We start from the raw sequence: 283,473 nt of genomic DNA on the forward strand, positions 1-283,473 counted from the left end.
CCTCCACTCCTGGACACGCACCCTCGGAGCCCCGGCTGGCGAGACCCCAAATCACAACAGGCAGCCTTCAGCAGCAGCAGCCACCATCTTCAGGATTTGGTCGATTAACCCACATGGAGCAACTTCTAAGGCGGGTGGTGGACGGTGCAGCACCCCAGCTTCCTGGGAGTCCAGATTCAATCATGAACTCTTCAGGTCCCTGAACACACCTCAAACACCACTGCAACAGAGCCTGATCCCACTGAAACCTAGCAAAATATAAATGTGTGTCGTAACAGTATGTGACGATACAGCCCAGAGCTCATTAGGTCTTTCAGATCTTTTGTGGGAGAAGTGATTTGGTAACTTTATAAGACAGATGTTACTGGAAAAACTTGGCCGTTAAGTGAAGATAGCCCCACAAAAATCACATGGCAGCACCCCTGGGTGCAGCACGAATGCCCAGGTAGGGACAGTGCAGCTCCATCCCCAGCTCTCACCAGCGCTGGGTCTGCATCCCTACGTAACAGCCAGCCTTACCCAACACATTCGAAAGAGTCAAGACTGCTGTCTCCTCCTCAATCATTTGTAATTCCTCCGAAGTCACACCACTTCCACACAAACACGAGGACTAGCCCCACCTCCAGCACAGCTGTGACCACAGCACTTTCTGCACACACCAGCTTACGTTGACTCTGGCCATGTGTAACATGCTGTGTAATTTACACCATGTTTCACAGTTTCCCTTTTCCAAGTATACAGCAAAAAAAAAAGTCAGGTCTGTTAGCAAGTAGGAAAAAGTACTAGTTGGGAGGCAGACTGCATTAAAACATACTGTGTCTCTTACAGATAGGCTTTAGGTAGGGAGGCAAAACACTGGCTTTAGACCTCCTTGCTACAAGCTCAGCAACCCCCTCTACAACAAATTGTTTTCTGAGCAGTAGAACTGTAAACAAAGTCCTGATTCCTGTCATTTTTTTATCCCATGCTTTAATTATCCTCTCCCTTACAAGGCATCAGCTCTAACAGTCATTTATGGCATCTTGGTGGATTCTTGGAAATGGACTAACACTGTTAGCTCACTCAGGTACCACTCACAAAGTAGAGTTAGTAATTAATTTCTTGGGTCTACCCAGCTGACTATTTTCACTGTTTGTGCCCATATTTTTGAGATCATCAGACCAAAGTTGAGGATTTGAGCAGACCATGTATGCAGATAGCCTTGTTTTCTCAGACAACCAGGCTTATGAGGAAACCATTGCAACTACAATCAAGGTGGAAATACATGGCCAGCAGGAGCCTCAAGCAATCATCCAGTCTATCATCCCTTTCTGAGCTGGAATAAAAATCCAAACCACCCCACTGACTGTCTCTGCTCAAGTGAGCATTTTCACAACTTTCATACTTGCCTGATTCGATGTTGCACAAAATTTTGCCCAATAACTAAACTACGTATCCCTACTCGTGCAGGCTTAGCTGGAAATAAAAAAGTTCCCTGCCCTCCAATATTCAACAGAAAAGTCCTGCCGTAAAGGATTTGTATCCTAAACAGACAAGTGAACTGGGCATCCCAGGATCTTCTCTCCCGAGTACTGCACTCAAAGATGCCTAACAGCTCTGAGTCCCTAAAGTCCCAGGACAGGCAAAGCAGAGGCTTCAGCAGTGTAGTCACAGTGCATTTCATGCCTTCCTCTAACGGTTTGACCTCAAATGCCAAGGGGAAAAAAAAGAAGTTGCCTGATGAGGTGCTTGCTATTTAGTAAGCCATAAAGGATTAACAATAGAAGTCTGCCCTTCAGTTTAAATCCTCACAGCTGAATGGGAAAGAACTGTTTCAGTAACACAAAGATCATTGATTATCATTTGCCAGATTAAACAATTTAGGAGCCTTTTAAAAACAAATGAGTTATGAGTGAAATACATTAGCTTTTAAGTAACCCAAAGGCAAAATACAGGACAACATCCACTACACTGATGGCTTGTACATCTAAGATCTTTGGAAAAGTATTTTCATGTTATTAGTGTAGTGATCATGCATTCAAAACTAAAAACACATCAACATAAACCAGAAGTATTAACTTTGTCCTTCTGCTGGACAGTTCTGCATTGTTTGCTCTATTTCTATTAAGCATGCAATTTGTTATTTATACTTTAAAATACATAGGATGTGCAACAAATCCAAGTTAATGTTTTTGCCTAGTCTAGAAAACCATGGCAACAAACACTGAAAGATTATTTGCCTTTTGTAACTGTGCAGGTCTGACAAAGCATGATCATGGATCCTCCCTACTATTAAAAAAGAACGAATGCAAGTTCAAGTATCTTTTGACATCTCATCCTACCCTCTCTCAGCTCTTGTCCAACTCCTCTTTATTCAGTCTTTCTTTCACAAACATTTACACACATGAGCAATTTCACACCTTAACAGTCTACTTCAGGCAATGTGGCTATTCAAGCTTATAAAGTTATTTCTATACAGAGAGAATAGAAACCTTCAACTTCGAGCTCCTTGGGGCACTGAACATACCTTCGCGTCTCTGCAAAGCACCATGGAAATATATGGCACTGTAGATGCACAATGCATCATTTCCTGTCAGTATTGTTAAATTTGGTTGTGGTCAAACCAAATGGCAAAAACATGCCATATGATCTTGTGCTGCATTGGAACAAAACTGCAAAATACTGTCTCTACAAAAAAACTAATTAAGATGTAAATTTAAATGCAAAGCTCTACAGTAGAGACAATACCATTAAGCAATTTGGTTCTTTTTAGTTTACAAATCGCATTTATAGCATTACACTTGGTTACTCACAGCTGTTTTACAGCATATTTATAGGAGACAATGCAGAGCCACAGGCATGTTCAAGTTCAGTTCACCATCATATGATAATTACTTGCAACATGGTAGCCCAATCTTCCAGAATTTAGATGCTATCATAAAGTTTAAATTGTCAAGACATGGATTTCTAAGCTAGTTTATAAAGATTTTCCTCAGAAGATGACTAAGGCATCCTTTCCTGCTACGACAGTCACAAAGTTTCAAAACAAGGATGATCTAATGTTCTCTCCACAAAGAATCTATGAAGGAAAAAACCTCACACCATACCAGCTGTAAGTTTTTTGGAAATCATTCTTCCTAGAAGTTAACATGAAGTCACCATAGAACTACCAGAGAGCAGGCACTAGAAAACAGGCCAAAGCATCAGGTTAGCAAGTGAAATTCAACACACTTTAATTCAGTAGATCACCAGATAAGCTTCTTAATCCTGGAGACAGTTTATAAAAAAAAAAAAATCCCACAAAAGGGTACCTACACAGGAGCAAACCCTTCAAGAAGACTGGAAGTTGTGAAGACACTAGGCCTTTCCAGTAACTTTCACGTTTATAATGACACATATGTTACTTTTAACCTTTATGAACAATAATGAATTTGTTGAAATCCTTAATTAGTAAGAAATACGTTGTCAAGCCAGCCGACAAGCAGCAGCAAGGCTCCAGGCCCAAGGACCCCGCTCAGCTCGGAGCCTCTCAGGGGCACGGCCACCACGTCAGACCTCCCCCAGCTGCGGCAAGCAGCTCCCCGGCGCTCAGCCACGCTCCCCGCCATTGGCTTTCTCCTCAAGAGCTGCTCGTACCAGTACAGAATTAACAAGAGGCGACGGGTTCTTCCGCCGACCCCACGGAGCCACCGAGCCCGCGCTGCGCAGCGGAGCTCAGTCCCGAACCCGAAGCACACCGAAGTGCCTGCCCGCTGGGCGCCCCAGGGCACCGCCCGGTGCTCCCCCTCACGCCCCGCGGGGAGCGGGGTATTGCCCCAGCGACGCGGCTTCGCCGGACAGCGAGCGCCCGCACCGCGAGCCACAGCCCGCCTGTGTCAGGGGACCCCTCCGGGGGGGGGGGGTTACGGCCATGGGGGACCGCACTGCTTTCACCGGCACCCGAGCGGGACTCCGGCGGAGCAGCGAGGGAAGGCAACAACCCCGCCGCCAAGCCACAAGCCCATATAGTGACAACAAACTGTCCCGGCAGGCCATAAATACAGCACCGCATGCAAATCACCTTCGTTCTGACCAATGGAATCCTGGATCACGTCCTGGGGCCCCGGCTATAGAGCTCTCAATTGGTCTTTCTTTTAGCCAATCAGCAGCCAGCTCTCGGGATTCGTCTCGCCCTCTGACTGACACCGGCAGCCGCCTCTTCCTCTGCACTAAGCTTTCGTCACCCGCCCCGCGCCGCATTGTTTGGCTTGCATTGGGGCCACGGCCCCGCCTTCCGCCTCGCTCCCGCTTGCCGCCAGCCAATGGAACGCCTTGTTTGGGGTCCCGGGGAGGGGCGTGCCGGCGCGCACAGCTGGGCCCGCGCGCCGCGTATTGCCCCGCCCCTCGGCCCGGCGCAGGGTGACGAGGAAGCGGAACCGCCGCGGCCGGGAGCCCATCGCGGCCCGCCCTGCGGCCGAGCGCGGGGCCGCGGCGACGGCGGAGCGCGGCCGAGCCCAGGGCGCCAGGGAGCCGCGGCTCCGCCCGGGGGGCGTCGAGGCCCAGCGGGGAGCCGGCGGTGCCGGGACCGCGGCCGCCGATTCGGAGTAGCCTGGCGGAGAGAGATCGCCTGCCCAGCCGGGAGCGGGGCTGCCGCCGCCAGCAAAGCTGGGAGGGCCGCTGGGCTCCGCGGCGGTCGTAGGGCGCGCCGGCCCCCTCCCGAGCTGGCGGGTCTGGGGCGCAGCCTGGGGGTGCCTGGGGCTGCGGGTGCCGGGAGACCCGAAGCGGCCGCCGGCGGGAGAGCGCGGAGGCTGCGCGGCGGCGTTGATGCGGCAGGTGAGGCGCGGGGCAGGGGGGGGGGGGGGGGAAGCCTTCAGGGGAGGGGGCCACTTGGGCCCCCGCGGGGTCTGCGGGAACCTGGGGGCCCGGCCCGGCTCGCCTGTCCCGTCGATGGACGGGGAGCGGAAAGCATCTCGTCCGAGGGGAGCTGGGCTTCTGAAGGAGGCAGAGCGGAGGGACGGCGACGGAGAGTGAGGGTCTGGAAGACCAGGGTAGCGAGGTCGAGAAGATTTTTGGCTATGGAAGAAAAAGGAAAAGCAGGGGCGACGGGAAGCCGAAAGGAGAAAGCGGCGGCGATGCGTGAAGCGGGTGCAGGACGCTGCCGGAGGGTTTGGGCAGGGCGCTAGAAGCCGGCTGCTGGGAAGGGGGAAGACGCGGGGATTTGCCACCCCGGGCTTGTCCCTGAGGCGTGTTTCGGTGGTATCCCCTGCTAATGGTTGGGGGATGCCAGTGCTTGCATCATTTAATTTACGGCAGTAAAGCTAAACTTGAAATGAAGGAGACTTAAGCCTTGCTTACATGAGGTTTCAGAGCACGGACTGTCAGCATTGGAAGATTCCTGTCCTTAAAATAATTGAAAACACTGCGGTTTTTGTCCTGTGGAGAACAAGTTTGTCTTTGCAATTGGGGACCTGTCAGGTGAATAGTTAACCAGGTTTTAATATGAGCTTAGATCCACAGCTCAAATCAGTTTATTGAGCGTTTGTGAACGTTCAGCATGATTCTGAATTGGTATATTTGGTGGTTTTGCTGAAAATCGTTAGAGAGATAAGTATCATTTCAATAGTAGGAATACAATCCATGAACTGTAATTACACAAATTTGTACCCCATGTAATGATGATGAGTCTTGTTTATTTTAAAACACATTATTCTGGTGTCCGCCTAATCCACAGCAATTCCATTCTCTGTGACATTCCGAATTTCCTTCTCTTGTTGGTTTTTTATCTTTTCCCTTAATGAAAGCTAGACTGTGGCTCCTGCTCTGGTGATAAGGCAGCTGCGTTGCAACTGCTACTTCTTTCTGTTTTGCTGAAAGAGGTTTCTTTCCTGGAAGTTGACTTCTTTTAGATATGGTGTCAGTAATTTTTTTATCCTCTTTAAGAAGAAAAAACCCCGTTGTTGGGTTTTAGCAGATAATATGATTTAATGCTTGAAGCTTTTGTGTGTGTATCTGGCGGTTTGTTCCAAGTATTAAAAAAACCTTTAGAATTGCGAGGATTTGCGAAGTTGGGCACACAGTGAGCGGTCGTCCCAGTGGCCAGTCTGAAGGTCAGGTTCGGAATTGAAGTTGTATAGCCGTGCCCCTCGGAAAGCCCAGGAGTGGTCCTCCAGCAGATGATGTTTAAAAACTTTTGGCTTGGCCGAGAGGTCGCAGCATTGCCGTGAGTCGCATGGGCCCCGTCAGAGTGAGGGGGGAAGAGCCGCTGCAGACGCCTGCTGAGCCTGTTGCCCTTCGGATTAAAAATAATAATAATAAAAGCGGGGGTCATGCTAGCTGACACCCCCGCCCCCCGCTGGAAGGTGCTGCCCGGGCCGGCCCGCAGCTGCGGGCGCGGGGAGCGGGGCCGGCCCCGGGCGCGGGTCGGGGCGCGGGGCCCGACGGTGAACAGGCGGCGGGGGAGGCGGCCGGGCCGGGGGCTGCCCCGCGGAGAGCGGCGCGGGGGTGGGGGCGGAGGGGGAGCTGGAAATCGCGGTAGCCCCGGCCAGTCCCAGCCCCAGAGACACGCACACACACGGAGGAGGAGAAGCCGCCGCCGCCGCATCCAGGAATATGAACCCCCCCCCCGCGGCAGGTCGGACCGCCTCGGCTCCATGGTGAGGAGAAAGAAGAGCTCGCCTGGGCCCGAGGAGCCGCGGAACGGGTAGGATGGGGGGCGAGCAGCCGGGCCGGCCCGGCCAGGCTGCCCCGCTCCGCTCCGCCGGGCTCGGCGGCTGCCTTTCCTCTCGGCGGCCGTCGAGCGCTTCCACACGCCCGAGTTTGGCCGGGCGATTTCTCCGGCAAAGGCGGCCCGAGCCGCTTCGGGAGGGTGCCGGAGGGCTGCCGGGGGAGCCCGGCTGCCTTTTGGGCCGGTTTGGGGGGGGTTGCGGCGGGGCTTTCCCCCTCCTGCCCTCGGCACAGGTTGTTGGGTCGGGACAGCAAACGAAAGGGGATTTAGTAACAAACAACGGCGGCCATGTTGAGAGGAATTTCTGCAGCTAAACTTCTCCCCTCTCAGCCCAGGGATTTCTCTCCCTCTCTGGGGGGCTCCCTGGCCTGACTTTGTGCCCCCCTCTTTTCTCTCTCTCCACCCCGACAGGATGACAGTGAAACTAGGAGAGAGCAGCGGGGAGGAAGGGGTGAAAAAGCTGGGCAAAAGAGCAGGAGGAGATGAGGAGTCCCTGGAAGAAGAAGGGGCAGGAGGAGGAGGAGAGGCAGCTCCAGGCAGCAGCAGCACAAAGAAAGAAGAGAAGATTATTAACAACAACACTAACAGCAGCCCCCCATCGAACCCCAGCTTATCGCAGGCCCCGGCCTCCCTCCAGCCCTCCCACAGCCAGGACCAGCATCATTTTCTCAGGTCCAGCGTCAGACCTCAGAGCAAGAGGCTGAAGAAGGATTCGCAGGCATCCTCTTCAGTTGGCAGCAGCACTGCTGCAAAAGGCAAAGGTACTGTATTTTGGCACCCTCAAAACACACGGGCAATGGGGGTGGCAGGGTCACCTGTGGGTTTGGGGGTTGTCATTCTTCTCCTGTAAATGCCATCTTTTGTTTGGGTTTGAGGAGGGTATTTTGGGGCTTGTTTCTCACAGTAGCTGAAATCTTCTTTGTGTCCCAAGGCTTCAGCTTCTCTGCTGCCCACTATCCTCTTTGCACTTACAGAAATGGGGGGTTTGGATGTGTATGTGGAGGAGCAAAAAATCTCCATTATTGATGCAAACCTTCAATTCCTGCTTTTTCTCTCTTGAGTTTTAGGAAATTCCTGTATTTTGGTCAGGAAATTAGACTCTAGCTGGCTGTGTAATCAGATGGCTGCACTCTGAATTCTTTTCTTGGATAATAACAAAATATTAACTGGGTGCTAGTTCAAAAAGGAGGAAGAAAACCCACAAGACATTGCTGGTTTCCCCTGATTATTTCTATAACCATTTTACCCAAATAACTATTTTGGAAACAGCTATTGACACATATTGACATATTTGTTTCTAAGGTTTTGTGAGTCCTGCATTACTGTTTCAGAGCAGTTTGGGGATTTCCATGTAATTTGAGTTTTTTGGTAAGATTGTTTTGTATGCATCTGAATGTCTGTATGTACGTACATACATACACCTGCTTTTTCACTTTAGTGTGGTAAATAAGAATTTGGGTTTTTTTGAAAGCTGTTTCTTACTTGAGTAGCTAGAAGACAGCAGCGATATTTGAATATCTTGGTGCTGTTGTGTGTGCTCAGCAGTTACTGGATGACACCTGGCGCTGTAGTTGAACTGTACTTGAGACTAATTTTGGATACCTTGTGCAAAAGTACTCGAGTGTTATTTTCTGTTAATTTTTGAGAAAAACAACTCTCAGAGATTTCTTCAACATTTGAAATAAAGTTTTCTCTTGTCTGCTGAAATGCAGTAAAACTCCGTGTAGCATAGACGTGTCTTGGAGATCACCTCACTCTTTGGTCCATGACAGTGGTATGCACACGCCAGGCATTAGGTAAACATTACGAATTATGATAGTTTTATGTTACAGTAATGAAGCAGTGCAAATTGTGATATTTTTCTTACTGCCGTATCACGAAAAAGTTCTTGAGCTCAGTTGCTTGACTGAAGCATTGACAGAAGTATTTTTTTATACCTTGGTATGTCCTCTTCAGTCTCTTAAACTCACTGTTTTAAGTGAAAAACTCCTCTATGTATGATGTTAGAGGATGGAACAGAAAGGCCTATGTAATTTTTCTCCCAGTTGGATTAAACCAAAGAAACAAACAGATGAAATACCCAGGAGTGTTCAGCTACAGATAATTACTTGAAGGGTTTTAAGTAGTAGTAAATGCGAGGTGTTTCTTTGGAATACGTGTTGCCCATGATTGACAAGTTGAATGTGTGCATTTGAAGTTATTCTGTTGCTTTGAAAGTGTATACACATGTGAACAAAATACACGTATCTTTGTGCGTGTGTATATTCCTGTTTGTATATTTGTACATAAACATTAATTTCCAATTTTAGAGCAGCAGCAGAATTTTTTACTAGATGTATCAACACAATTGAAAAGCAAACTTTGTTTATTTTTGCAATTCACATACCAAAATAATAAAATCATGTACAGAATGGGGAACATTCTTTCTGTAATTGGCCTTGGATACTGCTTGTAATCACTGTACCTGACTATGTTGTCAGGTTTGGGGAAGCTTCTTAAATCATTGTGAGTGACAGTTGGTGGAGAATTCTGGTTATGCTTTCACTTTTTGAGTTCTAAGACCAGCCACAGCTATGCCTGGCTAGTTTTGATGTGAATGCATTACAGCTGATTTCTTAGATACGGTTGAGATTATAACTGTCAGATCTTCGAGGACAGAGCCATGGAGTGGGATCCTTTCTAAACTGAGTTCTTTACATTCAGCGATGGATACTGAGAGGTTTTCCAGGCTCGTCTGAATTCTACCTAATGGAATGTCTTGTGATCAGAATTTATAGCGTTTTGTGTTCTGAGTGAAGTGTCTCACAGGGCTAGCTTCCAATAGGGAACTAATGGAAGGGTGAAGATTGGACTTACAACCTTCCGCTTGCTGTCCCACTAAATTTGTCCTCCCCCTGTAAGTATAAAAATGATAAAATGCTCGAATGCATGTGCTTTGGATCACCTCTGAAAACTGGAAGCTTTTCCATTTGGCATGTCACAGTGAAGGTGATAGCTGCAAAGGTAATTTTAACACTGGCCAGCAGGAGTGTCTAGACCACTACTTATACTTGGTCCAGTGAAACCAGAAACTTGTTTTTGTCATGGTATTTCAATAATGCTATGTAACCTTTCAGATTTTGTTAAAGTGGTCCTGCTTTTAGATTCTGTGTATTCTAAAGTGAAAACTCTTCCAAAGCCTATTGCTAAGGAATGTTATCAGTATATTACTTTCTATCAAACTGTAATTACTTAGCAGGCATTGGCTTGTGCTAATCATGTCTTTAAAAGAGCTTTGAAAATAGTGGGTTTTTTTTCTGTCTGTTGCAGGTCCCTTTTTACTTTTGGCATTTGTGCTTTCAAGGTGCTTCATTGTAGCAGACAAATTATTAATAAACTAAACTTGACTGTAAAGTGTAGGAAGAGTTTCCCCACTCAGCAGCTGCTAACTTTTCGACTTTACCGTACTGTGGTTCGGGGAAGATTGTTAATAATTCTGAAATCTGCCTAGTACAACGTATAAATATATTGGTAATTTTCAGGTTACCTGGATGTAATCTTTAATTGCATCACTGGATTCTGCCTCTTGGCTTTTGTGTACTGAGTTGCACTTTTGAGTTTAGGGCAAAAAAGATATAGAAAGTAGCATAGTAAAATGAAGTTTGAAAACAGTTTCACTTTAAAAAGCCAATCTGTTTGGAGTTGCTGAAAGGTTTATCAAATTTCCTACACAAATATCTAGATCTATGCGAATTTTTTTTAGAATTATTATTATCTTATTTTCAGATGTTGATCATCGTTTTATTGTATTGTCAAGTTTGTAGCCTACACCTCAAATAATGCTTGCCCTTTGAAATATGAATGCTTGGAACTAAGTCTTAAAGTAACTTGCATGAAATCAGAGGAGGATCTTGAAGGGAATAGTGGGGTTTGGGGGCAGTTTATTATGAGAGTTCAAAAGCGGGGAGGTTCGCTGAGGGGAAGGAAGCAGACCAATAGAAGTTTGCTGAAAGAGAGGGATTTCTGACAGTTTACTTCTCAAGGACAAGTACACCACATGGTTGCTGAGCACAGATTTTAAGGTGTGTTTTGGGGCTTTTTTCCATGAAGCGAGAGTGTTTAGAATATGCACGTGTGTGTTGTGACCACACTGGTAAAAACAGATGCGGACTACATTACCGTCATGTGCTGTAGATTTAGTCTGAACTAGAGTGTTCTGATTTCCATGTTTTTATCCATTTTCTGAATGCAGAATGAAGTCAGGAGGAAATAGTAATAAAGTCTAATGATGATGAGCTGAAGCTTCAAGATGTCTTTCATAATGTTGCTCTAGATTTATTCATAGGATGTGTAGAATGGCCCAAACAAGTATTTGGATTTGTTTTGCAGAAATCTTGAAAAAATAATTGTTCAGCTGAAAGCATTAATTGAATTAAAATGTCCTATCTGTTGACATCGTATAAAATTTGCTAGAGAGCAACCCAGCTTGTTTCAGCCCACAAAAGTTGCATGTTCCATAGCATGTGGATTAAATTAACTGCAATCTTCTCCTGTGGAGAGGATGTATATACCAAGATACCCGATGTAAGTACTTGCAATACAGTCTTATTTTATCTTCCCAAATGTGTATGCTGCAGAATTGTAACCTTCATTTGAAATGTCGTTTGTCCCACATTATTTTGCTAAGGCACAAAGGACTGTTTAAAAACTACTGGCACAGTCCCTTGTTCTAATACTCTCCTTAATTCTGTCCATCTCATTTACACTCGGTACTTCTCCTTCTGTCCTACCTTGACATACTTTCATTCATTCTTTGCCCTCCCATTTACCCCAGTTCTCCCTCCCTTCCGTTGAAAGTGTTTCAGGACCAGAACTCCACAGTATCTCATCCCACACCACAAGAGGCGGATTCTTTTTCATGTGCCCAGTGCAGTAGGTACTGAACTTTGAAAGGTGCCTGCCCGTGAGGCTGGGCAACCATGTGGTTTAGATGGAACTTCATACTCGGCTTTATGGGTGTTTTCTAATGGAAGAGCAAGAGAATAATGATTTACTGGAGATGGGGTAGTAACCAAATTTATAATAAACTGTGTTTGTTTTTTACAGCTATGCTTGGTTAGCTCTGATAGTGCTGCATTTGATATATTTTAAATATATTGTCCATAGGAAAACAAGCGTTCAGTATAGTTCTGTTTGTAGACTCCTGTTGGTAATTGACACTGTGTGTGTTTAAACACATGCAACTACATCTTGGTTGTGCAAACCTGCTAAATAATAGGAGGTAAAGGAGCTAGCCTAGTCTGTATCCTTGTAGGACAGTTACATGTTATGTTTGCATCTTTGTATGTTAATTCATAACAAGAATGCTGTATGGTATAACCACACAGTATGGCATAAGCTGTCCTAGACGTACCCTTCTTAGGAGTTCGTGCTGTTTACTCCAGAAGCATACAAGGTAGAAACCTGTTTTCCAGTTACAATGTTAGTACTCAAAATGAAGTGTTGACTTGCAGGGAATGTATCTGTCTGTCTCTCTCATCTGTATTCGCTTCTGAGCTACAGTTTTTGGAAGTGAAAGCAAATTTGATCCAGCCTGCAGCTTTTTTTGGTTGTCCTTCCATAGAGCAAGTGGCTTCTCTTAAATTCCTAAAGCACACACTTTCTATGGAATCACCTGATTCATTTCTTCACTGAAGTATATGACGTAGTGTCTGCCATTAGAAAGATATGTGGATAGAAATGGGGCTCATTTACCAAGTGATCAGAAGCAAAGTTTGGACGTTTGCGTTTTCATTAAAATCGAGGAGTAAGTGCTCATTGAGGAATGCTCTGCCGTGAGAACAGCAGAATGCATTTGAAGCTTTCTGGAAAGTGTAGATCATAGCACCTTACGCAGCTCTGTTGGCAGCAGATGTTTTGGTGTACATTTCCTAAGACTGCTGAGCACTAATTCTCAGCATTGTGAGAATAAAATAGTCACTCAAAGGTGTTTTCTGGTATGGCCTCCTTAACGGCGGGCTTTACTGAAATCACTTTTGAAGGTGATCTTGTGTAGTTTAGCCTTGATATTGGCTCCTGTAGAATCCAAAAGACAAGAAAGAGTGTTCTGAAGGAAACTTTCTGGCATGTTACAAGTTGGCATTTGCATCCTGCAATTTAGGGAGCAAGTTTAGCATCCTAAGAACTCTGCACGTGGCCTGTGGCATGCAAGAGTCTGTGAAAGTACCATCTCGTTTATGAATGTGTTCCCTGGTAGATGTTCCACCTACAGTTGACTGGTGTCTCCTGAAGTTGGGATTTTGCAAGCAAAGCCTGTAAAACACCAGTAAGAGAACCAGCTTGTGTGTTGAGATACATGGGTGTAGTGGGGTTTAACTGTGTAAATTCCAGCTTCTGTGGTTGTGGAATCTGTCACAGAAGATATGAATCAGCTGGCATGTAAGAGCTGCCAGTGAAAAACTGAAAAGCAAACAGTAAGATGCTACGTAGAGCCTGGAAGGAAGAACTTCTTGTGGCTGTAGCCATGACAAGACATTGGTACTATCAGTGACTCAATTATTTGATACATGCAGTGTTCCATTGTTTGTCATTTTCATACCAGATTTTTAAATTGTAGTCTTTAAATATCTTTATATAAATTTTTGCAAGTATTTGTGTTTTGCTTAGAACTACAAAGACAACAGCTTTTTGTACAGAAAATGTGGTTTCAGATAACGTTATGCCATTCACATATAAATGAAATTCTAATAATGGGGTATATAGATGGGTAGAGAACACTGGATAAAAGGAAAGAGTGAGTTTCTCTGAAAGATTGGTGTTCTGATCTGTGATTTTGTTGGGGTTATAGTTCAGATACCAAGTACAGAAACCTGATGTCTTTGCAAACTGTGGGTTGAAAGCTGAGTGAAAATGCTGAGAACTTACGCATCCAGACTTGCTGCTTTGTACCTCATATGCAGGTGCTGGTGCTCCGCTGCATCCTGGAGTGAAGAGAGGGAATTGTAGCTGTAATTGTGTGGATATCCAGTCCAGTGGTTGGGTGATGCAGGATAAGTAGACAAGAGTCAGAATGACCATATTGTCTTTGTCTCGTCTGCAGTGATCTGCTTTTATAAATGATTTTACTTAAAACAAGCACCTAAGCAGATTGTTAGAGTAAACCCCCTTCCGCTCTCCAGCGGTGCTGCAGCAGCAGTGGCATGGCTAGCCTCAGTGGACCTTTTTGTTTTAATGCATTGCTGAAGTTCTGAAGAATCTGTTGTTGGGAATTAATGATCAGGATCATCTACCATTAGTGAGGGGGTGAAAACTCGTTAGCCGTTTTGTGTGTTACAAGAATCTCATACAGTAAGATTGAAAGATTGAGTTTATGGAGTGTAATTTAATGATGTATGACTATTTTTACTTCTGCCTTTTATCCTGAATCAGTTTATGATACCATCTTTTGGAATATACTGCAGTCCACTGCCTCACCGAGATCTGGTAATCTCTGGGGTGGGTTGTGGTAACCCAGTGATAAATACCACCATGCACAGTAGTAAGAAACGTTATGCAAAGGGATGATATGGCAAACTCCTTCACTCCTGGAAGAATTAAGTGGTGTAGAAGATCTCTGCAGAGGTGACAGGATATTAGAATTTTTAGATCTTCATTAAGTGATTGTGTGGATAGTGATTTAATCGTGTTTAAAACAAGAAAGACTCTGATAAACTTCCCAGGATTACAGTTTGTCTTGTAGAATAGGAAGTGTATGTAAAGGAACGAAAGAGCAATTATGAGCTACATATCTTTTGTAGAAGTTGAATCAGTGGAGCATGTCCTTTATGGAACTGTTCTTTCATTTACTCTTTTACATACAACTAAGAGGAAATCTACTTAACTTTATAGTCTTACTAGAATTTAAAGTCCTCACTGATATTTTTGCTTTTTACGCTTTTTAATAATGAAAAATTCATAGAAACATAGCATGCTTTCAGTTGCAAGGGACTTTAGAAGTCATCTAGCCCAGCCTCCCTGCAGTGAGCAGGGATATTTTCAACTAGACCAGGTTGCTCAGAGCGCTGTCCAGCCTGGCCTTGAACGTTTCCAGGGATGGGGCCTCCACTACCTCTCTGGGCAACCTGTGCCAGTGTTTCAGCACCCTTGTGGTAAAAAATTTCTTCCTTGTATCTAGTCTAAATTTACCCTCCCTCAGTTTAAAGCCATTGCTCCTTGTCCTATCGCAACAAGCCCTGCTGAAAATATTTTCCCCATCTTTCCTGTAGGGTCCCTTCAGGTACTGAAAGGCTGCAGTAAGGTCTTCCTGCAGCCTTCTCTTCTCCAGGCTGAACAGCCCCAACTCTCTCAGCCTTTCCTCACAGGAGAGGTGCTCCAGCCCTCGGATCATCTTTGTGGTCTCCCGTGGCCTCGCTCCAACAGCTCCATGTCCTTCTTGTGCTGGGGGCTCCAGAGCTGGACACAGTACTCGTGGTGGGGTCTCATCGGAGCAGAGCAGAGGGGCAGAGTTACTTCCCTCACCCTGCTGGCCATGCTGCTGGAGATGCAGCCCAGGGTACGGTTGGCCTTCTGGGCTGCGAGCACACATTGGTGGTTCCTGTCAAGCATTTCATCCCCCAGTACTCCCAGGTCCTTCTTGGCAGGGCTGCTCTCCATCCCTTCATCCCCCAGCCTGTATTGATAGTGGGGTTTGCCCCAACCCAGCTGCAGGACCTTTCACTTCACCTTGTTGAACCTCATGAGGTTTACACAGGCCCGCTTCTCAAGCTCGTCCAGGTCTCTCTGGATGGCATCCCATCTTTCTGATGTGTCAGCTGCACCACTGTTTGGTGTCATCTGCAAACTTGCTGAGGGTACATTCATGTGTACCAAGTGTACTGTACAATCTTTAGAAAATCCTTCATAAGATCTGAACTTTAGGCAGCTGAGTTTAGGTTTTTATTTATTTGAGTATCTGTACAGAATGATGTAAAAATATCCCAACCCCCTCAAAAACCACCAACAAAAAACAACCATGCAAACAAAACTGCAAAAACTCACATTCATGGTTCTTCTAAATGATTTCTCAGAAAGTTAGAGGTCTGTGATCAGAATACTAACTCCAGAAAAGAATCCTGTAGATGTCTTGTGGTAAAGGGTGTCTTTTGCATTGGGAGCTAATAGCAAGCGGAGATTGTAGATTGAAATTGATGACTGATGTGTTTGAATTCCCCCTTCTTGACTAAAGATTTGAAATACTAATATATGTGTTTATTTACCATGAAAATTGTGATATTCCAGTCTCACATTTGCAAAATAAAGAAGCAATGCTGTGTCTTAAAATTGTTGGTTTTCTTCTCAGTCATCTGTTAAAGTGCTTGGGTTTTTGTTATGGTTTCTTTTTTTTTAAAGGCTTTGCCTTCACAGTACCAGAATTAAATTGCTTAACTTTCAATCATTTTATCAGTGACTGATGAAGGCTTTAGGAAATAGAGAAACTGTTTACTTGAAAAGTTGCATTTTCTTCTATTCATGTTTTGCCTTACATGCTTCCTTGTGGTGACATTAATTTTCTTTGAAAGGATCAAATAGTCATTCCTAGAAAAACAATGAAACATTAGCCTTAAAATAGGCACCGACAGCTTTTTTTAGGATTTGGAGAAATAAGCTTTTGTCATCCAAAGAAATTACTTTCAAATTGCAACTGAATAGGTACAGTTAAGATTTACATATGTCTTTCAAATCTCTAAAGCATAGTAAGCCTATAACAGTTGATTCCTCTGATATTCTTCTTGTGATAATCCTAGGATTATCAAACTGGGATATCCTGGTATGTTTAATATTAAAATGCTTCTGGTTTATGAAGTACACACCTGCATTTGTAACGGCGGTCAAATTTTAAATAACGCTTCCCAGCAAAAGTGAAGGGAATATATTTTGGACATGTAAGTTACTGAGAATGGTTAAATTTTTATGGTAAAAAATGAGTGCATTTTTTGGGATGTCTCCGTGGTTGCTGGATTAATATTCTGATGATCTGTTACAAGTGTCAAACCAAGCTTGATGTTTGGCTTGATTTCTGTTGTGAATAAATCACAGGTTTAAGGTTAGATGATAATGTTTTTGTTGATCAAAATGTCTTTGAAAGACTAATAGTTTCAGAGGTGATTAAGGAAAAAGGAGGCTTTTTCTTGTGAATCAAGGTGAGGGAATGGAATCCTACTGCGTTATATGTAGCTCTTGCCTTTCTGTGTCACATTTTCTTATCTGTCCACTACTTCCATAAACAGCACATTCTCTTGGTTCCATTCTCCTTATAGTATTTCCAACCTTTGGTGGGTTTTGTGGTTTTTTTGTAATCTATGTTCTTTGTGTGTTGATAACTGACAAAGTTACAATCAAGATTACACTTTTGTGCCTTTTTCCGAAAGCGACTTCAGGGTTGAATTATCCTGTATGGGCTAAGTGTCAGAGATGGTGCCCTTCATACTGAGCATCAAATTCTTGAGTGCTGATCCATTGGCATGTGATGAACTATAGTAGACTTTTTTCAGTCCTCTCGTTACCACAGTTGTTTCGAAGGCAGTAGGATCAAGACCAAAGGTGAGGATATGAAATTACATGTATTTTCTCACGGTCATTCGTTTGCTTTATTGGTCACATCAGTGTTCAGCATTGCTCCTGAGTTCCTTTCAGCTTCAAAGGGGCAACTGCAGAGCACAGCAGTGTATAAGCATCAGAAAGCATGCTGTGTTTTAGAGTTTGCTTTGGTATATTCTTGCTTATCTGTCTTATCTCTGGAAATAGAAGATTAAGCCACTGAAACCTTCCACTTGTTTTTCACTCTTTGAGATTTTACTTCTTTAAAAAAACCCCTTGTTATTTGCCTATTGTATTTCAGGTGAAGTATCTTGGAAAAGAGCTGATACAGATGGAAGTGGTGAAGGAGTAAATTCTGAGTTCCTCACTTATCTCTTATCAATGGATTGACCTGTTCATTCAGTATTCACTCTGGGCATCTGTTTTTTTGCAGCAGCAGATAACGGAGGGGCTGCATCTGGTGGCACATCAGGAATTACTCCCAGCAATCCTGCTGGGAATTCCAAGGCAGCAGGAAGGAACCTGGGCTCCTCAGCTGGAGAGAAGGAGGAAGGAAAGAAGGTCAGACGGCAGTGGGAATCTTGGAGCACAGAGGACAAAAATACTTTCTTCGAGGGACTGTATGAGGTACATGTAGAGGAAAATAACAAGTTTAGATGGCTTTGTTTAGTATCTGGATATTCCTAAATAAGGTTGATTGAGTTGAGATTTGCAGGAGCAAAATGCATATGTGCACATATGCATTGGTTTGTCTGTACATATGTGTCTATACAGTTGGCTATAAACCAGCTGTCAATCAAAGCCACAGTTCAAAAATGTCAAGCTTTTTTGTTGTTTTGAAAAACACAGGGAATATTTGTGAGTTTTATTCAAGAATGCTTATAATAATTTAAATTATTTTTCAATTATTTTTATGTTTAAATTGAGAAATAAATAATATCCCCATCTCAACTTTCAAAAGCAACACTCTTGTACTGTAAGACTAGCAAACAAGAAGATATATTTTATTCTAATAAAAATTATAGGGTCTGTGTTTAGTCTTTGACCATGAACAGGTTTGTGCTAGGGCTGAGAGACAAAGAGAAGTTAGATCATTTATCTTTTATGTTGTATGATGTATGCGATGTATTCCTGGTTGTCCTGTTCTTATGATTATTTTAAGAGGACTTCTGTTATGAAAATACATAGTAAAGGTGGAAACAAAGGAAATAATGGTCAAGTTTCTTTGCATGTGTGCATCTTTTAAAAAATTTTGTTTTTTAGTGGTAGCCATGATTTACTTGTATGTATTTTGTGGACAAAATGAGCACTTAAACACTGTTTTCTTTTTTTAGTTCCTCTGACTTGCAGTAGTATTCCTGAGAATTGTGTAATTTTTATGTCCCTTTATCACTCAGAGAAAACTTTTTTTATTGCTGAGGAAAAAGTTCAAAAAATTGCTCCAAAATCTGTGACTCTGTTTGTTTGGTCCCCCATTTTCATTTGTTTTGTGTCGCTACATTTCAAAAGATATTTTCACATTTCATATTTAAATCAGTTCCAGCCTTTTTTGAATACTAAGAAATATTGTGATAGAAGGAGTCAGGTGTGTATAAAATTAAATTTTCTTCATTTCAGCTCCAAGAATTTTGTAAGAACTGGCTAGTTTTAAAGGGTCTCATTTTTATTTTTACGCCAAGAATAAACTTCTGAATGACCTACAGTGTAAAAATGTGTTTTCTAGAAGAAGTTCTTTGTTGTTTTTTTTTTAAATACAGTCTTTTGCTTCATTATTTGAAACTCAAATTCTGTACTCCTAATAACAGGAACATAACATTTACTCCAAATAAAAGTGAAGCTGTTAAATATAATAGGCTTTTTATTCACCTTAGTCAGAAATGGAGGTAGGAGGGAGAGGGGGGGGGAAATGCAGAGGAAAAGTAAAGAAAGCTAAGTGAGAAAGTTGGTATTTTCAGTTCTGCCACTTAGCACATTTGTGAGTAAAATGTTTTTTTAAAAGCTTGCTAGCAACTTACAGTTTTTATTTTGAAACCGTTGAAGAAATTGGAAAGTAATTTATTTGGCATCTGTAGTGCATTTTGTATGGAATTAAGGAAACCAGTGTCATTCTTGTGCTGTTGAGTTCTGATACCCAAGAATGTTAGGACCATTGAAATCTAATTCACCACAAAGAAGTCCAAAGTCCCTCATGTTGTTTGAGTTGTCTTATGATGAGATATAAGTTTCGTTTTGAGTGTTTGTATTTGTTTTATTTATTCTTCAGCATGGGAAGGACTTTGAAGCTATCCAGAACAACATTGCCCTGAAATACAAGAAGAAAGGCAAACCAGCAAGCATGGTGAAGAATAAGGAACAAGTCCGCCATTTTTACTACCGCACCTGGCACAAGATCTCAAAATACATTGACTTTGATAACGGTTAGTATGCAATGAAATGGGCTTAGTGCAGAGCTCAGTCTCATGAGGATTGGAGTTCTGCCTTTTGGTGCCATCATGGAGGGTAGCAGTGGTGGTGAAAACATACTGAATAGGATGTCTGTGAACATGTCTTATTTTTATTAGCATGGCATACTGAGGTTCATGTTTTTTGAAAAATACTTCTCACTAACTGGTATTTGCTTTTAGATCAATTCACCACACCATAATAAATGCTAATCCTACCATTAACACTGCAGAAAAGCCAGGTTCAAGGAAATGTTTTTCTGCTCTCAGGAACACACTGTTGAGGACAGCTACCTAAATGTTAGTCAGGCATGACTTCGTTGAGCAAATTGATGCCAGCACTACCTTGCACTTCTTAGGGGAAGGTAGAAATAAGTAAAATAGTCCAATACAAGTGTATATGGTTATATATCTGCTCATGCTTTAAATAAACCTGAAATGGTATCACTGGTTTGGTAGTTTAGGATTCCCAGTGCCATGTTCTTCTCTTCTCATTCTTTTCCCTACTTCCCCAGCTTGTTGAACAAAAATGAAACCGGGAAGTCATATGAACTGCTAGTGGTGTTTTGTAACAATAGTAGTAATGAGCATTGATAATTGGCCTTTATCAAAGGCATACTATTCAGTAATGAGCAGTGTGAATTCAGGTCAATTTGCAGGTAGCCTAATCTGAATAACAGGTTAAAGAAATCTGCTGCAGAATGAATAGATTTTACTAAGACCCAGTTCTTTTGACTTTTTTTAAGGTACGAAGAATGTTAGTTCTCATGTTAGCTTGTTGATCAAGTAAAGGTCTCTAGGGCTTTACTGTCCTTCTGATGCTATATTCTAAGTTGCATAAATCGTGGCAGAGCCACGGTAGTTGAGTTTCTTGGTCTTTAAACAACTCTCTAACATCAGCAAAAGTTTGTATAGTAAATTCATCTATATGATTTGTGGCCAGAGCCTCTCAAGTTAAAAATAACTCATTAAACTGGATATGACTAGAAAAAAGTTGAAGGAGTGCAAAGATATTGTACATATAGTCTCTTTATGAAATTGTTTTGTGTGTTCCTGAGATTAGGTTATCTACAGGAGGACTTACACGTCTAAAACACCTGTCATAAGGTGTACTTTTGAGTTCCTTTTCAAAACAAGACAGCATTTTAAGAGGAAACGAGCTATTAGTATTTTGTTTAAAAACAAATGTTACAGAAAACACAGCATGGAAGAACTTAAGAAAAAAAAGAAAGTGTCACGGAGGAACTTCATCTGTTTTCTGGATAACATACAGTTCTGTTAGCTATACCTGTAAGATCTGAAATATCATTGGCTGAAGGAGTTTAAGAATTAGTGCAGTAGTTTGATTGGCTTTAGTATTAGTAGAAATATGTGTGCCTGGTTTTTGAGATTAAGTGAGTCTGCAAGTCAAAGAGAACTGAATTCATAATGAGTAGACAAGAATAAATATTTTCATTTGATTCATAAACCACAAAGCTGTCTTTCCATGCTGTTGCAGATGTTTAGATCCGTTAGCAATAATAATGTCGACATCATGTGTGCTGATGAGAAAGGAGAAAAAAAACTTGTAAAGTTGAATAAAATGTGTGCAATTTTTCATACAAAAATTTAGAATCTAGGATTTGCATTAAATCTCTAATGTGCATTCATGTGCACAGAAGACATTCTGTGTCTTCTGGATAATTCAGACCTACTTCTAATTTTCTTGCAAGAATGAGTTCTGTATGCATTTTCTTGGGAGTGTCTGGACATTTCTAGAAATTGTAAACAGTTAAGTGATACTAGAAGTAGCTTTGTATGAGTTTGCTTTATTTTGCATATTGAACTGTTGTGTATTTGTTTAAATTCTGTGGAAGCTGCTTTGTTTTTTTCTGTAATGTAAAATATGTTGTATTTCCCAGATTTTTAAGTCACCAAAAGGAAACTGATGAACCCGTCTCACTGTAGTGTTTCGTGAAACAGAACGTAGTCTTGCATTTGAGGTGTTTGCCTCATCATTGAAAATACAAATTACGTCATTTTCAGTGTTAAAATGAGTATCAGCAATGTTGCTGTGCAGTAGTGTCTATAGTGTGCATCTCACTTCCATGTTTTCTACTTTTCAGTGTTTTCTCAAGGGCTGAAAAAATCCTCCCTGGAGCTTTATGGCTTAATCTGCTATGGGGAACTAAGGAAAAAGATTGGGGGATGTGAGTATGAATGACTTAAAATTGTTTATATATGGTAGAATCAGAAGTGTTTACCCTTGTAGTTGTCATTGTCTAGTACAGTTTCACTTCGGAGTTATTCAGAATTTGTGTTCATTGTATTCTATTGCAGTAAGATGTGGTATCGTTTTTTTCATTAAATGTATTTGTATTTTTAAAGACTACTTTAGTCTGTTGCATTAGTTCCCCTTTTTCTTTGACAGATTTCTTTAGCCTGTGCTATCTTGGAATGTAGTGCATTTAATACCCATAGATAACAGGTAAATGTATGCGTAGCTTAGATTATCTTGTCTGGTTTTTTTTTATTCTTGAAAACTAAGCGATTAAATGCGTAAATGATATCATTTGCACCCACAATTATTTCTGCATGTGCAATCAAAATCTGGGATGGTACCTTTCTCTAAGTCACTCTCTAAATCTTTACTTGTTGAACACTGACAATGAAAAAGCATTACAAGTCATAATCAGAAATAACAGCTTTACTGGCTGACCAAGATACGTTCTGACCTTGTCCATCACGAAAGCTGGTTTTGTCCGTAAGAATGAGTGTAGCTGGATGAGTATGTGCCATACCAATGCTCCTCTGTTTTCTGGAAGTGGATTAGTTGCATTAGCAAGGTATCTGAGCTTAGGCTTAGTGCCCCATTCATATAATCATGGAAGGTTTGGGGTGAAAGGGACCTTTAGATGTCATCTAGCCTAACCTCCCTGCAATGAGCAGGGACATCTGCCACTAGATCAGGTTGCTCAGAGCCCCGTCCAACCTGGCTGTGAGTGTTTCCAGGGATGGGGCATCTACCACCTCTCTGGGCAACCTGTGCTGATGTTTCACAGTAAAAAACTTCTTCCTTATATCTAGTTTGAATCTACCTCTTTTAGTTTAAAACCATCACCCCTTGTCCTATCACTACAGGCCCCGTTAAAAAGTCTGTCCTCATCTTTCTTACAAGCCCCCTTTTAAGTACTGGAAGGCTGCTGCAAGGTCTCCCCAGAGCATTCCCTTCTACAGGCTGAACAGCCCCAGCTCTCCCAGCCTTTCCTCACAGCGGAGGGGTTCCTGCCCTCTGATGATCTTTGTGGCCCGCCTCTGGCCGCACAAGTCCGGGTCTGTCCTGTGCTGAGGGCTCCAGAGCTGGACGCAGGACTCCTGGTGGGGTCTCAGCAGAGTGGAGCAGAGGGGCAGAGTTACCTCCCTCACCCTGCTGCCCACGCTGCTGGGGTTGCAGCCCAGGTTATGGTTTGCATGGTCTTTATGGCTTCCAGACTAGAGAGAACTTCAGTGTGGTTAGCTTGGAGAATGGATGGAGGAACATGCACTGTATGTGCTAGTCCACACACGTAGACCTACTTATCTCTGTATTTTTGTCATTTGTCCTCAAGCTTTCTGTAGAGGCAGTGTTATATCATAGCGCATATTCTACATGTGTTGCTTAATTTGTGAGACGTGGAGAATCATCGAAATGCTTTCACTTCTGTGTAAAGTTGTACTAGTTGCAGAGAAAGTCAAGAAAGCTTTAGTGAGTGGACATGTACAATTCCTTATAGAATTGTGGTATTTTGGCAGATATTATATTGTTTCCTCACCTGGCAATTTTATTGTAGCGCGTCATGAAGAAGACTGTTGTGAATGTTCATACTGACTTTATTCTGTTTGTTCAAAGATCTCCAGTGTGTTAATTCATCTTGGAGAAGCAATTTTGAACTGTTCCATGAAAAAGAAGTGGTAGAGGCAAGACAGATTACATTGTCAGTAGAAGTCAGTACTAGTGTTTTTTTCTATATCCACATCTTGCCTTAAAAGCATCAACAGACCCTACTTGCTAAGACTGGGAACAAGGTTTCACACAGTCACCATGGCGATGCATGCATACTCTGTGCTTCTGTCTTCTGATAACTTTGGTACTTGGTTGTGTATTGTACCGTCACTTGGAAAATTTTAGTCTCTAAGACCAAACGGGCTCAAGCCACAAGACTCTACACCCAGTTTATGAGAGGTCTGCTCTGCAGCTGGCGAAAGTAGTTTCTTTATCTTTTTTTTCTCTCTATTTTTTTTTTTCCTCTTGTGGTATTCACCCAGTCCTGTCTTCCCAGAAATTGAGATGACTTGTGTAGTGCTATTGAGACATGAAATCATGTCAGGAATACTTTCAGCATTGCTAGAGGGAGGTTAATTGTTCAGTAAATAGATCTGGGCCTAACTGTCATAGGGAATATAAATCAAATTACCATAATGTCCATTTAAAAATGTGCTGTATAATCCATAGAAGAAGAGTGTGGCTTACAAGTGCATTTTATTATTTTTATTTACATTTTTAATTTCATTCAGTGCTGTGAGGGCTTGATGCTCTTTCATTATGCTGTGCTGCCTTAGCAACAGACATTGAGCAGGAAGGTGAGGAAGCTTTTCATTTTAATACCATAGTGTCACATTAATGCCCAGCAACCCAAGATGTCTGTAGCACCGAAAGTAGGGTCATTTAATCCATGAGTAAAATGTATTTTTCATGTCAAGGATAGTGTAAAGCTTGCACATTATGAAAACAGAAACTTTTCAGAAAGGGTATGTTGTAGCACATTTATGCACGTTAATCCTATGTGAGAATAAAATGTAATAACTTTGAAAACCGATCAGGACATGAAAAAAGGTCATTACTGTGTCACTCTAAATCCTAATTCAGTGTGTTATCCCATTTCATGTAAAGGTATGGATGACAAGAATGCATCTAAACTCAATGAGCTCATTCAAGTCGGGTAAGTAAGAACTTATTCCTGAAACTCTTAAAACTGGGTTGTTCAGCAGCTTGATTGTTGCATTGGTCTTCCAGAGTCTAGGGGGCATTTTGTACTTTTTTTTTAGAGCTTCCATTTGACATTTTTCATTCTTAGTTTGTTCTATGTGGGTTTTCTTCTCCACTTTTTCCATGAAGCCATTAATTGTCATTAGTAAGCAACAATGGGTGAAGCTTAAGAATGTAACGAAAGGATAATTCTTTATAGAAGTTGCGTCATTCTAACTATTTTGATTCAGTGTAGGGAATATAGTTCATTTCCAAACAGTTCTCACGTGTCCTTCAGCAGAGCTCACAAGTCCTCACTTTAAGACCTGAAACAACACTTCCAGCAAACCGTGGGCCTCAGCCCGTCAGTTGCTTCTGTGTTTACTTGACTTTAAGAACGAATACTCTCTCTCACTTCAAGAAAGAATTCCGGGATTTGGGGGTTCAGTCCTGGAAATGTACTTTTAGAATACAGAAGGGGTTAGAAGTTGCTGTACTATTAGAAACGAGGGAATACCTTATATATTTGTACATAAAATTTTCTGAAGTAGTCCCCCTTTTAGAATTTGTATATTCTACAGTGAAATCTCTTTCAAAAGATATTATTTTAAGGAGTGTGATCATTAAGCTTTGTTTGAAATTGTAGTTACTCAACAGGCATTTGTTCACAAACCGAGTTTCCAAATGAATTCCTTACAGTTTATTAACCTTAATTTCCTGGGAGATGCCCTATGTACAGTGTGCTGTTGTGTTGCAGGTCTTGAATGTGATTATTTATGAAATCACTGTTTCATTCTTTTGTTAACTGCAATGTTTGAAATCAGAAGAGAAATTGCAGTTTGGTTTGGGTTTCGTACAATTAAGACAATTTTCGCAGTAAGTTTTTTCATATAACAAAAGGAGTCTTAAAGCAAATTACTTGTTTAAATTGGAGTTATCAATTAAAATGAGATGGGATGCGCCTTTTTGCCCTAGTGTCCTGAATATCTCTAGAGTTCAGGATATAGGCAGTCATTTTGGTCTCTCTGTGTTGTACTGGAGAGCCTTTCTAATACTGTGTCATCCAAATAGACTAAACCGTAATGAATGAGACTGATGACTTCTAGCAAGCAGTAGCATCAGTCTAGCACTTTGCATGATTAAGGCCTTAGTTATAACTAATTGTTAATGAGGGCTGATGATTTCTATGAAATCTAGGTGTTCATTGTGTAAAAGCCAGTCTTGTAACAAACCATTTTGAAAACAGGAGTCTTTGCATTTGAAAATATTAATGCTAATCTTCTAACCAAAAACTAGAGTGTACGTAATATTAACATTCTTAGGCAGTTCAGAAATAGTTGCTCTACCAGAGGCTTTTTGCCTCCCAGATGGAAGACGCATCTTTGTTTCCCTTTCTTTTCTGCATCTCTTAATCCATTTGGTGGGTAAACCTTATCAGTTGAAGAGGAGCAAACTGTACAGTGAAACGTGCTTTTGTCTTCATTACCACCTGGATGTCTACACCATCTGAATTCATCCCCTGCACGTGCAGGGCAGCTTCATATCTCACACAAACAAACACGTTGTATATATTTCATTAGATTAAACTTTCCATCTTGCTCAGTGATGTTACAATTCTGTGGTCCTCCTCTCTATTTGTAAGCAGTTTTTTTTTTTTTTTGGTTCCTAACATGTTTGTTTCGAGTGTTATACTCCTTCTTTTCCTCTGAGCGCAGTGGGCTTTGTAAGGCTTGTTGCTATGTTGAATATCTTGAGTGAAAGTGAATCCAAGTGATTAAAAAGGGCAGTGTGAACATGCATTATTCTGATTATCTTCTCCTGAAGTAGGTAAATATTAGCTTCATTTAATTGGTGAAAAAGGTCAAGAGAAGCTAAGATTGTGAGGGGCTAGCTGGCAGTTTATTTGCAGCGTGAGTCTAGACCGTGAAATTACACATTCTGATTCAGTGCTTATTTTTTTTATGTTACACATAATCTCTTGCTTTCTGTAATAGTTACATGGTGCGTGGAAAAACAAGTGAGCCTGTGAGGCGCTCAGAAGACAACCATATTTAAAATGCTCCTAACTGAGCAGGTCAGAGTTACCAAATAGTGCCTGAAAACTTAATCAACTGGCTGTTTCAAGTAATGGCAAAACCTTTGTGTGAAACGTCCCTGTTTGGTCATTGAAGTTAAGGCTATATGTCTCTGAACTTGTCTTCAAAATTTCAGTAAAATCAGGCTAGTCCACAACCTTTGTTACAGTTGTAGTTGATTGAATCGGGGATCTTTCAGAAAATAGATCAGAATTCAGGTATTTGTAAACGCAAGGGAGGATAAGAATTGTTCTGTCAGCTTTTGTAACTGATCTGAGTAGTTTAGCACAGAATCATAGAATCGTTTAGGTTGGAGGAGACCGTCTAGATCATTGAGTCCAACCATCAACCTAACACTGTCAATTTCACCACTAAACCATGTCCCTAAGCTCTGCATCGATATGTCTTTTAAATACCTCCAGGGATGGTGCCTCAAACACTTTCTTGGGCAGCCTGTTCAATACATGTGCTCTAGACCCTTCACCAGCCTATTGCCCTTCTCTGAAAGTGTTCCAGGAACTCCATGTTCTTCTTGTAGTGAGGGGTCCAAAACTGAACACAGTACTCGAGGTGCGGTCTCACCCATGCCAAGTACAGGGACACGATCTCCTCCCTACTCCTGCTGGCCACACTATTCCTGATGCAAGCCAGGTTGCCGCTGGCCTTCTTGGCCACCTGGGCACACTGCTGGCTCATGTTCAGCCGGCTGTCGACCAGCACCCCCAGGTCCTTTTCTGCCAGGTAGCTTTCCAGCCACTCTTCCCCAAACCTGTAGCATTGCATGGGGTTGTTGTGACCCAAGTGCAGGACCTGGGACTTGGCCTTGTTGAACCTCATACAGTTGACCTTGGTCCGTCGATCCAGCCTGTCCAGATCCCTCTGCAGAGCCTTCCTACCCTCAAGCAGATTGACACTCCCGCCCAGCTTGGTGTTATCTGCAGACTTGCTGAGAGAGCACTTGGCCCCTCATCCAGATCTTTGATACAGATACTAGACCAGACTGGCCCCAACACTGAGCCCTGGGGAACACCACTTGTGACTAGTCGCCAACTGGATTTAACTCCATTTACCAGCACTCTCTGGGCTCAGCCGTCCAGCCAGTTTTTTACCCAGTGAAGTTTGCGCCCATCCAAACCATGGGCAGCCAATTTCTCCAGGAGGATACTGTGGGAAACAGTGTCAAAGGCTTTGCTGAAGTCTAGGTAGACATCATCCACAGCCTTTCCCTCATCCACTAGGCGGGCCACTTGGTCATAGAAGGAGATCAGGTTCATCAAGCAGGACCCGCCTTTTGTAAACCCATGCTGAGTAGGCCTCATCAACTGGTTGTCCTGTGTGTGCCACATGATGGCACTCAAGATGATCTGCCCCATAACCTTCCCCGGCACTGAGGTCAGGCTGACAGGCCTGTAGCTCCTGGGATCCTCCTTCTGGCCCTTCTTGTAGATGGGCATCACATTAGCTGACTTCCAGTCAACTGGGACCTCCCTAGTTAGCCAGAACTGCTGGTAGATGATGGAAAGTGGCTTGGCAATCACATCTACCAGCTCTTTCAGCACCCTTGGGTGGATCCCATCTAGCCTCGTAGACTTGTCATACTCATGTCAGCACTGGCCCACACAAGCTGCTTAAAGAAGTTTTCAGAATCGCTAAGCCGGACAACTGAAACAAACCTCCCTTAGAAGTTCTAGGGAATCTGAATCACTTTCTGCCCAGTCCTTTGTTGTTAGTTTTTTATTACAGCAACGATATGTTGCTGGATTGTGTGATGAGGGTATATAACAAGAAACCCAGATTACAGCAGTATATCAGAACCGCTCAGAAACCCATTTAAGTAAAACTTTTGGTTTAATTTTTTGTTTAGTTTCACTTTTAGGCATGAAACATTTTTATTTAACTTACGTTTTGCAACAATCTTTAATAAAAAGCTACATTTGAAGAAGTATGATTATTTTCTAGATGTCTGTAAATCTGTAGGATTTGTGGACGAGTTCAAAAAGAACAAACCACAATAAACACATCATTTAAGACATTCTGTGAATAACGCAACTGTTAAAGCACAGTACCACTCAGTGTCTGTTAGCATATGTGGTTTTTCCCGTCACCCTGGAAGACTCTTGTAATCACAAGTAAGAGAGACCGTTAAAGACAGAAACTTTTAAGATACTGATTGATCTGTCTGGTTTCGTTCCTGGGTGTGCTTTGTGTGCAGTGGGAGTGATCCTTCATTGTTTTCCTCGTAAAAGCTGTTTGGCATGCTGAGGGGGAATTTGTAACTCCCTAAAAATCTTGATAATAAAATAGCAATTCATCCTGAAAAAATTTGTATACAAAACAGATCTTTTTTAAGTAGGTGGAATATGCTCTTGGTGTCAATTTATACGTATAGTTCTTAATGCATCTTCAGTAGAATAACTTCTACCGTTTTCTGCATTTGGAAGCATCCAGGATCTAGGTAAGAGAAGAGAAGAAAGTAAGTATTTTTAAGCTAAGAATAGTTCTGTTGCAGGCTGTCTCCTTTTTACTGTGCTTTTCTTTTAAATTAGTAGAACTATTCTTTTTCCAGCCTCCTAGCCATGGATTTCAGTTAGGAAACTGCAGTATCTGAATATATCTAATTTTATGTTATTGTAAAGAGTAACTTATTATTAGCCTCTCCCTAGATTGCTTGAAACCCATCATACTTTATGGAAAAGGGAATTAGGAGAATTATTCCTGACTCTCCAAGCAGAACATCTGAATCTAGAGAGCTGGGATGCTACTTCTAAAATGTATTTTAGGGAACAATGAAAATAAAAGTATTGACTGCTGTAGTTGTGGAAGAGTACTGTTGTACCAGGGTGAAAAATTCTACTTGATGTTTTTAACATTGTTTTGTGCAATTTTTATGCGCTGTTCGTTTACTGAACAGTGTACTTTGCTTGCTAACTTCTGAACTCTGCCGTTCTCGCTCTGTACTTGGGGAACAGAGTAGTTCCTGCTCCCCTTTCAGGGCTGCCTAGCAGTTTTGCATTTGTTTTCTTTCCTCCAACATGATTTTTATCCTAGATTTTTATATTTTTTTAAAAAATGTGTTCCGTAATATACTTTTGACAGTTATTTTCTGGCTTTTGTCCTAGGTTTTTGGTGGGTGTTTTTTTTTCTCCTCCTCTCTAGCTTTTAAGCACAGATACAAATGCAGCCAGGAGTTTCTGGTGCTGATCCATTGTTCATTTGTGAGCTGCTCTGTGGTGGTAACAGACAGTGAATATCTGGAACCCAAGGTGCAGCTGAGCAGATAGTTAGCAAATTGATCAGGAGCAACTTGCAGGAAGGCTGACTTAGTAACAAATGCTTTATGACCAACTAGTTAGCCTCTTTAAGATTGTCAAAAAAATATGGAAAATGAACAGCAGCGCTTTTCTTCCGTGTTTTTCTTGATCGAACTAGCTGTTCTAGGTGATCAAGTAGCCTTTTGAGCATTCAGACCCTGCTTTCAGGTACCTTGAAGTCATGTGGTGGAATGATTTCCATAGCGCTTGGAGATGTGGTCATATCAGTTAGTCTAAGAAGAAATAATGCTTCTCACCACAAGCCGCTTCTCACTTACACTCTTACACTGTCAAAGTTATAACAATAATGCTGTTTGTAACTCGTCACTTGCATGCAGCTGCTTCAAATGCACATTAGATAAAAAGGTGTTGCTTTAGCTAAGATCAAGATGGAGGAGAGTCTTGGCTCTCACAAGTAGTCAAAAAATTTTGCTGTCCTAAAGTAGTGTAAATTCGCAATTTAGCGATATGTTTCAAGATGCATTGAATTATGGGATTTATTTTCACTGACTTTCATGGGTTTTATATGAGGCTGTTATGAAGCTGTTTGCCGCTAGAACAGGAGGGAACATCTAGGCATGTCTTCACAAACAAGGAAATCATTATGGCAGTTCTGATTGCTGTAATGCTGTAATTAACTCCTTGCTAGAACAAGGAAGACAATAAATTTGGCATGTTCATGCAGCAGCATTGTTTTCCATTCTATCAGTGTTTTCCATTTTGTTAGTGTTCTATCACATCCCTAGATTTAGCGTTTTCTAGCGGTTGAGTGCATTCGTGCATCCTATCATCTCAATGTGAGCTTTGTAAAATTACTTACTGTGATGAACAGCATTACTGATAATAGAGTAAATGTAGCTTTGTTGAATTCCTGTAGCTTCAGGGAAAAGGTATTTGTTGTGAATCATGAGGCTGTGTTATTTTAGGGTAAAAATGTAACAGGAAGAGAGATTTCGAAGAGCTGTAGTAAAAGTTAGACTTTTAATCCTCAGCTGTTTTTTTGGTTACTGTTCTCTGAGGAAATAATAATAAGCAAAGGACAAAGAAATGTAATACGTATCTAGAGTTTTTATTTACTGTGAATTCTCTAGGTTCTGCCAAATCCTTCAGGTTTTGTACCAGGCACTTTTATACTAGGCTGCTGCTTCTGACTGCTGCCTGAGACCAAAGTTTGGGCTCATGAAGAAAAGTGGGAATTCTCCACCTAAAGATTCAGATCCAAGAGAGTTGTCCAAACATTGACCCACTGAATTTGAGAGCAGCAGGATTTGGAGTCAAGTTTCCTGTCTTTATACAATGCAGTCCCTGTTAACTTGACATAAGTGAGTTTGGGTTGAGTCCTGCTGATCTTGTGCTCCCTTGTGTTGAAACTTGGTTTGTTTAAACATTCAAAAAAAGAAAAAGAGAGGGTGCTAGCTGCATATCATTAAACTTATTTCAGGAGAGTTGTTTCCTAAAAAATGCTGATTTTTCTGATACAATCATATCTGCATTTGAGAAGAGGATTTTGAGCCTCATGCGTTAAGGCTAAGGAGTCCATTGCAATGACCAGGAGGAAGTTCTACCTTTCATTGTTGCCTTATGTTGTTGACTAGATATCCAGAAGTGTTACTGTGTCCTCCTCTAAGAGTCATTCTGGCACAGGTTGACTGTTTTACTTGGTGGGACCCACTATCTTCAAACAGTTCAAGTTTCCAACAATTCAAATTTAGGGTTAAGTTGAAGGAGGAACGGTAACAACAGTGCTTCTGTTGCAGCAGCTGTAGTGTTGTCTGCTGTTGCGGATGTGGAAATAGGAAGCACTGTTTACAATCAGGCAAATAACTCTTGGGTCTTTTATTTTCTAAATAGTACTATTGCTAGTTTTTCTACAGCACTTGAGAGCCTTCTCCTTTTTTCATTAGTTGAGCCATCACTACTTCTGTGTCGGAACTTGTTAAAAAGAGTGAGGGCTAATGTATTCACCCTAGCTTTTGGTAGCTCAGTACAGATTGAGGAAATCTGCCTTTCCAGCCCTGGGATATTCTGATTCTGGAGAAGTTCACAGCTTAGTAATTGAAACTTTTGAGCTGCTCGCATCATCAACTCCATCTTCTCAGGTCTGGCTTCACTTCTGCTGTCCTTCTGCAAATTTCCCTCTTAGCAGTGTAGACAAGGGCTTTTTCTGTCTGATGTTGCCTTCCTTACAGCATAGGGGGGGGGGGGGGGAAATCCTGCTGTAGGAATATTCTCCATAATTTCTTTCAGTTTACTTGCAAGGGCTTCTGTTCAATCCTGCTGCTTCTATTCTAGCTGATGCTTACTGCCTGAAGTACTTGGTAGTAAATACTGCCATCAGTAACTTTGTTGGTCTCAATGCCTGCCTTTTAAGTGTCAAAAAAGAAAACAGGGCTAAGTGAAGAAGTCAAATAGTTCCACTGTGTGAAACAGAAATGGCTTCTAGCTTTTAAGGATCTTTATGGCTGTTAATGGGGTATTGAAGCTAAAACCCGGTGAAATCATACTGTAAAAGTTACTTTTCTCAGATTCCTGCACAAGCTGTTAGACCTCATTTCTGCAACAGATGTGTGTTGATATTCTGGTATGGAAGACTCTTCAAAGACTTTAGACTTTTTCTTCCCATAGTTATAAGTTAAGAGTATAAAGAGAAGACTAAAGCAAAACCACCTGTCTTTTATGAAGAAGCTGTCTCTGAGGGTACTCTCCAACTGAAGTAACATAATTCTGGTCCGCTTTATCCAATAGCAGTCCCTCCCTCAGTGGACAGCCCAGTGTTTCATGAAAGTCTGGAAGAAGAGAGTCACAATAGTGGCATTTTGATAATGAAAAGTATGGTAATAGAAGAGATTGAATGCTCTTGTGAATCTGCGCGGCAAACCCGTATATTTCTTTGTTCATCCCTATAGCCATGACTGTATTTGACTCTATGTCCCTAACAGGTATGTATTCACAAACTTTTGTTAGTGGTGCCTGTAAATACTTCTCTTTAAATGTATTCAGGGCTACGACTGTTCGTTACAAAGGCAGAAACCTTCGTATCAAAGCTCCGATGTGCAGGGCTTTGAAGAAACTCTGTGATCCAGATGGTAAGTAAGAGGGGCTGGAATGTGAAAGGGTTTTGACAGATGTTCGGAAGAAAATGAAAGAGAAGGCCTGTTTTGATGTGTATATCACTGGCAGGGGAATTTGTGTTATTTCACATTTGTGTTGGGCACAGATATGTCTCCTATTGTCTTACTTACCCTGTTTGCTTGCATAATCCCAATAAATTTAGGACCCACCCAGCTCTAAGTCTTGAGTATGTCACCAGCTAAATTGAAAAGGAAATAGCTACACCAGAGAAGATCGCTACTGCTTTACCAGTTGTGCTTTCACTATATGCAAAGTTTAGTCCCTTGTGCCAGTGAATAAGCAGTAGTGTGTTTAGCATTGAGCATTTTAGACTTTTTTTCACCTTCTCCAGTTCAGCTATGTGTGGTCGGTTTTTTTCCTGTCCTTCCTCTTCCTTCCCCCTCAGTAAGTAGAATCAGTGCAGTTTAAAGGTATGAAATACTGTACTTGTTCGAAGTTTGTGGCCACCTGATTTTCACGCTGCTTGCTCAACTGTAAGCTCCAGTACCACTGCAGTGTCCAAGGAAAAAAATAGCTGTATTGGAACAGGAGGTAATCTAAGGAAGCAGCCTCTGCTGGTGAAGCTGAGCTGCCTAGCTTGTCTGTAGGTGATGCTGGTGTCTGTGAAGCTTTTTTTCCTGCAACAGCATATAGTGTTCTGACTGAGTTGTCCTTGCTTTGACCCGTGCCCTTTGTGCTTCATCTCCCTTCAGGCGTTAGTGATGAAGAGGACCAGAAGCCAGTACGTCTTCCTCTCAAGGTCCCTGTGGAGTTGCAGCCACGAAATAATCATGCATGGGCTCGAGTACAGAGGCTTGCCCAGAATCCACGGCTCAGGTAATGAACAACTGATTCTGGTGCTCAGAATAGAATAGGGAAATATATGAGCAACATTCTAGCATCTTCCTCTCTCTTCAGGGTTCTCATTGCCAGCTGGGCAGTTCATCTTTGATAATGCAGTTTGCCTAAAAGTACTCATTGTGAACGCTTTCTCCACACAGAGTACAGGATTATTGTACACATGAGATCAGACTTGAAAATTAGATTACTGTTCTTCTTTATACCTTTTAATGTAAGTAATGATAGGAGTTACTGGAGTTGGAAATGAATATATTTTGTGCCACTTACACCCAGTTGTCTGAGCAGAGTGGAGATACGCAGCACTAGTTCTACTAAAATTTGTATTGAGTGTACCATGAGACAGGCACAGGGGAGGGAAGTAAAACAGTGATCAGAGACACCTGCACCAAGACTCTGAACATGTCAACTGCAACATGGTGATACTAGCAGAAAGGAAGGCATTTGTAGCTTAACCTCCTCCCTGAAAAATGTCGTTGGTGCTGTGGTTTGTGTGAAAAACATGGTTGTTCATCCTAGTACGTGTATCTAGTCCAAAACCTGGGGCAGAAAACACGAGACCTCTGTGATGCTGATTGTTCTTTCAAATATAGTACTTTGGTATAATCACCAAAGATCATGCAGAGAGGAGAATGAAGATTTTTAGCATTCGGTTAATTTTATAAAATGCTTTGAGAGCGAGAATTAGATGTTAAGGGGGGATTTGGTGTCCCTTTTTCTCCTTCTTTCTGTACTTCATGTCGTAGCTTTGTGCCTTACCTGCACTTTTGTGGTTTAGCTAAATCCTGCCGTCTTTCCCTATCTTCTTCCATCTGGAGAAACTGGTATTGTGAATCATGGCAATCAGATTGATCTGATAGGCTTTCAGATCTTTCTCAATTGTGAGTTACCTAGATTTTAAAGTTGTGGGATAACATGTTTTTGTTGTGTTTTTTTTCTTGGAGCTTGGGAGTGGTAGCTGTGTTTTCTGTGCTTGTATCACAGAATGCCAGTTTCTGCCCTTAATTTGCATTCTTGGATTGAGGATGTGAACTTCCGCTGACATTTTTTCTTTGTTCCTTTGCTTTGTTTATCTTGCATACAGGATGATTGTGGAGTTACATCGGAAGGTCTCCAGCCTCATTGAGTTCCTGAAGCAGAAGTGGGCTCTCCATGAAGTGCGTATCGTATCCTTTTTCTGCTTAGACTGTTCTGTATGCGTTGTCCTGGGAGCAATTCCCTTCCTATTATAAGTTCATTTTTGCATTGGAAATGTGGTTCTGCCTCATAAATTTACCAGCCCATGCTTAGTAAAAGTGGAGGTCAGTATCTCAGCATCACTAATGGAGTCTTTCGTGGGAAATCCCATAATATTCCACTTTTGCCTCAAGTCTTCTCTACTATGATCCACTGAAAATCTAGTTAGTGATATATGAAGCTCACTGCCTTTAATTCATTTCCTTAAACAGTGAGCTTAGTCTGTTTCATTATAGGTGGGTGATCACCATAGAAGCCTGGATAATAACTGACGATTTTGCTTCCAGTTTCAACAAAGAGATTAAGGACAGATCTTCCCACTTGCTTTATGTGGTTTCACCAAATGAAGGCTTAGGCTACTTGTCTAAGTAGCTGCTGCTATCTGTTATGTATCTATACGCTGTCTGAGCCATACAACATCCCCACCTCTGAACTTTGATCCATAGAATCATAGAATGCTTTCAGTTGGAAGGGACCTTTAGAAGTCATCTAGTCCAACCTCCCTGCAATGGACAGGGTTATTTTCAACTAGACCAGGTTGCTCACAGCACCATCCAACCTGACCTTGAATGTTTCCAGGGATGGGGCCCCCACTGCCTCTCTGGGCAACCCGTTCCAGTGTTTCAGCACCCTTGTGGTAAAAAATACATTCCTTATATCTAGTCTAAATCTACCCTCAGTTTAAAGCCATTGCTCCTTGTCCTATCGCAACAAGCCCTGCTGAAAATATTTTCCCCATCTTTCCTGTAGGGTCCCTTCAGGTACTGAAAGGCTGCAGTAAGGTCTTCCTGCAGCCTTCTCTTCTCCAGGCTGAACAGCCCCAACTCTCTCAGCCTTTCCTCACAGGAGAGGTGCTCCAGCCCTCGGATCATCTTTGTGGTCTCCCGTGGCCTCGCTCCAACAGCTCCATGTCCTTCTTGTGCTGGGGGCTCCAGAGCTGGACACAGTACTCGTGGTGGGGTCTCATCGGAGCAGAGCAGAGGGGCAGAGTTACTTCCCTCACCCTGCTGGCCATGCTGCTGGAGATGCAGCCCAGGGTACGGTTGGCCTTCTGGGCTGCGAGCACACATTGGTGGTTCCTGTCAAGCATTTCATCCCCCAGTACTCCCAGGTCCTTCTTGGCAGGGCTGCTCTCCATCCCTTCATCCCCCAGCCTGTATTGATAGTGGGGTTTGCCCCAACCCAGCTGCAGGACCTTTCACTTCACCTTGTTGAACCTCATGAGGTTTACACAGGCCCGCTTCTCAGGCTCGTCCAGGTCTCTCTGGATGGCATCCCATCTTTCTGATGTGTCAGCTGCACCACTGCTTGATGTCATCTGCAAACTTGCTGAGGGTGCACTCGATCTTGCTAAGTCATTGATGAAAATGTTAAACAACACCGGTCCCAATATGGACTCCTGAGGGACACCACTTGTCACCAGCATCCATTTGGACATCGAGCCGTTAACTGCTACCCTCTGGCTGTGACCTTCCAATCAATTCCTTAGCCATCAAACAGTCCACCCATCAAATCCATATTTCTCCAATTTAGAGAAAAGGATGTCATGAGGGACTGTGTCGACAGCCTGACAGAAGTCCAGATAGATCACATCCGTAGCTCTGCCATTGTCCACTGATCTAGTCATGCCATCATAGAAAGCCACTAGGTTGGTCAGGCAGAAGGACTTGCCCTTGGTGAAGCCATGCTGGCTGTCTCAAATCACCTCGCTGTCCTCCATGTGCCTTAGCACAGCTTCCACGAGGACCTGTTCCGTGATCTTCCCAGGCACAGAAGGGAGGCTGAGAGGTCGATAGTTCCCAGGGTACTCCTTCCTACCGTTTTTAAAAATGGGCACAATGTTTCCCTTTCTCCCATCATCAGGAACTTTGCCTGACTGCCATGACCTTTCAAATATCATGGAGAGTGGCTTGGCAACTACACCAGCCAATTCCCTCAGGACTCTGGGATGCATCTTGTCAGGTCGCGTAGACTTATGTGTGTTCATGTTCCTCGAGTAGTCCTGAACCTGGACTTCCCTTACAGTGGGAGCGGCTTTGCCCCTCTGGTGCCCATCTTGCAACCCATCAGCTAGGGAGGGGCGAGGAGAGAGGTTGATAGTGAAGACTGAGGCAAAAAAGTTTTTGAGTACCTCAGCCTTCTCCTCATCTGTTGATATGAGATTGCTGTTCTTGCATGGAGTAGGATTTGTGAGTTGACAGCCATTCTGTTCTCCTGTTGACTGGTGTGCTGTATTCTGTTCTTAGTCCTTTAATTCAGGCTTTTGTTTTTAATCTGTGAATCTGGATAAAGTAGCAGCAGAGCGCTCAAAACTTAGGATTTCACAGGCATGTAAGATGGAGGTTACTGCACCGAAAGGGGAGTCTGTTTTGCTGTGCAATGGCACTGGGTTTTTTTGCTTGGTTTTGTTGGGGTTTGTTGGTTAGTTAGGTTTTTTTACAATTACAATGTTATGTAAAGCAGTGATAAGTAATTTTGTCTGGAACAGAGATTTAGTTTGTTCTTGTAACAGTTCTTCAGTGTAGTCCTTAACACCGCAAAAGGACTTAATTTCTGATCATAGAGTCTTCATATCTATGCTGAATAAGGAACATGTCCTTGATCAGCTACTTTTTTTTTCTAATTAAAAAAAAATTTGCAGAATAGGTGCTTGTTTGGGAGGGACGGATGATTGTTGTATTCTTTGACACATCATTTTTAGCGTAAAACACTAGAAGAACGGCAGCTTCAAGACTCCAGAGACTCGGAAACAAGAGGCAGCTTCTCGGAGGAGAAAGTGATGCTCCATCTCTTTCCAGGAGAGAACTGTACACTCACTCCGCTGCCTGGAGTAGCCAGAGTGGTCCACTCCAAGGCTTTCTGCACAGTGCATTGGCAGGAAACTGGCAAATGCAAACAGAGCACGAAAGACTCTCACTTACTACCCCCTGCACAAATCCTAGGCATACAGAGTGGTCAGGGGACAGCTAGGGGACAGCTAAAATATGCACGGGGAACAGAAGGTAAGGGTCTTGGAAGGGCAGAGAGCACTACAGAGTCAAGCAGAACCTCTCAGCCCATAGCTGAAGTTTCTGCAAGCACTGAAGATGGCGTCCCAGAGACTGGCCTGGTGGAAGGAACAGCCTCAAATGTTGGCATCACTAATTCTCTCCAAAAACCGCCTTCTGGACTTCAGGATCCAGGAGGGAACCATGAAAAACTGAGCTCAGTGGCCTGCTGTGCGGTGGGCAGAGAGGCCCTGGCTAGTGACCAAGCAACTGGGCTACCAACATGCAGCACAGCTTGTGCTTGCAGTAAGATCCCTGATGTGGAGGAACTCTCTCTGCTTGATCCATTCCCGCGGTACATGAAGTCCTGTCAGGACCTGATCGTCCCAGAGAAATGTTCTTGCACAGACAAACTGCATGGGAAAGACTTTACTCCAGCAACTGGTGATACTTCTCCCGTGGCTTTCCCAAGCGGGAGGAGCACAGAGACATCTGACTCCTATTCACAGCTGCCGAGAGGTGGTGTGGCTTCACCTGGTAGTGGCCCATGCAGATATGAAACTCAGGGCCAGCAGCTTGATGCTTGTTCCAAGGATATAACAGATGCAGTAATGGAGGATTCACAAGAGAAGCTGGGCTCCTCGTTTCCACCTCAGGGACAATCTAGTACAAAGTCTCTCAAGGATGATCCAAGTCGGCTTTCTCAACAGGTTAGAGAAGAAGGATGGAGTCTACGAACTTCTGAGAGCCTTACGCTGGCTGAAGTCTACCTCATGATGGGCAAACCGAACAAGTTGCAGCTGGAATATGACTGGTTGGCTGTCTTGGAGCCAGAAACCCAGGATGCTAGGGAGCAAACATCTGAGTCGAGTGCTGTTCCTGCATGTACCACCTTTCACAAGCAGAGACTCCTAAACTGCCTTTTAAAACTCATCTCTACTGAAGTCAATCCCAAACCAGTAAGTAGCTCTTGTTCATACTCCAGATGCTAAACTCTCATTTGATCTGGGGAATAATTACCCAGTCCTATTTTCATTGTAAATCAGTGACCAGCCTTGTCAAGAGCTTGGACATCCGTGTGTTTTAAGAAAACACCACCACAACCCGGCTTCCTACAGAGTGAACTTTTCCTCAAGGTGCTTCATTTGCTTTTTGCACTACCTTTTAGTTTCTGGTTTGCTTGTGAGTCTCAGTTGTATTACAGTGAACATTTAATGTGACCACTGGGAAGATCAGTCATGAGGTTAGGTAGGTTCTATTCTCTCAGGTTCATAGAACCAGAGAACAGCTAGGTTGGGTGATACCTTGGAAGATCAACTGGTCTAATCTTTTGTGGGAAATGGAGCCTAGATGACAAAGGGAGCCTAGGTGAGATTAATATTCCATGTGAAAACTGCAACCCTTAATTTCCAGTGTTACGTGGTTCAAGTTACACGAAGTCTAAGTGTGAAAAGAATTTACTTCTTCAGGATAGCATAGTCAATATAGCTATGCCTGCCACAGTGGTTTTTGTTGAAGTTCCTAGACTTGGGGATAGTTGTTTAACAGACCCAAAAAGATACCTTCTTCCGTAGGCAGACAGACAGCTGGGCAATGAACTTGCTTTCCTTCCTGTGTGTTGTAACCAGCGTTTAAGATCGGCCCCTGTGATACCTGGGCAGCCATTTCCACCTAGTACAACTAATTGAAACTTAGTAAAACATCCTTTTAAAGATCCAAAAGACACTGAATTCAACAGATCTGTCTTAATTCCTGTCATGGAGATAGGGTGAGCTAATAATACAATTTGCGTCACATTTCAGTGTAGGATGCAAATATATCACTGCTCCCAAACACACGTAGTTTTCTGATCTTTGTTGATGCAGACTTACAGGCCACCCCCCCCCAAGCTCCTTTTGATCCTGATTTTCTAGACATAGAATTTAGGATTTTATGAATTTAAAACCATTTTTGATCAGATACAGCTCCAGATACAGACTTTGTTTAAACTGTAAAGACTTTTGGTCTGACGTATCACAGATATGTAACAATGTCACCTCTTTTGGCATCTACTTCTGGTGACACATGTGACAGCCAGGGATGACATGATTAAACAATCACTAACTAGAAAGAAGGACATCTACTTAGACATGAGGGGAGAGGGATAGAGGGGGAGGGAAAAACCCAGCAGTTACTATTTGCACATTTTCCTGTCACTTTAGCACTCTTAGTGTCTGAATCAAAGTCATGCAGTGCTCCTGGAAAGTAATGGAGCTTTTTCAGATAGGTACCTTATCGTACATTCCAATAAAAAGTAACGCAACCTTTTATTTGTCAAATACCACTTTATACTTGCTGCGTTTCAGGAAAAGAGAATATTCTTCTTGCAGCAATGAATGTCGTGGGACTTACATATATTCAAGAGGCGAGGATGATATTTACTGCGTAACTGAAAGTACTGTAGACTTTTTGAAAGTTTTATCTCTTAAATCCTCTGCATGTCATCAAATAATGACAGGAACTATAATAATTTTGCCACAGGGCACTTCAACAGAAGAAAGGATTAATTGTCTAGATCCTTGCTACTTTCTCAAGATAATATGTAACAAAGCCAAAATGGCCAGCTGTGTTGTGGTTCATTCCTTTACATGAAGATTACCAGCATAAAATAAACTGTAGCAAATTGCATTGCAGTGAAGTGTGGGTGGTAATTTTACGCCTGTGGTTGCACACAGATTCCTTAAAAAGGGAGCATTTTCTAGAAGAGTGTTTAAACAACTTAATGAAATAACTGGATAGGCCTGGAGAATTAGTAAAGCACTTTGCCATGTGCCTCTTGCTATTGCTGTGTTACAGTACGAAATAGGAGAAGAGATGGGAAAAAATACAAAACTATTGGGTCTCTACTTGATTAGAATTAAGAGCAAAGTATTTTTGTCCAGGTATACTTCCAACCAGAGGAGCCTTCTGGATGGTTGGAGTTTATGAAAATCAGTTTTTCACTGAATTAAAAATAACACATTTTTTGTAACTAACAAATCTATGTTTAGGGTTTTTTTTCACTCTTTTTTTTACTCGCATCTCTCGTTTTATTCTGGGGTGGTCCAGCACACTGTGTGAAACTTGTTGAGTGTTCACCCGATTGTAACGGGAATTAATGATATTGAACCAATGACATTTAACACCGCTAAAGGCACAGGAAGGGAATTTCAGCTGCCCAGCACATAAACAAGAGGTGTTGGTTATAGTACTTCAAGATATTGTAGTATATAAAATTTTCTTTTTAAGCTTCCCAAGTAGAATGAGTTTAACAATATAGTTGTTGTAAACAATATAATTGTTGTATAACAATATAATATAAACAATATAATTGTTACAATGTGCGTGCATTTTTAGACGCCTGAGATGAACTCTGTTGCCACGTCACCTATAAAGCCTGCCCAAGAGGAGCAGTCACTGACTCCTCCAGGAAAGGTGATTGCCATCAGCACCAGGAGTCCAGGTTGTGCACGAAATCAATCTGCCCTTCGCAACAACAAGACTTTTTCTCCTGGTGCTGCTGCCAGCTCCTCAGGTGAGTATTAATAAAAATTCATTTCAAGAGATCAGACCATTAGTACCTCATACCATGATTATGAATTTGACAGTTTAAGAACACTGGTATGTTTTAGTTTGCTTTAGAGTTGTTCTAAATTCAGTACGTCTTTGAATCTTGAAAAACAGTGCATGTCAATAATACAGTCTACAATCCGGAAGAACTCTCACAAGTCACTCTTACAGAAGATGCTGGCATTTGTTAGGAGCTGATTGATGCAGGGTATGGGATCTCAAGAGAGTGAAGGCTGACAGAGCAGGAGAGTAAATATATGGTGTAAAGTTTGTTGATAATTACTGAAAATTTTCTGTGCCATTCTGCCATTGTAAAATACAGAATGATTATGAATTACCTTTTCTTTTAATAGAAGGTACAGCTGCTATAATTTGTAAGCCCTAGCCATGCAGACCAAGCATGACAGTTCGGTTCTTCGGTCCAGTTGCATTTACCAGCGAATGTTTTATGATTTTAGAAAAGTCTGTGAAGGTCTGAGGGTTACTGGGAACAACTGAGATTCTTATGCTGTGCTTTTCACGCCTGTGCTGTAAGAAGCAATGGACCATGAGCAATTTGACTGATGCTGTAAATCATACTTGGTGCTCTGTGTGTTTTTCATTTTAAAATGGCATTATAGCAATTTCATCTTTGTCTAAAGCTTCATTGTGCTTACTTGCAGACAAGGATGTACTTACTTAAACAGCTAGTAAAAAACCAATAATTTAGTAGAACAAACAGATAAATTGTTACATTTTGGTGAGAGGCTTGAAGGACGTATCTTTTTAAATCAGACTCGCAAGTAGAATCAAACTTCCTTAGTTTGTGACATTCATTTTTATGGTACTGTACTTTATGCTTTCCTAATGCCTTGGAAAGCATTTCTGCAGCACATTAAGTAAGAGTAAGGATCATGCACTGACGATACCAGACAGAAACAGCAAGAAGGTAACAATACTTATATCTGATCCCCTAGAAAGAGACACCTGTTCTCTTTGCTTAGAGCTTAGTTGATTCAAAAACAAATATAATTGGCCATGTTAGTTTTCGATTCATGTCAGTGAACTACAGGTAGGGTTGTGTAGCACTATGCTTCATTATAATCTGTTAAACTACGTAGTCTTTAATGTAAAGTCAGCAAGTGAAAAATACAGACTATGTCTTCCTTCCTGCTTTTGTACAGTACCAAAGATAGAATCATAGGTTGGAAAAGACCTCTAAGATCATCAAGTCCAACTGTCAACCCAGCACCACCATGCCTGCTAAACCATACCTGAAGTGCCACATCTACATGTTTTTTAAACACCTCCAGGGTGACTCCACCACCTCCCTGGGCAGCCTGTTCCAATGCCTGACCCCTCTTTCAGTAAAGAAATTTTTCCTTATGTCCAATCTGAACCTCCCCTGGCGCAGCTTGAGGCCATTGCCTCTCATCCTATTCGCTAGTTACTTGGGAGAAGAGACCAACACCTGCCTCGCTACTACTTCCTTTCAAGTAGTTGTAGAGAGTGGTAAGGTCTCCCCTCAGCCTCCTTTTCCCCAGACTAAACAGCCCCAGTTCCCTCAGTCGCTTCTCATAAGACTTGTACTCTGGACACTTCACCAGCCTCGTTGCCCTTCTCTGTACACACTTCAGCAATGCAATGTCCTTCTTGTAGTGAGGGTCCTAAAATTCAACACAGTACTCGAGGTGCGGCCCCACTAGTGCCGAGTACAGGGGCACGATCACCTCCCTACTCCTGCTGGCCACACTATTCCTGATACAAGCCAGGATACCATTGGCCTTCTTGGCCACCTGGGCACACCGCTGGCTCACGTTCAGCCGGCTGTCGACCAGCATCCCCAGGTCCTTTTCCACTGGGCAGCTTTCCAGCCACTCCTCCCCAAGTCTGCAGCATTGCATGGGGTTGTTGTGACCCAAGTGCAGGACCTAGTGCTTGGCCTTGTTCAGCCTCATACAGTTGACCTTCGTCTGTTGATCCAGTCTGTCCAGATCCCTCTGCAGAGCCTTCCTACTCTCAAGCAGATCAACACTCCCACCCAGCTTGGTGTTATCTACAGACGTACTGAGGGAGCACTCAATCCCCTCATCCAGATCATTGCTAAAGATGTTAAAAAGACCAGACCCAAAACTGAGCCCTGGGGAACACCACTTGTGGCTGGCCACCAACTGGATTTAACTCCATTCACCAGCACTCTCTGCACTTGGCCACTTAAGCAGTTCTTTATCCAGCGAAGTGTACACTCATCCAAACCATGGGCAGCCAATTTCTCCAGGAAGAATACTGTCGGGAACAGTGTCAAAGGCTTTACTAAAGTCCAGGTAGATGACATCCATAGCCTTTTCCTCATCCACTGGGGGGTCACCTTGTCATAGAAGGAGATCAGGTTGGTCAAACAAGACCTGCCTTTCATGAACCCATGCCAGCTGGGCCTGTTCCCCTGGTTGTCCTGCACATGCCCAGTGAGTGCACTCGAGATGAACCGCTCCATAATTTTGCCCAGCACTGAAGTCAGGCTGACAGGCCTCTAGTTCCCAGGATCCTCCTTCCGGCCCTTCTTGTAGATGGGTGTTACATCGCTGATCCTAGATAGCCAAGTTGGCTTCAGCTGAGCTGTTCGGCTTTGAACAGAGGAGCAGTATAAGTGTGTTCAGTACAACATTCTACCTAGTTAATTAGTTTAGCTTCTCAGCAGTTCTGCCTGCAGTAATGTACTCAGCTTAGGCCTCAGGTAACCGCATTCCAGCATGTCAAATGGATACCCACGCAAGTCTGATATCTTCACCGTAAGTTGTGTTGTTTTGGTAGGTAAACCAAAACCCTTTTATCAGCCCTGATACGGGTGTTCTTGATCTAAAGTAGGATTGTTTGTGGTCTGGATTGTAACCTTTAACGTACTATAGTTACCACGCTTCTTTGCATCCTCGCATACAGTACTATAAAATAACTGCAGTAATTTGCTTGTGAGAAAGCAAACTGCTAGGTTACTTTTGGTGATGAGCCTTCTAGGCATGTTCCCACATAGGCTTTTGTCCTGAGTCCATCTAGGTGCTAACTGTTTTTGTCTTTGGGTTTTTTTTTTATTTAAGCTAAATTGATTTGGTCTTCTCAGTAGAAAATAAAGATTAGAAAATAGCATGTGTCCACTCCAAAAGAACTGAAAGCGTTGGCAAACTGACAGCTCCACAAAAGCTACACAGCCAGCTGGAGAGAGAAAAAAGAGGATAAAAAGAATCGTGCAAAGAGATTTAGAAAACATGAAGCAACAGCTGTGATGTAACATCACCTGTAGTGCATAAAATATCATTACTTAATTATAGTTGCATCCCTTTATTGATTTGTAAGTGGAAGAAAAGAAGGTTATCAGAAAAGAAGGTTATCAGGAGTAGTCAGCATGGATTCACCAAGGGGAAATCATGCCTGACCAATCTGATAGCTTTCTACAATGACATGACTGGCTGGGTAGACGAAGGGAGAGCAGGTGATGTTGTCTACCTTGACTTCAGCAAGGTTTTCGACACAGTCTCCCATGATATCCTCCTAGGGAAGCTGAGGAAGTGTGGGCTGGATGAGTGGTCGGTGAAGTGGATAGAGAACTGGCTGAATGGCAGAACTCAGAGGGTTGTCATCAGCGGCGCTGAGTCTAGTTGGAGGCTGGTAACAAGTGGTGTCCCCCAGGGGTCAGTACTGGGCCCAGCCTTGTTCAACTTCTTCATCAATGACCTGGATGAAGAGTTAGAATGTACCCTCAGCAAGTTTGCTGATGACACCAAACTGGGAGGTGTGGTAGATACACCAGAAGGCTGTGCTGCCATTCAGCGTGACCTGGATAGGCTGGAAAGCTGGGCAGAGAGGAACCTGATGAGGTTCAACAAAGCCAAATGCAGGGTCTTGCACCTGGGGAGGAACAACCCCATGCATCAGTACAAGCTTGGGGTGGACCTGCTGGAGAGCAGCTCTGCGGAGGGGGACCTGGGCGTCCTGGTGGATGACAGGTTAACCATGAACCAGCAGTGTGCCCTGGCTGCCAAGAAAGCCAATGGGATCCTGGGGTGCATCAAGAAGAGTGTGGCCAGCAGGTCGAGGGAGGTTCTCCTTCCCCTCTACACTGCCCTGGTGAGGCCTCATCTAGAGTACTGTGTCCAGTTCTGGGCTCCCCAGTTCAAGAAAGATGAGGAGCTACTGGAGAGGGTCCAGCGGAGGGCTACGAGGATGATGAGGGGACTGGAACATCTCTCCTGTGAGGAGAGGTTGAGGGAACTGGGCTTGTTCAGCCTGAAGAAGAGAAGGCTGCAAGGGGACCTTACAAATGCTTACAAATATCTGAAGGGTGGGTGTCAGGAGGATGGGGCCAAGCTCTTTTCAGTGGTGCCCAGTGACAGGACAAGGGGCAATGGGCACAAACTGAGGCACAGGAAATTCCGTCTGAACATGAGGAAGAACTTCTTCCCTCTGAGGGTGACGGAGCACTGGCACAGGCTGCCCAGGGAGGTTGTGGAGTCTCCTTCTCTGGAGATATTCAAGACCCGCCTGGACAAGGTCCTGTGCAGCTTGCTGTAGGTCACCCTGCTTCGGCAGGAGGGTTGGACTAGATGACCCACAGAGGTCCCTTCCAACCCCTACTATTCTGTGATTCTGTGATTCTGTGATTTGTTTTAAAAGATAATAATCATGTGTATTATCTTTAACAATTCTGTATAACTCCTTGTCAGGCAGGAGGCACAAATGTATATGTTCTGCATTTAATTGATTTTTAGATACATTGGCACACTTTAATTCTAACTAACCTTTTGGAAGAACAGCAGAATCTGGAGCAGCAGGATGGAGGTGGCAATTTCATCTTTTTCTGCAGGTTTATTTGTTAGGTGTGTAGTTTGATGTTCTTCAAAACACTTCTTGAACACAGTTGGGTATACCCATCTCTGCATTAGGGTGGCCCAAGCTTGCGCTGTGCTGTCTTCCTGCCCAGGGAGGCAGCAGGCATGACAGGATCTTTGGTTCTTCCCCCTCTGGTGGAGTCAGGTGTCTGCTGCCTCCCGGCTGAGATCTCTAGCCCAGCAGTAGAGGCTGGAGTACCATGACAGGTATGGGTGCTGTATGCGTGTGAAAATAGCTGTTACTGTAAAGAAACCCGGTGTTACACGCGCAACAAGCACTTCTGTGGGAGAGAGGCAGGTGCACTTCTTGGTTATCTCAGAATGACATACTGACATTACTCATTTTCATCCTAGCTGGATGCCTGCAGAGTGGGCACAGCACTGTGAAATCCTATAATATATTTTGAAGTTAAATGTAAATGGAGAAGTTTCATTCAGACCAGATGCCATTATTTCAATGTGCCAAATATATTTTTAAGACAATCCATCTTTTGGAAGGTATTTTGGTAAATTGATCCCTGGTCTTTCATTTCTCTGTCACCAGAATCACTTTATTGGGGTTGCACTTTGAAATACCGGGGGCGGGGGGGGAGAGTGTAAATAAAACATAAACATTTGTAGAATGTGTCTGTGTTTGTATTATCTTCCCCTACAAAAGGAATGGTGGGTATATAGTTTGTTCAATGGGATGGGCCCTCAAGTATTTCTACAAGCTGAGTAAATAAACTGGTTGACACAGTCTGTGTGGGGCTTAAAACTGGGTGCTTAATTCTAGTTTCTTTAGTACTGTAAAATTGCATTTAACCCACTTCCTCCAAGGATTTCAAAGCAAGTGAATGTTTGCAGTGTCCTTGTGAAGCAGGTAAATGCTGTCAGTTTGCAGGTGGGAAAACTGAAGTATCAAGATTTTCACGATTCGAGGTCACAGATGGTGGCAGAGCGAGAATACAGAAGTCCCAGCTCTCTGTATACAGATTCTTCAACTACTATGTAGTTACTTCTGTTTTGTTTTCACTTCGTTTAAATTTCTGTTGAAATCATCTAGGTTTGAGAAACCTCCCTAGACCTCTCTTGGTGGCTGGTCCTTCAAGTTCTGGAAGCACTGATGCTGATGGTGGACTCTTTGCAGTTCCTACAACTCTACCACCCAACAGCCGCCATGGAAAACTGTTCTTGCCGAGCAAAGAAGCAGAACTGACCTTCCGGCAGCACCTAGACACAATCAGTGTAAGTGAGGTGACTGAATGAAAAAAGTAGCATATTGTGCCTGAGCCAGCTTCCGGTAGGTGTTTCAGAGGATTTTTTGTTCATCAGAGAGTATGGGCTTCCCTATGAAGCAGTGCTTCTAGTGATGCTCGAGAATAACTTTATATTACCTGAGATTAGTCAGATTTTGACTATGAAACTATGCTTTGAAGTAAGATCACCTCTTCAGACCCAAATGTGAATGCTGTCACACAGCTGGAGAAACTGGTTCACTCTCTAATTAAGTTGCCCCAGCAAATGTATTTGCCAGGTTTAGCAAAACTGATATCCTTGTTATTGTGCAGCTAGTTGTAATACAGACTCATTGCTGTATTTAATTCAAGTACTCATTTTATATATATAGTCTCAGTAACAACTTCATAGAAAACTGCAGTAATTAAGTAGTGAAATTGCTAGTTTGGGGAGAAAGCTTTATCTCTATAAAACGGGAAGGAAAAAAACACGTTACTGGTGGAAAATTTTCCTGCTCTAGCAGAAAGAAAATTCTACTGTCTGAAGCAAACACAGTATTTTAATAGTTACAACTTCATTGAAAAGTGGAGTTTGGGGGTATAATTTATATTGTGTTTGCATGCTTAAAATACTTTCTAATGCATTTACTCTTCTTGTCCAGATGCAGTCGGACTTCTTCTTGCCAAAGCCAAGGAAGTTACGGAACAGGCACTTGCGGAAGCCGTTAGTAGTACAGGTGAGAACAGTTGGCAAAGTGCGAAATGCCTGTTTTGCTTCCTTAATAGATATCAGCAAGGCTGTAATGATTTACACCTAACAAATAAAAACCTGAACTTCCCTCATACATCTGCTGGGAAAGTGAAGTTGAACATATGAAGGAACAAGCATTTTAGTCTATGATGTGTAACCAGCCATATTATATTCTCTGTATGAGGAGTGTCAACAGTAGTAGTAGTCCACTGCATGAGGTAGTTTGGAAAAAAATAAAAAAGTCCCTCATCTGAAAACAGGTTCTGCTGTTTTGACCTGCTGGTCCTGATGCACAAGCAGTGTGTTCATGTGGCATCATGATCTGTCATTGTTAGAGCTCTCAGTGCTATTGCAGCAAGATCTCCGTTAAGATATTTTTTCCTCCTTCCTACTTACTAATGGCTGTTAAACTGGGATGGGTATAAACTTCTGTAGTGAAATAAAACATAATACTATTTGAAAGAACAGTGATTTCTGGGGGAAAAAAAAAAAGGGACTTGCAAAGAGATGTATGAAAGAGGTAGCCTATTGTCATGGAACTTTGGTGGTAGGCAGACGTTAACCTCCCTTAGAGTACTCTGATAATCTAGCAAAAAGGCACATGCCACTGTGAAACATGCCACAGGCTTGTCCTAGGGACTTGTGGCAGGTGGAGAACATAGAAGAAATCTAAAACCAAAACGATGGAAACTTGTTTGTGAAAACAAAGTTACCAATTGTCAATATATCCTTTTGTCTCTTCTGCTCTGTACAGAATCACTGGATGGTTTGGGTTAGATATCGATTATCCAGTCCAACCCCCTGCAGTGGGCAGGACACCTTCCCCTACACCAGGTTGCTCAAAGCCCCATCCAACCTGGCCTTGAACACTGCCAGGGAGGGAGCATCCACAGCTTCTCTGGGCAACCTGTGCCAGTGCCTCACCACCCTCACAGTGAAGAATTTCTTCCTTATGTCTAATACAAATCAACCCTCTTTCATCTTGAAGCCATTACCCCTTGTCCTATCACTATATGCCCTTGTAAAAAGGCCCTCCCCATCCTTCCTGTTGGCCCCCTTCAGGTACTGAAAGTCTGCAATCAGGTCTCCCCAGAGCCTTCTCTTCTCCAGGCTGACCAGCCACAACTCTCTCAGCCTGTCTTCACAGGAGAAGTGCTCCATCTCTCTGATCATCTTTGTGGCCCTCCTCTGGACTTGCTCCAACAAGACTATGTCCTTCTTATGTTGGCACCCCAGAGCTGAAGGAATGTAAGAGTAGGAGACCAAGAAATTACATACGTACTATTTTTTGGTACTGAGGTTTTCTGGTCTATGCAATTACATTTGTTTGAAGAGCTCCCAAGTACATACAGCTGCCTCGTTAATTCACACTTGCTTCATTGTAATGGAAGACCAGTTTGCACACAGACTAGATCCCATCCTTAAGATCACTGCTGTAATCCTGTGGGAGATTGAAAATTACTACAGGAAGAATCAGAAAGGAATATAGTTCCAATTAGCATTTCTCGGGGAATTGTGGAAATTTTCTCTTACCGTAGTTTACAGAGAAAATGCATGATTCCTATCTGTAGCTTCTTTCTGAGTATTACACAGACCTTATTGCTGTACCTGTTGCATGATAGTCATGCTGTGTAAATACTCTGCTTGTTCTGGAAGGTGTCATAAACTTCTGTGCCTTAGAAGATGAGCTTTACCTTCTGTTCTGTGTTTAAATATGTTCTGGTTTATTGTTGTTTCTCTCACATAGAGAACACTGCTCCCCAGGCCATCTGGAAACACGTCCCAGCATGTCTGTTCCTTTTCTATCTTATCCAACTCATCCATTACAGGTGAGTCTGTGTATCTGCTATCACTTTTATGCTGCCTTGAGATAAACTGGAAAGTGTCCTTTAAAACTGCATAAAGCAATAATTTCTAAAAAGAGGGAAATATCCTTTCAAAACCAGAGTCATTTACCAGTTGCTTCAGTCACTTCCTACAGGATGATGGGATTGTTCTCCTGGATCATTGTTAAGCAAGTTATGATTATGATAGAAATTTTTCTTCTTCCATTTCCCAGTGTTGAAAGCAGGGAAAAGTAAGGAGTTCTCTACAAGGAGACAAAATTTCTTAGATAAGATTTTTTTTCTGTAGGGTATAATCACTTGTCTAGGTTTTGTAATGGACTTCCTAGTACCTGGGATACTGTTTAAATTTCATACAGTGTAATCAATATACTGCCCATTTGTCTTTTGCTGATACTCTCTTGAGTACAATGGTAGTACAGGTGACCCCCCATCTTGGCTTAATTCTCAAAATCAACAATGAGACCTTAAAGGTTATCTTCATTAAAAATAATGAGAGCAGCTTCAGTAACACTGCAACACTTGCTACTGCGTTTTTGTGATAAGGTGCTGGTTAGCTTGCATTAGTATTTCAAGTCTGTTTCATTGTCTCTGGTACTTGCATTCCTGGAATCCGCTACTGCTTGGAATTTGTTTGCTTCCATTGAACCGTGTTGTGCTTTGCTTTAAAGATGTTAGACTTCATTTGCTTGAGAGGTATTTAATCCTTCACCCTAGGGAGAGGTTCATTTCGGCCAATTCAGTCCTCACTGACTAAAGCTGCTGTTTCTCGTCCAATTGTGCCCAAAGTTCTTCCAACACAGGCTACCAACCATCTGTCTAGTAAGTAATTTCTTAAACAGAACAAGAGTCATGGTCTCTTGCGATCTGTGTGATGTTACGTTGTTGGTTTCTATTTCCTAGGTAAAATCATTAGTGCCTTTGGAAGTTAAAAAAAATAACTGTGTTAATGATATCTTACTTTCTTTGGCTTTGTGTGGCTGCAGAAAGGGAGCAATCATTGGTGGGATAGTCTGAGCTAGGTTCCTTTGCTGTGTCTGATGTGCAGGCAAAGCAAGGGGTTAGAATTTGTAACCAAAGTTGAGCACTGTTGTGGTGTTTCGTTGTAAGACCACTTCGAAAAGAGGTTGTGACATAGAGGTTGTGACACGTTTGAAAGAAACTTTATGAACAGTTTATATACTAATGTGGGTTTATGAATTCTACAAGAGAAAAACATGCTGGTGTACCCCAAGCAAATACTGTCTTGCAACAAAAGAATGGGTCCCATAATTAGAATGTTTCTCTAAACTGTTTTGATACACCTAATAACATGTTGGTACAGGGCAAAAAAATTAAACCTTTTAGGTGAAAGAAATGTTATACTTTGTGAAGAGGAACAACGGATATAGCTGATCAGATAATTACCATTTTCACTTTTTGCATGTGTTAAGTTTTGACTCTGGGCAATTTCTAAAAAATCATCGTTTAGATGAGTCACAACAAAGTAATTGCCTGAAGAAAAGGCTTGTAATGTGTTTTTTGCTTTTTTGTTTCACAAAAGGTGCTATCGACTTGGCAGCTAAAAGTGCTGGTATTATCCCTGGTAGCCCTGTGCCTGTCCTGGATGCAGATGGTTTGTCAGGTGTGTCTCCATTGTCACCAGATGGAATGACCACGGTGGTAACAGGGCAGGAGTCAACAGTAGCACATCAGAATGGAGGCTCCATCACCGCTGTAGAGGTCAGAGTTTCTTGAGTGTCTTGCTTTTGTGTTGTGTAAAAGAGCTCTACTAATAACAACTCTTCAGTGGGCTTTCTCCTGGAGCTTGCTGTTAGACACTTTTATCACAGCAAACCAAATCTATGTTGCATAGTGTGTATTTTGGGGTTGAGGGATCAAATCATCATCTCATCGAACACACTTCCATCCTATAGAGTAGCTTTCAGCTGTGAGACTGTTGAAGTTGCCCTCCAGAAATCTGGGCTTGAAAAGAAACAGTAGCATTTCAATTGACTAATTCAGGAAGGAATTCAGGGCAAAACATGGACTTTTATGGATGTATTTGGAATGGAAACTATGATTTCTCCTTACCGTTTCTTTCCTTGAGACCCAGATAACATGTTAGTCCATGTTGTTTTCTCAGGGAGTTGAAGGATGGTTTTGAAAGGCATGATGTATAAAAAGAGCATGCATAAATGGTGATAGCCAGTTGTCTCTTACCTCTCCGAGTACATTTGCAGTATCTTGTGTAAACATTCAACGCTCATATGATTTCTGTTGTGCTTCTAGGGCTCAGGCCCTGGGTGTCGGGTTCCGTTCCTCAGCCTACCAACACAGCATGAGCAAGAGGCAGTTCCTGATGGTTTCCAGGTAGAGTATGTGTTGAAAGAACAGCTGTATGAAATGAGTAATGTTCTGAAAACACCACTGGTATTACTAGTTAAAACCACTTGTTCCCAGATAATTGTACACCATTCGTACTGTTTTGTGGGAATTCAAATCTATAGCATCGGAAGAAATTTAAAGAAATTTAGGAAAACGGCTTCAATTTATGTGGGTGCTGTTCTCTGAAAGAGCAAAGCAAAGCTGTCTTGACCTCTGAAGGACAAACAGGTTTTACATATTTCTTTATACAGTGGAACAGTTAACAATTGCTCCGCTATATCGTACATGTGTATTTTAGACATCACAACAAAAGATTTTAGCAATTGGCAGTCCTGCTTGCTTGTATGTAGCTGAAGGAGGAATATTAAGACTAAAAGCATGATTGTAATGCCAGCATCCTCTTCTTCAAAGAATCACTTTTCTTTATGCTGGATCCAGTAAGATGTAGACACTTAAAAAGTAGCTGTGGCAGCACCCGAGTTGCAAGAGTGGTGTCATCCTATCCCCAGCTTCCTTCTTCAGTGAGATTCAGGACCTTGTGTTAGATACTTCAGCCTCAGAATACAGGCTTTTCTTTTTTCCATGGAAGCACTTTCCACCCTTCCTGTGACAGGTACATGCAAAAAAGGTCAGATTGATTTGATTGGAGAGTGTAAAGGAGATGAAGAGATTTTTTTGTAGCACAAATGTTGGGACATGAACCTACTAGACATTTATTTGTGGTATTGAGGTCTGAGCTTCTGGTTCTCAGGACAACTTCATATATACTACATCAGAAAAAAAGTCACGAACAGTTACATGATGAGGTACTACTAACAAGACTCCTTAAAAAAATAAATTGAGTTTTGGGAAGTCTGGCTGTAAAGAGGAGCAAGTTAGCAGTTTAAAATATTTATATACTCTTCAAGCAGTTACAGGTTTTTTTGCATATCCAAAGGCAAATTAATACTTGATTCATAAGAACTAGTTTGTAGGTTCATCAAAGTCATGTTGATTTTATTACTATGCTTGTTTGTGTTATGTAGGTTGTATTAAATATTATTTGGAATGTTACAGACCCATATTTTTTCAGATGATTTGGCAGAATATGGGCTGAAGCATATTTGTTTATGCTTACAGATATTTTTCATGAAAACAATACAAATTTATTATATAAATAATACCTTCCTAAAATTTTAGGAATATTATCTGCTGGATTATTAGTCCTCTTGGTTTTGGTGTTTTTTTTCCTTTTCCTCCCTTAAAGTCTGATTTTAATCTGATGCTTTAGGAGCTAAGCTGTTGCTTTTCAGACAGATTTCCAAGTCCTTGATAAACAATTAACTCTCTTGTAGCAGGGCACATCAGTCCTTTCGCTGTCAGAACTATCCAAGACTCCTGTCCAAAATGGTCTTTCCACCCCTCCACTTCCGTCATCAGAGACTTCCAGTACCCGGCTCTCTCCTCCCAATGTTTCTGCTCTCTTGGATATTTCTCTGCCTGGACCACCTGAAGATGTGCTTTCTCAAGGAGAACCTGCCACTCAAATCAGTGATTCTATCATTGAAATAGCTATCAGCTCTGGTCAATACAGTAAGTCTGATCTTAGCTAAAGTCTCCCTGTTAATGTAAAAAAAAAAAAAAAAAACCAAAAAAAACAAACACTGTCATCTTGCATGTCGGCAGAAACTTTTCCAGGAAGCAGTTCTTGGGTTGTTGGGGTTTTTTTAATATCTTTTGGAAATAAAATGATATGCCTACCCTTTAATTTCTATAGGTGCGTTTTTTTGTTGGGTATGTTGTTTTGTTTTCCCTTTCTAAATATGTATTGGTGGAGTGTTCTATAACTTTACTGCATTGACTGAATCAGTGATTCCTGACCTTGGCTTACAGGTGAAGGTGTTTCTCTTTCTCCTGCAAAGCTGAATGGCAGTGACAGCTCCAAAAGTCTTCCGTCCCCATCCAGTAGTCCTCAACAGAACTGGATTGCCTCTCCCAGTCATGATCCTCAGTGGTACCCCAATGACTCCACAGACTCGTCTCTCGGCAGCTTATTTTGTAAGTGTCAGTATGCAGAGAACTGCAACAAAAAAAGCTCTTTTTCTTACAAAAAAAAGGGGGGGTGTGCAAAAAGCACTGTTTATTAGAATTGAATCCTTTGGAAAATTGTAAACCCAGTAGGAAGTTTGTAGAGTTCTTCCCTTCTTGCTTTCATTTCAACAGCATTGCCTTGATTACGTTTTCTTTCTCTTTACAAGTCTGTTCCCGAAAAGATCCTGTTGCTAGATTGGGGCCCTTACGTTAGGACAAGTAATTCCTTGGCACTTCATTGTAGTCTGTGTGGAGCCTGACTCATCAGTTAGGTTGAGACCTTTTGGCTATTTTGCCAAAATGAGAAGATACCCTTGGCTTTGCTGTTAGAAAAACAGGCTTTGTTCTGTGCTTGGTGAGCATAATCTCAAAGACATGAGATCACTGGGTTTGTCTGGTGTTTGGTTGGTGGTTTTTTAAATTAATATTTAATGGGGCCAGTGCAACGAGTCTCTGTACTCTTCGCAGTGTGCTGGTGGTGTTCATGCTGGTAATGCGTAATTTTTAAGAGATAGAAGAAATAGATACCTGTCCTCCATTTTCTATTTCCTTGTGCTTCTCTCTGCCCTCCCAATTGCAAACATTCAGTGCAGAGACTTACTGATGATGTGCCTATTCTTTATAGCAAGTTTCATCTCCCCCGAGAAGGGACGAAAAATGTTGCCAACTCCTGTTGGGACTGCCAGTGGCACCTCCTTACTGGGACCCAGCCTTCTGGATGGAAACTCACGGGACTCTTTTGTGTCACGGTCTCTGGCAGATGTGGCAGAGGTATGTCATCAAATTACATTCCACTGTCTGCTTCCTGTTGTAGTGCAGTGTTACTATATATTGTCCATCATACCTTCCTGAGATACTTAGGCAAAGATGCTTTGTCATCTGCACTTTAGCTTAGTAAAACAGGGTTACAGTCTTAACGGAAAGGTGTGAAATGACTTGAGGGTATACTGCACCAGAGCTGGTGCAAGAAGCTGTTGTGAGCACCTTCGACCCAAGTTCTTTTTGCTGGGATGGTCATGTTCACCTTCTTGGACATACCTTTGTTTTGACAGAGAGAGTTGTAATCTTTCTGTTTTTTGTGTCCTGCTTTGTAAAGCAGGAACTGAAAATCCTAAAGATGAGAGAAAGATTAATACTGATGCAGATACAGTATAGTTGGAGGACTGATGGAAAAAATAAATAGGTCCAGAAGGAAGAAGCAGGAGATGGCTAACACTAAGTTACCTGAGGGAACGGCAGAAAGTCCTCCTGTGCTGCTGAGTTATTTTTTTCTGTTGGTAGAATTATCCTTCTGTTTTGAAATCTTTTGAGGGGGGAGAGTGAAGACCAGCAGTTATTAAGGCTTTGATACGCTTGAGGACAGACCTCCCTTTCAGAGGGACAGACTAGAGGAGTGAGCTGCAGGAACATTACGGAATTCAGCAAGGACAAATGTAGAGTCCTCCCCCTGGGAAGGAATAACCCCAACAGCAACATAGGCTGGAGACTGACTGTTTAGAAAACAGCTCTGCTGAGAAGTACCTGGGCATCTTGATAGACAGCAAGCTGAACGTGAGCCAGGATGTTCTGTGGCAGCTAAGACCAACAGTGTCGTGGGCTGTTTTAACAGGAGCATAGCTAGTAGATTGAACAAAGTGATGATTGTCCGACTCTACTCAACAGCTATGAGACCATGTCTAAAATATTGCGACCGGTTTTGAGCAACCAATACAGGAGAGACATAGATAAACTGGAGCAAGTTCAGCAGAGGGCCACCAAGATGATTAGAGGGCTGAAGCACCTGTCTGTGAGGAAAGACTGATGCTACTGGGCTTGCTCAACCTGGAGAAGGCTTTAGGGCAGGAGGGACCTAACTGCTTGCCAGTACTTCTGGGGAGGTCATCAAGAAGATGTAGCCAGACCCTTCACAGAGTGATAATGCATGGTGGGAGGAACAGGCAAAAGCTGAATTGAGAAAGGTTCTGACTACATACAAACAAAAACTTTTTCACCCTGAGGACAGTCAGGCAGGGGCAACAGGTTGCCCAGAGATGTTGTGCAGTGACTTATCTTCAAAGCTTTTTAAGACTGACATTGATAAAACCCCAAGTAAGCTGGTCTGTCCGCCTAGGGTGACCCTGCTTTCAGCAGGTTGAACTAGAGACCTCTTCAGGTCCCTTCCAGTCTTAATTATCTTACAGTTTACGATCATTGACTCACTGTAACATCGTGTACATTGTAAGTTTGTAGGGGCTTGCCCTGATGGAAGGAAAATATCATTCCTCCGTTGCCCTTTGGATTTGGATAAGGAGGTTTCTGTAAAGATCTTGTAAGCAGAAGCTGCAGTAAGCTCATGCTGTTTTACTGTGCCCTTGTCAGCTTCAGGCTCCACCTACAGCTCCACTTCCTAGCATAAATATGAAGATTCTGTTTCCTTCATGGTGAGAATCTGTCAAGGTGTGTGTTAATTAAAGGAATATATGATAATTTATTTGTGTGGATTTGAAGTGACATTGCAGCCTTTGATCTTACAAACTGGCTTCAGAAGAAAATGGGATAAGCCACCACTTTAGGCACACCAGAGCAGCTGTTGTGGCAGATATGGGTTTGCGTGGGCATCTTCAGAGGATGCAAGTATGATTTAAAAATGGCTTTAATGATGGGAGAATTTTGAAAGGCTGTTTATTAAGTGTCCTGCAGAATCAAGTTTTATTTGGAATTGCAGTTACTGTGTTAGAGGTAATATCTACAGAGTTTTTGTACAGTGCATCTACTGGTGCACGTTAATTCTGAATTAAGTATAGGCAGATAAGACCCATTGAGACTATAGGTGCGGTGGGTTTTTTTGGGTTTTTGTTTTTTTAGAGGCTTCCATTTAACCATGGATAAGAGCTATTCTCTAATGTGGATAAAATGAGGTTAAGTGTATCTTTCACGTGAGGAGAGGCTGGGAATGAAGATGAGGGAGCCAAAATCTTCTCAGGACATGAGGCAGCAGGCACAAATTGAAACACATGAAATTCCACCTGAACACAAGAAAACTTTCGTAATGTGAGGGTAGTCAAACACTGAAACAGGTTGCTTAGAAAGGTTGTAGAATCTCCACTCGTGGAGATAATTCAACGCCTGACTGGACAAGGTCTAGGACAACCTGTTCTAGATGACCCTACTTGAGCAGGATAGTTGGACAAAACGATCTCTAGATGTCCCTTCCAATCTAAACAATTATGTGATTCTGTGAAATTTCCACTGACGTGTAGCTCTTCTTTTCTCTTATGTCTCTTCTAGGTGGTGGATTCCCAGCTGGCTTGCATGATGAATGAGAACAGCATAGATTACATATCTCGTTTTAATGACCTTGCCCAGGAACTATCAATACCTGAGCCAACCCGCAGGGAAATTCTGTTTGATGGAGGAGGTGGTGGTCCCCAAATTGGGGATCTCTCACAGTGAGTGTATGAGACCAGCAGGCTGGTGTAGACTGTTCAGCTGAAGTTGGAGCTTGCAGTGCTGGATCATGGCAAGGGCAGGTTGTAGAGAAGCCACTGAGGCTCAGTTGTCCCTGTCTTGTGCACTTCTTCATGAAGAAGAAGCATTGTCTTCAAAGGTCTGAAGAAGTACTTGCAAGTCCTGGAATGTGCAATATACCGGGAACAACAAAACATGGAACAGTATTACAGGAAATGTTGTATCCCCTGCATCAGTGATGTAAGGTGGCAGGTTTATGGGACAGTCCCGGACTTGTGCTTTGGAATGACCTGAGCAAGAAGCTCAAGCAGGGAAGGGTATTGCCAGAAGCTCCTCTACAGGAATTATTTTTTTTCTGTAGTAATCAAAATGCCATGATTTGGGATTCACATTGAAGTTGTGGAGGAGGAAGGGTGGGGGTGGGTATGGGAACCATTTTGCATCTTGACATGTCCTAGATGGCACTCTTCTTATCAATCAGTAAAACTGAACTTTCTTGCACTCTCTTCAAAGGCTCTGCAACTCTACAATGCTTCCTTTTTATAGACCATTTCTGTTTCTTTGGCTTTGTTTTGTTGTTTGATCATTCCAGCAGGGGCATGTACCTGCTTTCTTGTTTTGTAGGGGAGCTCTAATTCACCCTACTCCCAGACTGCATGGATCCTTGGGGAGTTTCCTCTAATTTTAAACCCTATCACGTCACAATCATCATCATCCTGACTGCACTCACATTCTCCACCTTTCAGGTTCTTCATCACATTGCACAGCTCATCCCATGAGTGGGAGAGTGCTTTCTTGCTTTCCCTGAAGAATGGTTGGTTTTAAGTCAGGAAACACTGCAAAAGAGTCTACTAGAATCACTATGAAAGCTTTGTCGTAATTAGTCTTGGCTTTATTGGAAAGCTGTTTATATTGCCATCTTTCCTCACAAAAACTGAGGATTTACCTGGGAGAGGAAATAGGAAAAAATATTGTAATGTATAGAAACAAATAATATGTTAACGCTAAAGTTGTTGAGATCTGTTTTGAGTCATGAGGAGGAAAGATGTCAAGTCCTAACTTAATCCCTTAGTCCTTCCTTATTTCCTCCTTGTTCTGTGAATGCCAGGTGCTCTGTGGTACCCCAAGGCATCACTTTTCATTATAGTCGCTCCCAGGCAGTAGTGGATCTGGTACTCCCTCTACTAAATCCCTGTGCATTTAATGTTAGTGTTTTACTATTTGAAAGACCTAGATCCTGATTCAAGAAGGTTCAAAGGAATATAAAGTTACTTCCTCTAGAGCTGGTTGTCCGTTGATTCTACCTGTATAACTCAGGAGACTTTTCCTATTTCCTGTCCTACCAGTCATGAGAGAGAATACCATTATTTTGCCCCTTTTTTAAGCACTTGTCTGCTTCTCCGGAGGATGTCCCTTGGCTATTTGAAGTAGCTCTGAACTTATACAGATGGCTAGTCCTATATAAACCTCAACTTCATATTAATAATAAATAAACAAAACTTCTCCATCTCTTAGGCTATTATCAGGGGTTCATTTTCCCAACTTGCACTATACTTGGTGGATGTAGTTCTGCCTGCCTTTAGCTACTTTTACAAGGCATTTGACTGGGAGTTTCTTCTTGTAACCTTGCTCACAATGCACTGATTGGATTTGCTGTTTTCCTAGTCACTTTGCCCTGCTTTGTGTAGATTTTTTTTTAACTGCTATATAGTTTGCCGTATGCTTTCTATCACTAAGACAAAACGTAACAAGTTTTCTGATGCCCCTTTTTGTGTGGCCCAGAGCAACCTTCCTGATTTCACTCAAAAAGCTAAGATATTTGGATAACATTCTAAGACCCCATGTATTAGGTTGCTACATTCTCCTCTTTGACATAGGAACCATACAGATGTGTAAAACAGCATTAGTACAGTTGGATGTTCCCAGCAGGGAGGCAAACCTGTAGTACTAGCAAGAAAACAGTCGTGACTAGAAGCATGGAGAATTTCATACCGATGGGATAACTTCCTGTTCTGACTGCATATCATGTGGGCTGTTAAGTCCTTCTGTCATTATTTCTCATTCATTATTCTTACAAAACCTTGTTTGAGAATTCTGATGCAATTAACAGGAAATCATTTAAACCTAGAATATAAAAAGTTCAAGTCTGTCAGAAGAATGAATGCTGAGGACTGTATCGTTCTGAGCATTCACCCTTGGTATGTAGACTATACTCATTAGTCTCAAGAGTCACTCACTCTAAGACGTCTAAGTTTTACTTAAGAGTTGAGCTGTGTTGTCGTTTGTTCTTTCCCAGATTGTTTCCTCTTGGTTTTGGCTTCTTATATTAGTAATGATGATTATCCTATATGCTGTGCCTGCAAAACCCCTTCGGACGTGCACGACAAGAGTAGAGGGCTCCTAACTGTGGCTGTGGATTACAGGACATGCAGGAGATGTGATACATTCTAATCAAGTACTGTATAAAAAAAAAAAAATCTGAACTCTCATTCTTGAACTTCTGAATATTGAAAGACGAGCCTGATGGTCTGCCGTGTATTTAGGTAGCTTGACAAATATTTCGTCTTTACCCATGCACTGGTGATGGAGCAGATGTGACACTGGTTTTGACTCTTGGGTTGCCTAGAATAAGAGCCAGGGTTACTGCACCTGTATGGCAGAGCACTTCAAGATCTGTGAAGACTTTCTGCCATATGAAACAGGTAGCTGTCAAGCTGCCCTTTCTCAGCCCATTCAGCTGCCATAGGGGAGTAACAGAATTGCAGAATTAAATCAGCATAGTAGCTATTTTTAATGAAGCCATGAGATCAGAAAATGCTAATATCCTGAACCTTTGCAAGTAGACTTGGACCACCAAGTAATAACAAAGTGGAAATGACAGGTCAGTTCAGCATTCAGAATTTTGTGGCTAGAAATCTGTTTGGCATCAGCCTCTTAAAAGTTGTCATTATGAAAGAGAATTTGATTTCAGAAATGTAACACTTTGCAAACTGCAATGTAATAATAAAGCCGTTTCAGGAAAAGTAAGTCTTATCAGGGAAAAACTTCAAAATAACTTAGATCATTGTGGTAATTTTGAATTGATGCAGAATTTGTTAGAAAGGTCATTTAAACACACCTGTAATTCCACCAGTTGTAGACTTCAGGTGGATGTGCTTTACAATACTAATAATCATCAGTTTGTGCCTGAGACTGCTAAGTGAAAAACTGGGGGAGGAGGGTTGTGTATATACACACACACACATATATGTCTATGCTTATGTGTGTGTGTGTGTATATATATGTAAAACACAAAACCTGTTCAATTTTAATTATTTCAGCTTCCCCAACAGCAGTAACAAAATCCGTATGTGTAACAATGTCAGCCTATCCTAAGCAAACATTCAAGCAGGTTATACTGAAATGCACACAGGATTGTTTTTGAGGTAAACATGTCTTTTTTATCTTAATAGCTTCTCGGAGCACTGTAGGGTGGTTGGAGAGGATGAATGGACACTAACAACCTCCAGTTCTAGTATTAATTGCTCTAGGCTTTCCCTGTGTTGCTTTAGTGACTATATGTAATAAGGAAATTCAGAGTAGTTCAGCAGGGTGAACAGCACAAAATTCAGTATTTGTTGTCGTCATAGTCTGGGTAAAAAGCAGTACTACAATTAAGAACTAGATCTACCCGTGTGTGCATGTGTGCACTAACTGGGTTTTCTGCTGGGTGCTGCATCTTGCATCCTGATTACCTACACAATTCCTTTTATCCTTTATCACTAAATCTACTAAGCATAGGAATACTAATTATTTTTAATGTGGCATTGTTAAGCCTTTTCTTGACACCCCTCTTTATGTTTCTAAATTGAATTAAATGGCTTGGATCAAATCTAATCTATAAAGACATCTCATTTACTGACTGCAGATCCCAGAGTGAAAATTAAGTTGCATTTTGTTTTTTACACTCAGACTTCGGATGCATTTATAAGGAAAGTACTGCACTTTTTTTAACCTTTTCAAACCTTTGAATCTCTTAATTTCACAGCAATTTGTAAATGTTAACGAAGTGAAACCTTGGCAAGCACTACGGCAATAAGTTATCATTAATTATTGAAACATGATAACTGCTTTAGAGCTTATGGTTCTGGCAGCAAAATTTAATGCTGTTTCTTTTAATAATAGTTAAGCCATATCATCTAAGGTTTTTGGCTTGTTTGAGATGTGAATTTGTTTTATAGATTATAAATATGCCTATATAGTGTATGTATAAAGCAGAATGCCTGTCCTTACTGATTATTTTTTGTACCATATTGTAAATTATATTATTTATTCTTTACCAATTTTGGAAAAAGGTGTTTTGGTTATTTAATATAATATACAAAAGCTGTTAAACTTCCTCTGTTTAAATTTCCAATTCAACTTGTAAAGCTGTTTTTATTCTTGTGCATAAATACATACTAATACTTGGTCTAACTTATGTCCAGTGTGTTACTTGCCATTCATGCCTTGTCAGATTTTTCCATTTAACCTTTATTTACATAATAATGGCCCCTTGGGGGGGAGGGGGCTAAAAAGTTGTCAGTAAGGCCAAGTCTTCCAAGGTGAAATTCTGCTTTCAGTGAAATCAGTGGCATACCTTCCACTGGCATCTGTCATCCCAGAATTTTCATGATTTTCACCATGGTAAGAGTTTTTCGTTGGGGGTTGTTTTTTTTTTTTTGCTTTACAGCTTTCATTCTCAGTAGTGTCCACTAATTTTGAGTGTCAGAAATGGGTCAAACCAGAGGGCTGAACGTCCTGTCTTTGTCCATGGACACCAGTAACAAGGGGAAGAAATAAAAACAACCAGAACCAAGCACTAAGCAAAAGGGTGAAATGAAAAGGATATGTTTATCTCAGGGGTTTTTTTTTCCCCTATTTTTTTACCTTGACAGCTTCAGATAAGCAGAAACTTGGCGTGAATGCGACCTGTACATCCATCATGTTTTATATAGCCACTACCAGAAAAACAGGTTGCCCAGAGCAGTTGTGCAGTGCTTATCTTCAGAGCTTTCCAAGACAAAACTGAGTAAAGCCCAGAGGAAGCTGGCCTGATCTAGCTCACTCTGCTTTGAGCAGGAGGTTAGACTCTAGACCTGAGGTTCCTTTCAAGCTGAATTATCCTGTGATCTATGTCATTAACTTAACTAACTCCTTTTTGTACACATTTAAGATTTTGGTCTCAGCAATATACAGTGGCAGCTTTAGTTTAATTATGCAAGTGTGTTCTTAGATAGTAGGAAATGAAGAACACTTTTAAAAGCTCAACAGAAACCTTATTAGTAATACTCTTTGATGCTTCCTTTCCACCCAAAGAGTGAGGATTCATCTCGACCATTTTGTACTGAGGAAAATGCACTATATGACCAAATTAGAGCTCTTTCTTGTGCAGCTTCTCACTCCACCATGCTGTGACAGAGGCCCACAGCTAAGAGAGAACTTCAGTTCTTTTACTCCTTATGTCAAACTCGGTACTGAATCCTACCACTTTTCTCACAGATTATCTAGTTTTTCCCATAATGACCAAAACTAAACCATGTAAAACTAGAAAGAATGAGTCGGAAGTAAAGAATGATTAGCAAAGCAAGAAATGAAACAAAGCAAGATGTTGCAGTTAGAGTCCTTTTTTTGTGGTGTGGTTTTTTGTTTCATTGTTTTTTTAATCCTTCAAGACAAAAGCAGCAATATGGCTGCCTCTAAATTTACTTCTTGGCATATGGAAAGCCTTACAGCTATTAAATAAAATCTTCAGCTGAAAATGTTAACTTGTAATGTTACTGTTAATCAAAAGTTTAACCTGTTTGGTTAAAAAGGGCATGCAAGTGTTTGCTCCTTGAACGTAGCTGTACCAGCTCCTCCAACCTCAGAGTCTCCAGGAAAGCGATGGCTTTCACATGGCAGTTGCCCAACGCTGCTTCAGCGGGAGCCTGCAGAGCTGTGAGGAGTTTACAGACACCACTTCCCGAGAGAGGGGAAGCGGTGAGTTACAGCAGATGGATTGTTTATGGTCAGACTACGCGCTGGGGTCGGTAACCGTGTATGCCTGCTGCCTCCCCAGCTGCTGTGCAGCGTGAGACTGAGGTGCAGCCCTCTCCTCCCTGACCCCGCCGGGTGAAGCCTCAGAGGTTCCCAATGAAGGCGATGCTAAAGTCATCGGGTTACAAAGTCGTCTTTGAGGTTATTCCTTATGATGGGCTCCCTTCTGATTTTTGCTTCATATTGCCGTTTTTGGGTGAAATGCCCGCACAAGGCCCCCGGCTGCGCGGCTGACGCCGAGAGCGGAGTTGACCCCCTTCGGGGCTGCTGCAGCCGTTGGCCAGGCCCCACCTCTCGCTGGACAAAGCCCAGCCTTTTTCGCCCGAGAGGCAGGGCTGGCTGGGCTCGTCCGGGGGCAGGCACGCCACGCTCCGCAGCCCGCCCTCGGGGCTGTGGAGGGGCGGTGGCCGGGCCGCGCCCCCTCAGAGAGAAGCCGACCAAGCCCGCTGCGGCCGCTTCCCATCGGGCTGCTACTACCCTACCTGGCCCTTTAAATGCCCTCCCGCCGCTCCTCCTCTCAGCCAACGGCTCTGCCGTTCCCTCTAACGGACGCGCAGTCTTACCAATGGGAAGCGGCCAGGATGAATGACGACACGAACCCTTTTTAAGCTTCCCTCCCTCCACGAGGCTCACCGGACAGGCGGGATATCGATAGGGCGGGCTGCGTTCTATAGGCTGCTCGACGTGATAGGCAAGTGTATCAACCAACGCTAGAGCAGGGCGGGCCCGGCGGCGCTACCTGCGGTCCGAGCAGCCGGGGAGGGGCGCCGAACGTGGGGCTGTGCAGCCGAGACCGTTGTCCGTCACCATGTTCCAGGGCCCCGAGGCCGACTTGGCCAAGCCCAGCTCCAGGTAGCGCAGCGGGGGTGGATTGGCGGTGCGTGGGGTTAAGGGGGAAACGGGAAGATCCGTGCGGCGGCGGAGAGCCCGCTGCAGGGCTTTGTTCGGGGCTCGGGAGAGGTGTAGGCTCTGGCTGAGGCGCGGCGCTGAGGTGGAGGGAGGCGGGGAGAGCTCCGGCTTAGGCGCGGCGCTGAGGGGCGGGAAGCGGACGGGGGGCTCCGGCTGAGGGGCCTTTTCGGCCGCGGTGGGCGGGAGCGCCGCCGCCCACCCCTTCGGTAGCGGCGGGGGCAGGAGGGCAGCGCAGAGCGGTGGCGCGGTGGCCTGGCTGGGCCGCCGTTTACCTCTCCCATGCCCCGGGCGTTGGGCAGTGGCGCGGCGCCTCCCTCCCGGCGCTGCGTGCCCGTGGGCGTGGGGCGCGCGGGGAGAGAGCGAGCGGCGCCGCTCCCCGTGGGGCTGCAGCGCTGGGCCCCGGCCCGCCGGGAGGGCCTGAGCCCCTGCCGCGGCTTACCGAGGCGGAGGGGAGGTCTGGCCCTGAGGGGCTCCCCCGCGGGAAGAAAGGCCTGTCGCTGTGGAGGGCCTCCTTCCCCCGTGGGCGTACCTCCTCACGGAGGGAGGAGGATCTGGTTATGCTCCGAGGGGACCCAACACAAACGCCTGTATAAGCAGATGTTGGCTTTTTCGCCATGTGGAGTTGAAATATATTGTTGTACTTGGACTAGGGCGTATATCCTAGTAACTTGGAGCTGGAGTGATTAATCCCTCTGCGAGGTAATCACGTGCTCGAAGGGAAGGAAGTGTTTTGAAATTTTGTGAGTGTGCTTTAAGTTTGCCATTTACTCCAGTCACTCTAAGCTATGACCTGGTTTTAAAAAACTTCTGAGGATGCTCTGCGCTTAGTATAGTCTCTGAGAAGCTTCTGTTCTCATAGTAATTTTGAAACCATGTCTAACTCGGAAATTGGGTTTCTGAATATAGTCTGGAATGCAGACCATGGTAACTTTTCAGTTAACAGCAGGCAGAGGCGGTCTTGCTGCAGCTTCTTCCCTGGCTTTGTGGCAGAGTGTTTTCATCATGCCGGAGAACAAACGATAGCAGTACACGTAAACAGACCCGGCATAGGAAGCATGCATACTGCAGTGCGTTACATTACTGGATTTTATGGAGTGGTCTCTGAGATGGTGACTGTTGACATATGGCCTGTGTCATCAAAAGCAAGAAGTACTTGGTTTAAGGACACTTTTTTCAGAGCTTATTCTGTTCATTCCCTACATAAAACTTTAGTTGATGGTAATACAAATCCTTTTGCGGTTCTTGATATGTAGAAGTTTCTCTAATTAAAACTGAGCCTAATTCAAAATCCCTGCAGCGACCACCAACAGCTGTGGAAGTAGGAAAAAATAACTCTTTCTAATGTGAAAATCTTTGCAAGGTAATTATAAACAAATGCTTTGCATTTTGAGAGCTTCATAATATAGGAGTATTGCTGTTAGAAATAAATTGTGCTAGAAACATTTTAAATTAAAACTTCCACCTGGGCAATTGCCCAGTGAGATGTATCTCCGTGATTCAGTTAATCTGTACAGTGATATAGTGAACAACTCGTTTGCTGAATGAAATTAACTGACTAGTTTTCACAGAATCACAGAACGGTAGGGGCTGAAAGGGACCTCTGTGGGTCATCTAGTCCAACCCCCCTGCCGAAGCAGGGTCACCTACAGCAGGCTGTAGAGGACCTTGTCCAGGCAAGTCTTGAATATCTCCAGAGAAGGAGACTCCACAACCTCCCTGGGCAGCCTGTGCCAGTGCTCCGTCACCCTCAGAGGGAAGTTCTTGCTCATGTTCAGACAGAACTTCCTGTGCCTCAGTTTGTGCCCATTGCCCCTTGTCCTGTCGCTGGGCACCACTGAAAAGAGCTTGGCCCCATCCTCCTGACACCCACCCTTAAGGTATTTATAGGCATTTCTAAGGTCCCCTCGCAGCCTTCTCTTCTTCAGGCTCAACAAGCCCAGCTCCCTCAGCCTCTCCTCATAGGAGAGATGCTCCAGTCCCCTCACCATCCTTGTAGCCCTCCACTGGACTCTTGCCAGTAGCTCCTCATCTTTCTTGAACTGGGAAGCCCAGAACTGGACAGAGTACTCCAGATGAGGCCTCACCAGGGCAGTGTAGAGGGGAAGGAGAACTTCCCTTGACGTGCTGATCACACTCCTCTTAATGCATCCCAGGATCCCATTGGCCTTCTTGGCAGCCAGGGCACGCTGCTGGCTCATGGTTAACCTGTCGTCCATCAGGACACCCAGGTCCCTCTCTGCAGAGCTGCTCTCCAGCAGGTCCACCCCAAGCCTATACTGATGCATGGGGTTGTTCCTTCCCAGGTGCAGGACCCTGCACTTGCCCTTGTTGAACCTCATCAAGTTCCTCTGCGCACAACTCTCCAGCCTGTCCAGGTCTCACTGAATGGCAGCACAGCCTGCTAGTGTATCCACCACTCCTCCCAGTTTTGTGTCATCAGCAAACTCGCTGAGGGTACACTCTAACTCTTCATCCAGGTCGTTGATGAAGTTGAACAAGGCTGTGCCCAGTACTGACCCCTGGGGGACACCACTAGTTACAGGCCTCCAACTAGACTCAGCGCTGCTGATGACAACTCTCTGAGCTCTGCCATTCAGCCAGTTCTCAATCCACCTCAATTACCACTCATCCAGCCCGCTCTTCCTGGGCTTGTCTAGGAGGATGTTATGGAAAGCCTTGCTGAAGTTAAGGTAGCCAACACCCACTGCTCTCCCCTCATCTACCCAGCCAGTCACACCATCGTAGAAAGCTATCAGATTGGTCAAGCATGATTTCCCCTTGGTGAATCCATGCTGACTACTCCTGATAACCTTCTTTTCCTCCACTTGCTGGATGATGACCTGTAGAATGAGCTGCTCCATCACCTTTCCCGGGATGGAGGTGAGGCTGACCAACCTGTAGTTCCCTGGATCCTCCTTCTTGCCCTTTTTGAACATTGGAGTGACATTGGCTTTTCTCCAGTCCTCAGGCACCACTCCTGTCCTTCAGGACCTCTCAAAGATGATGGAGAGTGGCTCAGCAATGACATCCGCCAGCTCCCTCAGCACTCGTGGTTGCGTTCCATCGGGGCCCATGGATTTGTGGGTGTCCAGATTGCTTAAGCAATAGTTTTATTTTGTTAAACGTTAACGATGATGCTTTGTGTTTTTAAGGAAACTTTGCTTTTCCAAAATAAAACAAGGAATTGCATGCTCTGAAAGGAAAGCAGGACAGAATTGTATTGTTCTGCTGTTGGTGCACACTATAGGGGTACATTGCTTTATGTATCCGCAATCTATCTAGAATGTGAACAGTTTCGCAACTACTGTATAGAGCTGTAAATGTCAAATGTAGCCATCTTGGAAATGTGCCCCTCCTCCCCATCGGTGTTACTGCAGAATATTGCTGAGCTTTCAGGTCAAGAGCATAACTGACTTAATAAAGCTCGCTCTTTGATTATGAGTGAGCTATGTAATGAACCATGAATTTGTATGGATCCAAGAGCAGGAGAGCCCCCAGTAGCATTCTGGTCTTTGCTTTAGAGCCTGGTGTTCCAACTCTTAACACCTGCTTTCTGGATGGTTTTCTGCTAGTTGTATTAGTGATGATTTCTTATGTATACTGCAGTTCTCCTATTTTACGTGCTTTATTAGAATTGTCTGAAAACTGGCAGGACTTCAGTGTTTAATTTCAGGTAGAATTTAAAATAAAAACAAATATTTATATAGCCAGTGTCCTGAAGTAATGGATAGATCTTGGCACCCCTTCTCTAGGTCGGCTGAAAGGTCCAATGAGGAAAGGGCATTGAAATTCAAGTGTGTGAGAATGTAGAGGAAAAAAAGACCACAAGAGCTAATTAAAATTCTTTAAGGCTGCCAGAAGAGAACAAAGCAATTAATAGAGGCTTTTAAACTTGTAGGGTAGGGTTCTTAATTTAGCTGTTCTACTGACTAGAAGTCTGTCGATTCATTTAGAAGTCAGGAGGGGAGGGGGAGAAGAGACAGATTTAGATTGCATAGAAACTAAAGGGGTTTTTTTCATTACTGTTTAAAAGAATAAAACAATACTTACCTTTTCCCACCCTACCAAGAAAGAAAGAAGTTAGAACTTGCCTGGCTACAAGACACAAGAATATCTCTATGTAAACTGGCATAATACCAATATAAACTGAAATGACTGTAAAGTATAAACTAAAATTACTGTAAGGTGTATGTTGAATTTCCTTGTGCTCTTTTGAAGCAGCTCACACTGGCTTATCAAGTTCAGCATGCTGTTTTCCTTTGGTAGGATTCACAGGGTATTTGGTGTGGGAGACCTGCACATCTCACTCTGATCTAGAGCTGAGTGACACAGGAGTACAAGGAGGTCAGCAATGCTCTAGAGGCTACACAGCAAGAAAATAGCTTTGTATTCTCTGCAGTTTTTGGATGAAATGAAGGACTGCAAACCCCTGTCCTCTTTCTGTCATAAACTGGAAGACCTTGTTACTGTACTTCAATATTATTTTTGGTAATTCCTGTGAATGACTTAGTTATCTGACTTTGCATAAGTTAAGAGTTTTATGGACCTGGTGTCACAGTCACTTGAAAATTTATGGGTAATATTTGGAAGGTTCCTAGCAACTAGAAGTTTCTGAAATTGAGGAGGCACATCCACTGTGTGTATGTAGAGTCAAGATATTCTTTTGGGTGATGATGGCAGGAAAGGTCACCTATTCTGCTTTTTTCAAGTGTGTTAAGCACCTCAGGTGATGCCTCTGACTTGCTCATTGCAACAGTAGGGTTTTCTTAGTATGTATACTGAGTGGAAAATAGGAGGACAGTATAAAATTAATCAGTATTGAATTTCTTTTGATGCTTAATTAAGTTTAACTGAATAATCAAGATCTTTAATCTTAAAATGGGGTTTCTCTAGTTGTTTGTTTTTTGGTTTGTTTTTTTCTGCAATGGATCTTAAATCCCGTTGAAGGAATAAGAAGCAATGTGATTCTTACGACTGGTTGTTTTTCTTAAACCAAAAAAATCTGAATGTAGTTATTTTGTTATTCCCTCCTGTGCTTGTAGTCATGTGTTAAGAAAACAACATGGTAAGTAGAGGGAATCTGTACTCTAAGAAACTCTCTGTAAACTGTGTTTCTCTTACTTTCAATCTCCTTGATAGTGTACTTTGATTACTATACTTAAAACTCACTAAAGACTAGATGTGTTAAAAAAATAGCTAAAAAGAATGGGTAAAGTCAGAAGTCACTTAAATTATATGAGGGATACTAGCAGATATACTTTTTTAACAGGAGCCCCTTCCCAAGCTCTTCTAGGTTTTTTTTGTTTCATTGCTCCCTTTTCTCTTCCTTCCATCTCCCATGTTTAAATGCTTAAACTGCCTCGTGGTTTCTGGACCATGGTGAATGATCAAAATACATCATCTGCCTATACGATGCCTGTTTTAGTAGCTGCTTTTGATCTTCGAAGATGTGTGGAAAGGCTATAGAATAGTTGGATCTGTAGTCTGTTGGACACTAAATTGCGCGTAAACCTTCTGCTCAGATGTGATCTTGCCCGTGCAGTGGACAAGACAGTTGTCTGCTGAAATTCTAGTTAATCTCTCAAGCTAGAGGGGTTCATTACATCCACCGTTGTACTGAGGATTAAAATATTGCAATTGGCCGGTAAAGACAGTTTCTCTGAGGCTGGTTCTGACTATATAAACTACTCCCAGACTGAAAGAGGAACCCTTTTCTCCTTCTTCCCAAAGAGAACGGAACTGCTTTTCGCATCCTGAGATCTGAAATTTTGACAAAGCTCATTTTCTGACAGGGCAGCCAAATATCTCTGCTTTTGGGAAATAAAATCTTAGAGTTAAATTGGAGAAGGTCTTGGTTCTGAGAGGAACCTCTTTTTATATCTGGCAGATATCTAGCTTGAAACAGCTTGCTTCTGCCCCAGATCTATGGTGTGGATGTTTGAATTCTGTTCGGGTAGAGTGGGTTAAAGATCTTGCAATCTATAACTGTTCTCTTTGTATAATAGTAAAGGTTAATTTAGGTCCCGGATCAAGTGTTCAGCTCAGAAGAGGTATGATTCACCTGCTACTTTTGCTCAGCTGCCAAGATTGTGGGTAATTGGTCAAGTAGACATAACTGTAAAGATTATTTTTGATACCTAGGCATTCATTGCTTTCCCATATTTTTTTTCTCTTAATTTTCCAGTGAATTTCACTGATTCTACTCCCTGGTAGTGGTTCAGTTCCTTTTCAGGACAGGACCTAAAATCTGTTGAGCAAGGCATAGGTATTAACTATAGACTTATTACTCAAGGACAAGCATGACTTTTCATAAGTTTTCAAGAAGTCTGTCCATTTCTATTGTAGCCTCCAATTTTATGAGGATTTGTTTGATATACCTTTGGTACAGAGCTTTGGTTGTAATTGATTTGCATCTTGACCACTAAAAATTTTTGCTTCTTGGCATTCCACCTTTCCATTCTAAACTCTGCAGCAGCTAATATGATAACTGATGGTTGAAACTAGCAACTTTTTTAGTAGTTATGAAATGTTGGCTTTTATTTAAAAGTTGATGCGTTTCAGTGGTGTCACAGATGCGGAGTCGGTGTGTGCAGTTTAGCAGAAAGTCTGACTCTGGAACAGTTATTTTTAAAATACTAGCCAGAGTCATTTGTCTTCTCTTAATCTCCCGTTGCTTCTGGACCACCACAGACAGCATAGCCATTTGTTGTGATGGCACTATTATGACCATTCCAAATGATCATAGATAACATAATGATCAAGTTGACTGACTGGGAGCCTGAAAATGTTTGTGCTGAACTTGAGAATATTTTATTAGAACACCTCTTGAAAAGTAGATACTTCATGAACATAGCAGAATTACTTGAAGTAAGTTGAAATCAGAATAGTTATTCATAACATACAAGGGAGAATGGGGAGGGAATATCAAATATGTTGAATGCTGTAAATTTCAAACAAACTTCTGTCTCTTGCTTCTCTCATTCTGCAATGTAGGGTATTGAAGCCCCCGGGAGGAGGTTCTAGTGATCTCTTTGGGAGTGCAGAAGAAGTTTCTTCTTCAAGCAGGCCACACCGGATGGCATCCAATATCTTTGGAGCCTCAGAAGAACCTAAAAACATTCCAAAAAGAACAAACCCTCCAGGTAAGAGCAGCCACCTCCTTCAACACGTTTGGGCTTTGAATTGCAGCACAGAACTGCTTTTGTATTCCTAAAGTGGGTCACTGTGATATGTCTGTCTTCTTGTGTTGTATTTTTACAAATCGAATGGGCTTGAACAATAAATCTATTCAGATTTCTAAATATATAAATATTTCTGTGATCTACACGTTCACAGACCTTTAACACATCATCCAAGTCTAATTCTTTCTGAGTTGAGGTTTAGGACATAATGAAAGGAAACTGCTTCTATTCTAGAACTGTGTCATCAGTTAGCTGCTGAGTACAGCTGTCAATCTGAGATCCTCTAGTGAATTCTTTTAATAAAGGATTTCAACTGGTATCTTCAGGCAAGCAAAAATAAGTCTCTAGGCAGTAGGGTTCTAGAAGTCTTTTGAATTCTTGTATATTCTTGATTTTTTTTTTTTAATATGGTGTGGTAAAACCAAGTAATCTGGAAAAAAAAAATCTTAACAATTGCCTTGCAGGGGGAAAAGAAAGTGGTATTTTTGAGGATTCTAGTTCTACTCAGCCTCGTCCACGCATGAATCCACCTGGTGGGAAGACAAGTGATATCTTTGGGTCTCCTGTATCTACCAGTGTTGTGCGAGCACATCCGAACAAGCCTAAGGTATTTGTACTTCTTTCGCTGTTAAATCAAGAAGCTAGCAGCTCAGTGAGTCGTCTTAAAAGTCTTGTTGCAATGCGATGCCTGTATTCTTTTTAAGATGACGGACCTGAAAAAAGAGGACACATTGCCAATTACTTTATTTCTGTATTTAAATGCCCTATATTTGTATTTAGAACCTGTTTCCTTACTCTAAGTAGATCCTATGAAGTGAGTAGCTACTGTGTTGGCAATGGTTTTTAACATGTCTGATAGCACGGAAACTTAACATCCTGTGAAACACAGCTCCCTGTCTTTGTGCTGAAAAAGTAGTAGCAGTCTCATTTTTCCTGGAACATTGGGAAGAACAGATTAGTCCAATTTAACTTTTTTTTTCTTTCTTTTCTGCACTTAAAGTTGAAGGTGCTGGTAGTGTGCTTTTGCCTAACTTTTTATGCAAACTCTGCAGTGTATTTTGTGGGATTTGGGTCATAAGAAAGGAGGGGAGAAAAAAAGACTGGGAACTACCTTTTAGTCAGGAGTAGTGCTGTTGGTGTAGGAAAGGACTTTGTTTTGTTCCTCTGTCCCCCTTTATCGGGCTTGTCTCTGATTCTTTTTAGTTGCTTTTTAAAAAAATGTAACAGTTCTTGACTAAATGGAGTACAACACCAGCTTACTTTTTCCAACTTTGGAAATTCCTATGCCTTTAAGTAGAGCATTGGAGTTGTGGGAAATACTGGGATGGAAAGGAGATAATGTATTTTCAAAAATTATTCCAAGTTGAATTTAATGGGTAGGAAAACATGAAAGCTTTTCTGAAGTACTGCTATGTACTTCTGACAATGAATTGGGATTGTTGGGGAAATGGTGTTAAAAGGTTTTGTTAATTACCTGACTGTTTGGGTCACTATGGATGCTCACTGAGGACAGTAATTGCTGCATATAAATAGGGTGCTCAAGGGCTGCTTGTGTTCTGGTTTTGAATGCCAGCTTCTCCTGGGTGGTAGTGGGTGCTTCGCAAGAATGGCAATTCCAGAACTTTGGACTGAACTGTTTATCACAGAGAAAGTTTTAAGCCTCTAATGAACTAATGTAGCATCTTCATCTGTGTTTTGATGACCTGTCTGAGGTTTGCAACTTCACATAACTTAGGAGTTACCTTCTACCACTGCTTTTGGGATTATGTAGCGGTGGAGGGGATGCAGGGCGGCACACGGTGTCTGCAGCTGTTTGCTTTTACCATGACAAACTCAGATCAGAAAGACAGCAAAACTTTCTAAAGGATTTTGTGACAGTGTTACCGTTTGAGAACGGTGATATATTAAGATAGTTCTTTGTTTCTTTGCAGGATCACATGGTCTTGAAAGAAGATGAAACACCAAAGAAGCTAGAAGGTCAGCAAGAGAAATTCCTTTCTCTGTCCTCTTTGAGAAGATAAGCTCTGAGAAACAGTTTCTTATGCTTCCTCTTGAAAATATAAGACTAAGACTGGTGTTTAGGATAATATAACTGAGAAGTTTTCCTTCTGTTAGTCAGAAATTTAATCAACTGAATTCAGGGAAATGGTTCTCTTCCTCTTATTGAGGAGAATTCCACAGGCATAAGTCCTGATACTGTGTGTGTGTGTGTACACTTTGCTTGATATTTTGTGTATATAGATATATATGGAATGTGTATATATGGAAAAACATCATATTAGATTGCTTCTTCCTCCCTTGCTATGTACAATCAGGTATACAATGTTGGCCTTCTGTAGTTGTAAATAAATAGGTGACTGAGAAAATATGCTATTGCTCAGATAGTTATTGTTAAAGCATGATGTGAATGTTGCTTTCAAGTTCAGTATGAAAGGACTCATTGGTATGTTGCATCTCTTAATTGCCTGAAACTGTCAAAATAATTCTGAAGGTCTATTGTTTAGTTTACTTATCTTTGTTAGAAAGATTGCTGAGGGAAGACAGGAATTGTTGCAAAAAGTTAAATTCATCCTCAGCACCTGTTTCCTTCAGGAAAAATGAACAGATACAGAGAAACCTTAGTGTGCTATGGATGGGAGACCTGGGAAATAATGCAGTGTACAGAAGATGAGGCACTTTGTGCACTACAGAATACAAGTTGTTCTAATCCCTTTTCTTTTTGTTCAGCTACAGAAAATATCAAACCACAGCTGGAAGATGGAGGTGAGAAAAAAGATCTGGGCAAAGAGGAGCGATGCAAGGAGCCAGAACCCAAGATAGACAACCACGAGCCCCGGTTAGGGCCAAGGCCACGCTCACACAACAAAGTGCTCAATCCACCGGGGGGGAAATCCAGTATTGCGTTCTATTAGGGTCATCTGTTCACTTTCACTAACGGAGTCTGCACAGAAATTCTTGTCTGTGGTTGCGAGGTCAGTTTATAGACTATTGTTTGTGGATAGATTCTTAGGCAGATGTATGACGGTTATGCTAAAGTGTGAGGGAAAGATACTCTGATGATTTGGGGAGGGAGGGCTGGGGAGGGGGAAAGGGTGCCCTGTGGAAGATGTGAGCATTGGACTGCATGGGGGGGTGGCTGAGGGGAACATTAGTGTAACTGTGTGGAAGATCAGTACTGCTTTGTGGTGAGTTCATCAGACTGTTAGGTTCTTAGCTAGCTAGTGGCTCAGGACACTCTTGTGGGGTCAGGCTTATCCATACAGTCAACATGTAGAACATTGTGAATGGGTAGGGACCTGGAGGTCGCTTCTGAAAGATGCTGAAGCACAGCAGGTAGGCTCTGCTTTCCTCTAGGCAACAGGATGCAGCTTCACAGTGTGAGTTGACTTGCAGTCACTTTAATGTACATATGTTCCACTGGAACAAGTGGTGCTGCCGTGGTTTTGAGTGTCTTCAGTCTTTGGTTCTCTCTTTCTCCTTTCTTGCTTTGCAGCACACGGTTGCTGATACAAGGAAAAAACATGCTGAAAGTTTTTTACACTTATAAACCATCATGTGTTAATAAATATCGTGGTCTTCCCCTCCCCAGACTATTCAGGCCTTTCTGATGCCTTCAGTAATCTGCTGATTACTATGACTAGCTCTTGACAAGTGATAATATCAGTCCAACGTACTGTTTCATGTAGGTGCTTCTAGAAGACTTTTATTTAAAGTATCCTGGTTGAGTGCGTGCGCATTTTCTGGTAAAGATGTGGGTGAAAACAATAGCTTTATGGTACTCTTTGAGCAGAAGCAACTTAAAGTGTACAGATACTATGGAGAATATACAGAGGTGTCCAGCCAGCTAGCTTTGACCCAACCTGTATAGAAATGCTTTAGCTTCTGCAAAGGCTTCTACATTGTATGCTGTGGAAACCAGGACTGTATTACTGTCTTCACCACAGTGCATTATTTTGTTTGTTTGTCTGTGCTGACTCTGTTAGTGAATTCTCTTGTCTTTGGTCGGCCTTACGTTTGCCTTTGACTGCCTCAGATTTTTGTTGGTAAGGTTGGGAGAACTACATGGATTCTCCCCAAACCACAGCTGTAGTTGTTTTGAGACATGCTGTAGACTATCCGAGTTGAGAAACAAAGACTTTAGCAATACAAACCTTTTGGTTGTGCTGGCTATCTTAAATCATGTTTGGAAGATGTGCATGTTTTGCACAAATGCTTGTTGGGGAGGGTAGCTCCCAGCATTTGTTCTCTTAATGGACTTTCTGATCATATCCAGAGCTTTGATATATGAATGTTAACATTGGGTGCTTACTGTTCAATTTATTTAATGGTGACTTTTTAAATTTGACATATTGAAACAGGAGTTGTTCAGGTACACCAAAGAACAAGCGGCCTTATCTGCATATATCCACTGCTGTTCTAGCCCAGGTTCCCTGGGAACTGCTGCTGTTCAGAGGGGACTATCTCTGGGCGAGGTGCTAAAACACTCTGTGATTATAATGCTTATTAAATGGCTCAGTTCAGTTGATGTTGGGAGTGGTGGATGACTGCATGAAGACTTAGCTGCCTTTTCAGATAGTGAATGTGAAATATATGGGGCGGTCCTACAGGTAGAAATACCCATGAAATCCCTGAAAGCAGGGATTTCAATGCCTTTGTATGTTTTGGATAGATTTGGAGCTCCCTGTTATTTGGCCCGAAAACAAGACAGTGATTCTAACTGCAACCCTGTAATGGATTTATGTTACTTCCAAATATGTATTTCCTAGCAGCTATTCTTGAGTTTGTGCTGTCTAGCCTCTGGCTGAATCTCGGACACATCTATCTGTTCTAGTTCCTTGTTCCAGTACTTGACAGGGTTTTAAGAGGCTACCATGTGGAAAAGTCAACCAGAGGCTGCTTTCTGCATTGAAGGGTCTGGTGTAATTGACGCTGTCCGCAATACTGAGCTTAGATTTGGCATCTTTTCGTACCTGATGTGCATTGGCTACAGTGCCTGTCTTTTAAACAGCAACTTCTAACTAGGCCTTAAATTGGTTAAACTATGTTAATTTTCTTGCATTTCTTTCTTTGGAATCTAAACAATGTTCTCAACTCATCAAATAAGATTGATTCCTCCAGGATAGGAGGGGATTGGAAATTAAATGATGAATCATGCAATTGTCAATAAACCTCTGTATTTTGTTACTTCATTGTGTGCTGTAGATGTGTGCTTTTATAAATTAATTGGTAATCTAGTTCAATGTAGATATACTGGTGAATTTTTTTTATCTGAAATTGGAAAAATTGCACAAATCTTTTCAGGCCTTCTGTAGTGGGGAATATGTTTTGAAGATGTGACATTCTGCTCAAGGCTGCTCATAAGACAAGCACCTGTAATCCCTGGGGAGTGTGAAGTGATGGTAGCAAGGGTGGGCTGTTCAGTGCCTTCTTGTGGGCAGCATTCCATGGTGTTCTGTACAATGCAGGAATGCTGTTCTGTTCTTCAACAATATTGTAAAGAGACTTAAACATGCAAATATTTTAAATATTTAAGTATATTTGTAGAATAGTGTAATAATTCCCCTTGAGCAGGGGATGCTTTTTATGTGGAGAATTCATACCCACGCTTCTGCACTTCCAGTGAGCCCATAAAACTCTCCTCATATGGCAAACTGTCTTGGCTGACAGTGTGGAGGTAGCTACAGCTACAGAAATTCCAGTTCTGGGCGAGTTGGACATGGTAGCTTATCAGCCATGGTGTTATAAATCTGCTGCATTCATCCCTTAATTTACAGATTAATTTACAGATTTCTCAGCCCTACAGAGCCTCTCAGCCAGTACTTGTTTCTACAGTGACTTCTGTATTTTGCAGAATATATATAACATATATATAGTTTGCCATTTGTAGTTCGGAACTCTTTTCTCAAGCATGCACAGTGCTTTGGGTAGGATCTGCTTAGTGTGGGAACTTGTGAATATCCTTGACAGATAACACACTAGCAACAAAGGATTGTCCTTCCTTTGAACTCCTGCCAACTGCTAGACTACAACATAGTTTCACTTTGCAACTCTGTACGTTACCTCATTGCTTTACCCATAAATTGAAGGTTTGTAACTTAAATGCTTAGGATAGAATATTATCCAGGTTACTGTTTCAGTGTTGGAAGGAAAATGATGATATGTTATAATAAGTTTAGCTGGGAAAGTGGTTAAAGGATGACACGCATGCTGCATGTTGTGTACAATTCTAGGCATAGCTGCTGCTTAGTTCCTGAATATGCCACCATGCCTGTCCAGTACAAGATGACACTGTTCTAGAACAGGCCAGCTGCAGTGTGCCATCCCTGCTGATCTGCGGTGAACCTGATTAACCCAGATCAGTCCATGTTTTGCCCTGTTAAGACCGCTGGCTTCCATGCAATACGTTTTAAGCAAGCGCTGTCTGATATTGTCTTGCTGTTACATCACTGCATAACCGTTGATAAACAGCCCACTTTGCACTCTTAATGAGGAAGATTAATGTCCTCTCTGTCAGTGTTTTAAGTAGCATTACTGTGGTTTTTTGAAGGATTTATAGAGGTTAATCAGACTTGGAATATCTAAACTACATTCTTGGGGCTTGTTTAGTGAGAGAACATTTGCAAAGTACTGTTGTGGGAACACAATTATTTCAGCACTAAATGAGTAACTGTTGTGGTATGTTCCTTGAAAAATTCTCACGGTTGCTTACATGTAATATAATCACACTGGTGCATGAATGTCCAAGTATCTTGGCTACCTGTGTGATCATGTGGTGGAGAACAGTTTGATGCTTGCCTCTCGACATGTGGAGTGTGCTCCGTTACCAACTTGCATCTTCATAGTTTGGCAGCCAGCTGGCCACCCAGCATTTTGTTTAAGCCCTCTGATGTGTCTGCTATTGAATTTAGCTTGAAGCTCTGCTGAAATCCTGTATCGCTTCCCTTTGGAAAAGGGGATGATATAGAATGCTGTTGAGGTTGGAGTTTTCCATTGTTTGTTTTTCTTGAGGAATAAAGCAGGATCACAATCAGCATGCTGTGCTACGCTAGACTAGAGAATGCAAAAGGATAGTGACCCCTGTGAGCATGGGCTATCTGCTGGTAATGTAACAATGTGCAGGATTATAGAGAGACTTTGGCACATAAGCCATTTATGTCATTATTTGTTGTCAGCTGTGCAAGAAGTAGACTGGGTAATGATTTCTTGTTAACCAAGAACTGACTCTTAGGATCCCCACAAAGAGCTAGCAGACTAAGTTGGATCTCCAGGCTGCTAGCCCAGTTGCTAGCTGCTCCTCTCTCTGAAAACACAGTCAATGAGCAGAAAGAGCAGGCTTGTAATTATTGTGCTAAGTTTGCAGCCCTGATTATTTTTATTGTTTTAGCTTGCTTCCGCGGATGAAGATTATCCTCTCTTGAATCTGGCTTTCCCTTTCTTTCAAGCTGCAATTCCTTATATTGTTAACAGGCCCTCCTCCTCCTAAATCAGGTCAAAGTGCTAACCATAACCAGCAAGAACAGTAATTTGCTTTACACATCAGCCTCTCTAGCTCCAGCAAGCTTCTAATTCTGGTCTCTTACCCTATCACTTTCCTCCTCCCTCATATATATATATATATATATATATATATGTATATTTTAAATAGTAGCTATGCTGCCAAATCCCTCCCATGCTACTGCTATATGCCACTTCAGCCAAAAACATAAACAGTTCTGTGTCAAAGTGTATGAGAAGCAGAGAGGTCTATCAGAAGTAACCAGAAAGTTAATGTGCCAGTTTCTTCATAAAGATGATGGCTTTTCCTCCACTGCTGCCTCCCACAAACGTACATAAATGTGTGCTCCACTATGTAAAAGTGTTTTAACAGTCTGGCTTCTGGGAGCATGATGAGCAAAAAACCCATCTACCTTGGTGTGAGTTGCCTGACCTGATATTCACTTTCAGGCTTCACAGTTTATATTTTAAGAGTTGCAATCCAGTGTATCTTAAGCAAGAGGAAGGTTCTGCCAAATATTGTTGAAAAGTTTACCATTTCCAGGGTTGCCCAAGGCGAGGGGTGGGGGTTCTTGGTTACCTGTGTACATGATCAGTGCAACAATACAAATATTAAACAAAACCAGCTGATTGTTTCTTTCCATTTCTTGCAGCGTGTTGACCTCTGTGAATGCCGCCCTTTCACTTTCACGACAAGCTCAAAGTAGAGCGCCATGCAATTACTCTGTAAAGTTTCTCAGAAGTGAGCTCTGGCATCCCAACAGCAGGTGTTGAGCAAGAGTCAGGAAGACAGGCAAAGAGAAGGTGGCTTTCCTGTCATCACTGGAATGTTTAACCGCTTTTTTTTGTTAATTAGGAGTAATAGGAAGCTGTTGATATACCCTAATGGAGGTGAGCAGGTACTGTTGCAGGCAGGCTCATTCTCTGCCTCCTTACTGTTGTTAGTTCAGCTTCCAGCTTTATTAATCTGAGCTGAAAGATGCGAGCAGTCTTAAGAACAACTCTTTGCCTGTAACAGGCCTTAGTAGGGTCCTGCCAACCTAAAGATGGTCTTGCGCAACAGACTCAAAGGTCACTAGAACCTCCCCACATCTTCACATTATATGAAAGGGGTATTAAAAGCAGATGCAGGGATCTTTGTGATCTTTCTACAGTAGCATCTACAAAAGCTGCTGTCGCCAATGGAAGTTCTCCTTATAGACGCTGAATGTAGGAAATACGCAGGAATGTTTCACAGTGAAACATCAGAGTAGGCAGTGAGATTCTTAGTACTACGCTGTGAGGAACCTTGTTAACCAGTGGCAGATTTTAAGGAAAGTATGTCATAACTCTTCTTCAAAACAGGAGAGTAAAGTTTCTTCTCTGGTAATTTGGAAGTAGATTATGGGATGGCAAACAGCTTTTGACCTTCTTCCTTGAAGAATCAAGTACAGCACTTTCAGTGGGTATCCCAGTACTCATTACAGCACACCATTGAGTTTAGCTGCAGCATTGTATGGTATATAAACTGAGAAAGCTGATGACTTCCTGCCAGCCTTCCTGAAGTCACTGCTTTTAAGCTGGGTGTTGGTAGTATTTACACAAAATATCAGCTCTGTTGAACGCATGCTTTCTTCTGTACACAAGCTTCCAACATGAGTAATAGTACTACTGCATGTGGGTTTTTGTAATTGCATTTGGAAATTCACCATGGAATTTTTCCACTATGAAAAAATGAAAGTGCAGCATTTCAGCACTGAAGAGTAGTATAGTGACTACTGGAGGCTGAGGGGTGTACTTAAAGTCCCAGTCTACCAGGAGTCTAATTTAACCAGCTAAGTGAAAACATTGGTGAGGCCTCACATCAAGTACCAAGTTCAGTTTTGGGCTCCCTAGTATGAGGTGTGACATAGGGAGAGAGTGCAGTCATAGGCCACAAAGGTGGTAAATGGACTGAAGCATGTTCCATAAGAGAGGAGGCTGAGAGCTGGTGCTCTTCAGCCTGGAGAAGAGAAGGATCAGGGAGATCTTACCAGTCTTGCTGGGAGGGAGTAAGGACGAGGGAGCCAGACTCCTCTGGACAAGAGGCGATGGGCACAAATTAAACCACACGAAATTCCATCTGAATGCACGGAAGCACTTTTTTACTGTGAGAGGGGTCAAATACTGCGACAGGTTGCCCAGAGAGGTTATAGAGTCTCCATCTGTGGAGATGCTCAAACTCTGACCAGACGTGGTCCTGGGCAACCTCCAGCTGACCCTGCTTGAGCAGGGGGTGTTGGACTAGATGATCTCAGGAGGTCCCTGCCAAACTAAAGGAGTCTGTCATTTTGTAGTTCTGTGACTTCTCACCCCACCCCCAAACTTCTGCTGTACCAGACTACAAGAGGGAAAACCTTTAATTGTCTGTGGCATGAAATTAATTCACAGTGGTAGACTTGTCTTCTGTGACATCTACTTAAAATATGACTTTACTGGATTCTGTCAGTGCCTAAATTTCTTTCAGTCTACTAGAGTTTATATTAAATGCAACTTGAGTAGAACTGCTCTTTCTGTTAAGAATATGTAATAATTTACGTAAGTCATTCACGTCAGTGTTCCTTGTACTTGGCTATGTTAGTTTACTTCATTCTTAAAGCATCCTCTGTGCTTTTGTAAACACTGTGTCAGTGTTTGTGACCATTTTGCATAGTGAAAAGGGCAGCTGGCTGAGTAAAATAAGCCTCTAGCATTCATGAGTAAGAGCACCCTGATTTCAGTGACAGAATTTCAGATCAAAACCTTTTACACTTTTGAAGGCAAATGAATAGGCATGGCTTATGGAAGCATTTCTAGTAAAGTAATAAGCGGTTAAGCTAGGCTTGTGTGCAAAAGGTAATCTGATTAATTCAGGCTCCTGCCTAAAGAATAATGATGGTGTCACTTGCATGGATATGTAATTTGTGAAAGATGCATGCTAATCTAGAGCAATAACTGAAAGAGCAGGCCTGCCAAGGTGTGTGCATTAGTAAGTGCTGATGTACAAGATTCTTGTGATGGAGAAACAGTGGTAGACCAGGCAGGCACACCTTATGTGGGCACTTCTGATGCAAGAGTGAAAAGCAACTATCTAATGGCTTATGAACAAGCTTCAGTTAGGTTAGTTTCACTTGCTGTGGTGTAGTTCTTAAAGTGCCCCATGCCGGTTTCTGTATGTTGGAGAATGCCTAAGAACCATACAGCAGACACTTTTCACTTGTGTGCTAGACATAACAGAAACATTCCCCTTCTGTAGATAATTCCCTTCAAGATTCCCTTTAAATACGTTTAAAATACACAGGCTAAAAATCTGCTTTCAAACAGAAGTGATCAGCTCTGTGTCTGGCAGCTGTCATTGTTCTCTCACTGCTCATTGTTCAGCTGCTAGAGCCTTCATTTCCTGTGTCCTCATCAAGGAGCGGTGCTGCATCTGCAGGGTCTCTGTCCTCCTGCTCCACAGGTGCTCCCTTTCTTGTTCTGTTCAGTATCCCACCCTAGAAATTCAAAGAAGCAGTTAGTGACAAAAAGGATACAGTTCTTCCTGTACAAATGTATTGCTACAGCTGTGTCCTGGCCCTTCCCCTCCCCTTCTTGCAAAAAAAAAAAGCAGCCACCCATAGCTTGATACTAGGTAAGACTACTAGGCCATGCAGTATTTTGGCAGATGGCTGTTTTTTTATGCAGTCCCATTTTTTATACTGGGGGAATTACTTACATACACACCCAACAGCTATTACATCAATAAAAGCAACTCGATGATGCAAGGCTATTGTTCACCTTTTGTCACACTTACCTGTTTCTTGTCCACAACATTCAGGCTAATGGAGGCAACAATGCATGCAATAGTGTTTGCCAACATAAAGATCATCATCTGTTGCCAGCGCCACAGAGGGATCTTTAATTCACTAGAAAAGGCCAAAACAGGACAGAAAAACTAGTTGCCTGAAGATATTTACGGCACCTCTGCAGTTCCTTGCAGCACAGGATGCAAAGATGCTGATTTCTGTTCACTCCACTAAAGCACTGTTGATGTCTCTGCTTGAAAAGAAAAAGCATCCTCACCTGGACTTTGTTCCTAGAATGTGTCCAACAATCAGATTCGAAAGGCCAACTCCGATCATCTGCACAGAAGTTGCAAGCCCCATAGCTGTCCCTAAAGTTGCTTGGGGGACCACAAGAGGTATGGATGGCCACATACTAGCCTGGTAGGAGTCAGGAGAAGAGGAATTAATGCAAAGCCTTGTTTAAAGGTGTTAGATGGTCATTGGTTTAAAAAGGAATTATTCCCACTAAATAAACATTTCTACTTTCTCTTCAAAAACTCTGGTATTTATCCCTCCCAGCCTGCTGGTTGGTTCTAGACTGTTCCCCATTCTCTTCAAGCAGCTTGAGACAGCACAGACACCACATTATTTGAAACTAGAATAACCTGACTCCGGGTTTCTGAAGGGGAGTTAGACCTGATGATTTAGTTCGTAAGACTCAAAGGAGATTCAGGTGTTACATTCAAGCTGAAAAAGCACTAAGAAAAGCATAAACATATTAATGTGTCACACTATCAAATGGTCCTTGACTCTGCTTTCCATTTTGCTCCATATTGGTTCTCTGGGGTTATTTGTTACTAACCAAAGTCTTCAGGATTGGGGAGCTGATGACTTCAAACTGTGGCTGCTAAACCTGCTCATTAGGAAACATGAGCAGTGATATATGCCATCCAGGGTGCAGAAGGAGCAGAGCCACAAAACACTCAACTACAGCAGCAGGGTTGTGAACTTACAGCAGCAAAGGAGTAAGTAATCCCCAACCAGATGGTAGAGACTAATGGAGGAACAAACGTAAATGCCAGGAGAGCGAAGACTGGCAGAGTCAATGCAGCGCAGCCAACAGCAAAGACACCTCTCAGTCCAACGTAGTCCTGGCAAAGGAAACAAACAGAAGGCCTCTTGCAAGGGATACTCGCTTCCCACAGATCCTAGTAACGTGAGTGGCTGTGCAAAGTGGGCTGGCAGGAGTGGCAGTAACATGTCATTTCCTAGTTGTCAATATTGTAGCAGACCAGCTATTACTAGCTCCTCTTGCATACTCCTGAACCAAGACTGAAACACTTGTCAGAGAATCGGTGTCCAGTATTCATGTGAAATAGCAGGCTTTAATAAAGGGGGAGGAAAACCACACCATTATGCCCTAACAATTATGGAAATAAGCAAAGAAAGAGTTTTAACAAAACAGGGACGGATTACATGCCTTGTCCTTTCCCATCTACTTGCAAAGCTTATCCTGATTCTTTCTTTTGCAGTCTCAGACTTCTTAAAACATACCACCATTGGCCATGCTTTGATGCTACTGTAGCGCAATTAAGGGACAGAGGGAAAAATAGGTTAACATTATTTCTTGTAATTGAATTCAGACTAAAGTGCCTCTTGCAGTTTGCAAGGAATTAAAGGACTGCTTGTTCAGCAACACAGGCTAAATTCTTTTTGAGGGAGTTGTAACAAAGACATTTCAAAAAATTAGGAATAAGTTATCAGCAAGCACTTCTGGTTTTGGGTACTCACAATTAATATGCCAACTGCTGCAGAGAGAACAAGGGAGCTGTCGTACACTGCCCCAGCAATATAAGCAGCTGCCTGCTGGCTGTAACCAGAATATTTATCCTGGATAAACTTGCTAAAAATAAAAGGAAGGGGGGGAAAAGATGACATAATTAGGATTCTTGATCTGATTATTTTGACAGAATGTAAGTATGAGCACAAACATATGGACAGGAATGGTTTTAATGAGAGGACTTGTAAACAAGTTTGGTTCCATCTGGTTTGTAGTGCTAAGCCTTTGTTGTTTTAACTGGTGAACACCACAGAGAGGCTGGTAGCTTAAATGGACACTTTCAAGACGCTTCTGCAAGTACAGAGTAAAACTGCAGGTTAAAGTTGGGCATATGTTCAATTACAGCAGCACAGCTCACAAGCAGAAATTTGCTGTCACCTGTCCAAAACATAAGGATGGATTTTTTACATTCTCTTTGAAGAGGCAGAAATCATTACCAAATCAAGGGTGAGAATTCTGAGGGGCAGGAATAGTATTTTAAAATAATCCAGCAGCAAAGATCAGCATTTAAACTGAACACCTGCATTTTAGAAGTACTAGAAATTCCCCCTTGGCACCTTTAAGGAGACTTCTGGTTAAAGCATATAAACAACACATAAACCAAGTTTTGTTCTCATTGCCAGAAGTCAGACTTTCGCCTTTGTTAGGGACATGCAAAAATGGCATTAAAACTTACTCAAATTCTTTACAGAATTTACAGTCATACAGTCATAATAGCTTAGAAAGACTAGTTTATTTAGTGATCTTGTAGCTACTTAAACCTGGTTTGGCTACTTGCCTGGCTCCTTACTAGTAGCAATAATGAGCCTTTATAGCCTGTGCTGTCACCAAAGCATGAAACAAGACACTGTTCCTGAAAGATTTACTGGAACAGACTTAGCCAAAGAGCAATGGCCTTGGGACCATTATTTTTTCTGAAGCAGCACAGCATTTTTTGCTAGAAAAGGTGTGTGAAACGTGACTTTTGGTGACTGAAATTTTGCTCCACAGGGAGCAAAAAAAAAAATTCTGCAGGGAGGCAGAATTGCAGAAATGAGGATTCTGTGTGATCAATAGACACTGTTTTCAGTTAAAATGAGAGGGCAACTGATAAAAAGCCCGTCTCATTAAGGCCTTGATGATCCTTGCCATCTTGAATGTCTTTATTTTACTAAGAGCTCAACTCATACATTTGTTACAATGTTGATGACATTTCTTCAATCCTGATTTCACAGTGGCTTACTATACATCACTAATGAAATACTACCAAAATTTATTTTTTTTTTTACTGCAGGCCTTTGCTAATATAAAAGTTCATACTCATTATGTGATAGAAGCTCCATCATCCATAAACAGGAAAAAAGCAGCAAAATGACAAGTCTGTAGCAGAGCCACAGGACAGAAGTAGGAGTCCCAATTTAGTTGGGCAGGGTGCTGTTTTGTTTTAAGCAAATGAAGGCATAAAAACGGAAGTCTGCAAGCCTTGCAGTGGGATGCAAACGTTCCCTCACTTATCAACCCAGGATGCTGCAAGCTTAGCTTCGTTCCAAACACAGCAGACATGCAGGAACTGCAGGACAGAACTGCCCCAGGCCCATGAATCTAACAACCCTCGCAGCCCAAAAGACAGCCACTTTATTGGACTATCACAAAGGTGAAATGTCTACAGGCTATTTTTTAAATGAAGTATTTCTTCCCCTTCTCCCAAATCCTTCTGATCCTCCTTTAGCAGTGTTCCAAGCTTTAAATATTGGATGAATCATTTCCCTTTAAGTTATTTTTGCTTTCTTTCAGAAGTCTCCCTCACCTTTGAAGTGAAAGAAAGGTCAAAGAACCCTCATATACTTTAAATATGTGTTAAAGGCATGTTTCTCTGTGTTTCATGAGTGGAAGGAACAAGCGTACTACCCCCATATTTTCCAGACATCTAAAAATCCTGCAAGGCTCTGGTAGGCTCGTATCAGTGGGACTACAGCCACAGAGCAATACCTGGCATCTGCCACAAAGGGGAAGACTCCATTGTAGAAGAACATGATGGTGAGGACCAGGAGCCAGTAGCGAAGGGGAAGTCGACGGATGTCCTGAATCCGCTGCAAAGATAAGATGTGCCCTCAATCACCAGCAAACAGACTTCAGCTTCACACTGTCATTTTCTGCAAGCCATTGAAGGTCACAAAAAACTTAAGAAGTAACAGCAGGTAAAAGGGAATTGAAAGGCAGTTCATGTACCTCTAAGCAAAATTTGGCATGTGCTGACTTCCAAAGCATTCCTCTCTAACACCATTCAGTAAAGAAAACAAAAAAAAAAGAAGCTTTCTTTTTATTTTCATAAAGGTTATGACTGCAAAAGACTATTCTAAGCAGGGCCTATTAAGAGCCTACTCCAAAACCTTAAGTGAAACACAGTGGAAAGACACAGTATAAACAGGAGTCACAACACTGAGATACAGAAACCAGTAAGAATATTGTCATGAGAAGGAACCTAATAGATTTGAGTGCCATAAAAATTGCAACCTATTGCCTGTAATGCTTATTCCTAGACTAAAGAATGCAAGGAGGAATGGAAGATGAGGGCTGGCAAAAGATTGTTCAGTACTGACCAAATTAGCTGCTTTCTATCTTAGATCCTGTGAGCCAGTTCTATACACAAAATCCACTGGCTCAGAAAGTAATGCCATTCAGAGCGCTAATTCAGCTCTCTGGAAGGCTGCAAATACATAGGCTTGAAACAGAAAATTTACACTTGTCTGGTGGCTTGCAGATGCAATATCCTCAGATGTACCTGAAGAGCTGTCCTGCAAGATTTAACCAACTGGTGTATTTAATGCCCTCTTCTGGCCAGGACCAGCTCGTACTACTGCAGGCTGCCCTGCTCTGCAAAAGCAGTACACATGCACCCCATGCTTTCAAAGATTGAGGTGGAAAGCTGTCTGTGCACCACATACCACTTTTTTGGATTCTTGCTGGATAACCCCGTCCAAGCCCAGTTGCTTCATGCCTACTTTATCTAGTACACTGACTGTGAGGGCTGAAACAAAACCAAGCATGCAGAGCAGGGTACCTGGAAAAGACACAAGAGGTGTTAGACAACATCCACACCGCCATCCTCCATTTCTTTCCGGTGTTTTAAGTACATGGGCCAGACGTGGCCGTCAAAGAGACCCTCAGTGTGGAGACAGCTGAATGACAAAACCAACTGCAGGTAATATGCAGAATTGTCTATGACTCCAACTCCTGGCTTCTCTTAACAGCCTTCCCTACTGCAGCCATATAGTAGGGCTATTCACCTCCAACCACCCTGTCAGAGTCCTTGAGCTCTTTGTCCACTTCACTGGACTATGGCCAGAATGCCTTCTGGCCTGCATCAGGCCTGTGCATAACAAGCCCAAGGTTAAAAGAAGCCAGACATGAAGAAACTTCCATGGCCTCTGAGCAGGAGGGGTTATCACGCACAGACTAGTACTGGAAGTTATACCTCTCCATTTATGTGATGTACTGCTGTTACTACAGCAATATGAACTGTTAGCACGCTCAGCTCCAGAGAAGTGAGTCAGATTATGCTGGATATGCCAGAAGCAAGTTTGGCAACAGGCATCTGCTGCAGACATCCTTCTCTCAGAAAGAGATCTGCATCCGTTTGGTTTTCCAAAGAACCAAAACAATCTCTGTGACACAGAGACACTTTGTCTGATATATTTATCTCTTCATGGGCTACTAAAGTCGCTGTGCTGTGCTTGCAAATGCTGCCTAAGCACAAAACTAATAGTGTCAGATAGGATGCAACATGCCACGCCTGTCCCAATTTCTTCTCTGGAGAGCAATAGGTTTCAATCTCTGCAAGAGATTTATGTCACAGATGCATGCTCTTTTCCATGGGTGATGGCCCATACTCCTGAGGCAGGTCTCCCTAACATCACTGTTGCAGCACATCAGAGGACCTGAGTGCCACTACTTAACTGCACTGTGAAATCCCTTCCACATCATCCCTTCCACTAGAGACAGATCCCATCTCACTGCACAAAAGAGTGCAGAAACTCAAATCCTGTAAAGATTAGCCCTAGAACAGATTCACACTAAGAAACATGTAATTCAGATTCTGCTGCTTGCAGTAATTTAAACCTACGGTTTTCATCAGTCCACATGCAAGGTATTTTATGCTGAGACCAACACAGATACTACTACAGAACCAGCGTATTCTGCTAGCTAAAATACAGAATACCACATTCTTCTTCTGTTTCACTCTGAAGATTCCATTCCATGTGAGTAAACCTATATTAAGTACTGACTACCTGTGACTGCAGATATTAAGGAATCTCAAGAAAACTGTAGACAAAACTGTCAGGCCGACACTACAGCTTTAGAAAGGGTTTTTAGGCATCCATGAAGAAAACACCACCCCATTGCATACAGAAAGCAATGGGAAAAACTGGAAAATAATGCGTTTCCTCCTGCTAACTACACTATCTCTTTCAGGTACTTTTCATAACTGGACTAAACAAGCTAGCCTCAGGTCTAGAAAACAAAAGGCCAAAGCACCAAAGCAACTCACCTCCCCAGAGTGTCCACTGCATTCCAAACTTTGCCTCAAACTGCTGGGTGAAGAAGAAGTTGAGGACACTCCCCAGACGGGAGAAAGACAGAGTCAGTCCAAACGCCAGTGCCAGTTCCTTCCCCTTGAACCAGAAGGCTGTGATACGATTCTGCACAACTTGGAGAAAACAAAAATCCTCTCTTGAACAGACAGGCTTGGCCAAGAGCATTGCACAGAAGCAACAAACACAGCCTCTCAAGCTCAGGTGCCTGAGCTGGGCTAAGAGACCTCTACGCATCCCAAGTGGAGGTAGTATGTGTCAACTCTGCAGTCATTTTAACATGTACTAAATCAGGCTGGGACACGGGAGGTGAACTTATCCCTCAAATAAGCCAAGGAAGAATAACCCCAAAGGCATAGCAATCACATGTCAGTCCCCATCCTTGGGAGAAGGACAAACTTGTTAGAGGGGAAGACTTTTAAACATTTCGGCACATGTTAAATCCATGCAACCCTTCAAGGAGCAGTGTTCTTCTGTAGCACTGAAGGTTCCTGGTGCAGAGCAGGTGAAGCTGACTAGTAGGACAAGGGTCTAAGAGGCAAAATAGAAATGTATCATGACCCTCTGGTGAGGCGTAATTAAGAATGTGAATTCCTTACTAGTAAGTGACCCATTCCCAGAGCCAAAAAGCAGTCTTCCTGTTAGCATCATTGGTAGGAGGTATGGCGACCCCTTGAAATGTGAGCCCAGAGCAAAGATTGATGATCCCAGCAGAGTCAGAAGAGAGAAAACAAAGACACCAACTAGGGAGAAACAGAAAAAAAATACACAAACCTCAACAGACATGCTGAGGTCAGGACAAAAGCACTCTTTGTCAAAAAGCAAAAGAGCAACCTCACAACAGGCCAGTAAACCTGTGGGCTTCCAGCAGTTTACCCTCATTATTTTAGTTGTGGAAAGACTGGTCTCTTCATAAAATGACCTGGGAATCCTCAAAATGATGATGATATGTACCATAGTGGAAGGTTAAAGAGGCAGAACAACTCAGATAGAGGACTCTGAGCTCTACAGAGTCCCTGTTCCTGTCCTGAGCTACACTGCAGACTATGGCCTAGAACAAGCCACCTCCTTTGCTGTGCCTCTGTCTCCTCCTCTGTAAGATGTCTGCCTCTGTGATACAGCACATAACTGCATTTGCTGGGACTGCTGGGCCTTAGACTATGGCACATGCCAGAACAAATGTCAGAGCAGGGAACAGAACTCTAAGTAATCAGTTTGTCCCATCGAAAACAGGTAACACTATTCCTTGTTACATGTGTTTCAGAGGAAAGCACATTTACTGCATTGCTATGTAAATTCAGATAAGTCAGCAGTCAAAGGACAAAAAAAGTCTCAGCTGCCTTCATGGAGCTGCTCAACAGACAGTCACGTGCTCCACACACAGAGCTGTCCCTCCTCTCCCATCCCTCTGTGATCTTGCTGAAGTGGAACCTTTGATCATCCCTTCACACTGAAAGAACAGCCTGAAATCCCACTTCAGTACAAGAATAAATGAATCAATGCTTAGAACTTACAGCGATTTCCTAGTTTATCAATCAGGAATCCTGCCAGAATAACCACTACTGCATTTCTAGGAGAAAACAAGAACAGAAACATTTGTGTCTTGCTGCTAGGAAGCAACTAGCAAACTACCCTGCCCCCCCAAAGCAAGAGAAAAGTGACTTACGTCCAAGCATAGATCGCGTACAGCAAATTGTATTGTGCAGGTGTCATTCCCAAGCCTTCAACGCAGTCCAGTGTGCTATTATGCCCAGTGCTGTTACGATGGGTTCCATTGGGGCAGGTCAAGTTCTGTACAACAAGTCACAGAGTCAGTGTTAGGAAGCAGACACAGATGAAAAACCATGCATTCCTTTAAAATTGAAGTTAAGTTCTTGCCTGCTAGATTTCTACTACTCAGTTCCCACTTCCACAACCAGGAATTACAGGACTTGTGTCGTCTTGCAGGAAGCCAGCCTTTGCCAAATGAGAAATGACTGGCCATCGGCACATCACATCTTCCCTTTCCCTTCCTGTGGCAGTAGTGGCAGGGGCTCAGCACTTTTACACATTTCAGTCCACGAGAAAAGCCAGGAGACTGCACCATGAGGTTTATTTGATCCCTTAGTTTCTTGGCTATAGTTTAGCTTGATGTGACTCTTCGTTACATACTATAAAGTCTTAAGCAGTGTGTAAATATGAAACTTAGCAGTAGTCCATATTAATTCACAGCTATAAAGCATTTGCTGAACAGTAGGAAACTGGGAGTCCTGGCATGATTTAATGACACCATTGTTGCTACTGAAAAGCAACATTTCCTCGACTCCATATGATCAGGAAAAAAACCTAGATCTAGGATGCTAGGTCTTCCACACCAGTAGGCCCAAGCTTGATGTCTTGAATAAGCACAAGGAAAGCGTGAGTTTAACCACACAATTTTTATACAGCCATCATATTTACAAACCCCCTCAGATCTGCTGTAGTAGAAATGTCCACGGCTGTGGGGAAACAGCTCTCTAGAACAAAGTGCACTGCACTGCAAGCACTGGTCTTAGATGCCCCGACTACCACTGTACCGCTTGTGTAAGGCAGGTAGAGGCTAAATTCTTCAGAACAAAAACATGGTGAGAGCGTCAACAGATAAAAACCACTGTTTGCACAGTACCTAACACAGAAAAATATGGCTTAGTTTCATTACCCTATGAAGTTACCTAGGCAACAAAATATGACATAACCTTTGCTTTATTCCATAAATAAATAACTGACTCTTCTCCCACAGACCTACAGAAGTTGTGGAAGATCAAGGAATAAACACTGACCTATTTTTTCTCTTTTTACTCCTGTTTCCAATGACAAACTGCACCCAATTTAGCCAGCAGTTCACTGTCTGAATGTTATGGATTAATTGCATTAAAAAAAAAAAAAAGTTCCACGCAAGCTATCTTGCTATGGAAGCAGACAAAGAACAGGACAGTGGCTCTCAGCCTACACATGGTAATCCACCAGCATGAGTAAAACCATCTCTCTGAAGACATGAAACAACTGCAGTAATGACAGGTAAATGAGTCTGGTAAGGATTTCCGTCAGGTAGTCAGGAATTCAGGTAAGAACTGTGGAACTCCAGCATCACTAGAGAAATCCCAGAAATCAACTGGGATATCAGTCTGTACCCTGAACAGTGGAATGTTCTAGCATTTGAGAATATGATCTCCTGTGATCTCCCTGCAGGGCTCTGTCTTTTGGGTAGCAAACAAATGCGTGACGTGATACCTGCAGTACCAGGAGGTTTGGATTTGAAGACCCAGCAAGTCTTTTCTAGTCTCTGATCTCCAGCATCACTAGTCTTGCAGTCCAGTGCAGGTACTAAAATGGTCAATGCTACCTATCTGCTACGTGCAGAGTGGTGTGAATGCTGTTCTGACTCTGAACTCCATTAAGCACAGCAAAGAGCCGTTTGGACGGGGAGCTGGCAATCACTGACCAAGGCCGGGTTTGAGATCTCCAGTTCTCCGGGCAGCAGTGAGAACTCCAGCCCCACATGGCTTGTCCCGGCTTCACGCACCTTCCTCGCAACAAACACGCCAGTCACAACCCCCCACCCCAGCATCTGGAAGATAAGACCCTGGAGCACGGCTCCCACACTGGCACCGTGGGAAGAGGTGTGGACACACCACAGAGGCCTCCGTTCTGCCGGTTCTGCTTTTTCCCTCCCGCCCGCCCGCGCTGCCGAGCGCCCGCACCTACCCCCTGGAACTGCTCCTGCAGGACGCTGGGGATGTCGAAGCAGAAGTAGGAGCCGAAGGTGAGGAGGCAGTTGAAGAGCAGCACCGCGAACCTGTACGAGGCTGCGGGGCAGAGAGGACGGACCCACCTCGCACCGCACCCCGTCACCGCACGGCCCGGCCCGGCCGCCGGCCCCGCCGATCCCCCCGCTGCGGCTCAGCCAGGCGGGCCCTGCCTCCCCCCGCCCTCCCGCCGGCGCTGACCCCGCTCCGCCGCCGCCTGCAGGCCCCGCACCCCCGACCGTGCCTCCCCCCAACCCCCCTTCCCGCCGGCGCTCACCCCGCTCCGCCGCCGCCATGCGTCAGCCCGCCCCTTCCCCCGCCGCGGCCGCCGCGCCCACCCCGCCTCGGGCCCGGCCCCGCCCGCAGGCCGCCCCCGGCCGGGACTCGGGCCTGGCCCGCGGGGGCCTCCGGCGCTGCCCGGGCCGAGGCCGCTGATGGGCCGCGGTACGGCCCGGGGCCGGGGCCTGCGCGCTGCGCTCAGCCGGAGCTGTCAGGGCGTGAGAGGGGTCCGAAGGGAGGGGAGCCGATCTGAGAAGCAGCTGATGAACTGCAGGAGTTCTCCTCCGTCAAAAAAAGGGAGTGCGGCGAAGGGAATTAAACTTTGGAAGAAACCAAAAGGGTAAGCACAAACAGGGAATAGCTGACTAGGGAACAGCAGCACAGAGGAAAGTGGTTTGTAACGCATCATGAACCAGAGTCAAAAATGTGACCTTTTTGGCGAAAAAAGGCGTCTCTTTTAGGATGTGTTAATAGAACTGTCTCATGTAAGAAATGGGCAAAGAGAGCAGCTATTTAAGCTAGTAGGCAATACTGCACAAGAACAGATAGAAACTGGCCAAGCATAGATTAGAGGTTTCCAGTTATCACAAGAGCAGAGTCCTGGTAATGAAGAGAAAGAAAGAAAGAAAGATGAAACCACAAAAAAAAGCCCAAACCCCAAAGCCGATCAAAGACTGAAAGGGTAAGTATGTGTATTTTCCTGTTGGAAGAGTATTTTTTACCCACACAAGGCACAAAGAGCCATCAAATAAGACAAACCTCACAACGGCAATAGCGAGGGCCAGTACCTTACCTGATGCTAAAACAGAGCTTGATAAACGCACGAGCAGGGCTTTGCGGCATGGCAGTCCTTCACAGCAAGCAGCAGGATTTGGGGATCCAGAAGTTTTTTCCCACTCCTTTGTCAGTGGATCAATGGTACACACACAACAAGGAAATGGTACAGGGTGGAAAAAAAAAAACCTTGAGCAACCTGGATACCTGTCACAAAATGTTCAGTAAGACAAAGTTCATTCAGAAAGCCAATGTGGTGTTAAAAAGTTTTTCAACAGTGGCGTGTACTGAAAATAGTTTAATAACAATTTTACGAGCATCTGACTTGTGAATGGAGTCAGACTACAAGAAATCTTTAAAGTCCATTTTTATAAATGCTGTCATTTTAGACATTGCACGTGCTGTCATGCAGCATTTTTTTATGTTATCCTACCCTATGATTTCTCACTTCCTTGGGCTGCAGGTGTGGAGAACGCTGAAACAGCATCATTACCTTATGTGCAAAGGATTCTTCACGTTGCCGAACCATGTTATCCTCACCTAGCTGTGCTGGGCTGACCCCGACAAACAGGTGAGCCCCTGTGCAGCCACAGACCAGGGTGGGCAGTTGTCACAAACATCTCCAGGCTGGGGTGGGCAATTGTCTCAAACATCCCTCTGAAGAAACTGATAAAGATGGAAACTCCTAAATCAGGCATTGTGCTTTGAGAACTTCCTCATCTTGATAAGGGAGTGTGGAAGACAAGCGAAACCCTGCAGAGGCAGGGTGTCGGCTTGTGAAACCCACCTATGTCATGTAGGCAAGGAAGTTAAGCACTTGCCTTCAGGGGGCTGTGAGACCGTCACCACCTCCCCCATGCCCACTGACTCATTTTTCGAGAAATTTCGGGAAGCTATGAGACAGGTACCTGAAGGGTATAAAAGGAGAGGTGGCCAGCCCCTTGCTGCGCATGCTCACCACCAGAACATCCTGACCACCACAGGAGCACCCTGACCACCAGTTCAGAGACCGCCGCTGGATCCAAGGGTGGTGATATCTTTTATTTCTTCCCTTGCTTTCCTCTCTATCTCTGACTTGCTCCACACATAAGGGTAATATTGGTAGAAGTTTGTCAATCTGCTACACTCTGTGGTTTTGTGAAATCAGACATTGTGTTGTTGAAACCTGTTGTCAAGTCAGTATCCGTTTCCAACCCCACTGCGCTAAAAGTGATGTTGTGAAGTTACAAAGTTATCATCTTTTGCAATTCCACTGACACTCCAAGTACATCGTTGTTTTTAATCAAGCCTCTTGGTCATTGTTATGACTCTCAGTACCGCACAGAGAATTAAAAAGATCACCTTCCCCTATTCCCGCTGAGCAGGATGGGACAGCCCCCACCCAGCCACTTACTCCCCCCAGTGGTATGGGGGAGAGAATTGGAAGGGCAAAAGTAAGGAAAAAACCACAAAGCCTTGTGGGCAGCGATATGGACGGTTTAATAAGTGAAGGGGGGGAAAAAAAGCACGAGGAAAAAAACCCACCAAGTGATGCACGAGCAATCGACCATCAACAGACCGATGCCCACCCAACTCCCAAGCAATGGTTACCCTGGAATAACTTCCCCCTGAGCTTTCTTGCTGAACGTGATGCTGCATGGCTTGGGACATCTCTTTGGTCAGCTGAAACATGGTTGTGTTACCAACATTGTTTTCCTCACCAGCCTGAAGCAGAGCACTGTATCAGCTGCTGTAAAGAAAATAAACTCTTTCCCTGCTAAACTCGCTGCACTAACAGAAAAGTAACTCCTGAAAGAAACTCTTTTGGCCAAATAAAGATGCTTTATAGAAGTATTTAGCAAAAATAAAAATGTCTGGATAACAGTACATTTATATATACACATGTATATGTGTGTGTGTATATATGTGTGTATACGAAGTGTGTGTGTATGTATAAAACATACACAATTGTGTGTCTGATTGATTTGAAAACTAGGGTTAGAGCTTTCCAGGTTTCCAGGAAACTAGCTGGGGTTTGATTCTAGATCCTTCTTTACAAAAGCTCTGAGATGCTCCTGAGTCCAGTTCTTTCTAACAGTGCTGCCCCTTGTTTCATTTCTGATTTACGTCTTCTTGAAGGACACCTGCTGGCAAGTATAGTTAAAATGGCATCTTGGATGCTCCGCTATCAATATGCTGCGACAGCACTACTTTTTGAAGTCAAAGAATGAATCCAAGATTCCAGACTTGGAAGTAACACATACATGCAGGGTACTATAGATGACAGATTCTTAGATTTCTTGTCAGGCTATAGCCATTGCTGGCAGCGCTAGGGGTGTGTACCAATGCCGCCGGGAGCAGCAGCAGGTTCTGGTTCTGTACGAAGCTTTGTAGCACTTTTAAGAAGTGTTTGTGCCACTGGTAATATTTGTCTCACGCTTCAGGAACCTGTGTTGCAATCACATTGCTTATGAAAAATGCTAATAGGCTGGACAGAATTCACTGTAGTGCCAAATGGATGGAAATGGAAAATACGTATCAGCGTGCTGCTATGCAAATAATAGGTTGAAGATATTGGATTCCTTTGCATAGTGAGTCTGGACACACACTTCCAATTTGCTCCCTCAGAAGTGTTTTGTTTTCCATATATATATTTATATATTAAATATTTTCTGTATATATATGTGTGTGTAGATATGGAAATATATATATCATTATATGTATCTCATAATATTCTGTGTTATACACATGGAAATAGATAATATATTTTTTCCACATATATTAAATATTTTCCCCTCCCTCCTTTCAGTCTTTGACTGACAGGCTATGTGAATTCGATGTGTTAGAATTAACTCACCTGTTGAATTTTACTCTTTTTTTTTTCCCCCTCCTTTTACCTCCAGCTCATAAATGATCTGGAGTAGAGACTGGAAGTGTGTTTGATTCATGAGCCACAGGTTCAGGACAGACCTTAAAATCCACCCCGGATTTAATATGGCACTAAGCTAAGGAGTCTTGTTAGTTGATTATATTCTTTGCCTTTGTCACAGAGGCAGAATTTTCCCTCTTTGCTGAACTGCTAATAAAGGCAACCTGACTCTTTCGCTACTTGTACTGCATCCCTTATTGCAATTTCTCAGCATCTGTCACCTTAAATTTGTACTGAAGGTGTCTCTTAAATGTAGTTTAGGTTTCTGGAGGCTCTGCAAGAGTCTCTCTCCTACTTTATGAAAAGCAAACGGAAGGAAATGGGGGAGTTGATGTAAATTTTCTAGGCACTAAGGTGTGTGCAGCTGCTCCTTTCTTCTTGAAAGGATTGTCCCTGGCCAGGCAAGTCCCTGCACCCACCATTTGTCAGCTGAAAGCACAGGAGTGAAAGTGGGGCTGGGGTTAAGGTGCAGGACACGGGAAGAAGGCAGCATGCTGGTAAGCAATATACATGTCAAAACTGACACGTGAAATCTCCCATCCTACTCCCTTCCTGTTGCTCTCTGCCTCTCACTGGCATGGAAGGTACCTTGTGCAGAAGGGCTACTATAAAACGTTTAACAGCAGCCAGTGTTTCTGAAAACATAATAAGCTTCGGCACATTTTACTACCTTTCTACTCTTTTATGTTTCTTAATATACCATGAGATACCCTTCCTTGCAGTGGCCGTGGTTTTCATACAGTGTAGCTTGCTTGGGTTTTGGTTTCTTTTTTTTTTTTCCCTCTCTATACTTTATAGGGCAGAGAGTAAAAGGGCTGAGATCAGCAGACCAGGACATCCTGGCCTCGTTCAGGAAATCTTTTTTGCCTTCAGTTCAAGGTGAAGTTCAACCCATCGATTTAATATACAAGAAAAAAAAATAAAGTCCACATGCAAATTAGTAAGAAAAAAATACCCTGAACTTGCATCCATTTATGGTGTTAATATTCACTGCGAATGGAATTATCATCTGCCCTGGAAAGCATACTTGGATATCAATAATAAAGCAATGAGCATTAATAAAATAGAGAGGTGGAAGATGGAACTCTGATCCTACACATCTCAGGGCAGATCACTGCAATCAGTCGTTTGGTAATTAGCATAATACCATTTTAATACTGTTCAATTTGTGTATCATTTCCTGGTGTATTGCTGAGCTCTCAAGTGAACTTCAGCTGTGAGTACGGGGGACAAGTTATTTAGTGCATAAGATGAGCAGTTTATTGGGACAGATCAAAAAATACGTGATAACTGGCTATACATTAACTTTGAAGAATCATGTCAAAATACATTTGCTTTTGGCAAAGATGCCATTTTTAAAACTGTGTCCAGAAAATGCTTCTAAAGTGCACTGAAGAAAGGTAGAAGAGAAATTAACTTTTCTGTTGCTAAGCCATATCATTGCAGAAACGAGTGGTGCACTTTAAAATTTAGCAAACTAGCAGATGCGAAAAAATTGTCAGATTTTATAAATCTGTGTTTTAATCAAAATATTGTCAAAATATAATTACTTGAAGCATTTCAAAGATACTGCTTTCTTACGTTCTTTGAAGAACTCAAATAAAATAGATTTGAAAAAAGAAGGGGGGTTGCCTTCAGGGATGCAGAAATCCATGTTTGCAGATCTCAGGGATTTCACCCACAATGAAAGTTGCTTTTACTAATGTTTTATGAATGCTAAACGAAACTCTCCTAAGCCTTCCTACAAGGCCTGACTTCCTCCTTTTCTCTCCACCATGCTCTGAAGACTCGAGCTCTGGTTATAGTTTTGCCAGAACCTTTGAAATACCTCCTTGATTAGCCCTTAGGATCAGACAGGGAATGAATGGATCACGTTACGTGGCCCCTAACAACAATCTTGCCTACTACCCCTTGATTGAAAATGCTTTTTTTGTTGGTTTGTTGTGTATATTTATACTCGTGCCATTTACACTGCTGCTGTAGAAATGTAAAAGATTAGGGTGGATGCACTGGTGCACCTGTTTCTCCGTTGGTTACAAAGAGTGAAGGGCTGCATCAAAGCAGTTAATTACATTTTGACTAAAGGAGAGTATTATTTGCTAAACAATGATGGAGTACTCAATAAGGTGAGTAGATGTACACAGCTAGTCTATACAAAAATGTCATGGTTGTGAACATATCCAGTACATAGTTTTATCGACCTTTTTTCTTTATAGTCCATTTAATTAATAGAAACTCTGTGTTACAATGTAGAAAACGAGATACAGTTTTCTTCAGCCAGAAGAGAATTGAACAAACACAAATACAAAGGTCTGTGGTCTGTAAGCACCTACTAAGGAATGATGTCTTATTCAAGACAGCTCCTGAGTCCTGTAGAAAGTATATTAAGATCCCATGGCTGTAAATTAAAAATAAAAAATTTAAAGCTGGAAATACCACTAAGGATTTGGTAGATTGTCTATTTAAAAATGAAGGCTGAATATACATTCTCTGACCAAAGCACAAGTCATTACCACAGTTCAGAAATGACTGGGTAAATGAGGTTTTGTAAAAATACCAGAATGTTTTTTTCCTGGCCTTAAAAAATAGGAAGAAGCTTCTGTAGTGGGAGATGAGCTACATATGCATCGGTTGCTGTTGTTACATGGGGTTTTCAGTGGTCGTAAACATTGTCTTTAAAATGCTCATGGAACTTCATTAAATTTTTTGAAGCCAAATCAAGCATTCCTTTTAAACTTCAGAGGAATACCACGAAACAGTTCTTATGCTAGACAGAGATAAACCTCTTTTAAAAAGGTTTTATACAATCCCATTCCTGCAGCTAAATTTTGCCAGTCTGCTCTCCAGATACTGTCTTATAGAAAGGAAGCAAAAGCAGTTTCTGCTGTCCAGGTATTTTTATATAAGAATAATCGCTTGTGAAGAAATCTGGTTTACAGAAATCTTACCTCTGCCACACCTGTCATATTGGTACTATTACGCCATAATTTTCTGCAGAAACAATATCTTGGATTTCAGCTGAATATTATTTGAAGTTCTAGCCACTAAAAACAATTTAATATATCCTTGGCCGTGTTCCATCAAGATAAAAACCTGAAAATGTTTGTTCTTTCACGCAGCAAAGTTCCAGCTGTCCAAAGGAAAAAAAAAAAAGGCTAACTGGACATCATGTGGTTATTAAGAACCAATCCTGATTTTACTTGCTTAGTCTAAGTGTTTCTATCCATTTGTCAGTTCTTGTGTGTTGCCTTTGTATTATCTATTTGGAAAAGTAAACTCTTTAGGAGAGGGACCTTGCAGTCATATCTATAGAACAATTAGTTTTTAGGATATTGTTAGTGCTAAACAAATAACAATTTGAATCGTATAGAAGTTCCTATGCTAGATGCAATAAAAAACGAAGAGGGCTAGAATAAGCAAATATTTTTGCTTGACAGCTTTTGTTTTGAAACAGTCATTTTAACTCCTTCTCACACGTGGCAGCACCTAGCATTTCTGCAATTTCTTGACTCATCTCTAGACTTTAAAGTATTTATGGATTTGTAAATACAGGAACATATATTTTAATGTATAATTTAACTTAAGGCTATCACCCATCTTTTCCAGTGGGAGCTTTAACAACAGCATAGGTCTTGAACAAACTGTCTTTTGTAGAAAGGAGAATGTAATTAAGCTCAGATCACCTCACCTCAGGGATGCCTGCTGGACCTTTTGAGATCACAGTCAAGAATCGTAGAATAGAAGCGTGGTTAATCCCATGAACTCATCAGGCTGTGCAATTTAATGAGTTTTAATTCGTGTCACTCCTATTGTTATAGTTTCTTATGTATGTGGGCAAAACACAAGAAAATTTTATAAATGTCTTTTTACATACCCTGTAGATTACATGAAATTAGAAGTTCGATGTAATGAGGAATGAACCAAAGTAAATTGGTGAGTAAGCCTTCTCTCACCCTTTATCTGCCTTGTTTATCTTTCTTTTTACCTGATCTCATAAATTTTTATTCACAATACTTTAAATGCAATCAAGCATTTAATCAAGCAGGCAGTCAAGTTTGCTGGCATGCTATTTTTGTTGTGAATGACAGTGTAACTTTTTGCCCATATACTTTCCCATGCAAGACAATGTGAATCAAGGCCCAGCATGTTGGTCAGCTTTTTGAGTTTTAATCTTTTCGAGTTTTAAACTTCCCAGCGAGTTTTTCTGCATTCACATTTGTTGTTTATATGTGTAGACCCACTGCATCTGCTGCACTCGACGACCTGTTCTGTGTGGAGAACATTTGAAAATCTGACTCTTACATTCAGATGCCTCATGATTTATTGGTTATCCATCCCATAACTAACTAGTAACACCTCAGACTCAATCATTGTAGGTCCCTTCCAAGTGAACTCCTCTCCTCTCCTCTCCTCTCCTCTCCTCTCCTCTCCTCTCCTCTCCTCTTCTTTCTGAAGACACTGGTTTTTTGACACTGTTCCCCACAGTATCCTCCTGGAGAAACTGGCTTCCCAGGGTTTGGATGGGTGTACTCTTCACTGGATAAAGAACTGGCTGAATGGCTGAGCGCAGAGAGTGGTGATGAATGGAGTTAAATCCATCTGGCAGCCAGTCACAAGTGGTGTTCCCAGGGCTCAGTTTTGTGGCCAGTCTTGTTTAACATCTTTATCAGTTATCTGGATGAGGGGATTGAGTGCTCCCTCAGTAAGTCTGCAGATGACACCAAGCTGGGCAGGAGTGTTGATCTTCTTGAGGGCAGGAAGGCTCTGCAGAGGGATCTGGACAGGCTGAATCGATGGGCTGAGGTCAGCTGTATGAGGTTCAACAAGGCCAAATGCCAGGTCCTGCACTTGGGTCACAACAACCCCATGCAATGCTACAGGCTTGGGGAGGAGTGGCTGGAAATCTGCCTGGCAGAAAAGGACCTGGGGGTGCTGGTCGACAGCCGGCTGAACATGAGCCAGCAGTGTGCCCAGGTGGCCAAGAAGGCCAGCGGCATCCTGGCTTGTATCAGGAATAGTGTGGCCAGCAGGAATAGGGAGGTGATCGTGCCCCTGTACTTGGCATGGGTGAGGCCGCACCTCGAGTACTGTGTTCAGTTTTGGGCCCCTCACTACAAGAAGGCCATTGAGGGGCTGGAGCATGTCCTGAGAAGGGCAACAAGGCTGGTGAAGGGTCCAGGGCACAGGTCTTATGAGAAGCAACTGAGGGAACTGGGGCTGTTTAGTCTGGAGAAGAGGAGGCTGAGGGGAGACCTTATTGCTCTCTACAACTACCTGAAAGGAGATTGTAGCGAGGCAGGTGTTGGTCTCTTCTCCCAGGTAACTAGCGATAGGATGAGAGGAAATGGCCTCAAGCTGTGCCAGGGGAGGTTCAGATTGGATATAGGAAAAATTTCTTTACTGAAAGAGTGACCAGGCATTGGAACAGGCTGCCCAGGGAGGTGGTGGAGTCACCCTGGAGGTGTTTAAAAGACATGTAGATGTGGCACTTCAGGTATGGTTTAGTAGGCATGGTGGTGTTGAGCGGATAGTTGGACTCGATAATCTTAGAGGTCTTTTCTCTGTCAACTCTCCTTTTTTGGGAGACAAAGATGGTTTTTGCTATAAATGCAGCTGTCTCTAAAAGCTGTCATGCAGTGAATCTACAGTATTCTAGTAATATGGTTATCTATAATGACGTAAGATGAAACAGTCATAAGACTTAAACCTGTTAATTACCGATGAGATGTGATATTCCCATTGCAATTATGCTTTCTGGGTAGGTTTAAAGTTCTTTACCTTAGTGTAATATGAAGCTTTTAGAGTCATTGCTAATGGTGACTTTGGAATTACATTCTTCAAGAGCTCTAAATCAAATGTGTATGTTGGGAGCCTTTTCATAAATCAACACCTCATTTCTCTATCCTGCCAGGCTGGACTCAGCACAGAGAAGATGGCTTTCTGCTGCCTTCCTACTTGAACTCCACAGTCTACGATCAGCTGAGCCCAAGATCTGTCTGACTGCTCCAAGGTTTGCCTGCAGTGGTTTTCTGTAGTTGTGCTGCAGAAGAGAATAGCTGGTCCCTGTCCAAGTACAACCCTTTTGGCATCTCCCTTACCTTGATAACATAGTCAGGAAGCGCCAGCACACCAAGGCAGACTGTCGGCTACGGCATTGCTTCACACTGCCGTAGGAAGATGAAAACACACATCAAATGCAGAGTCTGGATCTGCATTTAGCCCTCAAAAGCTCCTTTGCTCCAGTCCCAGCTCTAGCAGTCCTTCTCTACCTGGTGTTTATGGGTCCATTTAACGCTTCTGGCTCAGTTTCTTCCATCTCTAAACCAGAGACAATATTCACAAGAAGGTGTGAGACCTGATCAGTTCCTGGGAGTTACTGAGTATGTTGCTGTGGATTTGTGGTCTCATACATACCAAAGACAGATATTTCTTACATAAATCATTAATATGCATATTGCTATAATCACACTTAGTTCTGTATTACTTCTGCTTGCCAAATGTAGAATCACAGAATCATAGAATTATAGAATCATAGAATTATTGGCAAAGACCCTTTAGATCATCGAGTCCAACTGTTAACCTTGCACTGCCAAGTCCACCACTAAACCCTGTCCCTAAGCATCACATCTACAGTCTTTTAAATACCTCCATGGATGGTGACTCAAACAGCTCCCTGGGCAGCCTGTTCCAGTGCTTGACAACCCTTTCCATGAAGAAATTTTTCCTAATATCCAATCTAAACCTCCCCTGATGCAACTTGAGGCCATTTCCTCTTGTCCCATCACTTTCTACTTGGGAGAAGAGACCAGCCCCCACCCCACTACACCCTCCTTTCAGGCCGTTGTAGAGAGCAATAAGGTCCCCCCTCAGCCTCCTCCTCTCCAGACTAAACAGCCCCAGTTCCATCACCATTCCTCGTAAGACTTGTACTCTAGACCCTTCACCAGCCTCATTGCCCTTCTCTCAACAGACTCTAGCAACTCAATGTCTTACTTGTAGTGAGGGGCCCAAAACTGAACACAGTGCTCGAGGTGAGGTTGAATAAGCCCATACCTATGCTGCTATGTACAGTTGGCTGCCTTAGTATGTAGTTTTCATTCATTGTACGGGAAAATTTCCAATTGCCTGTGTTTTTGCAAGACTTTTTTCTAGATTTTTTTTTCCCTAGATCACAAGATTGTTCTGGATGAGGCCATGTTTTACCTCGCTGCCCTTGTTTGCCTAGTGTTTAGTGTGCTGCTGTTGTGGCTTATACTTGGAGTTTTAGATGCTACCTTATTTACTATTACTGATAAAAAAATGACCCTGTTTAGGTCATGAGAATTTCATCCACCTCAAGCTCTGTTTAGTTTGCATGGGCTACAGAAACATTTTCCAGAGGGTACTGTGGACAATTCTTCGATTCCATTATAGCCAGGGTGATCTTGTTTCTCTTCTGTGTAAGCAATTCACTTTCATCTTCTGTTTCACTTTTCCCCCACCCACGTGCTAATTCAACAGATTTATCGATAAATTCTGATGAAAAGAACATTTAAATCCACATAAAACTATGTTAAATTGGACTGTTTACAAAAACACAAGGGTACCCATTTGTGCAATTTTATTTTTTTTTCAGAAAAGATTTGAGATCTGAATTACAATATTATATTTTTTTAAATGAGGACCTATTTGAAAGTAGTATATATGTCTTCACTACATCTGACAGTGTCTGAAAAAACAATTGGATTTATCTGATTCAGTACTTACTGCTGTAAATAAGTATGGGACATAGCTATATATAAATACTAGCATACAGGTTTAGTAGATATTTCTTTTCTAGATATTTAATAAGCAAGTTGGAGACTCAGATATCATTTTCGTGTGTTTAGAGGCTAGTATGACTCACCAGAATCACAGAATGGTCGGGGTTGGAAGGGACCTCTGTGGGTCACCCAATCCAACCCCCGTGCCGAAGCAGGGTCACCTAGAGCAGGCTGCACAGGACCTTGTCCAGGTGGGTCTTGAATATCTCCAGAGAAGGAGACTCCACAACTCCTCTGGGCAGCCTGTTCCAGTGCTCCGTCACCCTCAGAGGGAAGAAGTTCTTCCTCATGTTCAGACGGAACTTCCTGTGCTTCAGTTTGTGCCCCTTAAGAATCAGCAGGTTACACTGGGTATGCTTCTTTGGTAGTGTTAGATAGAGAAACTTGTTTTATAATACATCTGTAGAAAGGGAAGTGGGTGTCTCAGTTCATCTGTGAGCAAAATGTTCCACATTGTTTTCTATCATGCCAATTTCATCCTCATGCCTAATAACAACCACTAATATCTGGGATGATATTCTAGATGATTGAACCATTGCATTTTCCTCTGAAGAACACAATCATACATAACTTTGGGGCATATCCCCTTTTTTGTCATGGTGTTTACACTATTTGTTGTAGCCTTGCCCAACTGAACCTCATAAAGACTGTATATACTTGGGCTTGTTCAGTTTGTCTAATGTAATCCAATATTTGGGACTCTCGTGATGTAAACTGTTTAAAGGCAGCTGGAAATATACAAACAACTCTTCACTGCTGTAAAGTATTGCTTGCCTACAAAACCAGACTTGTTAAATTATCTTGTTTTAGTCTAAACACAGCTGTATTGCAAAATGCAGATTTCAGTGGTGGTGTAAAACAGGTATGTCTTTTCTATCCAAGTTTTTCAGCCTTTGAAAACAATACCAAATCTGAAAACCTATTTCTGATTTTAAGCTGCTAATTTAAGCAGTTGTTTGACTGAAAATGTTTACTTACATTGGGCCGTATAGTTCTCTTGGCCTCTCTTTGGACATTTTTCCTTTAATTTTTTTTGAAAGCACTGTACAAAATATGAATTGAATCTTCAGCAAAAGGGGATAGTAAACCGTGTATGTTCCAAGTACCTAAACACCTAAGTTGTCCAATAATTGTTTATTTTAAGTGTCTATTCTTGAACTGTATAAATCTGAGGAATTAAAAATAAGACTGGACTTGGATGAATGGAACCTGAAGGGTAGCCAGACTGTAGTTTCCTGGGTATTAATAGCTATGCAGCTAAGAAAAATGAGCATAATTAGTATGAAGCCCTGCATCGAGTCATTAGGCTCAGGCTGAAGTGTTGCGCCAGTGATGAAAAAGCGCATCCCTAATAGCTGAAATCTTACTGCAATATCCGTTTGGCCACGCGTTCTTCCTGACGAGGCTGACAAGTTCTTGGGGACTGTTTTGCACCCCTGAAAGAGACAGAAGTAAACACTTCTGAAAGGCGGTTGAGTACCAGAGGAGTGGAATTGGGAGTGCTACAAAGGAAAGTTTAACTCTTGAAGAATTATTTGGTCGTATTTTCTATGCATAAATTTGCCCTGTGACTTTGAAATATTTTGTTCAGAAAATAAGAAATGGCAACTATCATCAAAACATCCAACAGTTTTTGTTTAGACTTAAATTTCCATTAGTTGGAAACCCCCTGAAAGTGGAAAGAATTAATCCTTCAGAGAACTTTAGAGATATTTTGTTTGAATATACTCATCGTAAGGTGATTGACCAGTTATTTTGCGTATAACAAAATCCTTCTCAGGGCTTGATTTTCCTTTTTTTTTCTAATGGCAGTAACAGCTTGGCTAATTAATAAATCTCTTTTTCTCATTTGCCTATGCTTATTTCTTCCAGTGATGCAAATAATTTTTCTAGCTTGTAAACCATTTTTATTTCTAATTAGAATGCCTAAATGAGAAGCATTTGAACTTCAGATATATGTAAAGAACTGCTTTGCCTTTTCCTATGTTAAGATGTCTTTGATATTTCAGAATCTCCTGCTTTCTCAACTAAGAACATGAGAAGCAATATCCCTCACAAGTAGGTTATTCACAGGGATATTTTGCAAAAGGGCGTCAAGATGAATAACAACATAATGAAATGTTCTCATCACAGCAGTGAGAACTGGGGGATGCTGATAGCATGGGCATTTTGGAGCATCATTTCCCATTTCTACCCCCTTGTTAGACTCTGTAGAAATGTATTGCACAAAGGAGTATCACATGCGTCAGTTTGCCTTTTGTAATACATGCTGTGGGTGCTGGTGTCGATCTGCCATATGCGGGAGTGTGCTGCTGCTTACAGAAACCTGTTGATGAAGTTCTGTGGTTGTGCTGCTCCTTTCCAGGGCTCAGGTGCTGGATTTTTTTTTTTTTTTTTTTTGGGGGGGGCCTTCAGATGGCCAGCTTTGACATCTGGTTTTATCTGTCCATTCATCCCTGCCTGAAAAGGTCCTTGACTCCTTTCACTGCAGTAACTATAGCTACCTTATGTAATTAACTAAAGCAAACAACTAACGTGTATGGCACAGAGGAGTGCCCTGGTTTTCACAGATAATAGGAAGAGACCTGCAAGTCTGAAGGTGTTTGGAGGTTTTGCATTAATAATTGGGTTGCAAAATTAGGTTCCAACACTCCTCTGGCTGGAAGTTGTCACCCTCCCTCAGAAAAAGAGTCCTTCTAGATCAGGCCTCAGACTGAACAACTTCCAGTTTAAATAACTCTTCTGGTGTTTTTATTAGATGATGGAGAATTTGAGGGTGTGAACAGGAAAGAAATGACTCGTTTGTGACCTTCTGACCATTTACTTCAAAGGCCTCTCCAGTCTGCAGCTTGTTAACCTATCCAGGCCTGGGAGAACTCATTTCCCCCGAACCCTTTGGTTTTGGGTCCGGGTCTGGATGTGGAGCCTCGGGCTTGGATTGCAGCTAGGACAAGCCAAACAGACCAAAGCACAGGGCGACATTTGCTGGGTCCTCCACGTGGGTCCCTGAGAAGGTGGCTTCCACCGCACGGCAGAGTGCACAGCTCACAGAATCACAGAATGTTTGGGGTTGGAAGGGACCTCTGGGGGTCACCCAGTCCAACCCCCCTGCTGAAGGAGGGTCACCTAGAGCAGGCTGCACAGGACCTTGTCCAGGTGGGTCTTGAATATCTCCAGAGGAGACTCCACAACCTCCCTGGGCAGCCTGTGCCAGTGCTCCGTCACCCTGGATCGCACCTCTGCCGCGCTGGGGTCTCACCCCGAGGGTCTCCTCCGACGCGTGGACAGTCCACGGCCGTCCTTCGCCTGGCCACAGGTCCCGAGGGAAGCAACCGGCCGTGGGTGGGCCTGACCTCGGCGTGTCCCCGCAGCGCAGCGGCCTGTGCCAGGCGTGGGGCGGCTCGGCCGGGCAGGCGCTGCTCCCGGGGCGCGGTCACCGTGCCGCCGCCGGGAGAAGCCTCCCTACGCGGCGATCTACTCGCACCCCGCGCTCCCGCCCGCCGGGGGAGGTCCGGACTCCCGGGGCGGTGCCGCCGCCGCGCTCCGCCCCGGCCGGTGCCCGCGGGCCGTGACGCGGCGGGCGGGGCGAGGCGGGCAGAGCCTGGCGGCGGCGGCGGTGGGGGAGCGGCGCGGAGGGTAGCGGCTCGGCGCGGCGGGTGACGGTGGGGCCGGCAGGATGCTGGAGATCCAGCTGGACGATGGCGGCGTGGGGGGGTACCCGGGCGACGATTACTGCTCGGGGTCGGTGATGTCGGAGCGGGTCTCGGGCCTCGCCAACAGCATCTACCGCGAGTTCGAGCGGCTGATCCACTGCTACGACGAGGAGGTGGTGAAGGAGCTGATGCCGCTGGTGGTGACAGTGCTGGAGAACCTGGACTCGGTGCTCACCGACAACCAGGAGCACGAGGTGGAGCTGGAGCTGCTGCGGGAGGACAACGAGCAGCTCCTCACGCAGTACGAGCGGGAGAAGGCGCTGCGCAAGCAGGCCGAGGAGGTGAGCGACGCCGCCCCGCGACCATCTTGGCCGCCCGCCGGGCGGGGGCACCGCGCCGCGGCCCCGCTGCGGCTGACGGACGGGCAGGGCCCGAGGCGGGGGGGTTTGGCGGGGCGAGGCCGCGGGGGCGGCGCGGGCCTGCGACGGGGCCTCCTGCCCGCAGGCCTCGGTTGCCTCTCCCCGATCGGCCGCCGCCGGCGGGTCCCCTCCTGCCGGGGCCCTCACGGCGGGTCGGGGAGGCCGGGGCGGCGGGGGAGCCTCGGGGCAGCGGGAGGGCCCGGGCCCTGCGAGGGGACCGCGGTGCGGGCCCGGGCCCTGCGAGGCCGGACCCCCCCCCGGCGGGATCCCCGGCCCGGCCCAGCACCCCTGGGGCTGAGCCGCCCCTCTAAGAGCGGCGGAGAAAACAGCAGAGCAAAAATAACAGCTGCGGCCCTGGGGGTTTGCAGGAAGTCACCTGGCAGTGCCAGCAGCCCGGAGGACTTGATATTGATGCTAATTTGTGGTTGGAAAAAATACTTCATGAAATTGATAATTTCTGTGCAGCCATACGGCTTTTTTAACATCGGCAGTACACTATTCAGCCAGAGCAAAAAATTACCTTTAGAGCATAGCACCTGATTTTTGGAACTTGTTTTTACCAAAACTACGCCTTGAGACTGAGTCGAAGGGTTCCCTGGTCAACATCTGCCTTTCCCGGAGCGTAGGTTCACTCCCCTGAGAGCCACGTCCGAGCTGCCCAGCTGGGAGGGGGTGTTGGAAAGTGGATCGTGGGAAGAACAGACACCTCTGATGGGAAGGAATGAAAATCCTTGGGTTTCAGAGTCAGGTGTAGACAAAACAGAGAGGGGAGGTGACTTGCACTCTGTCATCTTCCTACGTCTGCAGCTGTCCCTGCTGAAATGGAGAGCAGCTTCTCAGCCATAAATGAGGGCCGTGAACCATAGGGTTTGTGGTTTAATCTGTGGACTAGGATAAAGCATTGGTGGTGGAGAAAGTCCATCACCACCACATCATCCTTGTTTCACTATACAACTTCTTAAAAAGTGGTGTTTTTTCCATCTTTTAGATTAAGGAGGAGCAGAAGATGTAAGATTCAGTAGTCTTAGTAGGAGTCGCGTTCTGGTTTGATAAGGGGTTATCCATGGAATAGCTCTTGAACTGGAGAACAGTGTAAAGCACCATCCAGTATTTTCACAGATGTGTTCTTGTTGCTTGATAACTGCATGCAAGGATCCTGATAACTTGATGAGGAGGATGCTTGCGGTCCATTATTAATACTGAAAGCAAAAACCAGTCAAATAAAGCTTTAGTTCTGAGCTTTAATTAAGTATTAATGGACTAATAAATAATCTTTTAAAATTCTTTTGAACACGTAGGGGTCAAAAAACATCTGCAACTTCCGAGAAAGAAAAATTTTTAAAAGTGCACTATTTATGGCAAAAAAAATGGGACTACAGATGGTGAGTGGAACAGTCCAACTGGGATGATCTTGCATCTTTGGACTGGGGTGGATTTCTGTTCTTGACTTACGTGATGCAGGATGTGCTTTCTGGAAGCAAGTATAGTGACAGCAGTTACATTCCTTGGAAGGAAACTCAGGAACCATAGCAGAGTACTGTACTGATGATGATGATGATGATACTCTGTCATCCTTATGCACAGCTCAATGTACGTGGGGAAAAAATGTGTCTGCAAGGAGACTTGTTGCCAAAAAGGAATAGATAATCTGCTTTTTCTGAGAACAAACGAGTATTCTGCCTCTGCATAATCCCTGTTAAGAGGTCATATATGGAATATACGGCTGTTATTTCCCTCTGCATATAACAAAAAGTACATTATTTATCTGAACCCCTTTCCCATACGCGGTTTACTATGCAATAAATTACATGTTGTGGAGGTGGAAGTCTATGTACGACAGAGATTTCTGCTGTCTACCGGATAATTGTAGACAATCAAAAAATAGAAAGATGTTTTTCCCACCAGAATGTGAATTGCTGTTCTGTAGCAGTGCCCATAGTAATCGGGGAAGGTCCGCCCACTTCTTGAGTAGCACTCAACCTCCTGTGGTGCTCCGCACAGCTTGGGGTGAGATCTTCACTTTTAGGGGAGAGGATCCTCCTCTGGAACAGAGTGACCCCAGTGTTGATTCCTCTCTGGATATGAGTGCTAGTTACAACAAAGTGACACTGAGAAGTTGGGAGTTGGAGATGAATAACTGATCTGTTCTTCTCTTGCGATATCATGTCAAAAGGCCTTGAGTTATAGTTACTTTATATTAGTTTATTAATTTCGAAGTGACGGAAACCACAAATGGGCTTTGATCTCTGGCGTAGAAATGTGCGTTGTATTGTCATGTTTCCACTGCTGCAGAACCATCAAATCTTGCTGTTTTGTCTTCATGCAGAAGTTGTGCACAAACAGACTTTCTAGGTATGTTTTGCTAAATTAGAGCTGTTTCTAATAACTTTCATTCCACTTTCGCTAAATGCTGTAAAGTTTCCCTTCTCAGTAGACTTCTGTCTCTTTAATATGATTCTATAGATTATCTTTTAAAACAGTCTCTGACAAAAGCAAATTATTGCTTTATTTTCTAAACACTTGGACTGCAGAGTGACTCCATATTTTCCACTTCTCCTAAATTAGGGCAGCAGAAGCACTTAGGCAAGTGAATTGAAAATAGAAGTTCCTTGAAATGAGGCGGTGCTGTCAGTCTCTGTGATTGTGGGGCTGAGTACACAACATTTCAGTTTTCCGTGACCTCCAAGCTGCTGAAGATGTGGGGTTGCACCCGATTTTCGGTGTTTTTGTTTTCTTCCATCTGTTTCGTATTATATATGAATATAGGGTAATTATTGCTTGCGTGGTATGGTGTTTTGTGGAATCATGGACTCCGTTAGATTGGCAGGGACCTCCTGCAATCATCTAGTCCAACACCCCCTGCTCAAGCAGGGTCAGCTGGAGGTTGCCCAGGACCACGTCTGGTCAGAGTTTGAGCATCTCCACAGATGGACACTCTATGTCGCAGTATTTGACCCCTCTCTCAGTAAAAAAGTGCTTCCGTGCATTCAGATGGAATTTCGTGTGGTTTAATTTGTGCCCATCGCCTCTTGTCCAGAGGAGTCTGGCTCCCTCGTCCTCACTCCCTCCCAACAGGACAGCCCCAGCTCCCTCAGCCACCTCTCCTATGGAAGATGCTCCAGTCCATTTACCACCTTTGTGGCCCTGGTATTTGTGGTGGTGTATACGAACATATGGTATTTATTTATTATGTATACTAAGGTATGGTATTTGCTTATTTTTACTGGCTAAGTATTGGTTTTAGCTTGATTTCTTAAGGTAATGAGGCTTATGTGATTGCTCTGTCAGGCAGTTGCCCCCAGTAACTTGGGAAGCTGGTGACTGCTTTCAGCCATATTGGTAAAAAAAAGGTCTAGTTATAATTATTTTTTTTTTGGTGAAAAGCAAAAGAGAGAAAGGCCAAGTGAAGGGCTTGCCCAGAGGAGAGACAGGCAGAGCTTGTCAAGAGTGCAGGTCAGTGGCCGGCAGCAGGACAGTTGGCACGTGGGTCTGGGGCAGGTGGGCCCAGTGTGCAAATGCCATCTCTTCCTGGTGTCTGCTCAGAAGATGCATGGGGGCAGAGCTGGGATGGTGAAAGGGCTAGGGGACACCAGCAGAGTTCCCTATGGAAAACAAGCTTTATTGAGTCCCCTCTTAATGAAATGTTTTATGTAAGCCGCTTTCCTAATGTTCTGGATTCTTCTTGAAGAAAAACACCGTCATGTGCCCTAAATGCTGATTTCTGCAGAGGTTGTTGGTCACATGTGGACACTAATTCCAAGACTAGCGTGCATGTGTAAATGCACGTAAAAGCTTTTATAGATAGGAAGCACAGAAGCACGGAGACAGTGTACATTAGCATTGCTTTCTGGAGGTCGGAAAAACAAGGTGAGTCTCTGCCAGGTGCGGAGGTGGCCTTCCGACCTCTCCTTGCATGAAAACTGCTTCCAGTGAAATTCTGTACATCGCAAGGGAATGGTGGTGGCTGTCCAAAGAAACAAGAAGTGCGTTAATAGCAACATAAGACCTTGGTTGATTGATTTGCAACATCAGTTAATGCTCATTAGGATTTTTAAAATGAATGCTCATTGAACATGCATGTACATTCGGTACAGAGATCCATACCTAGTGCTGGTCAGGAGGTCTGACCCCTTTGTGAAAGCCTTTTGTAGCTTGTGTGCTGTGCTATGGCAGTCCAGCAGCTGGAAGCAGCCCCCCCTGGAAAGTAGTTAAGGAAAGCTTTGTCTCGGTAAACCTGGCTGTTGTTTCTTAAACAGTGGCTCTTCTGGCTGTGGCGGTAGGCGTGTTTCCAGGCTGCAGGCCTTGGAGGGCAGATGATGCTGCCCATGTCAGCGTGGTTGGGCCTTTGCTCGGCTCTGGGAGCAGGGAGCCGGCATGTGACCATGTGGCAGAGCCTTCGAGGCTGCAGTTCTCAAAAGACTTCTTGTCTTGCTGTTGGACCCGACTGAGAGGCGGGCAGGGCTGCTTCAAGCTGCCCGGCAATGTGATGTGAGCTTTGGTAGTGCAGGGGCCGCCTGCAGCAGTGTGCACTGCCGTGTGTTACATTCACAGCGGGCTGTCTTTTGAGTTCTCGTCTTCTGGGTTTCTCCATGGGTGTATCTGTGCTCTGGGAACTTTCACAAAATCGCAGACTGGCTGAGGTTGGAAGGGATTTCTGGAGGTTGTCTGGTCCAACCACCTTGCTCAAGCAGGGTCACCCAGAGCAGGTTGCCCAGGACCGTATCCAAGCAGCATTTGAGTATCTCCAAGGATGGAGACTCCATCACCTCTCTGGTCATCCTGTGCCAGGGCTCAGCCACCATCACAGTGTAAAAGTGTTTCCTGATGTTCAGAGGGAACCTCCTGTGTCCCAGTTTGTGCCCATTGCCTCTTGTCCTGTCACTGGGCACTGCTGGAAGGAGCCTGGCTCCGTCCTCTGTGCACCTTCCCTGCAGTTATTTGTATACGTTGATGAGGTCCGCCTGAGGCTTCTCATCTCCAGGTGCTCCAACCCCTTCGTCATCCTTGTGGACTTTCTCCAGTCTGTCCCCATCTCTCTTGTGCTGGGAGAGCCCAGCACTGGACTCAGCACTCCAGGAGTGGCCTCACTAGTGCTGAATAGGGGAGAAGGATCACCTCCTCGACCTGCTGGCCATAGATGAGGACACCATTCACCTTCTTTGCTGCAAGGTCACATTGCTGGCTCCTGTTCACCTTGGTGTCCATCAGGACCCCCAGTTTTCTGCCAAGCTGCTTTCCAGCTGAGTGGCCCCAGCATATCCAGGTGCCTGGGGTTGTGCTTCCCTGGGTGTAGGACCCAAGGAGGATGGGAACTGTAAAAGCCCTTTCCTGGCATTGCCACTGTGGGACTCATGTTTGAGACACCTGGGTGTCATCCTTTCCCACTTCCAAAAAAGAGGCAGCATCTCTCTTCTAATGGCATGTTGCCGTGGCCATTGCTTCCTCATTATGGCTTGGTATTTGCATTGTTTTTTTACATGACAAGCATGTTCATTTACCAGTATTTTATGTAATAAGATGGCTCCAGTGTTTTGTTTGAAAATCGGCGGGAGGTGCTTTGGGTCCTTTGTGAGAGGCATGGACTGTAGCTACCACGGGTTTCTGCGTGGCTTGAGGTACTTAAAGAGCCCTCCAGCTGGGTGGCAATATTGCAAGTTCACTAGCTCCTATCTGCATCTCAGACAACAGAAAGGCTTCTGAAAATCCTCCTCCCCCTTTTGTTAAGCGATACTTTAAATATTGTCCCTCCCTTGTACACTGATTCCCTTTGAGAAGATGGTGAGGAGGGGTGATGAAAGTGGTGCTCGGTGCTCCAGCCTCTGGTGTTCCCCCCTGCAAGTGTTTTTTCCCTTTCGGCCTTGTGTTTGCTTTCTCTGTGAAATGAACCACAGCCTGGGAAGGCACTTTCTTTTTCCCACCCTGAAACCTGACCTCACAAATAGCTGACTAATGGGAGTTTCTGCAGCTTGATGGTGACCTCATAGCATTGAAGGAGGAAAGCATTTGGGAACAGCGGATACCAGATAAAGAAAGGCCTTGCTTGTCACGTGGCTCCTTTCCACTATATGCGGATGAAAGTAAGTGGCAGGCATGAAATGCAGACTTACTGCACAGCCGTCTGCGTACATGATCTGTCTCTGTATTCCTCAGACCCCTCTTTGTCCATTCCTGGAGCCTCTGGGCACTGTCAGATTTCGTCAACAGAATGAGCAGCAGAATCTGTGTTGTTATTAGAGGGTTCTTCAAATTTACCTTGAGTCCTCTTTTGCAATTGTCTTGATTTACAAAAGCTGTTGGTCCCAGAGAGACTAGATTCTTCATTTTCTGGAAAAGTACTGTGGTATTTCTAATGATTTTTTTTCTACTGCACATGCAAATGTTTTCGTGTTTGTGATACTTTTCTCCTTACTTGTTGTAAGGTTCCAAAACATAGCCATTTAGTTGTTCAGAAGTAAAAAGCAACACAAGTGTGAGCATCTGTAAAGTGATCCCATGTCTTCTGGATGAGACAAATCTTAAATCATGGGGTTATTAATATTTTCTCAGTTTTCTCCCATGTCTTTTGTCAGTGGTGTCACTTGAACGTGATTCAGAATTGATCACAATATTGCAGATTGTGATTAAAACTCAGCAACTGAAGATAATAAAATTAATGCCGTATATTTAAAAAGTAAGCAACAACAAAAAACGTTTCTGGAGATGCCTATTTTTCATATTCGTATCTAAGTGGACAGCATGAGTTGTAATGATTCTAATTTTCTCCTTTCTTTCTTAAATGGTAAAGTAAACGTACTGGCCATGCTTAGCAATAATGACAACTAGGTCACCGCTTTGGCCTGTGATTAGCACATCCACCGTGTGAAGGATGGTCATCTTTAGATTCTGAGCATGCCTTTCCTTACAAAAAACTGTAGCAATAAAACTAAATAGGATTGTAAGCCAAAGATTTAGCATCCTGTTGCGTATCGTCTGATGCAGGACTAGAATCGATGTTAATGCAAATAACAGTGATAGAGATGATTCTTTCCTTCCCTGAAGGTGAACTAGGAGCATTTTCTCGGAAATAATTAAATGGTGCCTTTCCTCTGCTGAGATGTGAGAGTCAAGAGCTGCCTTTGCAAGCAGAAGGAGGATTTGCTGCAGTTCCAGGTGGGGTCCTGTCCTGCCCCTACCCCTGTCAACGCGACACCAGGGAAGAGACCGCCTGCAAGGGTTTAAGAGCAGCAGCCGCTCTCTTCCCTCCCCGCAGTATGATTTTACTGTTGTGGCAGTCTGCCCTCTTTTTATTTGCTTCCTTCTTCGTGCATCACTCCATCAGGAGCAAGGCAAGTCAGCACATGATGGGGTGCGGATCATGGGCGACAGCTTGGATGAAACCCAGGCTGGCAGTGGTGCGGCATCCTGAAAGATGCAGAATGTGCTGGTCTGTTCCCGGGACCTCATCTCCCATGGGATCTGTCTCAGTGGTGAACTGGGCAGCACAGGTTTTGAGATGCAGGAGAGAGATGTGTCCTTCTGCTGCTGAGAAGCCAAGTTGGTCTGATGGAGGATTACCAAATGCAGACTAAGAGCTAAAGTACAAGATGTAATGCTTGGGGGTTAGGCGGAGGAAAAAGTGCTCTTAGAAATGTGGAAGCAGCTTGTCCTTGCCTCTATTTGTTTGATCTTCTCCCTGTAAAAAGTTTGTGTGCAGAATGCTTTTTTTTTAGTGTAAAAACTATAGATTTTTGTAGCATATTGGAGATGTTGTTACAGGACAAACAGCTGTTGGAAAGCCACTTCCTAAAAACGCCTCATTAGTTATTCTAAATTTTTCTAATAAATGGTATGAAGTCTGTACTGATTAGATGAAATGAATTTGGAGACTCTTCAGTTTACAAGTTTTATTCATTTAAAGAAAGCTAATGAAATCGATTTGTGACAGGGAATAGAAACTGACCAAATGATACATATTTCTAAATCACTTCTTTATGAGGATTCTGGCTTTCCAAATGTAATGCCTATCAATCCTTGCCATCTGGTTACCTGACTTTATTCTCACTAACCTTGGAGGAAAAAAATCTATATCCAAACACAGACCCTTCATACAAATCCTCTTCATGTCACTCAAGCTTATGACACTTATTAATATTCATAAATACCGGTGTGTGTTATTATTACCTTTGAAATAAAATTAATCTGAGTGAGCACTGTGAGCTGTTACTTCCTTTGAAGAGCAATTCAACATAATATTCTGGATGTCAGTTGATGATGATGATCTGGTGTAGTGGCCGAGTTTCCCCTCAACAGGTTTACCTACATAAGTCAAATTGTAATCTTCAAGTGGGCCTTGATGAGAAGCTTTTTTTTCTCTTGATGAAACGAAGCAGGCTGCTTCATGCTCACTTTCTGTTTGTGGTTGTGCAGGTAGATTTTTCAAGGATGTTGCTGGGTCATGCTAGGTATATGAAGGCAGAACTTAGTGTCAGAGTTTCAGGAGGTAGAATTGTAAGAGAAAGGCCAAGAAGGTCAGGGAAGATTTGGACTTACTACCATTGCAAATGAATTTAAATAACCGATGACTGAAGTTGCAAGAAAAATCCCTAGCCAGTCTTCACTTTTCAGAGAATGATGCGGTCTTTCCTCTAGCAGAGGCTCCCTGGCACCTTCGTTCTTCCTCTTGCCTGCTGAGGAGTATGAAGATGACACACATCTCCATCATCACTCGTTGTCATGGTGCCTCTGATAAGTCGTAGCAGGCTAGATACTTTCATGCTGCTGAGGAGGAAGCGTGGGGTGTCCCAGGCGAGGGGAGCTGCTTAGTTCCTGTGCTTAGTGCCTCCTACACAGTCCTGGAGCTCACATGGCGAGTGCTGGCCAAGTGGTGGCTGCTCTGCATTGACTTCAGGTGGTGAAGTGATGTCTGAGCAGCCAGCTGGACCCTCTTCTGTCTTTCTCTCTTCTGTCTTCCCCAGTGGGAGCCTGCTCGGCATTTCCAGGAGACTGCACCATGGTACTCAAATACTTACATCACGTTGTCCATGCGAGCCTCGTAGGCTCAGCCTCTGTCATGCAGACTGTGCTTACCACTGTGCGAGGAGTATCAGATGTGTGCAGGGCTGCCATTTCATCCATCTGCTTCTTGATCAACAGTGATTTCAATTCTAGTCCAGTCTTTCAAATAGGTAGACCTTCAGTCTGAGGTTGCATGTTGATGTTGGGAGGATTGACAGCTAATCTGCATGTTCAGGGATGCCACACGTGGGCCATGACAAACACTGCAATTCTTCTGTATTTTGTGGTGGAAAATCCCTTCTTTCCTGTAAGGAGATGGTCAGCCTTCAAAATTGATGTATCAGGTGTGGTATTCTGTTTGTCTGTAGTTCTCTTTGCAGTCTGTTGGGCTGCAGGGTGTCCAGAGTGATACCCTTGGAGCTGTGTCTATCTTTCCAGGACAGATTATTTTAGTTCAGGTATCATCTGGAAGCACTGGACCTTCTGCTCCTGAGCTGGATGGTGACGTGGTCTCCACTGGTTTGTGGACAGCTGCTGGTGTCTGCCTTCTCTCCCAGTGCCCTGATTCAAAGGGACCTGCTCAAGGCAGGATGTGATTCTCAACTGAGTCTGACAAAAACAGGTTTAGGCTCTTATTTTTCTTTCCCATTCTACCTAGGGTTTGGCCATTCTAACCTCAGCCACCCCGCTTTGTGGCATGAACGCCAGTTGTGTCTCAGTGCTAGAGCAGACCTGCTCATCCCCCTGCAGAGGGGAGGCAAGGTAGCAGCATCAAAACAGGCTTTCCTGCCCTTTCATCTGCAGTGTTTTGTGTGAAGGTTTTTCTGTCAGACACATGCTGAGTTTCTCCCAAAAGATAATTGTGCATAGTAATTGTAAATCCTATTTTAAAGCAGGAAAATTAACTAATCTGTTAATGACTGGATATTTTCAAGGTGTATGGCCCAGAGCCACATTAGCTTTTTGCCCTCTTTTTCAGAGTCTGTCTGAAATTTCTGCTTCTGGTATTCTGTGCTTGAAAAAGGACTGAAAGGGCTTACGTGCAACACATTTATGAACAGCACATTTGGACGCCACACATTTAGAAGAGCTTGGTTGCAGGGAAGTACCTTCCGCTTCCTACTATGGAGAGAGCTGTCGTGTCAGAATATTTTACAGTTTCCTTTCACCAATCAGTGACAGCTTTGGAAAATAATCCAAATATATGTTTTGTTTGAGCCAAAACAGAATCCTCTGGGGTTTTTCATTTAGTTATTAATCATTGTAGAATACATTCTGTCTTGCAGAAAGTGGAACACTGGGACATGTGTTTAAAGAATGAGCAATGTAAATTCAGCATGTCATAGCAAACAGAGATGGGGAGTAAGGCAAGAGGTATGTGGTGTGTCTACATATGCAAGACTAGACGACGGTGAAAATGGCTGGTTACTCACGTGGAGTTCTGGGTCTCTCTCTTTGCTTTAGAGCTGCAGTTGAGAAAGCGAGTGTCTGTTTTCAGGAGAAGCCTCCCTAGGTTGAGGAGTGGGTAGGCAGAGTTGGTGGCCTTCATTATAGAGCTGCCCATGGTGGTAAAATTAAGAGGAATCTGGTGCTCTCAGTGTTTATTTTGGTGCCTATGTTCTCATTCAGCATTAGTTAAGGAGTATAGATAGTGTTTCAGAGTATCAGAGCTAAAATCGGAGTGGTTTCAGAGCTAAGAGATTTTCAAGTAACTGATACATGAAGTAGCATTTTTCTTACTAAATCTTAAGGAGTTTTATATTTCGTGGTGATGATGGCATGAATTGACTGACTCTGAGTCTGTCTTCCTATTTCACTACATTTATTGTTGAGTTTCAGTATTCACCCCAGAAGCCCATGGAATGGATTTTTTTTTTTTGTTAGTGAAATGTCCACTGATTTATGTTGGGTGTAATGGAGTGAAATGATGTCTTTCTCTGCATGGTCTAAATTTGACCTTCCAAAATCTAGTTATAAAGCTCATCTGAAGCTTCAGTAGAAAAGAAAGACCTGCCTCCAATCGGAGGGTTAATTTCTGACCCCAGTCCATCTTTTAAAGACAAGTTGTTTCTCACTGATTCGATGCAATTTGGCTCTATGTATGTATAAAATAAGGAGATACAGTATTATACACATATGCTGAAGAAATTATATTAGTCATACTTCTTACTGCATTTTCATTTTATTAGAAAATTGTGAAAGACTTTGTTAGAGAAATAATACTTTTTTCATTTGTGATTTGAACATAATAGTGTTCAACAGACACTACACTTTCACATTCAATCTCTGAGTGTTTAAAAGCACATTAAATTTAAACTAAAATGTAATTTTTATCCATTGATTTGTATATGCCTTGTACTAGGTGCCTTCTGCCTCCAGAAATCTCTGTGTACTAGCATAACTGGAGAAGTCTGCATGGAAGGGGCTTCTTAGCACGGTGCCTTGGCAGAGTCCGGCGGCATCTCCGGATTTGCACAGCGGAGACAGCTTATGATGGCCTGACTGCGGGGACTATCTGGTTTCACTGGTTGTCCTCTCTCTGGAGGTCCCAGTCCAGCAGAACACATGCCAGGTGTTCAGCTTCAGGGACATCACAGGCTCCATCGATGGCCACGCTGATCACGGCCATGGTGTTGGGGTTGTCCATCTGGTGATGGCTGTCAGCTTCGTTCCTTGCTGGGTGGCTGTGGCTTCAGCGGGGGCTGTACCCCTGTCCTAGGGCCCTGCTGTGCGTGCGCAGACAGCAGACCTTGCCCTTCCCATCAGCCTGCCACCTGTTCTGTTGCTCGCTTGCGCAGTAGTCTTTGGCAAATCTTCCACTCACTTCGTTACAATTTTTTAAATCTGTAAAAGAACGATTTAAGCTCCTCTTGGGTAGTTAAGTGGTTTAACACAATTTTTCATCACAGCCACCTTTTGTAGCAACACTAAATGCAATTGCATCATCTTTGTAATTCTGGTTATGTGAAACGCTGCCTACATTCTGCCAGCCCCACCTTATCCTCACCTCACCGGTTTCTTTCCTCTTCCTTCCTTTGACTGGGTGGCTTTTGTAGTGTGTAGCCTGAGTTGGATTGAAATTGCCACATAATTTGGATCGTAATTGCAGACACAAAAATACATACAAATACATTTTAGTCCTCACAAAGGGAGAAAAGTTTACATTACTACCTTGCATAATTTTGTTTTTTTCTTTATAAAATGTTTGTTCCATTAATATTTGTTTCATTGTCCGTTGCTATCCATGCTCTATTTCAGTTCAACTTTTAAAAACAGTGCATCAGCATCTTTTATCTCCCTGGATGGAGGCTCATGCTAAGCTGTGCAGGAAGCGGAGAACTGTGACATCAGCCATGCAATGTCGTACATGAAAAAGTTTAGAAAGAATGAAAAAAAAGGGAGGCAGGAGTTTGGATAGCGGTCATTAGGTGCTCTCCACTTGTTGTGCTTGTGGTATGATGATCTTTGTGATTTGGGAGAAAATTGACATCTACACTCTTGAATAAGGAAAGTTACCTTAAACTAGTGTACTGGGTTTGCACAGCAAGGTTTTGGTGGCGGGGGGGCTACAGGGTGGCTTCTGTATGAAGCTGCTGGAAGCTTCCCCCATGTCTGACAGGGCCAGTGCCGGCCGGCTCCCAGACAGACCCACCACTGGCCAAGGCTGAGCCCACCAGCAATGGTGGTAGTGCCTCTGGGATAAACGTATTTAACAAGGAAAAAAGACCTGCAATAACGACATTTGCAGCTGGAGGAAGGAGTGAGAATACATAACAAACAACTCTGCAGACCCCAAGGTCAGTGCAGCAGGAAGGGAGGAGATGCTCCAGGCGCCAGAGGTTCCCCTGCAGCCTGTGGAGCAGACCATGGTGAGGCAGGCTGTCCCCTGCAGCCCATGACGAAGACCGTGGTGAGGCAGGCTGTCCCCTGCAGCCCGTGGAGGCCCATGGTGGAGCAGATCTCCACCCGCAGCCCAGGGAGGACCCCACGCCAGAGCAGGGGGATGTCCAAAGGAGGCTGTGACCCCGTGGGGAGCCCGCGCTGGAGCAGGCTCCTGCCAGGACTTGTGGCCCCATGGAGAGACGAGCCCACGCTGGAGCAGGTTTGCTGGCAGGGCTTGTGGCCCTGTGGGGGACCCACGCTGGAGCAGCCTGTTCCTGAAGGATGGCACCCGGTGGGAAGGACCCACGCCGGGGCAGTTCGTGAAGAACTGCAGCCCATGGGAGCAGTTCACGGAGAACTGTCTCCCATAGGAGGAACCCCACACTGGAGCAGGGGAAGGGCGTGAGGAGGAAGGAGCGGCAGAGACAACATACGATGAACTGACTGCAGCCCCCATTCCTTGTCTCCCTGTGGCACTCGGCGGGAGGATGTAGAGAAAATCGGGAATAGAGTTAAGCCCAGGAAGAAGGGAGGGGTGGGGGGGAAAGAGTTTTTTAGATTTGGTTTTATTTCTCATTATCCTACTCTGATTTGATTTGTGATAAATTAAACTAATTTCCCCAAATTGAGTCTATTTTGCCCGTGATGGTAATTGGTGAGTGATCTCTTCCTGTCCTTATCTCGACCCATGAGCCTTTTGTCATATTTTTTTTCCCCTGTCTATCTGAGGAGGGGGAGATAGCATGGCTTTTGTGGGTACCTGGCATCCAGCCAGGGTCAGACTGGCACAACTAGTATTTACCATGTAGTTTTACTGAGAATGCGTCTGTCCAGGCATCCAGCTTCCATAGCACAGCCTCTTGTGGAAGCAGCGTGTGGGGCAGGAGGTCTGTGCGTGTCCAGCACCCACACAAGCTGTTGTTTTAATTCTGAATGGTCTATTTCCATATGTTTATACACACATGTATATAAGGTAACATTAGTATTAAATATGTATGTTGCTATAGCATGTACAGTTATAGTGCTGGGGACTGTCTTGATGTAAGTTGAGTTACCCCAGACTTGATCCCTACAGACCTCTTAGTGCATCATAATTTTTGCACCAAATCTGTAACTGTTTTGCCTCCAGCATTCTGAGGAAGACACCCACTCTGAATTAAAAACTTAGGACAATAACACTGGAAGGGAATTCCTGAGTCAGCATGTCCAGTCCCTCAGTATTGCAGGCAACCGAGTTATATAATCTGTTTCATAAATATATCAAGCTTTGTCTTAAAACCATTAGTTAAATCTGCTGCCTCTATGCTTCTAAAACGTAACCTTCTTCTAAATTGCAGAATTGCAGTGGAGTTTTTTTTTATTATTGTTATTCATGGCCTGGTTTTACTGGATTGTTCTTGTGGCAGCACTGTCCTTTACTACTGGTAAGTTTTCCCTCTATCAAATATTTATGTCTTTGCTGTGTTAATGGAAGCTGGTCCTGTCCTATCATGGTCTTGTTCCCTTGCCAAGGAAGGTGGGCGAGCTGGCCTGTGCCGTGCATCCTGCTAGCAGGAGGTGCCATCTATCACCGAGCCAGCCTAGTCTTGTTTTACAGATTCCCTCATTCCCGTCTTCCTTGAGTAAACACTTAGCTACGTCTGGTGCTTGAGCTGATCCTCCCTGGGAGGTCAGAGGAATAATGGGTGGTTTCTCAGGTACATCTGACCAGTGCTCGCTATGGTGGCGTGATTGCTCTCCCGGGAGTGTCCCCATGTCACATTGCCTTTTTCAAAGTCCTAGCAAGAGCATTTGTCTGAGGGCTGTCACTTTTGTTAGCGTGGTCCAGTGCAGTGTGTGTGACATGGAGTTGCAGGAGGTGACAGCATGTCCATCTCCTCTCTGCCCTCCTCATGGTGCAGTTGCATCTGGCCCAGAGCACATAACCATGGGGCTTAATTAACTAATCATTCTGTCATCAGCTCCTTCCTCTTAACCCTTCTCATCACAGCAGAAATGGCTGTCCTTATGTGTGTGCCCTTGCACTCGTGTGCTGTTCAGTCCCAGTATTGCTCTGGTCTTCAGCATCATCCAGTTCCTCCCCTGTGATAGTTTGGTTCTTTTTAGTGCTCATGGCAACTCCTAGTCTTCTGTCACCTGCAAGACTTCACAGTGGCACCTTCTTTCTTGTTGGCCATGCTTGCTGATGGAAATACGGGACAAGGCTGTTCTCAGTTTTGAGAAGAGCTCTGGTAGCAGCCCATCTGTTCTTTGTACGCCCCTTTCCTCCACCGCATCTTCTGTCCCAAGCAAGCATGTTGTTTGTCTCACTGGGAGATGCGAGCGGCAGGATGGGCAAACTCCATGTCTTGGGCAGAGCTGGAGCAGGGTCAGAGGTGTGGGAGGGTCCCCTCTGCGTCTTCTGGCTGTGATGTAGGACCAGGCCTACTTCATAGAAAGCGTCTCAGGAGTTAAGTGATCTTCCTTTGAAAAAAAATCTCAGATCCATTGGAACAGGAATATAGGAGATGGTAATCTTTGCACAAATCAACAAAGAATACATTTATTTCACAGAAGGTGTTCAAAGACCAATCTATGACTATAGAGTATCTAGCAGAAGAAAGATGCCTTTTTGACTAATTCAGGTTAGCAACAGGAACAAAAATCTCATCTCCAAGCTCTGCAGATATAAAGGAAATGTTATTTCCCTAGAAGGCTGTATGATTTTATGGAGATGGAAATGTTCCTTCAGGAATGCATTTGTCTTTGAAGAGGACAGCAGATTCAGACACAGGGCATAGCTCAGAGCATCTTTCCATCATGAAACTGTGTACAGTGTGTCCTTCTGCACTAATAAATTCTAAAAAATAAGTTTAAAAATATAGTTAAAATGGCATTAGCATGTGTCAGAGAAAATGGGAAGGAGGAGCAAGGAGTTGTTCTCTTTTACGATGTTTTGGCCATTCCACTAATAAATGGCTTTGTTCACTGTCAGCTTGATTTGAGGTTGGAGACCTCAGCCGAGGAAGGCTGGTATTTATTTTTCCATACTAAATGCGTATTTATGTGTAAGCATCTTCATGTGAATCAGTGTTATGTATCTTAAATATTCCATATAGAATTCTTAATATAATAATGCATTCCTAATATGAAACATCTCCTAGTCCCAAGGCTGATGTGTAACAAGTTGTACTGTGAATATGGTTTGAACTTCAGGCCAAGCTCTGCAATGAAAATGCGAGAGTTTTTGTATCACAGCTATCACAACTGTGACTGCGTAATTGCTGAGCGCTACAGAAGTGGGAATCCCATGCAGAGTACAACAAGAGGCACTGGAGATTTGTGGACAGTTGTGATTTGCTGAGTTTGTGATTAGTGCAGGATAAGATTTTGAACAAGCGTGAAATTTGAGAGAGTAAATTAATTATCTGTGAGTTTTAAAAAGTGTGATGTAGTGAGGGGTTTTAAATTTTTGATTGATTCATTTCACAGTTGCAATTGAATTGCTTCTCAGCTCGTGGACTGTCTGCTGTTTGTCAGGGCACCCGTGGGAGTGTTGCAGTTTGGTCTTTTGAACTAGGCCTTATAAAACTAATACATGAGGCAGCATCTTGTTTGTGGTAACTAAGGTCCTGCTGAGATGGAGAAGATCTGGGCTATTATTAGAATTTGCACTTACTGATTGCATATTTTCTTGCAGCACAGTTACTGTTTGGGGTCTCTTTTATACAGAGGGCAGATGTATTGGGGTTTCGCTGCACGTCAGTACTGCTGGGGAGCATCCAGGCTGCAGGGGGAATCCAGGGTTCGGTCTTCAGGTGCTGTGGATGGGATTGACCTGGGTCACCTGGAGAAGGGTCTTCTGAAGGCAAGGGCCTTCCAGGAGAAAGGGTGAACATTGGTCAGAGCACCCTCAACCTATGGATCTGTCGCTTTGGGGCACTGGAGAGCGAGATGAGTGATTATCAGGTGAAATGCAAGGAGTGTCTTTTTACCTGCTAGTGAAACTCTTCTAGCCAAAACACTTCTAAAATTCATGTCATGTTACATACAATACATTGGAAATTCAGGTGTGCTTTTATCACTGTGTGTGGTCTGATGGCTGTATTTTTCTGTTTGTGAGGGTACATTTTAGCGGTTGAGACCAGCGAGGGAGAGTGGCTTTAAATATTTGCAAAACCTTTGTTTTCACAAGGAAAGCACTAATAGTCTGCAGTCTGCACCACCTCTCTGCTTGGTAGAAGCTAGGCGTGTGTTCATGCGATGGAGTCAAGTTAGTGTTGATGTGAGGTAGACAAGACTCAATTCCTTAAACGATGTCAGCTTTGCTAAACAAGTGACTTTATATAAATGCCTATGGGGATAAAAATTTCAACATCTATTCATAATTTGAGATTTTTAACTATTTGTAGGTTTTTACACAGCGCTCTAATGCTCTTCTAAAAAGTGTCTGCGTCAATGCAGGCTGGCTCATAAAGTGAGAAGCAGAATTCCCTTGTTATCGACTATTGAAATGGAAGTTATTTGCTGAGGGAGCATTTCGCTGATGACCATCATAATTCAGAGAAGTGGCTTAGCTTAGAGATCCTTTTTCTGATTGTCAAGTGAGAAGATGTAACCCTCTGTTACTGAAGCGCTGGCATTGTTGATATCTGACTGTGGCCATGACCTGTAGAGGAGCTACAATAAGAAAATGTGGTTTGCTGAGTTGAGTGTCAAATACAAAGTGGTAGACATCTGATTTGTAAGGAAATAATCTGTCTTCCTGAAGTTGCTGTTTAGTGAAATGGCTTCTGTTAAGAGAGCAGAACAAGGTCTTCACTGTGAGTAGCGTGTAAAACTAAACATCAGTGGGCCTGTTAAAGGGGACTGGAGACTCGGTTTTGAACAGGTCGGATTTAAATAGCCAGGAGCTATTTAAATAGCTCTTTCTTTGTTGTGGCTTTCTAAGATAAAATACTGTCAACACAACTCCCTAAATTGCCAGCCTGATTAGGTGCTGCCAAGAAACTGTCAGGTGGACTACACAACCAGCATTGCTTGCCTTGCTTGGAGACCTCCCCTGGGAAGTTGTGCTCAGCATGAGCTCTTCACTTCGCCAACAGACCTCTGTTTCCTAGTGGATGTCTCTGCCAGGTGTGTGTTCCTTGCTTCGTCATAGAATCATAGAATGGCTTGGGTTGCAAGGGACCTTTAAAGATTATCTAGTCCGACCCCCCTGCAATGAGCAGGGACATATTCCACTAGATCAGGTTGTCCAGAGCCCCATCAATCTGACCTTGAATGTTTCCAGGGATGGGGCATCTACCACGTCTTTGGGCAACCTGTGCCAGTGTTTCACTACCCTCATTGTAAAAAATTTTCTTCCTTATATCTAGCCTAAATCTTCCCTTTTTAGTTTAAAACCATAGCCCCTTGTCCTATAGCAGCAGGCCCTGCTAAAAAGTCTGCACCAATCTTTCTTACAAGCCCTGTCTAAGTACTGAAAGGTCTCCCCACAGCTTTTTCCTCTCCAGGCTGAACAGCCCCAGCTCTCTCAGCGTTTCCTCACAGCAGAGGGGTTCCAGCCCCCTGATCACCTCCGTGGCCTCTTCTGGCCCTGCTCCAACAAGTCCACGTCTGTCCTGTGCTGAGGGCTCCAGAGCTGGATGCAGGACTCCTGGGGGGGTCTCAGCAGAGCAGAGGGGCAGAATCTGCTCCGTCACCCTGCTGGCCACGCTGCTGGGGATGCAGCCCAGGGTAGTTTGCCTTCTGGGCTGTGAGCGCACATTGCTGGGTCATGTCCAGCTTTTCATCCCTCAGCACCCCCAAGCCCTTCTTGGCAAGGCTGCTCTCCATCCCTTCATCCCTCAGCCTGTATTGGTACTGCGGGTTGCCCCAACCCAGCTGCAGGACCCTGCACTTGGCCTTGTTGAACCTCATGAGGTTCACATGGGCCCACTTATTGAGCTTGTCCAGGTCCCTCTGGATGGCATCCTGTCCCTCAGGTGTGTTGACTGCACCACTCAGCTTGGTGTCATCTGCACACTTGCTGAGGGTGCACTTGATCCTGCTATGTCATTGATGAAGTACTGGTCCCAGTATGGACCCCTGAGGGATAGGTCCCTGGTCCCAGGGAGTGCGAGCGACCAGGAGCATGGGCGACCAGAGCTGGCAAACAGAGGCGGCGCAGCAGCCGAGGAGCAGCGCAGCAGTTTGCGCGGTAACTCGCGCAGGCAGGGTGAGCAGGGAAGGCGACAGGCAGGGTGCAGCCGCCCCTCCTGGCATCTCAAGTAGTGGGCATCGCCTATCCAGGAGATATTCTAGCCGGGGTTACCACCCGTGGTAAAGCTCTTGCTAGAAGGAGTGTGGAGACCCAGACGGAGGCCCCACGCAAGAGCGCAGGTGTCCAGGTCTCTGGCTGCAGGGAGTGCCTGAGCCTGGCGCTCGTACCGGAGGACAGCAGAGACAACGGCTGTGTTCGGTGCGAGCAGGTGAATGATCTGCTTAGCCTGGTGGCAGAGCTGAAGGAGGAAGTGGAGAGGTTGAGGAGCATCCGGGAGTGTGAGAGGGAGATTGACTGGTGGAGCCGCACCCTGCCCTCCCTGAGGCAGAGGCAGCAGGAGACGGCTCCACGAGAAGCAGAGAACCCCCTACCCTCTTGCCACCGAGCAGAAAGAGGGGGCCTAAGAGATGGGGGAGGAATGGAAACGGATCCCTGCTCAGGGGGGCAAGAGAATCCCCTCCCGGCCTCCCTCACCTGCCCAGTTGCCCTTAAGCAACAGATACGGGGCTCTGGAATGTGAGGGACCGGCCACAGAGGAAGTGGGTGAAGGTGAAGCTCCATCCAGGGGGAGTCAGTCAGCCCCACGTATTACGACTGCCTCAGCTAAGAAAAAAAGGAGGGTAATTGTCATAGGTGATTCCCTTCTGAGGGGAACAGAGGGCCCAATATGCCCATAGGTGATTCCCTTCTGAGGGGAACAGATGGACCCATCCCACAGGGAAGTCTGCTGCCTCCCTGAGGCCCGGGTTAGGGATGTTGCGAAGAAGCTCCCTGGTCTGGTGCGGCCTTCTGATTACTACCCCCTCTTGGTAATGCAGGTTGGCGGGGACGAGATAGCAGAGAGAAGTCCCAAGGCCATCAAAAGGGACTTCAGGGCACTGGGGCGACTGGTTGAGGGATCATGGGCGCAGGTGGTGTTTTCCTCCATCCCATCAGTGGCAGGGAACAGCACTGAAAGTGGCAGGAAATCTCACCTGGTTAACAGGTGGCTCAGGGACTGGTGCCATCGGTGGAATTTTGGCTTCTTTGATCATGGGGAGGTGTACACAGCACCGGGCTTGCTGGTGACAGGTGCATCGCAGCTATCTCAAAGGGGAAAAAGGATTCTTGGCCACGAGCTGGCAGGGCTCAATGAGAGGGCTTTAAACTAGGTTCGAAGGGGGAAGGTCCCAGCTCACTAGGGATGAGCCTAGGCTTGGCGTGCCAGGGTCAGGGGTGAGATTGACAGCCCAGCTCAAGTGTGTCTATACCAACGCACGTAGCATGGCAATAAACAAGAGGAGCTGGAAGCCATTATACAGCAGGACGGCTACGACTTGGTCGCCATCACAGAAACGTAGTGGGACAACTCGCATGACTGGCATGCTGTCATGGATGGCTACAGACTCTTTAGGAAAGACAGGCCAACAAGGAGAGGTGGTGGAGTTGCTTTATATGTGAGGGAGCAACTGGAATGCATTGAGCTTGGCCTGGGGGCAAATGAGGAACGAATTGAGAGCTTGTGGGTTAGAATTAAGGGACAGGCTTATAAGGGTGACATTACGGTGGGTGTGTACTACAGGCCACCTGACCAGGAGGAGGAAATTGATGAGGCCTTCTACAGGCAGCTGCAAGCAGCCTCACAGTCACAGGCCCTGGTTCTCATGGGGGACTTCAACCACCCTGACATCAGCTGGGAAGACCATACAGCTAGGCAGGCGCAATCCAGGAGGTTCCTACAGAGCATCGATGATAACTTTCTGATGCAAGTGGTGGAGGAACCAACAAGGAAAGGTGCTCTGCTGGACCTTGTGTTAACAAACACGGAGGAACTGGTGGAGGATGTGAAGGTCGGAGGTAGACTCGGCTGTAGTGACCATGAAATGGTCGAGTTAAGGATCCTGCGTGGAGGAAGCAGGGCGATAAGCAGGATCAAAACCTTGGACCTCAGGAGGGCTAACTTTGGCCTCTTCAAGGAGCTACTGGGAGGAATCCCATGGGCCAGGGCTCTCGAAGGCAGGGGGGTCCAAGAGTGCTGGTCGCTCTTCAAACGTCACTTCCTCCATGCTCAGGAGCAGTGCATCCTCCTGAGAAAGAAACCGAGCAAAGGAAGCAGGAGACCTGCATGGTTAAACAAGGAGCTTCTAGCGGAGATCAGGTGGAAGAGAAAGGTCCATGGAATGTGGAAAGAGGGGCAGGCCACTTGGGAAGAGTACAGGAATGTGGTCAGAGCGTGCAGGGATGCGACGAGGAAGGCCAAAGCCCACCTGGAATTGAAGCTGGCAGGGGATGTCAAAAACAACAAGAAGGGCTTCTTCAACTACATCAGCAGCAAAAGGAAGGCTAGGGACAATGTGGGGCCACTGCTGAATGAGGCGGGTGTCCTGGTGACGGAGGATGCGGAGAAGGCAGAGCTACTGAATGCCTTCTTTGCTTCAGTCTTCAGTGCTAAGACTGGCCCTCAGGAATCCCAGGCCCCGGAGGTAAGAGAAGAAGCCTACAAAGAGGATGACTTTCCCTTGGTCGAGGAGGACTGTGTGAGGGATCGCTTAAGCGATCTGGACGTCCACAAATCCATGGGCCCCGATGGAATGCACCCACGAGTGCTGAGGGAGCTGGCGGATGTCATTGCTGAGCCACTCTCCATCATCTTTGAGAGGTCCTGGAGGACAGGAGAGGTGCCCGAGGACTGGAGAAAAGCCAATGTCACTCCAATCTTCAAAAAGGGCAAGAAGGAGGACCCAGGGAACTACAGGCCGGTCAGCCTCACCTTCATCCCGGGAAAGGTGATGGAGCAGCTCATTCTACAGGTCATCATCCAGCAAGTGGAGGAAAAGAAGGTTATCAGGAGTAGTCAGCATGGATTCACCAAGGGGAAATTATGCCTGACCATTCTGATAGCTTTCTACGATGGCATGACTGGTTGGGTAGACGAACGGAGAGCCGTGGATGTTGTCTACCTAGACTTCAGCAAGGCTTTCGACACAGTCTCCCATAATATCCTCCTAGGGAAGCTCAGGAAGTATGGGCTGGATGAATGGTCGGTGGGGTGGATTGAGAACTGGCTAAATGGCAGAACTCAGAGAGCTGTCATCAGCGGCACTGAGTCTAGTTGGAGGCCTGTAACTAGTGGTGTCCCCCAGGGGTCAGTACTGGGCACAGCCTTGTTCAAGTTCTTCATCAATGACCTGGATGAAGAGTTAGAGTGTACCCTCAGCAAGTTTGCTGATGACACCAAACTGGGAGGAGTGGTAGATACACCAGAAGGCTGTGCTGCCATTCAGCGTGACCTGGACAGGCTGGAGAGTTGGGCAGAGAGGAACCTGATGAAGTTCAACAAGGGCAAGTGCAGGGTCCTGCACCTGGGGAGGAACAACCCCATGCATCAGTACAGGCTTGGGGTTGACCTGCTGGAGAGCAGCTCTGTGGAGAGGGACCTGGGTGTCCTGGTGGATGACAGGTTAACCATGAGCCAGCAGCGTGCCCTGGCTGCCAAGAAAGCCGATGGGATCCTGGGATGCATCAAGAAGAGTGTGGCCAGCAGGACGAGGGAAGTTCTCCTTCCCCTCTACACTGCCCTAGTGAGGCCTCATCTAGAGTACTGTGTGCAGTTCTGGGCTCCCCAGTTCAAGAAAGATGAAGAGCTACTGGAGAGAGTCCAGCGGAGGGCTACAAGGATGGTGAGGGGATTGGAACATCTCTGCTACGAGGAGAGGCTGAGGGAGCTGAGCTTGTTCAGCCTGAAGAAGAGAAGGCTGCGAGGGGACCTAATACATACTTGCAAATATCTGAAAGGTGGGTGTCAGGAGGATGGGGCCAAGCTCTTTTCAGTGGTGCCCAGCGACAGGACAAGGGGCAATGGGCACAAACTGAAGCACAGGACGTTCCGTCTGAACATGAGGAAGAACTTCTTCCCTCTGCACTGGCACAGGCTGCCCAGGGAGGTTGTGGAATCTCCTTCTCTGGAGATACTCAAGACCCGCCTGGACAAGGTCCTCTACAGCCTACTGTAGGTGACCCTGCTTCGGCAGGAGGGTTGGACTGGATGACCCACAGAGGTCCCTTCCAACCCCTACCATTCTGTGGTTCTATGATTCTATACCACTCGTCACCTGTCTCCATATGGACATCGAGCCATTGACCACTGCCCTGTGGATGCAACCATCCAATCAATTCCTCATCCACTGAATAGTCCACCCATCAAATCCATATCTCTCCAATTTAGAGAGAAAGATGTTGTGGGGGATCGTGTCAACGGCCTTACAGAAGTCCAGATGGACGACATCTGTAGCTCTTCCCTTGTCCACTGATGCAGTCACTCTATCATAGAAGGCCACTAGGTTGGTCAGCGCTGCTTTTGTAACCGCAGCACTGCCGTCTCCTGCCAGCAAAGGAACAAAGGGATGTGTCTAAGACTGAATCCCTGATGTTCCCTTTGGTGTGCAGTACCATTGCACACACTACCAGCCACCACAGATTAAGGCCATGTAGGAAGATTTCTGCATATATGTGCATCTCTGGCACTCCGCTTCATTTATCACTGATGTGATGTGACGATTTCTGAATATATGCTACTATTTTTAGTCATTTACTTCCTTTGTGAAAGGCAGTATGCAGGAAGCCACGCAGTCTGTGTTGTACCAGTTCTTTTCAGAGGAATACTTTTTTTCGCCCTGAGATGATTTCATGCTAGATATTTTCCCTGTAAAGATTAGTATGTGAACCATTGTTGTTTGTCATAATCCTGGGTTATTACAGACCTGTTATCCCACTTGAAATCTGGGGCTAGAGGCCAGCAGAAAAAAATCCATGTGACTAATTTTTATATATAGTAGTTTCATGTTCCAGTTTTCTTAGATCACTGAGGTGATGAACTGTTAAACTGTAACTGTTCAAATTCAGAAATTATTCTCTGAAAGTAAGCATAGAGGCCCTTGGAAAAAATAGTAAAAATGATAAAAAGTTCTAAAAATATTAGTGGTGTGGTCAGCCTTGCTGTTGAAAACTACTGGGAGTGTGGGCTGTTTCTTCTTCCAGTGCACCCATCTGCTTTGTCATAGTGGAATAAAAAAAAAAAGGCATACATTTTCTTAACCATCAGTGGAATTATCTGGTCCTTTTTATTTCTGTTTTCTAAGTGTCTTTACTGCATGTCCATAAAGATGGAGCCGGGAGCTGTGAAATCACTGAGGTGTGAGTCTGAACTGAGCTCTGGGTAGTGAAACCGTCAGAGAAAATCAGGTGCTGCACCTGGCTCTGCAAATGAGAAACCCCTTGAAATCAAGGGCAGCTCCTAGCAGCAAGTTAAGGCCGTGATTCTTTACCAGCATCATTGGACTTTTGACTTTTGGCAGCACTGAAGTGAAAGAAGTTTTTAAGCTTGGTACCCTGGCAGAGTTCTTTGTAAATAGTTTATCTATCATCTCAGTTATTTTAAGATGTTTTAAAAAGACAATAAGGCTGTTTGGGTTTGGTTTTTTTATCACTCTTATCCTGTTAAATATTTAAGTTTATTATGAAGCAAGAGTAATATCCACAGTATCTGGTTGCAGTAAGTCATGGGAATTTGTACAGTTTCTGAGGCCAGAAGTATGAATTTGATTAATGTGAATATTCTTTTCCCTTATGAAGGCTTGCTGATTTTAGTTAGTACCCGCAGAGACGTGGAGCTTCATCTTTGTGCATTGATATGCAGCATTTAGATGGGATTGGGTGTGCACACGCTTAGATGAAAAACACAAGACACAAGAGTAAACCAGGTGAATTCTTTTTCTATTGTAACTATTTGGTGCTTTTTGTAAGTGTTAAAAAAAATTACAAAAAATCTTCAGGTGGGAGAATGACTTTCAAGTTAGCGTCCCTTCTGCTTGTTTATTTTTAGGAAGTTTAAAAAGTTGGGATAAAATCTTGGTTACTGAGAACATTCTCACAGCTTCAGTAGGGCCATGATTGTACCCCATCCCCCTGAAAGAAGTGGAAAATGTGAAATGCCTACGGATGTTTATTCACTGAGCTGCATTCACTCAATGATATGTGCTTGGTTTTAAAGCATAATTGCCGCTGTGAGTCTGGTTAATAAAAAATAAAATTAAAATACTTTTTTCAGTTTGTGTTCTTTCTTTCTCCTGCCCTGGTTTCTAGAGACATGGGAAGGCAAAGGTTGGTGCCAAGAGCACCGAGTGGTGGGGGGATTTGCTGTGTGCTGGGGGATGCGCCTGGCAATTTGTGTTAGGGCAGGAGCAATGCTGTGAGCAGCCCGGGCTGTGCTGCTTGGCTGGGCTGTCCACAGCCCTGTGCCGTGGTCCACGAGCCGCAGCTTGAGGACCATGGCACAGCACCATGCTGCAGACCAAGTGCGTGGTGCTGCCTCTGCTGTCGCTGTTGCTGGAGGCTGTTGTTCGCAGGAGTGATACAAATGTACCTGAAGTGCCTGTTTTCCCCAAACTTCTGGTGCTGCTTAGTTGTGCTTGTGGATGTGCTTATATTCCTGAGTAAGGCCATTTCAATTTCTGCTGCTTTTAGTGGCTAGTGAGGCTCTTCACTGGATGCTGTATGAAATGTCTGCTGCTGGCTTACTGGAAAAAAAATAAAGCCTGCCTCAATACCCTAAGGAGATCTCACTTGTGCCATGAAGGATGAGCAGCAGTGACAGCGTGTGCTAAGCCACCTCCTCAACAGGAGCACCCTTTGCTCGGGGACAGCCCTGGCAGTGAAATGTCTCCTGCTCATCCCGCTGGTGTGGCTGTTCACTCCTCTCTGGGTCTGGGACTTTTCCTGCTCTCAGCCCTTCAGACCTTCTGATGCCCGGGGAGAACCTCAGGTTAGATGGCGTCGGACGCAGGAGCATCTGGAAGCCGCTTCAGAGACAGGGAGAGGAAAGAGCCCTCCGGTCCCTGCGCTCCAATGTCATCATTCAGTCTCTTCAGCAGATAGGACAGGACATACTGCAGTACTGAATCGGAAATGCTGTTCTTCCCTGAGAATACTTAGGGTAGTACTAATTTTTAGTATTATTGTCTCCGTGTCTCTTTCTTCTCCAAATGGTTAACTGGTATCTAGTTTTCTGTTCCTTTGGTTATTTTGGGGTTGCAAAATAGACAGGACTGAATAAGACTGAGCCATATTTGTAGAAGACTTAATCTTTCAATCAGTTTGGTCTGACTTAAACCAAAACAGCAGTAACAAATCCAGCAATCCTATTAAAGATGACCTACATATTGGGAATAAAATTGGGCCTGTACCTTCTTTTGCTTCTAATTTACTGTCGAGAAATCTGTGAATGTTTTCCTTGAAGTCCATTCATTCCTACTGCTGCTAAAAACCGCATTCCTGCCTGGCCTGGGTGGCATCCTCGTGGATGCAGAGCAATGAGTGGGACAGCACCTCGAGCCAAGAGGGTAGTGAAAGCTGAGCCAGTGTGATGTGGCGGGGATTTAGGCCTTGGCTGTAATTAAAAGGTTTGTCTGTAGAGCTTTAGAACAGTGGTTCCAGCAAAACCCTGCGAGGAGATGGGGATTATACCAGGAAAATAGCTCTTTTGTTGGTGTAGCTTCCGTCAGTTCTCCAGCTGGAGCAAATAAAACTGCTGCTTCTCTCGGTCTGTTGCTCAGTGTAGCTGTGTTGGTTTGTTGTTTTTTGGTTTTTTTTTTTTACCTTTTTACTTATTCTGAAATTATATTGTTATTCTGGAAAATGTTTCAAGAATAAATCTGAAAAATTACATAGCAGATTGCTTTATACATTTCTCAAAATCCATACAACAGATTGCTGGGTATTTGTGAGTGACTAAGGGATTTCAGTGTTTAACTGACATCTTAGAGGATAAAATGCTTACTTAAAAATCTAAAACCTTGTACAGTCCTAAAATGTAGTTAAAAACCAAATGTTTAGCCTCTGAGATGACTCATTTATAGTGGAAGAAAGATATTGGCATTTCTAGTATTTCTAGAAAATACTGCTGGAAAACAACCATAGGGAGGAAAAAAGCCCTTATTGCAATAAATTTGGGCAGGAAGGAAAAGAAAGTTAAAAGCCCGGTTAAAGATTAAACGCGCTGCAGAACAGTGAGTGCAGGAAAATGAGACATGGCTAAAATGCATTTGATTGTTTCTATAAATACAGGTATGTAGGAATGAAAACTGACTCATTGTTCAGATGAATTTACTGAACAGTTTTAAAAGTCTGCAGGAATAATAAATGATGTAGCCTTTCAGTCATCTACAGAGAGAAGATGCAGTTCATGAACATAATGATGGCTCCAGTGTCACTGCTAATTATTCCAGTAAAAGCAATAGGGAATGTGCACAGGGCTTTTCCTGAGAATGCAGTCAAATAGTGTGCCTACTGTTTCATGTGCAGAATTCAACAAAATAATCTTACTGTGTGTTTAAATGCATTCATTTTCCTGAGAATCTTCTCCAAAAATGATTTTCACCAGTCTGTCTTTTTTAGAGTACAATGAGGGTGTACTTTGTTAAATTCAAATTGCCGTGCTTGAGTGGCAGTATTTGCGGAGAGCAGCATTTGCCCCCGTGCAGGGTACAGAGGAGGGTGGTAGAAGGCTTTTCCTCCCCAGTACTCATACCTTTAGAAAGAGGAGATTTCAGCCAGACTATGTGTGTGTGCTGGTGAATCTGCTACAGCTCGACCTAAGGAGCATTTTGCAAACAGATGGAGAGGAAGAGAGACAGGGCCAGGAGCAGGGCACTCTTGTGAGCTCCTCATAGCCCCAGGTTACCTCCCCTGGGCTCCTCTTGTTCTATAGACATCTTTAAGGTGGATTAAAGCTGTCCCGGCTTTATCTCCCGCTCCGCTCTTCCTCTGCAGCTCTGGATCCAGGGCTGCTTCCAGCCCCAGTTGTGCTCTTGTTGATCAGCTGATGGGTTTGTGTTTGAATTACTGGACTGGCTGGTGCAGAGCACTCTCTTCTTTTAGTTTAGCTTCCTTGGATGTAGCTGCTTAGGAGTAAAGTGACGAGACTCGAGTGTCTGGGTTTATAGGGCTAGGACAGGGCTTGTTTTGAAGCTAGTGAGCTAGGTTTACTGTCCTATGCCATTGTGAGTGTGGTGGCACTGCACATTAGACTCACCGTGGAGAGGGGGTATGTGATTAACAGAGCAAATATTTTCTGAGCCTAACGGATTTTTCCACAAGTTTGTGTCAAGTGTTATAAAACCAGCTCAGTTTCTGAATCCAGAAATGTGGATTGTGGATCATTATCATGTATGGGTATGCGTTAGTGGTTTGTGCACAAAAACTCTCGTGACCACGTACAGCACAAGAACTAGGATTGCTGAAGTATACTCAGAGATTTGAATGTATTGTTCGCTTTCCAGGCACCCCATTTAATTTAAATATTTAATGAAAGCAACTGTGACTACAGCTCTTGTGAAGAGTAATGTGTGATACCAATCACTACAGTGGACCTAAATTGAATGTTTCACGTTTTACTTTTCTTTGCTGCGCATGCTGGTGTCCAGTGCAGGGAATGACTAAAGCTCCCAGATCAAAAGTGACATTTTACAGAAACACTAACCTGAAATTAGGTAGCTTTCTGTTGTGTTTGCATTGTGAAATGAGTGTATCTGTAAAATTCTGCCCAATGTTCTGTGCAGGAGTCCACACTACTATGTGCACAGCTGCCACTTTGTTGTTGCTAATGAGAGTTAGCAGCAATGATCCCTTCCCTCCCTTCTTTGCCAAGTGGAGCTAGCCAAGGTTTTTCTTGCTAGGTATAAATTTGTTAAATTCTGCTGCAAATCTCCTCCTCTGCCTGTTTCCCTCCTCCTTCTGTTGGCTCCTGCATACCACAGAGCTGTTCCTGAGTTTGCTGCTGGGGCAGGTCACTGTCTCTGGATGCAGAGGCTGCTCTCAGCTGCCTGGAGTTGTGGAGAAGTTTTCCGCCAGGCTTGCACGTTTCTGCAAACGTGAATTATAGGTGAAGCTTTCTAAAACTGCACAAATAGACGAATTGGTCTGAAGGTTTCTGACATATGTATTTGTAAATATATGACCACAGAAGTGGAATTTGTCTTCTCAGACATCAAATTGACAAGAATCAAAATTCAGCCTTGCATGAGGAAGAAACATAACTCATGTTGGACCATAGTTCATATATTAATTATGCATTAAAGACAGCTAATACTTTCTCATAGAAAATAGTCTCTGCAGCTTGATTAAATGCTATTGTTCTAATTACAGTACTTAATTCCTATTGTGTGATTTATATTCGCTCAATTTTTCTTGTTTTGTGAGGAGAGGAGAAGTCACGTAGGGCAAACACATTTTACATTTATTCTTCATCCGTGCTTCCTTCTCTGCTTTTTCCCTATCCAGAAGTTTATAGAGTTTGAAGATGCACTGGAGCAGGAGAAGAAAGAACTACAAATCCAAGTGGAACACCTTGAATTTCAGACTCGACAGCTGGAGTTGAAGACCAAAAACTATGCAGATCAGAGTAAGCAAAGCTGTGCACCAGACGTGATTACACACTTTGCCTTCCACACATATATACTTCTACTCTGAAAATATTTTTCATACTTTTTGTTTGTTTTAATGTAATTTACACAAAGCCTGAAATGTCTGGCTTATACCCTTACTTTGGTATAAAATTCTGAACCTTCTAAAGGATGGGATGTATCCACACTAATTTAGTAGAGGCTTCGTTGCTTCTCTTCTGTGGGACGTGCTTGGTCTCTCCAGATGCAACATTTGGGCCATTGGTGAAGCTTTGGAACCTGGTTTCCAGTTTCTCTTTGTCCCTGAATGCAGCTTCCATTTTTTTCTCATGTAAACTATGACATTTATTTGTTTGCTTGTTTATTTTAAAAAATACTTCCCTAACATGTGCAGCTGTGTTTTGTTGGGTGAGGTTGCCCTCAAAATTAATTGATGTTTAGTCCAGTACTCTGGCTCCTCACATAGCTGGATCCCATGCCAAACAATTTAAATTGTTGTCAAACTAGGACACTGAAGGGGCACCAGGCTACTGCTGAAGAACTCTGCCTCTATGATCTTATTGTCTATCTGGTCTGCTTATTTTGGGAGCACGCAGGTACCTGTGAAGTGAGTTTGTAGTGAATACCAGGTTTCACAATGTGCATTATTCTGTTCCTGTTTGCTTTGCTCAGTAAGTATAAATTACTTTCTGACAAAATGTGCTTTGAGACTTCTAGTTTCTTTAGAGAGCCTGATATGTGTTAGCTGATGGTTGGAATCTTCTCTTGGTAGTTTCACGACTAGAGGAACGTGAATCAGAAATGAAGAAAGAGTATAATGCTCTGCATCAGCGTCACACAGAGGTAGGATGTCGTCTCATTATTTCTAAATAAATAAGCTCTTAGCCTATATTTAAAGTCATATCAAAGAATTCAGCTTTACAATACTAGTGGTAACTAGAGCTTCTGAGCTTTGGGAACATGAGAAATATCTGAATGGAGGGTGTAAAGAGGATAGAGTCAGGATCTTTTCAGTGGTGCCCAGTGACGAGACCGGAGGCAGCTGGCACAAACTGGAACACAAAAGGCTCCCTCTGAAAAAGAGTGAGAACTTCGTTACTGTGAGGATGACGAGCAGTGGCACAAGTTGCCTAGAGATGTGGTGGAGTCTCCATGCCTGGAGATAATCTTAAGCCACCTGGACATGGTCCTGGTCAACCTACTCTAGGTGGCCCTGTGTGAGCAGGGACATTGGACCTGATGGACCCCAGGAGGTTCTGTCCAGCTTCAGCTGCTCTGTGATTCTGTGAACAGTGTCACACTACCTCATCTCCCACTGCCAGTGAGCCTCCAGGAGACATCTTATGTTATTTTTGGATATGCTCTTTCGTGGCTCTTCTGTTATGAGATTATGGTTGAGTCACTTCTGACACGATTTGTTGTCAGATTTTCTTTCAGATTAGTCCATTCACTTACATTATCATCTTAGAAGACAATCAAAGACGAGGAAATGTGTGAAAAAAGAGAGAGAATTGGAAACGGGTGCTGGAGGAGATCAAACAAAACCAGAAATGGAGTCTTTTCTTCTGCTCTGTTTGGCTCATGGATTTTTCTCTACTCACAGATGATCCAGACCTATGTGGAACACATCGAGCGATCCAAGATGCAGCAGGTTGGGGGAAATAATCAAACTGAGGGGAGTCTACCTGGGAGAAGGTAGGGCCATAACCTCTCCGTGTAGCGTATGCCATCCGGGAACTTACAAACTGAGTGCGTGTATTTGAGAGAGAGAAACCAGAAGCGGGAGCTTTCACTTTGGATAAGAATTGTAGTTGAAGCTTTTTTTTAATGATTGTGGGTGAGTTGTAGGTATGTTTTCTAAGGCTTGATGACAAGGAGCTTTATGTGTTCTGTTACAAAGCTTAGGCTTTGTCATGCTGCTGTTTATGGGGGGCTTCTGGAAAAACACGTTTGTGTTCTCAGGTAGTATGTAAAAGGTTTATCTATAAAATGGGTGGAGGTGTCATAGTATTTATGTTTGTGTGTGTCTTTGTATGTGTGACAGCCAGCAAAACCATAGCAATTAAATGCATTAGCCATTATAGCATTCTTTTTTCCCTGTTCCTTTGAAGTCAGTCACCTAACAGATCTACTTAGGCCCAAGAAATTTATTTTCCTGCCTCCCCGCCCCCCCTGTTTTCAGAGCACCGAGCCACTAAGAACCAGCCTTTGCTTAAGGAAGGCAGTGGTAGGAAAGAAGTTCAGTTTATGGAAGAGCTGGTCTTCTGTAGTCATACAACAAAATTTAAAGCACTGAAGTTGTAGTTATGTTGATTTCAGTACAGATATATCTGGTTTTACCTAGTATGTGAAGGAAGCAAATGCTTTCTCTCTGGTGATACTATGCACTGGTAACATTCCCATGGGGTGAGAAGTGATGTTCCATAAATACTGGTTAGAAAAGTAATAGGTCACATAATTTATAATCTACTCCAATTAAACTTAATCTATTAAATCACTCAACCATAAAAAAGATGTTTTCTGTGCCAATTTTTATGCATGGCAAATTACTATTTGTGTTAATCATCTCATTAGCATCTCATCAGACAGTGACACTGTCTAACCTCGGAAGTTTTAAACTAAAACAGTGTTTTCAAGGGCAACAATACTGACCGAGTAATACGCTGCAGGAGATTAAATCTTCTTTTAACTTTTTCATTTCTTCTGGCCTTGAGCAATATTAAAAAGTTTTGCACACATGCTGACCAGAAGACATGGGAGCTGTTGGTCTGAAAAATAGACAGAGACAGTGTCAGCTGCACAGGAATACTTGAAGAGAGTGCCTGCTAGGTGTGTCCTCCCTTGTCTCTTACAAAATACGTCTGACTGATCTTGGTTAATATCTGTGAACTTCGGTTGGTTAATATCACTGAACTTCACTCAAAACCCAAATCTTTGGGAAGCATTAGGTTAAGAAAAGGAGTGGGGAAGGCATGTCAGACTATACACAAAGGGCAGCATGGGTAAAGACATGGAGATGAAAACACTGGGAAAACAGATAAACAGAAAGTCGTGAATGTTTTTGAAGTATCATCTGGTAGGGATGATGAAACGTAAAAGAAAAGCATTGAGCAAAATTTGGTGATGAAGAAAGAGCAAAATTATTTGAAATTAAGAATAAAGAAATATATTAAGAATAAAGGAAGAATAAGTGAGGCTATTTTAGTGACTTGTGTTTAGTTCTGTAACACTTAAATACCAGAATGTCAGTTGGTTTTGGAGTAATGTAATAGAAAGGAAATGTCAGCTCTTGGCACAGGACACGTAAATACCCTCTGTCTGCTGTGGCTCCCTGTTGCTGCATTGGACTGCCCTGGAAAAGACTGAATTCAAATTGCCAAAGTTTTGACTGTGCATTGTAAGAATGAAAAGGGAGAGAAAAAGAGACCCAACCCCACCTTGTCAATGAAAGAGTCTTGATGGATGGAAGGGGGTGGTAACAAAAGACATGAATGTTTAGAAACTTTGGTAACTAGCCTGGGACTCCTACCAGATTTCCTGCAGCCTTAGAGTCATACAGTATCCCGAGCAGGAGGGGACCCACGAGGATCATTGAGTCCAGCTCCCAACCCCACACAGGACAGTCTAAAGGTTAAACCATATATCTAAGAGCATTGTCCAAATGCTTCTTGAACACCGACAGGCTTGGAGGTGTGACCACTTCCCTGGGGAGCTTGTTCCAGTGCTTGACCACCCTCCCAGTGAAGAATTTTTTCCAGTGCTGTCTGTTTGCTCTTTCGTTACCTCCCATAGCAATTAAAGATACCCCTGTAGCCTTGGCTACAAGAATAACTTGCAGCTGGAAGATACTGGTATCTCAGCGAAAGATACTTTATTTATTCTGAATCTGTTGATAACAGTTTTATGCTCTCATTTGTAAGGCTACCAAAACCTTACATAAAGGAATGAAAGACACAGTTATACATGAGTTAAGGTGGACTATTTACCCTTCCTCTTCTGACAGCTGAATAGTCCTTTCAGAAAAGAGTATCTTACAGTATTTCTTCTAGAGAAGAGTAACTAAAGGCTGTTGTAGTTGTTGAGTGGGCTGTACAGTGAGTTACCTCTGTGCTGTATTTTCTGTAAAGCGGTAAATTAGTCTCACAACAGAGAGTGGTTTAGGAGAATAAAAATAATTACAGAATACAGTGTTTGGGGTCTGGCTAAAATTGAATTCTCTAAAATAAAAAAAAATATTGGGGAAAAAAAAATGAAAAGATAGATGGCAGCCTTCCTAGGCAAAAAAGACGGATATGAGGGATGTAGAAAGCAAGAGAAGACATGGTGTAAAAAGAACCAGTAGTTTGTAGGTGTTGTTCTATTCATAAAATCTCCTCTATCAGACTATTTTTCTTCCTTCTCCCCCCCTTGCAGTCTGTAAGTCCATGGTGAGCTCCCAGAATATGGTCTGATCCTAGTGTTACAGCTGAAATGGCATAAGTGCATTAGACTTGTTTCCCTTGCCACTTACCCTTCTGTAAATAGAACTATGTTTGTGGAAGTACTTACACAGTAAAATATAAAAGTACCGTAGGCAAAAGCAGTCTTAGGGCCTCTCTCTTCTAAAGGGTCATTCATATATGCACTTGCCAAATTTGAGTTGGACTGTATGGTAGAAATTGATATTAATGAGATTTTCCTTTCTTAACTTTCAAATAAGATAGTACTAATTGTGGCTTTATGTTACCATTCTGTGGAAGAGATGGACAGTGGAAAGTGTTACTGGTTATATCTGCAAGACGGCCATTCTCTGGGATGAAGGGCAAAATTTTCGTCAAGAATTGCCTCTTCATATTAGAGAAATTAGTCTTTTACCCTTTGAAATGTGGCATATTGCCAGTCTCCTTGGAGAGAAAAAAAGAGAAACACTGTATCTGTGAGAGCCCCTGGTGGGGCTGTGATCTGAGTTCGTAGGAACCACCAGTGGGAAATGGGATTTTTTCCTTCATCTCAAGCTTTGCACTGTCGGCGTGTGTGTAGCTCTGTGTTTGTATCTGCTTGTGCACCAGCACTTGGATGAGAAGTGTGTTTTTGTCTCACTGCACAGCTGGGAGGGGGTGAGCACCAGCGTTTGTGTGTCTCCGTGCACTGGTGTGCACTGGGGAGGACACGGGCAGAATTTCTCATGGCCTGTCACACAAATTTGAGTGCATTTATTTATTTTCATCTGTGGATGTGCTTGGGTGTGTTAGACTGTATAGGGGTGCGTATTTGCATAAGGCCGTAAGTAGACTGAGTGTATTTGCCTGTCACTTGGGAGAAGTTTGTGCAAGAAGTCGGGGAGGGGGCGGGGGCAATGTATCTACGGTCATCCAAGAGGGGTAATGGGTACAGTGCACACTTCCACTTGGTGTGGACTGCAGTGCATGCGTACACCGTGTCTGTTGTAGGGCTGCACATTTGCATGACCTTTGCTCTCTAATGGTTGTTTTCTTGTCTCGCTTTTTGTGCGATTGCTGCTCTGTTTTGGCTGCTATGTTTGTCACTGCAGTCATCGCCAGTCATGGAGGAAAAGGTAAATCCTATTGTTGCCTCTTAACTTTGTTAATTCTCATTTTGGAGGTTGCTGTTGAGTAACCACAGAGTGATGCTGGGAATGTCCTGCACTGGCATGGTTGCCCTCTGTGTCTGCTGTGTTAGACTTACTTGTTCGGGTGGGGCAGAGGCAGCCACCAAGCTGCTGGGCTATATCACGTCAGGAATAACCTCGTGTGCTCTAATGCAGAAGATGCAGAAGTTCAGTCACAAAAGAGGATCAGTCCTCTGTGATTGGACGTTCACATTTCATGTCCCAGAATGTTTTAAAAAGTCATCTTTTCTCCCTTACTTTACTATAGAGTACAAGGCATGCATATTTTCTGAGTGAAGCAGAAAACGCATGTCACTATTAGTAGCTATCCAAAGGCACTTCTGACTTTGTGCTGGGCAGTGAATTCTGCACCTGGAGCTTGCAAGGAGACCAGTTCTCATCTTTAAATGCTGGCGAACAACTTGTGGGTTTGTTATGTTTTATAAGCTTTAGGATGTTACTTGTAGAGCATCCTGATCCCAGGTTTTGGCTACTGCAAACCTTTATTGAGGAGTTTGCTGTTTACCTTCTAACTCAAAGTGGCACTAACCAAGTGTCAAGAGTCACCCTGTACTGGAAAGAATTGAGCGAATGAAAGTTACTCCAGCACTCAGAATTTAGTCCAACCCTGAGGATACTCTAAATTTCTTGAAGGCTGGTAGTCAGCTTCAGGACTGCAAAGCTGAAGTTAGCTCTTCTGTGCTGTTTGCTCTTTTCCCTTCTCTGGGAGGTTCAGAAGAGACTGGAAGGTGTTTCCAACGAAACTCAGTAAGGAAGTTTCCTAACAAGCTACGTTAAATTCCTTTCCTGAAGTTCCTGCAGCTTCCGATTCTACAGAGACTTTGTACCTCTGTTGTCTGTGTAGCAGGGACTGTGAAGTTCATACATTCCCTATACACTCAGTGGGGTGCTCTGTCTCCTTGCATGTTGAATGTTTTTGTATATGAGCATAGAAGTAAGCTGTGGATTCCCAAAAGAAATCTGATAGAGATTACCTAAAGAGGAGGTATAATTTAATGTCTGTCTCAGCATACATTTGGGATGGCTCATATTTCTCAGTGCTGCCAGTCAGTCATCCCAGGGCATCCCAGCATAGTCACAAAAGTGTTTATCTTCTAGCATGTTTTTAGGTATTGTGACTGCACCTCTTGTTTTGCAAGAAAATTTTGTCCAGCTGTGTACACCTGTGAAGCATGACTCCCTTGAGACCATCATTCTAACCTGAAGATATGAAACGAATGACTAAGGCAGCTCAAAAGACGGCCTAATTTCTCCCCCCCCCCAAAAAAAAGAATGATTCTTTTAAAGTCGACTCTTTGAGACCCTTGAGTTATTTCTTGAACTGTAAAATGAGGAACTTTCTTTGTGGCTTAAAGTTCTGATTTCTAGTTTTGAATCTCTTCATAATCTCATATAAATAACTGACTGTACTTTTTGTGGCTTTTAGATAAGTACAGTGCCAGGGGTGAAGATTTCGTATTAGGGGAAAAATTTCGCTAGTATGTTATTTGAAAACCTGAAACATGGCTGTTAGAAACTTTCAGGGTCTTTGAATGATAACGGTAGGATAAAGGAGGAAAATGCAGTAAGACAGACAGGCATAAATACAGGCTGGGCAGAGAATGGATTGGGAGCAGCCCTGAGGAGAAGGACTTGGGGGTGCTGGTTGACGAGAAGCTCAAACACGACCCGGCAATGTGCACTGGCAGCCCAGAAAGCCAACTGTACCCTGGGCTGCATCCCCCCAGCAGCGTGGGCAGCAGGGCGAGGGAGGGGATTCTGCCCCTCTGCTCCGCTCTGTTGAGACCCCATCAGGAGTCCTGCATCCAGCTCTGGAGCCCCCAGCATAGGACAGACCTGGACCTGTTGGAGCAGGGCCAGAGGAGGCCACAGCAATAATCCGAGGGCTGGAACCCCTCTGCTGTGAGGACAGGCTGAGAGAGTTGGGGCTGTTCAGCCTGAAGAAGAGAAGGCTCTGAGGAGACCTTACTGTGGCCTTTCAGTACTTAATGTGGGCTTATAAGAAAGATGGAGACAGGCTTTTTAGCAGGGCCAGTTGCTATAGGACAAGGGGTAATGGTTTTAAACTAAAAGAGGGGAGATTTAGGCTAGGTATAAGGAAGAAATTTTTTACGATGAGGGTAGTGAAACACTGGCACAGGTTGCCCAGAGACATGGTAGATGCCCCATCCCTGGAAACATTTAAGGCCAGGTTGGACGTGGCTCTGGACAACCTGATCTAGTGGAATATGTCCCTGCTCATTGCAGGGGGGTTGGACTAGATGGCCTTGAAAGATCCCTTCCAATGCAAACCATTCCATGATTCTATGAAATGTACGTTGGTTTCATGACCTATTAGGAGCAGGTGTAAATGGCAGGATAGAGGTCATAAATGGGAATTCAGGCAAACAGCAGTGGAATGTTTTCTATAAACCTTCAGCAATTGTTGATATTTAAAAGTAACAAGCACCAAGACACCTTTTGAGTGGAAAGGCTACAAGGAAACTGGCAATCCCTATCATACATGCATCTGGTTTTGAATCTGTTCAAAGATGATTGCATCTTCTTTATAAAAGAAAGTAAGGTTAACCAGGTTGTGTCAATGATCTCTGTTCCTCTAAAATACAGTTACATGCTGCGTTTGTAAGAGGGTTTGTCTGTGAAACTTTTGTGTATGAGTCTTTAGGATCTTCAGGAGAGGATTTTAATGCAGAGTTGTAGGAAAAGTGCATCCCGAATCTCCTTGCTGGGCCACGCTGACATAACTTTCTACCCCTTCTGCCTATCTCAGATAGGGCACAGCAAGCAATTATTCCTCAGTGTGAGCGAGACTGACACGGCAGTGCGGCAGACCGTGTTGGCTGGGCAGTGCTGAGAATGGGAAGGTTGGGCGTTTTGGTTAAACATTGTCTCCTCTGCTAGACACTCCACCTCCTTCATTCATAAATGAGCTGATTGATGCACCATCTCTGTGTTATTTACATACATCCCGGGGGGCCTTGGGTCCTGCTGCAGTCATTTCGCCCATGGTCACGGGTGAGGTGCTTGTGATGGTTGCCTAGCCTGGTCATCAGACTAGTGCTGATAATCATTAAAAAAGGGCACATGAAGGTCTGCTGTTATTCATACTGGTGTACAGAAGGGCAGATTTCATCACTCCCAGCACCAATAAGCAGAAACCCCATACAGGATTAGGTGAAGTACCATCAGTGAACCCCTTTGTGGGTGCATTTCACACAGAGGATCAGCTTATTTCATCTCTGCGGGGCCACTGGAGTCCAGCTGGCGGAGGCTGCTGGGGATGTCCCCTAAATGGATGTGTGCTCTGTCCCTGCTGGCCTGCTTCTCTGGCACAAAACCAGTTGCTGGTTTTGGCATGCTGCTGCAGCCTTTTCCACCTCTACTGCTTACTCAGAATTTTTCTCCCACTGGAACTTGGTCTCAACATCTGTGCCAGCTTTTATATTCGGAATCAAACCCACAGCTAGCTAGTCACCTGCAACTGCCAGAAAGAAGAGGGTGAAGAAAATGAAATTACAGACATCTGGCAGTATGAATGAGGCATTCATTTATATCTTTATTTAATTTTTGAATTTTGAATGTGTAATATGGATAATGGAGAGGGGATCAGAGAGCACAAATATTATTTTTCTTGCTTTATATTGGAAGTGATACAGAAACCTCTGATTTCTGCTAACCCGATTTGGGGTGGAATGTACCGAAGTGCCACGTAGATGACTCTTACTTAAAAGCCTCTTTCCTGACACTGTGATCACATCTCTAGGATCTATGGGAGCTTTCTTTTTTCTGTGAGAGTTGTTTGCTGTGGCTTGTTTCCCCACCGTACCTTTGTTTCTCCAAAGATACACTGACTTAAATTGGCTGATAGTGCCCTGCACTTTTGCATTCCCCCAAAATGTTTTGTACTGATGGAAGTCAGTTGTGCCTGTTGTGGTCAATTGACCGCCTCCCTCTTAGAGTCTCCCCAGGAAGAGGTATGGCTCTAGCAGTAGACACCATGGGTCTGAGTATACAACACTGTGGAAGTGTGGGAGGTGGGAGTTCATACAGCTGCTACATGAGGGGAAGGAGTGCAATTCAATTTCTAGTGACTAATATTTCACATAAGCTAGTGTGCTATTTCTTTTTTGTAACGACCTGGTAAACAGCTAACAGATTGATTTCCCCTCTCTCTCTGTTTCTCTGTTTAGCAGGAAGGAACGTCCCAGCTCTCTGAATGTCTTCCCTCTCACGGATGGCATGGTACGTGGGCAGATAGGGGCCAAGATCGTCCCAACACTGGACCACTGGCACCTGAGTGACCTCGGCCAGCTGCAGTCCAACTCCAGCTACAAGGTTTTCTAGACCATCATGGAGCAAGGGTTTCCCACTCTCCCACTGTCAATAGCATCCCATGTTTTCATTAAGATGGAGACTAATCTGTGTCCATAACCCTTTGCAGCCTCTCCCTGTTGTGCATCTGCTCACTTGGTAGCTGTGCTGTAGGTGGATATTCTTCTGCAGATCTGGCATATGGTGCAGGAGGGATTTGATACAGCTCTTCATGCTTCTTGTCTCAGTGATAATCTCCTTTACTTGGCTGGCCCCAAGTTGAGACAAATGTGTGGGGACGCAGTTAGGGATTTAGGGAAGATAGATCCTTCACTTTTTGTAGCTTATCTGGGGGAGGAAGTGGTTGAATGTGCCCCCTCTCTCCCCTCTATAAGAGCAGTGCTTTTGCACCGGTGCTGGGACCAGGCATTGGGTTGCGTTTGCTCTCCAGTGTTTGTCTTGTTTGAATTATTGCTGGTTTGGCCTTCCTATCTTAAGTAAAAAGTGCTCCTGATCCTCTTTGGATGCCTAAGTCTTGCACTGTGCTTAAAGGTCTTCAGTTCTCATATATCTAGTCATTGCTCTAAACTTGCATTGTCTACCTTCGATACACTTGTTACCTTCAATGCGCTGTCTTCTGCCCTGGGGCTTGCCAAAAACCTCACAGCTTGCAACTGCACTGAAGCAGCTGCATGGTTCTGCCTGTTGCTTGTGGTGCTCTGCCCTGCCATTCGGAGACTGGCCTGAGCACAAAGACCCAGATGTTGTGCTCTTAGCTGACAGCTCACTGCAATTGTTTACAGTTTAGACTACACGTGGTGACCCACATTTCCCATGAGCTGTACCTGTAGACTGCTCAAAATCTTTGTGCTCATGATCCCACCAAATACCTCTTGCTGAATGATGTTCCACAAATGACAGGCATGAGAGCCAGTGGTGCAGCATGGCTTGCAGTATGTCCACGACTGTCTCACAGAGCTTCTGGTCTGCTTTAAAAGTGTCTGACAAAATTTTGTTTCTCTCTGCCTGGAATTTGTAGAACATCAGGTATTTTGTATGTCACATCTAAGCACGGGTCTCCTTTTGAGAAGCTGTAAATCACTAATCCTGTAAAGTAGGTTGAGGCAGTAAAGGCAAAGAGGAGGAAAAAAAACCACAAAGAAAAAACCCACCTCGTTGTTATACACAGTCTGCATATCTCCAGGTTACATTATGGTACTTTGGCCTGAGGGACACTGCGGGAGTGGCATCATTGGTGCATAGCACAAGAAATTTAGAAAAATTCAAAATATATGGAGAAGACAAGGCAGCAACTTCCTTTTTTAACACTACTTTTGTAAGGTAGCCGGGCCTAGCACAGCACAGACCTTAGCACTTAATCAGCTTTCTGCCATCATGGAAGTTGGAAATCCAAAGGCAAGGTTTTTTGATAGGATGGAGGCTTTTCTTGGAACCCAACCCTTGCTGTAGTGTTAGAGGCGCAGAAGTTTGGGAAACATAGCAACTTGCAGAGTGCCAGTCAGGTCCTACAGTCATTTCTGGAGAGCTTTGCCTGGAATTAGGGAATAGCAGTGCAACAGTGCAATATCATAATGAAGGATGGTGGAAATAAAGATAGACCATGAACGTGTTTCTTCAGACTAGTGCTGTGCCAACACAACACTGCTGCAAGGACACAGACAGCATCCAAAATCCACAGAGACCAACTCACTTCTGGTTCTGGAACCAGTTTATTCCTTGGGATCTCCAGGCAGTGCTGCACACTGTGGTGTGAACATGTCCTCAAGCTCTCTAGTGATCAGGTGTGTGCGGCAGGGGTTAGTGTGTAGAGAAGAGCTTGGAGGACGTTAGAGTTAGATCCATCTTCCACAGACTTGCTAAGGCGTAATTCTGTAAGTGGTACCATTGCAGAACTTCTGAAAGAAGTTGAGTGGATCTCACTGATAACCCAGCATCTGCATTGCCAGAGAATGCAACAGGAACCCAAATAAACTGGAAGCTTTGATGTCCAAGTTCAGGTAAATGGAGAGTTACTGATTGAATCTCTTAGTGATTCGGTGGTGGTGGTGTCAGATAAAAAAAATTAATTTCTGGTTACAAGAAAGCTTTGTGGAGAAGTAGTAGTGTGCTATTCCAGATGTATCTGATGGGTAGTGCTGGGCTTTGTGTTGGTGCTCGTTAGGGAAACTGAGAAGTGGAATGCTGGGTTTAAGGAGGCTAGCTGGTAGGGTGAAGTTAGAGAGCTTGGGCTGTGGAAGACGTGGATGGGGTAGCGTGTTACGGAGGATTTCCTAAGAGTATGGCGCAAACCTATGAATAATTAAAGGAGGTGATTGACTGACTTACTACATTTGCAGTTTGGAATGCATATTTTCCTCCTGCGAGCTTCTTGTGCACTCTCTGACTGGAATGCTGTTTCTTGAATGCTTTGCATGACTGCGATCTCAGCAGTACTGCTCAGGCACTCCTCACCTCTTCTTCAGCAGCTCTGATATTTCGCTGACATCAACTGCACACACATGACACGCTTTCCCACTATGCATATCCTGACTCTTCTGAGTAGTTTTCCTTCTCCATGGGGCCATACAGTAGTTATATTTGAAGTGTTCTTGTGTACCTAATACTATTTTCTGTTTTGGTTGCTGTCATTATATTATTTTATTTTTACATTCAGTTGTACATTTATTTATACAATGTTTTGGAGGTTAAAGTCCTTAACATTTTTATTTTTATGTACTATGCTTTCAGTGTTATAACCATACAATTGTGGCTTCTCATGGTGACATATGACTGCTATGAATGTTGGGCCTTTGCAATGCATTTTGGAGGTCACTACTACACATTTGATGTTTAGGAGGTTGACAGGTATGGCTGTAGGTAAGTGGTGGTTGTGGAGAGTATTCTGTGGGTGAGCTATGGGTTATGGAGAGTGCCTCCTACGCTGTAGAGAAGAGCTGTACGCTTAGTGGAATATTTAGCATTAATGGAGCACTAGGACAATAGAAGGAAGATACCAGCAAAGATTAATAGAGCTTCTGGACTGTGAAGAGGAGCACCTTGGTAGTATTTACATTTGGGAGGAATTTCTCCAGTGCAAGCTGGTAGGTTGATAAAGTGTTTTCTAGGTAAATATAAAACTCAGAGCTATAACCAAGAAGTTAAGTGAAAAACCAGGGTAATTACTCACTGGTGTGTTCTGGGCGAGGGGTAGATTGTGTCAATAAACAAGAAGTTACAGGATGTCTCTGATACAAATATCACCTGATAGACACTATGATACAGTGTTTCTGAATGACATCTAGTTCCTAGGAACAAGGAATAGACGTGGACCCACCTGGGTGTCTCTGTTACAGTGCTAAGATGCTCATGGACTTTGGTTATGAACTTACAGTGGGTACAAGAACATCTCTGAATCCTCTCATCCAACATAATTTTAGAAGGGAAAAGAGGTTTTATGGTTGCACTTTACACTTGATACTCTTTGTCCCTTTGTGTGTTAGAAAGCACAGCAGGCAAACTGCAGTTGAAGTAGTACAAGGCTTACTGGATCATATTTGTTCTCAAAAACATGGTTTAATTTTTTTTCTGTACATATTAGGAAAGAGATCCTGAAACAGGAGTATGAAGTAGAGGTGAGAAGTGTGGTTTTCACATGTAGCAGCCCAAGTGAAAAGTCCCCATCTCAGTCTTGATGCTAAAATCAGCAAATGTGCAGGGAGGTGATTTGAATGTCCATGTGGGAATGTGGTGCTGTTTGGACTGACAGTGCAGAAACTATATACAAAATGTGGATTGTATTTAATGGTGATGCCGTTTTAAAAAATCTTAATTTGTAATATAAACGCACAGATGCAATGTAAAACCTATAACGTCCACAGTGCAATGTACAGCAGAGTGTTTTAAGATAAGCATGTAGAGGCCAGTCTAATTAAAGGAAGGTCTTACTAAGATTCCAGATGTAAAAAAAAAAAAATGGCTGCAAAGGGTTAAGTCACCATTTTTTTCAGTCTTCTCTCTCATCCCATTTTGATTTTTTTTGTCATGTTATGAAGTTATTATTAGAACAAGAGAACGAGAATTCCAAATTAGTGAAGTGAAACAGCGTCACAGCTCCAAGATTGGGAGGCTCAGAGCAGCCTCTGAGCGAATCGGGATCTTTCTAGTACTTGCACAGGAGGGGAGAGGCAAGTAGTAAAGGTTAAAGCTGGGTCTGGATGTGCAGATGCTGAATGCCACTGCACTCAGTTGCAACTCATTATCACATATGAGTCTTGACATTAATTTTGTCATCTGCCTGCAGGCAGTAATTAGAATGGGCTGCTGTGAAAAATGAGGAGGTCTCATTTGGGTCTGGGAGTGATCACAACATTGATCAAGACATTGATTGGCTGACTGTGAAGTAGTGCTGTTTTAACTGACAAACAAGAGTCACAGAATAAAATCCTGACAGAGCCTTGAAAACCTCCCATGTTTTTCAAGAGGTGGTATTACAAGAAATGGGGCTGTAATGTCTGTAAAACTGGGAGCCATTTGTGCGCATTTCACACTGGGAATCCATCTCCTATGTTAATTTGTCAGCTTCTGATTTTTGAATTCTTGGGTCTTGTCGTCCTGTCATTTGGAAGTGGAGAGACCACACCTGTTTCTCCTGTGTTGTCAAGCTGGACCCATGCCTGGCTAGCTTCTGCATCAGGTGGTATGGGGACATAGGTCTCCTGTGCTAGCAAAGTCAGACCATCCCGGCTTGGTACCTGCTTTGCTTCTGCAGTTTAGTGTCAAAACCACTCATCTCTCATCAAGATTGTGTTGATAGCTTCCAGTAATGATGTCATCCAAGACCTCTAAGAGGCCACTTCAGATCCTTCCCAAGGAATATCCATGTTACCTGCCAGTCTTGGGAAGTGCTGGCTTGGCTTTCTGCAAGTACCAAGCCCTTCAGCTTCCACTGTAGTTGGTGTGAGCTGCGGGTGCTTTCCACCTATGATAAGGCCACCTTTCCTGAGCTGCATGACGAAGAGATCACATGCTGATGTGATTTGCGAAGAACAATGTTTAGTAGTGAAGGAGAAAGTATATCAGTCTTTTCACAGCAGGAATTTGCTTGCTGAGTTCAGCACGAGAACTCACTGCTTTGTTGTGGTTGCAGAGCCTAGTGTCACCAGCAAGCGCTGGACATGTAACGGGTGCAGTGAGCAAGACTCATTCTCCATAACGCTTTAAGGCAGCCATACACCAGCAAACTGGAGATAAATTGAAATGTATAGCTGTGCTTTTCCCTTTTTGTTCTTCCCCCACCTTGTAATTGCCGTAGTGCCCCCAAGATGAAATGTCCGAATCTGGGCAGTCCTCAGCAGCTGCCACACCGAGCACCACTGGAACCAAGTCCAACACTCCCACATCATCTGTGCCCTCTGCTGCCGTCACACCCTTGAACGAGAGCATCCAGCCCATCAGCGAATACAACGGCACGACCAAGAGCAATAAGAGGGCACGAGAAAAGCGGAACAGCAGGAACATGGAAGTCCAGGTCACGCAGGAGATGAGGAATGTCAGCATAGGTATGGAAGGTGAAGTGTGGGTTGCTCATTAAAGTAATTGACTTTCCAGTGCTTGTGTCCCTCTGTTAGAGGAAGAAGCTGGGAGACATCAGCTTCATAAGTGTATAATTTGAGGTAGCCTTACTTAGATACGTGAGCAAGACAGGGCTAATTGGATGCTAGCAGTTTTCAGGGTAGCAAATTTTTAAACTGTCAATAATAGGAATAATTTCACAAATACACAGGATGGAAATAGGTTACTGAGTTCAGTCCTCTGTAGTTGCTTTCATCCGTGTCATAGAACCTCTTTCATGAACAGTCAAGTCCCATCTTAGACTTACTGAGCTTTTGGTAAACTGTTTCTGGACCTCATCGATATGATAGTTAAAAGCTTCAATTTAGTTTTCTCTCCAGATTTATTTGTAAGTATTTTGTATCCAGTTGTTCATATGCCAAATTTGTCAGTCAGCATTAAATAATTATTTTCCCTTCTGTGTGTTTATACCACACCTTGATGTGTTTAAGATTAGCTATTATATCCAGCTGTTTTTCTCAGCTAAGTAAGCTGTTTTCTTTTTGTCTGTTTCTTGTATAACAAACCCCCCCACATCTTTGGAAGTTACAGTGGTTTTCACTTCCCAGAGTCTTTTAGTAATGTGAATTAGTGATTTCTTGTCAGGAAAACCATCACCTAAGCTGTTAGCACCAGGGTGTTTAAATAAAGAAAATGGTGTAGTAACATGGTAAAAGCCCCTTTCTGTGCTTTTTAATATAGCTGTGCCGATGTAGTATGTGAGCTACTCCCAGCCCGTATCGTATTTAGACTTGCAGCAGCCTTCAGAAGTGAGAAGTGGATTGTTTTACAGGTCATGAACTTATATACAAAAGGACTGTAAAACCAGCTGAAGATCATAAGGAAAGTCTGTGCAGAAGCACAGGGAGGTGTGTAGGTCTCAGAGGTGATCATCTGAACCAGATCATCATCTTTTGTTGCTAAATAATACAAAGGAGGTTCCTCTACTAAAATTCACAAGCTGGTTCCTAACAAATTAAGACTATAAACCAATATGTAACATCTTTTGCTATAGCATTTTAATGAGAATTGTGGTGACTGAGTCCCATTCTGTATTTATATTAGCAGCTAGGGAGGTGCCAGGGTCACAGATGTCAATCTGCCAGAAACTAGTGTAGTTCTCCATGAAAGCTTGTGGCTTCTGCATAGCCAGCTGTTAAATTGTGATCTATTCAGTGATCCTGGCCAAGGCAAGTCAGTATAAGCATTGGTATCAGAGAAACTGAGCACGGATGTTGGTAGGTCAAATGCCTTGTAAATACTAATCCTTATTTTTGCAGTTGCTGCTTCACAAGCACTTTTACTATCAGTAGCTTTCTTGGGTCAAAGTCTGCTCTCTTCTGTATGTGTGCAACGCTGAAGTCATGCATGTGAAAGCTTCTCTTTTCTTGACGGAAGTATCATATTGTAGAATCTGCTCAAGGCAAATAGTTGTATCTTTCCTATGTGCTCTGCATATTCAACCTTTCAGCGTTCACACGTAATGCAAAATCAGATCTCCATGCTGAGGAGAAACACAGATACTTGAATTTTAATTATGTATTTTATGCATCTATAATTAAAATGTCTATCAGTGATGCACATGCCTTAGAGCTGAACTGCCAAAAAGAGGTACTCAAAGGTATTTGCAGAAAAGCTTCCCAGCTTGAATAAATAAAGAAAAGGAAGGCTCTGTTTCTGTGAGTTTGAGAATCACTGGTGTACGGATGCCTACTTTGGCAACAGATACAGATCACACTTTGTCTTCAAACATGGCATTTGTTGCCAACTGTTGGACAATGCCAGCCTGAGAGAATAAAATCAACACTCAAGTTGTCGTGGGCTTTGTATATTTGGCTACTGAGGCTGTTTGGAAAGGTCAAAAATTTCACATTCCAACGCTGTCGAGGGACTGATGTAGTTTACAAATTAGGTCTTTAATACTTCAAGAATTTTTTGTGTGAACAGACACTGTGTTCATATTACTTGTTTAGAATAGGTGCAAGCCTGAGCATTTGAACAGTTTGGTATCCAATAAATGTGACGTGACAAGAGGAGGAAATTCCTTATCCTTGAAATACTGACTTCAGTCTGTAGAATATACAGAAAATGGAGTAGATTTCATGTATCACCTTTTAAGTGAAATTTTACTATAATGGGTATCTAAAGCAGTTGTAGACTTGAGATTTTGTATTGAAAAATTATTTCTGTTAAAACTAAGTAGTGCAAATTCGTAAGTACAGTAAGCTCTGTGAAGCTACACAGAAAATCACTGCGTTGTCTTCGATCTCAGCTAAAGCTGAGTGGTGATTGAAGAGTTTTTACTGACATAAAAAGTTGATTTGGAATTTATTTTAATGGATGAAGTATTTCTGGTTATCACATTTTAATGAGGATCCAGGCCAATGACCATGGTGACGCTCAGGTATGGTGGCAGGGAGGGGATGCTTATGGTCTTCCTGCTCTGGAATTGTGAGGGCACCTTCACAGCACTGGTGCAGTTGTAACTCTGGATAATCAGCCACGTTCAGTTCGTATTTTAAGACTTTGAACATGACACCATGAAGTTTTGAAACCTTGATATTGAAAGCTGCAGAAGTCTGTTAAAGGAACACCATTCTGTGAAAGTCCTGATGCTATAGAGCATATATATTGTCTTACCTAGGAATGGGCAGCAGTGATGAATGGTCCGATGTTCAGGACATCATAGACTCTACTCCAGAGCTGGATATGTGTCAAGACCCTCGCCTGGAACGTGCTGGTAACAGGTATTGATTATGACTTTTCACTGTGTGCACTTTCGCTTGGTTTTATAAGAAGTGAGGAATGGATGCCGTGGCTTACACTGAGTTCAAGAGGCAGCTGTGTGAGAAAGTCCATGTGTTCTGCCTAGTGTGAATACAACGGGTCTTGACCTTCTTTGAGTTCTCCAGAGAAGGCAAATGTCTGCTGGTAATCTGCAGAAGGATCTGTCCAGCCGACCCAGAAGTGGGGTTGTTTGCCTTGCTAGAGCAGGGAGGACAGAGATGGAGCAAGAAAAGGTTAAAGACAGGCAAATGTGACATGAGCTTAAGCTAGTTGATAGTAGCTTAGAAAGAAGAGGAAAGAAGAGGAAAAAGATGCATTTGTCCAGTAAGAGGTCAATTCTTATTTCAGTTTTAAAACCTCAGTCTTTTTTCAGTTTTAAAATTTTCAAGTGTTTGAGCAGCAGGAGCAGGGCTGCTCCATGAGGGAGGACAAGCAGTAGTAACCCCAGCAATCCCAGTCGTGCAGGTTCTGAGCAGAGAGGGCAGATCACTGCTAACCAGCTCCACCAGCAGCCCCAGACAAGGCAAGGGGATGAATTAGGTCCTGGTGCTACCCATGAGCAGCAGGAGTCAGGACTGAAGAACGGGTACACCTACAGAGTAGCTCAGAGGAGGGCTGAAGGCACAGGCCCAAGGTTAAAGGGAGCCATTGGACCAGTGGATGAGTGCAGGTCCCAGGTGAGGCTGGTGAGAGCAATTTTGACCCATCACTGCACTCAGGACTGGAACGGAGTCCTCTGAATTAGCAGACTTTTACTGAACTTCTCTGCTGGTCTGGTTCCTAGCCATTACCCATTTTGTGCTAAATAGGGGGGTCCCTAAAGGCTATTAATTTTGGCACCATAGTTCTGTGAGGCATGTATTAGTCTAGAATTATTAGTCTAGGTACCTTGATTCATTTTTACTAAGGTCTGGTGGTTAGTTTTATAGGATTCGTTATTTTTTACCCTCATCCAGTGGGTAATTTGGTACTACACAAGCAGAAATAACCCCCTAGCTCTTAGAGGTATGCAGAAGATAATACCCTGAAAAATTAAGGCAAGATATTCTCACAGGCCAAATCTGGACTGGGTTCCCGCTGTTGAGCACCCTCATTGAGAAGGGTGTGAGCAGCAATAACAGATGCGTTTCTCAACTGTGAAACTACATACAGTTAAGCTCCCCTCAGAATATGTAGGATGCATGGCCAGTTTTTAGGGTCAGATGCAGGAGGAATCTAGGTAGCCAAAACAGCTCCATGTGGGGAAGACAAAAGTGACTGATGAGATCAGATTGAAAATTGGCCAAAGCCAAGGAAAGGAAGGGAGCAGAGATGATTGCTGCACTGAGAGCTTTTCAGGCAGTGATCTGTGATCCAGGTAGTGAGACTGAAAGCTACAGGAGACCAAAGCTAGCTCTGGAGCTGCTGAACAGTGCGCTTGCTGCTTTGACCTGAAGTTCGGTCTTCAGGTCAGGTGCTGAGTGTTGATTGCTTAGTGTCGCTTGTGCTGTCCGTTAGACTGTGGGAACTGATGAATTCTGGTGCAGTCACGGCACCCATTTGTAACTCCTCAGTGCTCTCACGTGTCTGGGTAGCTGTATTTTTTCTGTAATTGAAAAAAACGCATTATCTTTTTGCTTTTTCTGCAATGTGTTGTAACTCTGCAATATCAGAAGCAGCTACTGTACCCCATGTGTAACTTCCAGGCTCTATCAGCAGGACTTCATTTATCTGAGAAAGAAGCCACATAATTGAGATAATCTCCAGAGGTACTGGCCTTTCTGTTAGACTGCTGGAAAAATTGCACAGCCTCTTTTCATGCTGACTGATTCCCCTTATACGAGGCAGGGCACTTAAAAGTGTTCATACCCACATTAAGATCGTTCTGTAGAGCAGGCAACAGCAATCCCAGAGGCTGCATCACCCTCACCTCCTGTAACAGCTATTTTCTGTTTCAGCCATGAGACTGTCAAGAAATGCAAGAAGATTTTTGATGGTACCAAAGATACTAAGAGGTGGAAATGTGCTTCCATCTGATACGATTCAAAAACATTAACTTTGATTTACCTTTAATGAAATACTTTTTGTGAAGATGCGTTTTGGCGCATAGACTCACCCAAAGAAGAAGCTAACCCTTTGTGCTCATTTCACTTACTGGTTGGTAGGGAAGAAAGACCATTGCTGTTTTCAACATTTGAGTCCCTTATCTGATCTTACGGCCATCTGAGGTTGCTATCTAAACTGCTAGGAATGTGGGAATCCTTGCAGAGTCTGGGAAGTGGGAGCTGAGAGCTTCTACAAGTTGAAGTTTTTCTATGAAGTATTGAATAGTCATTAACTGTTATGATTTAACAGGAACTCAGCTAGCCGAGCTTTGAGGTTGTGTATGGTAGGTAATTGTCCTTGATACGGGGAATAAAACATGCTTTTTTCTTGTTATACGACATAACTCAGTATGTTCTCTGAATCAGCCCATGGTGAACAAGTGGAGTGCGCTCTCAGGGTTTTGATCGCAGTGGTCTGGGATGCTTAGTATTTCAGAGGCAAATGCTGTAGCTTAAATGTTACCAAGTAACAAGAATCCTTGCTTGTTTTTTTTACTTCCAATAACAGCCCGACACAGGGGATTGTGAACAAAGCATTTGGCATCAACACAGACTCTCTGTACCATGAACTTTCCACAGCAGGATCCGAGGTTATTGGAGATGTTGATGAAGGAGCAGATCTGCTAGGTAAAAACTTGTTTAGAACCTTTCTGTTTTCTCTGGTGCAATGACAACTATATTAAGCTTCTAGAAGCACTTAAATTATCTGGTGGGGTTTTTTTTCAGAACTTGGATATTTAGCTTTTAAATATGGCATGGAAATTGAGATATTATGTGACTGAAATATGTACCTGCAGTATAGTAATGTTTACTTAGAAGAAAACTGTTGGGTAAATTTGATTTGGGTTGTCTTTATCCGCTTAAGTTATACTTTTCTATCGGATTCTCCCACACGAACAGTTTGAAGACAAAATTTGCTCCTTCTGCTTTCTCCCCCCCAGTAATTTTACGCACTAGCAGTTTCACTTGGAATAAAAGGTTTGTTTGAAATTTGCAAGAAATTAACTCCTTTTGTTAAGTTTTTGAAGTTTAAATTGTGTGGAAATATTACGGTCTGTATTGCAGTTATTATCCTTTTATAGTCAGTCTAAGAGACGTAGTAATTCACGTTTTAGGCTGATTTTGAAGGAGCTTGTAATATCTGAAGACTGATTATATTCTGTATTCCAGACTAGGACTTGGAGAAGTCAGAGAAGCATCTTTGCCTCAGGTAGCAGTCTGAGCCTTTGCCATACTCTTTGGTGTTGGACTCTTGAATATCTAGACCTTAATTTGTGACAGAGTTTAAGCACATTCTTAAGTCCTGCTGACTGTTTTCCTGAATCAGGACGAGTGGTCTTTGAATGCTCAGACAACATGGGCCGCTAACAAAGTTTGTAACTGTGTAGCTCACTTTCTATTTTACTGCTTGATTTAAGGAGCCTTAGGAGACAGGAGGACTCCAACAATATGCCTTTTATGTGTTTGGTAACAAGAGATCTGATCTGAAGGTGTACATTTCCCTTATGGTGATTACTGATGCAAGAGCTGCTTGTGGATACTCCTGCAAGTTTGGGTGTTGCGAACAAGATGAGCTGAATCATGTCACAGATTGTAGCAGCTCACCTTTGTAGAAGTTAAATTAGTAAGATACTTGTATCACCTGTGAATGAGTCTTGTATCAGGACCCTATAAAAGGGTATGTTTCTGCAGAGATGAGGTTTTACCCTTTTCACTGAAGACTTAAAGGTGAAGATGTGGACTGAAGACTGGAAAGGAAGTTAATGCAATACTTCTTGCTTTATCAAAGACAAAAATCTGTGAAATTGTTACTATTACAGGCAATAGTGTGACTGGAATGTAAGAACAAGATCCAGGCTATCATCAGAACACTTGCAATACCTTTTTGGTATGGATAGTTTTGTTTTTTTCTAGAGGCATGATGCTAGCCCTGCAACATGCAGGAGAGCTCTCGTGCGTGGATTGATGACCATTGTCTGAAGTATTAAAACATCTATTGTTTCACCTCCAATTCAAGGTTGCTGGAAGAAAAAAATCTACAGAAGAGTCAAGATTAAAGCACAGGCTTTCTCTGCCTGCAGTTGGAGTCAACGTGTGCAGATACTTATCAAATGAAGAATTTAGAAGGAAAAGCAAGATTTCCAGGTTTGAGAATCACCTGGATGTTAGCAGTCTTTGCAGAAGGGCTGGGACTCCTGCTTAAAGTGAAGATGACAGCAGGAACTACATGTGACGGTTAAAACTTCATCTACCTGCTGTGGAATGAATTTTGGTTAGCCAGCCCCCATGTTACCGAGAACCCTCTTCCTAGCAGAATCAAAGCATTAAAAACACTGACAGTCTTGCCATTGCCCATCTGTTTTATCTCGGTCCTCAGGTGCTTCCTTATCTAAGAGAGTGTATGGTTGATTTTATGTTTTATCTTCCACTAATCACTGTGCCAAAGCAGCAGCTTTCCTTCTCTCCCTGCAATGGCTGGGGCATCAGGGATTGTCAGCTTCTAAGAGTTACCGTTCAGGACAATGATTTGCTTGGTGCATGAACTGCTTCAGACAACCTGTTTCCCACTTCTGGAAGTCTGCCTTCTGGGAATCCACTTCCTCTGTGGAATAACCTCTAGTCTGACCCAGTGGTCAGTGAGAAATGCAGACTGTTGTTTTCAGAGGGCCAGATTTTAGTTGCCCAAACATTGCAAGGTTGATCACCACAGTTTCAGTTAAAATCAAACGTGCTTCATGTCTTGCAGTAGTAAGGCTGTCCGAAGACCAGTAATTGATTTTGGGTTGTGAGACATCTGTTACTTGGCAGTTACCACTTGTAATAAAATGTACAGAGACTTAATTGAACAGCGCCGGTGTTAAGTCTGGCTTATGAAGAGTGCATTTATGTGCTGGGGCAATTTTCCGGTTTGAGCAGAGCAGCAAAACTCTTGCAGGTGATCACTTGGCAGGCTAGCAGAATAGGAAAGCTTCTCCTGGTTCCTTTTCAAATCCGGCAGATGGGCTGTGATGAAATCAGGTTGTTCGATGAATTTCCTGTGAGAAATGTTAATCTAATTAATCCTTTTGTTTAGTTCTGGCTACTGAGTCTGTCCCCATAAAAGTGAAATGAACACACACGTTGCCAGGATTGTACAAAGGGATGAAGGCAGAGAGAGATCTTGGAGGTCATGCCTCTGACCAAGAAATGAGAGTGATACTTATTTTTTTGGCTTTCCTCATTACAAAGCACTAAGAAAGTCTGGTAAAGGTGGAAGCCAAAGGCTAAATCTTAGTACTAAGAAATCTGTCAACATTATCATAGAATCATAGGTTGGAAAAGACCTCTAAGATCATCAAGTCCAACCATCCGCCCAACACCACCATGCCTGCTAAACCATATCCCAAGTGCCACATCTACACGTTTTTTAAACAAGTCCAGGGATCGTGACTTAACCACCTGCCTGGGCAGCCTGTTCCAATTATTCAAAATTTTGTCTTTGTTGTTACATAAATTGTTCTCTCTTCCTGGCGTACCTTTGAGTCTGAAGAGCTGCAGAGGAAATTGTGCTTTATGGATGGATGTTAGAAACAAGATCCACAAGCCAAAAGAGTTCTCTTTCTGGGTCGTATTTGGAGCTCACTTCTCTCTGCAAATCAAAAGAATTAATGAAGTTTTTCCCACCTAAGTGAAATTTGAATACTTCCTCTAGTCTCTCTCAAAACTTGGCAATCAATCTTCAGAGAATATTCTCAACTTTTGGACTTGGTTTCTTAAAGAAAGAGAAATCTCATTAAAGAGGACTTCAAAATAGAAGGATCTTACAGAAATTACCCTTCAGCAGTAGCTGGCAGGCAAGTCTGTTTCTTGAATGGAAAATCTCATGCATCTGGATATCTGCAAAGCGACCGACATCTCTTGGTATAAAAATGGCACTCTTCATTTCATTTTTTTACTATAAAATAATAAATAAAATATGTGGAGTTCCCCTGCTGCCTCTAATACTGCTTTACATACAGGAGTTTCTATAGGAAGCATTCTGGAGAAAAATGCAGAATGAGAACAATTACTACCACTACACTAGTAGTGTAGTTGTAGTTCGTACACTACTAGTTTGGTCTACAACTACACTAGTGGTAGTTGTAGACCAAATTCCCTTCTTTCTCACTACAGCCTTAGGAGCACTGGTTGGTTGTTTTCCTGCGTATTCAGTTGTTAATTGCAGGTTCTTACCTCCGGATCCTGGGTAGGCTCCCCCTTCTCCCATCTCCGCCTTCCAGCTCTTCCCTGTCCCAAGAGTTTCTGGATGCAAAGGAGCACGAGGAGTTTGGTTGTGTGCCATGGGCAGGTCCTTCCTTTCAGTTTTAGGATGCCCAGCTGTGTTTGCTTTGGAGATTAAAACCTCCCTTCAAATAACAGGGTTTTTTTGGTGGAGACAGAAATACAGCCATATTAGTGGTAAGTTTGTGTATAGTTTTCTGTACAGAAGTTAAAATAGGATTATCAAACTGAGTACCAGCACTGCACTGTAAGAAGGTGGGGGAAAAAAAGTTTTTAAATGCAAGTAATTGTCTTTTGCAAGCGGAAGTATCACTGAAGAGTGCATTTATTATCAGATCTAGTTGCTAAAATCACAAGGGGGGGGGGGAAATGAGAAAGTGGTGGAAACTAGATGTTCTGCATTTAGCGGTACATGACTAAATAAAGAGAAAATAAAGGTTTATCAAGTCCAGGAAGAGGTGACTGTCCAAGATTTGTGTCTGGAACACCAGGGTAGCTGAGGCATGTGATTGCAGTTGTACCACGGGTTACCTTCCCTTGATTTTATTTATGTCCTGTATGTAGAGTCATGCCATCTACAGTCGTGGCAGGTCCTGTCCTTACTATTTCATGCCTTTGACATTGAAATGGCTGAATCATTGTTAAATTTTTTTTTAACAAAATTTTTATTTTGTTGGTTTCAGTCACTGATTGATCCTTTTTTCACTTCCTTTTTTCCCTTGTCTCTCTGTGCTTCGCTGGACATGGCCCATAGGGGAGTTCTCAGGTGTGTATCTCCTCTGCTCAGTTTCCTTTCTTGTTTCTTTTTTCCTTGCTGAGGTCGAATGACGTGGTATACACGTGTGATACTCCCCTGCTCTTGTCCAAACATGGTTGGCTTTGCAGACTTCTCCCACTTTCGCCTCGCTGGTTGCCTTGCACCGGTGGGTCCCTGGGCAGCAGGACATGCTCGCTCCGTGGGCACACGCCTGCTGCGTTTCAATACGCTTTTCTTGTGTGGCTTTCTGCAGGTTTGCTCCACTACGTTACACTGGCCTTCACTCAAAGTCTTGGGGCTCAAAGTGCTTTTTTTTCTGTCAGGATGGGTGCTGTGCTTGGAGCAGAGCCCGGGTGGGCACGGGACTGAGTTAGGCTCCCACTCTCCTCAGCACACCGTGCTGTTCAGAATCCCTCTGTGCATGGTAGCTGCTGTGGGTTAGTTGGTGCGTACTGGCCTTCTTCTGGAATAACTGTAGTGACATTAAAAACACTTTCTTGATGGGTTAGAGTGGCAAAGCCTCTGTCTTTCTTTGAAGCTTTGCCTTTCTGGCAGGAGTTTAAGTGATAGCTCTGTCTTTTGTTTTGGTGAAGGAGACTCACTGCCTTAGGGCCATCAGAGGGTTGCACCTTTCCATAACATGCACTTGGGCCCTGATGCAGTTTCATATGAAGTCAAGGGGATCTCTCTTGATTTCAGTGCAAATTGGATGAAGTTTTCCCTGTAGTAAGGGCAGGTGACTTACACAGTATGATAGCATAATGCTGTGTGATGATGAGCTCTGTCGCATTCCTTTCCCCAGCACCTCCTGGTGTTAGCTCTGTGAGGCTACAAAAGAAAGGAATGGCGTCATCCTTTCTTTTAGTTCAAACTGTTTTTACTGTAAGCCATTTTTTTATGGTCCTTTCCCAGAAAATGTCCCGCAGAAGCTGAGTTGGAATTTGTCACAGTGTGAGGGTGGATTTGGGCCTGTGCAAAAAGGCCAGATGAGAGCTTTGATGTCCACCCCCCTCTGTTGTTTTTCCTCCTGCCCCTGTCCTTCCCTCAACCTACTCATAATGTCTGTTGAACTACCTTTGTTGTGGGGATGGGAAACCCGAAATGTATAGTTCAGGGGAAATGATGAAGATGGAAGAAACAGATGAGCTCATCCCGAGCTTGTCCCAACGTCTCAGGTGGGAGTCCTTGCTAGGCTAGGCTGCAACAGAACGAGGTGTAGATTAGTTACTACTGAGCATCACTACTGAGCATCACATATGCTGGCACCACACACAGATGTACACATGCTGATGAGCTGCTCTGTTTGCTATTTACAGACTGGTACTTAATGGCTGCTTTTTTTCTCTTCCTTTCTTCCCCTTTGTCCCCATCTCTTTCTGTTCCCTTTCTCGTATGGGATGGCTCTCATAGTACGGGATGATTTCTTTGGTAAGGCGAAGGCCTTTTTTCTTTTCTTTTTTTTTTTTCTTTCTTTTTTTTCTAATACGCTTTTTTTTTTTTTAATTTCTTTCATTCACTCAACATCCCTCCATATGTCTTGCATTCCCTTGGTTTGTTTTTTTTGTGATGATGTTATCACCTCTCCAAGAAGCAGGACGCAGCTGGTCAGTAGTGGTGGTTTGGGGATTCTCCTTTGTTTCTTGTAGTTGATTATCCACTTTGATGCTTCACACTATTTGCCTGGCTATAGGAGGGGGACAGTGTAGGATGGGCTCTATTACACAGGGCTCTGTCTAGACCTCTCTTTCCTTCGCTCCATGCCACAAAGGGGTGAAAAGATCACATTTTAGTCACTTCACAGTGGTTTGTTTTTTTTTCCCATGAGCAGGGCTTTCCCATTACAGCCTGCATAAGGTAATCTCGTAGTGTCAATTCTGTGGCTCTGGGATGGCTTCATCCATTTCTTTATTGCAAGACTAGCCCTTCAGACCTCTCGCTGGTTAAAGCACTGTGCTGTGACTGTGTCACACACAAATAAGCTAGAAGCTGTGGTGAGGATACTGATGGTGGGGATGCTGCTCTGGTATGATAGCTCCCTGTCTTCACCAGAGTTCCTTTCTCTCCTGAAAACAGCCACAGTGAGTGATAGACGACTCAAGAATAGGAAGGAAAAAGATTTAGTCCAAAAAACCTGGGCATGAACTATTTCCCTTGATGTCCCTCAGCACCTGTAACGTCCTTGTGCCATTTTAATGTCTTACTGGCTAAATATTTATTTGGTCATTTGTAGAATCACTAAAAAGGAACAAGAAAATAATTTAATAAACCAATGTCTTCTTGGTCTGCTGATCAACATACGGCATGCCTCAAAAGAAAGGGCTATAGGTCATGCACCTTATCAAACCAAAAATACACTTCAGTTTACACTGCAGTTAGTGTCTCTCACTTTTTTGCTGTTTGCAATTTTCTTTGACACAGCATCCAAAGAACACATTGCCTGAAACATCAAAGTGATTATCTGTCTACTAATTTTTCAAAAGTTATTTGAAAATGCTGCTTCTTACTCATTTTTGCTGGGATTTTGCTTTTGCCATCATAAATTCATCCCATTTAACTGTGGGAAGAGGATCTGTATGTTGGAGTGTTGTGATGTGTTCTCACTTCTTGTATGCTACCATGTTTCTCTAACTTCCATTTACTTCAAGTTTGTGTTGTTTTTATTTTATTGCAAATATTAATTAATCAGCAAATAACGGATCATGAAAACTGTTGATGTCTTTGCTATAAAGGAAGAGGTAGTTCAGAGGGCAGGACAAGGAGCACTTCAGCACAGACGCTGATGGTTGTGAGCCTTCTTCATGCTCTGGAACCTGTGGTGAGAAGTGAGCTGCAGCCCTTAGCACTGTCCCCTGACAGGGAGAGGTCTCTCTGCCTTCAGTTCTCAGGTGGTCTCTATTCCCCATTGTAAGACAGAAGCTGACTTGGGAGCCAGCAATTCCCTGGCAGCAGGAAACAATCCAGATGTGCTTTTGGTCCCAAAATTCCTTTCCGTTTGGTTTTATGAAATACAGAATTTGACCATTACTCTTAGCCCCAGATTTTTCAAAGTGTTTGCAACTCAGTCTGCATGTTGCAATCATCGTACGTTGATGCTGAAGTGCAAGTGCGATGTGTCTGGTGTAGATGTCTCTTGAGTGTGCGTCTTAAATGATGGGACTGAGACTTCAGATTTTAAACATCTGTGAGAGAGTTGTTAAAGGTAGGTAGAGCAATGGACAATCTAAAGTCCTGTTAACATTGCTCTGATGGAAGGATGATAATGGGAGGCCTTTCTTGTGCATGAAACTGGTCACAATCATGATCCCAAATCTGTACTGAGAGACAGAAAATCTGGCTTATATTAAGAAAGAAAGAAAACCACTGATGTGCAGATCTGGACAGCAAACTGGACAGTGTTCTGCTGTCCTCTGTGAAAAACCTATGAACTTCTACCTTCTGTCTCTATGAGTGATAATAAAAAATGGTTGCAATAGCTCATAGGTGAACCAGGAGTTACTGACTTGATTTCCCCTAACTGACACTAGTGAAACTGTCCTCTCTGTCCTCCTCAAGGGAGTCTGTGAAAGTTGGAATAAGAAGCTAGGTCTGCATTTGGGCTCTTTACAGAAGGACACATGGATGTCTGCTTGTGCTGCATGGTCTTTCAGCAAAAGACACTCCACTCTCCACAGCAGGACACAGAAGCCTAGGGAAGCCTAACAAAAGTGATTTCTCTCCTCAAGCATGAGTCAGGCAGTGCCACACAAGCTTTATATTTCTAGGAAAGCAGGTGAAAGCTGCCTGACCTTTCTTTTCAGGAATGGGCAAAGAAGTGGGGAATCTGCTGTTGGAGAACTCGCAGCTACTGGAGACCAAGTAAGGAACTGTTGCGTGCTCTGAACTGCCTGCCTAGTTATAAATGAGAAGTCACCCCGAAGTAGATCTTGGCCAGAACTCTTGCTTCACAGGGGCTTGCTCATTTACTGACAGGTTCTCCTGAATGCTTGTTGTTCCTTCAGTTGTAGAAGAGGAATTGCTCTTCTGAGCGACTTTCCTAGCTATTTCCTTTCTGCAGGCATTTGGGTGAAGTCTCCAGGCATGTGCTGGTAGGGTCTGATCCCAACTGAAATCAGTGGCAAGCTTTTAATTAACTTCAGTAGGAATCTAGATGCGGGTCTGAGCCTCTGTGAGGATATTGCTTTTTATAAGGTTTTATTTGCAAGGTTTGCTATTTGGAAAGAAAGTTTTCTTACTATTGAGATGAGTTTTTAAAGATTTAGTAGTTGATAAAGGAGAAACAGACAGTGCAATGGACTTGCTTTATGAGAAAGGCTCGCAAACTGGGTACTAAAGCTAAGCAGCCAGGAAGACAAAGGCAAAGTACTCCCCGGGGAGAGTTGGAGAACTTACTGTGATAGGAAGCTGCTGATTTCAACGACTGTAAGATATTTCGGAGCTGATTGGAAATGGTTATTTATATCACTGTCATCCACAATTATCCACAATTACAGATAACAGCAGTTCTGAAAGATATGTTTCAGATCTTCATTCTGTTACAAATAGATTTGAACCTTATGCAGGTGATAGGTTACCGTAAGTAGTATTCTGCCATCTTAAGGAGATGTTGGTCTGTCAGTTAGGATACAGGACTGGGTAAACCTCATCCTGACCAATTTTGGTAGTTTCTGTGTTCTTCAGCTCCTTCTTGCCAAAATCTGCTTTTCCATGAGTTATAGCTGGACTGAATTGTTTAAATACACTCGTTTCAACTCTCCTTGTAGTGCCTGTGACTTTAGTTTCAGGTCTCTCTTATGGACAGCTGCTGGGTTTGGGTGTTTTTGTTCATTGTCCCTTTCACACCTTTAAGAAATGCTTTGAACGTTGTGAAGAATGATTTGATTGCCAAGGTGGACCAGCTGTCTGGAGAGCAAGAAGTGCTGAAGGGAGAGCTTGAAGCAACAAAGCAGGCCAAAGCCAAAATGGAAACCAGAGTCAAAGAGCTGGAGGAGGAGCTGAAAAGGTGAGTGATTCACACCCTGCCCCACAGAGCTGGAGGATATGAGTGATAAACCCACTTCCTCTGTTAGTTTAACTCTGTTTCCCTCATGGGAGTTACATTGGAATGCAAAGGTACCTTACAGAACACTTCAAGGCTGGTGGTAGGTGGCTGAGATATTTTTAGTGTTACATTGTTTTTATTAGATTTAAATGGATTATTGAACCTTAGAAAACCTGCAGAATTTTCCTCCCCAGGACTAGGATTCTGCAGCAACAACTGCAAATCCAGGCTCCTTGAAGTGAAGCATTCAGAGGTTCAATTTGCAATTTGAAAATAAAAAAGGGTGAATTTCAAAACTAACAGTTTTGAAGGAAACTATCAAGAGCTAGATCCTAGCAGCAGCCAAGACAGCTCTGAGAGGAATGAATGCCCATTCATTTAATGAAAGCTAATACAGATTCCCACAAACAATATTTAAGTGCCAGTATTGTTAATTGTTTCATTGTTCATGTTAAGAATGAGAAGAGACAGAAGAGATTTCAAAGTCCTATGCAGGTAGCATTTGGAGAGATCCCACTTCTTATTTTCCACTCAAACTAGAGAAACTGAAGCCTGAATGCCTAGCAAAGCCTGTGACAATTTCAAATCTGTAGAACTAGAGGTGGCCCACAAGGCCCAAAGCAACATAATTACATTTTGACTAGCTGCACATTACACTGTGGTATCTCAGTTCAGAGGACAGTGCTTATTTTGCAGCTGGAATCTGGAAGATTGCCTCTGTAGTCTGAGCACAGAATCACCAAGAATAACACAGACTGGTCTCTTTGTTGTTCAGAATGGCTGAAATGAAAGTGGTCTCACAAGGAGTGGAAATAGGTCTGATTTTTTAAAATGCCTTTTGAGTGTCTCATAATATTTATAATATATTATGCCTTAGGGACATGGACTTTTAACTGGCAAGTGTGCCTTTTCAGCAGATGGACACAGCATTTTTTTTCCATAGTGCCTTTGCTGTTAATAAAAATGCTTGTTATTCAAATGGGACTGCATGACTGCATCTTGGTATGGAGTGTAAAGAAATTAAAAGCACTCGGTTAAATACTTTTAAGTGTTATGTTAACATGCATTTTGTGTTCTCTTCTTTACCCTTGTGGCTAACTGTCCTTCATGTTAGAGGCTTTTTTCACTGCATTGAAAATAGAAGCAGTCCAGAAGAAGAACTTAAGCCAACGTTTTCACTGCTGATAATGGCTCAGTTTTCCCATGGTTAAGATCTCATCAAACATTTCAACAGGGATTATGGCTCTGAAATAGAAATTTTCTGGTCCATTCCAGTGATCGGTATTTTGGTGCTTACATCAAATGTTTCAAAGAAATGGGGTGATGTCAGTGAAGCTGGTTGGAGTAACATGCTGCAAGAGAGAGGGAAAAATACCAGAAAAGCATCTCATAACTTGGAAATGTAGCTTGCAGTTTGAAAATGATTCCTTGTGATGCATGCAGACAGACCTTCCCATAGATGGGTCTCCTCTCAAAACACCTCAGGGCCAGCCATGGTGTCACTTTCTGGTTTGATGCCTTTCTTCCTGTTTCCTAGAGTGAAATCTGAAGCGATTGTTGCCCGACGAGAACCCAAAGAGGAGGTGGAGGATGTAAGCAGCTATCTCTGTACAGAATTGGTATATTACATTACTAAAATGCCTGCGGGGAAAGGGGTTTTATATACTTACTTTATATTACTTCATATATATGAGTCCCGAAATGCAGATTGATCTGCCTTTGTTAATGATGAGGGCAACGCTGGTGAACTGCAGGTTGTTGCTGATGAACATTGCTAATAGACAGATGCTGTGAGATTACCTCTTCATATGACTTTCGAACCACAGTTCGGCAAAGACGAGCAGCTGACACAGTGGCAACACCATGCATGATGTGGTTTCTGCAGGACAGTGCTAGAGCAGCGCCCTGCTCAGCACTTTCTTGTTTTAGGTTCTCCCCAATTCTCAATTACAGTCTGGTGTGCAGTGTGGTTTCTCTTGGGGTCTTGCAATAGTCAGGTTTCTCCAGAGGAGCTTGTTTGTCTGTTGGCAGTGAAGCTGTAAGCCGTGATAACATTGTGCAGTGAAATCCAGGTTATGCAGACAGCTTTGCAGCAGGAACTGCCTTCTTTTAGTAGTTCTGTAGTTTAAATCTTGTGGTGTTGCTTTTATCATTATTTCTTTTACATAAGCCTGTACTGCCCGTTACATGGTACAGGCAGAGAAGGCTGATGGACTGTTCTTCTATGGCAGCTGCTCAGACTGTTTTGGCTGAGGTAGAGGCTTTTCAGCAAAGACCAAATGTAGCCAAAAGAAAGGCAAACTAAAGTGGTAACAGAGATTTTCCCTGTAAATGTCACTCTGCTAGGAACAGGGAATTAGATACAATTCTTTTCAATATTACTGTGTTCTTACTTTGTAAAAGGTATTGGAGCGGGTTCAGTTCTAGCCTAATTCTCTTGACTGAACTGCTGTGAATTGATCTGGTCAGAATTTAGATTGATAGGAAAATTTTCAAGTTGTGATTGTGAAATGCTGAAGAGGACTGGATTTCTTTTAAGCTGAACTGACAGGAAGTCTGTTTTTTTTTAATAAAAATAAAAGTTTGTAAAATTCCTTTTCATTTATACACTTCTTGTTTTGACTGGTCATACAATTTTATTCCAAGTCCAGGGAGGCTGGGGAGGGCCTTGGTTAATTTGTGCTATTCCAGCTCTCAGCAGTACTCACCAGCCAGGCTGAGCTCGGGAATTGCCACAGTCTAGGCACAACCCAGTGCCACTTCCTAGTAATGAATTCCCCTATCCTACAGTTTCGTTTTGGGCAGATACTTTCCCCGACTTCACTATGTTGTTCTCATTTTCCACTCCTCAAAAGAGACATAGAGAATCTCATTCCTGTTGCCTCCTAACCCAGAGCTGCATGTGCCCTCACTGGAAGGCCGAGTTATATCACCAAAGAGGAAAACGCCTTGCTTTAGTTTCTTCTGCCCTACACCTTTATCAGTGTGCACTAACAGAACGCCTCCTTCCTAGTCCTCTTGAGGGCACAGGTGTCATTATGTGGTGCTCCTTTTTGCTTGTGACTGGATGTGCTCATGAACTAAAACTTTGGTTTCCAAACTTTCTGGACCAATGGACCACTGTCAACTCTCATAATTCCTTGCAGACTATCAAAGCACCTTACTGGCAATAGTCTTTGGGTGGGGTTTTCAGTTTGGTGGTGGTTCTAATTCTAATTTCCATGGGTTTGCTGAAAAACCCAGAGGTCCATGGACCATAGTTTAGAGATCACTTGTTTATAATTAGCACCTCATACAGCGGTGACCAAACAGAACAGGAGGAGAACTAACAAACACGTCTTTCTGTCTCCTGACTTGCCCTGTACTAACATCAATCCCCTTCCATCTTTTGTTGGCTGAAGCAGTGCTCCTCCCCCCTGCAGGACAACATTCCCATAGCTCAGCGCCGCCGCTTCACCCGTGTGGAAATGGCCCGGGTTCTGATGGAGCGCAATCAGTACAAAGAGAGGTTGATGGAGCTCCAGGAGGCTGTCAGGTGGACAGAGATGATCAGGTGAGTCTGGATGTTGGGGAATATTCTGTCTGTCTCATGGACAGAACTTGGCCATGTTGGACCTTGTGGTCAGTGGAACCCCTACCAAGATATGGGTTAAGTGCTGGAAGTTTTCCAAACTGTAGATGCTTCTCTCCTAATACCTAATTCTTTCTCTTATTCCTGAACCTAGGCTGCAAATATTGAGTTGCCATCATTATTTGGAGACACTGGGCAGGTGTTTGTCTTGCTTGTTTCTTGTGTGCTAATTAAGCTAGGAGAAGCTGTAGGGAAGAGGGTTGCTTCTAATTAATGAATACTAAAGGCTATGGCTTGAAATGAATATAATGCTGGGGTTTGTATTTACCAGACTAGTACTGTGGCAATGATAATGTTGCAGGGAGCTGATAAAACTTTGAATTGAACACACTTACTTGCACTTCACATCATTGAAACATAAAGTGGTTAGGTGTGCTTACATTAAAGACCAGTGCATGTCACCTCCACTGTTGTGTTTTGCAACATGCTACAATGAATTCTGAATTTTCACATGGCTTCCTTGATGGAAATGGCCTGCTGGTTGGCAGAAACTTGGGTAAGAGATGCTGAAATTAACCTGCTTCTGCTGTGTTTGTCCTTAGAGCTTCCCGTGAGCACCCATCCGTCCAGGAGAAGAAGAAATCCACCATTTGGCAGTTGTAAGTTCTTTGGTGATTTGTGTGAGATTAAGAAAAGGGGAAGCGTTGCCATGTTTGCTGTGAACAGCAACTTAATAGACTCTGACATTAATGAAAGGTCAAGTGAAAGTGTTGTTAGCTGAATCCTTTTGCCTTCGAAGGCTGTCCTTAGTGAAATTAAAATCAGATCTGCATCTGCATCTGCAGAAATGCATCCACATTGGTTTTGTTTACAGGCTGAAAAAGATCACAAGTATCCTGGAATAGAGACATACATTCACAGTTTTAATAAAGGGCTGTTTTCAGTAGCTGTCTGTTTCTGGAAGCTAAAAACACCTAATGTCAATCAAACTTGAGCACTTAGCTCTATGTTTGAAGTAGGGCAGTTTTCATGAAGGGCTTACAGCCCCTGATTGTGTACCTCTTGCTTCTACTGCTGTGAATCTGTGGTGTGTTGTCTCCCCAGGCACCTTGTCTCTTTTTTATTGGGCTTTGTCTGTCCCTAGCTTCAGCCGTCTGTTCAGCTCTTCCTCAAGTCCTCCACCAGCAAAGAGGACCTACCCATCTGTGAACATCCACTACAAGTCTCCAACAACAGCAGGGTTCAGCCAGCGTCGCAGTCACACCATGTGCCAGATCTCCTCTGGCAGCCGCACCCTGGAGTTCTTCCCTGACGAGTGAGTCGTGTGCTGTGTGGCAAGCCAAGTCACCCTGCAGCTCTCCCAAATAGCTTTTCTTAAAATAAGCTGTTCTCTGCTTTGAACAAAGTCTGTGTGTTGTTAATATGTTTCTGTCTCTTGTGGTTTATCTCCCTGATCTTTCACTCATCAGTTGCCACGTGGATGGCAAGAAACTTTGTCCTTCCAAACATATCGCTGCTGTGGCTTTCTGGGCCATGATGGTCCCTCTCAGCAGGGACCACTGTAGGCCTGAGTTGGCCTCAACCCTAATTCTGCACTTGTGTTCGCAGACTGCATGGTAGAATGAAGTAGGGCTTTTGTGGTAGAGTGTGATGGCAGCATTGGGGCAGTGGGATGGAATGTCTTGCCCAGCCCTGTTGACAAGGCATTTAGGTGAAGACAAAAGTTCTCTCAATAGCACTTGTAGGTTACGATATTTGGTTTTACTCTTAACCATGCTGAAAAAGAGCATCGGAGTGTTGCTACTGCAGAGTCTTTTCCCTGTTCTTTAAGTTTCTGGCATGAAGGGAGAAAACTCTCCTGTATTTTACTTGACTTCAAAATATGTGTGTTCGACCATTACAAGGTTGTACAGTTTCATATGTCGTAATGTTTTTGTGGAAAGGCTTTGGAGAATGTGATGGTAAAGCATTGTAAATTCTGCAAGAAGAAAGACTTGTTGGAAAGGCACTGGATCAGGAGAAGAGAGATGGTCTTTAGAAGGGTAGATTTGTATTTTATAGATACCCACTGCCTTTATTCTGTTCTTTTTATCTGATTACAATGTCGTAGTCATTGTGTGGTGTCCGAGTGCTTTTCAGCAGTGCATTAAACAATGTGACTAACCACTGTCAGAAGCTGTTTGTTCTCTCATCCTCTCCCCAGGGAAGGAAGCATGTGCAGTGAAGTGTTTTGTTTTATCAGGGGTTGTTTTTGTTTGAAGTGTATATGTCATTATGTGTGTGTAGGGGTCTTTGTTTTGGATTGGGTTTTTTGCTGATGTTGTTTGTACCTAGGAAGAATACTTTAAAAACCTATTGAGAGCTGGAACTGATATTCAAACAGCCTTTTTTTATATTAAAACATATCTTAAGAGCTCGCAGATCAATTTTTCTTTTAACCTTTGCCAGTGCAAAGCTGGAGGTGTTCTGTTGAAACCAGCAGTTTCAACAGCAGTTAGCACATATTTTCCTTGTCAGCAGAGAAAGCTTTAAAATGGACAGAAAAACAAATAGTTGGCTATAATGAAGAGGGGAACAACTCAAAATGCCTTCCTGATGGAGACATTAGATCAGTAAATTGTAACAGCTAAGCAAAAATTGCTGTAATCTCATAGATTTGTAGGGCTTATGGAAGGTTGATTCCCTGTTTCTGAAGGGGTCTTGGAGCATTGAAGTGGAGATGGTAATGATTTGTCCTGCCAGATCGCTTAGGTAACAGGGAGTTAGAGAATAGGCATGCCAGTGTGTGCTGGCTTCACAGAGTTTTTCTCTCTCCAATTTCCTGCATCTGTTTTCAAAGATGGATTTAGTTTGCTTTCTGTTTCCTCCCCCTGCTATGGCGACACTCCTTTAACCTTCAGCTTCGATTTTTAACCATAGATTGAGAAGTGATGCTGTTGTTTCTCTCCTCAGTGACTGTACATCCTCAGCACGTCGTGAGCAGAAGCGGGAGCAGTACCGCCAGGTCCGGGAGCATGTGCGGAATGATGATGGGCGATTGCAGGCCTGCGGCTGGAGCCTCCCTGCCAAGTACAAGCAGGTAGGGACCACTCTCCGGACAGGCTGAGGGGACATCTTCCCTCACAGTGAAACAAGTGAAGGCCTGACTCTCCCACTGGTAACCTTAGCCTTACTCCTTAAATATTTCATTTAGAGGTATCATATGCATGTTTTATTTGTATAATAATTGTAGGCACAGGTGAAATTAATCTTTTCTGTATCTCCACCAACGTCAATTGAAGGGGCATTCCTCTGCATGAAGGTGCTGAAAGAACCTACCCTCAACCAAAAGTAATTAAACTTTGTCCAGAGACCTGTACTTGTTTCCTTTGTTATTATAATTAGGCTTGAACATTAGATATTTCATTTATACTCTGAGAACTTTACCAATCATTTAATATAAAAAACGAATGTGGTGCAGTTTGCTCCCAATTTTCCCTGTCAGTAACACAAAATCAAATGTCATCAGCCTCATTTGTTGGCCTGTGACTCATTTAACTGGTCAAAGACCACCTGGAAGGAAGGAGTCTTGCAGTGTGGTGTGAAAGTGGATGAGTTTCAGGCCATGATGGAAAGGTACACCAGTGTTCTGACGGCTCTGCAAGGAGCATCTGTTAACTACCCTTTCTCCGTCAGCTGTGCAGCGTATAGCCTCTGTTGACCATAGCTGTGGCACTGTATCACGGTGAGAGAGGCAGTCTCTCGGGTAGGCTGCTCCCATCCCTGTAGGGACTCTGTTTCATACAAGATGTGAGATGAAGCCTCAACAGCACCTGTCTCTGAGGCTAATAAGTCAGGTTCTACCATATTGGTTACATCTCTCTCACCATAGCCTGGTGTTTACAGCTTTGTACTGTCTTTTTCATCTTCTTTTCCCCCACAGCTGAGTCCCAATGGTGGTCAGGAAGACACTCGCATGAAAAACGTCCCCGTTCCTGTATATTGTCGCCCACTAGTAGAGAAGGACCCGACCATGAAGGTACATTGTTGCTGCATACCATTGCAGTCCAGAAAGGGGACACGGAATAAGCAAAGAATTTTGGTCACTAGAAGTGCAATTTTTACAACAATCTGTGTGTTTTTTACATTATATATTCCAATTTCTATCCTCCGTTTCCTTTATTTGAATGGTGGTTTCTAGTGTATGTAGGGGAAAGTACCTCTCTCTGTAAGGATGTAATTCTTGGCTGATTCTGTTTGCCAGGTCCCATGTTTCTGTCTGACATCTCATGCTTTTTTGAGACGACTCTTATATAATACCAGCAACGTTTTATGCTTATAAGGGTTTTGCTAAGACTCCTTAGGGTATAATATAAAATAATATAAAAATTCATTAAAACAAGCAGGTGAAAGTAAAAATGCATTTCATCACTCTTTTTTAGATTCCACTGTTGACTGGGATTCACTGGTAACAGGCCAGAATTATCTAGAGTAGGCTTTTGTGGAGCTGTGTCTGTCAATACTGGAATATTTTGAGGAGAATTGCGGTTGAGAATAGATGGTCATCTCTGCACGTAGCACATTTATCTGCTATAACTAGCTGTTTTGTAATAGTCAGTTTGTCATTAACTTCATTCAGAGCTCATTTTTAGATGTCATTCTGATGTTTAAGTTGTAAGAAAATTCTTATGCTGTTAGTTGCTTCTAGAAGATTGGTGTGATCCTCGGATAATATTCTGTTCATCATCTTTCCTTTATGATTTGGATAAATCCAGTATTTGTTTCTGTAGTTCTTTTCTCAGCATTCTTCTAAAAAACTATCTGGAAATAGCTCATAGGAGGTTAGCTAAATTTTATTTCAGAAAATACGCAGTGTGCTTCTTTCCCTTACACTTGTTATGTAGGGAGCTAAACCAGCAGATTTTTCTTTCCTTTTCCTTTTTTTTTCTTTACTTCATTTTTTTGGTGTCATAGTTCTTTAAATAGCTCTCTAAGATCAGACCGACACTGATTTTTGGGCAAAGAAGTGTGTGAGGAAGCAGAAGAGTGCAAGAGGTGGGAGGAGGACTAGGGAACAGGAGTGAACTGAATGTGTATCCTCAGCCAAGCAGTCACTGTCAATCTTAGCTAAGCAGTCATGCATATTGTACCTGAGCTAATAACATCTGCCATGTCCTGTTTGTTTTGCTACAATGACTTAGGAACACCAGAGTCGGAAAAACTGAGGACATTTCAGAAGCCTGTTTTCAGTTATGCACCTGATTTATTACCTTTATTTCCTTTAAATCTGTTAGGCACATCTGATAAGAAAACAGTGATTTTTGCTAGGTTGCAGGGAAGCTTTATCTTACCTCGATCAAATCTGACTATGTCTCCTAGTAAAAATCAGCAAGATCTGTTGTTTCCAACTACATATTTTAGGTGTTTGATATGTGTCCCCAGTTCTCTACAAAGGTGCCTGAATTTAATGAGACCCTGGAGCCTCCAGAGTTCTTAGTTTAAGATTCCTGTTCCTGTTACTTAGCTGTGGTGTGCAGCTGGTGTCAATCTCACGGGATGGAGACCTGTGGAGCAGGAGCCTGGGAATGGGCAGAAGTTGGATCCTGGACGTGATCCGCTTACCTGTGATCGGGAAGTGGAAGGCGAGAACAACAAAAGTAACCATACATCGCCTGAAAAGAAAAAGGTCAGAAAAGTAAATGTGGGTTTTTTTTTTCTTGCGCTGGTGTATTTTCTCATTCCAGTTCCTGACATGCCCCCTCTCTCAATGTCTTTGTACTATGCTATATAATGCTCTAACTTCTACTTCTGAGGCATCGTCGTGTGGGGCAGGGTTGTGGTGTTCTGGCTCTTCAGTAACTTTCTGTGTGATTTGGGATAAATCATCCAGGATAAAATTGTCCAACTTCTGCTTTTGAAATGTTTGGAATTTTGAAAAAAATTAATAATATTAAGGGTAATTAAGTGCTTGATCAAGTTGCTAGGAAGATTATGGAGTCCTCGTCACTGTAAATTAAATAATAAATAACTTCTGGCAAAGCTTTGTTAAAAATAATGCAGACATAGCAGAGTTCATGAGTCCATTTGGTTCAGAAGTTGAAGCTCTTGACGTTCATTCCAGCTCTGTTTTTTAAGTCTTAACTGTGATTTTATTTTTAAGAACCAAGCTGTAATTCGCAGATAATAATACAATGTTTAATCCTTTCTGGTTTGTGGGGTTTTTTTCCACAGCTGTCTTATGCTGCTCCCCTATAGTCTTCTGAGATCGGCTTGCTTGAACTTTGAGTTGAGTGCAGCCCAGCTCCATGGTATTCTGTCTAAAGTGAATGTTCAGTGATACATTAGTCAGATATCTCAGAAGAGAAATCAGTTGCCAAACTCCTCTTGCCCTAAGGAGCCAGATAGGCTCTTTGGCCAGTGTGCCAGATACTAGTGCGGCAACATCAATGAAATTTGCATAGCTCATATTGTTTATTTGCATCAGCTAGGAAGAGACTTGGCTCTTTGAAGCCGGCATTGTGGAATTTGCATGTGTAAATGTTGCCAGGCACTAATATGCTCAGTCTGATCTGAGAGGAGCACTGAATCTGCCCATGTGTTTTCTCTCCTGAAGGCAAAGGACCTCCATGAAATGGATGCCACATCCAGTCGTGTCTGGATCCTCACTAGCACGCTGTCAACAAGTAAAGTTGTAATTATTGATGCCAATCAGCCTGGCACAGTGGTGGACCAGTTCACTGTCTGCAATGCTCATGTGCTCTGCATCTCCAGCATCCCTGGTAAGTGGGGCCCAGGCATTGGCTGTGATTTGCACAGGGTCACCTGCTCCGCTGAGGAGTGACAGATGTAGCATCCTCACATCAGAACTAACCCTTGGACCCTGCTGCATTCTGTAATTGCCCCTCAAAGCCATAACTCAGATCTTGCCTTCTTGTAGGGTCTTTCCGTGGAGATCCCCCACTGCTGAACAGTTAGTAAGTTGTTCCTTTGGTGCATAAAGGATCATTCCTGGGAGCAAGAGTGAGCCTTGCCCAGGTTTGGGAGGGCTCTGTAGCTGGCCTGGATGTTGATGCTGGGGATGAGGGGATTTGCCATGATGTTGACTGATGCTGTGGTGTCTCCCCAGGGTAGTGAGCCCTGAGGGTCAGTATCTTCCATCCATATGGTTACCTCAGGAGTACTGCTACATTTAAATTAGCAGTGACAGCTAGATTTATGGGAGAATCTGTTCTTTGCCCTTCAGCGGCCAGTGAGAGCGATTATCCTCCAGGCGAGATCTTTCTGGAGGGAGATGTAAATCCTGATGAGTCATCTGGAACAGATGGTGTCTTGGCAGGAATCACTCTGGTGGGCTGTGCAACCCGCTGCAATGTGCCACGAAGCAACTGTTCCTCGCGTGGTGACACACCTGTGCTGGACAAGGGACAGAGTGAGTTTTGGGACATAAAACTTAATGGCAGTCCAATTATAGCTAGTCCTCTAAGAGCTTATGGTCTTACAGCTGCATCCTCCTGTCCCTGAGTTAACGAATTCAGAGGCCTCAAGAAGTTTCTTAATATGGTGCAGGAAGATCAAAGGCTCTTTTGGTCCGTTTCTCTTTAGAGCACTCCTTCTCTCTCTGAGTGATCCACATCCTGCAGCCTGGTTGCGAGGGTCATATAGCAGAGTATTTTGGACAGGTGATATGTTTGCCCTGCTACCATTGCTTCTGTTCTCATTGCTTTCTCCTCTGAACCATGTCTTCTTGTGAAGTCAGGTATGAAAACCATAATGGTGCCCTTGCTCACTCCACACTTCAGTGGGCAGCCCTGGAGAACTTGGGATGTTTTGCTCATCACAGATTATGCCTCACTTTAAAATAGCCTCTGTTCCCCATCCAAGCAGAAAACACTGGATGAGCTGCTGTCTGTGGTGCAGGCTCAGGGCTTTATTGAATTTAGCAAGGAAGGGTAAATTAAAAAATCGACAGCCTGATTTCTGTATAGCTAACTTACCAGGCTCATTCTCCAGTATGTCTCACACAGTTCTTTGTCTTTTAGGTGAAGTGTCTGCTGTCTGCAATGGGAAGATCAACCAGTCCCAGTCTACTGAGGAGGCAACAGAAGCTACGGAGGTACCAGAGAATGGCACAAGCGAGGCAGAGCCTGCTCAGGCCCGGCCTGGGCCCCTCACGGAGCACGTGTTTACAGACCCAGTCCCTGCACAGGCACCTCTTAGGCAGAATGGGTAGGCAGTCTGGGGCCAAAGTGCCAGTTCGGTTATATATCAGCTCTGTTTTCATAAGCTTTTTGATAAGAGAACCAGCCTGTTCTTCTGATAAAGTGTCAAGCTTCTTTCAGTTTTGTGCCCAAATAGTATTACAGGTGGGACAATAGGGAGAGAAAGAAATTAAATGAAAATAAACATGGTTCACCCTGCAGCAGACTGTGTCAGCTGAGTGCAAATATTTGATCTCTCAGTATGAATTTAGACCTGCTGTTAAGACAGATCTTCCAAAGCACATGTGCACTTAATGTTCTTACTGAAGGAGCTTATTGATTCATGTATAAAAATGATGATTGATTTATTCTAGTAGTATGATTGATTTATTCTAGTAGTACCTCTAAAGTGCTGTAAAGATATAGAAGAAAGCATATTCACTACCCAAAAATTCTTAAGACAAATGACTTTGATGGGGTGGCCTAAGGAGCAAGGTGGAAGTCTTGGACAGAATTTCTTCCTAAATGACCAAGTCTAAGTTATTTCTGTGGAGGTTGGAAATGAATGGAGAAGATATTGTTTATATAATAGTACTGCTAAACACTAAAGTTCTATAGATTTGAAGTACTTGCTATTTGTATTGGTGGGGAAAAAGGTAGTTTTGCAAATTTCAGATTCAGGAATCAAGCAATGAAAGAACACTGAAGAGAAGGAAGCTATTTGTGTATACAAGTGCCCTTATCTGCTTGTGAATGCCAGACTGTGAGCATAGATGGGCATTCTGTGCATTGCCACTGCTAAAGTCTCTAACAATGTTCTTTTGCCTTTTTAGGGAGAATGGGCAGCTGAAAACCGAGTCAAGCACAACACTGCCAGATCAGGAGTTGAATGGGGATGCTGCTGGGACTTGCACCAGTGCTGCCCCCACCATGTGGCTGGGAGCACAGAATGGCTGGTAGGTTCCCCTTGGGCTGATAGATCTCTCTGTCACTTCCGTTCTCTGGGCTCCACTTTTCATGTCTCCACGGTTTTAGTTCACTTCTTGTTTCTGGAATAGTTTTTAATTGCTCATTGTTGTTCTGAGCCCTCAGCTCATCATAGGCACAGGGATTTAACATCATTTTCTTACCTACCCTCCACCTTTCCTATCAGAAGAAAAGACTCAAGCCTAGTCAGACTGAAGTTGTGGGGCCTTGCTGCTAACCCTTCTCGATTTATCCTTTCTCACAGGCTTTATGTGCACTCGGCTGTATCCAACTGGAAGAAGTGTCTGCACTCGATAAAGCTGAAGGACTCTGTGCTGAGTCTAGTGTAAGTGTGCATGCCAAGGGACACTGGAGGAAAAGATTCAGTGCCTAAGCGATACTTTAGGTGGGGTAGCAGCTCTTTGTCAGTCATCTTTTTCTTTGCTCTTCTAAGGGCATTGGTTTGTGAGGAGAGTTTCCAAAGGTTTTTGTTATTGGAAAGCCTCATACTGAGCCATTTTCTGCTCAACTACAGACCTGACCCAGTTCAGTGAGTAAGGTACTAGATGAGATGATTAACAGTATCAGGAGGAAATAAGTGGGGAGGAGAAAGGCAAAATTTCTGAAATGTAAATTAGGTGGAATTTGTTAAAATTGGTGGAGTTTGTAGCGTGAAGGAGAAGTTAACCTCAATAGGAAATTTATGGATGATCTTACTACAACAAAGGTAAGTTGTAGTAACTTCCTTTGCCCTTGCAGGATGTTCCTGCAAGTGCTAAACTGAATGGGAATCGTAGAGAGAACATAAAGATGGTGTGCATGGATGTCAGAAAGGATGTGTTAGTCCCTTACTTCTACAGATTTTTGTAAGTATTTACTTTTCTGTGATTTCAGGCATGTGAAGGGGAGGGTTCTTGTTGCTCTGGCAGATGGAACACTAGCCATATTCCACCGGGGAGAAGGTAAGAATCAACGTAATAAGAGAAAACCAAACTTAGCCGAAAATGTAGCAGTGGATCAAATGCTATTCTGAATCGAGAAGGAAAGGTGCTGGCTTGCCAGAGTACAGACATATGATTAAAATGCCTAGCTGTTATACATGTGTAATCTTTACCCGGAAACATCTAAGACATACGTCAACACCATTTCCTGAGCTTTTCTGAACAAAACCATGTGTGTATGTTCTGTGTAGCACATGCAAAGTAAATGCAACTTTTAGGAATATATATGCTGTGCATTTGTTTGAGGCGTGCTTGATAAGTTTAATGCGTTTGGGCCATGTTGGTGTTACTGTGCATTCGCAAATCAGCTGTAACCAGGCATGCACAGGGAGTTCCATACAGCTCAGGCTGTACCCGAGCAGATCATCTCTGCAGTTGTACATAGGCCTACTGCTTCCCAGAAAAGCTGGGCTCTGTGGAAGTAGTGGAATTGATCACTGCATACACAACAGGCAGAGCTGGGATTCTCTGGAATTCTGGAAATCCCAAATAAATGGAGCCATAGCATTACACTTGGTCAGTTTTTCTTGTTGCAAAAAAGATATCTGAGTAATCTAACATGCCTTAATACTGTCACTTCAAGATATTTTTTGAATTCTGTATTTCTTGTCGTGTTCACTGTTGTAGGTTTTGTTTCATTATGACTTGAGCAGTTCCTGAGCTGTGTTTCTATCTGAAAGCACATGAGAATTTGCTGTGACTAATTTTTGCATATGAAGAACTTAGTTATTCATTCAGTAGCTGGAATATGGAGATTTCTGGTTTTGTGCAATCTGAAGTTTAATTCAGCCTTTGTCGTGAGTTCAAGCCTGACCATTGACACATACAAATCATTCCCATCAGCAACAGGATAAAGCTTCCTGACATAGAGGCCACCTGTCTGTGAAGGACACAGTATCTGGGTGGTTAGTTAGAAAATAAATGTGAGAGATAGATTCCTTATGCTGGATTTGACACTTCAGGGAAATTATGTTGTCTGTCTGTGATACAAGGAAGCCTCACCACAAGGTCCTTCTCCTTTTAAGTTTCCACATAGTCTTGTTAGGCTTTCTTCTTTCTTCTTCCTCTGCTGTTTTTGTTGTACTTGTTAGACAAACCTGTTCACTTCATTATAATAAAAGGATGTTTAAATTAGCCTGATTTGGAGAGCTTTCAGCCCACCAAACTAAAGCTTATTGTCATGTGTTTCATAAGTATGAGACTGTGCCCAAAGTAGTATTACAGATTCATGGGAAGTTCACAGACATAAGCAAAATGAGCATTTGAGTATTAGCTAAGCCTGTACACCTAGAAATACATGGAAAGGTAGATGATTCTATTGTATACTGTCACGTCGTGAAGGAGAGGCAACTTTCCATGCTTGTTTTTCACCTTAGATGGTCAGTGGGATCTCAGCAATTACCACCTAATGGACCTCGGTCACACTCACCATTCCATCCGCTGCATGGCTGTTGTGTATGATAGAGTCTGGTGTGGCTACAAGAACAAAATCCATGTTATCCAGCCTAAGACAATGCAGATTGAGGTAAGAGAGCAAATGTGTGTTTATGCATGCACACGCTTGTGTTGTATTTATTCTTCTAGCTGTTTTCTACTGCAGTGTGTGGAAATGCAGGACCTTTGTACTGTCATTGCTGACTGCAGGACCTAAACTGTCAATCTTGGTCACGTTATGACGCAATCTGCCAGAGGAGTATTTATTCCTTCCTTCTTTTGCAGAGCTTAAATCTTTAGATCTAAACTGAGCGCTTCCTTTGCCTTTACTAGTGAGTCTATGAGGCCACATACTGTGTGCGTGCATGCTTTACAGCTACCCTTCATATATGGTCTAAGACTTCTTTCTCTGTAGGCATTTTGGCACAAAGGTACAGTTAGCAAGCCCCAGTGATCCCACTTGCCTAAGAAAAAGACAATGTTTAGAGCCTTTTGGTTCAATACAGTGATGTTCGTACAAACATATGTTTAGTGCTTGGAATAATTCTAATCAAAGGGAGAAGAAGTGGTGAATCTGAAGTTTACGTCAATGAGCCAAGGCAGTTTGATATTTGGAATTTATACTGGAGTTGTGTGTTCTCCTTTTCTACCAAGTGCATTGAAAGCTCTTGGTTTCTAAATGTTCTTGCTTCTGAAGTGGTCAGCAAAGATTGTAATCTCTGCAGAGCTGCTATACAACTCATAATTTGAAGTGAGGGATTTTCTCTATACTATAGTGAACTTCTGAGGTCAGCTGGCATTAACACATTTTCTTCAAGAGCTTTGAAACCCAAACAAGTGATCTCAGTTGAGGAAGATGGAGTATATGTGTAGATGGTTGCAAACCTTTTGTGAACTCACATTGGTCTACCTATTTGGCATTTCAGAAATCCTTTGATGCCCACCCTCGGCGGGAGAGTCAGGTGCGACAGCTGGCATGGATTGGAGATGGAGTGTGGGTTTCTATCCGCCTGGACTCCACTCTGAGGCTTTACCATGCCCACAGCCATCAACATCTGCAAGATGTCGACATTGAGCCTTATGTCAGCAAGATGCTAGGTGAGGCAGTAGGGACTGTCAGTAAGTGGTCTGTTGCTTACTGAGATCAGAGAGAAAGCAAAATTCATTAGCAGACCTGGCCCAAAGTCATAACTGACTCTCCAATTATGCATGCTTACTAGGCACTGGAAAGCTGGGCTTCTCATTCGTTCGGATTACAGCCCTGCTCATTGCTGGCAACCGCCTCTGGGTAGGAACGGGGAACGGTGTCGTCATCTCCATTCCATTGACTGAGAGTAAGTGATGTTTATTGGAGATAATTCTGTGTCCCCCTCCCCCAAAAAAGAATGCTTTTGTGTGTTATTAGTGCACCGTGGTGGGTGGCTCTGGCATGCTAATTCTTTCTGGACATTTTTACTCTGAACCTGATGCACCTTTGATCATAGCAGTGTTCAGAGAGAAGAGCCCTGAGTGTGAGCAACCCTGAACTTGGTTTAGCTCTTTCTTATTAAGGAATTAAGTGTTCAGTTGAATGGATTTAACCTGTTTAAAACCAAATAGGTATTTGTTAATATCCCTTTCAGTTCAGTTGAAGCCATTTCCTTCTTGGGGGACCCATGACATCTCTACCATCCGTACAGTCTTCTGTTTTGAGCATGACCTTGACAGAGCAAACTGATGTGAACTGATTCTGTAGCTACTGGAAAACAGGAGAAACAAAGCTTTGGGAATTGTAGTAAGTCTCCAAAAGGAGGCCGTGGGATGAGAAGTCATCAGGAAGATCTCCCTGGAAATTTTGTTTGGGCATAGACATCTAAACATCTCCATAACAGTATTTTCCAGAAAATGACCTTAGAAAAGCTTCATTTACTCCAATTAGGGCTCAGCTTTATCAGGCAAGTAGAAATCAGTATCCTACGGCAAATTGCAGTTGCTTTCAACAGAAAGCAGCCAAATGAACATTTTCTCACCACTGCTAGCAAGAAATCTGAGAAGCAAATAGCTCATGTATAACAGGAGCAAACCTGTTGTAATCCTGCTGGAAGTCAGGGCTGAGATGGTCTCCTCTAAGGCTAGTGGAGCTGGATATGCCTGACATCAGGAAGCCAGTGACACAGTCGTCTTTGTGCATTGCAGTCTCGATCTCATTTCTGAATCCCTGATTTAAAGCCCATTCTTTCTTGGGGCTGCTGTCCTAATTCAGAGTTAAGCTTGTTCCCTGCTGTAAACCAGCTGCATTATCTTTTGGTGTTTCTGTAAAAATGTGGTAAGTAGTAAGGTCTCACTAGAAGCTTTAGCAATGGATCCTTGTGACCATGGTCCCTCTCCCATCTCAGATATTACCTTTGTCCTTGTAAGGTAAGAGCCAAGTGAGCAGGAACAGTGTTGGTATAAACCGATCTGAGCGTGTAGCTCCTGTTGCAGTTTCTTTAGGTTTTACAGGCTTTTGTTGCTCCCTTAATTTTCTCCCAGTAATCACCTTTTTCTTCTCTCCCGTCCTGCCTGTCTCTTCCTGTGCCCCTCTGTTCCCACTCCTTGCCTGTGCCTAGCTGTAGTCCTCCACCGAGGCCAACTCCTTGGGCTCCGGGGTAAGTTCGTTGCCTCCTTCCCTCTGCTTTCACTCCTTTTTCACCCATTCACCTTTGCAGTCAGTTTCCCACCCTTCCATCCTGCTGTTCAGCTCTCTCCAACCATTTTTTCTCATCACTCTAAGTTGCATCTGAGAAAAGCGACCAGAGACAGGAATGTAAATACCCTCATTTCCCATGGCTAAAAACATTTTCATCCATCTCATCAGCCATCCCTCTGTTTTTTGTGTGTCAAGAGTACTTTATTCTTCATCAGTAGTTCCCTTATTGTGTTAGGCCAGGTTTGAGATGGGGACTGTAAAGGTTCATTCAGTCAGAGAGTTCCAGAAAGCAGGAGCAGACTATTCTTCCAAGGTCTTCCTTGATCATCCTCCGTTTTCCAAGGATGCTTCTCTCATCAGTTCCAGGCCAATGGCAGTAGGTGCTTTGGCACCTGCCATCTGCAAGTGATCACCCAAGACTTTTAACCAGAGGGGACTTTGATAAACATTAAGAATTGTTTGGGTTTGTGCCAATTAAGGCAGGGTTTGGGTTCAAAGTTATGCTTGCCTTAGCCTTTCCAAGGTCAGAAAGCAGTATTTTTTTTCTCGTTGTAAGGTATTTCTGTGGCTGTCTGGAAGCATTATCAACTTATGTCTCCTCCTTTTAAAGCATCTGATATTGTTGCAGTAAGAGGCCAGATATTGAGCGAGAAGAAGTGCTAGTACCAGCCCCATCTGTCAATCAGATGACCTCATCCAGTTTTAGCTGCTCACAGCAAAGCAAAGCACAGAGGTGCAGAGAGCCTTCATCTTGTGGATCCTTCCCCCTGCACACACTGATTCTCATTTTTCTGTAAAAATATTAGTACTTGTCGTGCCATCCTGGCTTAAGCCTGATAGGTATAAGTCTCCTTTGTCCAAGTAATTTTATAATTGAAATCCAGTCCAAGCCAAAATACAGAACTACAGATAATTAAGCAAGCAATTCAGTTCTCTCGCAGAAAGTGAAAGACTTCTGATTTTAGTACTGTTTCTGTTTTACTGCTGTGGATGCACGCGGAAGGAAAGCATCTCCCATCCTGAGCTCTGAGCACTGGTCGCTCTTCATTGGTGAGTGGAAGGATTTGCATTCTCGGAGCCTGGACATGATGGATGCTGGCCCCTGTGCCCACCTTGAAATTCTTGGAAGCTGTGGATGGTGAACATCTTTCAGATGTTTATTGCTTGAGTAGCTGATCTTCTGGTGTCACAGCTAAATCAAGGGCTCAGGAAGGATCTTGCTCCACTGCTGTGCCATTTACTGAGCTTAGAGCCTGCACCAGACCCAGTGACTGCTTTCAGCAGACTGTGTGCTCATGGCTTGGCATGAGGAAAGGACTTGGCTTGGAAACTGAGAAACTTCACCAATCCAGAAAATAGCAGTAATTCTCCTCCAGGTGCCCTAAATATTTTAGGGTGCAGGGGACACCTTTGAATACCCTGCCAGATACAAAAGACTGATCCTAGGACTGTAGGTCATTTCTGGAGGCTGGACAGGACTGCTGCTGGTGAAAAGGCCCTCACTGGGACACCTCAGAGACCTTGTCTAGCTTGCCCTAGGGTCACTCTTGGCCAGCACCTCCAGGGATGTGTGCCTCATTTAGCACAAATACTAGTAGTAGCCAAATTCTAGATTTGATGAGAAAATGTAGTTTGTGATCATGAGTGGATTGTTACCAGCCTAAGAGAAGAGGGACTGTATAGTCTAGTGTGGTCTCCTCCATCACGCCCTTTACACAAGACTTGCACCTTTAGAGGTTTTTCTTCAGGGCTCATGAGTTTTCTCTTTGATTGAGTCCCTCCTGTAAATGGGACTCAAAGCCGTTGCTGACAATATTCCTCCTCCCTGTCCCCAGCCAACAAGACCTCACCAACCTCTGGAGAGGGCAGCCGCTCTGGCGGGGTCATCCACGTGTACGGTGATGACAACAGTGACAAATCTGCCAGCAGTTTCATCCCCTACTGCTCCATGGCTCAGGCACAGCTCTGTTTCCACGGCCACCGTGATGCTGTCAAGTTCTTCGTCTCTGTGCCTGGTAAGGATGAGCACAGCCCTTCCTTGTGAGAGTTTTGTGCCACCGCCCATTCTGCGGCAGGAGCTTGAGCTGATCTGCAGCAGACAGCTGTCTGTGCCATTTCCAGCGCTTGCAGATCACTGTGGCTCAGACATCAGTAGTTTAAACTGCAGTGACTTCCAGATTTCTCCAGCAGAAGAAACTGGCCTGCCCAATTGTGTGTGTGTTTGTGTGTGTTAACCACATGGGGGCTGAGCAGAGGCACTGACAGCACTGCTGTCCTCTCCCAGGCAATGTCCTAGCAACCCTGAATGGGAGTGTGTTGGACAGCCCTTCAGAGAACCCCAGCACAGCGGCCACAGAGACCGAGGGGCAGAAGCTGAAGAACGTCCTGGTGCTGAGTGGAGGAGAAGGGTACATCGATTTCCGGATCGGTGAGTGCCTGTGGTGGGAAGGCATCTGGAACGAGACAGGGTGCAGGGCTGTGGTGGTGGAGAGAGGGTTCACTGCTGTGAAAAGCACTGCTCTGTTTCTCCTGCCTCTGGCTGTGAGGGCAGATAGCCAGCGTTCTCCTTGCACAGCACAAGGCTGCCAAATCCTGCTGCTGCCTGTGCCTGCAGTGCACGCAGTCTGCGTTAATGGCCCTGGAAAGAATAAAACCACTTGTGCTGCTCCCTCCAAACATTGCTGCCCTGCTGTGGTCACCTGTGCTGCTCGAGGTTGCTCCGCGTTGTAAACACAGGCTTTCCTGAAAGGAGGGGTGGTTTTCCTTACTGCTGGAGATGGTTTGTTCCATCTGTACAGTCCTGCTTCAGAAATGCACCATGTTGCTATAAATGTTCTCCAGGCATCAAAGAAGGTCTCAGCTCATGCTGTCTGTTGTCAGACTGCTGAGACTGTAGCAGGGATATTGGCCTCTTTGGAAGTATTCCAGAGCAGTGAAATTTGCCTTTTTTTACTCTGTTTTCTCTCTTCAGGGGATGGAGAAGATGATGAGACAGAGGAGAATGCAGGAGATGCCACCCAGGTCAAGCCAGTACTTTCCAAGGCTGAAAGGAGCCACATTATTGTGTGGCAGGTATCATATATCCCGGAGTGAGAGTTTCTCCTTTCCCACCAATGTAAGTGTCCCTCCTCCTGCCTGAATGCCAAGATGTACATACAGAACGCCTGCATTATACCTACTGCTGGAAACCGACCCCAGACAACTGCAATGGCTCCTGCCTTGGACTGTGACCCCCTTCTAACCTCTGAACTTGCAGCTTTCATCTTGGGCCTGTGCGCTTTCTGCGTGGTTGGATTATTGTTCTGCTCTGGAGCTGGCATCTAGAAGGAGAGAAATGGCAGTGCATTGATGAAGTGGAGCTTGGAGCTAGAACTGTGCAAAGCCTTTGCCCAGTGCTTGGGAGCTGGCAGCTGGATGGGTGGTGGCTCGTGTTCTCCAGCAGGTTTCCTCACTCCCACCTGCATGAGAAAGAAGGACATCTCCCTGGCGTCCCCCATCAAAGCAGTGATTGGTGAACCACAACTTTTACAGCACCCTAGCAGAAATCCTTTCTCGTTCACCAGTGGACACCCCAACTTATCCACCCTTAAGCACAGAATAATGTCCCACGGACTGAGAGCAGCCAGGTCCAAGGAACCCTCAATAGCAAGGAGTGCTAGGGTTTGGGCAGCACTTCTGCTGTTTGGCTGGGGAAGGCAGCAGTGCCATTACTGTGGGGAACACACTGTCCATACTTGCAGATGGAAAGTCTCCCTCCTCTGCTGCTGTTGTTGTCTCAGCAGTCGTGTGCTGGGTGACTGTATGTGTCCAGAGAGGATTGTTTGGTAACATCAGGTAGGAGACGGGTGTTTGATCGCGAGGGCCACAGGGCCTTTGGAAACTGTGGTAGCAAAGGGGTACTAGAACCTTGCATTTTTAAGAGCAGAATAGGCAGCAATACTTTTAACTCCTCCTACCAAAAATGCCAGGCAGAAAGGAACTGTTCAGTTCATTCTGAAATTTTCAGGAGAAAGCTATCTCTGCATAGCATTTGTTGGCTTTTAAAACACAGGTGAGGGCAGATGGTGTTGGTCTGCTGTGAATTCTGCATTAGCACATTGAGATTACCAGGACTCATAAGGCTGTGTTCCCCATGCCGGGGAATGCTGGAAGGAGATGGCTGTTTTCCATCACGCTGCAGCTGTCGGTTAGGAAAGACTGTGTAGGTGCGGTCAAGGTATAGGAAGGCTGTGGCTCGCCTGAAGTCACACAGAAAAAGGAACTGAGGCCAGATCTCCCGACCTCTTTTACCTAACATCATGAACACTGACTTTGTTACTAAGTAATCTGAGAAGCTGGAAATTTCTGACTCCCAAAAAGAATCGACAACCCCCCAGAAAAATTCTGACAGCCCTCCTTGTGTAAGCAGTGCTGGGGGATTGCAAATGTATGTCCTGCTTACAAGAGAAGCAGCGAAAAATGGGGCCAGTGAGAGCAGTTTTGAGCTCCAGATGCAGAACATGGCAGCTCCAGATGCAGAGGCAATGGTTTGTCCTTCCCTTCTGACAGCCAGAAACAGTCCTGTCTCCTCAAGAAGTAGTTCTGTTTCCTTTGAGCACTGCCTCCTGGACATGCAGGACTAGAGCAAGCAGCAGTTGTGAACAATGAATTTAGAAGCTCCTGGTGGTCATCTTATCTCTTCCCTGAGCTGTGCATCACTGCGTTCCAGTGCGGCTGGACGAGGACAGCTGGGGGAAGCTTCCATCTCCTGGAAGGCTCCCAGCTTGTCCCCACCGACCAGGCTGCCCCCAAGGCCTGTAGTCTAAAGCTGCCCATGTGCTGCAGGGATTTGGTATTCCCAGGGGAAGCTCTAACGCGGCATCTGTCCTGATGCAGTGGCACTGAGATGATTTTTGGATCCGCAGTTCAGAAGAGGCTGGGGCATACATTTCCCATGCAGGGGGGCAAGAGGACATCTCTGAAGAAGAGAGGCCTCGGCCACCTAAGCATGGAGCCGCAGCGGTGCCCACGCTCCCTGTCAGCACTGCTGGTGGCACACGCACCCGCACCACTCTTCACCGAGCTGGGAAACCAGCTGGATGGTGTCCTCCAGCCGTGGGGCACACGGGGCTCTGTGGCCAGCATTTGGCTGAGGGGTGCTTGCAGCTGCCACCGGCATGTGCGGGGACCTCTGACCAGGGACATTTCACTGTGGCACTGCTGACCATACCAGGCTTCCCGTTCACTTTCCCAAAATGCTTTCTGCTAGGAAGAGCTCTTTGGATCACAATACAGAGTGCATTAAAGTTAACAAGATCAACATTTAGACCACAGATTCCACAGACATGTAACAGTTCATCAGTTAGGGCCAGGTAAACTTTCTAATTTGGTCTAACTGATAAAAAAAAAAAAAAAAAAAAGCCCTAGCAGGCCCAGTTCCTTAGCTCTGTTGACTCTTCTGTAGAAAAATACAGAATTGCAACGTTCTTACCTCTTACTGTTTGTTCTGTATCTGGTTTTAGCAGTCGCAGTGACAGTGCTCAGTCTCCTGTCACCCGCTGGGCCCTGGCAACATAAGGAAACCGGTCCCGGGCCTCTACCAACAGGTTCCTTTCCAGCTCAGTGCATGTTTTCCTCTGAGAAGCACATGTCCAAGAGTGGCAGCTACAGCTAAGTAGAGCCAGTGTCTGCTGTCAGCTCCTGTAGGCGTTTGGTGGCTGCTGGGCTGCAAGGTGAGAACTGACTGGCTTCAACACACTTCCCTGTCATATCTCCACTGTGATGTATGTAAAGTATCTTGTATGTTACAAAAGGATTTTAAAAAGTGTCTTAAGGCCTGTAAACTCCGCTATTTGGTCTGAAGATGGCATTCTGTAAAGAGACTGCTGTATGAATACGTTCCCATGCTTTGTCCCCTATGCTATCAAACAACAAACCATATCTGTTCTGTATGTAATAAATGTGTTAACATCAGCCAGTGCAGGGCATCTCGTTCCTATAGAGGCACTGGGATTTCTGCAAAGTCTTTAATAACAGCAAGACACTTAAAAGGGTGGGAACGGGAGCTCAAGTGTTCACCGTTGAGCAATTCAGTGGCAAGAAATGAGATGTGGATTGCTCACTGGCTCAGAGCAGAAGGGGCTGGTCCTGCAAGCTGCAGTGCACTGTGTAGCTTCTCCCAGCATCAGAAATGAAAGGCGGGAAAGACAACTGTTGCAGCTGCCCTTGTGGTGTCACGTTCAGGTGAGCTGCCAGGGTTAACACATCAGGCTCAGCTGTCATCACTCAGTTTTCCAATGTCCCCTGTCAATACAGGGTGGTGCTTCACAAAGTCCCACAGGAATCAGTGATGTTCAGCACTGAAGGAAGCAAGTTCCTCTTAGTCCCAGCAGCACTTAGACATGTTTGTATTTATTTTGTAGAATTGCATTAATTCAAGGGCTGTACATAGCAATAATGGACAAGTGAGCCACCTCCTTACATGAGGAGCAGCTTCTGCCCTGAGCAGGGGTCCATGAGGTGAGTCACCTCCGTGACTGACACCTGTGCTGTGGTCCTGTGCAGGCCAGGGTGAAGTACAACAGCCAGTGCCTCCTGGGTTGATAGCAGTGAGGTTTGGGAACAGGCTCTGGGACCGTCCCGCACCCCTCAATACGGCTGGGAGAAGTTTTGAGCAAGGCACTGGGTGAAGTGCAGCTGTGTCTGGCACCCACCTGGGCGGCTGAGGAAGGGGCTTACTACTGTCATCCTTCAGACAACAGCCCCAGTGCTGCTGAACGATCCAGGAGGTTACTGCAGAGGTTTGAGAGTCCTGGCAGAGCTCCCAGCATGTTATAGGCATTGACTCTGACACATGGCAAACTGGGGCTGTGCAGCTTTCCAGAAGGGGACCTTCACAACTGGACAAGGCTCTCAGCTGCCCAGGGCTCTGTGTGAAGACTCCTCCATCAAGCGTGAAGGCCCTGAGGTCACCAGCAGGCCATGATTGTCCTGACCAGCCCCACCTGGGCCCCCCACCTATCCATGGTCCCTCTCTACCCATGGCCCACAAGCCTCATTTAAGCACCAGGTGTGGCCCTCAGTCTTTGCCTGAGCAGTGCCTATCTCCAGCTGCTCCTAGATGGCCACCTTGGACTTCGGGGGTTTGGACTAGATGATCTTCCAAGATCCCTTCCCACCCAAGCCATTGTATGATTCTGTGCCTCACAGTGTATTTTCTCCACCTGCTTTTGCTCTGGCTGGGCTCCCTGAGTGGACCCTGGTCGTGAGTCATTTCTTGCCTTGTCTAGGGCTGTTGGTGGCCCCTGCTAACAGCACTTGGGTCTGCCCACTGTGCTCAGACTCTGTGGGCCTGGGAGGGCACTGCCTGTTGCTGGGGCTGTGTTCTGCTCCTGGCTGTGCAGGACAGATAAGTTGATACTGTTCCACTTGTCTCATTTAACTCACATCTGCACCTCCTTTCCCACCTCACTTGTCCTCAGCTGGTGTGTTGGTTCAGCCGCACCTCAATCACAGTAAGGCACCAGGTCAGCCCAGCACCTGTCAGCAGAGGCTATGGAAAGCAGAGAAGCTGTTTTCCATCAGCAGTAGCGAGAAGTCCCATAGCCTCACAGTTTGTGCCTTTGCAAGACTCCAGATTTTCCCTGTCCTGGACCCTGCCATGGCTTCCGAAGCCAGTGAACCAGCCCTGGCACGTGTCCTGCAGCGCTCCTGCCCAGCTCTTCCCAGCCTTTGCACCTTGTCATAGGACCAGCTTTTAACTCATGAGAAAAACCTTCCCTCCTGTCCCACAGGAGCCTCCAGTGATGAACCCCAAGGATCTCTAGGTAGCCAAATCTGATCCATTTGCTCCTGCCTGATGAAAGCCTTCCTCTCACTAGCTGAGGCCACACGTGCCCCTGTCCCATCCAGGCCTGCCACGTGCACTGGACAGGGCAGGTGGTCCAGTTTTTGCCTTCCCTCAGTAAATCCCTTCAGACTACTTCTGATTTAAGGATGCTGCAGCAAATGGAACAGCACCTCTTGAATACCTACTGCAGCAGACAGAAGAACTAAATAGCTGTTTCTGCAAGGAGATGATCTGTAGGGTTACAGAGCTGAACAGCTCTTGTGCCCGCTCCACCCACACCCAGACTAGACCCTCCAACAGTTCCTGACACAGCAGCAGAATCCACAGCCAGTGCAAGAGAACATGAAATGATAAGAACTGTGCTATGGAGTTACATTTTTATAATGTTCACCACAACACGCTGCACTGGAACAGCTGGTAATTTGCCATTAGCCTCAAATACTAAGAGCCAATCCCGTGTCCTTTGCATCACTGGAATTAAAATGATTTCTCCTGTCTCCTGACAGCCATCTGCGGGAGCAAGAGATGGATAGCTTTGGATAAGCCTAATATCCAAAGTCACGTTGTGTTCCTCCTGTGTTATTCATTGCTATTATACATAAGTAAGCCAGATGATTCTGCAGCGGTTAGAAGGAATCAAATGCTGTGCCTGTATTGGGTAAGCTAATGATTCTGCATTTGGACCTCATGATGATCTCCATGCATTGAAAAAATCCACCAAGTTTTCTTAGAACTGTGCTGCAGAATTAAGAGAACATTTATTCAGAAATAAGAAAACATTTATTTTCGTTAGTAGCTACATTTGCGCAAAGCTCTGTGAAATAACGTGGTATTCCCAGTCATTTTTCTGTGATTTATGTAGGACCCAAATTATCTGAAAAACGTTCTTATAAACCTAATTTTCAAAGAAATTGTGCTCCAATGAATTGTAGCTGGATGATGGGAGCTACGCATTTAGAGACTATACAGGGAACCGGGAAAGTTCCTCTGCTGACTAAGTTAGGGAAAAAAAATCTGAACATAGCTGCATCTTTCCTTTCAGATGAGGTCACTGTGCAGGGCTGGGGACAAAGCTAGGAAACCTAGATACACCATACCGCAGTGGACAAGGGGTCTACTGTAAGGTGACGTGCTTCTAACACATGTTGAGAGCACATGGGAAGCTCAGGACATGGAACAAGTCTTTATACTGGTGTCCCTGAAGCTTTTTTCTTTGCACCCTGAAGGGGAGAGGCCCTGACCTTCTCCAGATCAATCATTGGCTCCTCTGTGATTGGTTTTCCCTCTTTCTGCCACTGTGCAAGGATCATGGCTCGGAGCAGAGGTGGATACGGAAGGTACCGAATGGTCTCCTCTGGCACTGGGGTGAATTTCTTGAAGGTCTCTTCCTCATGCTTGGGGACCATACGCCAGTCATGGTACATGACTTTGTCGATCTCTCTCACTTCTTCTTCGGTCTTGCCTAAGAAAAAACGATGAACACCAGTGGACAACGCTATCTACAACAAACTCCCTCCAGGAAAGGCAGCAACTGACTCTCTGGTCAGTATTGACTCTCCAGCTTCAAAAATGCTACAACAGGCAATAGCAAAGGAAGTTGTCAAAGTTTCGGACAGTATCTTCCCTGCTATACTACGGGATCCCACTTCTGTCCTTGGAAATCAAAATGGAAACAAGCTGAAAGGACTACAGGCAAGTCATTCCAATTCTGTGCTTCACTCCCTCTCAATTTAAAACATCACTTCATCTCTTTCTGGCTCAGTTTCCATGGCTAAGGAACAAGAGTAACTTCTCCCTACACTGATGAAAGTCCCCTGGGAAATTTAATGTTAAAAACACACAACAACTTTAAAACCTTTGAATAAGAAATGTTTCAGAAACTCTAGTAGGCGACAAATGCCTAATATAAAGCAGCTTTAAAAAGGGAAATTCACTCACTCAATTCTAAAAGGTAATTTAAAATCCCAGTAACACAGGTTTACTTGCCATCACCCTGTTTTACTGACGATTTTACCTGGAATACCCTCACGTGTTCATTCCGTATCTTGAAGTCTCAAATCAGTGTGTCGCCTCATCTAACCCCACTAGCACGCTGCCTTCCTGCATGGTCAGCCTACGCTGGCTCTCCCACAGCGTTCCCTAGAAATGTATTCTGTGGGGGCTAGACCCCAGCATTTGAAACTAAAACACGGAGAACTTCTTTTCTCACTACCAGATTTGAGAAAAACAAATTTCCCAAGCAGGAAGGCTGCGGTTTTCCCGCAGTTGTCCCCCCACCCCCACGTTATTCTCCGGGCCCGCCCGCAGCTGCTCTCTCCAGACCTCGCGTGTAGGCACCAAGACGGTTTTACCTCTGAAGGTCAGGTAGCCCCAGGCTCTCCCATGATCCATGTCCTGCAAAGACAACCGGCCCCCGATGAGGGCAGGGAGCGGCGAGGCGGGGCCGGGAGGGGGCCGGCGCCCCGCAGGCCCCCGCAGCGCCGCTCACCTGGGCCGTGTAGTCCGCCTTCACCTTGGTGATCACCCAGTAGCAGGGCTCGTCGTGCGCCCACAGCCAGGACTTGCGGGTGACAGTGCGGCCCACGCCGAAGTGCGGCAGGCGGCAGAGCAGCGCGAAGAGCCGGTTCTCGTTCCGCACGTCCTCCCAGGCCCGCACCGGCAGCCGCTTCTGCGTCAGGGGCCGCCGCATCGTCTCGTAGTCCACGGCGAAGCGCTGCGAATCCCGCGGCCGGTTCTTCAGCGCGCGGTACTCGCGGATCTTCTTGGCCATAGCGGCGATGGGCCGGTGCAGCTTCTTGCGGGCCATGGCGCCGGCCGACACCGCCCACCGCTCCGCCGGGGCCGCGCCGCTTCCCGCCTCCGCCGGAAGCCGCCGCCGGGGCCGCGCCGGAACGTTCGTGCTGCGGTCCTGCGCCCGGGGGGACCCGCCGTGCCCGCCCCCCGCCCCGGCCGGTCCCCGGCAGGAAGCAGCCCCGGCGCGGAGCCCCGCCCGCTCGCTACCGGCGGCCGGATCCGCCGGGGCTTCACAGAACCACAGCATGGTAGGGGCTGGAAGGGACCTCTGGGGGTTACCCAGTCCAACCCTCCTGCCGAAGCAGGGTCACCTACAGCAGGCTGCACAGGACCGTGTCCAAGCGGGTCTTGAATATCTCCAGAGAAGGAGACTCCACAACCTCCCTGGGCAGCCTGTGCCAGTGCTCCGTCACCCTCAGAGGGAAGAAGTTCTTCCTCATGTTCAGACGGAACTTCCTGTGCCTCAGTTTGTGCCCATTGCCCCTTGTCCTGTCACTGGGCACCACTGAAAAGAGTTTGGCCCCATCCTCCTGACACCCGCCCTTCAGATATTTATAAGCATTTACAAGGTCCCCTCTCAGCCTTCTCTTCCTCAGGCTAAACAAGCCCAGCTCCCTCAGCCTTTCCTCATAGGAGAGATGCTCCAGTCCCCTCATCACCTTTTGTAGCCCTCCGCTGCACTCTCTCCAGTAGCTCCTCATCTTTCTTGAACTGGGGAGCCCAGAACTGGACACAGTACTCCAGATGGGGCCTCACTAGGGCAGTGTAGAGGGGGAGGAGAACTTCCCTCGTCCTGCTGGCCACACTCTTCTTGATGCACCCCAGGATACCATTGGCCTTCTTGGCACCCAGGGCACACTGCTGGCTCATGGTCAACCTGTTGTCCACCAGCACTCCCAGGTCCCTCTCTGCAGAGCTGCTCTCCAGCAGGTCCGCCCCAAGCTGCTCAGCAGCACCCTGGGCCCCCCCGAGATCAGCACCTACCCGAGGTCAGAGCCAGGAGCAGAAGGCAGGGCTCACAACTCCGGGAGTTCACGGGATGGACAAAGGCCCTCGGACCACCTGCTCCAGCTGCAGAGCACTGCAGCACGGCGGGAACCGCTGCCAGCTGCGCAGGGCCAAGGAGCAGGAGGCTGTGCACGTCTGGCTGCACTAGTCCTGGATTTTGGTTGCAGACAGTAAATTAAACCTGTCAGGAGAAAGGGTTTTTCTCCTTTTCAAACCCGTATCTTATATTGAAGGAAACACATCCATTCCAATGTTGCTGTCGAGTCCTTTACTGGAGGCGTTCAGGCACACAGAGACTGGGTATCGTCAGCAGCCAGGATCAATGTGTGAAGGAAAAGGGGGTGCAGGAGTCTGTGCTACACAACAAAACAAGTCAAACACCCATTTTACAGCCTGTTAATGCTTTTAAAATAGGACATTTTCTCCGAACATGGTGCATCTCTCTTGAAAAAGGACAGGGGAGTTGTAACAAGGAGGGCATACCTGATTAAGTTGACAAACACCAATTTAGAATAAGATAGTTGATCTCAATCCACCCAAGGCCGGGAGAAAAAGCAGAGCAATTAATCACTCACTACAGGGTGCAGAGTGGGCAGCTCATCTCTGGGGCTGTGCAGCACAGGTATCACGCTCATGCCCCTTCAGGCACCTACAGTCAGGTCTCTGAAGGGGCACAGAGCAGGAGAGGACACAAGAACGCTTGAAAAATTGTGAAATTGGCTTAGTCAGATACTGGGAGGAAAGGCAACACCGAACACAGCAAGTCATAAGGAAAAACGGATGCAACTCTGCAACAGCCGGCTGGAGACAGCATCTCCCAGCTGCTGCCGCCGGAGAGAGAGCGCAAACCACGCTCTGAACCCCACCCCCTCCCGGTGTGGCCTCGGGGGGGGGTCACCGGGAGCTCCAACGGGCGGTCACAAACGACCTCTGGTACCCGGACGCCCCGCAGAACCGGAGCCCTGACAGCGAGCCGCCCCGGGGAGCAACCGGCTCCTTCGTTTGAGGCGAAACCTCAGACTAAAGACGGCCCCGTTGCCCGGGGGTGCTGCAGGGGCCTTTGCCGCAGCGGCTCGGGGAGCAGCGCCCTTCGCTGCAGAGGGGAGCCCCCCCCGCGGCCCACCCACCGCCACGGCCACTCACCCCGACGTGCTCAGCACAAAGCCCTGCTGCTTGGCGGCTGCCCCCGACCCACCGGTGGGCGGGGCGGGGCGGGCCGGCCAGAGGCCTCCCGGGGACGGGTCTGCGGCCGGCGCGGGTCCCGCTCCGCAGCCGCCACCGCCCCGCGCGAGCCCGACGCCATCGCGGTGCCGCGCGTCCAATCGGCGCCGCCTCGCGGGAGCGGCCGGTGACAGCCCGCCCGCCCACGTGACGGGCGCTGCCCAATCCCCGCGGCCGCTGCGCCCCCTCCCGGCGGCGGGTGCCGTCCTGTCCCGGCAGGCTTTGCGCGGTGCGGCTGGTGGCTCTGTTGGTAAGATGGCGGCCGTGAGTCTGAGGCTCGGAGACCTGGTGTGGTGAGTGGCGGGGCGGGCTGGGCGCCGGCGGGGCACGGCGGGGCGGCGGGCGCCGGCGCAGACACCTCCCGCGGAGCGCGGCTGAGGCTCCGCCTGTGGCAGGGGAGGTGGCGGCGGGGCGGCAGCGGGGCTGTGCCCGGCCCGGCGGAGCGCGGCGAGACGGGCCGGGCCGGGCCGAGGGCTGTCACCCCGTAGCCGCGGGGGACTCCAGGTTGCGGATAGGGAGGGGCTGGGCAGGGCAGGCGGCGGGTTTCGCCGCCGCTCCCAGGGGCGGTGTGAGGAGGGGCGGGGGGTGGCGGCGGGAGGCGGTCTGGGGCCCCGGGCCTGGGCTGGAGCGGGCCGAAGGGAGGCAGGCTCGGCTGGTAGCCGGGCCGGCGGCGGAGGCTAACGGGAGGCGGCGCATAAAAGAGCCTGTGTGAGGCGGAGAGGGGTGAGGGGCGCGGGACAGAGGGGCGATGGTTGCGGGGCTCGGTTGGAAATATGTTTGCCTCCCAAGGGAGGTGAGAAGGGACATAAATAAGTTTAGACGGCAGCGATACCTTTTCTTGGCAGTGCTTTAATGAAGCAACGCGACAAGCTGGGACAACAGCCTCTTTCTGCATTTTAGAATGGCCTTGTTGAAGCTCGAAGAAGCCATTTCCCCTTGTCACTCTAGTTTTACACTCAAGTTAGTCAGATGTGATTTTGTATTTCCTGATCAGGAGAACTAAGGGGATTCCACTGAGCCCTGTAAGCGCTGATTTTTAAGTGCATAGGCTCTACTGTACTTGATAGTCTAGGGTGTCCTGCTAGGGCTTGCAAGAAATAGCTAATCCCCAACACGCAAGTGCATGCATTTATATTTATATCCCAGATAAAAAGAAGCGTGTGCTCCAGGCTGTGACAACTGCAGTTTCTCATCCGAAAAATTGACAGTGCTGTGAAGTTGTCTAATTTATATAGCAAAGTAAGTAAAGATTGGTTCCTTTTAGCATTTTTTTTTTTTTGAAATGAGGATTTGGGGAGTGCACTGCTCTCAGTGTTGGAATGCAGGTTATCCTGCTTTAGTTTTGTGCATTACAACCTAGACAGGTACTATCCCCAGAGCCATCACAGAAGAACTATAAGACAGAACTATATGAAAGGCTTTGATGAACGTCTTGTTCAGTACAAGAATGGAAGCGTTGAATATGAGACGCGGTCATGGTTACAGCTCTTGGCAGTGTTCCTGCCTGACCATCGCTACAGAATCGTCTGTATAGCATTGCCATCTCAAGAGGGGCTGCAGTGCCACTTGCTGAGAATTTTTGGTTCAGGAGCTGGCAGACTCCACAGGTTCTTTGCCAGTCTCTTGCAAGACAATGACTGATAAAGGTTTTGCGAGAGTATTGCTGCCTGAGTAAATAACAAGGGTAAGATAATGGTAAAGCCACTATGCTGAAGGCTAAGACTATATGTCTCTTTTCCTCCTCTGTGAAGAAATAGTTTTGTGTAATTTTCATAGTGGAAACATTTACAAGCATAGGAAATAAACTTTTCTGCCTTTCTTATGGCTCTCTTGTATCTTTAGCATGTCTTACTGTGGTGGTGAGTGCCTGAAGAACGTGATAATGGAACATCTGTTCAGGGGATCCTGCCATTAATGCTTTCCTGTGAGAACTTCTAAGCATCTGAGCTCTCTGAGCTGGAAATCGGTGGCTGCTCTGCTCGCTAGACTGTTCTGTCCGGATGGATATAAGTTACCAGCCTGAACGTTGGTTTGATTGTCTGCATCGATGCTACTTTCAGTTCCTTGTGAAGGAATATCCAGACCTACAAGAGTCATAAGCACTGTAGCACTGTATCTTCCAGGCAGTAGCTGTGTTGCTGCTGTTCTGCTCACTTAAATTCTTATAGTCCAGCGAATTCATGCAGGTGGTGTAGAGGCTTTGTTTAGGTGCAGATATCTAACAGTATAATACTTGTGAGTCAGCTGTGTGTCTTGCCTTTCACGGTAGGTTTTGACTGCAAGTTTTGACTTTATTAATATGAAAAATAGGATGTAATGCAAAAAGTTAGAGATGGGGTATTGTTTTTTCTCTGGTTCTAGTGCCTGATGCTTTCTTTTTTCTCTAGGGGGAAGCTGGGCAGGTATCCTCCATGGCCAGGAAAGGTAAGGTTTGGTTTGTTTTTATTGTTGTTTTCTTGGGTTTTGTTTGTTTGGTTTTGCTTTTTCCTTCTGCACAGAGAAAGCTTTGCCTGAAAATGTTTCAGTTAGAGTAATACAGCGTTGGTTGTGGGTTTTTTTGTTGTGTTTTTTTTTTTTTTAAATATATACCCCACCAATCTAAACTATGAACCAGTTTAGGGCTTTATTTGATCTGGAGGTTCAGCCTGTCACTAACAGCTGTTAGTTCAGATGGAGTGAAGAGCAACAGAGAGCAGTTTGTCCAGCTCTGGAACCGATTGTGTTTCCCAGATTTAGTTATTTAATCCCTATCACTTTCTGCAAGGCAAGTTTCTTTCCTCCCGTAGCAAGTTGGTCAAATGCACTGTGTTAAATAATAGAAATAAAGAGTCTGGCTTCTCGAGATACTGCTTTAGAGCTATGTTTTTTGAGTAATAATTCTAGGGATAGGGAGCAGTTAAACTTTCTCTTCTGGTTTGTTTTTTTTTTCTGATGAGAGGCCAACAAGGTTTTTGAAAATAAATTATATGTGCCATTTTTATTATTTCTCCTTCTCTGACATAACTTTGTTTTTATTTGTTGTGTAGGTATGAGGACTAAGCATGTGCAGTTAACAGCATGCAGCAGGGAAAAGTGTTGTCAGTGTGGCTGACAACTGTAAATGTTTGGTTATTGGATTAAGTTAAGTCCAGGCTCCCCTGCAGTCTTTCAGGTGTCACCTGTATGACTGAATGACAGCTTTTCTCTTCACTGATATTTTAAACTTTGTAAACAATCTATTCTGGGAGTGAAGACAAAGCTTTAAATGTAGATTTTAAGTTACCTAGGTCGAACAAACTTTTGTTAATGCCATTTGGTTTTCTAAATTTAAAAAAGATTGCTACCTGATCTGTTTGGTATAGGGAGAAGAAAACCTCACTAAGAATGTAGTGATGCATAATTGGAGTTTGGGTGCTTTTTCATTCTGCTGCAGTATACCCATGTTTAAGGAAATAAAAGATTACACGTTTTCCTGAAAGACTTATAACAGATTCAAGTTCTCTTCCTAGTCAGATTTTAAAAAATAAATCTACAGTTGCTGTAACACATGACAGTAAAATCACAGTATAAATTTTCATTACGTGCTTTTTAATTTTCACTTCTAATCACCTTCAGATTGTTAATCCACCTAAAGATCTGAAGAAACCTCGTGGAAAAAAGTGCTTCTTTGTGAAGTTTTTTGGAACAGAAGATCAGTATGTACCTGCTTATTTTCATCTGGTGAAAGTACTGTGCCATATAAAATGGGTCTTTTGTAGAAGAAATATATATTAACACAGTGCAGTGTAGCTTTGCAAAGGATTGTCTTTGATCTGCGCGCAAAAAAATTCAGCCGTTATTGCGTGCTATAGCCGGTCGTGTGGGTGTGTGAAGACTGTAAAGACTTACATACTCAATCATGTTAGGATTTTAGTTGCTGCTGTAAAGGAAAGTTCTTCATAGCTTGCCATTTTTAGGGAAGTAGGTGTGATGTAACTGGGTTAGATCTTAGTGTGTAACCACGTAGGAGAGGTACAGCTAAGAGTATTGTTTTATTTTTCTGCCAGAAAAATAAAATATGTACTTGCCATTTATAAAAGAATATACTGTCATACCTAGTGAATGAAGACATTCTTGCTGTGCGTTGGAAGACTTTGAAATATAGGAAAGCCAAAACTGTTGTACACTAACTTTATGCAAGGCACAATTTATTGATTCCAAACTTATGTAGTTGTCTTAGATAATTCCAAACTGGAAAACCCCCCCAAAACCTGAGCTTGGGTATTTCATGAAACTGAAAATTATTTTGCTAAGTTGTCAGTTTCTCCATTATTTTCTACTATTTTGCGGTAAGGGAGAAAATTACAAATAGCTGCAGAAGACTAGAAAACCCTTTAGTTTTTGGGGAAGAAAGGTAAGAAGAATTGAGACCATTTAATGCATGTTTCTTGAAATTATTTTTGACTGCAAAGTTATTTTTGCTCAATATTTAAAAATCAGTTTCTGTAAGAACTGAGGTCTAAACCTGATAGAGTAGAAGTGAATGCTGCATACTGGTGGGAAGGTTTGTTGGACCTCTAGTAAAGGCAAGTGAAGGTTTATTTCATAGAATCATAGAATGGTTTGGGTTGGAAGGGACGTTACCGATCATCTAGTCCAACCCCCCTGCCATGGGCAGAGACACCTTTCCCTACACCAGGGTGCTCAAAGCCCAGTCCAGGCTGACCTTGAACACTGCCAGGGAGGGGGCAGCCACAGCTTCTTTGGGCAACCCGTGCCAGTGCCTCACACCCTCATAGGAGAGGATTTCTTCCTTATATCTGATCTAAACCTACCCTGTTTGAGCTTGAAGCCATCACCTCTTGTCCTGTCGCTACATGCCCTTGTAAAAAGTCCCTCTCTGGCTTACTTATAGGCCCCTCAGGGTACTGGAAGGCTGCGATAAGATCTCCCCGGACACATGGCAACAGGCCCTGCTACAAAGTCTGCACCCATCTTATAAACTCCTTTAAAGTACTACAGCCTTCTCTTCTTCAGGCTGAACAGCCCCAACTCTCTCAGCCTTTCCTCACACTAGAGGGGTTCCAGCCCCCTGATCATCTTCGTGGTCCACCTTGTGGTCCCGCTCCAACAGCTCTGTGTCTTTCCTGTGCTGAGGGCTGCAGAGCTGGATGCAGGACTCCTGGTGGGGTCTCAGCAGAGCGGAGCAGAATCCCCTCTCTCGCCCTGCTGCCCACGCTGCTGGGGATGCAGCCCAGGGTACAGCTGGCCTTCTGAGCTGTGAGTGCACGTTGCTGGGTCATGTTTGAGCTTCTTGTCAACCAGCACCCCCAAGTCCTTCTCCTCAGGGCTGCTCTCCATCCCTTCATCCCCCAGCCTGTATTTGTGCTTGGGATTGCCCCAACTTGTGTGCAGGACCCTGCACTTGGTCTCATTGCACTTTATGAGGTTCACACAGGCCCACCTCTCAAGCCTGCCAAGGCCTCTCTGGATGGCATCCCTTCCCTCCAGCGTATTGACTGCACTGCTCGGCTTGGTGTCATCTGCAAACTTGCCAAGGGTGTGCTCAATCCCACTGTCCATGTCGCCGACAAAGATATTAAACAGCACTGGTCCTAGTACTGACCCCTCAGGAATGCCACTCGTCACTGGTCTCCACCTGGACATTGAGCTGCTGACTGCAACTCTTTGAGCCAATTTCTAATCCACCAAGTGCTCGATCCATCAAATCTGTGTTATTCCAGTTTAGAGACAAGGATGTTGTGCAGGTCAGTGTCAAATGCTCTGCTGAAGTCCAGGTAGATGATGTCCTAGTTTCTAGGAGGATCTGCTTCATGATCTTGCTGGGCACAGAGGTGAGACTGACTGGCCTATAGTTTCCTGGGTCTTCCTTTTGTTTTGTCTTTTCCAATCACTGGGAACTTCACCGGACTGCCACGACGTGGCTTACCAACTTCACCTGCCAGTTTCCTCAGGACCAATGGATGCACCTCATCAGGTCCCGTGGACTTGTGCGCTTCCAGGTTCCGTAGATGGTCTCAAGCCTGATCTTCTCCTACAGTAGGCAGTTTTTTGTTAGGCATTTTTTCATTCATCCAGTCCCTGCCTTTGCCTTCTGTGACTTGGGCAGAGAGTGCTTTTTTTTGATGGTGGTGTCATTGTTAAACGTGGCTATTTGAGCTAAGCAAGTTCTAAAAGTTGAGGCGACTGACTGTTTCTATCCCACTTGTTCTTGATTCCTGTATTTCCTGTTACTGAGTCAAGCACAGAGATATTGTGCATGAAGACAAGTTTGGAAAAAGTGGTCACATGTCTCACTGTAGCTGAGATTAGCAGCGTGATAGCAAATGAAGAGTTCAGAGCTGCAAAATAATTGGGATTTATTACGCACTTCTGGAGCTCTGATAAGAAAATCCAGTCGTCTGGCACATTAAGATAGTGAGGTCGTTGTCGTGTCTCCTTGTCCCTGTCTCCAGCTTGTGAAATTTAATTGTAACCAGTGTGCTGCTGAAGGAAGATCTGTATCTTTGAGCACAATCAACAAACCAAATCAGGAAAAATTTCAATTATTTCACTTAAAAGGAAATTTTAATTAAAATTTTCACTTTAAATTTCACTTATTTTGTGCAAGTAAACTTGTGTTTTGCAAATACGTTTTTCTAGGTGTGTATAAACAGTAAGTGGAAATAACATAACTGACAAAATGTCACTACTCTACATAATGAACAGTGTGACAAATAGGAGGATGTAGAGCTCCATCACTGACTGTGGTGTGATACCTACACTTACTCATATGGCTACTCTAGTGCACATTGCTTCTGTTTTCTAGCTCTTTGCTCTTTCTGCCACTTTCAAGTTTGGAAGGTGACATTGCTGTACTACTGATCCATTTTTACAGCTCTTCTGTTATTGCCTTACTCTTTCAAGGTTTAACAGGTTTGGATCTAATTTTAAACTATTTGCCTATTGTCCGGTGTGTGTAAGGTGAAGGTGATGCTAGTTGCTGGGTAGAATCCCTCTCTCAAACTTCTGAGGGAGATTGCCAGCCAGTTTGTTGATGAGTAGGCAATCTCAGACTTGATAGTCTTTGGTGACTGCTGTGGCCAGAAATGCCATCATTTCAGGCTAGTTAAAAACTGTTTCCTTCTGACTTACGTGGCTCCAGTTTGCCATACCAAAGGTTAAGGAGAAAGCTGCTTAGAAGTAAGAACTGGTGTGCCTTCATCTGAGCAGAGTGGACAGGTGAGTAAAAACATACTGACCAGTTTGGAAGTGATTTCGGTGTAGTGTATAGATAGGTTTTGTTTATTTGTGAAATATTGAATAGTTTTGGATACAGCACAGAAGAAAATGTATGTTTCTCTACCTCTGAACTGAATACAGAATCACAGAATGTTCGGGGCTGGAAGGGACCTCTGTGGGTCATCTAGTCCAACCCCCCTGCCAAAGCAGGGTCACCTAGAGCAGGCTGCATAGGAACTTGTCCAGGCAGGTCTTGAATTTCATCTCCAGAGAAGGAGAATCTACAACCTCCCTGGGCAAACTAATACATACTAATATTTACTGGCTCAGTGTGATGCTGCAGTGACTAAGGATATACATTAGGTCATGAGTAGTGTTCCCCAGGGCTCAGTTTTGGCGCCAGTCTTGTTTAATGTCTTTATTGATGATCTGGATGAGGGGATTGAGTGCTCCCTCAGTAAGTCTGCAGATGACACCAAGCTGGGCGGGAGTGTCGATCGGGAAGGAAGGCTCTGCAGAGGGATCTGGACAGGCTGGATCAATGGGCAGAGGTCAGTTGTATGAGGTTCAACAAGGCCAAGTCCCAGGTCCTGCACTTGGGTCACAACAACCCCATGCAATGCTACAGGCTTGGGGAGGAGTGGCTGGAAATCTGCCCGGTGGAAAAGGACCTGGAGGTGCTGGTCGACAGCCGACTGAACATGAGCCAGCAGTGTGCCCAGGTGGCCAAGAAGGCCAGCGGCATCCTGGCTTGTGTCAGGAATAGTGTGGCCAGCAGGAGCAGGGCAGTGATTGTGCCTCTGTACTTGGCACTGATGAGGCCGCACCTCAACTACTGAGTTCAGTTTTGGGCCTCTCACTACAAGAAGGCCATTGAGTTGTTGGAGCATGTCCAGAGGAGGGCAATGAGGCTGGTGAAGGGCCTAGAGTACAAGTCTTATGAGGAGCATCTGAGGGAACTGGGGCTGTTTAGTCTGAGGAAGAGGAGGTTGAGGGGAGACCTTATCACTCTCCACAACTGCCTGAAAGGAGGGTGTAGCGAGGCAGGTGTTGGTCTCTTCTCCCAAGTAACTAGTGAATAGGATGAGAGGCAGTGGCCTCGAGTTGCGCCAGGGGAGGTTCAGACTGGACATTAGGAAAAATACCTTTACTGAAAGAGTGGTCAGGCATTGGAACAGGTTGCCCGGGGGGTGGTTGAGTCCCCATCCCTGGAGGTGTTCAAAAAACGTGTAGATGTGGCACTTCAGGTATGGTTTAGCAGGCATGGTGGTGCTGGGTTGGCAGTTGGACTTGATGATCTTAGAGGTCTTTTCCAACCTTAATGATTTTATGATTAACTGGAGTGCTCTAAGTAGTTTGGCCAAAGACATAAAAATGAGAGCAGGAGTGTGTTCAGACTGTGCTCTAAGACCTGGCTTTTTAATAAAGTTTCTGCTAAGCTCTGTGCTCCTTATGTTTGTTGTGTTGAAGGACTTAGTTGCTTCGGTCACTTTCAAAGTAGTAGATTTTCTGGAACATAAGGATTCCTTACCGATGGAAGAAGAATTTGCTTATTTATTTAAACTGTGAAGTACACTTACGCTTTAACACAGTGAAAGCCACCGTGATGTTCATAGTAGTAATATAATATCCGTGTCCTATTCCAAGTGATTGCCTTAATTGTGATGCACATAGTCATGTAATGTCTCTTATTAACTTGTTCTCCAAATTGATAAGGAGGTTTTTCTAGTCTGCCTAGGGGTTCTTTTTCTGAGTGTCTCTTCTCAGTCACATTATAAGGATTCTTAATCTAAAATCGAGAAGAGTTGATGTTTCCTGCCCATCGACCTGGCAAGAATGTAACAACATCCAATTGTGGGAGTATAAACAACAGTTTTAATTTAGTCTTTCATTTAGAAAGCAGTAGAACTTTGACCTCTTATCTGTGTTTCTAACTGTGCTTTTCAGATAGTTGTTAAGATCACCTTTTATTTCCCAAGCTACAGTCTTGTTATAGGAAATCTTTGTAAATCATTCCAGTAGTCAAGTGCTGCAACGTAGAACTTGAACATTGCTGTATATGTGCGTTTATTGCTTTTAGTAGTTAGAATTAGTAGATTGGCAGGCCAGTAGCCTACGAGTCTTTCTTGGTGTGCTTCATCCAGTTCAAAATATTCTTATGTTTCATGGCCTGCTTGGGAATTCATTATGACATTGTCAAAACCAACAAAATCATTGCTTTGAAGATATCATTCTACTACGTTTCATGGAAGTACTAGGGAGAGTCCGGCAGTCATCAGAGATGTGTGTACAAACACAGACATTCACCTCCCGTCCCACTTTCTTCTCCCACTTTCTTCCATGCTCTGGAATAGCTGAATGGTCTTGCAAGTCATGTGTATCGAAGTCTTAATAGGAAGGTGGAGCCGTCCATTCTTACCCGTAGCACCTCCTTGAAGCATGTGTAAAAAACTAAATAGTGTCGCTAAATGTAATTGGGTCAAAGGGCACTTCCTAACTTCATATGCGAAGGAAAAATTGGAGGAAGCTTGCAAGCTGAGATAAGTGTGATAATCTGCAGTCTATTTCCATTAAGCGTGGTGATTTTAGCACAGCACTCATTGCCTTCCCATCCTCTGTATCCTGTTGGGATGCAAACACCTACCGTCGTCTTCTGCCACTGTTCTCCCTGATTTTCAAGGTGAGAGAAATTTCTGGATGTAGTCTTTGTAAAAGGTTATTTTGGTTCCTGACATCAGAGAACACTTGCTTAAAGTTTGCCAGGTATTGGTTGTGGTACTCTGGCAATCTGAGGAGCCAGAGGGTATAGGCGAAGCTGACAGAGAGGGTTAGCTTACACTGTTGGTGTTTCTCAGTTAGGCAAATTATCCCCCAGCTCTATGTTGCTGTAGCCAGACTGCTGTATAGCAGAGCCAGCTGGAGCGTTGTCAGACATCTTTGCAGGGAGAGTGGCATAGCTGAAAATTACTATAGTAAAAGCTTTTCAACCTCTTACTGATATCTTTGGATGTAGAAGTACTCTGCAAATTTTTTTTGTTGCACAAATTTGAAAAATCTAATACTTAGGACAGTACTGAAAGAAATTCTGCTGCTTGTTTTCTTTTGCTAAGTATCGACTCCTTTTAGCTGTACAGACATTTATTCTAAAATAGTGTGGTCATTTTTTGTTTTCCCATATAGAAGTCTACATACCAAATTCCAGAGTTCAGCCATTTAAGTTGTTTACTGATGAAAACTGTGGCATTCCCTTCTGACAGCAGGAAACCCATCTTGATTTCTCTGTTGTGTGCTCACACACACTGGGCTTGTGAATAACAAAGCAATTTTCTTTTGACTTTCAAAATTGGTTGTGTTAGCATTTACTGTGGGCATCTAAACTGCTACAGTGTAAAACTTCATGAAATTCTTCCCAGGCTGTAGTAAGTAATAGAAAATTGGAGTCAGTGCCACTGTTTTCCATCCTTAACTGTAAGGCTTGCAAAAAGTGAGTATTCGTGGATATTTCTCCACTTTCATTTCTGTAGCATTAGGAATTGATATCTTTAGGCTGGAAAAGAGTGGCTAGGAAGTCGGGGATTTTAAGGTTGCCTTGCCTATGCTAAGCTCGTATCATGGATTTGAATATGGTATCTCTGGTTGCATCTCTTCTGTGCCGTTTTCTGTGCAGCTCCAGGTCATGTTCTTACTTGCCTCTGCTTTATAAGCATTCCAAATTTTGATTATTGTTCATGAATATAACATGGATTTTACATGAGTAGTGGTTTTATAAGAATGGTATTTTGAAGGGGATGAGGAAGGGTATGGAGAAATGAGCAGAGAAACCCATTACTGACATGCATCTTTTTTACATCTTTTCACTTTCCATTTAGCCCATTCTTTGCAGATACCAGATGACTCTGTGCAGCAGTATGAATGCAATTTCATCTTAAGTATGACATCTTCAGTAATGTAATGCTGCTGATGCTTTTCTAGGGCATTAATTAATTGCTGAGTCGGGAGAATAGTAGGAGGTTTTTTTATATGTTGCATCCTAGAGACCTCTTATCTAAATATTGGCCTTCATTGGCTTTGAGGTTATTGCTTAACAGAGAGAGATCTTGTGTATAAGCATGAATGATTTTGTTTTGTGGAAAGTTCTTTCCTTTTTGAGTATTTGTAACATTGCACACAAATGCTTTGTGGACATCTACTGTCAAAAGATGTCTTCATATCTTGTAGAAGGTTGTCCAGGTAGGTGACACACAAAGGGTAAATTGAAAGGGAAAAGACCACTTTTTTTTTTTTACTATTATTTTAATTTTCTTTTTTTTAATTTTTTTTTAACCCTGAGGCAGCATTTAAGACTGTTTTTCACTTAGTAGTTTGTCTCAGAGATCTCTGTCTCTTTGTCTTGAGGGATCACAAGTGCCAAGATGTACCTTTGAAGCCAGGAGTCAGAAAGCTCTGTGCTTTAGACTTTCTCCATGCCAAAGGAAAAGTAATGAGAAAGGAAGCTAATGAACATGTGCAGTGATGAGGGATAGGATGTGCAGAAACTGAAGAGAATGCCTTGATATAAAAACAAGTTACTTTCATTTAGCAGATCAAAACTGCCAGCAAGATTTAACATGCTCTATTGTAATGTACTCCAAAATTCTGTTTCCTTTATATACATAATGGAAAGGCTTGTCATGAGCTGATGTTGTCTAGTACCCAGGGATGCTTTGTCACTGAGTGCCACGCAGAGAAGCCTTACAGTGTAAGGAAGTTTTAAGACATACTGTAATGTCTGGGCAGCTGGGAAGGATGCTCCAAATAGCTACTGGATGGTAGGCTGTAGTCTGAAAGTAATGATTTGACTCGTTACATTACATTAAGTATTATGAAGAAGATATAAACTAAGCAAAAGCATTCAGCTTTATGTGCAGAAGAGTACTGGGTTCTGCTTCCAGGCTATGGTGGAATCATGGTGTAGGCTATACAGGTAGAGTGGAAAGGACGGTATTGTTTTTTGCAGCCAGTTCTAGCAGGAGGCCTCATCTCTCCAAATGCGACCCAAAAAGTTTCAGTCTACCTTAAGAAAGCTGATTGCTGACTGCAAACAATGGCTAATGCCAGTGAAGAGAAAGATCTCCATGAAGGCTTAAAGAGTTTGCTGGGCTTTACTGCTTTGTGAAAAAGAGAACAAGCAAGATTCAGCAAAGTGTTGTTCTTATTTTCACCTTAATGTTCAGTTTAGGTGTGTGACATGATGCTTACAGTGTCTGAAAAGGCAGCTGTTAAACCAGCTGCTTGCAGGAGCTAGACCGCACTGGAGAGTATTAAAAACCTATAATCGTGGCTAGTCAACGTTTGTAACGTAGAGATGTTTTGGGACCAGAGAAAATCAGTTTGACTGGTTTTTACTGTGTTCTGGGCTGCTGTATGCTAAGAAGCACTGTTGGCCATCGTAGCTCAGAAAAAGCTTTTTCTAAAACTTCTACAGGTCTGTTTTTCCACAGGATGGAAATAGCTTTGTAACAGTGTGGCTGATAAGCCTGGTCTTGAATTTGGGGAGAGAGGAAGGTAGTCTAATCTCTGCGAGAGCCACAAGGCATGTTGAAAGCAAAGGCATTCCCCTCAGCTGCAGTGAAGGAGTGGTAGAAGGGCTTGTCAACCTGAAGGAAAGTGAAGTTGCCAGCCTGTACTTGACGACTTCACCATTTGGTAAATGTCAAGTCCTATTTAGCAGCAGTGTAAACAGGGAAGTCATCTGTGTTTCTTCATAGGACAGTCAGCTGTTAGCAGTCAGGCTAATACTCTGCTGCTGTACCAGTTTATCTTAAAATATCAGCAGTGAAGAAAACTGTTCTTTTTCCTCAAAAGTGAAAATGTTGTTTTCATGCAAATTACCAAGGTACATCAGAAATGTATTCAGCAATGATCTGTGTTGTTTGCACTCACTTTATTTGTGTCAGCTGTGTTGTGAGATACATAATTTTGTTTTTTTCTCCAGTTTTTGCAGACACTGGTGTGTGCACAGTGTGTTTGAACAAGGGATTGATGGCTTAGAATTGTTATGTGGCCTCTGCTTTCAACAACCTTTTAATCAGATTCATGTTATTGGCTACCTTGTGTGGAGGCATGTGATTGTGGGTGTTCCTGCTGGTGATACAAGGGCAGTTGTTAGACTGCCTTTGTTCTAAACAAGTATCTATGATCACATCCAAAAGCTGTCTTGCTGATAGAGAATAACGCTTAGCGCAGAGCACTGCTAGCATGAGAGGATATGAATCTTGAGAGAGAAACCAGGTAAAAGTGCCAGAGGAAAGTTCTCAGTGAATGCAGAAACCCTTTGGGTTGTAGAAAGCCAGTGAGTTTGGGCTGCTATTGTCAGTTGCTTTGGAGAAAATAAAGTGCATCTGTGTTTCTAAAAGTAGGATGGTTAAGAAAGTTGCTGTTTGGAGAATATGACTGTTTCTTTTGTTTGTTTCTAGTGCTTGGATCAAAGTGGAGCAACTGAAGCCTTATCACCCTCACAAAGAGGAAATGATAAAGATTAACAAGGGTAAGCGCTTCCAGCAAGCTGTGGATGCTGTAGAGGAGTTTCTTAGAAAAACCAAAGGCAAAGACCAGGTGAGTGGGTTCTTTTTTACTGTGTGCATCAAAATAAGTCTTGGCGTGAATGATGGTCAGATGCATTTTTAAATGAAAGTAGAATTCATTTGTTGCCTCTGGCAAGTTGAGGAGGGGAGGGTTCGTTTTCGTTTCGGTGTTGTGGTTTTGTCCCCCCTATCTTTTCTTCCCGATTCAATCTTGCATGGTGAGAAAAATGTTGTTAAACTGATGGAGAAACTGAAGAAGCTAATTGATCTGCTTATGATGATTTGATAAATCAGTCTTAAGTCTTGGGCTAGAATTTGATATCTACTTATCTTGTCTTTAGTATATTGGAAGTGCATATATGCGCACACAATCCCAGCAAGTCTTCAAGTGGCCTGTTCGGTTACTCGCTTAAACTGATGTACTTTTACAGGAGAGCTAACCAGGAACTTCACTCACCAACTTCAAAGGGCTAACAAATATCTAGTTTTCAAGTTACTGTGCTGCGGTTTTGCTTGATAGTAATCAGCACAGGGTCCTTCACATCCTTGGTTTTGCATGAAAGTCTCTTCTTTTCTTTCCTTACCATCTTCTGTTCTGTAATCTCTCAGGCGTCTTCCCATAACTCCAATGAAGAGAAGAATCGACGTAATTCCAGTGAAGAAAGAAGCAAGCAATCTGCTGGTGAAGAGAAACGCAAAGCCAGTTTGTCTGAAGGGAAGGTGAAGAAGGGCACAGGGGAAGGAAAAAAGAGGGTCTCTTCTGTATCGTCAGAGAGAGGATCAAAATCACCTTTGAAAAGAGCCCAGGATCAGAGCCCCCGAAAGCGGGGGCGTCCACCCAAGGATGAGAAGGTTTGTGTTGTGCATGTCCGCCAGTGCCCTGTGGACTTTGCAGATGCACTCTAGGGTTGACTGGCATCTTCACTAACAGGCCAGCAGGAAGAGTCAGTTCACTACCAGTTTTTTTTAAGCTGTTCCATATTACTACTTCTAGACCGTTTGGCTGCCTGATACCTTTGGCAAGCATGTTGCTTGATTCTTCCTGTAACTTTTACCAGTTGTTTTCAGTGGCTCTATTCACATATCTTTGAGAGGGCTTTGAGAGCTGTATCGTGAGATCTCCACCTTTCATCTTGCCATCCCTCAAGTTCAGTTTGTGGGGGAAGGATTAGTGAAGAGATGTGGGTCTTCATCTGATTCGTGACTTCTCCCGTCTCATCTACTTTGTATGATTAAGTGATTAGTAGTCACTCAACTTCATCCTCAGTACTTACAGGGGGTGGGGTATTCTTAAGGACTAAGGCTTAAAGAAGAAACACTTGCAACCTGGGTAATCCACCAGAAGAATTGTATTCATTTAGTCTTCTATGTTATAGCATATATTTCCGTCCTCCTTTATAAAGGTCCAACCTTCAAGCATTGTTATTTTATCCCCATTACTTCCCTGTTATTTCTGGATGTTGTGGCAGCAATGATAGCCATCAGTACTTTGTCTACCCTCATCTAGAGTTCCAGCCTTTTTATTTATTGTGGAACTCACTGTTGTGGTATAGATCTTCCTTTTCCAAATGGATAAATATTTCAGTGGATTATTACAATGCACGTGCTGCATCGGAGACTACACGTGAAGACCACTGGGAAACTTCAGCTGATACACCATATGGCAGCCTGCTTGCTCACCTGTGCTGCAGAGGGATCACATTGTGCTGTGCCTCACAACTTTTGCTTTCAGTGCACTTCTGGATGCAAGTCAAGATGGTAGTCTTTAATCTCCAAAATTGTGAATGGATTGGCCTTCAGTGGTTGAACAGCAAACTCTTTCTTGATGTAGTCAACTAGCTACAAAGGAAATACTGGCTTTTTTTTCTTTAGAGCCAGCTTGTGTTGGATCAGGCTGTACAATAGGGCCCATCAGTTTCTCTTTTGGGGGGAAGTTGGGGGAGGGGAGGAGTGGATGCATATTTGTAAATTCTTACTAATAATTACAGAACGTGTGACTTGACTGATGCGGAAAAACGCTTTAACAGCAGTATACTTTCACCTTTCAAAGTGTCTTGCTATGAGCGTGCTGTATCTTCACGTATTTCTGTTGCAATAAGCCATGGGGCATTTTTTTTTCACTTGCAAAATGCTTTTGTATCTCTGAGCTAGATTCATTCCAAAAATTGATCAAAAGTAATGGCTGGAAGAATTCAGATCATGCTGACACATTGCATGCTTAGGTTTTACTGTATTAGCTACCTCAGGGCATCGGAGCGCTATGAGTTAGTTGTGGTAGTAGAAGTTATTTTACTGGCAAATTGCAAGCGTGGTGGTTTTAAACGGCTGATCACAAAGAGGTGGCCAGCTATGGGATAAATGTCTGGCCACAGACCATGAAAATAAGCAGGCTAATGTAGCAAAGTAGCCTTGTAGCTTCTGGAAAGGAATGTACTGACAATTAAAGAAATTGCCGTGAAAATATAACAGTACTGCTTTAATGCTATTTTTCAACCTGTGAAATAGTTTTCAAATCTTGTCGTCTTATTGCCTAGTTCTCATAATTTCCTCAGATTCATACCCCCAGGTATCGCTGTTGTGAATTACTGCAGTGTTGGGATTTGGGTTTTTTTGTCCAATCACAACTTCTGGCTTTCCAAGTAATAAGGATACACAAATTTCAAGAATCCAGTTGTTGCTGAGGTGTACTCTATCTAGAAATGCTCTGTAGGCGTACATGATCATTCACATACTCTCATTTTTAAGCTTACATGAATATTTTCAAAGGACCAACATGACTTGATAAGTATCAGAGCAGGTTTCATCCACACTTTACCCATTGAAATAGCAGCATGGTCTCAAAGGGGAGAAATTTAATGTGCAAGGCTCTCCCTGGACACTTCAAGGTTGGAGACTGGTGTCTAAGTTGTGCCTGCTGACAGATGAAATGGTTCCATCAATCTGGGTTACCTCCAGGAGTCTCAATCTTACCTTTTTTGCAAACAGGGCTCTTCTCTTGTGTTTCTGCGTGGACACTGAGGTATACTCTTGTGTTTCTGCGTGGACACTGAGGTATATTGTACATTTTCAAGAAGCAGTTTTAGAGGGGCAATAATGTGATTCCATTTATGAACTCTCATTTCAGGAAGATGACACATACTATGCAGAAGTCCTGCACGTTCAGTTCATATAGCATAAAGACCTATATATGTATATATCCTAGATCTATGACCTGTGGCATAAAGACCTATTTTAACCTGTATATCTCGGGGATATAAGAAAGATAAATTTTAATCTGCTCAACAGTAAAAAAAAAACCACAACAGATGCATTAAGTATTATCATGACGTTACAAATCAGGGCCTGTTGAGTGAATGGGGCATTCCACATACCAGTTTCTGTCTCATGGATTCCGCAAACTTTACCAGGTGTGACTATCAGCCTTGTGCTTTGAAGGTTCTCCCGTTAACAGGTAGGCTACTGTTTTTATGACGGGAGGATTAGAAGAGTTCAGACCTCTGACTGTGGTGATGTTCTTCACACATTTGTTTAGCGTTTTGCATCCACCAAAGGAAAATGTTGGATCGAGTGTGTTTATTTGCTTCTCTGCTCATTGCATGATTACACAAGTGCAATGATTCCTCTTACATATGAAGAATGGATTCTCCAGAAGCCATGACTATGGTTGAATTCCTTTGTTGGCAGTTCATGTTTTCTTCACCGCACCTGTGTCCATAATGCACTGTGTCTTTAAATATGAACTCTTCATGGAAAAGCATGTGAAGTGGAAGGTGTTTGTAGTGCTTTTCAGAACTCTGTATGTGTGCTCATATGATCAACGTGCTGCGGCCAGCCACCGAGCCAGGTTGTAAGCTCTTTCTGATCCTCCTTCTATCTCCTCAGGACCTCACAATCCCAGAGCCAAGTACAGTGAAGAGAATGATGACTGGAACAGTGGCTGGATTTAAATGGCCGCCAAGCGTCAGTGAGGTGAGCAACTTTACAGCATATGTGGTCTAGGAACAGAGTTTGTGGAAGCGAATCTAGAACGTTTTGTCTGGGCTGTGAAATAGCAAGATCTTATCTTCCTCTTGTAGGAACAAAATAAGACACTCTTGTTCTGTCATTCTGTAGTGTAACAATGCTAGACAATATCCTGGACAATTAAGAAAGATGTTGAGAAGTGAGATTTTAGTCTTTGTATAACCATTTGCATTTTCACACTTAACTTGCTGCACTCATTTTTGTACTTGTTTCAAAAGTATTTCTGGGACTGGCTTCCAAAAACTGGAGGAGACGATGTGGATACTCCTTCCCTGTCTGGATACTGTTGTATGGGGTGGTTTCACTTGATTTCCCTCAAACAGCTTTTGGAAACCTTTCTTTTTTGTGCATAAATAAATAAATGATCAGTAAAGCAGAGGAAGAGCAGTGTGACTCTAGGCTGGTACATATGATGCGCGCTGGGGAGGTGAGATACTTGGACCTGCAGTCCTTGTTGCTTTTACTGTGCATTTGCCTAGCATGTGACAGTGCTAGGGGTAATCTCCAGCCAGTTTCCAGAATGCTGTTTTAAGGAGTTCCTTGGAAGCTGGAAAGCGTTTCGTTTGCTTGGGAAGAGGATGAAGCGGGATATGAGAGCTCTTCCTCCAATGTTAATCTTGCTCATAATCTTCTTTGGTTTTCCTACAGATTTTCATAAACGAGGAGTTTAAATGGAATGGCTTTGGTTTTGAGAATGAAACACAATGTAACCTGCTTAATTGAAATAGGCTGCTTGATACAGCTGATACATTTTTATATTTTCCATCTTGTGGTTGCTCAGTGACTATCTGGGAGTGTTTCTGAGCCTGTACTTTCTCTCTTTGTAGCCTGTGAAGGACAGTGATCCACACTTTCATCACTTCCTGCTGAGCCAGACAGAGAAGGTGAGGATTTGGCAGGCAGGATCATTCTGCTGGTCTGTCTAGCTTGGCATCCTGCCCTTTCCCTTTGCAAGTACAAGGAGTGTGCGTAAAGAGCTCTGAAATTCTCTTCTTTGGGGGCTAGCAGCAATGAAGATTCTTATGTGTAATCTTGTAGTTCACTTCCAAACCTTAAGGTCTAGAATGATTTAACATTGAGTGCAGTGAATAGTTTAAGTAATTAAAGATTATCTAGCACCAGAATTTGACAGATCTGTTGTAGTAAATTCTGTAGATTGAACATTGAGGGGTACGAAAAGCTGTTTTTCTGTTTAAAAGCCCTGTTGTTTGATTGTCTTCGGTTGACCTATGAGTTCCTTCATCTGGATGAACTTGTCAATTAACTGAATATGGCAGGAGAATTTCAAGGACCAGAAAAGTTCCATGTAAAATATAGCCAGTTTATCTCCTGAGAGTCAAAATCCTGCAAGGCTTTTATCTTTGGCAGCAAACATCAGGAGGAAAAGGAAATACCAAATTAAATGAAAAAAGGATTTATATCTAGCTGAGGATCTGGGCAGAGCCAGAAGGATTAAAAGCAGCTAACAGTTTTAATCTAGACAAGCTTACAATAAGCAGCATGGGAAGGACCAGCTTTCACCTTGATGTTTGTTGAAAGCCACGTGCCTTCTCGCGTTAACAAGAAGGTTTTGCTTTCACAGCTGCATTGACATACTGAGTGTAGCTCATAGAGTCAAGGTGCTCTGTGGCACACTTCAGAGATCTCTGTTTTCTTTGGGCCAAGTGTGAGAGTAGGGATGCCCTGGATCCTTCCCTCTAGAGGAGCTTGTCATACGAACTACAGAAAGGAGCTTGCAGTACCTGTATCAGAAGACAGGCTGAATTGCTGGGACATGGTGGGAAAGGAAGAGCTTAGTATGTTGCAATAGGTTTTTGGTTTATTTTGTCCCGTTGAGAGCTGCCTGAGATTTTTCCTGCTTTGCAGATGGTAGTGGGTGGGTGAGCTGCCTGTTGCTATGTAGCAAGGACATGGTCTGTTCGCTCAGCAGAGCAAATCAGGACTGTCCTTCCACTGAATGCTTTGTCTTCTCCATACAGCCAGCTGTCTGCTATCAAGCCATCACAAAGAAGCTGAAGGTTTGTGAAGAGGTAAGGCAAATCTTGGGTTTGATGGATTTTTATTGTCATGAGGTCTTGTAGTTCCTCCAGAGCTGTACACTCGGATTTTTTTTTTTTTCTTCCCCTCCCCACCCCACATAGGAAACAGGATCCACCTCCATCCAAGCAGCAGACAGCACGGCAGTCAATGGCAGTATCACGCCTACAGACAAAAAGTAAGATCTCCAACGAACTTCAGCCATTTCCCTTCTTTTTTCTCCTTCCCAGCTCATATATGCAGCCATTATCCAGCTTGTCACTGAGAACAAATAAACCTGACGTTTCCCTGTAACTACAGATCTCCTCTGTCCTTGTGTGAAACTCTGATTTCGGGGGTAGAGGGGGAGGAAGGCAGCTAAAAACAAACAGAGGCTGTACAGTAGAAAAATTCAGAATAAGGTCTGGCCTGGATACATTTGCAATTCAGGGCTTTTCTGCAGTTGCCCTTTTCCTGTAGGGCATAGTGCAGAACATTAAGCAGCAGTATTTTGGAGTGCTGTGTGAGGCAGAAAGATAAAAGGATATCTTTCTCCAGTAGTGCCTGGCAGTTGACTGGCGTTATTTAATCACTCTTCTGAGTGTGTAGAAGACCAGAAGAGGAGGGAGGCGTGTTCTCCTAGCACAAGAGCTTTGCTGTGTAGCACGTGAGCTTTCTGGTTTCTTCTGACGTCCCCCTCTCCTTTCTAGAGTGAGAGAAGCCTCACTTGAGCTTCCTGTTTCACTCTGTAACTTCCGCTCTGTTCAAATTGAGTTCAGGCCACAGCTTACTGTTTGCCACTGGGGTCGTCCTCATGGGATGTCAGTTCTCAACTGTACTCCAGGGAAACCAAAATAACAATGACGTTTTTCAGGTAAAACAGTCTCTCAGGAAAGTGTGGCTCAGAGGTGGGTTGGGAGAGAAAGAATATCTCCTGTTTTAGACACTTGAAAGTAGGTGGACCTTGTTTAGGTTGTTGAAGGAGCTTATAGTGACTTGCTCTGACCTGTTTAGATTAGTTTGCTCAGCATGACTAGCTGGGAGAGTGCGGGTAGTTTATGAATGCTACAGCACATCTGTAGTGTGGCTAATTCTGAAGAATTAACTGGGGAATTGCCAGGCAGATTGTGTTGTGAAGTTACAGCAGACATGTAACAAAACACTTCAGAATCTCCTATTAGAACTGTGGTTTTGGTATGAAGCTAGCTGCATGATGTCTAAAAGGATCCTTGCAGCAATGACTGCAAAGGAATTCCTGTTGCAGGTAACTGTAGGGATGGAACTTGTTAGCATAATGTCTTTTTCTTGAATGGAGGGGAGCAAAACTCTTGCCAGCTTTTGGAGGTGTGGGGCAGGAGGCATGGGGGAAGGCAGCTGGTATCTGGGACTACTGTGTTGTCACTTATGGTGACGTGTACTGACCTATTACTTCCTTTTTTTTTTGTGTCTGTCCAAAATTGCAGCTGTAGAGCAGGGACTAAGTCTCTGGTCTGTGCGTGATGCTTAGCCCAGTAGTCTTTGCTGAGCTTTATTAAAGTAAGGATTGTAATGTATCATTCGGTAGTATAAGCAAGTCATTATACATGTGACTTAGTTTAAAAATCAGAAGATTAATTGGAGAAGCACCTGCTGATCTCTGAATCTTCCCTGTATCTTCAGTAAAGCAGTGGCTGGCAACAGAAGGCACAAGAACAGCAATTTTAATAAAACAAACAAAAACCCCCAAACAAACAAAAAACTCCAGACCATCCAAACCTTTAATATTTAGGTAGTCTTCTGAAGAAGACTAAAGACTTTCTTCAGGAAGTCGTTAGGGATGTTTAGTAAGCAGAATAAATACCAGCTTGCTTTTAAAGCTCAGTATCTGCCCATTCTAGCTGTGGCAGCAGTGGAACGTGTTTGGTTTTATTGTGGTTTGGGGATTTTTTTTTTTGCTGGTGTTGCTCCAGGGTTTGCTTTTTGTAGTTTCCAAGACCATGAGAAACTGACACCAATTGCTTTCTGTTGCATTAATGTTTATCTGTTCCCCTCAGGATAGGATTTCTGGGACTTGGCCTCATGGGAAGTGGCATTGTCTCCAACTTGCTGAAGATGGGTCACACTGTCACTGTCTGGAACCGGACTGCTGAGAAGGTAGGCACGTGCTTAAGGTAGAGATGATACTTAACCTTTTCTAAACACTTCTAGCTCGGGGAGGCCTGGAGTCACCAATCAGTGGTGCTTGGGAGAAGATGCCAAAGAAACACTAGTATATCCTTGTCATCTTGTTCTATTATTATATCCTAGGTGCTTGTTGGTGGCCACTCTTGACTAGGTGAAGCTGTAGTCTGTCCTAGTACGGTCATTCTTATGTGAACAGTTCCCACCCTATTGCCGTTTTGTATGAGATGAGAGAATTGCCAGAAAAATTACAAACTTTTATGTGTGTTGAGGAATGCAGTATGAAGTGCCTCTGGAAATACTGCTGATGTAAAAAGCCAAGTCATTGTGTCATTTTGCTGGACAAAAAGACCAAGTGCTGGGGAGCTGATCCTGGGAGTGGTGTGGTAAGATGCAATGTTTGACTGCAGCTTCATCTACACATCCATTGTGCTCTTCACATTGCAGTAACAAGGGTTCTGTTGAAAACCTGCTGTGACATAAGACCAGGATGGGAAGGGTTTTGTAGGGGCTTTTGAAGTGAAAATTGAGCTTGTATTACACTTCTGTTCTAGCCAGCATTATTATTTTTAGTGCAGGAGGAAAAGTAGGTAACTGAGGAGATCTGGTACTCATATGATATTGTGGAATATCAAAGACAAGAGGGCACAGTGGTTACTTTGTTAAAAAGGATTAAAAGATTTTTTTTTAACTGCAAAACATGGAAGGTATGAGGGGATAGGGTAAGAAAGAGCTAAGATTTTTGAAACAGCAGCCCACTAAAACACATTTCAGCTGTGCATATTCCTGTTTACTGTCCAGTAACACCTTTTGCTATGTCTACCAATATTTTTCCCTCATCTCTCCTCCAAAACCCACAACATTCAATCTCTTACCATTTCACCTAAGCATTCTCTTATCCTGTGTCTGTCTTTTGATGTTCTTCACTTGGGGTTTCAGAAAAGCTGCAGAAGAGCCCCTTGTGTGTGTGTGTGGGGACAAACCAACCGAAGACAACCCAGTTGCTATGTAATTAATATGCCTGACTCCTCCTGAGTTGGGTCCAGCAGCAGAGTTTGTTTCAGCAAAATGCTAGAGAACATATTTGCTCTGTACTTAATTTTTCTTACATTCAAATTTGTGACTTTTGCAGTGTGATTTGTTCATCCAGGAGGGGGCTCGGCTGGGAAGAACCCCCGCTGAAGTTGTGTCCACCTGTGACATCACTTTTGCCTGTGTATCAGACCCAAAGGCAGCAAAGGATGTAAGGATTAGATCTTATTTTTCTTCCGCCAGCTAGACTACAAGACATGGTCACTGAATGTCAGTTCTGGTTCCTGCTAACCATGGTAGCCTCGATCATTGTAGATGCTGGGCAGTGCAGCTATGTAAAAATAAATGTTCCAACAAAAAATTGTACTTTAGAAAAAGTAAAAATCCCTGGGGGGTAGATTTTGGTATCCCTCTAGGAGTCTACCAGTGCAGTGCCAAACTTGCTTGAACTGCTGTCCTGCATGATTGGAGTTTCTTTGCAGACACCCTATTGCTTTACCGCTCTCCTGTTCCCCACAGCTGGTACTTGGTCCGAGTGGAGTACTGCAGGGGATTCGCCCAGGGAAGTGTTATGTGGATATGTCCACCGTGGATGCAGATACAGTCACAGAGTTGGCCCAGGTAATCAAAGTGAACCGAACTTCTGCAGTACTATTGCTGAATCATGGATGTTAGTTCTTGTTGCTTCAGGTGGTAGTCTGTTGATAATAAAGATGCTTCTGAAGATTTTTGGGCTTCTTCTAGGAGACACTGAAGTCCCAGGCAAATAAGACAAAATAAACTGTCAAATCTTGACCAGCAAACTAAGTTGAATGAAGTGTTCCCTGGTGGTAACAGCAAAGCCTGTAGACCTGGCAGGGCTGTTAGCTGGCTCCAGTGCAAACAGCCAGCCGTATTTTGATCTGTTAAGATGTATTTATAGCCTGATTGGTATTCTGTAGCAAACTGGAGGAGAAAGCACTTGCTGGATTAATAACTGTCCTTAAATTGATAAAATGCATAATCTGCTTATTTAAAATGTTCCGGTTGGGGAAAAAAATGCCTACTAGTATTATGGAGACGATTTCTGTAGAAGTAGTCTGATTATTTCTGATGTGGTATCTTTGATTTCCTCTTTGGCATCTTGATTGTTATCCTCTGCCCTAAAGGCAGCATGTGTTGTTGCATGAGGAAGGGAAACTAGTTTTGATGAAGTTTTAAGCAGACTTACTGATGAAGCAGTAGTGTGTAACACGAATTTGGAGAGTGAAGAGTCATACATATTAGTAAACCTCTGGCTGAAGAGGTCAAAGGCCTTTGCTCTGTCGAGAGAAAGGGGAAAACACCATAACAGTCCATCTTCTGAGATTTCTACACCACATGTACATCTTCAGCACTGGTTCCTTGGCCATTGCAGGGTGCTATGGCAAAAGCACCTAACTTCGGCTGCTTAAAACGTTGACAGTAGTGATGGGTGCAGGAAAGTGTTACTGCGGTGTGAGGGCAACTTTTGGTCCCAGGTACGCTTTGCAGGATGCAGAACAGCACGTGTCAGTGCTGTCCTCTCCTGTTTTTGTGTCTAAGCTATTTGTTCTGCTGTAAAATTCTGTCCTCAGGGACAGGAATGGCCTAAACAATGGTCTTGCTGTGTTGTCTACTCAGCATCATGCATGCTGTTCATGCCAAGTTAACCAGAGATACTCTTTTGCAGGTGATAGTGTCCCGGGGTGGTCGCTTTTTGGAAGCACCGGTCTCAGGAAATCAGCAGCTGTCTAATGATGGGATGCTTGTGATCCTGGCTGCTGGCGACAGGGGTTTATATGAGGACTGCAGTAGCTGTTTCCAAGCGATGGGGAAGACCTCTTTTTTTCTAGGTAATTGAAACACAAAGGGGCCTAATAGCAGTTTCTTAGTGTAAGGACTGGGAATTCCAGCAAGGAGTCTGAGCCATGTGTGTCATCTGTTTCTTGTCTCCTTGGGCAGTGTGGGAAACTGGCCTGCTCTTCTGGAACTTAGCCAATTTCAGAACCACCAGCCTAAGTTTTCTCTTTTGAATACTGCCTCATTTTGGAGGGTCATTGATGCTTTTTATTTTAAAACATGTTTTGTTATGATTTCTCCCTGTCTTTGAGTGCTTGGAAAATGGGTAAGTTTTTTGAAGCCTTTCAGGGGAAGGGAAGGCTGCCAAGTGCTTAATGTGAAGAGTCTAGTGGTGTTAATACTGTGTGGGATGGGGGAGCAAGGCTGCTGTATCTCTTCTGGAGGAATGCCCAATGGTATGTCTCACTCCCAGGTGAAGTAGGCAATGCTGCCAAGATGATGCTGATTGTGAACATGGTCCAAGGCAGCTTCATGGCAACGATAGCAGAAGGACTGACTTTGGCTCAAGTGACTGGCCAGTCCCAACAGACCCTTCTGGATATCCTCAATCAGGGACAACTTGCCAGCATCTTCCTGGACCAGAAGTGCCAAAGTAAAGTTATCTTACATTGTTTTATTATAGAACATTTGCCACAACATAGCTGCATTTCATATAATGGCAGAAGGGAGAAAATAACTGTCCCATTTTCATCAGCCTGGGATTCTGGGTATTTTAAGCATTCTGAAAATGAAGAGCTGAGTTCCATTCCTTCCCCTTTGTACCCAGGGCTTCTGAGAATACACCCCAAGCTCTGCATTGTCTGCAGTCTGCTTAGGGCTTCAGTTCACAGTGAGGATTTCATTGGGGCCAGGCAATAAGTGAAATGAAGGGCAGGCTGCTTAGAAATCTGAGCTCACTTTGTCAGTGGGCAATAGTGACATTTTCTGCTGTGGCCGTATGAAGATAGAGAGCAGAGAAAGCGAAGAGCTGAAGGCAGTGTTCCTGGTGATTAGCATGGGAAAGGGAAGTTTGGTGTTGAGTTGCATGCCCTTGCAGTGCGGGCTTGATTTACTTCTGTCATGCTTATGGTTTTGCACGCATTCCTCTCGACAGATATCTTGCAAGGAAACTTTAAACCTGATTTTTACCTGAAATACATACAGAAGGATCTTAGATTAGCTATTGCACTGGGCGATTCTGTCAACCACCCAACTCCCATGGCAGCTGCTGCCAATGAGGTAAGAGTTATTCAGCGTTCAGATGTGAGTGCTCAGCATTTCTTGAGTAGAGCCATTTGTCAACAAGGGAAAAAAAATCTAAGAATTATCTCTAAGACAAGAGGACAGTGATTGAAGTATATTTTGACTAGGATGGAACTGGATTTGTTTTGTATTGTAGAATCCCATAGAATGTCATGTCACTAAACACAGATGGCTTCAACAAGACCTGGTGTGTTCTGATCTGCGCTGCTGTAATTACGAGTCATACTATGCAGTTCTCTGGTTTGCGATTGTCAGCAAAGTAATTTTTCTGCTAGGGAAAGGCTTCACAGAAGAGCAGCCGTTGATACTTTTCTAATTTCTCTTCTCTAGGTCTATAAACGAGCAAAAGCATTGGACCAATCGGACAACGACATGTCTGCAGTGTACAGAGCCTACATCCACTAGGCTGCACCGTTCTTACTGTTAATACTATGGTTATTGATTAATATTATTATGATACTGAGTTTTAACTCTGGACCAGTCCATCTCTGTCTCTCCATTTCCTTTTATACACAGACTTTGAGATCTGCCATGGAGGCAGCTGCTGCGGTGAGCCTTCCCCTGGTGGCAGAAGGGGGGGAGGAGGGGGCTTGGATTGTTACAGTCAAATTAGAAAAATCCATGCCATGCACTGACAGTCATGGAACAGAACAGTGGCGGCTTGTTCAGAAGCTCTGGGGCAACTCTGCCAGAAATCTGCTGCTTGGCTGCTTTTATTTCCCTCTTTGTATGCTTGTCCAAGATGCTGTTTCTAATGATCCTTTTCTCCTTTGCTGTGAAATAATGCGTGTTGGACTCTCTGCATCAAGGGGACAGGTGACATACATCCCATCTGTCTGTGAATATCACTGAAGTCCTTGGTCCCAAGTAAGGTGAGGAGCATTCCTGTTAATCGGCCACTGTTAGAGAGCAAAGCACCTCCCATGGAGGAGAATGGCAGTTCCAGAAGGTGATGGGGTTGCATGCAACACTGTCTAGATTCTGTTTCTTTTTACACTTCCACCTCCCCAGCACCTTGATGGAGGAATTCCTTGTACTGTTAAGAAGAACAGATTGCATTCATGTCTTCCCCTGTACAGACAACTATAGCTTAGGGAACACAAACCTTACTGAAAATGAGAGAATGCCGGTGTAAATGAGCCTCCTAAAAGGCTAATCACAGCTGCCCATCCCACAAACAGCATTGGAGATCAATGTGTTTGCGTAGAAAACTGCAAGAGAAACATATAGCGTAAAACTGGGCCAGCGATACTTTATTTGGGGAAGGAAAAAATCTTAGGGTTGCTGCTGGCCTTAGATTATGTTGCTTTACTACTTGCCTTTTTTTTTTTCTTTACACTTGTAGTCAATTACAAAGGCGTCTTGGATTGTAGCAGTGTCACAAGCAGTGGGGAGTCTGAAAGGGGTGAGAAAAATGATCACAGAGCTGAGACGTGGAGGATCCTGAGCTCCTTTCCACGCTCTCTCCCTGGCCTTTGCATGGTCATTGTATCTCTCAGCCTGTTTACCCATCTTTAAAGGTGGGTGGTGATTACCTACCTCACAGGGGTATTTTGTGTACTGATTAGTGATCTTTAGACATGTCAGATTTTCCCTACATGTTCTTAGTGTTACTACTCTGGATGCAACACTAGCACAGCATGAGACTTTTCCCTGTACCTGTGACTCTGCTTGTGGCTAGATAACAACTGCTAGAAAGACTAGTAAATAAAGTGGGAAGCGAAGAGCACTGCTGAGCCATTGCTCAGTTTGTCTAGAAAGGTGGGACTTCAACTGCAGATGCCAAGGCTAGAAAGCAGAAATGCTTTCAGTGTTTATGATAGCAGGGAAACCCAGAGTCCAAAGGATGCCTGTCCCTGTCTAAAAATGTATAGAACATGGGTTTTTTTGTTTTTAAATTGTTCTCAGTATTAGCCTTTTAGGAAGGTTCTTGCATTTTAGATTCGAGAGTTAGTAAAATGCCAGTAAGAAACTTTATTGGCCAAAATCACTTCTCAGTGGCACAATCTCCTCCCTTGGGTTGGGATTCTGAAAGGAAGAAAAGCAAATTCAAATTAGACGATGTTCCTTTAAATCTGTGAGGTCTGCCCCTCTCATAATCTTACTTTTCTAGGAACTTAATGGCTGTGTAGGGAGATCTTCCTTTGGGTTAGGATTTCTTACCAATCCTGCTTTGTGCAATGTGTGCGTATGGTTCAGGGGCACCTTATTAAGAAACAGAGAAAGTATCAGATACTCATTACAAATCATGACATCTAACACCTAATGCTGTAAATGTTACTTTTTTGAATATTTCACCTCTTGTGATCACTATTATTTGTGGGCTAATGTTGTGTTATGCATTATGTCCTGTGGTGAACATCTAGTAATAGATCTGTTAGACATCACTTTGCTTGTTTGCCAGTGATATATGTAAACAACACTAGTTACGCATACGTATTTCTTTGGCAGTGCCACTGTCATCCTGCATGTAGATGCTCATGTTAAAGGCACAGCCATTAGCCTTTTGACACACTTGCGCTTCCCCCATCCAGAAGAAGTTAGTTGTTAGCATCAGAACTCCTTGGTTAAACATGCTGCAGTTAAGAAATCATTTACATGAATTGTGTATTGAGGGCGTCTGGGGGAAATAGTGGTTTTGGGGGCAGGAGATAAGACCACAGATTTACGGTGCAAGAAATCTTTGGGGAGGAAGAGGGAGGTACTGTCTCAGGTCCAGTTGAGAGTGGAACTGTGCTGAGCCAGTGCAGCAGTGTCCCCGACCTGTCCCTGCAGAGGTCTCTTGGGCCAGAGTGAAGGTGAATGGGTCTGAGCGAAGGAAAATTAGGCTCTCCCTCTCTTTTTAATTTGTTTTGCCTCTGGATAGAGCGGGAATACAAAAGGAGCTCTCGAGTCCTGTGATGTGTATTTCATAGTGAATTCGAAGAACCATATTTGTAAAAGGGAGAACCACTCCCTAGGCTAGGCAGCTCACTGCTGCAGGTCTTGTTTTCCAGAAATACTGTAGGTCTCAAAATGGAGGTGGTTATTTATGTGGGAGTGGCAGGTGCCACTAACTAAACACTGTAATTTATCCGGGGAAAGTCTGACTGCAGCTTTCTGGCGAGGTAGGTGGGTGTAGAGTGGCTGGAGGGTGCGGTGCTGCCCAGCCAGCTGTACAATCACAGATAGGCCAGGGAGGAGCAGGAGGAGACCGAGAGCTCTGAAGGGGATGCGAAGTGAGGAGGAGGGATGGAAATGGTGAAAACCAGACTGTTTCAGATGCCGGTTGAGATTGACTCGTGTCAGTCTCACTCAAGATTCTTGTATTTATGTCTGTAGCCGCTGAACATGGATCTTAATCTGTTCCTAGGCCTGAGCTTTGGGGGAGGGAAGGGAGGGAAGCTGTGGATTAAGAGATGCTCTTAACAAAACTGGCTAGTCAGTGTTGTCTTAATATTGTTGACAATTCTGTAAAGTTCCTTTTTATGAGGATTTGTTTTAGCAATTTACTTTTTTGACTCCCTCCTTTTTAAAGAGAAAATGTGACACTTGTGAAAAGCTTGTAAGAAAAGCAGTTTCTTTTTTCCTCAATGATAGATCCTATAGTTAATTAAGATTGTGAATTTTTATTTTTTTGCCTTGTTTTTAATTAACATTTGTCATTCAGAATAGTATGTGTGAAAATGTTTAAATGGCAAAACAAAGATTTTTTTTTTTGTGCAATTAACAAAGCTACTGGCAAAAAGAATAAAATCTTTCTTGGTAACACAATGTTCTTGTGGCAGTTTCTAAAGCCTGTTAAACTTATATTCTGTCATTGAAGTATGTGCATTCCTCCAGACATTCAGAAATCGGTGTTGCTGAAAACCAGCAATAAGCCTGAGAGCATTTCGGTCACTACAGAAGCCTGATCTTGTTAGTGAGGCACTACAAAGGATGAATTTGCAGAGGGCTATGTGCATCTGGGTTGAGAGGAGGATGAAAGCTTAGTTTTAAAGCAAAGAGTGCTGAGAGCTGGAGGTCCGGGACCTTTCTGGTGTTGACTTCTTGTGTTGTCTTAAGTGTTGGGAGCCTGGTGGCCCAGCTGCTCTCTCTGGAGTATCCTTCCTTGTAGCATTTGGGGTTTTTTGAGCACTAACTCAGAAACGAGTGGGGCATTCCAAGGTGGGATCCCTGAACTGAAGTGTCTGTAAGCTCCAGAATATTGCTTTCTGATGATCCAGGCAGTGTTTACTGTTGATCAGCAGTAGATGCTCATGTGCTGAGGCATAACGGGCTAGTGCATAATGGTGGGCTTCAGTTAAAATGAATTACAGGAAAAACTCAGTTTCAGCACCATGATTAAAAGCACTGTAGAAGGTGAACGGAGCAAGGCCCCTGAGTCGGCGTTGTGCCCACAGTGGGAGCTTGCACCGCGGGAAGCTTTGCCTACTCCGTGGGGGGACAGTGGCTCCACTCCAGCCCCCCCCCGCCCACGGGGTGAGGATGATGATGCTGTTGGCTCAGCCAGCTCTCGCCCGCAGTACGTCCAGTGTGAAAAGGAACCTGCCAGCTTCAATGCAAAGGCTTCAGTGACAGCATAAATTCATTTCAATTTCAAAATTTGGGGAACAAGAAACTGATGAGACTTTCCCACCGTTACCATGCGTGAGGTTTATGCTCAGCGGCCTGCGGTCACCGGCGGCCGGGCAGCAGTGACATAGGCACCGGCGCCGCAGATAGGAGCCAGCGCTGCCAGCCGCGGGGGCAGGCGCTCGGTTCCCCCCTGCTGAGGCCCCGCGGCACCACCCCCGCCCCTGACCCCGCGGCGCTCCCTCTTCCGGCGCTGCCCGCTCCGGCCGCCGCACGCCACGCCCCTCTGGCACCGCCCCTGCCACGCCTCCACGGCCACGATAGGGCGGTGCTGCCCAATCAGACGCCGCTTCGGCCGCGTCGCGGGGCGCTGTGGGCGGGCTGAGGGCGGTGCCGGCGGGATGGCGGCGGTGATGGCGAGCGCGGCGGAGCGGGCCGTGCTGGTGAGTGAGTGGCGCGGGGGGCTCCCCGCTGCCGGCACCTCCGTGGGCCCATTGCGCCCGGCCGGGCCCGGGTGAGGCTGTTCCTTGCGCCGGGGCTGAGGCGCCGTACGAGGGCCGCCTAGTCACCGCTGCGGGGGCCGTGGGGCCGCCGCTCCGGCGGGGCGGTGCCTGGATGCGGGCCGTGGGGCCAGGGCGGGCTTGCGGGCCGGCGCCGGGCCCCGTTGCCGGGCTGCGCTCAGGCCTGCGGACGCCCAGCAGGCGGCGGTCTTCCCCGGAGCCCTCCTCCAGCTGGTTTAACGGCGCCCGCTCTGGGGTCCACCCAGCAGCAGGCAGCTCCTTGCCTTGGGCGTCCCGGGCGGACAGCGCCGGGGCAGTCCTGCTTACGGTAAACCATGAAATGTGTTACGTGACCTTGAGTTTTTCCTGGTCAGCCCGGCACACTGCTTGGTGGAAGACCAGACCTAGCAAAAGGCAGGCAGGCACGGCAAGGCGACCTCGGTGGCTGGTAGAGGTAGGAAGGACAGAGACCCACTGACACTGCAGGCATCTGCAGTCTCACATGCGCTGCAAGGAATGGTGAAAGCTTCTTACCTGGGCAGGAAATTTTAGAGATGCATCCGGGCTAGGTGGAAGGCCGCGTGCGAAAACTAGGTTTTTCTAAAGTTAATGTGGTTTGGAATGATGTGACTAGCCTTCCTCAGAAATACAGATGTGGTGAATGGGCTTGACTTGGTCTGAAATTAACACGGGGCCGGGGAGGAAGATTAGGTGGGATGAAGGACACCAGTGATGGTTTCAAGTAGGAACATCTGCATGGCAACAGTGGGGTGGTGGAGGTGGTGAAGGCGTCTGCTTTCCCTACATGATTTCTGCTCTTCTGGGAACCTGGAGGAGAGTGAGTGTTACAGAGAACAAAAGAGCAAGGAGTCCAGTACGTCACCATGATGCACAGAAACCCAAAACAGGTTTAAATAGTGGAAGTCGGTGGTCCTGCACCCGCACAGGTTTGAAGGATAACAGAATCCTACCTTGTTGTGTGTACCTGCTTTGGGTGAATGTTTTTTGAAATAAAACCATCCTTGTCCTTCTCTTTGCTCAGATAACGCTTGTGTAAGGTGATGATACATCAGCGAGTAGTTATTTTCTGTTTCTCATGGTGAACAGGAACCATCTAGCAGAGAAACCTCAGGCTTAAATTACTTAGTGGACCACACCTTCCCAATTTTTCTGTGGGCAATCTGCTCAATTCTTTCCCTTCTAGTACTTTCTGCGTGGAAAATTTCTCCTCTTTTACAAGGTAGCTACTGTCAATCTCTTCTTTGTCTCTTGCTTGCTTCTGTCCCTACCCCTCTGATGATCTTCTGCGCTGGGTGTCGTGGTTTAGCAGGAATGCTTAGCTGTGGTTTGAGAATTTGCTCTATACGGGCTTTTCTGTAGCAGACAACTGACTGAGGCCTGAGGCGGTGTGTCATAAGATCTCAATTTGCTCAAATGATTAGGAGTACTCAACCTTTCTCTCCCTCCACCAGCTTTTCAGTTTAGCTTGCTTTATTTGTAGGCTGCTGCTACTTGGTAAAATGCCAGTGGCGGGGAGGAGGAGCATTTTAGTTTTTGTCTCAGTTTCTCCCCATCTAAGTGGTAACAAATTTGTCCCCAAGTTGAGTCTGTTTTGCCTGTGAGGGTAATTGATAAGGATTCTCCCTACATCTCCACTCACCAGCTTTTCCTCGTATTTCCTCCCCCTATCCTGCTGAGGAGGGGAAGTGGGAGAGGCTGGGTGGGTGTCTGGCAGCTACCCCAGCTCCTTAAAAAGATGCCGCAGGTTTTGAAGCAGCAGGATCTGCACTTTGCTCTGAAATTCTCATCCCGTGCTGCCTGTTCTTTCCTAATTCTGTGATTATCAGTACAGTGATTTGTCTGAGTGCTGCTTTGTTGAACAAATTCAAAACAAGATTGAGGACAATTCATTTGGCTGGGGTGGAGAAGTGGAGAGTAAGGCCTTTCAACAAATCAGGAAGAAATCTTCTTCTTCTAGTAGCGTGTGATTTAAACAGCATGGACATAGCAGCATACTTAAATAATTTTCATATGTGTCTGAGAGATTTATTTCCATTGTTTGACTTCTGATGATTCCACTGCTATCTTTCCATAACGTAGGAAGAAGAATTTAAATGGCTTTTACAAGAAGAGGTCCATGCAGTTTTGAAACAGCTGCAGGATATTTTGAAGGTAAGGTTAATTTGCTTTGTCTGTTTTTTGTGTTGTGGGTTGGTTTGCTTTCCCATGTGAGTAATCGTGGTAGATTTCCCTGGAGGAAAAATTTATTTGTAGAGTTTGCACAGAAAGGTCCATCACATATGTCCAGTGCTGTCCCAAGTATTTGCTTGCCCTCTGGTCTTGAGGACTTGCAATAAAGCTGGCTTTTCCTAGGTTACTGTGTTCTTGACCTTCTTTCCTGAGGGAGAGGTGCTTTGAAAAGGCCCATGGAGGCAGCCAGACCTGTCTGCCAGGCATTTGCCCAAGATGTGAATATTTTCTGGAGCAGAGAATATGGATCTGCCTGTAACTCTGTCATGTGATGGTGGAAACAGGCATGATAGCCTTTAGCTGACAAGCTACTACTTGTGCAGTAATTAGCAGTGTGCACTCTCCTTATTCAAAGCCATCCTTCCCTCAACACAGACACTTCTCTGGTGGTACCTGCCCCTTTCAGAGGTGTGAAGTGTTCAGCTGAACCAGGCCTGCGGCACCTTTCCCCAGCCTGAGTGTGGGCTGCCGGGTTCAGCTCTTTCCAGGCAGGTGAACTGGCCGAAGGGTATTGTGTGCATCAGAGTGCACCGCTCTCCTGTTAGGTTGGTTTAAACAGGCCCAGCCCCTTAATGCTCTGAGGTTTTGGTGGAGGTTAGTGGGTGGTGCAAGAGAAGGGCCAAAAACGTGGAGGTGGGGGGCAGGTGCCAGAGGAGGTGGGAGTGCGGGAGCGCTGACCCAGGATGTGACTCAGTAGCAGGTGACAATAACCTGCAGTGTCTGTACATACAGTATCTGTTTTGAAGAATTTGTTATAGTTGTAAGCACAAAGTGGGATTAAAGGACAGTCACCAGCCAGTATCACCAGTCTGGAGCTACCAGTGACCACTCAGTGTTCGACCTCTTGCCAGCATTTGCATTTCTGCTCTTGCCTTGTCTTTGTTCCTGGGCTGGGTGGTTGCGCCAGCACTCACGATGTCCTCTCTTGGGCAGGAGGCCTCTCACCGGTTCGCCCTGCCTGCCGGTGGGTCTGGGGCAGCTGTCAAGCAGGAGAGCTTTGTGCTGAGCACGTTGGGGTGAGTGGCCGTGGCGGTGGGTGGGCTGCGGGGGGGGCTCCCCTCTGCAGCGAAGGGCGCTGCTCCCCGAGCCCCTGCGGCAAAGGCCCCTGCAGCACCCCCGGGCAACGGGGCCGTCTTTAGTCTGAGGTTTCGCCTCAACAAAAGCAAAGGAACAAACTCTCTTGACAGGTTAATGTAACAGTCTGTAGCCGTGTTCCAGGGGCTGCCTTAGCCGGACTTGTGCCATTTCCTACTGACACCTGTAATATAGTCCTTTATTCCCGACCACACGCTGGTGTGTTGCATTTGTGTGCTGCTCTCGGCAGTTTTGCAAAGGGCAAATTTCTGATTCTGGGCACAGGGAACTGCAGTTACAAGACCTGAATTCTGCTCTTGGCTCAATTTCTGACTCTGACCATGGACAAATCTTAACCTTTGTCCTAATCTCTCTGAAACACCAATAATAAATCTACTTGTTACAGAGCAAACTGAGACTTGTGCAGAAGGTGCTACAGAAGTGCAGTTCTGAAATAGCTGTCCATTTTTTGATCTTTATTATAGGCCTTGATCTTGAATAGTTACACTTTAGCAGAGGTCGCAAACTGGTTGCGAAGGACCTTAGACCTTAGAAACAGTGTGGTGAGCATTTTAGAGAGTGGTGCAGTGATTCTGTATTGGGTTTGAAGTTGCATTCTTCAGGTCTTAAAGTATTAAAGATGATTCCAGTTTTCATTCATTGTTATTGCAAGGTGGATCTTAAAAAATGTTGATCTACAGAGTCTCTCTCTAGTTCATAAAAATGTCAGGTATGGCTAAACTGAGTTCTTGAAGGCCCAGGTTCTTCAGTCTTCCTCCACTGTTCACTGTAGATGTGAGCCATCTTGCAGGACCTTTTAAAGGATTTGGGGTGTGTTTTTGTTTGGTTTTTTACTTTTTTTTTTTTCTTCTTGGGGGGGCAGGGTGGGGTTTGTACTTTTCAACTCCCATTTGATTGAGGTAGCACTCCAATGTCAGTAATTCATCTAATACCTTGTGTTTGTGCCTGCTATAGCTGTTTGTATCAGCAGCCAAACTGTTGATAGGTAATACATGAACTAAACATGGGAGCAGAAATTAGTGTAATGTTTTAGGCAGGGCCGTGAGGGTGAGGTGGCTCATAAAGAACATGACAGCAGCTGGCCACAGGCTGAGAGCTGGGGACTTGAAAGTGTGCATGGAGTTCATCTGCACCCCCAGCTGACCCCTGGAAGGAGGGGAGCTTGGCTAGCTGCATGGGACAGGGCAGGTGGTGTCGGGTGGGCAGTTTCCATGGGTGTATCTTGTCTCCTGTGACTTGTATTGCCCAGATCCTTCTTCCCATTCCAGCACAGACCAGGTGAAAGGTGTGTTGACGCTGCAGGGAGATGCCCTGTGTCAAGCTGTGAGTACTTGCTGTGCTTCTTGGTTTGTACTACCATCAAGGGGTGTGAGTCATCCTTATTACAATTTGATGACCTCAAGGGAGCGGTCATCCTTATTATGATTAACTAGGGATCAATAAGTATTCCTTGTCAATCTTCCCTAATAGGCCTTAAAACCTTAATGTTTCACCAACTGTTGAATTATGTCAAGATCCATCATCTAACACCCCCACCACATGCTCTGTGGTGAGTGGTGGAGTCAGCTTTCGTGGGGATTCCTTGCCTTTACTGCCTGTGTTGTGTAATATCAAATTTCCTTGGGGGCCTTCTGAGATGAGGTCGTATGTCCTGCCTGGATCTTGATTAACTAAATGCCTTTCACCTTATCCTTTGTGTTAACATATAGGAGGACTGAAGGTCTGGCTGTGCCAGGACTGCTGAAAGCAGCTTGCCAAGATGAGCTGGGAGACGGAATGGAGTGGGACTGGCATGTTCTGCATATAGGGATTGCTTGCTCTCATGTGTTTGTTTCTTTCTTCAAGGACGTTAATCTGAAAATGCCCAGAAATAATCAGCTGCTGCACTTTGCATTTCGGGAAGACAAGCAGTGGAAATTGCAGCAGGTACTGTTGACTTTCGATGTCTACCCCTCTGTGGCATCTGCGCCCTCCAAGCGGTAGCTGTAGCCCCTCGCTTTCCAAGAGAGAAGGTTATGTCTATCCCATGTTAGCTCCGGTAGTAAAAGCTAAGTGAGGAAACAGATTCAATTGAATTCAGTTACGGTGCTAAGAGAGAGGTGGGTTCTGCTTGTTCTTGAAATACCAGCAAGCTGAATGCTGTCTGCATAGCAGTCATAGTCCTGTAAAAGGAGTGTCTAGAGTACCTGTGCAGTACTGGCCTTGTGTCTGCTTGTAAAACCCAGGCTAGCAGGGCAAAGAGCAACTTCAGAGCCTTTGGGTAGCTTGCTCTCGTTCTCTTATGGAAGCATTTCTTTACCCTGAGCACAAATCTCACTGCATTGTGCTCTTGTAGCATAGCTGAGTTCCCTCGGTTAAGGAGTTAAAAGGATGTGGCTATGCAGAACATTGAATCTCCTTCCCAGCATTTTGCTGGGAGATACCTGATTTCAGGACCTGACGTAGCGCCTGATCTTGAAGACTTAATTTCCCACAGTTACTTTGTCATAGCCGAGTAGGTTGGAGAAAGACGCATTCCATGTGCTTCACTAAGCCATGGCTCAGATTCTTCTAAATGATCAGTGCATTTCGTCTTGGGTGCAGTTTCCAATGGCTGCTTTGGCAGCGGAGTGAGAGGTCTACCTGGTAACTTTGCAGAAATCTAGAAAATTGTGTACTTGAGGGGTTAATGCCAAACTTGACTGAGTTTGTTTACATCTCGCAACAAGGCGAGGAAGTTTTTTGTGATAACACTCAGCAGTGCATCGTATTTGTGGGTGTTTCGTGCTGCTGCCTGGTTGATAGGCTTCTACTAGCTTTTATGGAAAACACCTTCTTTTATGTACTTGGAAGAGTTTTGTGTTCTTATGTTGTTCAGATGTGGAATGTGAGTGCCTGAAGGACTCTGTGCAGAAGCATTTACAGTGATTATGTGGAGATCTTTGTCCTGTCTGAATTAAAAATGAGCATCTGGAAGTATTGTGACTTTCTTCCCTTTGGGAGTGGTTCCATTGTTGTTTTTCTGTGCAAAGTAAAGGCATTGGTAAGAAATTGTAGTATAGGCACGTTTTTGAGGAACACAACTGCAGGCACACAAGTTTTGAGGAACTTGATTAGAAAACATAACAAAATCAGGGGGGAATGGGAATGAAGCAAGTCCTTATAATAGCAGGATTGGCATTGCTGGGTTGGGTAACACTTCCAGGAACCAGCTAGCTTGCTCAAAATCATCTGTGAGATGTAATAGCTGGAGGTGGTGATGTCTGGAGATGCCATAGCCCAAGTACCTGCAGAGTTTCTCTGCAGTCTGACAGTGGACTTAATCATTTTATCTCTCTCTTCTCTCTGTAGCCTCCAGTGCCTCGTGCTTTCTAATAACAGGGCTATTCTGTGATCCCTGAGCTCCGGGTGAGAAGGAACCAATGCCCATGTCTATGCTAGGGAGACCTCTGTGAGGCGGAACTGGGATCTGGGTTGCTGGGGAGCAGTGTAGATGTATCAAACTACAAATATCCCAAGCTGTGTTATCCCTCTCCCAGCAGCCACCTCTCATACAGGCTTCCCTGCTTACCTTTTCCATTTGTTGCACCCTCTGATTTACTCCTTTGCATTCTTTCCGATTTTCCTGCTGCTGCCTGGAGCTGAACACAAGTCACTTTCTCCCAGGGTCGTTTTCTTCTTCCTCTGGTTTGTCCTTGCTCACATGAAATCATTGGGATACACCTATCAATCTTGCTTTGATAATTGTCTCCTGGCTGCAAGCAGTCTTGCTTAAGAAGCACTCAAGCTAGCTGTCCCCTGCGTCTGGTCAAGTTCCACGCAGGCAGCATGATGGCAACTTCTTGATGCTGGAGATAACTCTCAACCCCAACAATTACAGTTTAGAAGGACTCTGGAATACTGCCAGAGATGCTGTATTAGAAATCAATGTTTGCTGCTCACTGCTGCTACTGGTGTAATTTACGTCGTTGGTTTTAGCTCAAACAGTTGCTAAGGAAGAAATTACTCGTGTTGCTAGATCTGACTGCCATATACAATCAACAGTGAGAGTTCCTACCTGAACAGTCGTGACCAGAGCCCTCCCAGGATGAGAGTGCCTGATGTCACTGTTCCTTCATGGCAGCAGCAATATTTTTATTGACAGTCCAGGTCGTAACTGTCAGACTGTTTCGCATCTCCAGTCCTTGAGTGAAGAACCCGATAACGCATCTGGGCAGCAGCAGTAGATTTGTGGTAGTGTGTCTGGTAGTCAGAGAAAAATAGCCTTAACAATTGTGAAGTCACCATTTTCTTAGGGCCAACAAGATAATCAGGGAAACCCCTACTTCCCAGTGTGTTTTATGGAGATTGTTTCTTTAATTTGGCTGCCTTTGTACCTTTGCAGATCCAGGATGCTAGAAACCATGTTAACCAAGCCATTTACCTGCTTATGAACAGAGATGTAAACTACCAGTTCAAAACAGGCTCAGAGGTTCTCAAGGTGAGGAGAAAGCCCTCTCTGCTTGGGTAGGAACATGCATTTTTCTTCTCTCCATTTGTTGTTTTAAACACAGTTAATGCACATTACTGTCTTGAGTTTCATAGTGGAAATGAATTCTCCAGTTGTACTCGTTTGTACCTGCGTCAAGGAGTATCCACGTGACCTCATATTTGGTATCGATCTACACCAGTTTAGCAACAACAACAACAGGGTCGTACATCATGGTGAATGGTAATCTGAGCAGTCCGTGCACTGTTGCACAGCAATGACATTCTGGGAGCATCTTCCTTGATCTTTTTTGGATGATGTATTTACACAGCTCATACTCTTCCCTTTCAGTCAGAAATGAGGCAGTCATCAGCAAGCAAAAGATTACAGTTAGTACTCGTGATTTACTGATGCTTTGAAAGTGACTTCTCACTTGCTAGTAGTAGTTGATGCGGTCTGATACAGACCAGCTGCTGTGTGGCAATAAAGCCCAGGCTTCTGCTTGGAAATGCGCTCTGAAGCTACCACGGTTTCAACGTACTCACTAGAATCCGTCACAATATCACACATGAGAAAGCTAAACCTTTTTAGTCTCCACATGGGCAAGGGCTGCTAATAGAAAGAAGCTAGGTAAAAAAATATTTCCTTTGGACTTTTGGGTGGAAGTAGGGAGGAGATATAATATTTGTATTTATAATATAAAATGCCTTCATCTTAGCAGCCATGAGCTCTCTAACAGACATATCTTGCTTCCCACTTTTTTTCTGGAAAAGGAAGTCTGCCTGGATAGAGCCTTTGAACTGTGGTTTCTGGCAGGACTGGACTCACAATGAACTCGTTCTTGTCTCTAGTGCCCTAGCTCATAGATGGTTATGAATAGGGTGGGGGCATTCTGCCGTAGTTGTACCTATGGTGTGGGAATGGGGAGAACTAGAACACAGCTTGTTCTATCTTAATGCTTGCTCTTCAGAAGAGCTGATGATGAGTTTGTCAATGCTTCTGTGGCATCAGTAATTGATATCATGTTCTCTTCTTATTCTTCTAATGAATAGCTGTTCACTCTTCAGTCTGTGGCATTAAACACTCCTGGCCTGCCTGACAGTGTCTGTGACAGTGGTAACAGTTAAACTGCATTTATGTGGGAGCCACCCCTTCCCAATGAATCCCTGAATTCCTGGAAGGACAAGGGTGGTGGTTGTGGTTTTAACACTTGCAAAAAGCTGTAGGATCCTGCAGCATGCTATCCAGAGCTGTCCAGAGACTGCCACTCAGCAGCGTACTGTATGTTATCTTGTAGCTTATGGATGCTGTGATGTTACAGCTCTCAAGAGCCCGAAATCGGCTTACCACTCCAGCCACTCTGACTCTACCAGAGATTGCCTCCAGTGGTCTCACAGTAAGTATGTAGTGGTCTAGACCTCCATACAGTCTGCATGCAGCAGTTAGGATATTGTGCTGTGTCCTGGTGGAAGTGGATTTCTGAAATGTCTCCTGAGACAGAAAGAGAGAGCTGGAGGAGGTGCAAACCCTGAGCATTTTTGGCTGCTCTGTATATTGCTATGGGAAAGCAGATGACCTGGGCATGACGACTCTGGTTCTCAGAGAGTAAGTTCTGTTCTCTGCCCAGGAAGCTTGTCGAGGAATGGTTTGCCCTTGTGGACACTGCTCCACCCTCTTTTGTCACCATCATGCACACACCATTTGATCAAGTGCAGCAAGAGGAACAACCATTGCCTGCAAGCTGCTCAGTCTTTGTTTCTTTCCTAATGGCTCTCTCACTATGGGGTAACTGTAGTATGGCTTAGAAAAAGGTAGTGATTTCCCAGCAGTAGAAATAATGATCCTTTCACTGACAAAGACACTACTTATTTTCTCACCAGAAAATGTTCACCCCTGCTCTACCTCCAGACGTCCTTGTGAATTTCTATATTAACCTGAATAAGCTGTGCCTGACTGTCTACCAACTCCATGTGTTGCAGCCCAGCACAACAAAGGTGATGCCTGCTATCTCCTGAGCCTTGTTTGTCTACGTATCCCTACATCCCACTGTGAGGGGGTGATCGCGCTGCTGCAGGGTGCCATGTTACATGCATAAGATAACACGGAAATGACTGTAACTGGTGTTAAGTGTCTGTGTTTAGATCTGCTGCAGACAGAACACTGGCTCTCAGTCTAGTTTGGGGTGTGACCACTTAGAAGAAAACGTGAGTGCTCTGGAGAAAGCCAGTAACTATTTTTTTGCCAAGTAATGCGTTACAATATAGTTTGATTTTGTATAATTTTGGGAGGGCATAATTATATTAACCCAGTTTACGTTGAACTAGCATCTTGGGGTTTCTGAATTGAGTTTTGATGGATACTTTTCTGCTCCACCTGTTGCATGTGGGTCAGCTTGATGTAAAAACAGAATTAAACTCTTAAGCTGTATGAAATTCAGTATGCATGTTTTTCCTAAAACCTATCTATCTCTTTTTTTTCTGGATCTTCTCGTGTTATTTTTGTGGTGCTAAAATTTGGTGCTAAGTTGGACCCAGCCACTGCGTAGAACTTTTTTCCTGAAGGAGCAGGAAGGGATCAAATGACATGGATTCCGTATGAATGGAGTAATCAGGCAGATGCAGTATAGGCATTTCTTGATGCCAGGCTACTGAAAGTACAAACCTTAACCGTCCTCCTTCTAAGTACTTTGTTTACTGTGTCAAAATCCTAATGACCTTTTGCTTCTACTCTAGAACTTTAAGCCTTCTGGAGGGTCCATTTTACACAACCCTGGAGCCATGTTGTAAGTAGTCTGCTGAGAATGAGATCCAAATGGCTGTAGCAGTTTTGATTGTAGCATCTGTTAAGTGGAAAAGCTGGACTGAGTCACTTGCTGTGGCTGTGCCTGCGACTGCACAGGTGCCCATAGTAGTGTTTCTTTAGTGGCTCGGTCATGAAGGCCCAAAGATATGACTTTTCAGGATACAGCCCACCCACACAGTGCCTTGAGTTTGTCTAGAGATGAAAATTGTCAACCAAAATGAACACTGGGTTATTGGCATTGCCACCTGCATTTCCTGCCTTTGTGCCTTTCTGATAAAGTTTCTACCTTAACTTAAGCTTAACTCTAAATCTGGTGAGAGGTAGACTGAAAGTTTGCATTCTGTAACTATGTCAGGTGCTGTTTTAAATGTAGAAGAAATCATAATGATCTCTTGTAAGAATGGAGGACAGTTGAATTTTGTGTTCTGTGCTGTTGTGGGTGAAGCTGTGCTCTTTTTCCCCTCTCCTCCAGTGAGTTTGGCAGCCAGCGGTATGAAGTCAGCCATGTCCATAGAGTGGAATGTGTTGTGCCATGGTTGAATGATGCCCTTGTCTTCTTCACAGTTTCACTGCAGCTTTGCCAGCAACTGAAGGACAAGGTAATGGCCTTAGAGAAGGGGCTTTGTTTTTAACTCTGGATTTTGAGAGGACCTCAGATCTCCTAAAAATCTGATGTGATGTTATTCTGTTCAACTTGCATATAAACTGAAAAGAAGCAATGAGTCACTGTTCTGGAGCCAGGGAGCTGGCTGGCATTGCCTAGCAGCCAGCCATCTGGGATAAGTGTAGTAGTGTGGCAGATGTGTTTGCTGAACCAGTGACTAGGTGGAGAGGAGCAGGTAGACACTTTTGCGTTCTCAGTCATGAACTGGATGTGAGAAAATGCCAGGATGCTGGAGAGGAGTCATGGAGACCTCAGCAACCTGGATTCCAGTAGACCAATGTTCAGTTCCAGTTCTGCAGCTGATCTGGCTGCCACCTTGAGCAAGTAACTTTGTGCTCCCAGCCTCGTCAGTGACCATAGCAGCAAATCTGCCGTTCTGCAGTGCAGTGCTGGAGTGTGTAATGCTGTGAAGCTCAATCTTCACGTATACATTGTATGCTCTTTCTTCTATGGCCCAAGCGATATAGGAACTTACCTGCTTTTCTTCTTGCTTTCCAGATCTCTGTTTTCTCCAGTTACTGGAACTACAGGCCATATTAATTCTCTGTGGAGTGTCCAAGCCCTTGCAGCACTTCCAGTGTCTCCCTGTTTGTTTTCAACATGCTGGCTGAGTCCAGGCCAGCCTGAGGAGTGCTGGGGTTCACTACCACGTGGGCCTCTGTAGGGTAGGGTCAGTGTATCCAGAGACACAACTTCAGTAACCTTGTCTGGGACTGCTGCATAAGCAGGGCACCAAGCAATGCTGTGTGGTTGGCAAGAGCTTCCACATGTCTTTGTTCTCATGTGCATTGTGTGGCTTAGACTTTCCAAGCCTCTGATGAATTACACTAGTCGATTACAAGGGGTGGGGAGCTGTGGACCACTCTCTCTGTCTGTATTTGCACACAGTGCTGTCACTAACTGCTGGGCTGTGAGCTGGCTGGGAAGGGATGAGGACAGACTAACACACCAGAAAAAGTGTAGGGCGTGTTGCTCCATGTAGTGAAATATGTTGTTGTGATCTGGTCCAGCTGTGGTTGTGACTAGCCCTGAGCTTCTCCCTCTCCTATCTGTTCTGTCCATGCTCATGTTATTGATTCCCCTTTGGGGATATTAGTACTTGCTGCTGTTTGAACTCTTTTTTTTTTCTTCCTCCCCCTGGCATTGATGTGATAATGTTTTTTTTTTTTTCCTAAGCCCTAGTTGGGTCAGGTTTTTTTTTTCCAGGTTTAGTATCTTGTTTTCACTGCCAGCCTTTGGAGTTGCCTCGGTACCTTGAACACAACTGTGCAGTCTCACATCCTGTCATTAAACCCAAAGTGAGTACCACTTTGTTACTATGATTTGCTGCCTACCTATGGATGCAACAGTGTGTAACTCATCCCTCTAACCATTGATAATTGTGAAATAAAGATCCTCAGGCCTGCCATGCTGCTGTGGGCTGTCACTGCTGAGAATGAAAGAGTATCAAAGATTATGTGCTCTCTTACAAGTGAGTGACTGTTCTGTTATGCCTGCTGGACTACTGTTTGCCTTATGGGGAGGACAGTAGTGGTCTCTGAGGGCAGAGCTGGGCAGCTCTTCGAAGGCTGCACCTGGTTTGTGTAGCCTCAGCCTAGTGCTGTCTGATACACAAGTACTACCTGAAGTACTTCTCCAAACTTCCCTTGACGGTCACGTTTGAAAGAGCCTGTAGGTACTGAGAGTGGGTTGGGTTGGCTCATGGAGCTGGCTGTCAAGTGATGAGGAAGCATCACTTCTTCACTACTGACCTGTCAGCCTCCCTTCTGTGCCTGGGAAGATCATGAAACAGATCCTCCTAGAAGCTATGCTAAGGCACATGAAGGACAGGGAGGTGATTCAAGACAGCCAGCATGGCTTCACCAAGGGCAAGTCCTGCCTGACCAACTTAGTGGCCTTCTATGATGGAGTGACTGCACCAGTGGACAAGGGAAGAGCTACAGATGTTGTCCATCTGGACTTCTGTAAGGCCTTTGACACAATCCCCCACAACATCCTTCTCTCTAAATTGGAGAGGTACGGATTTGATGGGTGGACTTGTTTGGTGGATGAGGAATTGGTTGGATGGTCACATCCAGAAGGTAATGGTCAATGGCTCGATGTTCAGATGGAGATCAGTGATGAGTGGTGTCCCTCAGGGGTCCATACTGGGACCAGTACTGCTTAATATCTTCACTAATGACCTAGACAGTGGGATCGAGTGCATGCTCAGCAAGTTTGCAGATGACACCAAGCTGAGTGGTGCAGTTGACACACCAGAAGAACAGGATGCCATCTAGAGGGACCTGGACAAACTCGAGAAGTGGGCCCATGTGAACCTCATGAGGTTCAACAAGGCCAAGTGCAGGGTCCTGCAGCTGGGTGGGGGCAACCCCCAGTACCAATACAGGCTGGGGGATGAAGGGATGGAGAGCAGTCTTGCCAAGAAGAGCTTGGGGGTGCTGAGGGTTGAAAAGCTGGATGTGACCCAGCAATGTGCACTCGCGGCCCAGAAGGCAAACCGTGCCCTGGGCTGCATCCCCAGCAGCGTGGGCAGCAGGGTGAGGGAGGTAACTGCCCCTCTGCTCCGCTCCGATGAGACCCCACCAGGAGTCCTGCGTCCAGCTCTGGAGCCCCCAGCACAGGACAGACCTGGAGCTGTTGGGAATGGGGCCAGAGGAGGCCACAAAAATGGTCAGAGGATAGGAACCCTTCTGTGAGGAAAGGCTGAGAGAGTTGGGGCTGTTCAGCCTGGAGAAGAGAAGGCTCTGAGGAGACCTTACTGTGGCCTTTCAGTACTTAAAGGGGACTTATAAGAAAGCTGGGTGCAGACTTTTCAGCAGGGCCTGTTGTGATACGACAAGGATTAATGCTTTTAAACTAAAAGAGGGGAGATTTAGACAAGGTATAAGGAAGAAATTCTTTACAGTGCAGGTGGTGAAACACTGGAACAGGTTGCCCAGAGAGGTGGTAGATGCCCCATCCCTGGAAACATTCAAGGTCAGGTTGGACGGGGCTCTGAGCAACCTGATCTAGTGGTAGATGTCCCTATTCATTGCAGGGGGGTTGGACTAGATTACCTTTAAAGGTCCCTTCCGACCCAAACTCTTCTGTGGTTCTGTGATCACCCTTCTGCTTGGCTCTAACTAGCCATGTCCAGCTTGTGTTTCTGGTGGCTTTCCTCACTGGAGTATCTTACCCAGGAGTCCACATGTGTGCTGAGGTGAAAACTGCAGGCTCACCGATATCCCTACAAAACCAGGGCCATTGGAGCCTATCCTGACAGCTTGGTTGGGAAGCACCAGAATCCTGGTGTTTTCCAAGTGCTCTCAAGAGCACTCTGCTCAAAAATGAAGAGATCACAGAATGGTTGAGGTTGGAAGGGGACCTCTGGGGCCTATCTGGTCTAATTTCCCTGCTCAGGCCGGGCCACCAAAAGCCAGTCTTCCAGGACCGTGTCCAGACGGCTTTTGAATAGCTTCAAGGATGGAGACTAGAGATAGGTTATGTTGCCTTGATTTTTTTTTTTTTTTTTTTTTTTCCCCCCTCACGTAGACCTCTGCTCTGGGCACATGTGGCCTGCCTTGTCTGCAACTTCACTTTCTGTCCCTTTGTGAGATCCCTGGGATCCTGAGTACCAGCCTTGTTTCTGCTGCAGCCTCCTTCTCTGAGGACTTGACACTTGGTGCTGTGCTTGGTCTAATGCATGCTAGTACTGCAGGTTGTAGGCAGGAACAGAGCCTACAAATGAGCATCAGGCTGTGACTGATGAGTGTGTTTGTTAGTAAGTAATGAATGGTCAAAGGTAGAGAGGCCTGGATGGGCTGATGCCATAGCAGACTCATTACTGATTCCAGTCAATTAGTCCTATGACTAGCTCCGGTCATGACCCTGGCTATGCATTTACCAACCCTTGCTCTGTTCCAGACTGTTCTCTGCTTAGAAAGTGATTGTGCACGTGTGGAACGGCTCACCATTAACAGTTTCTCAGATGAGAGTATTTTTATAGTTAATAACCTCTCGGGAGCGGACTGTGCTCTTTAACTCTCTCTCTGTGTGGAGGAGGCTCCTTTTTTAATTCACACTAGTGTGTGCAGTCCAATCAATGTTGCCACATCCTCTCCAACTCAGCTTCCTGCTGACAGAGATACAACATGCAACCCAGTGCGTGTTGTTTTCTTCTGATGAAAATGGTCTTCTTCAGTTCTGAAGGGCAGGAGTGTGCAAAACGGAACCCCTGTCCTGATTTCAGCCCTGATGCGCACCTGCTGTGTCGTGAGGGCTGCTAGGTGGCACTGGTAGCTGCTGCAGCGCACTGTCACAGAAGAACAGGGTAACAGCAAGGTAGGTGGGATTCAGCAGAAGAGGCTGGCTGGATACTGGGCTGGTAGCCTGTGATTTAAAGATAAAACGAGGGTCCACCAATTAAAAGACTTAACAGTCTCTCTCTTTTCCCCACTAAACCTCCGAGCACACAACAAAATTTACAAAGGCCCTAAGGGCTGTGCTTTTGCAGCCCGGTGAGGTTGGTACTGGGATAGCTACTGGCAGCCCACCCCTCCCATTGCAAATGCAGCTCAAATGTGCTTGGCAGCACAAAATGTGTGCGAAGTTTGGGCTGCTGTGCAGTACTGCAAGGGCTTTTGATTGGTACGTGCATTGGTGAATGCTGCTGTGCGACTGGAGCAGAAAGAAATAACCAGCCTGCCTGTCTTTTCCTGGGCTGCATTTTTATTCTCTCTTTTTTTCAGCTTCCTCTGGGGAGGCTATAGTTCTCATGAGCAAAACCTTTCCTGGTGGCACCTTTCTTTTTCCCTTTTGCCCAGGGAATCTGTACTTCGTCTTCAGGGGGTAGAGGTTGCTGCTTAGATCCACTGGCTGCCTGCTTTTGATGGGTCTAGCAGTTGAGTTGCTGCTGTCTGGATGTTGCTGTTCTGGAACCACAGGAGACACTGATCCATGGGTCTCTGCTGCTGAGCTTCTACATGCCCCTCTTCGCCTGAACAAGATGGAGAAAACACTTGCTGGGCAGCTTTCAACAACTGCAGCAGCTAATGACAGAGCAGAACCACAGACTAAGAGAGCAATGAAGAACGTTTCACTGATGGCTGCCTCTGATGGCTGCCTCTAGTCTGTCTCAGTCTGAGGAGCTGTTTCTGCATTGTCCACAGAGTAGTGACAGACAGTGAGCAGAATCCTGTGCTACTCTTCCCAGCATCTCAGCACTGAGCAGACAAGAACGTCTCCTTGCTGAGCTCAGCTAGGGTTAAATGTTTGTAAAGATATCAATCTTTTCCTGGAGTTGGGAGTAGAAACTAAAGGTATTTGTGTGTGGTGATGCCAGTCTGCTCAAATATTGCCATTGCCAGGACTTCCTTGGAATTGCACCTAACATCCCTGGCCTCATCCTGCCTTCCAGCTATGGTGGAAACATTGGAAGGGCGTGTACCACCACTCCCACTCATGACTGGGTGCTTGGCTGCCCTTCATGGTGCTGCCTTTTGGAGTCAGTGTTCTCAGGACAGAATTGGACCTTTCTTGTTCTGTATGTGCCCCAGCAAAAAGGGTCACCCTGCCCCATCATGGGATCACCTATTGGGGACACAGGGTATCACCCTAAAGCAGAGAGACTCTGCCAGTTGAAAACCTGGCTCCACCTGGGACTGTAATGATGCTAGGTAAGGGGCTGTTTCTTTTCAGATTGGAGGCATTGCTAATCTTCAGTATGAAGAGCAAGATTTCTCTTTGGTGCCCCAAGCATCTTCTGCAATGGCCATAGGGAGGAGGGAGACACTGCTGCCTTGCACAGAGCTGTTTCATATTCACGTGCTTTTGTGTCACCTGGGAAGAGTGAGGCAAACTCTTTCTGAAGTAGATGCAGCACATAAAGGAAGCTGGCTCGCTGGTGGCATGCTCCAAATGTCTCTGCAGGGACTAAAAGGGTTCTCAGAAGCTGTGGCTGTGCCTTGAAGCATGTTCAGAGCCTTGTGCTGCTGCTTTTAATGGATATACACAGCCAGGGACAGTGCTATGCTTCCCTTTCAGTCCTGCTGGAAATTAAGCCTGTAATGGAAGGGCTCGAGCCCAAAACCCTGAAAAGCAGCATAGCTGGGCCTCCCATTCAGTCATCCCACAAGTGATCTTACTGTGAGGATGCTCCACAGCATTTTTTTGGTGAGTGTGAGCTTGTGAGAAGGATTCCAGTCTCTAGCTGTAGGGAAACAATAGTTTCTCATATTTTCACCTTGCCTTCGCTCCCTAGCAGTCCCCATGGCTGCTAGGACAACCTTGTACTCCACTTTGGCCACAGTAGCCGAGGATGTTCTGTGGCTTTTAGCTGAAAAGTCTGCATTAAGGTACTGTATCTCACAGGGATGGTGGAGTGGGCTGACTCGAGTGGGTGTATTGGCCTAGGATGGCATTGCACGTACTGTGCAAGGGGTTCACGTTGATCCACATACAGAGAATAGGAAGGGCAGTCACTGAGGTTGTAGAGGAGGATGGAAGTGGCTGGCCAGCTCTTGGGAAGAAGCAGGAATAGTCGTTCTGTCCAGCTGTGATGTGGAGAGGGGTTTAGGGCTCCATTGCCAGGTTGTCTATGCCCACTTTCCTTCTGGGAATCCAGTTGTTTTGGAAAAGGATGTGTCATTGTAAAGAGGAGGGGAAGGAGTTCGCACATGCGTGAGCACACAAATTACAAGTCTCCATGCTTTGTGCTCAAGCCCAGGTACCACTTCCCTCCCCTGGAACGGTGCAAAGGTCCTGGGCATGTCTGCGCCTGCTCAAGCACATCCAGCCTCTTCTCTCTTCCCCATCACCTTCCCTGTGTCAGTGTTCTGCCTTGGTGCCTGGGCTGTGTTTCTCCCGAGATGTGAGTGTGTCCCTGCAGGGGAGAGCTGGGTCTGTCCAGTGCTCTGTCTGCCTTCCTCCCTGGCCCTCCCCACTTCAACAAGCAAGGTAGGTACTGCAGGGTGGGCCTCAGCCTTGGGAGTGCCTTTGTGTCCCAGGTCGTTCTTGGGTGAGCGGGTTGGGTTTTATCACCTTGCATTGTTATGGGGAGTCACAGTTAAAAATGAACAGTAATACGAGCTTGAGGCAAATCGTTTAACTACCATATTGTAGTATATCGGCGATCCTTACAGGTCCCTTCCGGCTTTTGAGATATTCTATGACTCTATGTAGTTCAGGGATGCACAGTGTGATCATGTCTGCTCTTTGTTTCCCAGGCTACGAAACAGCCTAGCCCTCCTGTGTGGGTCCTGCAAAGATGTCTCACCACTGGCCTGACTCAGTTTTCCTTTATGTGGTTGCATCCTATTTGCTTTCCTTTTTTTCTTTTCTTTTGCTGAATTCATTTCTACATAAAGGGATTGTAGCTGCACTCACACTCCTTAAGTAAGGATGTGTGTGTGTGTATCTGCCAAAGGGCAGCAAATCCCTGATGGACTGAAAATGATCTTTCAGGGGATGCTGCAGTGGTGGGTCATGCTGCTCTGCCCAGGCTGGTGGGTGCGTGCCTGCCAGGGTGGGTCCCCGGGAGCCTGCCGAGGAAGGGGGCACTTGACTGCAGAGCTCACCGTATCCGTGGTCCGTCAGCAAATCAGCCTCTCTCCAGCTTTCCTCTGCCAGCACTGGTAAAGATTTCGTGCGGTGGGTCAGGGCAAGAGGGACAGGGCCTCTAGGACCCACTGGTTTGTGGAGTGGAAGTCCTGTGCCTACTCCTGGCCCAGCTGCTGGTAGTCCTTTCCAGGCATCTGGGCACCAGCTGCCTGCTGGCCCCCAGCGCACAGGGCTAGCATCTCCTGAATTGCAGTGGGCAGCAAGGAGGATGAGGAGCTGGCAGGCTACACCTGCAAGGGATTAGCCCAGCATGGAGGCTTAGGAGCCCTTGCACACACTGTTACTGCTGCTGTCACCCATCTGGGGCACCAGCAGTGACCTGCAGCCCTCACCGGGAGCTGCTTGCACCTGCCTGGCTCAAAACCTGGGCCCCAGCCTGCTTTGTGGATGCAGAAATGCCTTTCCAGAGTCTAAATGTCTTTATTAGAGCAATTGCTGGGAGGGCTGCACAGGCCAAAACCAGCCAGCAGGTTGGTGGTGAGTGATTGATGCCACGCTTCACCAGTGTAGTCCTCCAGCCTGGGGCAGCAGGGACCAGGCTGATGTGTCCAGCAGTGTCTCAAGAACATATAAAGGAGTCTAGGTGCATGGTGGGGGGAGAACTCTGCATAGACGTTACCACCTTTTCTTTATACCTCTGGAGGAAAGCAATTCAAGCCCCAGCAAACCCTGCTGTTGGCTCCTTTCTACCACAACCCTGCATTGCTGGAGCGGGGGCTGCAGACCCTGGTCTCAGACATCAGCCAAGTAGGCCCAGGGACACCTCTCTGCAATGCTCCCCACCTGCCTCCACCAAACAGTCACTTTTGCTTCCCACTGTGCTGCTGACGTGATTTCCATGTATGTGGTCCGCAGTGTACCAGGAGTGAGGTACCTGGTGCTCTGGCCATAATGCTGCTGGCCAGGCTGGAGGGACCAGGCTGGAGGCCCTGCTCTGTCTGGTCGGCCCCTGTACCCCCATGTCGCTTCTCTTGCAGGGTCAGAGAACAGCACCCACAGGACCTGATGCAATTTATTTTCCTCTTTCTTGGCAGTATTTTCTGCCTTCACTGCTGCTCCATGTTGTTTTGCATTAAATGGTGCAAAACTAATTTTGAAATTCAGACCACAGTGCTCTTCACTGAGGCTATAAAAATCTATTCCTTATAAGAACCTTGTGCATATTCCTGAGCAGTACAGTAGTCCTGAGGGAATGCAGCTCACAGACAGGAACACCTAATACCGAGGGCTGCTTTTCATTTTTGCACAACAACAACAAAAAAAAGGCCCACATAGCAAAAGTAGTTTGTTAGAATGAGCCATCCCAACAGAGAAAGGATAGGGCTGGATGAATGTCGTGAGGCGAAGATGTGGATTTAGAGCCAAGCTGAGCAGTCCTGAGATCTTTCAAGTTTAGCTGAAGCGCTGACTCCAGTTTACAAGGGCTAGATGTTTAGCTAGTGGTAACTGTCATCACTTTAGTTAACAGTGTTGAATGTATTTTTGGTGTGATTTTTCTGGATGTGCGTCCCAGGCAGCTAGAGATGGATGGCACACTCCTCAGGAAGGCAGAGGGGTGTCAGGACAGGTCTGGTGCTGTGGAAGCACAAGCGGGATGATACTTCCCAGACGTGTGTGCTGGTCTGGTGCTGGTGAGGGGAGGCACGTGCCTGCCTGCCATAGTGCTGAGTGCTGGCAGCCTTACAGCCTGGGCACAGTCTCCCGTGGCGCCTGGGATGGGGATTGTGTGTCCTCATAGAAAGCCTGGGGGCTGAGACAAGGATTTTGCTCACACATCCCAGGCTTGTGTTATCTGAAATGGCAGCAGACAAGTTGATGTGACAGTCAGGTTTTTGCTCCATAGAGTCACGGTAAAGTGTCATTTCACGCCTGTCTGGTCCTGTCTCCCTGATCCTCAGCAGGAGGGAGGAGGTGGTGCAGAAGTTGATGCATGGCCTCCTGCTTCTGAAGGTGACTTGCTTGGCAGAGCCAATGCCCAGGTCTCAAGGTGTTTGCTCTAGCAGAGCTGCTATTCCTTCTAGTGTCCCTCATTTTCAGGACCTGGCGCTCATTCCTGGAGTGGGGCACTGGGGAGGGAAACCTTGTTTTGCTGCTTATTCGGGAGGCTGTCCCTGCTTGCTTCTTGTAGAGTAGTCCAGTGGATGGTGGCATCAGGGCAGGGCTGTGTAATCAGCTTTGGGACACAGGGGAGGATCCATGTGGGTCCCTGGGTGCTGGAGCTAGGAAGAACCCAGTATTCCCTGCTCCCGGGTAGCATTGGTTAGCAACAGGCCTGTGCACAAGGTGTCCTGCTGGCATCAGAAGGAGAGGGGTGCGGGGCTGAGATGTGTGTTGGCTTAGTTCCTCTAAACATTCAATTCTGTCAGAATACATGAATCTATAGGTGCTCAGACTGAATATGGCAGTGCTGGACCGCATCCTCAATCTACCGCTTAGACAGGAGGGAGCTACTGGCATTTCGGCAAGCCAAGAAAGCAGTGTTAAAGTAGTAGAAGATCTGGATCAAGGGGGAAGGACCACTGCAAAGCCTGTCAAGAGGTTTTTGGGGTGGCTGGTGAGAGGCAGTGTCTGTTTTTGTGGGGGATGCTCTGACAGAGCATGTACTGGGTAAAGTATTAGGCATTGATTTCTCGCTTCTATGGTTTGAAAATCCCCAGCTGCCTTCTATTTTTAATAAAGCACACTTGTTTCCAGACTAAGGTCTGACTCAAGAAAATTATTAGTGTTCAAAAGGACTAGGGAATTTTAACAAGACCTTACAAGCCCCCATGCAAAGTGGGTAGGGGACTGTTATTGCTGATATGTTTTTGTTAAGAAAGAAGCTGAGGAACAATGAAGATCCTTGGTGCATGCTTGGAGTGGGAGAGGCTCTGTTGGAGAGGCTCAGACCTCAGCGTGGTAAGATTTCTGTGCTGTCCAGTGATCTGGAAGGATTGGTGGCTGATCTTCCAGCTGTCCTCGCGTTAATAGGCAGGGGAGCCATCTGCAGTGGGTGAGGCTGTGTGTAGATATGGTGCTGAGTCCTTGAAAGCTTGGGCAGTCTTCTAGGTCCTGCCTGTGTCTGGGGAGGTTTGAGAAAGAGACAGACGCACCATTCTACAAGGACCCACAGACTAATATTTCTTTCCATCATCCAGGGGCTGTGGTGAAGCCACAGGGGATAGGAATGCTTCAAACCCATGTACCCTGCACCTCTCATACAGAGACTCACTGAACATGCCTCATTTGTTGGTCCTCGCAATTTATACCCAGATGGCTGCTCTCCACTGCAGGTCCCTCAATTACACCATTCCCAAACCATGATGGGCTGTACTCCCCTGGAGACATCTGCTTCCTCCCCAGATTTGGTTAATGAGAGGGAAGATGTCATTGGTTGGCCTTGCCTGCACAGTAAGAATTGAGTTTGCCCTGCCTCCACCTCCTCCTGTCTGCTCTCGTGTCATCTTTCCTGGTGGGGAAATCATTGGTAGAAGCAAGAGCACAGTTTTTCCTGTGGTACACTTGCTGCAGGGAACTTTGCTGTGTGTCCTACAGGGCAGTATCACCCTGGTCCCTGCTGCAGGCTGACACCAGGCTGCCAAGGACATCATCACCCAGAAGGAGGGAGAATGGGAGCTCCAGCTGAAATCTAGTGCTTCATGTCTACCTGGGGTAAGATCTGGGGGAAATTTTGTCCTGTGTGGGATGAGGAGAACTTCCACAGTATCAATATAACTCTTGCCGCATAGAGCAAGAGTTCTGTGCAGCACTCATGGTCTGTCATGGATAAGGATGTATTGCACAGATATAAAAGTTTACCTTCTCTGTGCAGGATGTGTACAGGTGCACATGGAGCCTGCCTCTTGGCTGTCCTCTCAGCGGTCATTGCATATGTGCAACACCCTAGGAGCAGGGAGTATCAAGGTGCGCAGAACACAAGCACCCATGTGGTGTATTTGAGGTGGGAGACAGAACCAGTTCTGTTTGCTGGTAAGCTTTGCAGAAGGTGGAATTGCTTCTTGATTGATGTGAACAGCGGAACATAGAAGGTGTCCCTGCTTCTCTCTCCTACAATCTAATTAGAGCCAAATTCCACTACCACTCACATCATGGTGTCAGAATAGAAGCATTTTCAGTTGGCTCAGGCAAATGAATGTTTTACCTCTTGGCTTCTTATCAGCAGGGTCCATAACTCACCTGAAAGATATTTATGTGCACTCATTGTCCAGAGACGGGAATGATGTTTATGTCTCATTGTCGGGCTGCTGTTTCTGAGAGCTGGCATGGGGGCAGCGACACCAGAATAGACAGTGACAGTGACTGGATAAATTTGTGTGCATGGCCAGCTAGATGACTGAGTGGGCTTACAGGCAGATGGAAAGTTAGCTGGGGAGGTTGAAAGCTTGAATGGGCAAGAGGCAAAATGCTGCATTTCTTTGCTGAGTGGCTAGACAGGTGCAGACGGACGCGAGGAAGAATTAGGTTAAGGAGCTGGTGAAAAATGGAGAGATTGTGCCTCACATGCCTCTGGGTGCAAAAACAATTTGTGGTGTCTAAAATGCTGGAGCCAGTGTGGGAGGTGGTCCTTGGCTCCTGAGCAAAATCAGTCAGCATCTTGCAGCATCTCCCAATTATGTTCATTCTCCTGCCCCTTTGCTGCATTCTTTGCTGCTGGTCCAGCTACTCTCACTGTCCCTGAGCTGCCCTCTTCCCCATTAAACTCTGGGACTGGGACTCCGTCTTGTTGGGCACCCCAGGAGAGCATGGTGTGCTTTCAGCAGCTGTCACTGCTGGGTATTTGGAAGTACGAGATATATATGATAGCAATTTCTCCTTCTTTAAGTAGATCTCCAGGCTCTGTGTACTTTGTAGTGGTGTGGGCAATGCTGCTCAGGTTGTCAGTATAATCAGTCCACACTAGCAACACAGATTTGAGGGTCAGACCCCACACAGGGACTCATGAGTGAAGGAGGCAGCCCTAGGCTCACCACAGAAAGCCTGGGTGGTCAGACAGCATGCCCTGCTCCTCTGCAAACCTAGGACTGCACAAGCTCCTGCAAGCCCCATCATTAGGCCTGACATTTGGCTTTTCTTTGAGAAAGCCTTTGACCTGAGCTCGAACATTTCCACACTTGAAGTGGAGGATTTGCTGCCAATTCTAATGACTGTCATCTTGCCTGGTAGAAGAAATGCATGCTTTGGTTCCAGGCTGAGTGTGTGTGCAACTTTCATTTCCAGATAGGTCTGACATCCCAGCCTGCAAGTGGAGCTTCTCTTTTTTACCTTAGCACAACAAGGCTACATTCAGCCAGACTGAAATGCCAAATGCTTGCTTTCTCCCACCCTGCCAAACAAGGTGGGTCATTAGTGGTACTCACTCAGCAATGATTCTCCCTTTCTAGCTGCAGTTTGTGGCACGGACATTTTAATGGTGTTTTAACCCACTTAGTGTGCATTATTCTGATTTTGTATTGTTCTGGTGTGTTAATCAAGCATTCAAGGATGGTCTGGTAGACAGTGCCAATCCAAGTGGGCTGATAGAAAATAGCTCTCATAAAAGTCACTTCATATTTTCCAATGCAAGTGGATATTTTGTACGACAAGACATCTGTAAAAACTCTGTCCTACCATCATGTGACATATTAATTAATGAATCCCATTTCAGCTTTTCTATTATTTTCCTGAGTTGGCATCAGGCTGATGGCTATACAGTTACCTGCGTCCTCCTTGTTCCCTTTGCAAATCTCTTTGCAAGCCCTGACGCCTTCCAAAGAGTTTGAAGATTTACTGAAAGCAAGTGTTGGCTGGCCTGAGAGTTCCTAGAAAATTTAGGTGCAAGTTTTCTGGTTATGCTGATTAAAGCCTGTTCCTGGGGTTTCTGTTGATTGCCAGGTTTCATTACTGCTGGGGAATATTTCAGCATACTGTGATAGGAACAAATTTGACCACTTGCCAAGAGGGAAAAGAAATATTCATTAACTCTCCTGTCCTGCCTGTGCTAGCATTGCCACTCCTCAAGGTATTTCTGTTGGTTATAGCAGTCTCCTTCCTTCCCTTATCAGTTTTCTAGATTTGTTTATTTATTATACATTGGTTGGGGAGTAGTTCGTTCTTAACTGCTTTCATTTTCTCTCCTAACCAATCTGGCTTGTGGAGTATTTTCTTTCCCCCTGGTTTTTCATGTTTCTCAGGTAGTCTGCTTTCCTCACTGTGCAACTCTATTTTTTTAGCCAACAGTAAAACATCCTGAAAAAAAATCCAATTATTGTATTTTTCTGTTTTGGTTCTTTTCCTCTGTTGATCTGGTGCATGTAAGGGCTCTCTGTGCAGAGAAAATGAGTGATGTCTTCTGGTTGTACATCTAACTACATTAAACTTTTTCTGCTGCACTATAATAAATATACTCACCTGTCGTGGTTTAACCCAGCAGCCGGCAACTAACCACTAGACAGCCACTCGCCCACCCTTCCCCTTCCCCCACAGCAGGATGGGGAGGAGAAATGGACAAAAAGAGGAAATTTCTGGGTTGAGATAAAGACACTTTAATAAGACAACAAAGGAAATAGTACTGCTGCTACTAATGATAATGATAATAATGAACATGCAAAACAAACTATATAGAATACAATTTTCTCACCACTTAGTGACCAATTCGCAGTCAGTCCCTCAGCAGAGATCACGGACCCCAGAAATCACAAATTTTGCTAAATTCCTGAAAAAAGAGTTTGAACTCCCAGACAAGAGAAGATTCAAACCCACTGAAAAGAGAAGAGCCGAGAGCTTCCTGCCCCCCCAGCCAACCCCCATTCATAAGCTGAGCATGATGTCTGTGGTATGGAATACTCCTATTGGCCAGCTGGGTTAGCTGTCTGGCTATGCTCCCTCCCAGCTCCTGCACACCTGCTCATTAGCTGAATATGAGAAACTGGAAAAAGTCCTTGATTTCATAGCAACAACTCAAACCATCGGTGTTATCAACATTCTTCTTGTACTAAATCCAAAACACAGTAGCTACTGGGAAGAAAATTAACTCTATCCCAGCTGAAATACAACATGACCTCACACTTTGACCTACCAAAGCGATTGACAGTTCTTCTAAGACTGAGCGCTGCTCTGTCAAACTGAAGTGTGATAAATAATCTGCTCATGCAGTGCTTTAATTTAGGAAACTATCTTTGCCTGTTCTTAGAAAGCCCAGGGATATTTGAATTCTGGCAGGCAGAGCATGCTAGCATTGCAACTCAGAGCAGATATTTCCTGTGATGCAGTGGATGTTTCAGGTATTGCCAAGACGGGGAATCACAGCTGCATTTGTTAAATAGTGCTCAAGAATCTCCTGTTCACTCTGCTTTAAATAAATCAAAGGAAAAGATATCTTGGAAAATCCCATTCTCCCAGCAAAGTCCCTCCCAGGCCAGCTGGGATGAGATGCTGGAGAGCTGCAGTCTCACGCCAGTCCATGCCCACGATAAGCAATTGCCCCATGGCCAGGACACTGCTACTCCTGAGTAGTTTTGTGGTTTGTGTTGCTGGGACTAGGGGATGACCAGTTGCTGAGCTGTCTCACTTCACTCTTGCTTGCAGGAGCCCAGTGTGTTGGTTCGCTTGCTCCTTGCCATTAGCTGGTGCTGCGGCTAATTCACAAACCCATTCCCTTTGCGGCTGGAGCCAGCTGCACTCTGCACCTGCCTGGTGCTCTCTGGGCAAACATGCTGACTTTTGCTGAAGCAGAGCCCAGCAGCCAGGGCTGCTCCCCACTCATTTCAGAGCTGGCCAGAGATGGGAGCGTGCTCATGGGGCTGCTGTGCTCAGGATCTCCTCCAGCAGCAGAGCCGGATCCCCTTGCTTCCCTCAGCTCCGTACCCATCCCCTTGCTCCCTATATATATATATATATATATATATATATACAAAAATATATATTCTTTCTCTCTATATATGTTCCACATACATATGTATATATTTCACCTATATATGTATATAGGGAAGGCCTAGTGGTGGGAAAAACAGGAAAGGCAGCTGCAAACTCTGTAATGACCTGAGTGGTGCTGAGGTAGTGCTGCCATGGGGCACTGCTTCAATGATCTTGGCATGTGCTGGTGGAAGGTCTCAAAGGACATGCCTCTCCAATTTGGCCCCAGAAGAGGACACTCAGCAAGCACAGTGTTTCTGTTCTGCAGCATAGCCAGTGAAATACAAGGCAAAGCGGGGTATCCGTGGAAAACCCCTGGTTTCCATTTCCTTCCTTGCTGGGGAGATCTGCCTGCACTGTGCTGTGCTGCTGAGGGGTCACCTGGGGAATCAGGGGCAGGGATGCACAGCCCTTGCTGTGAGGCTCCTTGCAGTGAGGTGTAGCATGGGACGAGGTGATGGACCTGTGATGCTGCCTGTCGCTGACTGGGGTAGAGCCTGGGGCTAGCCGAGAAGAGCTCTGCATTGCTACAGGTAAGCCTTAAACTTTTCAGTGATGACTGTAGATATAGTGGCCCCCTTCTTGGAAAAAGTGATGTGTTGATGTAACCTTGCTGGCAATATTTTACAAGCCCATCTGTGAGCAGGAGGGCTCAGGAGCTTGCAGAAGAAGTGCAGAGGGAGATTCGGCCTGTAACTTTGTCTTAGTTGTTCTAGAGCTGCATTGGTTTAGGTCTTGTTTTGTTTTTCCCCCTCCCCAAAAGAGTCCAAAGTGTGGTTTGCTTTTGCCTGGGAAACTCCTGCAGTTACTGGGTAGGGGGAACCTTGAAGGACTTCTACTGTGAGTACCTGCAGTCCTGAAAATCCTGTATCCTTCTTGGAGTGAACCTTTCTGCCATTACTCTGCTTCACTTGCGGAGATGTTTGCAAAGCCCTGTGGGGCTGAGTGAGAGATCCTGCCTTCTGGAGGAAGGTAGCTGTGATCCCAAAGGAGCCCTGGGGCAGCAGAACATCCTGAGCTAATCGACATACTCTCTCTCACAGGGCTTGGCTAGTAGCAGGCTCTGTGGAGCAAGTGGGGTGGGCTGTGTCAGAATGGCTTGTGGGCAAGCTGGTGCTTGTTGGCATTGATGCATGGTGAAGGCAGAGGTTTGCATCCCAAGGAGTATTTGTGTTACTGTGTCCTGGTTTGGGTTAAAACGGATCTGATTCTCTTTTAGTGAATCTTCCTTCCTTAGTTCTTCTAAGTAACTGCACTTTTCTGAAGTAAGAGCTTTCTCCCCTTGGCCTCTCTAAGGAGCATCAGGAGGTGTGACTTTCATATGCATGTATCTGTCAGCATCAGCCTTCAAATCAGGCTCTGAAGCTGTCAGTGACCAAAGGCCTTTGGGGCCTTGTACATCAGGGAGCAGGGCAGCACTTCTGAACAGCTAACATGAGGTTAGTGCTGGGAGCATTGTGCTGAGAGGTGGTTTTGATGGTGCAGTTCTTCAGGCTATGGCAGAAGCGTGAAGGAAACCCCTGAAGAGTAGATGGGAGCCCCTCCATCCACCCATCCCAGGGGAAAGCTGGTAGCAAACTCTCTCTTGAGTGACTTGTGTCTGTCCACAGGTCCCTTCCAAGCCTGATGTTCTGTTCCCTGGCCTCAGCTGAAGACTTGGCAATCTAGGAATGGTGTAACTGTTTACACTGATGTTTTCTGGCTACATGGGAAAAAAGCAGATGTGACTAATGCAGGATTATGTATATGGCAGTCACATGGGCCTCGAAGCTAAACCTAGCTCGTCCACTGAGTGCAGTTTTGTAAAGAAATTATGTGTCCATCCAGAACATCAAGCAGAACAACAACCCTAGTATCCCCAGCACAGCTTCTTTTTCTATTGACTGGAGCATTATTCATCAAAATAAAATTGTTGTTCTCTGAAATCTGAATGCTCTTGGTCAGAGGGAAGGATGGACTTGCTGTAAGAGTAAATGGAATAATTTATTTCTGCCTAGGTTGATACTCATTCCTCTGAAGGCACTTGGAAGTGTTGTGACTCCTGTCCTGAAGCACAGACTATATTATTTTAATGACAGGTTGTGCTACAGGCTCCTAATCACAGCATTTACGTAAGTGATATATTGGGAGGATGGAGAAACAGGCATGGGAGAGGAAGCCCCCAGGAATGCAGCCCAGCCCATGCCAAAGACAGGCTCCATGCTCAAGGGAGATGTCTGCCTACTCATGTCTTTAGCGACCTCAGCTGAAATCTCCAGGACTCATATCTTCTCTGTGACTGTGTTACCGTTGCACTTATTAAGTGTGCTGCCAGGTGCCTCCCTGCACAAGCCACCTAGATAAATGATGGCGTGTCTATGCCAGTATACTTGAATTAGTACTGTTCTCTGTCTGATGTTAGGAAAGAGAGGTATAATTAAGGTAATTACAAGCCATTCAGTATCAGTCATGGACAGCAAACTGTCTTTCGCACGAGAAAAACACAGTGTGTTAGTCTGCCAAAGTGATCGCAACACAGAGCAAATCCAGAGATCGCCAGCCAGCCCAAGCGCTGCGTGGGCTCTGTCCCCAGGACAACTGGAACTTGACCTCGGGGATCAGATGAGCTCCCAGCACTCCCCTCAGAGCGGGGTGACTCCTGGCTCTGCCATGGCTCATTGCTGGGGCTGGGGTTGAGATGGGTGCTGTGGTCATCTATCTGGGTACCCCGGGGAAATCTTGAGGCATTACTGTTAATGTTGGGTGACGATGAATTCATCCTGGCCAGCAAAATAGATCCAGGTGACAAAGAAGCTTGAGAAAAATGATCATTCTCCTGCATGTCAGGAAGAAATGAGATCTGTCAAGTTATTTACAACTGTAAGACATCTGTAAATGACTTGACAAATGCAATCTCCTTCCCAGTGCTCTTGGGTGCCACAGCTGCCTTCCAGAAAGCTGCGTACTGCAAAGCCTGTGGGGAGCCTGGGGTACAGTATGCTGTGGGGGGGTGTCATGGTCTGTTTGGATCTCTCAAAATTACAAGACAAAGTACTCTGTGATTTATATTTTATTTCATGAGCTCATTAAGAAATACAGCAAACAAACACAATAAACAGGTGCTCAATCCCCTTTTGTCCAGTCTAGTCTATCATGTGAATTCACTTATTCACCATTCAGGTCATAAGGGTTCATAACTTATAACCTGCAACTCTTCATATTGTGCACCTATGAGCAAAACAGAAAGAATTAGTTCCCTAGCCTATGGTTCGAGTGCTCATCCTTCCTCCTCCGTCAGTATGCGAGCATCCCCTGTATCACACCGGGAAGCAGGAAAGCTTCAGCAGTCCAGCAGTTACTGCATTTGCTTCAAAAGCTTTTTGGGTAAGCTGTTTTATACCCTCCAGTTTGGGGGTTTGGCCTATACTATTTCCATGAGTTAGTGGACTCTGAGGAAACTGGCAGACAGAAGATAATGGCTGCAGAAGACAGCCAGCTGCAGGTGATAATGGCAGCATAATGGTCCTTTAGCTGTTTCTGGCCACCTGTCCTGCCTACATGGTACTCTCACTTTGACCTCATGGCGCTGCTGCCAGCATAGATCAGGCCTTAGCATGAGCTGGGTTTTAGCCAAAATCTGAGCAGGAATTGAGTGAACAGTGACAGGGGGGGCGACTGCCAGGCACAGCCAGCGACTGCCTCTGCCACAGTGGACACCTACCTAATGGTTAGGGCTTACCTGGTGTGCTGCTGAGATAGATGACTGTGGGATGACGCCTGGGGCCAGGCATTTGCCTTCCTCTGCTCTCGCCATGTCTCAGATACCAGGGCTCGGGGTGGCTCCTGCAGATGAGAACACTTGTCCTGAGCCCCTAGGTGGGTGCTAACCCTCACTGCAGCATAGGGAAGTAGCTGGGAAGGGGGGCTCTTGCGCTTGACACTGGATGACTCTGGCTTGCCTTGCAGTGAACGTCTCATGCCTGCCAGGGCAGGACATGTAGGTGCTTCCAGATCCATTCCCAGCTCTTTTCCCTGCTACTGTCTTCCTCAAAGCAGTCTGTACCATCCTCCTTGGCTGGAGAGCAAGCCTCGTCTCCATTGGAGAGCAGTAAAACTCCTTGTGGGGGACAGGAATCTCCCAGAAATGAATGATGTGCTGAACAGTGCCAGATTCTCTTTTGTGGGCTTGCTGACTGTTCCTGTTACCAGCACACCTTCCCTAACTGCTGAGTGCTGCTGTGGCCTTCCCTTCTAGCTCGGGAGGGAAGAACCACTATCTGCTTCTTAAATCGCTCCTACATCTCCACGTCAAGCAAACATACCCTGGAATTAAAAGGGGATTTCATTTGACCACTCTTTTGGTACTGCAGCTATGCTGGAGGGACCTTTGCTGATGCTTACTTGTGTCATGCGCAGGCACCTCTGGGCTTGGAGTAGTTGCTCTCTTTTGGGGACCCATTAGTTGCAGTTTGCCTTGCTGGAGTAGTGATTCAAGCACACCAAGTTAAGCATACATGTGGATCCTCACTGCCAGAGCCCTGCCTGAAGGCACAGCTGTGTGGAGGGACTTGTTTTAGTTGTCTGCTGCCATGGAATTGCATGGTTGTGTCTGTTAAACCCTAACGTGTTACCCAAAGGTTTCTCTTGTCAATATTGTGCTGTTTGTGGGGTTATTTCCCTTACTTTTAATTGAATGTGTCTATATAAAATGCAATTGCTTTTCCCCACGATTGCATTTATTTCCTTTCAGTGTCTCTCTCTCCCCATCCATCACTTTAAAATACCTTGCCAGACTCTTAACTCCTGGGTCTTTATAGAGAATAGAAAGATGTCTGCCATGGAGGGGCAGAGTGAGTTGTGTTCTCCCCAGCACAGAGCAGGAGTGACTCCCGTGTCTCAGAGGTCACTGGTGGAAGCTGCTTTGTGCCTGGTTTGTTGTGCCCAGGTGGAAGTGGGTGGTGTACTTGGGCACACAGATCTGAGACATGACCCTTTGTATCAGATGTAGGAAATTATTTTGACTGACTGCATGAGCCAAGGACAGTACCCATATGTGAACAGGCAGATACTGATACTGTGTCATTGTAGGAAAAGAGTGTGAAATGCCCTGTTTGATGGGTATCATTAAAACCTCATGTCAACATGGAGAGAGGCAGAACAAGCAAAAGCCTAAAAAAATCTGATAGATGAGGGAAGATTGAACTGAGGTGGTTCTGCTTCTGTCCTCCTTATTCTCTTGAGGCTGAATTCTTCATACATGACAGTTGCTGCTGCAATGTAGAGGCAATATCTCTTCTCTACCTCCAGTCATTGAGATGAAGTTCATGGGCTTCAATTTACTGAGAGACACATTAGGCACTGAAAAAAAATTGTGATGGAAAAGCTGAGGGAGCATTTTGCAGGAAGGTTTGAAGAACAACTGTCAGTGGCCCAGGCATGCAGGACTTCACAGTTTTTTTTCCCCGCGGTTCTGGCTAAAGCTCATGTACACTAAGCCAGCTACCCCCAGTAATCAATACAAATGAGGAAGCTGGTCAAACAGTTTGTTTGTGTTTTGCCCTGGGCCACCATGCACAGGGGCTCCCTTTCGTGACGGTCCTTTGCTAGCCCTTCCCCTGGCTTTGGGCAGGCATCTGTTTTGATTTCGATTTCTATCAGAATTCCCAAAATAGAGGTGCTTCTTCGAGCTCTGTTCACTTCAGATGTTCTACCTAATCTTGCTCTCTGTCATCTTTTGAAATAAAAACAGAAATAAGTGAAAACCAGTCAGAGCAAACAGTGAAACAAAAAGTGACTCACGGACTGTACAAAGTGTTCTCCACCATTAGGAACAGCCTTTTAAATCTCTGAGCTTTTTCCTCTCCTGATTTATTCTATTTCTAACCAATTTCTGTCCCTTTTGGTCTCTAATGGTTATCAACATGTTTTTCCATTTCCTTCATCTGAATGTGCTGATGATTATGTTACTGCAGTCCAATAAACTGTGAATTGAGCTGAGTGTGTAAGAAGGGCGGTAGGAGACCATTAGCGCTTACCACTGACTTGTACAGATCCTACGTTAATATGGTCACCTTTCTGATGGAAACTGAACTGGGATTGTGAACAAACTCAGTTCTTTGGGAGATGAATCTTCTTGTAATCTACTTGCACGATGGAAAGATAATTCTCCCTCTGCTAATGTGGGAACAATACAGAAGAACCAAACACAGGGATAAAGCATAGTCCAAAACACACTGAAAGGCGGTGATCTCTCCTGGTTGTCAGGCACTCAGGCCAGACCGGGAAGCACTGCCCTGGGAGCAGAGAGTTAAACTATGACAGGCACCAATCCTGATGACAGTGAATACACCTGCTGCCTCTCTGCATCTTTGCTAGGCCCTGGCCCCAGTTTGAGTGTCCCTTACTGAGCACAGAGGAGCTGAAGCAGCTGGTTTTCTCCAGGGAGAGCAAGTACAGCAAGAACAGAGGAATGGCAGCCACTCAGTAGGTACAAAGCCACCTGTCAGGCCAGCACTGAGCCTTTGTAACAGGAGCTATAGGTGATACCTACAGAACACCTGTGGATTTTCACCCCTGATGAAAATCTTTGCTTTTGGGCATAATTGCTTGTATGGTTCCTGTTAGCAAGACAGCTAACAGGGGAAAACACAAACAAGCTGGTCCCTGGAACACGATCACCAGGGACGTGGTCACAGCACCAAGCCTGTCAGAGTTCAGAGTGTGACACTCTTAGTCATATGGCTTACTTTTAGTTAGTCCTACGAGGAGCAGGGAGTTGGACTTGATGATCCTTATGGGTCCCTTCCAACTTGAGATATTCTGTGATACTATGATTCTACGATCTCCAGCAATTTAGCAATCGTAGAAAGGCACCTGCTTGCATCTAATCAGCCCTGGTAAGGGAGATGAGAGTTTTCCTTCCTCAAGATCCAGGGGGTCAAGTGCATACTTAGATCCTGAGATAAGGTTCAGCATGCCCTCAAGAGCATCTCCTCCACTATGGAGAGTGAGTCTCCTTGATTCCCTGTGCAAAGACTGTGCCATGCAGGTAGGAGGAACCATAACTGAACTAACTGCTTAACCCTGCCTCTGCCCACTAGCTCCTTGCCTGCCTGTGGGGTCTCTGAAGAGTGATGGTCAGCTAAATCTGCTTTTGTGCACTGACAGTAGACTCCTAACTGTGGAGTGTGTAGGTCATTTATCTTGGGAGAAAAATATCAGCTGTGCACTGACCTGCACAGGGACTGGTGACTGAGTCAGTAAACATGGCTGTGGTGAAAGACGCGGGGACACCAAGGCAGGGTTTGGCTGTGCAGACTTTTCTCAGTGCTGATTTTCATGGTGCACTGAGATAGTGATAGGACAAGGGGTAATGGCTTCAAGCAGAAAGAGAGTAGATTTAGACGAGATATAAGGAAGAAAGTCTTTACTATGAGGGTGGTGAGGCACTGGAACAGGTTGCCCAGAGAAGCTGTGGATGCCTCATCCCTGGCAGTGTTCAAGGCCAGGATGGACGGGGCTTCGATCACCCTGGTTTAGTGGAAGGTGTCCCTGCCCATGGCAGGGGGGGTTGGGCTAGATGATCGGTAAGGTCCCTTCCAGCCAAAACCATTCTATGATTGCATGATTTACACCAGTTAAGAAAAAGGCACTGTTGATGTATGTGTTAGCCCGTTCCCACCCCAGATTACCACTGCAGGTCCCACTACTGCCCGGATGAGGGAAGTGCATTTATTTGCTCTGGGTTAGAAAGATATTTCTCTAGTATGTACAGGAGCAACATCCCACACATGCAGAGAGCCCACAGCCTGCCTCACGTCCCAGAGGAGGACACAGTCACTGGGAGAGCCGTGCAGCCAGCTCCAAAGCCATCACTGCAATTATCCGCGGGCTGTGCCAGTCACTTTCCACACCACCTTTGCTTGCCTGGCCCTGCCCTTGCTGCCCGTCTCCCTTGCCAAATCTGCTGTGGGAGCCAGTCTGGGCAGATGAGGCATCGCGAGGCAGAAGGAACTCTTTGGCAACTAATCAACATGTCCAGAGCAGTGGGGCCACAGAGCAGAGGAGTTCAAAGGATGAGAGCTAACAGATGAGCTGCAGCTTTAGTCCTTGGAGTCCAGGTGGTTTGAGGATCAGAGGCAAGTCTGGGTCCATTCCTACCCTTTCATGCAGCGTGTTGTGGAGAGATGGCTCAGAAGAACAGTTGGTGTGTGGAATGGAAAGTAATGACAAGGCCAGAAGCAGAGTATAGCAGTTTCTGGCTTGCCTTTCCAGAATCCTCTCTCACACAGTGGGAAAGGGTGACCTGAAGCTGGTGGCACAGATTAGCTGGCAGCTGTTGTGGAGCCTGGCCACTAAGAAATATGAAGGGGCTTGGAGGAACTGGAGGGAACTGCCATGGAGGCTGGGTTCAGCTCGCACATGTTCTTCTCCTCGTGCATCTGGGACACTTCAGCGGAGCCTGCCTCAAGTCCAGGCACAATGTGGGCAGCGTGCACTTTGTTGCGGTGCTTTTTGCTCAAGAGACAGCTGAAAACTTTTTTGAAGCCCTTGCGGAAGTGCTTGGAGACCAGGGCATATACGATGGGGTTGAGGCAGGAGTTGGCATAGGCCATGCAGTGGGAAAACAGGCGGAAGGCATAGGTGGTCTGGTTGAAGGGGAAGTCTCCGTAGAGGTATCGGAGGATGACTACATGGTAGGGCAGCCAGCAGAGGCAGAAAAGGATGGTTACAATGATGATCATCTTGGTTACTTTCCGCCTGGCCTTCTTGGACTCTGATATGTCCTCCAGGGGGTCCACTGCTGTCCACAGGTACTTGATGGTCCTGATGTAGGAAAAGCTCATGACCAGCACTGGGATGACATAGCCGAAGGCAAATGTGCTGGTGTCCATGACCTTGCGGCCCCACTCCTCCCAGCCAGGCATGCAGATGTAGCTGGAATCCCACTCAATCAGGTCATAGTAGCTTAGGTAGGGCCCAGCAAAGACTACGGAGAGGCCCCAGATCACCACCATGGCAGCTACTGCATTGTGGGGGGTCCGCAGCTCCCGGGAGCGCAGTGGATAGCGGATGGCCAGGTACCTGCAGGGGAGAGCAAAGCAACCAGCGCTGAGATTTCAGCCAAGCTCTGCCTGATAAACTCCAGGGACAAGAGAGTTTCCTTCATTCTCCTGAAGGTCCCTGAGCTGTGGCCCTACATGTTGCCTCACACCCTCTTTGAGATAAAGTCCTGGGTAAAGCAGCCTTTCTCTTTCTAGCGAGCATGCTTCTCTTCCCACAGGCTTAGGCTGGCTCACCCCTCCATACATGGTGGGATGGGTTATGTCCCTGAGCTAGGGCCAGAGAGATGGTGCTGTGGAGACCATGCAGATATCCACTGCTTGGCAGAATTTATCCAGCTGAAAGAGGTCTGAACTGAGAGTTCAAGACCTGGGGAAGTTTCACTGGTGACGGCTACCATGCAGGCTCCTGCCCACTGAGGGCATGTTTCCAGCCTTCTCCAGCTTCCATATCAGCCTAGCAGGGGAGAGATTTGCTCACTGGAGCTATAGCTGCCTCCACCTTGGTACCAAAAGGACCAGGTGGGCCCTTGCCTTTTGGTACTGTCTGCTTTCTCAGGCCAGCCCAAAGCAGGCAGTGATGGTCTGTCTGCTCCCTCTAGCAACAGTCACCAGATACAGTGTGATGACCGGCTTTGCTCCCCAACCTCCAGGCAACACCACAGGGCAAAGACGTAGATGTCAGCAAGGAGAGAAGGTGGCTTGGTGCTTGTGGGTAGGGGATGGAGAGGAGCTGTCAGCACAGACAGGAATGCAACTGCTGCAGCCTCAGCCTGCCAGTGTCCACAGAATGATGTCATTTGATGTACTGTAAGACCAGCAGAGCAGGTGGATAAGACAGGCAGTTGGTGTGAAGTGTCACATGTGTGACAAACCCCTTGTTGCTTGCTGGTCCTGTCATCCTGAAAGCTGCCAGCCACTTCATGTCATGCTGAAATGCAGCCACCTCTTGGGAGCACTGCACTACAACACACAAGTGCCACCACAAAGGGAGAGAACATAGGCACTAGCACCTTGCCAAAATGTCCTTTTTTTCTGAAATACTGTCCCTGGTTCTGAGCTGGCTGGAGAGGCAGACTGCACTCATGTGATGTAGCTGCAGGGAAGCAAGAGGCTTAGATGGTGAGAAATCTCGGGTCTTCCTCATGACAGCAGCCAGACTGTGTAACCACTGGAATACCAGAGGATTGGGATATGTTTTTCAGGGATTCCATGTAACACCCTTCTCCCCAACCAGGGAATGCTGGCATCTCTGAGTGGGTGAATTGCTGAAGTGTCAGATCACTGAGTCCAGGTGCCCGTTTCTGCAGGTGGTGCCTGGGAGAAGGACAAAGTGGAAGGGGGCTGGAAGAGTAGCCCAGCCACATTTTTTGCTGGGATTTAACCCATCCCAGATATTTCCTGGTACTGAAGTTTCTTTCTGCCTGCAGTGCTGTGAACCTCCTCATTGCAGAGGGCTGTTTGGCCCTGTCTTGTCTTGGTACCTTGGAAGAAAGCACAAGGAGCAAGACAGGCCAGGATGTGTTCCCTGTGGCCGTCAAGGCTGGAGCTTACCCCAGTGGGGACCTCTTTCTGATCCTGGACTTTTAGTGTGGGCTCAGTCAGAAGTGGGGCAGCTGACACGGTTATCTTACAGAGCCCTTGGGAACAATGCAGGTGGCACTGATCAGGGCCAGAGTGTCCTGGGTGACCTCCCAAGAAGGGACTTGGCTCACAATGCAGGTGCCTTTCCGTGAAGGGTGCAGGAGGGCTAGAGGTGGTGGGGGAACAGGAATTGCTAGATGACAGACTTTGTGCTGGGCTGGCAGCCCTGGGGAATGAGAGATGTGTTTACTGCAGGACTCGGATCTGTCGGTTATTTATGTGGCTTCTCTGGCAGTGCCCTCTGTTTGCTTTTCTGCCTGCACGTGCCCCTTTTCTGAAGTGGTGGCTTGGGGACAGCTATTACCTTCTGAATGGCATCTCTAATAGAGAGCTAGGTGACTCTCAGTGGGAGTCTGTGGCACAGCGGGGAGCTGAGCTTGGGTCTCAAGTGCTCTAACCACAAGGCAGGCCTTTCCTGCAGACAGAAGCAGCACCAGCTTTGCACTCAAGAGATCTGCAAGTGCTGCTTGGGGGCTGTCCGGGCAAGGGAGAAACAACTGGTCCCCAAACTGCCTTTGGCATGGATTGATACCACTGGCGTTTGAACTATAGCCTAATGGCCGTGATCTTCCCATGCCCTCACTCAGCCCAGCTTCTCAGACTGCCCTCCTTCCCCAGCCCACGGGCATCTTTAGACTGTTACCTGTCCACAGAGACGGCAGCCAGAGTAAAGCTGCTAGCATACATGGTGAGGTAGATGAAGAAGTGGACAGCCTTGCAGATGAAGGAGCCGAAGACCCAGCCCTCAAGGGAGTAGATGGTGGCCTGGAAAGGCACGCAGAAGACAATGAAGAAGAAGTCAGCCAGGCTGAGGTTGAGGATGAAGAGATTGGTAGTATTCTGGCCCATTTGCCCATTGCGCAGCAGCACTGCCAGCACCAGGCTGTTGCCCACTGTGCCCAGGAGGAAGATGAGGGAGAAGACCACAGGCACAATGACATTGGCAGGGCTGAACTGATAACTATCAGAGGAGTTCCAGTACCCAGCCAAGCTCACGAAGTCCTCATGCTCCATCATTCTGTGTTGTGGTGAGACGTTGGAGCCTGGGGCAACACAGAGAAAGACGTGAGAGACTGGAGAAACACTGCCTGTTAGTTTGGCTGATGGGCCTGTTGGCTCACTGGTGACACAGAGCCCCGCTTTCAGCTTCATGATCCACATGCTTTTCATCAGGTTCCTCTGGATGCTGATGGTCTGGAGGACAGGTGGGGTTAGGTAGGGAGTAAGGGGTGCCCTGCTCCCCTGTTCTGGCCATGGAATGAATCCACAGCCCATGTTCAGATGCTGCCTTGGAATGATGATTCTGGGGGAGAGGAGAAGATGGCATCTGTCTCCAGCTTCCTCCTTTGTGGAAGAATGGAGCCAGGATCCCTGCCTCCAAGCTGGTCCAGCTGATGGCATGAGGGGTGTGACATTCCTTCCCAGCAAGGGGGCTTCAGCCCCAAACCAACCAGCTGGACAAGCCAAGGTGTTTGCTCTCTGAGGAGCTCACAGGGCAGCTCTCCCCAGGACTTGGATTTTTGTATCACTCCACTGCCCCCAAAATAAGCATTTGGACTGAAGCAGAAGGTGAGGTTACACATGGAAACACTAGTTTCTCTGTCACAGGCATAGAAGTCTGTCTGCATGTTTTTGAGTTCTGGAGCTGGGGCAATATCACATACAGATACAGGCACAACTTCCCTTGAATAAAAACAGGGTTCGGGTTCTTCCCCCCCCCGCCCCCGCAGTGCTTGTAGGGGTGTGCTGTGGTTATCAGACTGTGCGGCCCATGTCTGGCTCACCACGAGTATGGAGATCTCAGAGTCTGTGCAAGAAACCAGCCTCTAGCTTGTGCATTCTCTTTCAGGCTGGAGAATTAGCAGGTGCTCCCTGGGGAGCACTGGCAGTGCGAGTGCCTGAAGCAGAAGCACTGCAAGGAGCATGTGAGCATGGGTCCCTGGCTGCAAGTATTCCTGGTATCAGTGCAGATTTGGGCATGCCAGCAAGCTGCCTGAAATCATGCTGAGCCCTGTTCAGCACTACCACAGCTGCAATGAAACCATTCCTGTACAGTTGCAAGTATCCCCAGAGGCAAGTGCCAAAGCCTCACAAAGTTTAGGAAGCGGGATGTGGTCTTTTGGTTGGCCTGTTGTGCACTGCCCAGCAGTTGGTACAAGTCAAATACCCCACTTGGCATGGCAGCCTCTCCTCTGTCCGAGCAGCAGGAAGCTCATGCTGCTACCTGGCAGCTGGACTCTGCTCTCTCGGACCCCCCAAAGGTCACTGCATGTCATTTGTGAACATGGGGACTGCTCCCATAGCACATACTGATCCCGAAGCAGAGGGGATTTCACAGGAATGGCTTCAGATGCTCTGAATATTCACCTTGTGGAAGGTGCAGCACAGAAATTTTACGTCTGGCTTAGACTCTTCTGTTTTATAGTAACCTTGAGCTCGATGAACATTGCTTGTGTGGCAGAGGGATAAGCTGTGCTCTGGAAAGCTGGGATGTCCAGAACTGAAGTGCATGCTACTTATTTTTGCTAGCTCTGCCATGATGCCTGAACAAAGCCAATTCAAACGGCAGTGTCAGCTCTCAGTACAGGCAAAAGTCCCCCTGCAGCCACCTGAAGAAAGGAGTACCCCATGCAGTATGGATGTGTGGGAAGTGGGGAAGCTTACACAGGGGCTGGCAGGAGTGGGAGAGATAGACAGATGGGAGCCTGCCAGAGGGTCTGGTGTGAGAGTCTGGTTGAGCATGTTGGTCTCTTCTCATGCTGCCTAACTCCTCTGGGACCAGGAAGCTTCCCTCTATGCAGAGTAGAGCAACACAGGCTGCCACAGATGTTTTATTCTTACCTGTACTTGATTGCACTGACTTAGGCTATGCTCAGGATTATACCCCATGCAAGGCTGTGACACTGAAATTCTTCTTCCATAGGGCTAGAAAGGTATTAGCAAAACTGGAGACGAGCTGACAGCTCAGCCAGAAGTCAGCTTCATCTTATCATACACCCAGACAATGCCTGTGTTACCTGGTAGAGTCTCTGGCTGCTTCACTCTGCATCTCCCCCCCCCTCCCCGCCTTCCTCTTTGCCAAGCGTTCTTTCATTGCTCTCTCTCGCAAGGCAGATGAGCCGCTAGTCAGCCCTCCTCAAAGGTTGCTCTAAAGAGAACAAAAAGACAGGGAATACCCTTGGACCCCCACTGCAAATCAAGGAAGACAACACTGCAAACATCCCCCTTGCTGGTGCGACCTGCCATGAAATCACTTTGTAGTACTGGCACATCACGTAGCCTGATTGCAGTCCAAATTTGGCATCCCTTGATGTGCACATGAGCAGCTCATGCTTTACTTGGAAAAACTGTTTCTGGCTGTCAGGGAGCCACCACTGTTGTCATTTACCACTCAGGTCCAAGCTTATTTCTTGAGCCTGTAGGAACGGGAATTCAGGGAGCTTGGTGAATTCTTTTCAGGGACAGCCAGTGGCCAGGAACAGAGTGCCAGGAAGGATGTGATGGCAGGTTGGTAATTGTACTCTTGCCACAGCTTTGAGGTTCTACCTGGTCAGCCGCGGCTCATGACCCATCTACATGGAGTCAAAGTAGTGCTTCAGTCCCCTGGACAGATGGGAGTTGGGACACAGCAAGTATCAGGGAACTCAATGATGCAGCAGAAGAACAAGTCTTTATCTCTGCTGGGTTAGCTCTGATCCACCTCTCCATGCACAGTTCTGCCTGCAGACAGGACAGCAATAGAATAGGCACAGTGTGAAAGTAGGGTCTCATAAGGGACATATACGAACTGTGACACTATGCTGATACACTGAGATGCTGTGAGACTCTCACAGAGTCACTCAGAGCACTCTGGCAGAGTGAGATGTCTCCAAGTCCCTATTTAGCATCTTCTCAGGAAGCTGCCACTCACCCTCATGGCTCTGTTGTCCCTTGGAAGCATTCTTGCAACCTTTTCACACCCTATCATTTTGTGAATGGGTTTGTGACAACGCTCCTGAGTTTCACTTGGTTCTGAATAGCCTTGACTAGCAGTGAGAGGGATGGCTGCTCTGAGCAGAGAGAAAATGGAGAGCATGGATAACAACGTTCCTCTCCCACATCTGCTACTCAGGGTTAGCAGGGGCAAAGGCGATATGACAGAGGAGGTAGTATTGCCAGGGATGAGAACTCAATCAGTGGCAAAGTTGGGACTCAGGAGACCTGATTTTTCTAACAACGGTTTGGTAAAGGATTGGCAGGGAGAATGGTTCCCAGTACCCACCTGGTGCAGGTAACGAAAGGAGCAACACAGAGCCTTGGTGGGGGCAGGCAGCAGGTCATGGCAGGGATGCCTGCAAGCCAGTGTAGCCAGCTCTGTCAAGGGAAGGGCAGGAGCAGGCAGGGTAAGGGGACAGAGACAGCAGCGCTGGGGGGGAGGTGTGTGGAACGAGGGAACGGGACACGGGACACACGACACAGAGCCTGCTGGTCTGGCCAGACCGGCGCAGGGAGAGCAGAGGGGAGTCAGCGAGCGGGAAGTTTGAGCTCCCTGTTTCAGCGGGCTTGGGAGCCGGCTGCCCCGGGCGCACGCTGCTGCCGCAGAGCGCCCGCACTTCCCATCTGCGCGGCGGAGCTGCCGCCAGGCGCCTCGTCCGCTCTGCGGGGCGCCGGGCAGAGCCCCATTGCTTGGCCAGCTCGGGGAGCCGGCCTGGGAGCCCCCGCGGCCCTCCGCTCCACGCCAGGCACCCCCCTCGCCTGTGCCCGCCACCGGGCAGCCCCCGCCACCCGCCCCGCTCCCCGCCGCCTGCCCGCCGCGGGGCACCGGCCCGACCCAGCCGCACCCTACCTGGCCCGGCCCGCGCCGTCCCTCGTCCCGCCGAGGGCAGCTGCCCGCCGCCGGCACCGCTGCTGGTCTCGCTGCAGTGCGCGGTGCCGCCCGGACGGAGCTCGGTGCCGCTCGGACGGAGCTCGGTGCCTCTCGGACGGAGCTCGGTGCCGCTCGGACGGAGCTCGGTGCCGCTCGGACGGGGCCCGGTGCCGCTCGGACGGGGCCCGGTGCCGCTCGGACGCGGCTCGGTGCCGCTCGGACGGGGCCCGGTGCCGCTCGGACGGGGCCCGGTGCCGCTCGGACGGGGCTCGGTGCCGCTCGGACGGGGCTCGGTGCCGCTCGGACGGGGCCCGGTGCCGCTCGGACGGGGCTCGGTGCCGCTCGGACGGGGCTCGGTGCCGCTCGGACGGGGCTCGATGCTGGCGGCGGCCCCGCCCCGGCTCGGCGCGCCCCTGGACACGCGCACGCAGCTTGTGCGCGCACCCGCTCCCGCACACTCGCATACTTATAGACATACACCCCCACACCGGCTGTAACACGCTTGCACACTCCAGCACACCCGTGTGTGAACAACCGCACCCTGCAACACCCCCCCGCACACAGCACGCACTCAGCTCCCGCACCACCTCTTCAGCCTCCCCGCAGCACATGCTTACAAAACCCACCAGCACGCACGAGCCTCTGAGCGCTGACACTGAGCACGGCCCGACGCGTGCCTCCCCCTGCACACACAAACCCTGGCACGCCCGCACACGTCCTTGCCTCCACACGCACATGCCTCGGCACCAGCCCCGCTCCCCCGGCCCAGGCGGGCACCAGGGAGGGCTCCAGGGCTTCCCGGGGTCCCAAGTGGCAGCTGGAGCCCCCCCAGCAGCTCCGCCTGGGGGGGTCCTGAGCACTGGGCAGAAGGTGGGTGGCCCTAAGGGAGCCCCAGAGAGGCACTCGGACACACACCCATATATCTCAGGCCGTCGGGACAGCTGCAAGGTCACAGCAGGGCTGCCCCCAGCCCCTGTCCCGGGGGGCACCCTCCTGGCTGTTCCTCTTCCCTCTCTGTGGCTGCCGTGGTGTGCTGTCAGCGCTGGAGAAGGGAGTGTGGGGGGTCTGTGCAGCACAAAGTATGGCAGGAGACGCCTGTCCTGGCCCTGGGCGAGGTACGATGGAGGTCTGTACTCAGCCAGCCGAGCCCTGCTGCCTGCAGTGAGCCCAGAGCAGGAGGCTGAGGTGGGGCAGGAGGCTGAGGTGTCTGTGCTGCCAGAGGTGGTAGAAGCGCAGCTGGTGAGTGGGAGACCCCATGCCAGCTGGCAGGGTCTCATCAACAAGAGGGGTCCACCCAGCACCTGGCCAAAGCCAGGGCTGTGTGCCTGTGCAGGGTGGAGGCAAAGTGACATGGTGCAGTCCCACGCAGAGCCCCCATCCTGGAGTCATCACCAGTGGTCTAGGACGCAACATGTGTCCCCGCTGTCTGTTGGATCACAGGAGAGAGATGGTGAGGAGATGCAATGTCACTTTCTGGCTGCAGCGACTGTCCCCTTGGGTCCCCGGCACCCCAGCCCTGCGCCTGGGCTCCCGTGATGGGTGGGACGGGATGGATGCCTGCTTCATCTGGGCAGGTGGGCCCAGGCTGCTGGGGAGCTGCTGGCCAGCTGTGGGCTTTGCAGATGGGAACTCCCTGGGTGGTTTTTCCTGGCACTGTCCCCCAGCACCCTCTGCCCACTCTCTGCCTGCCTGCAGCTGGCTGTCAGCTTGGTCCTGGGCACCACAGTGCTCCATGGCTCACGGCATGACACCAAGCTCTTCCACTTGGTGTAGAAGATGGATGAGGAGCCAACTGAGAACTTATGAGTCAAGATTAAAGGGACAGCAGGGATGGGTGACATTATAGTGGGGCTCTGCTGCAGGTCACTCAACCAGGAAGACCGAGCAGGTGAGGCCCTCTATAGACAGACAGGAACACAAGCCCTGATCCTCATGGGGGACTTCAACTGCCCTGATACCTGTTGGAGGGACAATACAGCAGGGCACAAGCAATCCATGGGGTTCCTGGAATGCATTCATCACGAATGAGTGGTTAGGTTGCTTAAATGATCACTCAAAGGTTTTGCAAGAAAAGATTTTACTGAAAATTTAGAAAATATGATCTTACAGAGTTCGTTGGTAAGGTTCACTCTATTACTTCTTAAATTAATAGAACACAAAATCAAAGGGGGTTTTGAGTAGAAAATTATTTACATCTAGTGGAAGAAAATTGTAAGGGGATAGAGAGACCCTCCCATTGAGTCACCAGGTTTGGACTGGACTCCCTTCTCAGAGAGGAGCATAAGTGTGTCTGGATCCAGAACCGGCCTTAGACCACAACAGTTTATGTCTAAGGAATATGTTTAGCAGTAATTCAGGGTGTCTTCACAGTTTAAAGAGAGAGAGAGTGTCACAGGAATTTAGCAGCTATTAATCACTGGCTAACTTAGCATTTACAGAGTGATTAGAAAGAATTTGCTATTACAATCACAGTAATAGAATATTGTTTTGAATCAATTCACACACACACACGCAATCATAAAATTTCCCATCGAGTTCAGTGAAATGCTCACTTCAAATCAAATGATTTCTCAGTGGGCGAAGGTTGAGTGTCAAGGAGATCAGCCCAGGTAGTTCATGAGTTACTCTGAGAAGCATCCCACTCAGAGGGAGGTACTGGGTGCAGGCTGCTGCGGACCAGAAGAGCTCAAAGGGCCTTCTGCTGTTTATAAGGTTTCAAGATGATTGGCTTTAGGCATCAGTAATTTTCCATCCTGGTCACAATCCACATGATGCGATCCTGATCTTTAGACAGCAACTATACAATTCTAGTACTACCCAGAATGTACAGTTCTGACATTTACCAGGCAGGTGCGGCTCCAGGCATCAGGAGATTCAGGTGCGCTCAGGGAGCGCCTGACTGGCCCAACTCACTGCTCTTGTACAAAGATAAAGAAAGTGCCAAGTCATCCCAATTCAATGCACACCAGCTGACTACTCCTGCAGTGTAAGCAAGAATATGTTGGCCAGTTCTGGGATTGCCAGGTGTGTGTGTGTGGGGGGCTGCACCACCACAACATTGATGACAACTTCCTTCTCCAAGTGATAGAGGATCTAATGAGCAGAGGTGCTGCGCTGGACCTTGTTCTCACCAACAAGGAGGGGCTGGTAGGGAACGTGAAGCTCAGGGGCAGCCTTGGCTGCAGTGACCATGAAATGGTGAAGTTCAAATTTCTTACGGCAGCCAGGGAGGCACACAACAAGCTCAGTACATAGGACTTCAGGAGAGCAGACTTTGGCCTCTTCAGGGATCTGCTTGCTGGACTACCATGGGATAAAACCCTGTAGGGAAGAGGCACCCAAGAAAGTTGGTGAATAATGAAGGATCACCTCCTCCAAGCTCAGGAGTGATGCATCCCAACAAAGAGGAAGTCAGGCAAGAACACCAGGAGGCCTGCATGGATGAACAAGGAGCTCCCGGACAAACTCAAACGTGAAGGAAGCCTACTGAGAGTGGAAGCAAGCACAGGTAGCCTGGGAGGAATACAGACAAATTGCCTGAGCAGCCAAGGATCAGATTAGGAAAGTTAAAGCCCTGATAGAATTAAATCTGGCCAGTGACATCAGGGGCAACACAAAAAGCTACTATAGGTATGCTGGTACCTATAGGTGGTAGGTATAGAAGGCTAGCCTGGAAAGCTGTTGCTCAGCCTCATCTGCCTATGGCAGTGCTCGCACAGGCACTTACAGACTGCGGTTGTGGGCTTGCCTTGCCACCTGAAACTTCAAACGTAGCCTGTGGGTCTCTGCGGAGCGCCATCTGCAGCCCTGGACCAAATGTGAGACCTTTTCCGGAGAGCTCACACACACAAACCGCCAGCCTTGAAAGCTGTTGCTCTCACTTATCCATAGATGTCACTGCTTGCACACGTTTAAGAGTCCCTGGCTCAGCACTTGCCTTTTCACTTCAAACTTCAGACACAGTATCTCGGTTTCACCCTGGCGCTACTGCTGCAGCCACACAAGCAACTGCAAACATCTCCGGATACACCCTACCCAGAAGGGGCTAGCCTGGAATGCTGTTGCTCAGCCTCAGCTGCCCATCGTAATTCCCGCACAGGCAAAAATAGACTGGGGATATGCGCTAGCCTTGCCACCTCAAACTTCAAACACAACCTGCGTTTCTCTACTGGCCCCCTGTCGCAGCCCTGCCTCGAAAGTGCACATGTGTCTGGATAGCTCCCACCCAGAAAGGGCTAGCCTGGAAAGCTGTTGCTCAGCCTCCTCTGCCCATGGCACTGCTCGCACAGGCGCACAGAGACTGGGACTGCTTGCTTGCCTTGCCACCTCAATCTTCAAACGTAGCCCAGGGGGTCTCTGCTGTGCTCCTGCCACAGCCCTGCCCCAAAAGTGTGAACGTCTCCTGATAGCTGCCACACAGAAGGGGCTAGCCTGGAAAGCTGTTGCTCAGCCTCATCTGCCCATGGCTCTGCTCTCACAGGCACACAGAGACTGGAGCTGCGTGCTTGCCTTGCCACCTCAAACTTCAAACGGAACTTGCGGGTCTCTGCCGGATGCCTGCTACATCCCTGCCCCATAAGTGCAAACATCTCAAGATAGCTCCCACCCAGAAGGGGCAGCCTTGAACGCTATTGCTCAGCCTCATCTGCCCATGGCACTGCTCGCACAGGTGCACAGAGACTGGGGCTACTTGCTTGCCTTTGCCACTCAAACTGCAAATGAAGCCCGTGGGTCTCTCCCAGAAGCCTGCCGCAGCCTCGCCCCGCGAGTACCGATGTCTCCAGATAGCTTCCACCCAGAAGGGGCTAGCCTTGAAAGCTGTTGCCCAGCCTCATCAGCCCAGAGCACTGCTTGCACAGATGCACAAATACTGGTGTTCCACAATTGCCTTGACACCTCAAGCTTCAAATGAAACCTGTGGTTCTCTGCCAGATTCCTGCCTCAGTCCTGCTTTGAAAATTCACAGATCTCCAGACAGCTCCCTCACAGAATGGGCTAGCCTTGAAAGCTGTTGCTCAGCCTTATCAGCCCACTGCTCTGTGTCAACGGGTTTACAGAATCTGGTACTCCACACTTGCCTTGCCACCGCAATCTTTAAACATAGCATCTGTGGTTCTTTCGGACGCTTGCAGTAGCACCGCCCCAAAAATGTAAACGTCTTGAGATAGCTCCCACGCTGAAGGGACTAGCCAAGAAGGCCAATGGTATTCTGGGGTGCATTAAGAAGAGCACGGCCAACAGGTCAAGGGAGGTTCTCCTCCCCCTCTACTCAGTCCTAGTGAGGCCCCATCTGTGGGCAACTGTGTCCAGTTCTGGGCTCCCCAGCTCAAGAAACATGAGGAGCTACTGGAGAGAGTCCAGTGGAGGGTATGAGCATGATGAGGGGCCTGGAGCATCTCTTCTACGAGGAAAGGCTGAGGAAGCTTGGCTTGTTTAGCCTGAAGAAGAGAAGGCTGAGAGCGGATCTTATAAATGCTTATAAATAACTGAAGGGTGGGTGTCAAGAGGATGGGGCTAGACTCTTTTCAGTGGTGCCCAGTGACAGGACAAGGGGCAATGGGCACAAACTGAAGCACAGGAAGTTCCATCTGAACACGAGGAAGAACTTCTTCACTTTGAGGTTGACAGAGCACTGGCACAGGCTGCCCAGGGAGGTTGTGGAGTCTCCTTCTCTGGAGGTATTCAAGATTGTCCTGGACAAGGTCCTGTGCGGCCTGCTGTAGGTGACCCTGCTTCAGCAGGGGGGTTAGACTAGATGACCCACAGAGGTCCCTTCCAACCCCTACCATTCTGTGATTCTGTGTAAGCTCTTGCTCGGCCTCATCTGCCCATAGCACTGCTTTTACTGGCCTGAAAGACTGGGGCTCTGCGCTTTGCTTGCTACCTCTAAGTGCAAATATTTCATGGGAGTCTCTGCTGGAAACCTGCCGAAGCCCTGCTCTGACCGTATCAGAGAATCATTGAATCGTAGAATCGAAAAGACCTCCAAGATCATTGAGTCAAACCATCCATTCAACACCACCATGCCTACTAAATCTTATCCCAAAGTGCCACATCTATGCATTTTTTAAACACCTCTAGGGATGGGGACTCAACCACCTCCCTGGGCAGCCTGTTCCAATGCCTGACCATTCTTTCAGTAAAGAAATTTTTCCTAATGTCTAGCTTAAACCTCCCCTGACACAACTTCAGGCCATTTCCTCTCATCCTATTCACTAGTTACCTGGGAGAAGAAACCAACATCTGCCTCACTACAACCTCCTTTCAGGTAGTTGTAGAGAGCAATAAGGTCCCCCCTCAGCCTCCACTTCTCCAGACTAAACAGCCCCAGTTCCTTCAGCCACTCCTTGTATAACTTGTTCTCTAAACACCTCACCAGCCTTGTTGCCTTTCTTTGGACACACTTGAGCACCTCAATGTCTTTCTTGCAGTGAGGGGCCCAAAACTGAACACCATACTCCAGGTGCGGCCTCATCAGTGCCGAGTACAGGTCCATGATCTCCTGCCTACTCCTGCTGGTCACACTATTCCTGATACAAACCAGGATGCCGTTGGCCTTCTTGGCCACCTGGGCACACCGCTGGCTCATGTTCAGCTGGCTGTCGACCAACAGCCCAAGGTCCTTTTCCGTCAGGCAGATTTCCAGCCACTCCTCTCCAAGCTTGTAGTGTTTCATGGGGTTGTTGTGACCAAAATGCAGGACCTGGCATTTGGCCTTGTTGAACCTCATACAGTTGGCCTCAGCCCATCAATCCAGTCTGTCCAGATCCCTCTGCAGAGCCTTCCTACCCTCAAGCAGATCAACACTCCCACCCAGCTTGGTGTCATCTGCAAACTTACTAAGGGAGCACTCAGTCTCCTCATCCAGATCATTGATAAAGATGCTAAAGAAGACCAGACCCAAAACTAAGCCCTGGGGAACACCACCCATGACTGGCCACCAGCTGGATTTAACTCCATTCACTACCACTCTCTGCGCTCGGCCATTCAGCCAGTTCTTTATCCAGTGAAGAGTACACCCATCCAAACCACGGGCAGCTGGTTTCTCCAGGAGGATACTGTGGGGAACAGTGTCAAAGGCCTTACTAAAGTCCAGGTAGATGACATCCACAGCCTTTCCTTTATCCACTAGGCAGGTCACCTGGTCATAGAAGGAGATCAGGTTGGTCAAGCAAGACCTGCCTTTCATGAACCCATGCTGGCTGGGCCTGATTCCCTGGAAGTCCTTCACATGCCCAGTGAGCGCACTCAAGATGAATCGCTCCATAATCTCCCCTGGCACTGATGTCTATGACGCTGTTACGGAAATGAGTCCCACTGTCTGACTCAGTTCTCTCTGGGGTGCCATGTCACCACAGAACTTGCTTTTCAAGGCTCAGGATAGTGTTCTGGGTGGTGGCATGGTGCACACGGTAGGTTTTCAGCCATATGGTGGTTGCTTCCACCATTGTGAGCACATGGCACTTGCCTTGGCAGGTTTGTGGCAGTGTGATATAATCAACCTGCCAGGCCTCCCCACATTCGTATTTCAGCCATTGTCCTCCATACCACAGAGGTGACAGAGCTATACACAACTGTTGCTTTAAAAGGGGTAAAGGAGTCTGATAAGCTGCAAATGGAGAGCCCGTCTGTTGAGTCACGAGGTTCAGAGCAGAACCCCTTGCATTCTAAACTCTCTCTCAGAGGAGAGTCCAGGTGCGGCTGGATCTGCTCCTAGTTCCAGACTTGGTCAATTGTTGATGTCTAAAGTATTAAGTGTGTAGTCACTTATCAGATTCAACTTGCCTGTCAGAGCCCCTCCAAGGACTTTCACTGAAACAGTTTTGCAAAGTTGAAATAATAGGTAATTTATTCAAGCGACAGGTATCACAGGTTCGGAATTTCCATTGATAAATGCACTGTCTACAAAAATTGAGCTCAAGGTAATGGTTTAGCGCTTTGGTTAACAATGTATTCCTGGGGATACGTCTGACAAAGTCAGAGGCGCGACTCTTACCAAAAAGGCGTCCCTTCTTGGGGGGGGAAGAGAGGTTCAGGCCCATTGACCCATCCGTCAGGTAAGGTTTTCACTTGGCTCCTCCTCCCAAAGAGAGTTTTCAAGTGCCAGTTATTATATGTTTGAAAATATTTTGGTGAGGTAGGACTAAGTGTGTCGATTGGCTCTTGGCATGGAATGTTGTGTTGTCACAAGCTGGATTCGACAGTTTGGCACACCTATGGAGAGGGCATCTTGGTATGTGCTCAAGGGGGCCAAATGTTTAAGTAACCTCTGGCTTCGCAGCAGCTTCTGTCTTGGAGATTACTTGATTTACGATGGTGGGCTATCCCGCTTTTCTTCTGTCTGATAAGATAAGCACAAGTCAGTTGCTCCCTTTGTTAACTCCTTGACTCTTGACGCCTGAGTCTGGGCATGTCATTGACAAATCCAGCAAGGCCATGATCACAGCAACCTATGGAAGATTGATAGAAGGGATCATAAGAAAAGTTAAATTATAATGAGCTTTAATGATATTTTCTAGGTGTTAGCAGTTTTTATTATTATAGTTAGTATTCTTACATACACAATGATCTAATGCTATAACTGTTGTAGTAACCTCTGTTTGAAATATATGTAAGCTACTTATGAAGGCAGTGGATGTATGTAGATACAACTTTTCACTTTAAGTCATTAGAACCATTGTACAACAAAATAATTAAAACCAAAGCAAGTCTTGGTCCTCAGTGGATAATTGGGATAGCTGTAATGATACCTGTAAATGTAAAATTTCCACTTACTAGAGTGATTCTAATTAAACTAAAGTAGATCCTTGCTGTTTTGAGAAGACAGGAAAACCCTAAGATGAAGAGGCTCCTAAATAACACTACTTAGACAAACTTGACTTGCTGTTTTGGGGAGGGATAGGAAAGCTCTAAGATAGAGAGACTCCTAAATAATGTTATTTGGACAGCTCAGCCTTGGGAGGGCAGATGCACCAAGCTACAGATATAAAGAGGCACCAAGAGGACAACGAGACTGGAGCAAAACAACCTGGAAGGACACGGTATACTGATCTTGGAACTGAGTTTGCGCAGAAACAAAGGTCAACCAGCGGACACTGTGATGAGGAGTATAAGCCTTCATCTTGAGACCCCCAAAGACCACCCAAGGACACTAATAGACATGCGTGAAGGACATTGACATATGCTAATTAGTTGTTGGAAAAGTCATGAATATGCTAAGCGCTTCTCGGAAATATAATGAATATGTGTATTGTGATTGTATTTAAACTGAAATGACAGGGTATTTGGTGTGCACGTTTGGAGGAGAGATCCCCGTGTGCCCAGCGCCGTAGTAAAGAATACCTGCTTAATAGTCTGCCAACTATTGAGTTTTCAGTTCCGGCTTTTCACAGCATCAGTAGGATAAGAGTCACCTAAATAATTCTACTCCAGACAGTTCGGCCTTAGGAAAGCAGACGCACCAAGCTACAGAGATAAAGAGGCACCAAGAGCGCAACAAGACCAGAACAAAACAACCTGGGAGGATACGGTTATATCCTATAACCTGGGAGG

General features: G+C 45.0%; 8 protein-coding genes and 1 long non-coding RNA gene across 53 annotated transcripts; 6 read left to right on the forward strand and 3 right to left on the reverse strand.

Moving 5' to 3' along the window:
* The first annotated feature begins 4,487 nt into the window (after positions 1-4,487).
* On the forward strand, positions 4,488-64,022 carry CRAMP1 (cramped chromatin regulator 1). Of its 6 annotated transcripts, none has more exons than XM_075436172.1 (21): positions 4,488-4,791; positions 7,094-7,443; positions 17,670-17,863; positions 19,500-19,653; positions 21,783-21,866; positions 24,587-24,635; positions 33,048-33,133; positions 33,872-33,995; positions 35,101-35,182; positions 37,954-39,198; positions 41,615-41,792; positions 47,732-47,913; positions 48,566-48,640; positions 50,402-50,483; positions 51,216-51,320; positions 52,042-52,220; positions 52,770-52,850; positions 54,200-54,437; positions 54,738-54,902; positions 55,561-55,706; positions 58,203-64,022. In XM_075436172.1, the coding sequence occupies exons 2-21, from the start codon at positions 7,095-7,097 to the stop codon at positions 58,365-58,367; spliced, it is 3,963 nt and encodes a 1,320-aa protein (XP_075292287.1). In that variant the 5' UTR covers positions 4,488-4,791; position 7,094; the 3' UTR covers positions 58,368-64,022. The 6 variants fall into 6 exon arrangements, with proteins under 6 accessions (XP_075292287.1, XP_075292286.1, XP_075292285.1 ...); XM_075436171.1 differs by lacking the exon at positions 4,488-4,791 and adding an exon at positions 6,582-6,611 and having other exon boundaries at positions 35,101-35,173; XM_075436170.1 differs by lacking the exon at positions 4,488-4,791 and adding an exon at positions 6,582-6,611 and having other exon boundaries at positions 17,673-17,863.
* A 1,137-nt stretch (positions 64,023-65,159) lies between these two features.
* On the forward strand, positions 65,160-75,616 carry JPT2 (Jupiter microtubule associated homolog 2). Its single transcript, XM_075436159.1, has 5 exons — positions 65,160-65,291; positions 72,342-72,490; positions 72,994-73,136; positions 74,461-74,506; positions 75,257-75,616. Exons 1-5 carry the CDS (start codon positions 65,248-65,250, stop codon positions 75,439-75,441), a joined length of 567 nt encoding a protein of 188 aa, XP_075292274.1. The 5' UTR covers positions 65,160-65,247; the 3' UTR covers positions 75,442-75,616.
* Positions 75,617-82,125: 6,509 nt separating this feature from the next.
* On the reverse strand, positions 82,126-94,283 carry LOC104333684 (lysosomal dipeptide transporter MFSD1-like). Of its 2 annotated transcripts, XM_075436157.1 has the most exons (13): positions 94,237-94,283; positions 93,919-94,019; positions 91,862-91,986; positions 91,710-91,765; positions 90,795-90,938; positions 90,153-90,311; positions 88,549-88,664; positions 87,593-87,693; positions 85,576-85,687; positions 84,798-84,935; positions 84,083-84,222; positions 83,814-83,925; positions 82,126-83,514 (listed from the first exon to the last, which is right to left on the reverse strand). In XM_075436157.1, the coding sequence occupies exons 1-13, from the start codon at positions 94,253-94,255 to the stop codon at positions 83,398-83,400; spliced, it is 1,440 nt and encodes a 479-aa protein (XP_075292272.1). In that variant the 5' UTR covers positions 94,256-94,283; the 3' UTR covers positions 82,126-83,397. The 2 variants fall into 2 exon arrangements, with proteins under 2 accessions (XP_075292272.1, XP_075292273.1); XM_075436158.1 differs by lacking the exon at positions 83,814-83,925 and having other exon boundaries at positions 83,412-83,514.
* A 57-nt stretch (positions 94,284-94,340) lies between these two features.
* On the forward strand, positions 94,341-107,573 carry LOC142363288 (uncharacterized). Its single transcript, XR_012765650.1, has 4 exons — positions 94,341-94,578; positions 95,476-95,583; positions 101,802-101,853; positions 103,832-107,573. It is a non-coding gene; the product is annotated as an uncharacterized LOC142363288 (long non-coding RNA).
* A 1,766-nt stretch (positions 107,574-109,339) lies between these two features.
* On the forward strand, positions 109,340-193,595 carry MAPK8IP3 (mitogen-activated protein kinase 8 interacting protein 3). Of its 32 annotated transcripts, none has more exons than XM_075436921.1 (33): positions 109,340-109,716; positions 139,229-139,349; positions 140,123-140,193; positions 140,954-141,045; positions 144,881-144,904; positions 149,170-149,314; positions 154,602-154,848; positions 157,545-157,647; positions 160,280-160,398; positions 164,786-164,797; positions 166,199-166,216; positions 168,586-168,643; positions 169,635-169,787; positions 171,364-171,445; positions 173,228-173,379; positions 174,000-174,056; positions 174,542-174,712; positions 176,350-176,476; positions 177,320-177,415; positions 178,901-179,062; positions 179,990-180,155; positions 180,620-180,805; positions 181,416-181,602; positions 182,408-182,530; positions 182,806-182,886; positions 183,435-183,502; positions 184,918-185,066; positions 185,902-186,073; positions 186,196-186,309; positions 187,564-187,602; positions 189,479-189,658; positions 189,928-190,071; positions 190,615-193,595. In XM_075436921.1, the coding sequence occupies exons 1-33, from the start codon at positions 109,399-109,401 to the stop codon at positions 190,734-190,736; spliced, it is 4,059 nt and encodes a 1,352-aa protein (XP_075293036.1). In that variant the 5' UTR covers positions 109,340-109,398; the 3' UTR covers positions 190,737-193,595. The 32 variants fall into 32 exon arrangements, with proteins under 32 accessions (XP_075293036.1, XP_075293038.1, XP_075293042.1 ...); XM_075436923.1 differs by having other exon boundaries at positions 173,231-173,379; XM_075436927.1 differs by having other exon boundaries at positions 173,249-173,379.
* Positions 193,596-196,228: 2,633 nt separating this feature from the next.
* MRPS34 (mitochondrial ribosomal protein S34) lies at positions 196,229-198,338 on the reverse strand. Its single transcript, XM_075436879.1, has 3 exons — positions 197,960-198,338; positions 197,823-197,865; positions 196,229-196,933 (listed from the first exon to the last, which is right to left on the reverse strand). The coding sequence occupies exons 1-3, from the start codon at positions 198,275-198,277 to the stop codon at positions 196,656-196,658; spliced, it is 639 nt and encodes a 212-aa protein (XP_075292994.1). The 5' UTR covers positions 198,278-198,338; the 3' UTR covers positions 196,229-196,655.
* A 2,370-nt stretch (positions 198,339-200,708) lies between these two features.
* Positions 200,709-230,324, forward strand: GLYR1 (glyoxylate reductase 1 homolog). Of its 7 annotated transcripts, XM_075436164.1 has the most exons (17): positions 200,709-200,786; positions 201,640-201,732; positions 202,881-202,917; positions 204,088-204,167; positions 214,149-214,287; positions 214,866-215,108; positions 218,139-218,225; positions 219,107-219,163; positions 220,259-220,309; positions 220,421-220,494; positions 222,329-222,428; positions 223,588-223,698; positions 224,007-224,108; positions 225,178-225,340; positions 225,760-225,939; positions 226,441-226,565; positions 226,920-230,324. In XM_075436164.1, exons 5-17 carry the CDS (start codon positions 214,201-214,203, stop codon positions 226,992-226,994), a joined length of 1,455 nt encoding a protein of 484 aa, XP_075292279.1. In that variant the 5' UTR covers positions 200,709-200,786; positions 201,640-201,732; positions 202,881-202,917; positions 204,088-204,167; positions 214,149-214,200; the 3' UTR covers positions 226,995-230,324. The 7 variants fall into 7 exon arrangements, with proteins under 7 accessions (XP_075292279.1, XP_075292275.1, XP_075292276.1 ...); XM_075436160.1 differs by lacking the exon at positions 201,640-201,732 and having other exon boundaries at positions 200,716-200,786; XM_075436161.1 differs by lacking the exon at positions 201,640-201,732 and having other exon boundaries at positions 200,716-200,786; positions 224,010-224,108.
* A 1,182-nt stretch (positions 230,325-231,506) lies between these two features.
* On the forward strand, positions 231,507-244,309 carry ROGDI (rogdi atypical leucine zipper). 2 transcript variants are annotated; one of them, XM_075436299.1, is made up of 11 exons: positions 231,513-231,586; positions 233,744-233,815; positions 234,827-234,909; positions 236,257-236,311; positions 236,834-236,914; positions 239,352-239,447; positions 240,733-240,831; positions 241,316-241,429; positions 242,168-242,217; positions 242,710-242,836; positions 243,400-244,309. In XM_075436299.1, exons 1-11 carry the CDS (start codon positions 231,545-231,547, stop codon positions 243,439-243,441), a joined length of 861 nt encoding a protein of 286 aa, XP_075292414.1. In that variant the 5' UTR covers positions 231,513-231,544; the 3' UTR covers positions 243,442-244,309. The 2 variants fall into 2 exon arrangements, with proteins under 2 accessions (XP_075292415.1, XP_075292414.1); XM_075436300.1 differs by lacking the exon at positions 236,257-236,311 and having other exon boundaries at positions 231,507-231,586.
* Positions 244,310-266,401: 22,092 nt separating this feature from the next.
* On the reverse strand, positions 266,402-274,058 carry LOC104333658 (galanin receptor 2b). Its single transcript, XM_075436301.1, has 3 exons — positions 273,901-274,058; positions 269,719-270,118; positions 266,402-267,453 (listed from the first exon to the last, which is right to left on the reverse strand). The coding sequence occupies exons 2-3, from the start codon at positions 270,090-270,092 to the stop codon at positions 266,724-266,726; spliced, it is 1,104 nt and encodes a 367-aa protein (XP_075292416.1). The 5' UTR covers positions 270,093-270,118; positions 273,901-274,058; the 3' UTR covers positions 266,402-266,723.
* Between the last annotated feature and the right edge of the window lie 9,415 nt (positions 274,059-283,473).

Source organism: Opisthocomus hoazin, chromosome 15 (genome assembly GCF_030867145.1).
Source record: "Opisthocomus hoazin isolate bOpiHoa1 chromosome 15, bOpiHoa1.hap1, whole genome shotgun sequence".
NCBI lineage: Eukaryota > Metazoa > Chordata > Aves > Opisthocomiformes > Opisthocomidae > Opisthocomus > Opisthocomus hoazin.

Coding starts and splice junctions, on each gene's coding strand:
- CRAMP1 (XM_075436167.1), top strand. CDS start 6,609: ATGGTGAGGAGAAAGAAGAGCTCGCCTGGGCCCGAGGAGCCGCGGAAC. Junction 39,199..41,614: donor CTGAAGTCAATCCCAAACCA/GTAAGTAGCTCT, acceptor GTGCATTTTTAG/ACGCCTGAGATGAACTCTGT. Junction 52,851..54,202: donor CAGTTCCTGATGGTTTCCAG/GTAGAGTATGTG, acceptor CTCTTGTAGCAG/GGCACATCAGTCCTTTCGCT.
- JPT2 (XM_075436159.1), top strand. CDS start 65,248: ATGTTCCAGGGCCCCGAGGCCGACTTGGCCAAGCCCAGCTCCAG. Junction 72,491..72,993: donor AAAAAGAACAAACCCTCCAG/GTAAGAGCAGCC, acceptor ATTGCCTTGCAG/GGGGAAAAGAAAGTGGTATT. Junction 74,507..75,256: donor AACACCAAAGAAGCTAGAAG/GTCAGCAAGAGA, acceptor CTTTTTGTTCAG/CTACAGAAAATATCAAACCA.
- LOC104333684 (XM_075436157.1), bottom strand. Junction 91,766..91,861: donor TACGCGATCTATGCTTGGAC/GTAAGTCACTTT, acceptor GTTTTCTCCTAG/AAATGCAGTAGTGGTTATTC. Junction 83,515..83,813: donor ATGTTGTGGACAAGAAACAG/GTAAGTGTGACA, acceptor TTGAATTTCTAG/GGTGGGATACTGAACAGAAC.
- MAPK8IP3 (XM_075436921.1), top strand. CDS start 109,399: ATGCTGGAGATCCAGCTGGACGATGGCGGCGTGGGGGGGTACCCGGGC. Junction 140,194..140,953: donor TGCATCAGCGTCACACAGAG/GTAGGATGTCGT, acceptor CTCTACTCACAG/ATGATCCAGACCTATGTGGA. Junction 141,046..144,880: donor GGGAGTCTACCTGGGAGAAG/GTAGGGCCATAA, acceptor TTGTCACTGCAG/TCATCGCCAGTCATGGAGGA.
- MRPS34 (XM_075436879.1), bottom strand. CDS start 198,277: ATGGCCCGCAAGAAGCTGCACCGGCCCATCGCCGCTATGGCCAAGAAG. Junction 197,866..197,959: donor AGGCGGACTACACGGCCCAG/GTGAGCGGCGCT, acceptor TTGTCTTTGCAG/GACATGGATCATGGGAGAGC. Junction 196,934..197,822: donor GGGCTACCTGACCTTCAGAG/GTAAAACCGTCT, acceptor GTTTTTTCTTAG/GCAAGACCGAAGAAGAAGTG.
- GLYR1 (XM_075436160.1), top strand. CDS start 200,749: ATGGCGGCCGTGAGTCTGAGGCTCGGAGACCTGGTGTG. Junction 218,226..219,106: donor GGCCGCCAAGCGTCAGTGAG/GTGAGCAACTTT, acceptor CTCTCTTTGTAG/CCTGTGAAGGACAGTGATCC. Junction 220,495..222,328: donor ATCACGCCTACAGACAAAAA/GTAAGATCTCCA, acceptor TGTTCCCCTCAG/GATAGGATTTCTGGGACTTG.
- ROGDI (XM_075436299.1), top strand. CDS start 231,545: ATGGCGGCGGTGATGGCGAGCGCGGCGGAGCGGGCCGTGCTG. Junction 231,587..233,743: donor CGGCGGAGCGGGCCGTGCTG/GTGAGTGAGTGG, acceptor TCCATAACGTAG/GAAGAAGAATTTAAATGGCT. Junction 233,816..234,826: donor AGCTGCAGGATATTTTGAAG/GTAAGGTTAATT, acceptor TCTCTTGGGCAG/GAGGCCTCTCACCGGTTCGC.
- LOC104333658 (XM_075436301.1), bottom strand. CDS start 270,092: ATGATGGAGCATGAGGACTTCGTGAGCTTGGCTGGGTACTGGAACTCC. Junction 267,454..269,718: donor GCTGCCGTCTCTGTGGACAG/GTAACAGTCTAA, acceptor TCTCCCCTGCAG/GTACCTGGCCATCCGCTATC.